At 38.5% G+C, this 288,358-nt stretch overlaps 4 protein-coding genes across 8 annotated transcripts; all 4 read left to right on the top strand.

Moving 5' to 3' along the window:
- The first annotated feature begins 2,856 nt into the window (after nucleotides 1-2,856).
- On the top strand, nucleotides 2,857-9,786 carry CLN8 (CLN8 transmembrane ER and ERGIC protein). Its single transcript, XM_058835659.1, has 3 exons — nucleotides 2,857-3,019; nucleotides 4,370-5,008; nucleotides 5,411-9,786. The coding sequence occupies exons 2-3, from the start codon at nucleotides 4,442-4,444 to the stop codon at nucleotides 5,723-5,725; spliced, it is 882 nt and encodes a 293-aa protein (XP_058691642.1). The 5' UTR covers nucleotides 2,857-3,019; nucleotides 4,370-4,441; the 3' UTR covers nucleotides 5,726-9,786.
- A 6,919-nt stretch (nucleotides 9,787-16,705) lies between these two features.
- ARHGEF10 (Rho guanine nucleotide exchange factor 10) lies at nucleotides 16,706-125,064 on the top strand. Of its 2 annotated transcripts, XM_058835974.1 has the most exons (30): nucleotides 16,773-16,840; nucleotides 25,062-25,121; nucleotides 30,502-30,577; nucleotides 46,214-46,384; nucleotides 48,384-48,674; nucleotides 49,620-49,683; nucleotides 50,879-50,958; nucleotides 52,057-52,113; nucleotides 54,654-54,817; nucleotides 57,903-58,019; nucleotides 59,176-59,290; nucleotides 61,741-61,853; nucleotides 65,561-65,638; nucleotides 65,860-66,039; nucleotides 67,296-67,412; nucleotides 69,150-69,242; nucleotides 70,626-70,796; nucleotides 73,091-73,236; nucleotides 75,528-75,703; nucleotides 87,857-87,972; nucleotides 89,617-89,744; nucleotides 90,230-90,330; nucleotides 91,239-91,360; nucleotides 94,828-94,914; nucleotides 96,254-96,477; nucleotides 97,382-97,539; nucleotides 106,237-106,379; nucleotides 112,551-112,725; nucleotides 119,127-119,249; nucleotides 121,170-125,064. In XM_058835974.1, the coding sequence occupies exons 3-30, from the start codon at nucleotides 30,541-30,543 to the stop codon at nucleotides 121,682-121,684; spliced, it is 4,062 nt and encodes a 1,353-aa protein (XP_058691957.1). In that variant the 5' UTR covers nucleotides 16,773-16,840; nucleotides 25,062-25,121; nucleotides 30,502-30,540; the 3' UTR covers nucleotides 121,685-125,064. The 2 variants fall into 2 exon arrangements, with proteins under 2 accessions (XP_058691958.1, XP_058691957.1); XM_058835975.1 differs by lacking the exons at nucleotides 25,062-25,121; nucleotides 57,903-58,019 and having other exon boundaries at nucleotides 16,706-16,840.
- Nucleotides 125,065-147,076: 22,012 nt separating this feature from the next.
- On the top strand, nucleotides 147,077-155,939 carry KBTBD11 (kelch repeat and BTB domain containing 11). Its single transcript, XM_058836043.1, has 2 exons — nucleotides 147,077-147,209; nucleotides 147,650-155,939. Exon 2 carries the CDS (start codon nucleotides 147,725-147,727, stop codon nucleotides 149,495-149,497), a length of 1,773 nt encoding a protein of 590 aa, XP_058692026.1. The 5' UTR covers nucleotides 147,077-147,209; nucleotides 147,650-147,724; the 3' UTR covers nucleotides 149,498-155,939.
- Nucleotides 155,940-188,362: 32,423 nt separating this feature from the next.
- MYOM2 (myomesin 2) lies at nucleotides 188,363-266,486 on the top strand. Of its 4 annotated transcripts, XM_058836264.1 has the most exons (39): nucleotides 188,363-188,459; nucleotides 193,348-193,427; nucleotides 196,557-196,689; nucleotides 197,674-197,793; nucleotides 199,435-199,573; nucleotides 199,753-199,910; nucleotides 200,759-200,851; nucleotides 210,180-210,268; nucleotides 210,349-210,399; nucleotides 210,678-210,842; nucleotides 215,162-215,323; nucleotides 217,153-217,294; nucleotides 218,891-219,090; nucleotides 219,802-219,855; nucleotides 222,474-222,601; nucleotides 225,540-225,723; nucleotides 228,919-229,093; nucleotides 230,499-230,620; nucleotides 231,415-231,435; nucleotides 232,766-232,953; nucleotides 235,390-235,516; nucleotides 238,568-238,746; nucleotides 238,914-239,028; nucleotides 239,592-239,748; nucleotides 239,841-239,947; nucleotides 241,699-241,743; nucleotides 242,211-242,347; nucleotides 247,154-247,298; nucleotides 247,415-247,474; nucleotides 248,867-248,934; nucleotides 252,725-252,838; nucleotides 254,183-254,270; nucleotides 257,336-257,374; nucleotides 258,056-258,161; nucleotides 261,962-262,125; nucleotides 262,449-262,485; nucleotides 262,608-262,630; nucleotides 263,439-263,494; nucleotides 265,411-266,486. In XM_058836264.1, the coding sequence occupies exons 3-39, from the start codon at nucleotides 196,583-196,585 to the stop codon at nucleotides 265,735-265,737; spliced, it is 4,392 nt and encodes a 1,463-aa protein (XP_058692247.1). In that variant the 5' UTR covers nucleotides 188,363-188,459; nucleotides 193,348-193,427; nucleotides 196,557-196,582; the 3' UTR covers nucleotides 265,738-266,486. The 4 variants fall into 4 exon arrangements, with proteins under 4 accessions (XP_058692247.1, XP_058692249.1, XP_058692248.1 ...); XM_058836266.1 differs by lacking the exon at nucleotides 231,415-231,435; XM_058836265.1 differs by lacking the exon at nucleotides 193,348-193,427.
- Nucleotides 266,487-288,358: the final 21,872 nt, after the last annotated feature.

Raw genomic sequence — 288,358 nt, forward strand, 5'->3', positions numbered from 1 at the left:
TTTACAGAACAAACAGTTTTCTGCAGTGGATGGATTAATTTGATAATAGGTTTGAAACTCCTTTCTTAACTTGGTCCTAAAACACATTACTCACCTCACTGTGAGTGGCAATGGAAGCACAGGTAGGCCATATTCTGTATTCCCACCACTTACACATAAAATCCTACTGTAGTCCTGCAGTCTCTTCGCAAACAGTAGGCTCAGCTCCCCTCTCACTGACGGTGTCACTGGTTGTCCTTGTGTCCCCTATACATCTCCTAAGCCTACTTTTTATGTGCTCTCACACCACCAAAAGGGGACTAGTCTGCCCCTGGAAGCATATGGAGCAGGACTTGGGATCATGGCACTTTGATTTGGTGCATAATGAAAACAAGTGTTAAAACTAAAGACATTCTTAACTATCATCAGGTACCTGTGTATTTGTAAATAAAACAGAGGAGCTACTGATTTGTTACCACATGCACTATTTAATTATTGCTATGACACTAAGGTAGGCTAAAGTTCGCCTGGACTAACTGGTACTTGTCTAAAGGGTTCCTGGGAATTCGGCATGGGTCCATTTGAGGTAGCAGTATGATCTAAATTACCGTCTGAAGCCGACATTTATACACATGGTTTGGGAACAGTGAAAACCGAAATAATTTTTAGTTCTCAGCAGGTATGCAACCACTTGTTTCAAAGTAAAAGGCAGCCCTCACATGGTGAAGGATGTATAAATGTAGACATGGAGGCAACAAAACACAGGTATTGTAAAGTGAAAAAGATTCAGTCCTTTACTTCAGGCAAGCACTACCAGATCAGTATGGAGAGGCTTTTAGCTACAAGGAGTGAGTGGATCATCCAGACCGCAGGGATCCCTGCCAGAAGGTGCTCTTTGCTCTTCCAGCCATGACATTTTGAGGACGCTGAGAAACTCTTCCGAAATTGAGACAGTCTAGATAGGAAATTTAGCTTTGGACATGCTGTATGCAGACAGAATGTCTGTAAAAGGGATAAGTGAATATGACATAATGTGGAAGATGAGCCTCACTGCAGGATGAGCTACTTTGAAATAACTGACATGATCATAATGGAATGCCTATAAAAAAGCTGTTAGTAAGTATGGTTGTTGTATTGAACTATTTCAACGTGGCTATGGCTGCCATTAACTAAAAGATGCTACTTTTTTTTTTTTTACTACATTTCTTGCTTTGAGAAGGCAAGAAAGGCAGCAAAGACAAAGAAAATCCACAAGAAACACAAGTGATCTTGCTTTTGACATTACGGTCGCAGTTCTTTATATGTAAGTAAAAAAATCTACTTCCTTGACAATTTAAAGGAATTATTTGAAGACTACTCTGGCAAAGAATAAAATTTGGGAAAACTAAAACACATGCCCTTGGTACATAAGCCCCATCATGTTGCTTGAGAGAGAAACTTCTTCCAACTTCTTTTCTCTTTCTCCCAGCTTTTGCTTGATCAGCTTTATCATAATTTTCAGGTTTCCCAGGACAGCTCTGGCACCTGCTAGAAAACAGATAAGTAAATATCCACTGTCAGCTAGGAAGTACTTTTCAAGTGAGAACTCTGCCAGATTTCTTACTTCACATCTCTTAGGCCCTGTGGTCTTTTTTCCCCTTCAGCGTCAGTAAATGGCTTTAACTAAATCCCAAGGCTTTGGAACAAATTTAATATCTCTTTTGTGCAAAAATGAATCCTCCTGTCTAAAAGACAAATTTGCCAGAGCTTGTCATTAGGATATCTGTCACTCGATTGTGCCTGCTGTATTAAATCAGTATTTTTGCTGAAAGCATTTCTTGCTGAGCCTGGTCCTGCTGAGGTTACTGGTAGGGAAGAGGCAGGTGCGCTGTGCCTGTGACTCACCTCAGTGGCACACAGGTAGTGTCTGGGTGTGTAGGCACCGAGCCCTGCTGTCCCTTTGGGCTGAATGCAGGGGAGCTCAGAGAGAAGGTCCCTTGCACCCAGCACATTATAAGAAGGCACAAGAGGTAGGTTTTATCCCCAGACTTTCCCAACAAACAGGTGTTTCTGGCTGCCTGTAGGTAAACTACTAAGGTAGCATATGAACAGATCTTACTTTTCACAGAACACATGGGTCTGCCGCAGACCCTGGTGTTCCATTAGGAATTAAAAGCAAATGTTCAAAACCCCTGGTGACCAGTTATCCTGCTATGGTGACAGTTTTCCACAGGGAATGACAGCACTTCCCTCTCCCCATCTGGAAACCAAGAACGTGTCAGCCTGCCGAAGCAGATTTTCCAGCTCTGGTCTCTCATCATAGGTAGGCACAGGTTAGGATTTCAGCTGTTCTAGGTTCCACGTGACGAAAGTTGTGGCTTGTTTATTTGTCTGTTTTGGCTGCTCTTGTTGAAGAATCACCTGATCTGTTGTGGCACTGAGCGTTTTCCTGGCAAAATCCAGAGTCCGTGCCAGTCACTCCTGTTTAAGACAAAGTACACCGGGGGTGTGGGCCTGTCACACAGCCGAGGAAGCCTCCCGGGGTAGTTTCAGCCACCTCGGGAGACTCAGCCTGAGTCACTGGGATGACAACACCAATTGTCACAAATATGAAGAGAATCATGTAGCAGAACATCGTGACATCCATTTAATAACTTGCTGTCTTTAATGAAACTGGATAATTATAGCTAAATGTACTGGCTATGTCACCACTGATATTTTTTTTTTCACTGTCAATCTTGCTGAGCAGGCATCTCTCGAGGGTTAACCTCTCCCGGGTGGCAGTGTTCAGCCCGCCTTGTAAACAATGCCCCCCCCGCCCGAGTGGTACAGCCGCGCCTCCCTCTCCCCATCCCGGCGCGCTCGGTGGTTGGTGCTGACGGCGGCGCATGCGTAGAGAGCGCCCGGCGGCTGCGGGTGGTGCTGTGGGACCGGCGGGTCGAGCCGGGTCGAGGCCTCCCCAGGCGGGCCGTGCCGGGCCGGGCCGGGCGCTCCTGGGGGAGCGGGGAGGGCAGTCCCGCAGGCGGGAAGGGCTGTCCTGTCATTGCGGGCAGCGCTGTGGGTGAGGAGCGGGGTTTGTGCGTCGGGGCTGGTCCCTAGGTCTGCGTGAGGAGCTCGGGGTCCCCGGGAGCGGGGGAGGGTTACGGAGGGTGTCGGTGCCGTGTCGGTGCCGTGTCGGTGCGGGGGAGGAGGAGCTGTGGCGGCCTTGATAGAGCCAGGGCTTGCGGTAGTGGGTCGCGCTGTGCAGGGCCTGGTCGGGCCGTGGGATTGGTGTGTTTTGCCCTGGTTTTCCCCGGGGAGATGAGGGCGAGGGGGCTGCTGGGACGTCGAGTCTGTCTTGCCAGGTGTGATGCCGGGGGATGCCCGAAGGGTCTTCGGGGCTCCCGGTCCATCCCCTCCTTAGAGCGGGGCACCTGCGAGCAAAGGGCAGGGCGAGTAGGTGCCCCACAGGGTGCACTCCGGGGAGTGCTGGTGATATTTGCTGCCTGCTGAAGCAAGGCGGGAGCTTCTTGCCGTGCGCTGTGCCCTCGGTGGTCTTTGTGGCCTTTTCACTTGCGTTGACCAGACTCCCTTACGCACGCTGTTGTTAAGCGCTCACAGGTTGGAGCGGGTGTTGTGGTGGTCTTGCTCGTATCATCTATATGGTTCATAAAACCACCTGGAGTTGATGTATTTCTGTATTATCAGGCTTTTCCCTCCCCACAAGCCTTTGTTTTTGAACTACAGCGTGTTCAGGAAGTTTCAGACAACTTGAGGCACTTAATGCTGGGCTGTTCAGCTAATTACACTGATGTTGCTAATAATATGTAATAATGCTGCTTGTCTGCATTCCATACTCTTTTTCCATTTTTGAATATGGGTTCTTTTGGAAAGTGGCTTAATGTTCATAAACTGATTGCAGAGTCTTATTTTGAGCCATGATCATTACAGCCCCTTTTTGGTATAAGTGGTCCCCCGTACTGCATTAGTTTTCTGTAGTTTTATGTCCTGGATCTGTATTTATGATTCTGAATTGCACCCAAAGCTGTAGCAAATGCTGGGAAATCAGTGCAGGAGAAGCAGGGGAGTAGGAAAGTAACTGCGCAATGCTGTTGAAATAAAAGTTTCATAAGTAATAAAACAGGATTTTCTTCCTGTATTTTCTCTTTCTTTCTTGCCTTCCTACTTGACCCTCTTCTGCTTTTGCTTCAACGCAAAATTATTTTGTGCTAGTAGGGACTTCACAGGCCAGTTGTAAATCTTGTTGCTTAAGGTTTTTTTTGTCTGTCTACCTCTCTTTGGGATGACTGTACCTAGTGGCAACAGGATCAAAGTCATAACTGCGGTGGATGTAAGCCCTCTATGGTTTAGAATATATATATATATATAGATGTACTTAAAAATTCACTTAAATATTTTCTTCTTGTTCCAGATGAAAGAGTTCATGCTTACTGGTTTGCACAACAGAAGAGACTAAATAGGCTTGAAGGAAACTATAGTGGGGATGAGAAGTGTCAAAAGAGAAGAAATGAATCCTACAAATGATGATCCGGTGTTTGGGACCATTTTTGACTGGGACTATCTCTTGTGGGAAGTTCGTTTGACATTTTTAGCTGCTGGTTTTTTAATCTACTTGGGAGTATTTCTTCTGTCTCACTGGTTGTCTTCTTGGAGAAGTACTACTTACTGTGCCTTGCATGCAAAGGAGAAGGTGTTTTGGAATATGGCAGTCACACGTGGTGTGTTTGGACTTCAGAGTTGTGTTGCTGGGTTATGGGCTTTGCTCATAGATCCCGTTTTTCATGCTGACAAAGTTTATTCACAGCAAAAGTGGAGTTGGTTTAACTGTTTAATAGCAGCTGGATTTTTCTTGCTTGAAAATGTAGCAGTTCACGTGTCCAACATAATTTTTAGAACTTTTGATGTTTTCTTGGTAGTTCATCATTTGCTTGCTTTTGGTGGCTTGGCTGGTTTAGTAATTAATGTGAAATCTGGACATTATCTGCCTTTGATGGGAATGTTACTGGAGATGAGTACTCCCTCAACATGCATTTCCTGGATGCTTCTGAAGGTAAGAATGTGATAATTTTCAGATTATGTTTGTAACAGTTTTCATGCATTTCACTTGTTCATAGATAATCTGTGTGGTTTGTTTGGATAGTTTTTCATCAAATCTGCATTTATCCAACTGGTATCTGTGTTATGGTCATACCTGCTTTTGTCATGATGGCACTTGTGCAGGCCTCCATGTAGGTTTGTTTGGTCCTGTGTGCATGCACAGTGGGATGGTATAGATCCATACCAAGTTAGGGATGCCATATATATGTGGAGTAACACTGCACTATGAGGAAAAAATATCTGAGAGTGTGTGTATATGAAAGCTGGATATTTGTATTAGTTCTACAGATTCCTCAGTTCCTTATCTTGAAGTAACAATCTCACTTCTGCATACTTTGTGTTCTTATTTTTCTAGGCTGGCCGTGCTAACACCCTTTTCTGGAAGGCAAACCAGTGGGTGATGATCCATCTGTTCCACTGCCGCATGATTCTTACCTACCACATGTGGTGGGTGTGTATTTTCAATTGGAATTCTATTGTAGAAAATCTGGGACTTCTTCACTTTATTGTTTTATTCTCTGGATTATTTGCTGTTACACTAATACTTAACCCATACTGGACATACAAAAAAACTCAGCAACTCCTCAGCCCAACTGATTGGAACTTTGAAAATAAAGCAGTGGAAAATGGAAAATTAAATGGTGAAACACATCAAAAGAAGAGGATATAGCATTGAAACAGCAATTTCCCAGCAGGGTAACAGAAGAGTACAATGCAAAATCATTCTTTGCACGTAAACTAGAAGATTTTGCAAGAAGCGCATTGACACAGTGACTGCTGGTAGCACTCTGTATGCATCACAAGTGTTGAAAAGCATTGTTTGTATTTCTTATGTGTATACATACAAGAACTTCAACCCTTGTTATGAATTACATCAACAATTTATCAGCTTGGACAGTATTTCATAATTTAGTAGTAATGTGCTCCCTAATGACATGTTTTCTTTCCTAATGCTTCAAAGTGGCTTTACAGTAAGTCATCTGTTAAGCTCAACTTGCATCAAGTTTAGCTTGAATCCTATTTCACATATGGTGGAGATACTGATACTGAAAATTGTGTTGTTTATTAAGATCAATTATGATCCAAGTTAGGTATGCATGGGTACCTAATTTCTGTGTGTTAGTGAATCATTCCAAGTGGAAGAACTGGTCAGTGGTAGAATGCAGTCATAGCCTGGGTTTGGGTTTTGTTGTTGGCTGGTTTGTGGGTTTTGGGTTTTTCGGTATTTGTTTTCCTTTTTTTCTTTTAAGTGCACTTTAGGAACAGGAAAGTAATTGTTTGAGTTTTTGCTGTCAAAGTTGTAGTTTTTCGAGGTTGCCCTTAGTATGGCAGGAGTTCATATCCATCAAAACCATGCATGTGGAGATCCATGCATTTGCCATTTGAGTGGTCTGGTCGGTAATCATAGTGGCCCCTTCTGGACTTGAAATCAATGAAATACAAGTGGCAACACCAGAAAGTCACCAGAAGGTGCCTGTGTATTGTCCTTGAAAAAAAATGCTGCTTGATTAGTAAAATTATTTCATTTGTAGGTCCCACATGATGGGTCATGCAATTAGTTCCGCTAGTGCTTCTGTTATGGTTCCTCTTATTTTTGGGAATGCAATTAGTTTTAGATGGTTTCAGAACCTGAGGTGACTCCTTTATGGAGGAAAGCCCATATCACCTCCTGTAGGATTTCAGTTATTTTAATATTATAATTTAACTTTAAAGAACATACCAAGTGACACTAACAGTCCTTTGCACTATATCTGCCGCATCACAAAAATCTTTCCTTGACCTGAGAAACCGGGTTGTTCTTTAGATAGGGACTAATGGTGATGGATGTTCTCCCACTTAAAATATTGGTGTGATGGTTCCTGGGTGAAATGTTGGGAAGTGGATGGAGGGATAAAGATCACGATAGAAGAGAGTGACGCCTAGTGGCAGGAGAATGACAGAGGTTATTTGTTTTGATGCATGGAACAAATGAGATTTTTAAAAAATGGTTAATTGGAACTCTGTGTGACAGGACTGCTACACAGGTTTATTTCCCAAAGCTTTAAAACTGGGAAAGCCCAAGCTGTGAAAAATTTTAGATCAAGCCATGAATTAGAGACTTTGTGGATTGATCTGTGGTGGAACATACTGTTTTAAACATGTGAGGGAAGCACTCTTTGGTGTGAACAGCCCCATTTTATTAATTTTTGTTGGGAATGTCTTTGATTTGTTCTGGAGTGAAGGGAGTAGTCGGGTTGCTCTGTTCCCTAATTCACTCTGTGTGAGTACAGAGTTGATTGCTGTTCTATGAAGTGAAGGAAACTGCTTACTTTAGGTCACAAATACATATCCAGATATTGTTGATAATGATGAAGTGGTGCATATCTGAAATTGCCCATTCAAAACCAGGCTGAGGGTCACAGCAATTTTACACAGCCCTGTCTGTTATTCTGCTTATATTTAATAGATAAAATCTAAATTTTGAGCTACCTACTTATTTTTAAGATGGGCAAAATTAAGTTGCAGTGTTGCCTGCCTGGGTGCCATCCTGTAGTAAAAAGGGTTCTCAAAAGTTTGAAATGGTGTACCTGTCTTGAGGAGTTGTCTGAGGGAGAATAATGTTAAAAGCACTTTGGAAGAAACCATAAGGATGAATTGCTTGCCTGTGGAGCCAAAAAATATGATCTGAATGCATATCTTGCAGAATCCAAACCTCACTTGCAAGAGTTCCAGGGAGAAAGGCAGAGAGTAAGTCATATGGTATCAGAATGATGGTGTACTCTGTGAAGTTCAAAACTTGAAGATTTGGAGTGGATAAAACAAGATAATAATTGTTAAAATCCCAGCTACAGAATTCTGAAGAATCCTAACAGAAAATGGAAGCATCAGAAGTGTGGGATGACTGTGTAATTCTTATAGTGGCTGGCTAAAGAATGTGAAGTTCCTATGTGCTAAAATAAAATAATATGGAGGGTGGGGGTTAGTAGTTAATTGAGACTGAAAAAAGACAGCTGGAAATTTATGTCATAGTGCCAGATGTCTAAAGTTTAATATATTATTAATTTGTGTAACTTTATTAATTGAATTTAAAATCTTAAATTAAAATTATGGTTTTATCATCATAATTCAGTCTTTTTAGTTTGCATCCTAGTGTGAGTTTTTTCACAAAAAGACTTGGGGTTTGCATGTCTTAACTATATAATGTTAATGTTAGAGCCCCTCTTAACCTATATACTGGTAGACCAGCTAGAACAAGAAAGTTATAAAGCAAATAACAGCACTTATTTTATTTCTGTTGGTTTAAGGGTACTTTACAGTCCAGCTGAAGAAATACAACACAACAAAAATACAGACCTTTCTTCTTCATCTCCTTCATGGCTTTGTGTTGGCGTTAGCAGCTCTGTTACACAGAGCCTCTTTTATTACACTTGAGTATAAAAGGACCTTTTATAAGGGCATGTAGTGATAGGACAAGGGTAATGGCTTTAAACTAAAAGAAGGAGAGATAGATTATATTAGGAAGAAATTGTTTCCTGTGAGGGTGGTGAGGCACTTGAACAGGTTGTCCAGAGAGGTTGTGCATACCACATCCCTGGAAGTGTTCCAGGTGAGGTTGGATGGGGCTTTGAACAATCTGGAGTAGTGGAAGGTGTCCCTGCCTACAGCAGGAGTGTTGGAACTAGGTAATCTGTAAAGTCTCTTCCAATCCCAGACTTCTGGGATTCTTCACTGTCTGTTGACTGGTCCCCTTTGGAGGATTTTCTGGTTTATTATTGTGAAAGACACGTTGCTCTGAAACAAGTCTGAAAAAGTTATTGAACTGAGGATTTTGGTGTCTGTTTACCCTTATAAGTAAGTGTTCCTTTTCAGCCCAAAGGTAGAGTAGCTAAATCTTGTTACAAATTTTATTAAGTGAAATTTATCCCAGTCCTGGGCCTTCTTATACAGCCTCATCCACAGTTCCATCTAGAAAAATTCAATTAGCTTCAGCAGTGTCTGGTTTGGGTCACAGGGTATGGTGCTGTGGATTTGGAAAACTTGCATAATGTGATTTTGGATTAATTATTTGTTTGCCAAGGTGATTGCTATGGACTTGCCTCTGCTTTCTTGTTGAACGAGCTGAATTGAGGAGTGGTGTTTGTGTCACCTTTCTGACTGGAGCTTTTTTTTAAAAAAAAATCCAAACAACAAAAACCCAAATCAGCAAACTGTGATGAGGATAATGGTCTTCAGTTGTTTTGGTTTGGGTTTTTTTTGTTTTTTTAAAGAAAAATATCTGATCTGAGACACTTTTTTCAGTCATCTGGCTCTTACTGTCTTCATACAACATTCCTAAATCACAGTTTGTGTTTTCCTCCGTTTATATCCTGTTTTTTTTTTCTCCAAAACTTGTCATTGTTTTCCCCCCTGAACCCACCAATTTTCTTTATTTTTTATTCTTACTTGCAGTACTGGTCATGATGTTGGAGGAGTCACATTACCACTGCAATAATTTTGTCTAGTAGTTTTCAATACATCCTGCCATCTTCCACTAAATATCCATGTCCAAATCTTTCAGAGTCTTTTTATGTTTTCCTGATAACATGGATTAAATATTGATGTGATGTGCAGTTATAAGAAACCTTCTTTAACCTCAGGGAGACTCCCCCTTAAAGTGAATTTAAAAGTGTTAAGCAAACTCAAGTCTTCCCTTGTACAATGTAATGTTTGTTGAAAAGCATCTTTTTACATAAATAAAAGTATTTTATTGAATAGCTGTCTCTCGTGAGTTTCATTTACTGATTAATATAATGCCTGCTATTTTTTACTTGCTATTTGTGTCTCAAACAGTTTTTGCAGTACATGCACTAAAAAAGTGATTTATTTTGAAATGTTAAACTTGACAAAGGTAATGTCATATTAATGAAAATAGCTATAAAAATCTTGCAAACCACTGTCCTTTCACCAGCATTTCATGTCTAATTCACACAAGCATGTTTAGAACACTAGAAGCTGTGCTATATATAAGTATGTATTAAAAACAGTTTAAAAACCATCTCTTGGGAATGGTCCTTCTGACTTGTGTATTTGAAGTGTGTGGTCCATTTTTGCATTGGGCTCTGACCATGAAGATACTTCATTTGGTACCACATGATGCTTCATGGTAAGCTACCTTAAATAAACAATAAAAACAATGGACATAAAGACCAAAAACTTGCCCCACTGCAAAACAGTAAAGTACAGTTCTAAGCATTTCTTTCAGGATGTTTTTCAGGAATTAATTCCTGATGCTTTTTAGTTAGTTAGTCAAGGGAACAGCATCATTACTGGCATTTTATTTATTCTTATATGAATGCACAGTGCAAGCAACTGATTGGCTGCCTCTGCAGCACAGTCCCCAAGATTAATTGAAGCAGAAGCAAGACATTCTTGTGTACAGCTCCACTAACTGTGAGATTATGTGTGGGTAGAGACTGGGATGGGAAGAACAATGTATTATAGTGTTGGTATGGGTAAAGTACCCTTTTTTTTCTGGTAAATAATCTGTAAAATGAATTTAAATGTTATTGTTTTGCTATTTGGGTGTTTCAATTAATAGGTAAATACATTTTACTTGGTAGTGTTAAACATATTCTTAGAAAAATATTGGAGCAGACTTGTGCCAACAATGTTATATACAGCAGTTACAATCTTTTGGTCTTGTATCATTGCACTGTTGCTTAATTTAGAAGCAAAAAATGCAAGCAGTGGTCATTAATGAAGGAAACTATGCCTGTTGTAGTTGTCAGCCCCCAGATGGGTTTCCAGTATTGGAGGAGACATTTCATGCTCTGGATCTGATTGACTACCACATTCTGCTGGTGGTGGTGCCACAGAGCAGGCACAAATATTTTGCAGCACACTGTGCCTTCCGCTTTTCCCTAAGTTGAGTACTGATGAATGGGGTGGAATGATGATTGTACAGCAAACCTGCAAGGCCACAGCAGACCTTGTTCATAGTTCAAGGTGGCAGATAGGCCAAGCTTGGAAGGAGTGGGGCCTGCTCGTCCATCCACAAATCAGAAAGCAAGGAAATTGGCTGTGCCAATGTGCTTGCTGCTACTGTGTGTTCTTAGAGCCAGTTAGGGTTACTTCTGAGTCTTTAGGAGTATGACCTGAGCAGAGAGACTGACAATTTAATACTAGCTTTTTCAGAGGCAGTACTTCTGCTCTGAAATTTTTATTTTCTTGTATGATTGCCTCTGCTACTTTGACTGCTTGGCTCACATTAGCGTGATGTGTAAGCTGACAGTGTTTTCACCACTATGTCCACTGTAAAGAATTGTGGGGTTTTAGTACTGGTAATTGATTCTGACAGCTCCAGGTATTTGCTTGGATTTATATATTGCTATATAGATCTTCAACTTCCTTCTCTTTCCTTGCTGCTTCTGGTGCTAAAAGCAGTTTACTGTGTGTACACAGCATTTTGTTACTGAAGTTGTGCTCATTCAAGTTTAAGCATGGGGCTTGCAACAAGAAGGGGACAAAATATACCTGAGAAAGGACTAATTTCATAGAAGGTAGAGAGTTGACTTTCCTATGTTTCTGAACCTTGCAGTTCTGCTCTCAGGCTCTTTTAAGTGTAAATCAAGGTGATAAATATGATACCATGAAAAAGCCATGCAGACAAACTACAGAAGTATATAAAGTACTTTTGCACAGAGGTTTGCATAGAGTAGGCAGATAGCATCCAATGAGCTTGTTCAACTTGTTTTGTGGGTTGTATTTACAGGTAGAAAGTATAACCTGGAAAGTGGCAGTAGCCTTCCTAAGGAGTCATTAGGAATTAAATAAGAAAAAAAGCTTTTGGATGAGGTTTATGGAACTGGTTGTTACATTTTATACTGCTGACGAGGTTGTGGTTACATATTGAATATGTAGTTTTTCTTTTGCTTTAACTCTTCCTTTTTTCTCTCAGCATGATATTACTGTGACATGGTTGAGACTAAGTTTAAAAACTTTTTAGGCCATCAAAATTGCTAAGCAATATATTGCCCAAGGCTGAAAGAGCCTAAAGTCTGTTCTAATTTAATTTATTCTTGTATCATCACTGCCTTTTTATCTTACATAATTATTTTTTACCCCTGGAGACTCTTTTGCGTATTCATGAATACAAATCAATCTGCTCTTTTGTTTTCCCAGCCGTCCTAATACTCTGTCACTTTCCCCACTTATTCATTTTTATTACATGTTGACAGCTTAGAGTTGTACATAGTATTTGATATAAAGTCTTGTATTACTCTAGTACCTCCTTTCCTCCCCGAGGAACAGTTGGCCAAAGGCTGCATTTGTCTTTCAGGGTTGCACCGCCTCAGCGCTTTGTGGTGCTCCTGAGAGGAAATTCACTCAAGTTTTTCCCTTTATCAGCTTCAGAAGGAAGAAGAGCCATCAGAGAACAGTGAAACAACTGTAGGAATGTGTTATAGAAACAACTTGTGCACGTGACTGTCTGGGGTATGAGTGCCCAGGTCCCGGCAGCACTGGGGGTTCTGTCTGGAGAGGCCGGGGCTGCCCCAGCTGGACACAGCTGGTTCCAGCCGGACACAGCAGGTTCTGGCCGGACACAGCAGGTTCTGGCCGGACACAGCAGGTTCCGGCTGGACACAGCCGGTTCCTGCCGGACACAGCCGGTTCCGGCCGGACACAGCCGGTTCCTGCCGGACACAGCCGGTTCCAGCCGGACACAGCCAGTTCCAGCCGGGCACAGCCAGTTCCAGCCGGACCCAGCTGGTTCCAGCCGGGCACAGCCGGTACCGGCCAGACACAGCTGGACACAGTCGTATCCAGCTGCCCACTGCAGGGCACGGTTGAGCCACAGCTGAGGCAGGAGCATCATCATATTTAACATAGGTAAAGAAGGGCAAAAAGTGCTGCAGAAAAGTGAGGAGTGAGGAGAACAAAGTGAAAGAAACAGCTCTGCAAACACCAAGTTCAGTGAAGAAGGAGGGAGAGAAGCTGCCCCAAGGCACCAGGGCAGCCCGTGGAGGAGCCCTTGAAGGAGCAGGTTTATCCTGAAGGACTGCAGCCTGTGGGAGGCACCCTCACTAATGCAGAGGAGAAACAAGAGGAGGAAGAAGTACCGGGAGGAGCGGTTATTGACTGATCACAACCCCAGTTCCCATCCCACTCTGCCCCTCGGGGTGGAGGAGGCCAAGGAGCTGGGAATGGAGTGATGTTGAGCCTGGTGAGGAGGAAGAACAGAGAGGGGGAGGGTCTTTTTACTTTTGTCTTTGTTTCTTACCATCCCATTTTTAATTTTAATCGGGAAAAAATGAAATTGCCCCAAGCTGAGCCTGTTTGGCCCATGACAGTAGTTGCTAAGGGATCTTCTTGTCTTCATTTTGACCTACAAGATTTCCATTTTATTTTCTTCCCCAATCCTTCCCCCAGTGTGGAATGAGAACAACTGGGTGAGGGTCTGGTTGCTGGCCAGGGTCAACCCATCACAGGAAGTTATGGTATCAGCTGTACTATCACTTATGTACCTCCCATGACAAATGAGATGATGTAACACAAGGGCCCTGCTCCTGAGAAATATTAAAATGTAGGAAAATTTATACCTAGTCTGTCTGAATTGGCAGTCTGAGAATTTGACTTGCAAATACTTCTCACAAAAGAAGGAAAGAAGTGAAATGAAGTGCATTTGTGAAAGAAGTTGTAGTGCTGGTAAAAGTTCACAATATTATAAAATTCTATTGTCAGGTTAACCTGTAGTAATGTGCCCAGAACTGAGAACTGTCTCCCAGTTGTGGTGCTGGTGCTTCAGGAAGATGTGGAAGATGAGTCAGCAGTAGGCATCAAAGCAGAATGTGAATAAGCAGTGTTTTTATAAACCCAAATGTTATTTTTGATGTAATAGTCTGAATTTAGGAAAATTGTGGTTTGCTTTTATTTTTTAAAATAAATATATAGTATATATAAATAAATAAATAAGTCAGTCTGGTTTTGTAAGGAGAGGGACCTGTAACTTGACAAGGCTCCAGCATGTGTTCTGCAGATGCTCAAGTTAAGCAAGCTCGTTGGATGTCTTGGCTTGGTGTTGTTTCTAAGGAATTACAGTAAGCAAATGACATACTGTCTTCATGGGGGATACAGCTGGGAACAACAGAATTTCCAGTGGATGAATACTCCCTAGGAAAAAGTGCCAGCTACATTGGCTGTTAAATGGAAGAATCTGAGAAAACTAGGCTTTCCTGGGGAACTTGATAACCTAAATTTTAGTTGTTTTGTTCAGATTTCATGCAGTGTTTTGGAAAGCAATCTATTGGAATGATGTCTTATATCTTAGGTGTCATAAATTTAGGTGTACATTCAACCATGCCAATTTCCATGGAGAGAGAAAAAAGGCACCCCTTCTTCATGGCATTGTGTTGCAGGGGGTCAGGTCACCACCCGGGGCTGATGGTGTCCTTCAGATGCCTGGTACATGAGCTGGAGTCGATGGATAGTGCAGATGTACGGTGAAGATGCAAGGGGTAGATGGCTTATGTGCAGTAGCTTGGAGGTGAAGCATCTTTGCTGAAGCCCCAGTAATCAGAAATGATAGTAAGTAAATTTTGGTGTGGTCTCATGCAAGCATCACCAGTAAAACCAATTTAAACATCAACTTCTTGGAATCTGGTTGTAAAAAGCATCATGTTAACAGTGGAGACAGCCATTATCTGTAGTCTAATTGTCAACAACTAATTATGGGTGGATAAATAATGAATTTTTGATTGCAATGATTAGGGTGCTAATTATTACTGCTGTAGTAATATAAGGCTGTTGCCTTATAAAACAGTAGGAAAGTGCAAGTTATTTGGAAAGTTAGTTTTTTTTTCTTTTTCATAAATTGATCTGCTATTGCTGGATTTGTCCAACAAGGTTTCCACAGCCACCTTTTATTGGAATATATGTATGGTCACCAGAATCAAAAAAAGGACCTGTCAAAGATCAAAAGGGGTCACAAAAAGTCTTAAAGAAGGATTTCAATTTTGTCTAAGATAATTGTGAAATATAATCTTTGAAAGGTAATTATAAAAGGGAGGATTTAATGCACATAGATTGTGAGATAGGTTTCAAAAGGAGAAGGATATTGCTAGTAAATGGTATTTTGAATTACAGAATCAAGCTAGTTGTCCTTGGTTACTTTTTAAAGTGGCCTCTTGTGATAAGTACTATTAAACAGTTTGCCAAAGATTGATTCCCCACCACTTCAGCTCCTGAAATGACAGCTTGGCGTGAGCGAAATGCAACATATTTTAAAAATTACAGAAACAACAGGATGAAATGGTCTGTGATTGAACTGAGTGGTCTCTGATATGAACTGAACACCATAAAGGGTATTCCTGGCCTTAACTTTTACATATGGCCCAATTTTCTTGTTCCTTCCACTGGAAATTCTTACATAGAACCTGTAGAGCTATGTGAAAGCGTTTTTCAGTCTATGCCATGATGAACTGCATTAAAAATAAATAAATTTGCTAAAATGGGAATGTTTTTTGAAAGGAATAGTTAAAAAACATTGTGATTTAGACTGTATGAACCCACACAAAGACTTGGACAATTGTGAATCTGTGTTGTTAAACTACAGACAAAGAGAAAATGTAGGGGAAAGGCAGATTAATCAAATGCCACCATTTTCTAGTAATGTTTTCCTCTAACGACAATGAATTTACTATTTACTGTGTGTGCTTTATGACTCACTGTAGAATGAGTTTACTTAAATAGGCGGGGATCACTGCTGGATGATGCACGGATTTTTGAACAGCATTTAGCTTGAATATTTCATTCTTAAAAGTGGTCCAAAGTTTTTAGATAATACTTAACAACATTAAATAGTTGTAATGACTTATAATTTATTCAAGAATTTATAATGTACTTAAGAGCATTTATTTTTATTGAAGTTTGTCAGATGTATACACGGGTATATTGTAAAGTACACATTTGCAAAATGATTGCATCTTGTAAAGGTTTTTTCTATTTTAACTAACTGGCATGGCCAATCCTGAATGTACAAGTGCTACTGTTACTCTCAGGACAAGCATTCCATGCATAAGTGGCACGGGTTTTGGGTGGCTGTGTGGTTGCCTTGCTCAGTGGTCTGCAGGAATACTCGCTGTGAGGACTGTCATGCAAGGGATGCAAAAAGCAAAAATGTTCGCCATGAGATGCCGGCGTCTCTAGATAGCATTTATTTGAAAACTATTACTGGATTTCAAGTTATAAATGAGATTAAAACCCAAAATAGCGCCGTGGCCCAGCGTGTACCCTGGCGTGTTCAGGGGCTATTCGTGAGCATGAGGCCGAGTGTGCCCAGTTGTCCAGCCCCGGGCCCGACTGCCCTCAGCCTCACGTCTCCGCCGCTTGCCCCGACGCCTCGGGGGGCTGTCCCCGCCAGCAGGGCCGAGCGGCGGGATCTGCTCCCGCCCCGGGGCGGTGTCACGATCGGCGGCAGGAATGCGGCGAGGTCCGGGGGAACACGAGATGCCCGCCTCGCCCCGCCCCGGCTCGGGCCGGCCCGACCGCCGGGGCCAACGGGGATCCAACGGGGCGGCCCCGGGCAGGCGCTGACGGCAGCGGCGGCCGCAGCGAGGCGGGGCCGGGCCGGGGCCAGGCCGGGGCGGGCCGGGAGGCTCCCGCCGGCGCTCAGGAGCTCCACCCGGCGGCCAGTGCGAGCTCCACGGTGAGTGACGTGTCCGGGCAGCGGGGCGGCCGCCGGAGCCCCGGCGGAGCGGGGCGGAGCGGGCCGTGCCGGGCGGCGGCCGCCTCGGAGCGCTTGGCGGCGGCTCCCGCCGCGGTGGAGGAGGTGGGTGCTCGCTTCGCGCCGGGGTCTTGCTCCTGTGTTGTCACGGAAAGTTTGGTCCTCGGAGGGTGGGCTCGATGTTTGGTGCGGAGACGCCCTCCAGGGGCGGGGGCTGCCTCGCTGGGGCTGCGGGGGCCCGGGGCGGCAGCCGCTGGACACCGCCGCGGGGGAGGAAGGGGAGACGCATGGTGTGAGATTGTCATTAAATAGGCTTTGCCCGTGCGAGGTGGGTCCCTGAAGGAAGGTGCGAGGGATCCGTAAAACGCCTTGGCCAAACTTCTCGCTGTTGAACTGCGGTGAAGTTTTTTCCGCGAGGTTTTCGCGGGGGCTTTCTCGTGTTCCGGGGTGTGGGGAGCCGCCGGCTCCAGCCTCTCTCCCGTCTCCATCAGCTACAGACACGGCTGTGGAAAATAGAGCTCCCGTAGGGGCTGGAGTTCCTTTCCTTCCCCGTTCTTCAAAGCTGGTGTTAACCAGGTTTTTAGTTGGCATCTGCAATTAAATTTGTTTTCTTGAAACGGGGGAAAAATACTTCTTCACAGTAACACTGTCCTTTTATGTATTTTTTTTCTTTGGTTTCTTTGTAATTAACGGTGCAAGTATTGGAGAAGTTACATAGTTGTTTGTGGTGATCCCGGACCATGTAGTTGCTTTTTCTAGATACACTGCGCTTACAGGGTAAAGTCAGAAGAGCTTTAAAAGATTGCCCAGTCATGCACTGGACGAGTGAGTGAGCAAGCTGTGTCAGTAGGCAGTACCAAGAGCTTGGAAAGGCAGCTATTAATAATTTGACCACAGCAAAGGTTTATTTTAAAGATTTTTTGGTGGTGCTTGTATTTTTGGCCAAAACAATTTAATTCATCCTAAATTCTGTCCTCTTTCATTTACATATTTCTTCAATCCTTTTTTTTTTTTTTTCTTTTTTCCCCAAAGATACTAAGACCATGGTTTTTACCTTGGGCTAGCAGGTTTTAAGTTGTTTAATTGCAATGTAAAAAGCAATTGTTTATTCAGTCTTGCAGTTTAACTGTTAGTGTAAAAAAGTGTAGGATAGTGTGGTTTTTTTCATGAGTCAGGAAATAAAAAGCATTGCTTAAAAACTCTCATGCTAAATAAATACAGTGAGGTTATACCAACATGTGTTAGTTTATAGCCATTTTTATTATAAATAAAATATTTTTTTCCTAAAAGCCTTCACTCTGCTTGGTGAAACCCAATGAGCAATCTGTTCTGTGGTAGAAATGAAGTATAACATTTTTAAAATTTTCTGTTGGCACTCAGGAGACACAAGTTTATTGCCTGAATGTGAGGACATGTTCAGTGCCTACAACTTCAAGCCCATTATTCAGGCAGAGGTTCTGGCTGTTCAGCCGTTTTCTTCAATGGGCCCTTCATTCTTTTCACTTGGGTGATCTGTTTGATCTTGATAATCTATCTGACTTGCTTTGTTTAATCCATCTTGTCTTTTTTCTTTTTCTTTTTTTTCTTCTCACCCTCAGGCTTAGTACTCCATGAACTAGTTACATGTGTTTATCTGTTTATGAACAGTAGTTCTTTAGATACTACCTTGAAATCTGATATTTCCAGAGGCTTTACAGTGAGATTTGAAGATTTTTATATATTCTATGGATTCCTTAGATTACCTGTGGCATTGTACATGGGATGTGACTTAGTGTGTGAATGACGACAGGTGTCTTGTGATGGTACTGGGTGTCCAGTGTGTGGGGCTTCTGTGGCTGGTACCCACAGATGGATGTGGTAGGAGAAAGGACCATGGCTTCCTATGGGAAAGGTCCTATGGGTTCGGGCTTCAGGAGCTGGTATGCCACAGGATATGGAGAGGAGCCTCAGTGCTGCGTGATGGGTGTGTGTGGTCTGGCGTTGCAGCTCCGAGACACGGAAGCCAAATGTACGAGTCTTGTGCAGAGCCAATCTGACAGGCCAGTTATGAGCATACTAAAGTGCTGAACAGGGGGGGTTACCTCCTACCCTCCATGCTGAGGAGCTCTCTTTGACTCTGAGCTGTGCTAATGCTTAGCAGATAGGCTATGATTTTACTCATCAGTAGACTGCAAAAATCCTTTCCCATACTGAAATACTGTAAAACAAGCTTTATCTTGCCAGGCCCCTTGGATGGGGCTCTGAGCAACAGCAACCTGGGCTGGTGGAAAATGTCCCTTTCTCATGCATGGCAAGAGGGTTGGAACCTGGATGATTTTTAAGGTCCCTTCCAACCCAAACCATTCTATGATTCTGTGAAGAAATCTCAACAACAAAGAAGTTCTTCAGTTAATTCTGAGCAGTTTAGGAATCATTGCATAGTTTATAAACATTTGAAGAAACACAACAAATCTGAAGGGCTATTGTTAGACTTCATAATTGTTAACGGAATTTAATGCAATTGGGAATAGTACACTACTTAGTTGTAAAACAGGAAGTCTATTAACTGCTTCTATATAAATTAGAAATTATTTTTAGAATCTGATGTAGAAAATTTATAAACTTCAGTCTATTTCTGAAGCATCCAGGAAGCAAAAGCTGCAGTCCAGAAGAAAGAGGACTAGTTTTGATTCAGACATTCAGACTTTTGATTCAGACTTTTTATGAAGTCAGTTTATCTGTGCATCTGTAGTACACTGTTCTCAATTTTGTATGTTATGGAGAAATGAGCTATGTGAGGTACTTATTTTCTTAATTTTACATATGTGGGATGGTACTTTTGTTTCTGCTTGTGTACAGTGACTTCTATTTCACTTTTTTATGTATTTCCATTTTACAGTTTTACTTTAGAATGTTAGAAGGGATCCCATGGACTTGTCATATGATCTCTAAAAGGTATTTGTTAAACTGTCTTTCTGTAAGTTCAGTTTCCTGATGGTTTTTTGAGCTGTAAGTGCATTTTCAGACTATCCTTGGATGCTTCTTGTGGAATATCTATTGTGGCAATTGTACCTTTGAGAAACTTCCTTTGGAGTTACAGTGTTAAACACTGTGAGTGCAATTGTTCTTACTTTTTGAACATTTTGTATGTTATAATGAAACTATAAATGACGTTTCATTGATAGTTGTATGAATTAGTCTTTCATTTTGTATGTATTTGACAACATGTGAGGAAGGCATTTTTCATATCTAAAATCATATTTGTTTTAAATCAGCATTTATTACATATACTTTTTCCCCACTTTTTTCCTACTCCCTTTTAATACAATGTCATTCTTGTTACTGCATCTGTTAGTGGAGAATTAATATTGGTAAATTAATTTCTGAATCTAGAAGTAGTTCAGCGAGTAGAAAAGCTGTAAGCCTGGATGCTTGGAAATTTTCAGGGATTGGTTCATAAACTGAGGCCTGAGAACTACTTAGGGGAGACTGCAGGTGTATCATGCAGGAGAGAGGCTCTTTATCATAAGGAGGTTGGAGGCACATGAGCAGGGTAAACCAGAATTCTTGGTATGGACCTGTACAACTATGTCTTAGTATTCTTTTTGTTCTCAAATATCTCTCGGTAATGTCACTGTACGTGTGAGTGTGTGGTTTACAAAGAGCAGAATATTGTGACTCTAGTTCTGTCACATATCCATGGAAGAAAACTGCTGCATTACTATTAGCATCTTTTGAGATTTTAATCCGTTGGACACTTTCTTATCATAAAGCATCTTGAGTTTTACTTGAACCAAAATAGTGTAAGTTATTTAGAAACCAGGAACATGTAAAAGTAGAACTTGTATTTAAGGGAGTGATGATAAGTAATGCTAAGAGTTGAAAAATATGTTTTCAAACTTGTGTTTTTAGATCAAAAACTTGATTCATGTTTATTCTGAAATGCCTGAATCAGCAAGACTGTGGGAAGTGATGCATAACTGCACAACATTGATTATGTCCTACATGTTCAGTGCTCAGTCAGGAAGCCTGAAGCTTAATGTCAAATGCGTGGGTGAAGCAGTTAAGCAGAGCAAAATAAATTGTTCTACTTACATACTGCTGAATAGGGGCATTATCTTGGGAAAATCTGTTTCAGTAACTTACTGTACTGTACAATATTTGTTACTTGGGACTGAACCATGAATGTGAACTATTAGGATCCAAGCTCAAGGTCAAATATTCACTCTTGTTTCTCTTCTGTAATCTCTTGTTTCTCAAAATGTGTTAAAAAAAATTGCAGAAATCGTATGAATATTTTTTTCTCAGAGATACAAACTGTACATCTCAAAAACTTCCAAGAAAGAGGGTAAACATTACTTCCTCATCTGTAAAATGGGATAATAACTTAGTGAGAGGTAGATGGCAATATTTAGATTTTCTGGTAGGATTACAGTGAGTCTTGAGCCTATGTCTCATGTTTTTATATTTTTCACTTATCTAAAGCAATTTTCAATCTTATCTTCAGTATCCTTTTAGAATTTCATACTTAATATTTGGTATTGTTGCAAACTATGGATTGACTAAGCCGAGTTTTAAAAACTTTTCTTTCAAATTGTAGAAGGTTGAGAAGAAAGATGTCTACTAGATAATTTCTAATTCAAGGAAAGAGTGAAGACTGCTGATATTTGGACTAGATGTAGAACTTACACTTCTGTGAGAATCTGGCTTCCATTACACATTTTTTGAAGCTAAGGGCTGTTCTTAGCAGGTGCTATTAGTACTTTTCATTCTTCCTGTAATTAATGATTTAACAGCTGCATTACCTGATTTCTGATTTATTTAAATAAAATTTTGGTGTTAGAAAATCAAAGAAAATAGTGTTATTTTTCTAGAGTGTACGTTTTAACTTTGTTATTAGAAATGTATTTCCACATTTTACTCCATATATTTTTGAAACTCAGTAATAAGACTATTTATGTTCTTAATATATTTATTCATCAGGTGAAATACATTTGTTCAACTGGATGATTTTTTAATGATCAGGTAGAATGAGTTGTCCTCAATGAGAGACATCATGGTTACTTTTCCAAGGACAGTAGTACCCAAAGAGCTGAAAACATTTAGGTAAAGCATCTCTGTCAGGACCTGGTTTGCAGGCAGCAGTAGTAACTGAATATTCATTTCAGTGTATCCTTTCACTTACATTGTTGGAAACAGCTTCTGGTGGAAATTTTCATCAGTTGTCATCAGTATTTTGAAAGACAACCTATGCCTTGTAAAACTAGGATGGACAGATTTAGTGCAAGTTGAAACAAGACTTTCTGCTTTTGTAATGAATGTCTGACTAATGTACAGTTGGAGGGGAAAAAATGCTTTATTGACTGTATCCATAAATAACATTTCTGTGGCTTTCTTTTTTTTAAGTTAAGACCTTGATTTGCTGGAGAATGAAACCATATTTCAGAGGGGATATACTCCCTGTGACAAAATTACTGTATTTTACATGTAAGGGTGATCAGAATTACTATATTGGTACATTTTTAATAAAAAAACATTTCTAAACTCTGGCCATAATAATTCTAATTGCACATGTATTATAATAATATGTATGCAACTAAACCCTGTATAGATTTATGTCACAATTGAAGTGTGCTGCAGCATATGAGAATCTTCTCTGATTAAAGAACAGAAACCTTGGTGAGGATATTGCCAATTAAGATAGTTCTTCATATCCAGCATTGAAAAGGATTAATCTGAATTAAATTTTAAAAAGGAAATTGCAGAAGTATGATTGCTTTTCCAGATGAAGTTACTTGATTACTATCAAATGATAGCAGAAATTAAGAAAAATGCTCTTAATATATTTTTATTTTGCTAGCATGTGGGACATGAAAGATCTTTGTCTTGATCCAGTGATGCAGTTTTCTAGTTTGTGTGGCACAGAAGAAAACAGATCATTCTTGACTTAAAGCATATAATGCCAATGTTTCCTTTTAATTCTTCAGTTGCTTGCAATTTTTTATGGTACCATTGACCTTCAGGATGGTCAGCAAATCCTGGGGTGATGCCTGTCTTCTTGTTTTGGGTATTCATACAGTTGCCAGGACAAAAGACAGGAGCAAGGCTCATTCACTAGAAAGGTTAGGTGTCCTAAGTGCATGTTTGGGAACCTCTTCCTTTTTGTGGTTTACTTTATATCCATATTCCTCTGATTCCCCAAATATTTGTAGGTCATGGCTTTTCTATTTGTAAAGTAAATATATTGCTACTGAGCTTAATAAAACCATATGCTTGTGTTGGATTCAGCAAGGTATTTTGCACAATATGGTTGTGATCTAGGTGGGTGTGCTGCTGGATGGGTGGAAGCCTGGTGGGATGGTTGGTTTTGGAGGTGGATGGTTGAGGCTGGTAACAGTGGAGAACCCTAGCTGTACATCATGGGATGTGTCCAGTTTAATGTTATGCATGAAGTGAAAGTCCACCAGCCCTTGCTCATGGAGCTTGCAAGTGACACTAAACTGGGGGAAAGGGGTGGGCAGTGGATGGGCTTGAGATTCAGGCTGTCATTCAGAAGGACTTGGGTGGATTGGAGGAGCTGGCTGGCAAGAACTCTGCGGAATTCAGCAATGAGGAGGGTAAGGTTACACACCTGGGAAGGAATGTCTTAGAGGGAAAGGTTCCTCTCACTCAGGACTTATCAAACCACATCTGCAGTATTGCATCCAGTTTTGTGTCCACACCTCACCCCAGTACAGGAGAGATGTGGGTAAAACTGAGGAAGTTCAGCACAAGGCTGCTACAATGCTAGGGAATGGCAGCAGTGCCCTGTAGGAGAAAGAATCTTCATGGGGGCCTGGCAGTGTGCTCCCACCAGCTGGCAGGCTATGAGGAAGGGGGCAGGATCACAGGCTATGGCCGTAACTGAAGTAAGTGTAGTTCTAGCTAGATATGAGGTCAATGGTTTTTTTTAGGAGGACAACAAAACAAGGCAGCAGCATGCCTGACAGTTGTGCAGTCTGTCTTTAGAGATTTTTCAGTATCTCAGCAGATAAAGCAGCCTTGTCTCACTTGGTAGTGGGCCTGGCTTGGAGCAGCAGGTTGGACTACATGACTTGCTGCCAACCTGAACAAATTTATCAATTGTGTAATTTGCCTTGCAATAATAATCTGTAGAGGGGAGGAACTTAAATACAAAAAAATTAACAGTGCTGATTTCACTGTGATCAGGATCCTTTGGACAAATCTACAAATGCAATCTTTGCTTCCTCCTCCTTTCCCTTCCGCTAGGTAATGTACTGAGCAGGAATCTAGGTGATGAAATGTTGTAAGTCAAACCCTTTAAAAAGGAAGATTAGAAAACCAATTTTCAGCCATGTTTTTGGGATGTCTCTGTAGATCATAGCTTTTTATTCAGGGCTTGCTGTGGCTGTATTTTCTCTGGCCTTGAGCAGGATACTGTTTGATATGAGAAAAGGGAGCAGATAAGCAAAGTAGCTTTTATAAAGTGGATTCTCTATTCATTCTGAAAAATGTGCATCTCTGCAGATCTGACCTTGTTTGAATTGTTGTAAGAAATAGAATGTCGCTCAACTTTAACTGAGTCAGGAATTGGTCTTCCTATTAATTTTCTACCTGAACCTATGTACTTCCTTTTTTATTCCATTGCTTGCAATTTCAGTAATTTTCTTTGCTAAGTTTAAGAATAAAATTCATATAGAACAGGACTCTTAGCTATTAATAAAATCAAATATACATTAAAAGAAATAATGATCCAGTCTTGATACAGACTTCTCTACTCACAGCATGGGATGGGAAGCTGTCATAATATAAATGGCTTCTTCATTCATACTCACTGTAGACACCTCTTCAAAAAATTTACTGTATGTTTCTTAGGAATAACTTGTATGGAGAGCAAATTGTACAATCAGTTTTTATTTTTTCTGTCTGTAAGAGAGCCTTCTTGAGCTACAGCACGAAAAAATGGGAAATTAACTTTCTACCTTCTGCCTTCTTTTATCTTGTTATTTCTCTGCCCTACTGGAAGAATCTTTATATCAAATTTCAGCACGATTTACTTCCCGGTGGGAGCTCTGTAGTTCTAGGGGGAATACTCAGTTGGGCATTATACAGCAATATTCACTAAGTGATGTGGAAACAAGGGGATTTTAGACATTCATGAGTTTTGCCTTCGCAACTTTTGTTTTGATGTTGTTATTTTTAGTTTGTTTTTTAGACTTTCAGGCTTTCTCAGAGATATTGCATTTCTGCTTGGACTAAGCTTTCTCCACAAGTCACAGTTTGTTGGAAATCAGCCTCCTTGATTCAGCTTCTGTTTCATATTATAAAATGTTCATTCTCTCTGCAGTGTTAAGAATGAAGACTCCTGATGTTGCTGCAGTTACAGTGCACACACTCTAAAGAGAAGGTATGTGAGTCACTTGCACAGTTCTTAGGGTGACAGAGCTGAGAAAGCTTAGCAGCATGTGCCCTTTGGGAGCTCAGTAAATAAGTACTGTGCCCCCAGCTCTGAATGCTGCACTGCCTTGTAGTTTTGGCAGTTTGTGCCAGTCCCATTTTTGTTGCATTCTGACTTCTGCACAAGTAGTGACTGTCGGAAAATTGTTTTGTTGAAGTGGAAATGCAGACGTTGATCAGTATTTGTAATCCTTTAGCTGAGAGCTGATAGTCTGTTGTTTGTCCCACAATTAGAGGAAATAATTGAACAAAATCAGTTACGTAGATGCAGCTGAGAAACCTAGTCCTGGAGGCAAAAGGAATTACCAGAGGTTAGGAGAAAGGAAAACTGAGTCTGAGAGAGGAATGTTGACATTCTTCTATAGTCTTTGGACAAGTATAAAGGTGTCTTTGCTTTTGTTTCATTTGCTGACACTGCCCTTCGCTGTGGAATCAGAATCTCAGTCTCACAGGTTTGGCAGGTATTAGCACATTGTGTTTGTGAGGTCTGCTGTGAAACATCACAGACTCACACTTCCTTCAGTGCCAGCTTCCATGGTCAAAGGTGAGTGTAGCTGGTGGAAAATTTGAATTGGGAGCTGTCCTTAGGGACCATTTCACACTTGGAGGATTTTGGTTTCTAGTGTTACTGCCATTGGAGATCTGACTCCTTTAACTGTGGGAGACTTCTCTGCATTAGAAACATTGCCCATGAACGTCTGGTTTTAATGTGGTGTTTTAATTCCTTTTATTTTTTCCTTACATATCAACTTAAAACTTAGAAAGCAATGCAAGCTTGGTCAGGAACTAATGCATAGGCTGGTGCTTATCTGGCTCTGTCACTTCAGCCTGCACCAGGAGTGGGTCACGCCCCAGGATCAGGATGACCCGAGGTGTGACTAGAGCACTTGCTTTATGGCTTTTTGGCTGTCAGTCTGCACTCTGAGGAAGCAAGGATGAGAGGGAGTTCTTTTGCATGGGATAATAGAGGATTTATTGCTCTGGGGAATCTGGGGGGCAAAAGACAGAAAATACGAGTGTGCAACAGCTGAAATAGGGAGGCGGTTCACAGGGAAGGTACAAAGCATCAGCTAATTGGAGATATCCTGGGGAGGGTAAAAGGCAGGGTTCACAAAATCATCGTCCAGTGAGGGAGGTAGGGGAGGAAATTGGGTCACATGGACTAATCAAACATTGAAATTTAGGCGATTTCCAAAGTGGAATTCCAAGCATGCGGTGGGCCTAAGGTAGGATTGACAGGAGACTCAGGGGAGATTGACAACCTGGGGTGGGAGAGTCTACGTTGGACCAAACCATCAACTTGGGCAATAAGAGAACATACCATTAACAAGAAACACACTGCAACAAGGAACTGAATATATTGCAGTATAATAAAGGACTTGTTGCATTTTTTTTCTTTGAAGATGCATGCATTTATTATGATTTTTCTTGATTTTTAGTGCCAAACTTAGGAAGTTACTAGCTAAACATCTGGAATAAAAGCATGCTATTGTGTTACAAGTAGGTTTTTTTTTAACGGTAGTCCATTAGGATTGGGATAGTTGGGGTTTGCCTAGATAGATTGGTTCAGCTATAAGTGGGCAGATAAACTGGGAACTTAAAAAATTGGAAAACTATCTTTCCTCTTCCAATCTATAAATATGACTAAGAATTACTTGTTCCTCCTAACAGTTTGGCAGGAAAGGAGTGGATGAAAACATCAGGAAGTAGACATTGGAAATGTTTAGACCAGAGCGGGTCAGCTGCCCTTTTTCAAAGGTCCAGGAGCTCCTTTTCCTCTCCCCCTGTGTCTGCTGTACGTGGGACACAGAGGAGAAATATTGGGGAATGGGGGGAAAGGAGACAAGCTGTAGACCAACTTTGTGGCCCACAGCAGTCACTGCTATCTCTACCCACATCTGAAGCAAAGAAGGTGATGAGCACCAAGTCAGGTAAATTCCTTTCACATCTGGATGCCAGTGGGAAATGTTAAACTTTCAGCTAAGTAACTCTGAATGCTTTTTGCTGTCCCTTTGTTCCTGTGATTGCTGTGGAGTCCGGAAGGGTGCAGTTTGAGTCATTAAACACAGGTTACACTGTGTTTGAGAAAACAACGTTACATGAGGGAAAAGAGCTCCAAATTTTTAGAACCTCTACGTAATTTTGAGTAGGTCAGGGCAATTATTCATATTTGTAATTTTATGATGGAATATGCATGAATATAATAGCACATGTTTAATAAGGATTTTTTCTTTTTGCAGTTTTTTTAATACCTTTGGAACCAAATCTTAATATTCTGTGTCTTAAAAGCTGTTAATTTTTTAAATGTAATTTTATGTTAAGCCAACTGGCATCTACTCAGTGGTCTCGATGCTGCATCTGGGATTCGGTGTTCATTGTGAGCCCTAGTACAAGTGAGGGACTGGCAAACTGGAGCAAGTCCAGTAAAGGCCAGTGCTATGGTTGGGGATGGGAAGAGGTCAGAAGAGGCAGAGAGAACTGGGTTTGTGTCGTTTTGAGAAGAAAGGATGGAGGGGGATTGAATTGCAGTCTTCTGCTTCCCAAGGCGGGGTTGGAAAGAAGGTGGAGCCAGGCTTTTTTCAGGAGTGCACAGCAGGAGAATGAGAGGCAATGGCTGCAAGCTGCTGTAAAGCCAGCTCCAGTTGGGATTACGGGGAAAAACCTTCCTTAACCCTTCTGGTTAAGCTCAGGAGCAGGATGCTCTGGGGGGTGGTGAAAACTCCACCTTCATGGGGTTTCATAACTTGGGGGACAAAGGCCCTGAGCAACCCTATTTAATTTTGAAAACGCCTGTCTTGAGTGTATGGGAGAACATTCAGAAGTCCATTTCAGCTTAATCTGAGCTTTGATTTTCATTTTTACTGTCTAAATGCACCTGTAAACTGTGCTGTGTATATGTGTGTATCTGTGTATTCTCTAGGAGGAGAATCAATGTGAAAAGCACTTGAGCTACAAATGCAAATGTACAATATGCTGCTAGTTAAATTAAGTCATCTACCTTAATATTTATTTAAAGATCTTTAAGCTGAGTTAGTTCCCATGCCTCTCAAAAGAAGAGTGAAAAGCTTCTCTTTGAAATATGGTGCTATTAGAGATTGTTCATAAATGTGCTGTCTGCTACATAATATGGCAATTATTTTCTTTTTGGAGGGTGTTAATGCAATCTGTAATACACAAGCTCTCTTTCCTGCTGCATGATTTTTCTCAGCATCTAAAAAGTAGCAAAAAATATGTGGAGCTTCAAGATGAGTTAATGTAATGTATAAATCAACCCCTGGGGCATTCTTAAGTGAGAAAGTGTATCTTTCTTCTTGTGAATAACTGCACTGTTCAGATGGGAGCAAGCAGGTCAGTGGGTAGGACTCTAACACTGAGTCTGTGTCCTTTTACACAATTCTTGTGTAATTTGAAGCATGTCACTGTGAGCTAGATCAAAATGGAAATCAAGCTCCATGGTTCATCTCTGTCTTGTTAATATTTGCTGGTGACGAAGGAATTGATTTTAAAATATCATCGTTGGAAGTTAACTTTGATAGATATTTAAAAGTTTGCATTATATTTTTAAAGAAAAAAAAATCATTTTGAAAGCCTTTTAGCTACTCAAAGATGCATTTGGAAAAGGTGCTGAGACTCACTTTCAGAGGTTTGCTGGCTGTTACATGTGTTACACTTGAAAATCTATGCTCTAGTCATGAGCAGCTTTAAAAAAATATAGAAAACTAGCCATTTCTTCAAACTGTAACTCTCCCTTGTTTTGGCTGACAGTTTTGGTGTGGCAGGATGCATTCCAGACATCTGTAAGCAGGAACACGCCTTGGAGCTCTGCAGATATAAACTGTAGAGAAGCTTTAGAAGGAACATTGTACACTGAAAGCATATTGTGTTAGAGACAGGTGTTGTATACGTGGGTGAATCCTTTCTGAGTCTTGGCTCTGAAGCTACTTGATTTTGTCTAGGACTGGATTAAGAGTTTCCAAAGCTTAAGACAGTTTAAAAGGGAATTTTGTATGCTTAGTAAATGAAGTTGTTATGAATTGTCTCATCATAATAGGATCTTGCACTACCAGGGTTGTTATCCTTCCTGGCACATCTGTCCTGGTAATTCACACTTGCAGATCTAATGTTAGTGAGGTAAATTGCCTGGTGCCTTCTAGGGTTGGATCCTTTTTTGAAGCTTTTTTTTTTTTTCTTCTATTCACTACCACTTTTTCTGAAAGTGGCAAGTGATTTGACTGTTATATCCTGATCCATTTAGTTTAATATTTTGCCACTGTACCTTGCATTTCACTGTCTCTTTCAACTTAATCCTTTCCTATTTGGGCTATGGAGACTTTACAAGGGTTTGAGCTGTTTTGTTACCAGCAGAAGAGATAACTTCAGATTAATATCTATGGGCCACTCAAGAGTAGGAAGAAAATTCAGCATTGACTCTTCCACTGTCTTTTGTAGCTTTTGGAAACTTACTTTTCCTCCTCAGCCTTATTCTGAAATTGTCTTTCTGACATGCTGTCTCTTGAGTTTGAGTGAAAATGATCTGGGAGCAAAATGTGTGCATTGCTTAGTACAATAGGTTTTCCTTCCTGATGATACTGGAATGTCACTATTAAGTAGCATTATGGGGAAGGAGAGATGATGTCTCTCATGGGTTCTGGGCTTTGCTCTCTTCAGTTGTGTATTCAGTATCAAAGTAGAGGAATGCTTTGTAGAGATATTCTTTTCCTTAAGGCATGAGATCAATGGCATTTGAGAAAAGAAGATGAAAGAAAAGATCCTCAGAAACTTGCTTGCTAGTACTTCACTCTCCTTAGGAAAGGTGGGAGTAGAGGGACTCAAGCAGAATTTTTAAGATTAGCAAAAAAACCAAACAGTGGAAAGAAACTGTGTACAGGGTGTATAGTTAAATCTTGTTATTTCTGATTGGTGGATAAAGAAAAGCATTATGAAAACTGATAAGCTTCCTAGAATTTTTATCCATTCCCCCTTCACAAAGATTTTGAGATGGAATATGTACTCCAAACAGACATTGAAATAACATATTTTAGTAATCTCCTTGTGATTGTCACAGAGGGAACTGCAGAGTACCGAATAGTTTAAAACTTCATCTTTCTTCAGCTGGCTTATTGAGATCATGAAAATAATTGGCTCCAATACTGAGGACTGTGTACATAAAATTTTGGACTGTATTCATATTGAAGCAAGAAGCCAGGCAAATATCCTCTCTTCCATAATGGTATTAGCTAAAAGGTACGAGCTCGGCCAAATTGAAAAGGAGTGTCTCAGTATTTGGAAATTGAGTTAATCTACAAAACATGTTCCCTTCATTTTTGCAGAGTTTTCCAATCTGCTAAAGGTGCGGTGGATACACTAGAATGGACACAGAGGATTTCCCTCCACCACCACCAGAAGGTAATTGAAATAGTTTGGAGTTTAAAGCAAATGTTTTGGTAAGAATTTGATTATCTTTCCAGCAGTGATTTTACCTCTGTGACGTTACCTTTCCCCATATCACCCTAAGACTTGGTCCCAGTAGTATTCTGTTGAAACATTAGCTCCTGTCATCTACCCTGTCTTGTTCTTGGACTTCACTTGCTGGTGTAGTTATAACATGCTGGGAAGAAACCTGGGAGCAATTGATCCTTGCAGTCCAAATCTGAAAATATGTGTTTTCTATGGCAACCCTGTGTAGTCAGAGCACAGACACTTCCAGAAGAGTATTACAGATGCTGGACTAAGGGGCTCATTGTGTAAAGTCAACACTCAGTGCCCCTTGCCTGCTGTATGCTGGTAGCTGGATGGCCTCTGGTGTAACCCAGGTTTCTGAGAGCACAAAGGTAGGATCTACTAAGACACTGTCTCACTGCCTTTTGCATTTATGCTTAAAGAGAACATTGCATGTGGTGATTTTTTTATCCTGTTTGATTTCCTGTAAGGACATCATTGTGTAGTGCTTGCTACTACATATTTTAATATTTAACAGGATTTGGCTTTTGGTAGCTGGATGCTGGGAGACTTCATAGAAGTATTATGTGCTTGTTCTTGTCATCCCAAAACATAAATGTATGGAGATTTGTGATTGAACCTGCTCTTAGTTTGGTTATGTTGCTATTATGGTATGTATAGATAGTGATTTTTCTGTAAAATATTATCTATTCCTTATATATGACAATATTACTTATGGACTTGTACTTTATTATATACACTTATATATGTGTATATTAATATATATAAATAATATACATTAATGCCTATAGGCCATTTCACTTAATGTTCACACAGGACTTACATGAAGCCGTTTGAGTATAAAAGAATATTTAATCTTAATTTTGTTTGGCTGTAATTCTAGGAATTTGGGAATTCTCATTCTAGATCAGAACTGCTTTTTCTCTAGTTGGGCACTGCCACAGATAGAGGTGTTACTAGATACTACCTAGGGAGCTGGGAATGTGAAAGAAGCAGAAACTCATGAAATCAGCTTTTAATGGGTTAGATTTCTGGCCAACATTATTGGCAGAAATCACTGAGATATCACTAAGGCTATTATTGGCAACAATTCCTTGGCTGTCCATGTCCTAATCCATGTGGTCAGGACCTTGAATTTAGCTCAGTTTTGTTTAGTGACAGATGCTGTGAAACTGTCTCTATGGGATAATCCATCTCCAAAGCAATGTAGTGCTGTAGTCAGAGTCATCCCTAAGGAATCAATATTTCCACTTTAGCAGACGCTGCTGTTTTTCAAAGACAACCAGTAATTGCAGCAACTGCTCCAACTTTGTGCAGCATTTCAGCTTGTTTGATTCTCTGACAAGCTTTCAGGGTGACGCAGTTCAGTACGATTCCAGAATTCAAGTTCTTTCTTGGCAAAGGTTTTTGTGCCGTGTACAACTATGTGTATCATGTCCTTAGTTTCAGACATGTCAGTTCTTAATAGGTTGGGATTAGATTTATTTAACATAAATTGAGAGTCTGCTTTACCTAATTTTGTGTCAATATTAATTGATACTTTTTTTTTGAGGGGGTGGGGAGAGAGAGGAGGGGAGGGGAGTAGTGGGTGAGTTTGGAACAGGCTCCCCAGAGACCAGCACCAAGCCTCAGAGAGTTCAAAAAATGCTCTCAGGCACATGGTATGATTCCAGGGTGGTCATGTACAGAGCCAGGAGTGGGGACTTTGATGAGCGTTGTGGGTCCCTTCCAGCTCAGAATATTCTGTGATTTCTCTCTCATCTGAAAAAGCTTTGTCTGAAACTAGTGGAACTTGCATATTTTTTTTAGTTTGCCATTACTAACTCTCTTAAAAACTTATTAAAGGGATTATCAGTGAAGATAAATTTTAATAATGACACTAAAAGACATTTTAGTTCACTTTCTAGATAATTCTCATTACCTGTTTTGCAGGTGGGAAAGAAGTGAGGATTTTAGGGCCAAGTATGACAGCAAGTATACATACTAACTAACAAATGAAGATTTATGTTTCATGCATATGCACTAGCCATCCATGTGTCTGTTCAGCAGGGGTGAAGCACTGTCAGTGCCTTCGAACAAGGGGCACAGGAATGGGTTATCCTAGCTCATAGTGAGGATGAGATTCCTGTTGGGTGCAGAACCCTTTGCTACACCATTAAAAAAAAATTCTTACTTTTGGCGTAATGATTCTAAAATCTCACGCTTGGGCCACAGATTAAATCAGTTGCTCTTTTTAAAAGAAAGTTCTTATGATGTTGTGGGAATTTTTATGTTTACTTATTTTTGTCCTAACAAAGATAGCTGTAGTGCTGAAAGTCACGTGGGCTCCTTTCTATCTACAGGTGTATACCTTGCACTATAAATCTGAGCTCTATTCTTGTTGAGTAAGTTTTCTATGGTATTTTCAGGTAAAGTCTCCAAACTTATTTTTTATCAATTCTAATTTATGAAAAGGGGAAGAATAGTAGTAAACCTTCATCTTTGTCATGGGGATGTTGCAAGAAAAGAGGTGAAAGGTTAAATAATGTGTTTTCATTAGCCATAGCCATCTGCATCTATCCCTTGTTTAAGTTAGGGCAGTAAAGGTCAATAGTGAAGGTGCTTCTGCCACTTCTTGATAAGGAAAAACTACATGGGTAAAGGAATGGAATGTAACATATTTTATTTGTTTTAATTTATTCTGCTTATGCAACTTATGTGTTCATAGGTGTTTGGACATTCCATTCATGCATTGCTAATCAGGTAGTGACAAGTCTGTGCTGGTTACCTTTCCTACCTCAGAGCAAATTCAAGTAGTGAGTAACTTGGAAAAATTATTGCCTCTGTGTTCTGTCCTCTAGATTGATTTAAAAAGAGCTTCTTCTTCAAGCCATGATTAAAAATGTCCTAGTATTTTTCTCTATGTGTGTCAAGGGAATGTATGTTTTAACAACCAGGGAGCAGTGGGAGTGGGGTATATGCAAAGACTTCCTTGGCTAAGAGCAAAATCCAAAGAAGTACTTCCAAAATGGTTACTTGTGATGATAGTGCTAGCTTGTGTTCCCTTCTTTAGTGTGTTTGTACATCAATTTAGGCTGAAGTGCAGGTATTTAGAATTTCTTACACAAAAGAATTCCATGGCTATCTTGTGAAATAAAATAGAGGATCATTCTTTTTTTGTCAACAGAAAAAAAATCCTTTCTTGAAAGCTAAATGAAAATGGCAAAATTTTATTGTGGCTGTAAGTTATAATTATGCTTTTAATTAATTGCTGCAATGGAGTGTCCTTAACCAAACCCATTTAGACAGGAAGAGGATATGCTGTAGACTGCACACTGTGGAGGGAGGAATTACTAAGCTGGTAGTTCTGAGAATCTGGAATCACTTGAGTCTCTCGTGTACAGGACTTACCTTCACACTGAACAGCTGGGACTGGAGGTTGGATGTTAATGTTAGGATGGTGTTTTCGTGATGACCTGTACTTGTCCAATTACTGCTTTATTAGGAGATGTCACGTCTGGCAGTTTTTCATTCCTCTACTTGGAAAATATCTGGTGATCTTGCAAAGTGGAAGTCCTTTTCTTTAAGTGAGGACTTGAGAGGTGTTTATCAGGGCCTGTTTCCAAAGGAAAGCTGTGTTTGTTTCCCTGGCAGGATGGATACCTGAGAAACAGCTTCTTGCCCAAAGTAAACTGGGGGTACTTTCTGCGTAAAGGAGGGCTAGTTTTGCAGTTTCATTGTCTCTGAATATGTCTGTCTCACTCTTTCTGGTACATGGCAATATGCCTCATATGATTTCTCTGTGAAAACTATTAGAAAGCATTGGGTGTATTTTCTCATACTGAGTATGCTTTTGTTTGTTTCTCATTTATAGAAAATTAACATAAATGATCTGTTAAAATTTTAAAGTAAAATACTGAAATTGCAGTGTTTGTACAAGGGCATTGTAAGAATTAATTTGAATGCATAGTCTTCATATTATTGCCAAATATTCTCTCTACCTGAGAGAGAATCATCTTCATTTGAGAGGTGCCCTTAAGGACCAAGCGTAGTGGAGAGCTAGATGTTCACTCACCCACACCACTGTCCCCAGTTCCTCGGGTAAGATAAGCCTTGTCTTGCTGAAGTTTGGGATTTAAGATGTTCTTTGAAATGAAATGTTTTTGTTTTTATTTTTCCTAAAACTGGTAATAGACTAAAAATATCACCTAGACACCAATTTTGTACACCTTTTTATACAAAAAATCAGCTCTCTAGACCTATGAGTGGGATATTTCTTTGTTCCTGATATGGAGACATGTAGAGCAAGGAGCCCAAGTACTTAAATCTGGATATCCTGTATGCAACTGAGTGCTGTGATTGTGTCTTTCCGCAGTTATTTTTTGTTGTTTCCCTGTCAGGGCCAGAACACTAAAATAGTCCTTGCTCCTCTGTCCCTGAGAAGGAAGTCTAGCCTGAGTCCTTGAGTAGAGACTGAAGTAGAAACAACTGTGCTCTTGTAAAAGTTTCCACTGGGATGGCCTTGCATATTATAACAAAACAAAACAAAACCTAAAACAAAAAACCCCACCAAAACCCAAAAAAAAACCACCAACCCCAAAAAACTGAAACTCAACAAAAAATCCACCAACATATAAATTTTTTTTATTTACTTTGGTAAGGTGCTTCTGATGAGCTGCTGTGTTTTCCTGTAGAGATGGGTGTATTTCTCTGTCGGGGAGCTGCTTTTTATTCTGTATCCTATATGTATTTCTTTCAGATTATTTAGGTACCTTTTCTACTGCTTAGTGAAAACATTTCATAGTTTATTTCTGTGTTAACAATTTTAAACAGTTAATTTTGTGACTGAAACAAGAGGCGGTTAAATTGGGCTTTTTTAATATCGACAAGAGAAGCACTTGTGTGTTTTATGATTTAGTTTCTGAAAGTACAGAACTTTTCAGAAGACTGAAGACCCTACAATTGTATTTATTTACTGTGATTGGGAAAATAAGACGTTGCTTAAATTAAGCTGCAGATATGAAGGGAGTTGGGCTAAACAATATTGCTAGGTATCTATTTTCAGCATACTGACAGTTACAAATGATTGTAAAAAGGGAGCCAAGATTTCAGAAGAATGAGAACAGAATATGAATTGTAGTTATGAATGGCTCCTTGTTTTTTGAAACTGGCAATAGCTTGCTGGTGTCTGACATCCCATCTGTAACAGAACAATTTATTTATTTCTAAAGGTCACATTTCTCTCAGTAAACGAAGGAAAATGCATTGTTTAAGGTAAGGATTAATTATTTATGTGACAATTCAGACAAGTTGTGTAATAAAGAGCAACAAGAAGATTCCCTTTGCAACTGTTTATGGTGTCACATGTCACTCCTAATTATGTGTTTTTAGTTCTAGCCAAGTATATTTGTGTGTTGGGGGAAAAAAAACCAGAAAGAAAATAAATTGATTAATAAATAGCTTATTTTTGGTTTTAGTGCCCACAAAGCAAGCACAGTGTACATAGATGTAATTATATATCTTATTTTATTTTGAAGAAAAACAGTAAAAACTTAGCTAGATGTCTAGAACATGTTAAATGATGTTACTGTTATGGATTTCTTGGTGGGTGACTTCATTCTTTTGACAGTATTTGGTGTTTTCTTTCAGAATAATAAGATGTAGTTGTTTTGTTGGGTTTTTTCCTGTTTACTCAGCTGCTCTTTAAAGTAACTTGACTTCACTTGCTAGATTTGTGTAGGGAAAAGGCCCAGACATGTTAATCAGAAAGAGCAGTTGATTATGAGATAAAGGCCTTACAGGGGATTGCAGGAAAGCCTGATCATTGGTTAGTGGTAACTAGTGTTGATTGCTTTAAAAAAACCCAAAATTTGTAAAGGAATTTGTGCTGATTTTTGGGTATTCTTTCAACAGTTGAACAGTTGAAACTAAGTTCTGAAATTTTAGTTTTAGTGAGCCAACATGTAAGAAGAAGGTGAGTTATTTTTTTTCCTATAAATTGCTGGCAAAGAACTCAGAATTTTTTTGTTGTTGTTGTTTTGGTTTTTTTTTTAGTTTTTTACTTCTATTTCCCTGAACTCAATAAATATTCACTAACCATGCCTAAAGCCTCTGTAATGATTCTACTCTAGAGTTTACAGAAATATTCACTTTTTTATAAGTTGTTATAATTTTCTTACCTTGTGCTTGAGCTTGTCTCAGATAAAATCTTGTCTGCATTATAATAACTTAAATACATATAAATACAATAAACATTTTTTAGGTGCTGCTTGCTTTTCTTGCTTGGAGGAACTGAAGCTATGCCTAGTAATCTGAGGAAAACATACTTGTTAAACATTTTTGGGAGAAGACTCTTCCAACACCCTGTATAGATCTTCTTTTTTCTTCCTTATTGAAATAATCTTTCTAGGCTTATCATAATTTCATGAAAATGAATACAGAAGATGATTTAGTAGGTCAAGAATACGTCTTACTGTTAAATAGTCTGTTGTTGAGCTCAATAACTTTGTTTAGGTGAAAGCATGATAATTTCTGGATAACCTTCTGGATAACCTTATGTTGGTAGAAGTTAGGGAAGGGAAGGGAAGGGAAGGGAAGGGAAGGGAAGGGAAGGGAAGGGAAGGGAAGGGAAGGGAAGGGAAGGGAAGGGAAGGGAAGGGAAGGGAAGGGAAGGGAAGGGAAGGGAAGGGAAGGGAAGGGAAGGGAAGGGAAGGGAAGGGAAGGTGCTCCTGTGCCATGGGGATGCCAACTGATGGATGGATGACTTCCCAGTCCCTGTATTTCCCCATTCTCTTCGTTGGCAGGGGGGACAGAGGGAAATTCAGGTGCTGCCCTGCGAGCAGTGAATTGGTTAAGAGTAATTTGTCTGGAGGATCTTAGCAGTCTCCTGTATTGCAAAGAGAAGTAGAAGTAAAATTAAATTTGGCTGGGATTGTTGTTTCCCCATGCATGTCAGATGGTGACCCATTCACATTTGCATGAGTAGAGCACTTGCCAACTGTATTGGGTCTGGCTGAGATGGAGTTAATTTTCCTCACAGCAGCTCTCTCAGATCTGGCTGGCATTGGCTTGCTGGACATGGGGGATGCTTCTGGCAGCTTTTCACTGTAGCCACCACTGTAGACCCTGCACTTGCAAAACCTGGCCATGGAAAACAAATACACAAAACCAATTCTTAACAAGACTTTTAATATGGGAAGAAATTCCTTCCTGACTTCCATGTGGACTGGCTGAAGGTCTGAATGGTGATGTTTGCTTATGGTAGCCAGTCTGGGGGCCAAGGCAGAGCTTCCTTCCCCCTCCATGGCTAATGAAAGGGAGCAGTGAGAAGAGCTCTGGACTGGAAGGTCCCAAGGAAACACCATTGTTCCCTAATATCCACTAAAGTGATAGAATTTGTGGTAAAATAGGATTTCTGAGAGTTCAGTGATGTAAAAATTACTGTTTTCATGAGTTTGCTTGAATTCCACAGGGTCTTTTTTGAGCTAAAACTGGACCTTACCATGTTAGGACAAAGAAGATCAAGATGTGTTCAAATAATAATTAAAATAAATACTGAGAAAGAGGATGCTATAAAATTCCCTCCTCATTAGTTGCTGAGATAATGGATTTGTCATATTTGGTATATATTATGCTTAGTTTATAAATCAGTCCCTCTGATTAGTGCCCTTTAGGCTGGATGAAGGGATAACCATAGAAGTGAGGAGGAAAGAAGCCAGCTGAAATCCTAAATATTTCCAGTATTGTCCTGGATTTACAGGACATTACCATTCTGTTCTAGATTACTTTTTTTGGTAAAAGATACAGAAAATTGCTGTAAAATTTAGTACCTAGTTTGTTTCTTTGTCCAGAATTCATCAAGGGGAAAATAGAAAGTTAAATCTTAATTATTTTTAAACATGTAAACAGGTTGCACTCAGTGCTCAGAGTGTTAGATGGAGTTGTAATTGTTTGGAACAAGGAACATTTGGCAGTGTGTCCAAAAGGACAGCTGTATGCCTGGGGCTGCGTGCATCTTCTGATCCCTCCTGGGCTGTTGCTGTGGAGGTGGGCTGAGTGTATGAATGTGTATCAGCATCTGTTGGAATTCAGAGGCTTTTAGGTGTTCTAAGTGGTGCTTTTGGGGGCACCCAATAAGTGCTTAAGTATTGACATTGCTAGACAAAGGGTTGTTCAGCCTGCACCTATGATCCAGGATTTAAGTATCCCTTTGCTAGAGTCACCAGAAGGCTCAGTCTAGGAAGTGTGTACAATTGCTGGCAGGGTGGAGATAAAAACATGATCCAAAAATGAAGTCAAATCCTTTGCTAACTTTTTAACCAGACTGTGTCATCCTGGTAGAAAGATGTTGCTAGAATGATCCAAGACCTAAAAACTCAAGCTTTTGCTCTGGTTGGCTTTTAGCTTTTCTTTAGTACAATAGTCAGTTTATGCACCCAAGCTGTATGTTTTCTTTCTGTAGAAGTGGGATCTCATGCTCTGTTTTAGATCTTCAGGGTGTGTCTGACTACCTTCTGCTTCACAGGGTTCCAAATTACTTTTAAACAACTTTTGGTCCAAGGTATTGCTAGATGAGTCAGCACTTTTATATTGCTAATTATAATGAAACAGACTGTATTAGATAAATACCTCAAAACATTAAGCAGCAATTGCTTCAAAGTAAAATTAATTATTTGGAAAACTAGATATTAATAGTTGATAACTGATAGAAAAAAAAGTATAGAAGTAAATAACAAGCCAGACAGCTCTGACTGGTGGAAGTTTCCTTAAAAATGGTTATTCATAAAATTGTTGACTACATGGTCAAAGCTACATTTTGTAGAAAATTTTTTATTTTACTTCGGTTGTCATTTGTACCTGATGGTTAACCAACATGTTCTGTCCTTGCAGTGCCAGAGCTGGATATTTAATTTTCTCAATGACTTTGTAGTCTGCTGTTTAATTTCTGTTTTATTAGAGCTATCTGGTTTTCCTATTCTCTGTGTGGATTGTCCATTTGGCAGCACGTTTAAGGAGAGTTCATGGGGTCATGTGTACAGTGGTTGAGGCTGAGCTCACCTACACAGCCACCATCAGCAGACCTGTTGTACCTCAGCTAAGCTGCCTGGTGGCATTTATACCAATTCAGATAGGTGACTTCTGGATTTCTAAGGCTTAAATATATATATATTGGTATTCCATGAATACTGATGGAAAGCTAGTAGCCTTTAATGTAGATAGGTGCTTTTCAGCCTAGAGAGGGATCTCTTATGTATTTATGCAGTATTCCAAGTAACATGTGTACAGGCTTTCCTTACGTCACCCGCAAAATTTCTTGGTGAAATTTGTATGTCAGAACGTGCCAATATGGTGCTGAGGTAGAAAAGACATCCTTGGGACTAGGCTTGATCTGTGTTTCTAGCGGTGGCAGGCAATACCAGTGCCACAAGTGTGCTGAATATTTAAAGTAAATGGCCACAAAACACTGATTTTATTTAGCTGCCTTGCTGGTTTTCGGGTAGCCAGCACTGAAAAGCATGCTGAGGCTTTACAAAGGAGTACAAGTCTGCTGGTGTTGCTCCTGCTTTTCTCTGGATGGCCTGGTTCATGTCTTAATGCTTAAATTTTAGACTTTTGATTTTTTGCAACTCAGTTCTTTTAAATTTTAGGTAATTAATACTTAAATTTTATCTCTGTGAGTAGTTTGTAAACTTCAGGGTTTTTTCTATTTGTAAATCTCATCCATCCACAGACTTGGGCTTTATTTCAAGGAATGCAATTTTTTTGGTGTTAGGCATGTTGTTGTTAGAAGGCTCTCTGAAACTTGAACAGGCAGATTCATTACTCTTCTGACTCTGGTTTTGAATTTGTTTTTTTTATTCAGAAGAACAATATCTGTTGTGCATGCTCAACAACATAATTAGTATGTAGTGTATGTATTTGCAAAATACTGAAGAGGCATTTGTACTTATTTCTTTGTTATTTATTTGCAGGGAAAGGCTGTTAATTCATGTGGTTTTGCTTTTGTTTCCATCACTAGAAACACTTTTTGCATGAATGTACACTCTAGTTTGGTTGGGGTTTTTTTTAAACTGTTTTCCAGAGAGACTGATAATGATAACATTGTGGTCATGCTTTGGATGTGTGTGCGAGCTGTGTGTAATTAGCAGCGTGCTTGTAGCACAAGGACCTGGGTTCCCTGCAGTGCCAGCTTAGCACAACTGAGAGTGCATGGGGAATGAAAGTCCTTGGCTCTGATCCGCTTCCCATGGGAAGGAGTGCTTACTCGTGTGTTTTTGCATACACAGTTTTGTCCTAGATGTTTATTTTCCCCGAGCAAAAGAGATACTTTCCACCTGTGTGACTGTGTGAGGAGGTGATTTATGGCTGCCAGTGTTGTACTGGTGGATGTCCCATGTGACTGGGAAGTGTCAGTGAAGGGCAGTGTTGGCAGAAGCACTTGCTCGTACAGGTCAGCCTTTCTTTCTCCTGCAGGATCCCTCCTGCCCCGCACCTCGCTGCTCTCCCTGCGCTGATGAAGGTGTCCTTTGAGGAAGGGCAGAAGAACGATGTGTCAGCTGAGTACCAGAGTGAAAGAATATTTAACTGCAGTTTTCTGTCCTGGAACTGAAGAATTAATGGTCACAAGTGGGAGATGAGTGGGTTGAAAATACCACGTTGCTTTCTAGCTGTAGGAATGCAACCTAAGTAGTGCTTTCAAGCTGGGAGAAACAAGAGGCTGTCCAGTGGTGGGCAAGTTTCTTGAAACCTGTCGTCAAATTCCTGCTGAATATGAGGCAGCTGTTACTTTACAAAGTAGGCCAAACCTGGAAGCTTCTGCAGACATGAGTGTTTCCTAGCACAAGGTTCACCATCCTGACAAACACCAAGCCTCTGCTATTAAATCTCTTCTGAAATAAAAAGGGAAGAGCTTGAGATCCCGTTTATCCTGGAGCACAGTCAGCAGGATATGTTTGGCCCCAAATGGCTAGTTTTACAAAAATAATGGTACCTTTAAAAATTCAGTTGTTTCCTGGTATCTGTATGCTTTCAATACTTATTTCTTTTGTACACTTCCATAAAGAGCTCGGCAATAGAAATACAGGTTTGTAAAGGGAAGGGTATCTCATCAGAGAAATCTCTGGAATGTATCAAGGATAAATAATAATCATTTTGATTGTTATGTCTGACAGTTTATTTTGACTTGCAACCTGTGTAAGTTAACAAATTTTATAATACCTACAAATATTCTATAGTAGTAGCATTTTAAATTTTTTTTACTAAAAATATTTTCTTGTGTGTTTCAAGATACTCAACTGTATGTAGAAAGTTGAAACATTTGGGGAATTCATTTGAAAGGAAGGTATGTCTTTGCAGTCCTAAGTGTCTTGTTGCAATCCAAAATAATGCATAAAAAAGATAAATGTTTTAAAACTGCATGTTGGAATAAGAGCAGGCAACTCCTGCCAGTGTGTTTTGGTATTGTATTCATATTTAGTTCAGTATTGTATTCATATTTTTCACTAAATAATAATTAGATATGTGCCATTTGAAGCACTGCACACTTATTTCCTTCATCAGTCATGGCAGAAGTGACCAAAAATATTTATCAAGTTCTTTAAATATAATAGATACATTTCTGGTTTTGTCCCATAATAGCCTGTGAACTTTAAAAAAAAATAAAAAAATTGGTACAACTGATTTCAAAAATGACATCCCTAATACACAGAAGCCTTCCATTTCTTGGAAGGCTTCTGTATAATTTTTCCATAAATGGAAATGTAGAAATTTTCCATTTCTAGCAATATTTTTCAAACCTTAAAACATAAATAATTCATATTTCTTGGTGGCAGCATGCCTGTGCTATTATCATTTTGTCCCCAGCCTCTCTGTTACCACTGTCCACCCTGAAGCGGCCAGGGAGGCTGGGGAGGTAGTTTTAGCTTGCCAGACGAGGCCCTAAAAACGAGGCTCTTTCCCTTTGTTGAGATGGCAGTCAGAGCTTTATTTCTTGGGATCCTTCGGGGTGGGATGGCAGGGGGGAAAGAGAAAGAGGTGTTGAATGGCACTCCTTTTTCAAGGCAGGGGAAAGGGGTGTGGGGGAATTTACACAACCAATAAGGGGACCTGGGGGGAACAAGATAAGGGAAAGAACTTACAAGTCTGCATTTTCGGGGCTACATTCTTTGGGTCATACCATTTTTCATAACTGCATTACAACATGCCTGTTTATGTCCAGGGCTTCCAGGCTTATTCTTACTGTGCCCCAGACTGCTGAACTGTTTCTGATTGTGGTTCTATTTCATTCTTCCTTTATCATGGTTTTTAATGGAAGAAAGTTGACTTTTTCAGTTGACCTCTGGGTCATCGTGGATTTACAAGATTGCAAGAGGGGACAGACATTTGGGGAGCTTTTATTTTTTCTGGTGTGTTCATATTATATTCAAAGTGCACTTGATAGTACATGCAGAGCTATTTTCTCTTACTTCTGTGTCACTAAAATAAACTGTTTAAGAAAACTATTAATGAAGCTTCAGTGACTTAATCAGGGCTTTAAAATTAATGTCACTCTTTTAACTCCTTAGCTATATTACATTGAACTATAAATAATTTGAGGATAATGGATGGGAAGGCAAATGGTGCCAAGAATGCTTTGCAAGTCGCGGAGCAACTAAAGATTTTTTAAATTTGCTTATGCCCAAGCAGGTCTCTGTAAACACAACCTAAGTGAGCTTATTTTTGAAGTAAACCTAAGAAATGTCATTTCACTGGGTAACAAAGCACAGAAAAAGTCATAAATCTGTGTGCTGTGCACAGTTATGAGAACATGTGTTCCTTTTTCTGATTCTAAATTAGCACTTTCATACTTAATTTAACTTGAAGACAATGTTTTCCATTATATCAGATTTTTTTTTCGGTCTTGAAGACTCCAGATATAAATTTTTAGAAATGCAAGAATTTCCCTGAAGCATTTACAGAGCTCTCAGAGTGTCATTGCCATAAGATGAGCAAGTTCAATCAAATTTTGTATTCCCATTGCTCTGGTTGCACACAGAAAGTTAAGGATGTTAGTCGTGGTGAAAGGGAAAATTGGATTTTTAGTAACTAATTTAATTATTTGAAGTAATTCCAGACAGAGACTGTCATTCTAAGCATTGTGTGATTATTACTTCAGAAAAAGAATTTCTGCATTTTAAAATGATGGTTAAAAAAAAAAAAAGTTTCCTCTGTGTGTTTTTTACAAGGGAGGGTGCCTTTGAAAACCTGCCCTCACACACCCACTCACCAAACTCCCCCTCTCCCTGCCTTTTTTTTTTCTGTAAGAACAGTTGCTTCATGCAATTTTTGGTTTGATCCTTTTGATTTGCAGATAAGGGGTAGGAGGAACTGGGGCTTTCTTCATGAGCATGAAAATTTGCAAGATCTGTGATGGTGCCTATTAGCCAGATTCAGCCTGGGTCTAACTGCAGTCTGTCTTCCTAATTGTAGCACTTAAAAAGAGCTTTTTGTCTGTGTTTTGTTGTGACATACACAAAGAACTGTGGAAAATAGGTATTTTCCAAACAGGAATTTGTCTGTTTTTGTGTGACATAGGATGTATTTATCTGCAGTTCTGATCAGCTCCTAAGTTGAAGCAAAAAGCCCTCATCCTCTTTTTTTTTTTATTTGTGTTGTTAAAATACTTTTTCCATCAACTGAAATAGTATGCCCTTGATCTTACAAGCTTAAAGAGAATTGTTTTATTAAATGTGAGATGGAAGGTATCTGTAAATTTAAAAGGCTGAAGTTTATGCCTGCAGAATTAAGCAAATGTAGAAGTGATACAGAGCTGAAATACAGTTTTAAAACTTTCTGAACTGAGGATATTTGTTTGGCTCCTGTCTACCCTTTCTGACAGACAATGTATTCTTTCTCTTTTTGTCTCTTTTTGTAATCCTAACCCGCTGTCCCATCAGTGGTGTGTTTATGGGATCTCTCCAGGCTGTAGTGCCCAGTTATCAGGTTCTGTGCCTTGTTTGTCTTTGATGCAAAGTAAATGTTTTGAAATTAATGAAGGGGGGTGGTGTTAACAGCCATATCAGAAAAAAAAATTAGGTGTCACATCCTTTTTTTTTTTTTATCGTATTGAAAAGACATTTTCCCCTCTTTTGTTTCTTTTCCCCATTACACAGTCAAGCAAAAAGTGTTACAGTTTAGTCAGATGGATGCTGAATTAGGAAGAATGCCATGTTTGTCTTTAATCACTTGGACGAGCTCTGAAGAATTTCTTGCATCTTTCAGGAAAAAAAGAAATGCTAATGGACAAAGCAAAAATGAGAAGCCTGACTTCATACGGAAGAATTTTTGAAAGGAATTCATCAAAATGAAATTAAATGTCCTGCTGCCTCAGCCATAACACATGACAATAAATGCAGGATAACCTGGGTTTTTTGTTCTGTACTGTTTTCGCAATTAGTTCACTTCTTCTCCTGCAGAGAGGCTGCATGAAAGATCTTGTTATTTGTGGCTGTGGTAAAATATGCTGGCTCAGCCTGAGCTGAGCTTTCCTGAAGAAACAGAAGCCTTGGCAGGAATGCTGATTACCATGACAATCTAAGCAGTCTAGAGCTTTGGGGTGCTGTGAGTTTTATCATAAAGATAAAAAATGTGTCCTGGATGGTAGGATAGCTGATAACATCATCACGATGCAGCAGATCAATCATCTTTGCAAGACTTATTTTTCATTTGGTGTTACTTGAGGAAGGAGGGGGGGTGAACCTTATCACCTTCGGGTAATAACTTTTATAACTTTTTTTGTAAGTTTTTATATACTTGTGTGTTTACATCTTTATCTTTTTTAGGATATTGTTTTATGCTGTAGGACATGAAGGGGTTTAAATTTTCATGGGTTTTCCCCAATGGCATGGGGGAAACTGCTGTGTACTTCTTCCTGCTCCCTCTCCCCAGCCCGATGTACAGTGCCAAATCTGTGCTGCAGTATCTTCAAAAGCAAAGAGAAAAAAAACCTCAATTCCTATTCATATTAGGGTGTCATTATTTCAGACATTTCTTCTTCAAAGGTTCCACACCCTCCCTCCACCAGAATGCACTTGTGTGTGGTAATAGGGCTAACAGCATGTTGCTTGAGGTCCTTGGTTTAAAACTGTCTCAGATTGGAGTAGGAAAAACAATCTGCTGGTCTCTGTTGGAGTGTGTGAACTCAGTTATTGTCACTGGTATTTGGGCACTGTTAGGAAAGAATAGACTTAGGAGTTTGAATTAAAAAGGAAAAATGACTTGAAGTTATAAAGTTGCAAAGTGCCTGTGCAAATAAATTAATCGGTGAACTTTTCTTGTTTTAAAATGGCTGTTTAGGTGTTTTTCTAAAAATCTTTTGGCTCATTATGACAAAAGCAAGTGGATTTGCATTATTACTTGTTTATTTCCAAGTAATTTCCTTGTTTGCACTAAAGGATTTATTGAAAACTGCATGAGGTTGTCAACACATCAATCAACTTTTGTTCTGTTCCAGTAACCTAAAATTCTAAGGGCTCATTGTGTAAGCTTCATTTGTAATGTGGAGCATTTACTGGTCCCATGAGATCATTATTAAGAGCAAACAACCAAAGGTGTGTCTTTGCACAGTTCTAGAACATGAACCGAAGGCCACGGGTCCGAATGATGAAGAGGAGGACGAGGGAGAACAGTTTGACTTTGACAGTGGAGATGAGATACCAGAAGCAGACAGGCAAGCCCTTGTGCCACCTGTTCCTGGCCCTGGAAATAACATAGAGCCCCAAGAGGCTGGTGCTGCAGGTAAGTATTTGGTCTGTACCTCCACTGGGCTAAATAATCAAGACTGATCATAAGATGCCTTTTGTTGACAGTACAATAAAAGTACTTTAACAAGAGTTTTCCATGGTGGTACGGCCTGCCCCTGAGGGTAATTCAGGCTCTACTTTTTGGATCACTTAGAGCAGATTAGAGTGAAATGACACTTAATGGTTGCTGTTCATAAATATACATGCTGGGTTTACTTTGGAACAATTTGGTTGCATTGGAAAGCATATATGTAGCCATTTTGGTTATTATCACATATAGTAATATGGCAATATCAAAGCATAGAAGTGCCACCCTCTTAAGAAAAAATATAAGGAAAAAGAAAGGAAGAAAGAGAAAGAAAGGGTGAGAGTAGGAAGATACATAATCACCACCCATGGATCTGTGATGAGATCTGATTGAAGTGACATGTAAAAGTCTTGATCTGTCAGAGGTGGGTGAAAAAGCCCACATAATACAAAGTCTGGTGGGTTAATGCACTCTCAGGTTCAGGTGGGAGTGCCCAAGCACCTCCTCTGCAAGTGTGATCATCTTTTGATCAGATGCAGTTGTCTGATGGAGGGTGTCAGAAATGAGTCTGAGGGCACTTCAGGGGTCATTGGCAGTTTATGAGCTTTTCTAAGGCAGCTGCCTCCAATGTCAGTAAGCCTACATGTAAATGTGACCTTCCCAGGAGGAAGGTGTGTGTGTAAGGGAACGCAGTTTGCCATGATGCTGTCTCCCCAAGGTCTGCCTCTTACAGGCCTCAGAGCCCAGTTTGTAGCCTCTGGTGGTGGTAAGTTCACCCCCTCTGTCTTGACCAGAGGTTTGTCATTACACACCAAAAAGCTCACTGTCTTTTCTTTGTGGGCTTGCAAACCTGGCCTCAGCAAAGCACCCAGGCACCTCTGAAAGCTGTCAATTTGTTTTGAGTCATAGTCCAGTCTCTCACACATGGAAATACGCTGCAAGTGTTTTGAATATTCCTGCTGAATATTCCTGTTACAATCATGGTAGATCTAACAGGTAGATCTGACAGGGCAAGTGACCATCACGTCTAAATCCTGTGAGGTTTCCCATTCAAGTGTGATATCCACACCAATGGGTTGGACATAGTCTGAATGTCATGCTACAGGAAAAATGTATATCCTTGCTGGTCTTAAGGCACACCAATGTCTTGAGATAAGGTGTTTCACAGCTAAATTTGCTGGTTGCTGAGCTTGAGATGCTGTGCATAAAATGAGTTTGAATGTATGAATTTCCTTCATAAACAGAGTTTTGCTAAATACTGAAACATTTTTTATTACATATACAGATGTTCCCGGTGCTGAGGTGTAGTCTGGAAATTGCTGTATTCTGCTTAAATTGCTAACAGCTGATTTTGTTTATTTTGATCCAACTTCCTTTTGTAAATAGATTCATTGTGCTTATGGCAATTAAAGGTAGATAACTCTTCAGGTACAGTGCAGTTTGACAACCTGTAACTTAAGCACTATCTTTCCCTGAGCATCTGTTGCTTGCTCACCCTTATTGTGAAGTTGTGCTTACAGCTTAAAATCATTTAATCATTTGGGATGCAGTTCTGCTGTTCCCTTCAGAGGGGCCTGTGGTTCTGCTGTACCTCGGTGAAACTTTCCTTGTCCTCATGACTACCCCTAAAATATTTCTTGTGTTTGTAGGATTAAAATTCATCTAGAATGCTGATTTTTAACCTGTAGGATTTAAGACTATTTTGACTTGTGCTTATGAGTTACTATGTCAGTTAAGATACTGTTTTTCCATAGGCATTTTTGTAAACTCATTCTGCTTTTCTTTGCTCATCTGTAAAATGGGGATGTTGGCCCTCCTGTGTGGGAATTTTGAGTCATAGGGTGTAAGCAGTTTGTTTAATAAAAATCAGGTCAGTGTTTAGCATACTTGCAAAGTGTTACTAGAGCAGCTTGAACAGGTATAAAAAAATTGAACTTTGTATTTTTGTTTAATCTTTCAACTAAAGGAGCTGATAATTTAGAAAACAGTGAGAAGCTGCAAACATCACAACCTGCTGCAGAAGGCACTCCAGCCAAAGTAAATCCCTACTCAGTCATAAATATTTCCCCAATCCAAGATAAGGATCCATCCTCATCACCAGAACCAAGTCCCCAAGAGGAATGTGCTAGTCCCAGCTTGTCTGGTGGATATTCTGTTCCTGTCCCTTGCGGATATGCTGTGCCATCCAACTTACCTTTGATACTGCCAGCATACTCCAGTCCTGTCATCATACGCAGTGTTTCTGTAGATGAAGAAGGTACTGTATTTACACACCTTACTTTATTTGAAGGGGAATCCTTGGTTAATCTCAGGTACCTTTCCTGTATAGCACTGCCCTGGGTGAATATCATTAATGCTAATTCCTTTTTAACGTAATGAAATAATTTCCAGATCCAGAGTTTAGTATTCAAGTCAAATGGTTTCTTCTCAGACCTTTTATTGATTTTTTTTCTAGATCCTGGCAAAATTAATCTCCCTTTTACCTTTTCTATATGCATCTATATATATCTTTTCTATTTCTTTTCCTTTCCTATATTTCTGTTTATGTATTTTCCAATTCTTGTGGATTTAGAGTTGCTGCGGAATTTTTCCCTTGATGGTTTGATGAATTCTCTGTCATCTAGTACAATTTTAAGACAGAAGAAGAAACTGGAAAGGGAAATAACTATGGATTATTACAGAAACAAGAGTTGCATTTTGTAACCAGAGTTGAGAGAGTTGACAGCTTAATTTCAAGACAGTAGGAAAAGAAAGCTCCCCATATCCTGCCTTTTCCTTTTTCGTATTTTGAATTTACTTTTCTTTAGCTAGGCAAGAATTCTTCTATAATTCCAATCTTTATTCCAGCCTTTGCCTTTTAGGAATACTGTCAAGTTAAAGCAAATATTTGTGTGGTCCTTATTACCTGTATAGAAATATGTTTGATAGATAGAATTAAATGCATCAGGCATTTTAATTTCCTCTTAACAGATCTTCTAACAAATGGCTGTGTCTTTGAATTGCTTAGTTTTCAAAAATTCATGGCGTGAAGAAACTTGTATTTTTTTAAGAACAGGTGTAAGAATAAAACTGTTACAAAGAAGGAGATTATTCTTTAGCTATGAACTAATAAAATCAGTTTCTTATGCTAAAATGTGCCATTTGAGCCAAACTGTTGTGTTATTGCAAGCATTTTCTTTTTCTTCTTTTTTCTACTTGGCAGGTACACAGTCAGCAAGTGAAGAATGTCATTATAATTCTGTAAACCTGGAGGACCCTCAGAATAGGTGATTGCTAGCTCATCATGTTTTAATGATTTGTAAAACCTTAATTCCTAAGAAAGCTTGCATTTGATAAGTATTTTATTTTGCTTGTGTGATGCTTGATCACGCAAAATCACCATGTGTGATGTTTGTTCGCTGTTCATTGATTTGGTTTTTTTCACTTTCTTATTCCTGTAATTCTGTACTAAAATCATCACTGGTGTGTGTAACTGTGCATGACACAATGGGTTGAATTTTTATGGAGTGATGGCAATGTCAGATGCAACAGATTGTTGGAGACTGTCTAGCCTGTTATTTCCAGCAGGACCACTGCCAATACTCCATCAGATAAACCATGACCTTGCTGGCTGAGCCTTCAAACCCTCCAAGGATGGAGGTGCTACAGCTTCCCTGAGCAGTCTTCCCTTCTGTACTACCTTTCCCCCTACCTCTTCAAATGTCCAAACCAAATCTTCCAGTGGGCAGTCTGTTGACCATTCCCTCTTTGTCTGGCATTAAAAAAAAAAAGGGCCCCAAAACAAACCTAAACAAACAAACAAAAAAAATAACCTTGATTCCATCACCTCTGTAGCTATCTTTTGGATAGTTGTAGCTGCTCTTGGATCACCCCATAACAACCAGACTAAATAATCACCATGTCTTTTATCTTCTTCCTTGTAAACCAGGTGCTTTAGTCCCTGACTTCAGTGTCTCTACATCTTTCTAGAGGTAGCTTCAATTTCTCCACAGCTCTCTAGCAGGGGAGTGTTGGGAAGCCAAAACTAGACAAGCTGCTAAAGAGGCACCAGGTGGAGGAGGATAACAGTTTTGCCGGATGGCTCCTAATGTAACCCAGGATGTCTGTAGTCCTATTCATCATGAAAAAGAAGTTCTCACTTAGCTGTTTCTAAGAGAATTTCTTGTGTTCTGGTAGATGAACTCAAAAGCAGAGTATTTTTAAAAATTGTAAAGAAATTGTTTTCAATTTTTTTAAAAATGTAAGGAGAGTGTTTTCAATTTTCTGACTAAAATTCTCAAACTATTAAACAGAATAGATTATTCATCACCCAACTATGTACTGAAGCAATATTTTTGAGTAATCAGCAGCCTTGGAGTGGAAACTAGAAGGCAGAAAGATATTTACTGCCTTGTATTCATGGATGTTTAAAAACGTTGTGGTGTAATTTTTAGTTCTTCTATTTTATGCCTCTTTTTCAAGTGAAGATAACCAGACCAAGAAAGAGGATGATGCCCTAGCCAAATGGGTTGCAGATCCTGAAAATACAGCATGGATGGAAAGTAAGTACCAGTGAGTACTGAAGTACAGCTGTGGAAAGTGGTCAATCTTAAGTTGTGATCAGCAGTATGTATGTGTGTGTCTATGTGCACAAGCAGATTTTATGGGAATGTCTGTGTTCACTTTTACTGTGTGTTTTCAGATGGGTGCTAGAACCAAGCTGTACCAGTTGGAACATTCAACAGTGTAATAAAATTGTATTTTAGAATAAAGTTAGCATTCACTTTTTCACCTTTTGGAAGGTGGAAGATTCTTGGCTTCATCAATGCATGTGCAGTGGAAATAAGTGGAAATAAGCTCCAGATTCTGATCTGCAACTGTATTTGAAATTGCTCTTCTTGTGCAGTAGTTGGCAAATAAGTACTTGAAGGAGGTGGAAAGGAAGGAATTGCCACTGTCTGGGTGTTTCCTGTTGATTCTTGGCTGATAGATGCATTTTAAACCAGAACAGAGACTGTGTGGTTTGAGGACAGGCTGCCTATTCTCAGCCATTCCCACTGGGCTGGAGGTTAATCTTACATATTTCATGAAGTGACTGAAGAATTTGCATTGTCATTCTGCCTCTTAATGTACTTTAATGGTCACTACATTATTTAGTTTTGGTTCTTTTTAAAAGGTCAATTACAGCTTTTCTATAGCCATTCAGTAAGGCAATGAGCAGCCTTCAACAGGCACAGAACATACCATACTTCTGTAAGAAGGAGGGAGAAATACTGGCTTTTGAAATGGATTTTTTTTTTTCAGGCTACCAAAGGTCATCATAAACAATGCAGACAAAACTCTGAAAGTTCACAAATGCCATATACTGCTTTGTGCATTATTGCAATATTTAAATGATTAGATGTGCAAGGAAAATGCTAGTGGAAAGTGAATCATATCTCCATTGTGTTCATATATGTCTATATAACCAAATTTTTTTAAAATAGAGCACAATATTTTGGTTGGAGAGGACCTACAGCATTTCAACTGCCTGGCCATTTCAGGGCTGACTGAAAGCTGAAAGCATGTTAAGGGCTTTGTCCAAATGCCTCTTAAACACTTGGTCTCATTCAAATTCTACAAAATTTCTCATTTGGTTTTTTTTTCTGTCTTGGTTTTAGACCCAGATGAAGTAATTTATGATGATGTGCCAAGAGAAGATTCAGAGTCTGAACCAGGTTTGAGGTCTTTCTAATGTTGAAAGCAATGTAAAATGGAATTATATTCATGTATACTAAACAGATATGTTCGTTAAGTACCTAAAATATGTGTAAATGGAAATAACATTGTGTCAATAATTGGTAGGTCTTAGAAAGTTCAGAATTATACTAGCACTTAAAAGACTATCTCCTATACTGATCTTCTCAGAAGCTGAATTCTGCTTTGTTTTATAGATACTGTTCCAAATGCTTGATTATTCTGCATATTAGAGAATTACAGTGTTGTAGCTGTAGGAAAAGGGTGTTTTAAATAATTGATGATTATGATTATGTATCATGGTCATAGTTACAGAGAGAAGCTCTTTCCTTTAAATTTCCCTTTAATGTATAAATGTTTGATAGATGGAAGAGATGGTCCAGAGTGGCTGTTCACTATCCTTATTGTGACTCTACAGAAATGTTTTATTTTGGATTGGAAGTGGTCCACTCCTGATGATTGTGACCATGTTTAGAGGGGCAGAATAGATCTCAAAGTAGTTGCTGGAGTCAAGATTTTACCCTTACTGGGTATGATGGAGTTAGGGCTCCAGAAGCATATTTCATTGAGTTCTTGCTCAGGTTTGTTTTGCAGTTTTTAGGTGTAGTGAAGTCTGCTTAAAGATCAGTTGCTACTGACTGATTTTGTGTTTGAGTGAATTGGCTCATTGGTGGTTCAGCATCTTACTCATCATGGTTCTCAGAGGGTGTAGGTGTTTGATACTGAAATTGTTAATGGATCAAGAAAACATTTAAGTTTTCTTGTGTGAAAACCATATTAATCTTTAAAGCTGTAACAGTTTCATTTCTTGTCCTAAGTAGCGTTCAGGCAAAGTGTTTTAGAAATTATTATTGTTTTTTTTTTTTTTTTTGTGATTTATTATTCGAAAGTACTGTGTTACATTCATGACTTGAATGCTTATGTTACTGGAAGTTCCCTCAGTGGACTGCTACTCTGAGCAGGGACATCTTCGCACTGTTGCTATCAGTCAGGAAACACATACACCAGGCCCAGGTGGCTGAGCTAGGATATGGGATATGGAGCAGAGTTCTGCTGAGCATATTGATGAGAATCTTTAGCTTAATCCATGAGACATTGATTAAAAGTTTGATTTTAATTTTTCCCCCAAAGACACTGAAAGATTCTGAGGAAATAGGTAGTAAGGGAAATTTCATCTTCGTGCATTCATCATCTTGATGTTTATTATTTGTATATTTTGTCAGGGAGACACAAATCACTGAAGTTTCAGTCAGACAATCTTGATTAGCACATGGACAAGATAAATTCACTCAGTCATGGGGTAAATCCTGCCCCAAAGCTGACAGCACAGGAATTAGACTTGCATAAGTCTTGATTTATTTTAATTTACTATGATGGTTCTTTTAAGTTACTCATTGTGATAGATTACCACTAAGATGTCTTCTTCAGTAAAAGTATTTTAAGGACAGTCTTGATATGCAAGGGGATTTAATTTTTAAAAAAAAAAATCGGAATCTTCCAAATTAGACTAGAATCTGTGTTGATTATAAAGAATTTAATTAATGTTGATAATAAAATCCAGGGTTTAGATGGATGTGTAAAGCATGGCAGCTTTTCTTTTGAGTATATTTTTTCTCTGTTTAAATGAAACATCAGTCTTAAAAGCACAGCTGCTGTTTACTGAGTTTGATAGGAGACAGTTGTAAATGTTGCATCATAGCTTCTGACAATAGCGATCTCTGGCAGAAGTGTTGTGCCATGGCAAGTGTCCACACAATTCTCTACTTGTAATGACAAATGATGCTTCAAGGTAGAGTGCATTCCTGTTTCCTGATAAGCAACTGGCTCTAAATTTTCCATTTTATTTTGAGGAAGTTTTATGTTCTTGACATCTGTGCCGATGGAAAGGCCTGTGTATTTAACAGGAGGTACTTTAGACAGCATTTGCAATATAGATTTGAAAAGGTTATGTCTTGAAAAGGTTAATACTTCAAATTTTAGAGTAAATTATGAGCAAGGTAGCTGTCAGGTGTGGGAGACCTCCACTGACTGGTGGTGATGAGTCATAAAACCATTGTTTCTTGCTACTTTGGTCTGATATGTTTTGCTGGAAGTAGTGACATTTCCATTTGATTCTTGCAATACTTTAACATTTATCATTTGAGCTGATGTCCGTAGGGACAAATGGCAAGCTTACAAATGGAAGGATGATGCTTCTCAGTGCAGATGGGCTTTCACAGCTACAGTTAAAACTTCCTTTGAAGTTCTGAATGTTTTTGTGGGATCTGGACACAACTGTGTCATTTGAGTAGCACATGTTTCTAAAAGGGTCATGGTGTGTACCTATAACACTTTCTTTAGTATTCTCTTTCAACAAAGACAATCCGCTTTGGCTATTTGAGTATTGTATTTAATTCAGTTTTTTTAGTGTGCATACAAAAATCTGTACAATTCTTTATAGCATACCCTGAACAAGTTTTTTGGTGTTTGAACAAACATACATTTCAGTGTAGCTTTTTAAATTTTGGTTTAATTCTTGCAGAGGAAATGATTTATGATGATGTTGAAAATGGTGATGATGGTGGAAACAGCTCGCTGGAATATGGGTGGAGTTCAAGTGAATTTGAAAGCTATGAAGAACAGAGTGATTCTGAGTGTAGAAATGGAATTCCCAGCTCCTTTTTGCGAGGCAACCACAAGAGACATGTATGTATCCTGCAGTGCTGCTCAGTCATTGAGGTTATTCTGGTTTCCAATACTTGCCTTTCTCACCTGTATTTCTTTATTTCCTCAATTCAGTTTCAAATGCCAACAGCATCTTTTTAAAGGAGGTATGAATCAGTGTGGAAGTGACAGTACATAATATAATGTAACAGGGAAAAGAGATGAAAATATTAAACAGAAGCTTCTTACAAAAATTAAAAAACTCAAATTAGATAAAAAAAGAGATTATTTTTGCTTATGGGCAGTTCCTCACCTTCTCTTCTTTTGCAGTTTCTAGGTTAGTGTAAGTGGTAAATAAGTGTGGAAAATAATGTGGAGAATAAATGGGGACAAGTCTGACAAGAATTGAAGGTTTGGGATCTTTAGGTGCTCAAAAGTCAAAAAACTCTTTGCTAGTGTTCCCTAGCTTTCTGTCTTAGATCTGCATCAGTTTGCTTGTTTGAAAGTGGCTGAGCTTAAAAAACTTCTAAAAGTAAAAGATTGTTGTAATCAAAGAGAATTCTACCTGTTCAGAGAGAAGAGAGGTGGCATGATTAAAATCTGTGACACTTCTCAGTTCTAGTACCTTTGGCTCCATCTGTTCTGCAGGAGGCAGGAAGACACAGGTGCCACAGATGCCTGTCCTCACTGCGTCTCTCCCATTGCACAGGGAGAGCAGCCCTGGGCTCTTGCCTTCTCTTCACCTTGGCTCCTCTTCCTCTGCCCTTGTGTATCCTCTTTGTGAGAGGCTCCCCAGTTTGTGCTGACTAGGGACAGACCCCTTAAGAGCCACTGGGCAACTGTGTGTTGTGAGCTGCCTCAGCACCCCGTGGCTGGAATGTGAAGGGGCTGCAGACAGGCTGTTATTTCATAGGACCCTTATTTTCATTTTGCAGGTTTCTTAACTTGATGAGAATAAAAGCCTTGCTGTCTGTGTTTCCCTCCAGTACATGTTATCTGCTCTCCCCTCACCTCCATCCTTGCTGCCTGTCCTTTGGAAATCAGGGAGTGAGCAGTTAACTGCAAGACTTGAGCCCACCCAAATCTGCACTTTGTAAGCTGAGTGCTCATCCTCTGTTTTTGTCTTGGTTTTGTTCTAACTAGACATACTTAAGCTGTTGCAGCTGTTTGGTTTTTTTTAACAAGACTGAAAAAAATGAGTTTGATTATTTTTTCTTTTAAATACCTTGGAAGAGACTAGGAAATTACTTTGCATGTGGATGTGTGAGCCTTAACATAACTGCTGACTTATTCTTTTTTTTTTTTTTTTTCTTCTTTAATCTTCTCTTATTATCCCTAGCTTCAGCTTTGGCCAAAGTCATAAGAATCAATTTACGTATGTGAACAAAGCAAGGTTTAAAGCCATTTTTTGGAACTCCTAAACTCTTAGTATACTTTGATCTGTCATGGAAAGCTGTTGGCAGTGGTTGAATGTGATTGTACCAGGACTAGACACAGAGTATCTGAGGAGTGATGAGAGAAGAGGGGTATGCCCTTGGGTACTGCCCTGCAGATGGCTTTTTCAGGCCTGTGACAAAAGGTTTTGGGGATTGCCTTGTGAGGATGAGTGTGAGCAGGTGAGGAGCACTTAAGCTGATGGCTGAAAAAGTCAGAGAGGCTCCTGCACCTGGATGGGTTGCTGGGAAATGGAGAAATTGGGAAATTAAAGAAGGGTTTTAGCAGAGAATGAGGAAAGAAACTTTAGGACTGCTGAAAAAAAACCTGCAACAAACAAAAAAAAAAAAACAACCCAAAAAACCAACCCCAGCCGTCCCTGCAGTGGCACTTCAACATGGGCAGACACTGCTCTTCTTTATGTCCATTTTCTCTGTATCCATTCCCTGCACTAACTCTCACTTCTCCTCTGGTCTTGTGATGGATATTACACTATTTTCCCAGAACATTGCCTTCTGTAGCCTTTCAGAGCCTTGCCCTGCTAATAATTTTAGTATTAGTTGAAAAGTATGGCAAGGTCGGAGGTGGGATTTTTAATTTTAAGTGCTGGTATGACTTCCCTTTAAGTCACCTTGCTGTTATGATTCTTATTATTCTATTTATTTACTAATTTATTTTAAGAGGGGAAAGTTTTTGTGCTGTTGTATTTTTTTTTTCTGTGAACCAGATGCTAGTCTTCATTTTACTGCTGTAATGCCAGAATCATCATGTTAGAGGTAATTGCATCCTGACCCAGCCTAGTGGAGCTACGTACTGAGCCTGTCGCTTTGTTTTCAACTCAGTAGGCCTTCTCTTTCCTGAGGCTTTGATCTCTTGCCAAATAACTCTGTTGATATCAAGCTGAGGGGTTTTCCACTGGACTTCTATTATAGGGCACACCAAATATTTTCCTCTTTTTTTTTTTTCTTTCCTGGTTGCATTTTAACCTGTTTTATCTACCTTTGTCAAAATGTTTAACAAATTGTAATTAGTATTCCAGAGCATTCCTTTCTCTGTGATAGTTTCCTTACCTTGCAAATGAATATATTCATGCATGAGATGGTTACACCCAAGTTCCTACAATGAGGCTATGATGCATGTGGAAACTACAAGAACATGAATCCTGTTAATGCCTCTTTACTTGACTCACTGCCCTGTCAATTTCCATATTCTCAGGTTCCAGTAATCTCCACAGGTTCTTCAGTCTCTGAGTATTCTTCTGATTCACTGTTTTGAAGGATAGTCTGAAATACAGACTAGGGTTTGTGCTCCAGTGAATAATGCTTATGGTTAAAGCTGATGTATTGTTTCCATGTGGTTTTTAAGAGATAGGCAAAATACAATTAATGTATATAACAATATAGTTGCCTTAGTCTAAGTAGCTTTGCCCCTGTCTTTACAGAAAAGCACCTGGTGGAGTACAGCAGTGCCCAGGAGTGATGCTCCCTTCCTCGGACTGGATATCTCTCAGTGATAGTTTTCCCTCAGTGATAGTTTTCCCTCAGTGATAGTTTCCTTACAGTGCTAGTTTTCCCTTAGTTGTCTTTGTATCAGTAGATAGATGTGGGGCAATGTGCATGATTTATGTGAGTGCTTTAGCATGAAGTTTTCACTATGGCTTTTTGAAAAGATTGTGTTTCTTTATGCACTGTAGCTTTCTCATGACCTAACCCGTTTAAAGGAGCATTATGAAAAAAAGATGAAAGATTTGATGTCAAACACTGTGGGAGCAGTAGAGATTCAGCAACTAAAGCAAAAACATGAGCTGAAGGTAGTATAGTTGATTTTTGTAACTAGCTACATTTAAATCATTGCTTTTCCAACACAGACAATGTTGTCTTTTATTAATAGCTTGAAAAAGTAGACAATAATTTGTATGAAATGAATTCTGAATGTCCTGAATTTTTATTGTGCAGTCTTAAATTAAAGACTATAATATTGCTATGGTCTTAAAAATACTTGGTCGAGGACCCTTTCTCATGCTTACTTTTAATGTTAGCAGTCTCAGAAAATGAGATAGGGAATTGTCTTTCTCTGCTGACTGGTGCCCTTATCCCAGAGTGTGAGCCAAGTGTACAACCCTAGTGCCTCTCTGAGACCTTGGCTCCATGAGGCTAGCCTAACCCTAGCTAGGATGAAATTGGGAGTCTCCCTGTTCTCCATTCTGAATGGAGCTGGTATGAAAGACTGGGTTTTTGCTTAAAGCTTGAATCTCAAACCCAGAAATTGCCTGATTGCAACAAGACAGCTTTGTTTGTGTTCTGACAATAGTGGAGATATTTTTGTTGTGGTGACATTTTGGGAAAGAGGAGGTACAAAGCAGGATATAATAAACATTTTTCAGCAAAGCTAAATTTCTTTGTGGTTTTTTTTGGTTTTTTTTGTTTTGTTCCATGAAATTTTATTTGGCTGTAGTAGTGTACTGTAAGATTATGAAATTCTTAATTAAATAAATGTATTTCTTCGATAATGAAGTTATTAGTTTTAACTTTTTCCTTTATAACAGTGTTTGTTTAAGAATATAGTTAATATATAACTGAGTCTAGGGGATTATCTTTAGGTCAGAAATACTTTGGAAAAGTTATTGGGACACTGAAAGATGGACAAGACCTCTGGCCATTAATGACCTGTGAGTAGTAGGTATTTGTTCCATAAGATAACATTTGAGACTATTTAAAGTTTCTGTTTGAATGCAGAAGGGTTCTTAAGCATTTTTGCTCTTTTAGACTTGCATACAGTATTGCCATGAAGTACGTCCTTGTCTCCACTTTTTACTTTATTTTGGAATACAGGAGCTCAGTTCTGAGCTTTCATAGTTCTCTCTACTTATATATTCATTTGGACAATATTGATAGCCTAAAAGTGTGCAGGTTCAAATGTTTTCCTATTATTCACTGAACATGTAGACTATATTTTTTATCTTACAGATGCAAAAGCTTATGAGAGCTGCTAGAGAAGGTACCAAAGATGGACTTGAAAAGACAAAAGCAGCTGTGAAGAAGGGTCGTTCTTTCATTCGGACAAAATCTTTCATTTCTCAAGGTATGTGGCCTTTACAGTGTTTCTCTTTGTTAAATTCTCTAATAATTTCTGAGAAAGAAGATGAATGGCCTAGCAAATTTTTGTAGTGGGAAGTGAGAGCTAGATGCAAGAAATCAGATGTATAAAAAATGTATGGTATAATATTCAGTTCAGACAACAGTATGGTCAATGCATCTTGAGCAGTTTTTTCTGTTTGGGGCAAATACCTGAGTGACCTGAGAAAATGAGGACCACAGAGAAGGGTCGACTTAATAACAAAAAATCCCACCAAGCAGTGTGCCCTAGGTACAGGTAGATGGGAGTATGAAAGTGATGTTAAGTTACTGTCGTGGTGTAACCCCAGTCAGCAGCCAAGCCCCACACAGCCACTCACTCACTCCCCTACCATCAGGACTGGGGAGAGAATTAGAAGGGTAAGAGTGAGAACTTGTGGGTTGAGATAAGGACAGTTTGATAGTGAACATAAAAGTCACACACAAGCAAAGAAAAACAAGGAACCAGTTTACTGCTTCCCAAGGGCAGGCAGGTGCTTATCCATCTCCAGGAGAGCAGGGCCCCGTTACACACAGTAGTTACTTGGGACACAAATGCCATCACTCTAAACATCCCCTCCCCTTACTCCACCTTCCTCCCACTTTATATACTGAGCAGGATGTCATATGGTCTGGAATATCCATTTAGTCAATTTGGGTGATTTGTCCTGGCTGTGTCTCCTCCCACCCTCCCATCCACCCTCAGCACCCTAGCCAGCCTGGCAGTACAAACAGCAGAAAAGGCCTTGGCTCTGTGTAAACCCTATTCACCAATAACAAAAAATCTCTGTATTATCAACCCTGTGTCCAGCACAGATCCAAAATGTAGCTCCATACTAGCCACTGTGAAGAAAATTAATTCTACCCCAGCCAAAACCAGCACAGTTACTAAATCTGCCCTGGTCTTTCCATCAAATAACTCTTGAATGTAAAGAAAATGTGCTTTTAAGACATGGTTTTCAGTGGAGAACTAGTTAGCTATTTTAAAAAGTTCCTCACTGGTAAGGAGTAATGCTTTCTGTGTTTACAAGTGAAAATAGGGGAAAGGACTGTACTGCTTAGTCAGTTTGATGATTTTTGATGAAAGCTGAATTTGGGTTGGGAAAACAAAAAGTGATATAAAATCAAAAAGCCACATAAGTATTTGTATTCTTTCTGTAGTTGAGAGCAAGTGACAGCCCTTTGTCATGAGCCTTGGCAGCAGCTGTCCACAGGTGATTTTTTTGAGAGAGAGGTGGTAGTAAATTCAACTAGTTTCTTTTTCAGATAAGTTTGAGGGATAGTATATCTTTCTGCTCAAGTTTCTGCCCAACTAATTAAATGGTAGTAACTTCAGAGCTTATTAAACTGCAATTTTAGGAAGCTAAAACCACAAGGCAGGAACAAAATATCTTTATTGAGAGACGTAACATAAAGTTACATCCTTCTGAATGGGCCAGGACACATCTTATGTCTCTGTCATGACTTTTGACTGCTTCTCAATTTACTTAATTCACAGACTGAATATAGAAAGGTACAAAAAATGAGGTGATCATTAAGTGTATCCTCAACTTCTTGCCGTTGAACAGATGAAAATGACCTGCAGGGCAGTGTTACAATGGACCTGGCATTACTCCTTATATTTCTAGAGATTAGGTTGCACACACAATATATCTGGGGATGGCTGAATCCCATAACCACTTCCCAAACCAGCAGGGAGCTAGTGAATTTTTTTTTTAACTAAACTCACAAGTTTCTCCCAGCCATCAGGTCTCCTTATTCCCTTATTTCTCTTTTTATTCTAAGACAGTTTCTCATACTGTTCTTTGTCTCCTTTCCTCGTGTCTGGTTGTTTGGCTGGCTGTTTACTGCCACCTATCAGTACACTTCGGTGGTGCTTTTTCAGTAAAATTTTTACCCAGAGAGCCATGCAGAATCTCTCACTCCTTTCTGATGAAAGCAAACATTTTGACTAATTTGGTTACTTCAGGTTAGCTATAGAAGGGTGTATGGAATTTTTTTAGCTGGATCACAATATGGATGTTTTCAGTTTCTTCCCAGGGACCATTTATTTTAAAACTGCTGGCCCTGGAGCTGCAGTGCTTTAACCCAAGTTGTCATGTCCTGCCCTCTGGACAGCCCCATTCTCCTGGCTGAGGAGAGGGAGTAGAAGTCAAGCAAAAGATGCTCAGGCTGTCTCCAGCTGTGGGATATTAGGATGCCTCTGAAAGGTGTTCTGTATTAGAGTGCCTATTGGTGGTAGCATTTATGTGATTGCATAGATGATACAGAAGTGCTGAAAAATTTCTTTTGTTTGGTAATTGAAAATTTATAATTTCTGTGTTTGGACAATAGGTTCTTTGATTTTTTGGCTTGGTTTTGCTTTTTTCTTCTTTCAATCCACATCTAGAAGCTGACATTTTGGTTATTTATTTGTAGATCATAGATCATCTTGTCTGGAAGAAGAAGAGCTAAATTTATTTATTGATGTGGACTGTATGCATACAGAAGCAATTATGACTCCTATGCCTGAAGGATTATCGCAGCAGCAGGTAGTAAGCCTTGGGAAATTTGGTCTTCTGCCTCTCATCTCCCCTTCTGCTCTGCACCAATGGCTCTTAGCTGCCTTTGGTCTTCAAATATATTGGCATTTTTCTTAAGTGGACATCAAATTCAGAACTGAATGAGTAGTTTTTTGAAAATTGGTGGGTGTGCATATAGTTGCATCAATCCTGAATTCGCCCAGAGGTGCAAAATGCTGGTTTCCATTATAAAATTATCTATAAGAACTATATTGTTTCACTACCTAAATACTTAAACTGAATGTGATGGTCATGAGGGAAAAAAAGAAGAGAGTTAAAGTGTTTTTATTGAACCAGAAAACGTTGTTCCATGTGCTCTGGGATTTCAATTTTAAATATAGAGAATATCCTGTATGCTCTTTGAATCTAAAGGTTTTTTGTGGTTAAAATAAAAATAATCCCTAGTAAAGTCAAGTCTACAGAAGAGTTTATTTTGCTGTTCTCCACCTCAAACTGTATAGTCACTGTGGAAATCACTTCAAAAAATACTGGAAACAGCATCAGTTAAGAAGTTTTGGCTGAAAATAAATCCCTTGGGTTCATGTTACTGTGTTGTTATGACTACTAATAACTGTATGAGAGTTTTTAGCTTCTTGGGGTATCAAGTCATGAGTTAGTTGGTCAAGTACCTTAAGAAAATGAGCAAAAAAACAAACTAAGGGGCAATTGAGGAAACTGCTATATATTTTTGGGATTTTTTTGTTGTTGTTTTACCTTTTGCTTGGATGAGGTTTACTTTTCTCTTGTGTTTAGCACAGTGAAGTGATAATCTTACACGAAAGCAACTACCAAACTGTGTTCCATTTATGTAAGGTTTTATTATAATGTGAGATTTCAGCATCAGTCTGAATGCTCTTTCCTTCTTTCCAAATAGGAATTTGAGTTTCTCCACGGTATTTTGTAGAAATAAGTTTACCCTCTTTTGTAAAAAAACCACAGATGCTTGTAGTTTGGAACAAACTGCTAATAGTTGTGTAAATTGTGACAAATAGTGCTCATCTGCCCAGGAGGAGCTGTCCAAGTGGGCAGGCATGCAGTTAGGAAAGCCAAAGCTCAGTTGGAGGTAGTGAGATGTGAGGGGCAACAGTGAAGAGTTTCTGATAACTACATTGGCAAAAAGGAAGCTGAGAAAAACATGATATGCTGCTTAGTGGGGCACAGACCTAGTGATAAAGGGTCAAAACTTTGCCACCTCTGCTTTGGGTTTTACCGGTGAGGCTTGTTCTCAGGACTCAGCCCATGAGCCCGGAGGCAGGTCTGCTGGGATGAAGCCTAGTCTGCAGCTGAGCTGAGGCCATTTGGACATACAGGTGTCTGTAGGACCAGATGGGATGGATATAAGGATGCTGTGGGAAAGGCCTTTCTCAGTCATCTTGGATCACAGTGATCAAAAGACTGGGAAAAAGTGTCACGCTCTTACCCACAAGAAGGAGAATTGAGTCTGGCCTCACCTCAGTCCCAGCAAAAGTGATGGAACACATGCTCTTGGGAGCTATGTCTGCGTTCAGTAGGACGGGAGGGTGAGTGGGGAAAAATCAGCATAGATGGAGCAGAGTCCATTTGTGCATGACCAGCTTGAGCCCCTTTGAGGTGACTGAGCGAAGAGGTGACTGTGATGACTTTATGGGCAGAGAGGAGCAAAGTGTGTCACTTACCTCTGCTTTAACAGGGCTTTCAGCTGTCTTCCGAAGTATTCCTATACTCCTGTAGGTGAGATACAGACTGTATGTGTGGACTAAAAGGTGGGTGGAAATTAGGTGAGGATGCCACGCTCAGTGAGTCTATGGTATAAAGTGCAGTGGGTGGTCAGCATTAGTGCTGTCCCTCAGGAGCAGGCTGAGGCATTTAAAGCCTGTATGAGTATCTGGATGCCAGCTGCATTGCACATCTGGAGGTGATGCCAAACTGGAGGGGTGCAGCAGCTGTGTGGGGGAGTTTGGCACCTGGTCAGCAGGGCTCTGGTGGGCTGAGGTGCACAGAAACACTGGAGCAGCTCGGGGTGGGGGCAGCATAGCCTGGCTGTGAGAAGAGGTCACAGCCCGGGCACCCCAGGCCAGGACCCCCTTCCAGCCCAGCTGCCCTGTCACAGCAGAGCTGCTCTGCGGACATGCTGACTTCGAACAGCAGGTGGCATGATGGCCTCTGTTTAAATCCTGGTGCCTGCGAGGGCTAGGACTTATATCTATTGCAATAACCTGAAGCCACTACTAAGTATTCTTCTTGTGTGTTATAGAGCCTGAAATTTTTATTTCTACAGATGTTTATTCTTTTTAGAAGAATGAACTGTGACAAAAAGTAGGATTAGTATTCTTCACCAGAGCTGCTGATCCGCTGTACCAAATAAGACACTGCTAAATCCATTCTAAACACAGATTAGACGCAACTAATTTTACTGAATATATCTGAAGCAAAGCCTCAGATAATTGTGAGGTCCTCCTTTGAAATGCCAGTCCCAGAGAGAAAATTTTCACATAACGTGCATTTAATAATTCAAAATACAAGTGCAGGCAGTGGTGGTAGAAGAGGCAGGAGTCTGTGGGGTTCTGGAGCAGAAGGGAGCAAGCCTGAGATTTGAGTTTCATGGTCATTTAGGCTAGCTTAAAATAGCAAAATGAGCAGTTTTTACTTCTCTTGTAGTTATGGAAAGTGGTTTGATCCTACCTCTGTGCTGTTTTCTTCCTCATAGTCCCCCTTTGAAACCTCCAGGGAGAGCTGGATTAGGAAATGGATTTGGGTGAAAACAAATCCTTTTAACCAACAAGAAATCCAGTTGATGGCATGAAGCTCAAATTCTAAACCAGATTGGTTCTCCAGTCTTTCCTGTCGTGCCACCCGCATGTACATACTAAGTGCGTTTGAGCTGAATTACAGAAGCAGAAGGTGGAGAAGGAGGTGTAATAAATAGCCTGTAGTTTAACGTGAAATATGGTAGCTTTTCCTTAAACTCTTACAACTCTTGTCAATGCATATAAATATAGATAATATGGGGGTTTTCACTTCTGCATGGTAATGCTCAAAAGAGAATGCTGACTTGGATACTTTCTCAGTGGTACAGTTTATATTGCCTTAACTTTAAAAGGCAATTAGTATTTGCTTGTTTACCCTTCATGTTGCTCCTAATAAATTTATAAAACCTATTAAAAAATAAAATTTAGGACTTATTTTTGAAAAATTGTTGCCTATTTTGTTGTAGCAAATCAGTGAAGTAGTCAACATCATCTTATACCTATGATTGTTTCCATTAATGCCTACATATAGACATTTAAGGTGCATAGGATTATAGAATATCCTGATTTAGAAGATCACTAGGATCACTGAAGTCCATCTCCTGCCTCTGCACAGGGCAGGCCTAAAAATTGCACCAGGTGCCTGAGAGCATTGTTAAATGCCAAAGTCAAAACACAAGTTTCAAAAGTAAAGCTTGGAATTACAACAGTCAGTAAACAATTAAAGATATTGATACAATAATTGTTGTGTTCTTTAAAATAAGTAGTTTTAGAGTAATAGTAAATTTAATTACTTTTGAAAAGGTGTACAGTATTATTTATTGCAATTCCAGTAATGAAATTGCCTTGTATTTCTTTTGTTTTATTAATGTGAGAATTTTATCATCATAATTTCCAACTGAAATATGTTACCTGATTAGAGCTTTGGACAAAACTTTGTTGTTTCCACAGGTTGTGAGAAGGTATATTTTGGGCTCTGTGGTTGACAGTGAGAAGAATTATGTGGACGCTCTCAAAAGAATCTTGGAGGTACCTTAATATGTTTTGCATTTTAAAATTTTGAATATTTGTAAAAGAATCATTAAAGATCATTAAATAATCTGTCATATGACTAATACAGATTTTGCTACAGATGCTTCATGCCAAATGTTCAGTGATTTTGGTGTGTGTGTACTGTTGCATAAGTTTGTGTTTCTATTTACAGAAGTCCATTTTTTTGTTTGTTTAAATCATTTTTTTTTTCCCCACAGCAATATGAGAAGCCCCTTTCAGATATGGAACCAAAACTACTAAGTGAAAGAAAACTTAAAATGGTCTTTTATCGAATTAAGGAAATTCTTCAGTGCCATTCAATGTTTCAGATTGCACTGGCGAGTCGTGTATCTGAGTGGGACTCTGTTGAAATGATCGGTGATGTCTTCGTTGCTTCAGTAAGCAAATGTGTCAGAACAGATAATCTGTTTTTATTTTAGGCTTGTTTTTCCATCTCCATATCTTTCTAACTTAGCTGCTTTATTCTCATGTTCTCCAATGCCTGTGGCAACTGTCAGAGTATGAATGTACTATCCTGATAAGGGAACTGACACCAACACATGTCTTCAGCTCGGTTGGCAGATGTGAAAGGATTGTGAGAAAAGTTATCAGGCTTTGATTAATCTTGCAGACATTTCAGTAAACAGTTTATTTTTATGAGAAATTAAATATTACAAACCTACCAAAATTAAGGTGAGGCTGAGGCTCAGCTTCTCGTAAAAAATGGGTAGTCATACCTATTAGTGTGCAAGTAGAAAGAAACCACAGCAGGTAATGTCCTGAATTCTTGAGTTTGAACTGAGATGGGGCACTGATAAAGAGCATTTATAAAACTCTATCCTATCATATACTTCTGAATGGAAATTTGGAAATGGAATTCAGTAAAAGACAGACTTAGCTGTGCTAATTAACTGCTTTAAATTAGAGAAAACAAGAAGATGCCTTGGTTGATAGAAAGACGTTCACTATGAATGTGGCTCTAACAGGCTGCCTGCCTTCTGGCTTGAATGCTTTGTCTTATTGCCACCCAGGTGCTGGAAATAACCACCTTTTCATGCCTGCTGTAAGAGAGCTGGGATCTGATCACAGTTTACCCAAAATGAAATAGTTACTAAAGATTTGTTTTAAGCAAACCTGCCTTGTTGTGACTGAAGGAAGTTAGGTAGTCTTAATGAGACCAGAAAGAGATGGATAAAATTACCAAGAAGGCAATGGTTGGTGATCTTACCATTCCCATGGTAACACCACACAATCTGTCTGCTTTTGGGTAACTCCTTAATAGCTGAAGTCAGGGTGTGAAGGCCCTGGGGCTTTGCTGATTCACTTAATCTGGAAGACAGGTAGTGAGATGATCCGGGGATCTCAACTGTCACTTTGAATCTCAGTGGATGCCCTTTGACTGCCCATGATCCTCAGGTTTTGCCCCAGTGTTCTAGCCAAGATAAAGCAATTTCTGTAAATACATTTTGTGTAATTCACAGCTGTTATATCCTTCTGTTTCCAGCCTGTCTTCTGCAGAAAGATTATTTTGGGTATTACCAGCATTTCTGTATATCCAACACTAGGCAAAACAAAGCCCTTAGCTCTGAGTAAGTCCCTAACAGCCAGAAGTATTTTGTATTTTTAGTTAGGATTTGCCCTTTTTTCTTTTCAGTTTTCTAAATCTATGGTATTGGATGCATACAGTGAATATGTAAACAACTTCAGTACTGCAGTTGGGATTCTCAAGAAATCTTGTGCCACCAAACCTGCTTTTTTAGACTTCTTAAAGGTTAGTTCATTTAATGTTAAAATAATTGTGCATATGTGATAAATAAGAAAGTATGAGTTGTAACTTGGGAGGAAATTTGACTGCTGATACTGTATGTTGTCTTACTGTTTTTATGGACTTAAGGTCTGTTTTATGGGTTTGATACAAAAAAAACCCAGAGGATGCCCTTCCAGTATTGTATTTTTGGCATAGTAAAGTGCTGTTAGATCTGGGATGTATTTTGAAAGGCACAGTAGTTTTATTGTTATTCAAATCAGTTCATTGGTGTTTGCATTACTTTATTTTGACTAAACATTAGGATTCTTCCATTTCAGGTGAACTTCAAATAGTAGTTCACCATATGAAGCCACTTTTTAATTTGGAATTTATTCAAATTCTAATTTGTTTATTGTGTTGTGAGAAGTAGTGTAGCTGGATTTCCATTCCACAGATTGTGTTTCTAGCTTGGGGTTGAAATTGGTGCTTTTTTTTGCAGAATGCTTACTGCTCTGTTGCATATGATGCTTGTCATAATGTGTATGGAGAGCCTGGCACACACAGTCGAAGTGCTGTGAATCCCTAGAGTTGACACCTTAGAGACTGTACACAGAAAGCAAGGCTTTTGGGCTGTCTGTGACATTCAGTCTGAAAGCTCAGTTTGTCTCATTCCCCAAGCATCCTGAATTGAGTTGTGCCTCTCAGAGCTGGTCACCCTGTCAGGTCTGTTACAGTGGTCCACAAAACACTAAAATTGAGTGCCTAGTGCAACATAGGTTGCCTAGAGAAGGGTGGCAGGGGTTTGTCTTCAGATCTTAAATTAACTAACAACTTTTTGGAGTGTGGACAACTCTGTGCAGGATGATACACTGAAAGCCTTAAGCAGCATGAAGATCAGACTCTCTAGTGAGTGTGTAATGTCATCATACTTCTACTGTTAAAAGTGTATTTTTCCAATAGAGACATAACCCACACCTCTCATCACTGTCAGTGCCACACTGGTTCTGCTTGCAGAAATACAGCCAAACTCTGATGGCAGATGACACTTCTTTACCTTTTTTTATTTGCCCACCAGCAATGAAGATCAAATTCTCTACTGTTTGGAAAAAAATAGATGGTTTTATAGATAACTATGGAAATAAATTGTGAAGCTGATAGTTGTAGCAATAAATAGCAATTTAAGCACAACACCAGTTGAATATAATTTAGATTTGCTTTGTTTTTAATATTGAATATTTCCTCTAATCTTTCTATTTCTGACCATTTCTGGCTTTTTTGTACATGCAAAAGAAATTTGTCTGGTTCTATCTGCCATTCCTGGTAACTGAAATAATGGATTCTAATATTTTGTTTTCCAAATATAAATCAACATTTTTTCCTTCATTTCTTCCAATAAGGAGGATCAAAATTTCTCTTTGCATAGCACTGAGATTATGATGCTTTTTTTAGATTTCCTCTTAAAAACCCATAGGTAGGTTTTTAGATTTGTAGGTGCTGCATTGCTGCTGTGGCTTTAGCCCAGCTGTATTTATTTAAGAAGTATATTTCAATTCAATGGCAGGCCATCATTTTTAATAATGAGGAGTTTTTCTAAGATTTAATGTTTTTAAATTAAATCTTCATAGTAAATGGAATCTTTATAGTGTTCCTTTTATAATTAATGTAAACAGTGTAGAAGAATTTTAAAGAAATGTTTTCCTTTCATTCTGTAACTGGTGGAAATGTGCTCATGGTAGCAAATGTGGCTTTCTTGCATTGCAGCAATGTCAGGAATCAAGCCCTGATCGCATTACACTGTATGGTTTAATGATGAAACCTATCCAACGTTTTCCACAGTTCATTCTACTATTGCAGGTAAATATTGTTTACCAAAGGGAGGCTCCTTTTGCATTTTTGCATAGTTTACCCTTGGGATTACATGGTAGCTGCCTTCTGCTAGAGGATCATGGGGAAATAAAGAGAAAACTTCAGTGTGTTAAGCATGCTGATCTCATAGTCTGGTTGCAGAGACAGGCAGTAAGGGCACTGCAGGAAAGCCTTAGTAAACTAGATTTACTATAGATTACTTGTTAAGTAAAATATAGCTTATAAATAATTTTCTAGTAAAGGTGCTGTTCAAGTATGCTACTTGTTTATATCTGTTTGTTAGCTAGTAATGCTTCAAAACATGATAGGAACTTAGTTGTATTACTTTCCATGGAATTAAAAAATAAGAGGATTAAATTAATGCCTTGGATAGTTTAAAATATGTGTGAGATGTGGGACAGTATGCTCTCTGACTACTTGGCTCACAGGACCTGCTAGAGTATGTTGCAGCTTCCTTCTGACCTGCAGCGTCTTGCTTCTCTTCCCATGGAAACTACAGATTTGACAGGGAGTCCTTGGGTCTCATCGCAACAGGCAGTCAAACTGCAGGAAGGGCACAGTTCCCCAGTAGATATGTGCTCCAGACAAATTTACTCTGTTTGTACCTCCTTCCAGACCACAGCAGATCTACCCCAGTAAGCACTATGTGTTAGCTGTGGTTGCAGATGCTGCAGAGGAGGACAGGCTTTGGGCTGCAGGTCTGGGAATTACTATGGATAAAGGAGCAGAGGTAGTTGTGGGGGAAGCATGTGAGTCAGAAGCCATGGTGAAAGTTTTTGAAGTAGTAGGAACAATCAAGTTTATTATGGCAGGAAGACAGAGTAAATATATAGGGATTTTTAAATGCTGTGGGAGTGGAGACAAAGTATAATTCAAACTGTTCCTACTGTATGCTTACAAAAGAGAAAGACTTGGAGGGGCTGTTGTGACCTTAATGAAGTAATATCTCCTACTTCAGTAGGAGTATGCTGTCCATGTTTTAATGAAGAATAATAACAGTAATAAAGATGATACAATATTATTATGATAGTAAATACCAGAAAATTTTCATTTTAAATCATTGTTTATAGACACATACTTATTATAGTATAATACTGATTGCCAGATTGTTTAATGTTATGTCCCTTCTCTGTAATTTTTTCTTCAAATAAGAATGTATGTAATCCCATTCCATATAGTTTTAAAGAATTACTAAGATATTCCGGAAGTTAAACAACGTGCTGTCTGAACATTCATTAGATGTTTATTGGTCTTATTCTTTAGTAGTACTCAAGTAAAGAACGTAGTTGTAATTGTGCATCCTGTAATCTTTGGAACCTGACTTTGAAAATAAATTTGATTTTTTTTTTTTTCCATATAATTACCCCTCAGGATATGTTGAAGAACACTAATAAAGGACATCCTGACAGATTACCTCTACAGATGGCTCTTACAGAACTTGAGACACTGGCAGAGAAGTTAAATGAAAGGAAAAGGGATGCAGATCAGCGCTGTGAAATAAAACAAATAGCAAAAGCAATGAATGAACGTTACCTGAACAAAGTAAGGAAAGTAGGAAAGTATAATGGAAATGGAAGAGTCAGTTTCTGGGCCTTGAGCAATCTCCACAATAGAGACCAAAGAGACAGCTCTGTTGGTTTTTTCTGTAGAGCTCAACCAGAATGGGGAATTCTAGTGGTAAATGTGAGATGTGACCTACCTCTGGGACTGAACAGGCTCACCACTGTGTGCTGGAATGGGCAATGAACTAGCCTCAGCAGTATTGGTGTTCTGTAGCAGTGTAGCAAATAACATATAGTAAAATCTCATGCACATTTTCTGCATGGAAAAATTAAACTTTTAATTTTTCCTAGAAGTGAGGAATTACTCTTGTGTAAAGAAAGGAACCACATCCTTATACAGCAGTGCTTCCAACTATGAAGCATTTCAGGGTGTGCTATTGAATGGGTCCAACATCTCCCTTGTTTTAAGGAAAATATCAGTCTATTTCATTCATATATTTATATTGTACAATAGAAATGTCTGGAAAGAACTCTAGAGGACATTCAGTAAGAAGGAAGTAATAATCATTTTTATTTGAATTTATTAGTAGCTATCTGTACTGTGGATATATGTATGATTGTTTTATTTGTATCATAAATGATTCCTTCTTTCCTGTGAAGTGGGGCATAAATGCTTCAATTACTGATTTTGTCAAGTTACAGGTTGTTATCCTGGGGACTTCTGAGATAAAGTAGTGGCGATGTGCTGAAGGAATGGGATTGTTTTTGGTGATACATAAAAGCACATCTTTTAGGAAAGTAATAATCAACCAGAAAACACTTCTTTTAAGCTATTTACCAGGAATGAAATACTGAATTTATTGTCATACTGGAACAGTATTTCAATTCTAAGTGCATTAGAAGGTGGAATCAGACATTTTACTTTCTTTTCTAGTTGTCATAATCCTGCTTCTTGAAGCAGCTCTTAATCATCTGCAAATAGTTCCAAGATACAGAATCTGCTTTTGAAGAGGTGGCCCAGGTTACCTTTTGTCAGCTGATATTGACTGTAAGGTTTTGTGTGTTATGCAGTGGAGGATTCATTGATATATACATGAGTAGTCACTCCAAATCTCACAGAGTCCCACAGACCTTGTGTGTTAATATCACAGAATCAGCTGAGTTTGAAGGGACCCACACCATAGAGTCCAGCTCCCATCCCTGCACAAGATGACCCCCGAGAATAACACCAAGTGCCTGACATTGTATTGTCCAAATGCTTTCTGAAGTGTATCAGGCTTGGTGCTGTGACCGCTACCCTGGGGAGCCTGTTCCAGTGCCCAGCCACCTTCTGGGTGAAGAACAAGGAAGTTGTAACTGCAGTGAGGTCTCCCCTCAGTCTTCTTTTCTCCAGACTGAGCAGACCAAGTGACCTCAATCACTCTTCATACAGTTTCCCCTCAAGGCCCTTCACCGTCCTTGAGGCCCTCTTTTGGACACTCTAATAGCTTCATATCTTTCTTACATTGTGGCAGCCAGAATTGCACAAAATATTCAGGTGAGGCCAGTGCAGAGCAGGACATTCCCTTCCCTTGCCTGGGTGGCAGTGCTGGGCCTGATGCCCCCCGGGACATGGCTGGCCCTCCTGAGTCTGTATATTTGCATATACAGTTTTGGAACAGTGCCAGCCAGGGTAAAATAGGTGGTGAAAGGAGGTGGTTGATTAGAAAACTAGTAAGTTTTGGACCATTTTACTCTGTTGGACACTATGGAGGTGTGTTTGACATGTAAGGGACTAGTACACACTTGCACACAGTGGCTGATCCTCAGCCCTTGAAGACAAATGTCGGAAGCAATTTACATGCCAAGGATCTCTTGGAAATGGCATCTTCTCCACAGTCTGTGACACCCTGCCAGCTGCACTCCTCAGCTGTGTGAGCCCAGGGGACAGAGCAGGCTGAACACTTCCTCTTCACACTCTGGCCTCCATTCTGGGCAGCTAGAATCAAGTGTAGGTCTTCAGTGGACGATGAGAGAAGGGACTAAGGAAGGAAATCAGAGAAATTGTGGAAGGAAGCATTTTTTTGGCCAAGAAACCTTTATCAGTGTGGAAGATTCCCAGAGCAACCATTGTCTACGTTAAGATGCAAAGCCCTTTAAGTCCACATGGGCACCAGAAGTTACTGCTTCTCTAAATCAAAACCAGATTAATAAAGAGACCTAATTCCCTTGGCAAATCCACCTGCAATCACTTGTGCTAGGATGGCAAGTGATAACCCATTGTTTTTGTATTTTATGTGCTGATGTTGGATGTAAAGTGTATAATATACAATGCTGGTTGTTTTCAAAATCCAGCTACTCAGCAGTGGAAACAGATACCTCATACGGACTGATGACATGGTTGAGACAGTTTATAATGACAAAGGAGAAATTACCAAAACCAAAGAACGGCGACTTTTCATGTTAAATGATGTGCTGATGTGTGCAACAGTAAATATTCGGTAAGATTTAATTTGTATCTTTTAGATGATGGTTTGAACTTCAGATGGAAATTGCCTTTGTGTTGTTGTATTTGCTGTGGCTAATGGTTTCTAGGAGTAGTCATACTAAATGGATAACTAGCTTTGTTGTACTCCTCCAAATTGCTGGCTGATATTTGGAAGTTCTATAGTAAATTTGTAGGAAAATTTTATCAGTTGGAGATTACAGAAAGAAATGCTCTGTAGTGTTTGTGTATTAGTGCTTAGTGGAATACAGGAATGTCAAGGTAAGACTTTTTTCTCCTCTTCCTTAAATTCAAACTCTAACACATACAGATTGTAACTTGACACAACTTGTAAATGTAATCCAACCCTCTGCAAAACAAACAAACAACCTCCAACAAACAAACAAACCAAAACCCATTAGTTAATGGTTAAGTTAATACAGGTTGCCAGAACACACCTGGAACTCACTAACAAAGTTCCAGATGGGGAAGGGTTGTTCTCTCTGAGACCAAACATTGAAGGATTAAAGGTGAAATGCTTTGAAAAAAGCATTTTTTCAGTTCCTTCTGTGCTTTTGTTTGCTGTAATTATTACTGTTACTAAGTGTCTGTGTATGCCAAGGTTGTGTTTACACTCATATGTTGCTTGTATCATAAATTGTTTTATGTGGTGGTACCTTCTGACAAAGAAAATGTGGATCATTAAAATCTTCCAAGAACAGCTTTTCTTAAGTATGAGTCGATACATTAATTCATTACTTACATATGAGTCCTGTACATATATTTCTAAGTGTGTGATTGTTTGGTCTCATGATAGTGAGTGGGAAGTGCCATGTAATAATTACACTTCAGAAAACTAACAAGTTCATGTCAATCATCCTGCGATCCTTACCTCTATAAATTCTTTACTTTCTTCCTAACACTTGGATATTGTTTTTTAACTGTTCATATTTTATCTTCTTTCATACCAGTAAAGTCTTGGATTTTCTGTGTTTGTACTTGAAGCAGCAAAGTGCAGTCTGTTTTTGTTTTCCATGTTAAAAGTTCATGATCCTGCCAAGTCTGACCCTCAAGGGTCGTGTCCTTTGTAAAAGTAAGTAAGTATCTTTTGCAAGCCATAGAAAATTCCTCTGCAACTAGTGTACCCTAGGCACCTGGGATGTTTGAGTATTCCTGTTTTGCAAAAGAGAGATATTTTTACAGATGACACAACCCTCAGGTCTTTCTTTTCACACAGTCTAGATGACACCAGCAGGAACTGGTGGCCTAACTCTGTAGTAACAGCAGTTGGATGGGATAGATGCTATCCCTAGTGGCTGAACAAATGGGTCCTATTTTTTTTTTTTTTTTCTTCTGAGCTAGGTCAAGAATTTATAAATATTTACTTAACTTGTGGCAGTTGTGCGCTTTGTTCATACTTGTTTCCTCATTGAAACAAAAGTCTGTGTTGCAAATAGGTAGCTGACTAGCTGAACTTCAGCATTTAGTTACTGTTCTCAGTAAATGCATTTTGCTGGTTTCTCTCAAGCATTTGACTACTGGATTTCAGTCATACTTTCTGTGAAGTAAACCTTTTTTGTTCACTTTAACATTTCTTTTGTCCTTTGTAATAAATGTTTGTTACTAGTTCTTGAATGGGAATAAGAGAATGACATAAACAAAGTAAAATTAGTATTAATGTCATTTCTATTCCTAATGAGCTTCCTCAGTGTGCTCTTTCCTCTGAAATGCCTCTTGTGGTACACACTTCTTAAGCAGCAGCTCAGGCATTACTCTTGGAAGCTGCAGCAGTTGCAGAGGCTTGCTGTACAGAACAGTCTGGGCTGTGGGGCTTGGCAGAAATGTTGGCTTGTCAGCCCTTCAGAGGTTATGTTGTCCTTCCTGTTGCCAGTAGTCATTCAAAGGTCCCATCATCTGTACTCTCCTAAACATAACAGTTAGGGCCCAAAAAGAAGTGTTTCAAAAAAATAAGAAAAATGTGGAGCCAAAGTATAATCCCAAGCACTTGTATTAGGATTTCAGAATGCACATTGATCTTAAAAGACGGTAATTTATGTTTTGGTATAGAAACGTAAGAATTGGTTTTGGCAGTCCTGTGGTGTTTGTAGACCATATTATCTGAACCTGCATGGCTGCTCTTTGCATGCCAGGAAAGGTCAGTCATGAAAGTCAGCCTGATGCGTGTATTTCTTTCAAGTTGTGCACTGTACTCAAGCTGCTAAACAGTAGATTTTAGAGGCCAAAATAATAAATAGTATGCCATGAAACACACTTGCTTGTCACAGCAGTAATTTGTGCATCTTCCAGCTCTTCCTATGAAAGCAGTGGCACTGTGACAACTGGCCAGAGGTATTTACTGAAGTGGAGCGTACCGCTGGGACAAGTGGACGTCATAGAGTATGGCAGCAGTGAGGGCCAAGGAGACAACTGCAGGTTCCCACCCCAGCTCCCTGCTGAAAATGTCATCATTAACTCTAAGCCAAGTAAGTGACAAGTAATATTACTGACTTTTACAAACTACTTTGTTAAAATCTGTATTTGAAATTCAATGGGCTACTGAAAACAAAGGAAAGCATTCTGTCCATGAAGATTTCTGTAACTTGAAGGGTAGTAGAGCCTTTTTCTTTGGAAACTGAGAGTGCATAAAGTGACAGCCAGATTCCTGCCTTGCAACATGAATTACTTGTATTTGTTGTAGTTTAGAATTTTATGCATGAATGAGCAAGGAATTCTAAAGCATGAGAGCATGGAGACATGCAAAAATGTGGATTTGGTGTGGTGTGCCAGTGGTCTCGTGGTCACTGGTTCTGCCTCTATTCTTTATCCCATAGTTAGAGCAAAGATGAACAAGCCACCCTGTTGTTATAATTAAGAATCTGAACACAAGTGGTTATTGCATGGTAGAATTTACTTCTATCAAACCTATGAAATCTTGCCCTTCAAATTAGTTTTTCAGAAAAAAAACCTTAATGAATGTTTTTGAAACGATATATTAATAGGGAATTTCCTCCTAACCTCTCTCCAAAAATGACCTCAAGCTCTGAAGTTTACAAATTCTTCTGTGCTACTTAATCCCCCCTACAAGTCTGCCACTGCCTTCAAGAGAAATATGAGTTTTAAGACTTTGTTAGTCTTTCATACATAAGGAGTTATTTTTATAGCCTATTTTTTGCCTAAATATGGTAATACTAAATGGGTCTAATATCTCTAGATTGTAATTTGATTCCTATTCATGGATTATAATTAATATTGATTTCAGTGCTAGCTCTAGGCATTATTTCACACTACATTTATTTAATATTGCACCCTTGGCTTCCCACATGAATTTTCCCACAGTTGTGCTATAAGGAGGCATAAATGCTGCAACATCAGAGTGTAGCATTTACACTATACATCCCCCTGTACTCTCCAGGATGGTTCTTGTCAAGTGTTCTTGCTCCTCCCTTTGTAAATAGATACAGAAAATTTTATGGGCACTTATGTCTTTATTTCAAGGATTACTTAATGCCTGTAACTTCTTTTAAGCAATAATGGACTACTTAGAGAATGAGATTAAAGCCTTTATCTTATCATTTACCAGCTGCTGTATGCATAACCTTGAGAGGACTATATAAAGAAGTGCATTTCTTAGAATTGGGGGTCCCTTTTGTAGGTGAGTGTGGGAGGAACAGATTCTTGAATATTCCTACTCTGATTTTGTGCAGCAATTTCACAGCTGATAAGACCAAATCCTTGCATGTCAGCATGCGTATATGGGGAAGAAAAGCATGAGGGGAGAGACAAAAACTTCTTACTGAACAGTCATGTAGAACTTACTTGAACCTCTTGGCTTTTGAGGTTTTTCAGCTTTATCATGTTTGGTGACAATATCATAAAAAAAAAAAAAAAAGAAATTACGTGGTAGATCATTTGTAAATCAACCTTCAGGTTAAATGGTAAAATGCGAGCTGAACTAATTTTTGTCTTTGTAAGCTCTGTTTTATTAATTCAGTCTTCTAATAAAAAGGATCAAAAGATCAGTAATAAAAAGGATTTGAAGGATACTGGGTACACTGAAAAAATCCTCCCTCTGGTTTAATGAAACTTTTCTGCCAAATGATCCAGCTAAAATGAATATAAGCAATCATGAAAGAAGATCATCATAGCCTTGTCTTTGCACATACTACTGTGTTTGCACTAGCTGTTACACTGAATGCAGAATTGTTTGAACTGGCCTTTACAGACAAGTTTGAATACACACCTAATTGTGTTAGTTTTTCTGTAGAGTTGTCTTCTTAGTTCCAATTTAAGTTGGCTGCTAAAGATTACAGAAGCTCAGAAAGTACAGCCTTCCTGCAGAGTGACAGACTGGTAAGACTGTGTACTGGTTCAGTGTCGCTGAACCAGACAGTTACTTAAGCAAGGAAACATCAACTTGAGCCGTATGTCTAATGGCAGAAAGGGGAAATGAACCAGACCCATCTGTACTCTATATCCATGCAGTGATGAGCATTGAAAAAAACAGTGAACTGAAAAATCAGGTTAGTATGCTTATGGCTGGGTTTTAATGTCATCTTTTTCTTTCACAGATTTATAGTTTGTAACTGAGAGCAAAGCTCAGCATTGCTAAGCCATGGCTGTTCCCCTTTCTCATTCAGACTTCCAGGGATACATTTGTACTCTGTTTCCACTTGATCATCTTCTTGATCTCTTTGGGGTTTATTTACTGTCAAATATAGTAGTGACATGATGCTGAAGTGCAGAAATTATTCCTCTCTTCCAAGTTTCCTTCTGTTTGATGCAGTCACTTTGTGTTGGCCTCTGAGTGTTGCCAGGGAAACAGGGAGGGATGTTTGATGGGCTGCAGCGTGCACTTGTTTCTGTCAACGTCTTGCTCAGTGGAACTGCAGCTCTTTTCAGAAATGGAGATAGTGCTGCTGTGATTGCTATTAACATTAAAGCAGGGAGTTTTTGCAGGTTTGTCTAATGAGAGATACAGAACTGAAGAGGAAAAAAAAAAGTCAGCTTTATGATCCCTCTAAGGCACAGCAATTGTAATACAATATCCAGAGTAAGCAAAACTAATATTAAGTGGCATATCAACTCCAGCACTGGTGATAAGATTTTAGAAAGAATTATGTGGCATGACTTGCTGATTGAACCAGCTTTCATCTCAATGCAATATATAAACATTAATAATGTAAGTCTTTATTTTAAAGTTAATGTTATTGAAGACAATACTGTGCACTAAAGGAGATTTATTATGTTTATAAACTGTCACTGATATATGCAAACAGAAGACCAAAGATTTTAAATTAATCTAGTGCCAAAAATCTGTTCCTCTGAGCAAATGGGGTGACATTAAATAGTTCACTTTGTTAAGCAGGCATAAATTTCTATCTAGTGGATTAGGGAAGGATAAATGTAGGTGTTACATGCTTGTCTCACCCATGCAGGATGAGATTCTTCTCCTTGCCTTTTGTATTTTTTATAGCTGTTATAGGATTTGCCATCCACTTCCTATAAACCTTGTTCTGTGTTGCCAGGGATCTCATCCACATCATGACACAGAGTAGTAAAATTAGTAGAAACCCAGCTGGTGTGTATGAAGGAGGGAGGTGAGCTCCACACAGTGCCATTTCCACATGAGTTGTTACAGTCTGGTGGGAACTCCTCTGTCAGCTCAGCCACTTTACAACTGGCTGCAGACCTGTCTTGGGATCCCTGCAGTACTTTCATTGTTTAAATGCCTTCACATGTGTACTTTCATTGTCTGTTTATATCAGCGCTTGTCTTTTTGCATCCAGTTTCTCTCTCACCCTTTGTGCCCATGCAGGTGCATTGCAGAGGTCCTGTGTCACCCCTCTCCCTCCTTAGGAGGGCAGGGGCTTCCAGGTCCATGCTGTTCTCAGCCTTTCTCTTTGGGCTTTGTGAGAGAAAGGGCCATGGCACTTCTTTTCTTTCACTCTCAAGTCTTTGCTTACATCATTTGTCTTCCTCATGGAACAGAGCCAGGAGCTGCAGTCAGTACATAGTCCAGGAAGACCCCTGACCATTATCCCAGATACTGTGACACTGGGGGCTGTGGGGTCCACTCTAATGAGCATATCAGGGCTCCAGTGTTTCTCTCTCATGTTCCCTGCTGCTTTAATCTCTGACACAGTACAACTGCTTCTGTCAGAAGGAAACATATTTATGGCCTTTTATATCTGAAATTCCCTGTGCGGTCAGGATTAGCTGGAGCTTAATATAATCTTGAAGCCACGCTCTCAATGTATGAACTACTTCTCACAGTCTCAGAGGCTTTACATTTCCTTGGTGGTTTTGCATTATTTTGCATAATTTTATTCACAAATGGTATAGCACTATGAATTCAATACCTTACTCACTACTTGAAGTTGCAAGCTGTTGATTTTATCTTGCTATTCCTCAAGATCAGTGAATAAGCAGTTTCGTGGTTAGATGGTAGTTTTTATGCAACCTATTTCTTCAGTGTTTAGATCTGGTATAATGAGAAAGACAGGTCTCACCATTCATGTAATTACCAATTGAAAGGTATTAGCAACTGACAGTGAGGTAAAGCATGTTAAAAATGCTTTTTCAGAATTGGGACTTGTGAAATTTGTTTCCCAGCTCTACTCTATGTGCTGGGTGTTGTGTAGTATTTGGTTCTGTGATTAGGACCTGAAGAACTCCCCCTCACTCCTCATGCCAGTGAGAATAGTTAATTTAATACATTAATTTCAGAGACTCAGATTATCCATTTCAATAATTAAGAACATAAATTATGTTTAGATGTTTACATGATTAAAGTATGATTAGACTGAACAGTGTCATTTCATGTTTATGATAAAGCTCTTCATGGTGATTGATGATGGAGAGTGCTGACTATATCCTGACTGCTTGCTTACACCATGTCTGAACTGAATAGTTTGCATTCTAGTAAACTCAAGGTGTTTATTGCTTATCACCCAATACTATGTGTGTGCTTGTGCTGCTTCTTTCCACGCTAGGTTACTAAGCCTAAATTAGGGCTGTACTGCAAAGACACATGTGAGCTTTTCATTGATGGCTACCAATTAAACTCTTGTTCTCTGACATAATTCCTGACTTCCCATTTGCTTAAATTTCCAAACCTGGAGACTGATGCCACTCAAAAACTTGTAGTAGTTTGGACCTGAGATTGTGGTATAATCTCAGGAGACCTACTGAGTTGACTTACTGTGGCTCAGATTTTTTGGGTGCATGCAACTGTGGAGATCAGGAGATGGATTTAGTGTGAAAGAGCAAGCCAGGTGAGGGCAGAAAGTCTGCTTTTCTGTGATGAACTTTAAATTGACCCATGGACTTGTTTAGGTCATAAGCCAGGATTGTGGACATTTTTTTTATCACTATTTCAGTCAAATTCCAATTGGCTGTTCACAAACTCTCATAAAGGAGAAACAAGACAACTGAACCTGCACCACATGCTTCTCTGATGCATCTGTGGAAACAGGAACAGTATGAGTGAGCAAGTGAAGACACAAATATGAGGAAGGTGGTGATATAGGGGCTGTCAGGGACTTTGCTTTTATAACACAGCATGCAGGAAATCAGTAGTTCAGCATCTAAGAACCTCATCTGTGTTGTAACTGGCTTTAACACTCACACAGAATTTCCAGGAAGGGTGTGTATCAGAGGTATGGATGTGCCTCTGGTGTATAACAGGTGCTCAGATGTGTAAAATTCTGTGAAAGATAAAGATTTAGTACAGAAGGGCGCCCCCATCACCAGCCCTCTAGAGAAAGCTAGGTGCTCTGTGATAAGGGATTCTGCAAAGGGAAAGGAAATAATACTTTATATAACATCACTATCAACTGCTAAATGAATTAGTGTTTCTGGTATTTCCAATATTCATAATCTTTTTGCCAGCTTTGTTTATTAGTTGCTGCAATAGATAGTTTATAATAATAATGCTTATAATAATGGCACGTAAAGATTTCCTTTTCTGTTTGTACTGAGAAAGGTAGTTCCACTAGACCTGTGAAAGAAGAATGCTGTTTCTCACTTTGAAAAGTTCTCTTCCACCAAGAAGCTGTAAAGCATTGGTGTGTTTTGCCACACCGAACCAGTGTATCTATAGTGTATCTATAGGAGCAGGATTCAGTACCAAGTATAGGGGAAGAATTCCTCAACCACTGTGATCTTGGGCCTTAATAATTTCTGGTTTTTCTTCTTTATATTAATTATCAAGATCTTCAGTGTACAGGAAACTATTTTACTTCAGGTAAACATTGTCCTTCACAGTCTCCATTCTTGTCCTAAGGGTGGGCATTTTAAATTAAGCAGTGGGATGCTGTCTGGCTATTATTACTTCAGGAAAAAAAAAAAATCAACAAAACTTTTCTAGGACAATCAAAGAAAAATTTAAAGAATTGAACAGTTCTGTCTACACTTAAATGGTGGATTTAAATATATTACTTCTGCATCATCATAGTTTAACATAGGTTAACAATAGTTTAAAGAGTATAGGTTAACATGGTTTAAAATAGGTTAACAATCTCATATCTGTCCAGTTTATTATGAACCAATCAGGAATTCATCTGGTATCATAATACTTCGTGTTCCAGAATACTGTGCAAGCTTCTCAGGTTTAAATGTAGTTGAAATGTTGTGTAAGAGCCTGTTTTTTTTGTTATTTGTTCCAAGTGTGTAATCCTATACAAGTACCAGTTTGTTATGCCTTCCTCAGGCATAGCAGCTTTTAAAGTTACCTCCCACATACGTAACTTCTTCCCCCATCCCAGGTGATTTTTATGCTCTGTAAGAGGGTTGAAACTTGCCCAAATCTCTTCCTTTCATAACATTTGGTGTTTCAGTGTGCTGCCTGGATGCACACAGATGGCTCAGTGGGAGGAAGCAATACAAGTGTGCTCAGCCTCAAAGGCCAGATTGCAAATGGCAAGACAAATTTGGGATATACCAAGCTTTCAGAGTGGTCTTCAAATCTGGCATGTTCTTCAAGTGTATCATTAATTGTGCATTACCCCTCAGTAGTCAGGAAAAGAGCCTTTCTCAGATTCAGTTGTGGTTTTTGCATTTAAGCATTCATGATCTTCCATTTTGTGCCACACTAGCATGACTTCAGGGCTCTGTGTCTCTCAGAAGCAAAGTAATCTTTATAAGGACCACATCAGGGCTCTGTGTCTCTCAGAAGCAAAGTAATCTTTATAAGGACCTTGAATTTTCATTATGCATTGGTTTTCGTTTCATCTCATTTCAGTATGGCTTTTCCAAAGACAGTTTTTATTGATGTGTTGTGGTTTTGAACTATGTGGAGAAAAGGTCATTACTATGATTAAACTCTAAGCAGATGTTGTCTATATTAGTTACTTTGTATAAAAGGGACACCCAACAGTCTGTCTATTAACAGTATTTCATTTCAACATTATAGGCAATACAGAAATGTTTGCAAAAATAGTTGCAATACTGAGAGTATATTGACTGAGGCTTTTATTTTATTTGTGTGACATTTGGATTTATAGAATTGTATTACTTGAAGAAAATCCTTCTAATTGGAATAAACAGGAGTTTAGTATGGGATGGGACCAGCTGAACCATTGTTTGCTTGCCCAGCAATAGATGTTCAAATTATGGGTGATTGCATCTACTCTATCTTTAGTAGCATAAATCTGTGATGAAGTAGTAACTCACAAATGCAAATCAGATCACACAGCAAGAGCTAGTAGAAAATGCTTACAGGTAGCAAATAACCATGGAAAATAAATGTGTCCCTTTGTAATACTTAGAAAGGAAGAAGAGGATGTGATCAGTTCAGGGTTATGATAACCAATATGCTTGAAGTGGCCATGGAACTTGGAAATTCAGGGGAAGAATTTGGTGTGACAATCCCAAGGGACTGGGTGACAATCCCAAGGGAGCAGCTGCTGTGGCAGCACCTATTAAAGCAGCAGCTGCTGTGCAGAGGGAGAGCTGTGGCAGCTCACTGTGCTCCCCAGCAATGCAGCCTTCTGCCAGAGGTGGGAATCCTCCCTTTCTGCCTAGGCACTATCACACAGACACTTCTCTAGCATGTCTGTATTTATTCACAACCTTCAAAATTCTACTTTTGCCTGAACCAAGTTAAGCTGACTTTAACTACACTTGGGGAGTATTGCTGCAGGCTTTGAAAATGCCTGGGTATAAATCACCCAGATTTATAAGAAGCAACCAGAGTTGCTTCTGTTTCAGTTATAAAAATTGCTTCATACCAGGCAAAATTGATGAATTTGAAGCTGTGGTGCTAAGAGTAACCCTGGGAAACAAGCAGGTAAAATAAATGTTTGGCATTATAGTCAAATGTATCTTGACCTAAGAAGAAATGGTTAGAAAAAGCAAAATCTTCTCCCCAATTTTACATAGCAGCGAAATAAATTTAAACTTTAACCTCCTTTCTTCCCTCTAAACCAAGCTGTGGTTTTGTTTTCTTTTTTAACCTTGAGTGTATTTAATTTTAATGCTGAGCAAGGAATTGGGAATTTTGCAAGAATTACTGGTTGTTGGCAGTAAACTTGCCTGTTGCGGGGAGGCACGAATTCCTCTGGTAAAATCTTAGCAACAAAGGAGTTGGTGAAAAAAACTCTTGCTGGATTACATGTGGCCAAGATTTCACCCTTGATCTGTAGGTGGAATGCAAAAAAGTTGCCTTTGAAGCCACATATGTGGTTATTGGTTACAACATGCTGCCTTGTCTCCTGCCCAGGCACACTCTGTAGCACGTAGGATGTGTTGGGGAGAGCCTTCTCTAAAACCATAGAAGACTTTTTACCCATAGGAAAAATAAGTTGTTTTAGAGCTTGATAATTAACAAGAGTGGCTTAGAAATGAGAAGGAAACGTCTTTGTCATTTGTGAAATATTTCACAGTACAAAAGAAACCAACCATGTATCTGCTTTGGAGTGAAGCCAAGAGTTTTTCAGTGCACTCTCTATGGATAAAAGGAGTGAACACCCACCCGAAAATAGCCAGCAATTGAATGGTCAGGGAACACGTGTGGGCTGAAGCAGCCAGTCTGTGGCTGTGAACTGAGAAATATCTGATGAACAGAGTAGTGTTCTCCCCCACCTCCTCCACTCAAGAAAAACCCTCCATCAGACAATTCTCAGGATCACCAGTCAGTGTTTGGTTAACCACTGAGGAGCCAGTTGTATTTTAAAAGATGACGCGAGTAGCCCTTACAGGACCCAGTTCAGAGATAAAGTTGCTATAACTTGCTTCTATTATCCAGACACAATCCAAGTGATCCCTTTCCAGAGAACTCACTTCTGATAAATCTACATCATTGTTGATTTCTGAAGTCTTATTTTTCTGTGTCAGTTTGTGCCCAATAAGGACCTTGGTAAAAGTCTGATATTAATTGTGCCTATTGATCTAGTCCTTGATTACTAAAATTTCTTCTTGGCGGTTTCTCTTTTCTCAAACAGAGGATGAGAGCAGGCTGTCATTAATTATTTACTGTTTTGATTTTGTGCTTCCTTTTCTGTACTAAGAATGTGATCTTTTAATGAATGAGCCTAAAATTACTTTTGTTTGGTTTTCCTGTGTGACAGCCTTTCAGATGCCAGGTTAGTTTATTTGCTTTGACATTCATATTGCATTCTTTTTATCTTGACTTATTAATAGCTTATAAAATATGCATGACACAGACAAAAGAGACTCAGGTGACAATTACTGAATTAAATTTAAGATTTATGCCTTATTTCCAAGGCTGTTACGAAGATATTTGTAAGTTTATTTGAGGCTTCAAGAAAAGGATTCTTAGGCATGGTGGTTCTATATGTACTGCCCAGGGCAGGCCCATCTCTGTAAGCAGTTTAAGCTTGCTTTATGGACTCAGTTGAATACCATGGCATAAAGTCCTGCAGCATCTAGGACTTGCCTGGATGCTGCTAGTTACATGTTGCATTAAAGGCTGTTCTCCAACAATAAACAAAAATTCTGCTAACTATCTTTATCGAGCAACAAAGAGTGACCCTGAATTTTGGAATTTAATGTAATTTGCTTGGGTGAAAATACTCATCCTGTACAAGTGAAGCCTCATAGACTCAGCTTTTCACAGCCTGATCATTGTAAATTTTTTCTTGGTTCAAACCCACAGCTAAATTTCAAAAATACTTGTAGTAATTTTTTCACAGCAGCTGTTTGGTTTGTTTAGTAGTGGAATTTGTAAATGATAAGTGACTGAACTTTTCCCAAAAGCTCAATTAATAAAACAATTATTTATGTTCAGGGTAGATTTTTTTTTTCCAGAAATTATCTTTTCATTAGAGAAATTTGAAGCAAGAATGATATAATTTCTGTTGTTTACAGTGCCAGACACATTATGGCTTTTAGCTAGATTTCACCAGACTTCCTGTTAACACTGATCTGCACATTTCTTTGAAAGTAGCCCCATCAAAATCAACAATTTGATGCATCTAGGAACTAGTGATTCTGGTACTTAACAAATTACAATTATTGTGGATGCTAGCAAGAAAAAGGGTGTGAGCTATCAGAAGATAGGTATGAGGAGAGAAGCATATCTTTTCAGATGTAGATTTTTCAAGTATTTGGGTTGAAGAAAGTGAAAATGCAGCTTAATGAAAGTATGGAGTCTGCAGTTCAGGAGAAGTGTTTAATTTTTATTTTTTTTGAAACAAAACTGCAAATATACTCAACTGACCATAATTCCAAAATTCTTTTTCTTAGATCTGCTTTGCAGTTGTTTCTTTTCATGGTATACAATAAATTTAATTATCTTTTCTTATGGACTAATTTGGTTTTAAGGGTAAGAAAGGCTAGATTGTTCTTTAAATTATCATACAAAGGAGGCAAAGAAGAGGATGATAGTTGCATCTATTATCTGGATGGGTAAACAGTAGTAAAGTGAAGTCATTCCCCTGTTTGATGCTCAAGTACAGTGCACAGAAATAATTTATTTGATCCAATTTACCAGAAGATTTGAAGGCCAGATTATATTTTGGAATTTTATGGGAATGTGAAATATTTCAGGTTTATGTTGCATTTTCCTGCAGTGAACTGGACAACTCAGAAATAAAGTAGCCATTAATATTTTCTTTGAGCCTTGAAATTTTATGCTTTTCAGGATTTAAGGCAGACTTCCAGCTTAATATAACAAATTGCATTAAAGAAAAACATTGTGATGGCCTCTATCTGTATGATACCTCCAAATAGGAAAATGTCTTCAGAAAATAGTTATTTTGATACCTAACTGAAAATATCCTAATGATTTAAGTAGCATTGTTTCATACATGTTTAATTTTTATGTTTATTCTGCCTTAGGCTATCAGGACAGTTTTGTCCTGATAGGTTTGATGCATTGTGCTGTGCCCCCTGCAGCAGGCTGGGGGAGAAGAGGCACCAGCGGTGTGTGTGGCATCTGAGCTGTGCCTGGCATCCTCTGCCCTGTAGCCAGAGCAGGTGGCACAGCTCCTGTCTGTGCTCCTCAGCTGTCTGCAGAGCCAGTAGCCAGCACTGTATTTAGATCCTGTTCTTGCCAACACAACTTTGAAATCCTTCTCATCCAGGGGTGTTTGCTGCCCACAGACTGCCTTCCAAGGCTGTGCTAGGGATGAAGGATCCATAGTTTGGAAACTACACTGTGTGAGCTAAAGAATCTGCAGGAGTGTCCTGGCAAGATAATCTAGTCCTGCTCCTGTCATTCAGCCAAAGGAAAACATGCTGACTCTGTATGAGTCAGTGTGGGTTCTTTTATGGGAGAGCGAGTGTTGTTTCCAAAGGAATTATATAGCCATTCCACTCCTAGCATCATGGTAGTCAGAGTATATTAGTAGGGATTTGCAAGCTTTGTGCATTTAAATGGACACCTTATCCTAGTAAGCAGTGTGTTTTTCTGAATTACTGTTCCCTTATAAGCCCTTGTACTTATTATTAGCATTAAATATTTCTGCTGCTGTTCAGATTTGCTACTGATCTAAGAACAGATCCTTTTTTGATTTAAGCATGATTACAGTAAAATTTCAAGTGGTTCAGTGAAATTGCAGGCTTGTGTTAGAGTTAGAATATAGATATATGACCCAGAACTGTCTCACTTGAATAAAGCAAATATTGAATTTTAAACCATCATAGCAAAAGCTGCAGATAATTTTTTTTCTTGTCATGTAACCAAAAACATCCTTCAGGAAAGATGTTTGCATTCATGTGCTCAGCAAGTCTGTTGTTCAGTGCTAAACAAAACTTTCATGGCAGCAAGAGATTTTGGGGCCAGTGAAGCTTTGATATTTGTTACAATTCTTGTGTGGGATATTAAAACTGTAGATAGTGCTCTCCATCATACTAGATGAACAACTTGAATCTTGTTTGTAGCTAATAAGATGATCTAAAAGGAAATGCCAATGGTAATGCCTGTAAGTGCAAAGGTTGTATGTGATATATGCTACTGCCTATTATTTCCTGGGGTGCATTTCACAGTTATCTGTCTGCAGGGACATTAGAAGCAGCTGAAGCAACGAAGTGAAATTCTGAGGATATATGTAGAAATAAGCCACTCTGATTTTAAGATGTAATATATGTTTATATCGTCTTTGTGATACTTTCTTTGTTCAACTGAGAATTGCATCTTTTTATTATGTATAACCTTATGGTTTTGTTCATTTCAGACAAGCTCTATATGGGACCAGGGCAACTGTACCATGATCTGCAGAACCTTTTACATGACTTGAATGTACTTGGTCAAATCAGTCAATTAATAAGCAGCCTTAAAGGAAACTATCAGGTAATAAACAAAGCTGGATTTATTTTTCAAGTCTGTTCTTGTAAACTAGTATAGTTGCATCTCCCTAGAATCTGTGCAAGACATTCTGTAGTTCTCTCTGCAAAAAAGTGGAATAAATGTCACCTCTAGTAATGCATTTACTGCTAAGTATTATAAATAGATTACAGCTGTCCTTCTGATATTATTTTTCTTTATTGTTTTTAAATGTAGGTGGATGCTACAAGTGTCTGCATTTGTTCAGTAGCTGATAAGCTTATATGGGAACAGAATTACATTTTGATGTTAAGAAATTGGATTCCTGCAGTTAGACATGGTAGTAGGAGGATGGTCATTTGGAGGAAGTTCTTGATCTCCATCCAAGCACATAATCCTGGCTTTTGGGGGAAAACTGTACTTAAAACTGACTATAAATCACAAAAATACAAAAGGATTTTTCAGAAGAATTTTAGAAGTATTTTGCTTTAACTTTGTTCACATCCCTTTGATTTAGCTTATATTCTGGCAAAAAAATAAAGTACTTAACATGAAATGAAGTCTTGAGACTTCAGTTTCTTTTTGCTTGGTTTTTTTATACATTTCATATGTGGTTAGGTGAAATTTTTAACTTCTACCTGCCACCACAGTTGCAAATGTACATAGATGTATGAATATATGAAAGCTGAGTTTCACAGGTTGAAAATGTGTGTATATAAATCAGTATATGAAAGCTGAGTTTCTCTTGACATATCTTGGCTTCAGAGTCAAGGCATTAAATAAAACAGCATTTTGTGAAAATGTGTACTTTGAATGAAGCTTATGAAAACAGTGCTTTTGAACAAAGCTTCACAGGCATTAGAAGGTGAATTTCATCTGCATAATTGGGAATATGTGTAGCACAGATACCATAAGACATTTACCCTTCACCATATAAAAAACCTTTCTGCCTGCACTGACAGTCAGAGCCAACTATGCTTAGAAAACTTAAAATTCAGTTGTCTTTTTCAGGTAGATGTGTGTAAGATCATTACAAGAATTTAGCTGAGGAATGAGGTCAGCTTCTTTATTTTTGGGAAACACTTAAGTTATCATAGAATTCTGATGGTAGAAAGTGTGTGTATTTTTGTGTACTTATCAGTCTCGATGCTTTGTTTCATTCAGGTGAGCTTTTACTCTCTGCAACAGAACATTCAACTTGCAGTGAGTTATTGTTTCAGTATCTTAAACAGATTTAGACCACACATCTTTCATGATGGCTCTGTAAACATTTTGATTCAAAGATTTGAACAAAAGCATATTTTCAGTATGATTTGTAGATGTTTTCAAAAGATTTTCTTTAGTAACAGAATTTGTGATGCTGCAATAAAGTAAAAGGCTTGTACATACACCTGATACAAATTTACATTTTTTTATTTGACAAATGCTTGGGAATGCCATTTATGCATCATCAACTGAGCAATGTGAGATTAAATGTTCAGATGAAATACATTAGAAAATATTTTACAGGTATTTCTGAACTGTGTTTACAAATACAGCTAAATTATCCATGATGGAAATGTGGTCTCATTGAAGCCCATGTGTCATTGTTATATGCAGGAATCACCTTATTATCCTGTTTGCGACAGGCTGGTAGGCTGGTATTGAATCTTAGCTTTTTTAATTTTTCAGAACTTAAACCAATCCGTAGCCCATGACTGGACCTCAGGTTTACAAAAACTGATTTTGAAAAAAGAAGACGAAATCAGAGCAGCAGATCGCTGTAGAATTCAGCTGCAACTCCCAGGAAAACAGGACAAGTCAGTGTAAATCTTGATTACAAAGCTTTCTAAATTGGTTTATGTATTAGGTATAGATGCACAAGTGAGGGTTTGGGAATCTGTAGCTCTTCCCTCCCTTCTGTCTTCATGGTAAGCCCCTTACTTTTGCTTTTATGCTGTAATGCTGGGAGCTTTAATGTTCCAGAGCAGCACTGTAGCTTTTCTCCTGTTCCTCAGCCCAGTGTTCTGGATGCAAGATGCAAGAGAGGAGCCATGGTGGTGACATCTAATAGGGAACAGTCACTGCTGTATTCCTTCACCAGTTCCTCATAACATTTCATGTAAAGTGTAGGAAGATGGACAAATGGCATATCATAGCCTGCACACTTAAATCAGAGCTAAGTCTTTGTCTAAGTATTAGAAAATAATGAAATTTCATCTTGCTCAACATTTTTAGCCATGGCTGTATTCATACCTCCTGCATTTATAGTGGTGTTTTGTTTTTTTTTTTTTCTGTATTGCAGGTCTGGGCGGCCAACTTTCTTTACAGCTGTGTTCAATACATTTACCCCTGCTATCAAACAGTCTTGGATCAACAATTTACAAATGGCTAAACTGGCCCTTGGTAATTCTTAGTTATTCAAATTTCCTAACAAGTTAGACTAGCTCTCAATGTACAGTATAATTTTTTTATTTTTACTTTTTGGAGAATGATTTTCCTTTTTTGGTGAAAATTTGTCTGTAGATGTTTAAAATTGCAATACAGTAACTAGTAGTGATTTTGTATCAATACAAAGTAATAACATTATAGATAAAACACTCATTATGAAGAAATATATTTTCAACAGTATTTTAATGAAATTTTTGTATTCATTACTAATTGTGGCATCTAAACCAACACAAATAATCTCTAAGTTAGAGCAATAAAAAATGTGATGATATTAGTCTACTGTGTTTGCACAGGGGAATAGGTTTCCAAATATACTTGGACTTTTCAATGCCTAAGCTGAGAAACATTCACTTGCTTGGAAGCAAGTTTCACCAGCACATGGTCAAAATAGAGTGCTTCTGTGATGTCTCATGGAAGACAAGCAAAGGAACAACAAAGAAGAGAGGATGGATGTTTCCGTCATTCTAGGAGGATGGTCCTTATAATTATGATAGATGGCAGTTGTTAGTGATGTTACATAAACAGGCAGAAAAATGCTGTTCAACCAACAGATTTCCTAGAGTCTGAGGAGAGGTTTGATGTGTCTTTTCCTCTTTCAATATTCAATTTACAAGAACATTTAGAGACTATCCTTATAATTTTGCTAATGTAAGGTGTTTTTTTTTTGCATTATCAGTATGTACGTAATCTACTCAACTGAATTTTTGCTCACAGTTTTAAGCTGTCACATATGCATCTATGGCATAAGAACATATGGGAGTTGACTAGTCCTGTCAGAATTCCTTTCTGTTCCTGTGGAAAGGTAGAGGTGATTATTCAGTAAAGGATCGTGGAGTGTTTATTGTTTGTTCTTTCCATTACAGCGGAGGATAACCTGTTAGGTTGGTTCTGCATAGAAGATGATGGGAATCAAATCAAAAAGGAAAAACATCCTCTCCTTGTTAGACACATGCCAGTGATGATGGCCAAGCAACAGGAGTTTAAGGTGAATGGAGTTTTGATATGAGATTACAATAATCTTTTTGTGTGATATAATTTCTAAATAATACCATATTGTAAATACATCTATTAGTTCACATCTGTTATTTCTCTTGAGTGGCTACCTTGGTTTAAGACTATTAGCAATTAAAGAAGAGTCACAGGAATGCAAAATGCTGCAATCTTTGAGGTGCTAAGGAGCATAATGTTTATTTTTACATAGCATAACATTCACTTTCATATGTAAGTGAATCACTCAGTGTAAACAGAGCTGATGGAAAATTTTAGTTCATCTTGAGATTTCCATGTGTGTGTTTGTGGCTTAGAAGTAACCTAAAGCTTACAAAGAACAGGAGTCTGATCTCCATGAAAGCTGTCCTTTCCTGGTATTATTTTGCTAAATCCTCCTCAAATTTCTGATTTTTATTAGTGCACAGAGAACAATATTTTTAAAATATTTTTTTAAAAGTATGTTTCATGGAATCTTATGTAAAATGTCATGTTCTGAACAATGATATATAAATTGTCCTAATGGATCATTTCCTAAAGCAATGTGTCCAGTTCGAAGTCTTATTGACCACTGACTTTAATGATAAAAATAAGTACAGTACCAAGCCAATAGTTGGAAGGGAAGAGTGCTGGGTGCTATTTTTCCTGTGTATCAACAGGATTTCTTATTGACCATCAGCCAGTAAGTCTTGTGCAAAAAGAGTGATGGAAATAAAAATGTGTATGTGTGGATAGAATCCCAAAGCTAAGTCAAAGTCATTGCATGGGTGCTGCTTTAAGAGGTGCGTCTGCAAGCCCTCCCTGCTAGAACAGCTTACACAGGAGGGAAGCTCAGCTGACAGCTTCACTTCAAATGTGGGTATATAAGCCTGGATGTTGGGGGAAAAGAATTGGTGGTTCAAAATGCGGTAGAAATGTGTAATGGTGCTAAGACAATCTATTCCTATGATACTGGTCTTCAGAGCAGTGAAAGTTTACTGAAACTCTCTGATTTCCCATAGAACGCGTCATGCTTGTATCATTAAACAGCTTTTTCTGTAATGACTACTTTCTAAAGTCACCACTGGTGAAATAACCAGCTAATTTAATTTTTTTCAGAAACTTAAATTATGTATGTATTTCCTTAGAGCCTAGGCATTTGTAAGTCCTGAAAATGCGTGCCAAGATCTGCGAATGCCCAGGCTCAACTCTTGTAATCAAATTAGAACAGAGTCCTCTTATTTGGAAAGGAAAGGGGAGTTTGTCACCTTTACAGCTGGCTGGGGATCTATGCCTTGGTCACCTCAGGAGAGCAGTGTGTGACAGTATTTGCCTCAGCCCTGGGCTAACTTTGACAGTTTTGCAGCTCCTAAAGTAATGTGGATGTGAGCTCAGGTGTCATTCCTTGTCATTCCAAGGACTTGTTCTCCCAAGTCCTTGATATTAGTAGAAAATCTTACTTAAGTATTACTGCAGCCTCAGCTGCAGTTTGGCTCTCAGGTCTCAGCTCAGGGTGGGAAGAGAACCTTGGCTTGGATAATCCTGTTTGTTGGCTCTCTGTGTGCTGCTCAGGCTGCCCAGTGGTCTAAGGAGCCATGAGAGCAAGTTTGCATCCTGGGCTTCTGTCAGGACTGAGAACTAAACTACCAGGGTTTAACTATAGAAAAAAACATCACTTGACTAAGATGCAAAGTGACACAGAGGTGTAACAAGGAGCCTGGGAAATATCCAACATGCAGACTGTCTTATTTTTCACTAGTGATATATTTCATTGTCACAGCTACTGTAAATCACCATAAATAGATAGCTTCAGCATATGTTAAATGAGACATGCTAAGACAGGCTTGGATAGCTCTTTTTTTTTTCCTCTTTCTCTTATTCTCATCTGTTGATTTCAATTTTTTATGTGTATATAGTAAGTTGCTTTGCCCAATAAATAATGTTTTTTCTACTAAGACAAATCACTTTTTAATGCCTGCTGACTTCAAGGAGATTTGTAAAATTCTTTGCACTTTGGAAAATTAAGTAAATTTGGAATTTAGAACTCTTTAACTTTTGCCGACTTGTTTTGGTTTGTTTGTTTGTTTTTTGTGGGTTTTTTTTCAATTGCTCACTGCTGGGGGGTGATGTTGCCAGGCTATGGGGAGTTAATGCTGAGTAGTCTAAGTTAATACTGAGTTGTCTCTAGCACTACAATATAATCACAAGCACATTGATGTCCAAGATGAAAACATTAGTCTGAATTATAGAGAATCTTGTGTAAAAAGTAGTATCACACCTCATTAGAAACCTTTTTATTCTCTACACAGTTATGAATTGTTCTTATATATTTTGAAGTGTTTACATGAGCATTAGGAAACTGCCGTGGATTTTAGGGAAATTAGAAATCCATGACTGGTCATAAAAATGTTTTTTTCATGAATGATCTTTGGATATGGGATAGACTTAAATATAGACCTTGAGTCTGGTGTTGCTTTCCGTTATTTTTTTAAATGGCCTGCATGATAAAATCATGAGTGTTGTTATTAATTTACTGACAGTAACATGATGACATGAGATTGGAAGGGAGTTGAAGTCTGAAGAATGATGGTACTAGCATTCAAAATTACTAAGGCACCTGGAGAAATAATTTGGGGGGGGGAAAGAAAAATAAAAAGGATGACAGTCAGCAGGACAGACACATGGTATGCTCCAGGAGAATTTAGGAGTTTCATAAATCCAGATTGAAGAGGTGGTTTAGTTGGTCTGTTAAAGTAATTTTTAATAGACCAGCAAGGTAAGGATTGGTTAGGAATGCAATATTGTTACAAAGAGCAGTAATGAATAAGATGTGTAGAAGCAGGCTTCTGAAGAGGTGACCATGATGTAGTGCTACTACCAGCTCTGCTAGAATGGTGTGTTCAGCTGAGAAAACTGCTCTCAAATATACACATCAGGCTGATACATCTGCTGGAGAGGTGTCAGTTGAAAAAGTGACAATAATAAGTTTAAGCACAAAAATTTGAAAAAGCAATTGTTTAAAAAAAATTATATGTAATTAAGTGATAATGTTGATTTAGGCTAATGAAGAGGTGTCTCAGGCAGGGTCATGACATATATCAGCCTTACATGTAAAAGGAAACTGCAGAGAAAGAGAAGTATCTGGTGTCAGAGATGAGAGGTAACAGGCTAATGATTACATCAGGGATGGTGTCAGGCTGGGGACATATAAAAACTTAATACAAGTCATGAAGCACTTGAGCAGATCACCAAAATAGAATTTGTAGTCTTTGGCCTTGAAGGTCTGTAGGGATAGATAAGGAATGTATCAGGAACAATATCTGTGCAGCTGACCCTGCCCATGGGAAGCTGGGTGAACTGAACTGACTCCTTGCCTCATGAGATTCTTTGATAGCCTTAAATGCTTTAGTTAATTACAAACTAAAATAAACAGAAACAGGCATATTTTCTTAATGTGCTAACAACTCTCTTTTCCTCTTTTTGAAGATTGAATGTGCTGCTTATAATCCTGAACCATACCTTGCTGGAGAAACAGAGTCAGATTCTTGTGCTGTGGAACATGGTTTTCTTTGGGTAAATGTAATCTTTAAAATCTGAAAGTGGTTGTGTCCTGTTTTTTTCCATTGCTTTTTGTGACTCTTGGCCATGTGTAGATATGAAAGAAATGTTGGGTTGTCTTTGTTTATTTGTTTAAATATAAAGGGTTAGCTACTAATTTGTCCGCATGATCTTGCCAGTCTCTGCAGGGTGTCAGTTAAGCGTGTGTGATTTGTGCAGCACAGAATGAATTCCAAAGTGCTGAGCACATTCAGAAGGGAGTTATGTGCTAATTTGTAACAATTGCTGTTAAAACCCATATGAGCTTACACTCAGTCACACACAGTCCTACCGTCTGTTTTTGTATTTTAAGAATGTTTTAGCCAAAAATAATATTTTTAAATCTGCACAGGAAAACAGCTTCCTCTGTATGTTACTATGACCCCAGGTATGCAGATATTCCAGCAGAAAAAAATAAGGTGGCTAGAAGCTGTTGTCAAAAAAAAAGGCAAGCTAATGTTTTCAGAAGCTTTTCTAGTTACTAGAATAGTGAAATTTTAAGGGAATCTTTTCAAATTAAAAGTTAGAAACAACTTTTCTTAGTGGTCTTTTTCAAGGCAACCCATATAATTTCTTTTTGTCTTTGCCATTTATAAATAATCATTGCAAAAGCATGCAAATTAAATCTTTCTATTGCTACAAAATACTCTTCTCTTTCCTATTTTATTTCATATAAACAGAAGGAGTTACTATGTTACTATACAAAACATGTCCTGTACCTGGGTAACTTTCTCTTTTCTTTTTGACTTCTCCCTGATCCCTAAAATATACAAGTTTATGGGCGTGTTGATGATGCTTAGTTCTGGATCAGGGAAGAATTTAGCTTTCAGCTAAATTATCAGCAAGTTTTCCAGACTCTTTCTTCAGGGACAGAGCATTTCTTTGTAGACCTGTTACTGTGTAAAGGACAGGCCTCAGCTATATTACCTGTTATAAAAGAACCTGAGACAATTTAGACCACTAGTTATTAAAATAATGTTTCACAGATACTTACAGTAATTGCATTATGTAATGTATATACATTTGAATCAGATATCAGAATAGGCCATAAAATTATTTATGCTTTAAGAACATAAATTTTTTGTGAGCATAGAAGGCAAGTTTGTATATATAATGTTTTGACATATCTTGTATTTGTGCTGAATTATTCTCTTATGTCTTAATGCAGGAAAATTCATATTCGCACATACAACTTGAGATGCACTCTTCAGTTAACATTCCAGTCATTCCTTCTTGTACATGCTGATCTTCCTGGAGACAGGTATCAGTTATGGTCTGTTGTTTTTTTTAATTTATTTTCCTTTTTTCATTTCAGATTGGCAGTTGTACTAATCAGATGGGCCAGATTGCAATAGTTTCATTTCAAAGCTCCAGCCCCAAGGTTATTGAGTGCTTCAATGTGGAATCACGGATTCTCTGCATGGTCTACATACCAGAGGAGGAGAAGCTGAAAGAGCAAAACAAAGCTCCAGACTCTGAAAATGTTCTTGCAAAAACTTCTAATGTCCCTACTGTTTGCCTTGGCATGGAAGAAGGAAGGTGATTCTTGCTTTTGGTGTAATGTGTACAATTTATTGATTAAGTTTGCTATTCTATAGAAAAAATTGTGTGAGATACTTCTAAGAAAATGTTTACTTTTTAAAAAAGTATCAAAATGTTATCCCAGTGACCTCAAGGTATTGTTTCCACTTAAATCAGGGATAAAATGCTCTCTACATTATTTAAAATTACACCATGTGGTATTTGAAATTAAAGCAGGGCATCTTTTTGATGAAAGAGGATTAGTTCATAATATCTGAAAATATAAATACTGCTTTTGTAACTTTGCAACATAATCTTCAGGTATTGGAAAATTTTCAGAGTGGCAAAGAGGAATCCATTAATCTTCTGCCCTGCCATATTATGCAGGATTTGTCATGTGAAAAAATAATATTGCTGTTTACTATTGACATGAATTACTTTTCTCTCTTTGGACTGATGGCCTACTGACCATTTCTAGAAATCAGTGATTTAATTCCAGCCTTAACAATATTCTTAGCATACCCATTGTAACAATCAGTAGGAATTATGGAAATTTTAAGTGTAAGTGACATCTGGTAGTGAGTTTTCCTTTTCTTTTCCCTAGTTCTCCACATAATATAAATTTATTTTTTTTTAACTAATGAAAGTTTTAGATAGGCTAATAATAAGGGCTTTGAACAGAATTTTTACTATGCCTCTTTTTTGAATAACTGTTTCTGCAGACAAGATAATATGAATGTGTTGTCATATGTCAGTGTTAAGTAATTGCAAGTTGTCTACACAGACATTCTGGGGTGTCAAGAATTGAAGGAGAAAATCCTCTTTCCCCCAGTATTTTATTCCAAACCTCTCTTGCATATTCTAACAAGAACTATGTAAAGCATAATTTCACAGGTCTATTTTTTCTTGCTTCTTTCTACAGCATTTCTATTTACAAAAGTTGTCAAGGCTCAAAGAAAATTCGACTTCAACACTTCTTCACTCCTGAAAAATCAACTGTTATGAGCTTAACGTATAGGTCTCAATACTTGTTTGCTGGCTTGGTAAATGGAAACATCTCAATCTACACAAAAGCAGAAGGTAATGCTGCATAGTGATATGATTTGATGGCATCCTGAGGAACTCACATGTCAGTGTATTTTGGCAGAAGTAATTTTCCACTAATATATTTCCTGAAAATTCTTTGTAAAACTGCTGAACTAGGATTATGACTCTTTCCGGTATGTCTGAAAAGACCTGTCTCTTTTTGAAGGATAGTAGGAACTTTGATACTCTTCCCACTTTCAACATACATGCATATGACAATTGATTTTCCACCTTTGCTTAAACCCTAAAGTCTTCAGTGTTGCAAGAGTCCAGAAGTTTATGTGCTAACAGCAGTACACAGTATTTTACACAGCACAGTGCTTATTTCTCTCAACTACCTGGTATTGGTGTTTATGAAACACAGAACCTATTGGTAGAGATTTCTGTATGTCTCATTTTAAATGACAACCCCATTTTTACTGTACAGATGGGATAAGTCTTTCCTATGTGTGCAGTTCATGTATTTCATGGTAGGCCTCCTTTCTCTATTAACATCACGGTTGTTTTGTATCTAGCTAAATAATTGGCTAAAATAGTTTGAATAAAGGATAATCCTAGGCAATTCTTCTGAACCACAAGTGTCTTTTCCAGAGGTGGTTCAGATGCTTCCAGTACATCTCACTAACTTCCCTGCAGTATTGCATATATATCTATTCAGTCAAAATCAGTGAGGCTTTGCTCAAGATTTGAAACCTTAATGTTTTAAGTGAAATGTTACCACAGAGACTCCTAACCTTGCAAAGTACAGAGTAAGGAGAGATATGCCTTATTTGTGTGAGCTGCAGTAAAGATGGTTGTCATGCTACTCTAGTGAGGATGTTCCCTGTGAACAGTTCAGCTGCATTTGTGTGGCACTGTACCTTGGCTACTAAATCCTACCAGTCTGTAACTGAGGAACCAAACTCAGTATCTGTAATCTTGGAACAAATTATATGTTCCCTGTTAGGTCATATAAAAATTTTGTTTGGGAAAGGTACAGGCTGCTTGTTTTGCTTGTTTTTTGTTTTGTTTTTTTTTTCTTCACAAGCAACAAAGGATTTGGGAAAAAGTGTTGGGAAAGAGACTTCCTTTGTCCAGTTGTTGTCTTCAACCCAGTAGGTTTCTTGTTGAGCTGTTGTCTCTGATCCAAAGCCAGACATTACATTTCAGTTCCCTTTAAAACTTTTTTTTTTTTACCACTGAATAGCATTTTTTTTTTTCTTTTTTGAGGCACAGGAGTGAGGTCTAAATCCTAGATTCATAATATTTTTGGTATTTCAGTTTCTCTACATACCTTGGGGGGGCATTAAAGTGAACCTGTCATCTTCTCTGAATGGTGTTGGTGAATTTAAGCTGTTTTAAGAGTACAGTTACTATCACTCAACTTCTTCCAGAAAAGATGACTTCAAAAACACAGCTGACATCCTTGTCAGTATAGCTAAGAAAGGATTCATGGGTTGCATATCTGCAGAGAATGTTAGAGATGGGGCAGAGCTGTTAACCAGACTGCATTACAGTCTGGTTATGAGATGGAGGCTGTTGCATTGACCAGGATTTTACCATCCCCTTTTTGTCTTCTTCTGAAGACACTGGTTTTGGGCAGTGAGATGTTCATAAGGCCTGTCAAAGTCTGAGTCATGATCACTGGAACTTTGAGATGGGAAATAATGATATTTTTCTGACTCCTGTCAGTTTATCTTGTGGTTCCTCTCCTTACTGCTTGGTCAGTGTAGCTTATTTCAGTTCTCCATGTCCCATGGAAATTGTGTGATTCAGCTGCTGCCATGTTAGTGTCTGTCTTCTTTATAGTTGGCTGCTGTGGTTATGTGAGGCAGTATGCCCTGGAGGGGTGTTTTTATGAGCACTGACCTATTTACCAAACAAAGGAATCCAAGTGAAATGGGAGGGAGGGGGAATGCAACCTCTGAGGAGCTTTGTGCAATTCATCAGGGTTGCCTTCTGTTCTGCAGAGGGGGTTACTTTTCAGCCATGCACTTCAGCTTGGGTTTTGGTCTGTCATCATAAAGGAGATTAAGTTTTAAAAGTGAATGTGAAATATATCACTGCATTGCATCTCGATTTGAAGCCTGAGAAGGACAAATGCTGTGAGATGCACAGGAAAAATGTTTGTTCAGCCTGTTACAGGATTCCATGAATGAGAAAGTATAATCTTTCTTCTAGTGTGAAAATTTATCTCACAGTCTGTGACAGAGCTGGGGTCCTTTTGTCTTCCTCCGTGGGCAGAAACTGTGTGGATCAGTTCACTCACTGAATTTCGATGCCTTACTCTATGTAGTCAGAGACCCATAACTTGTTTCATTTGGTTTTCAGGACCCAAATAGCTCCAATTTCTCCGGTTGTTCTCAGAGGAATCAGTGCATATAAATATCCATGATGTTTGTTTATAAACAGCAAGTGCTTTCTTCTGACTTTCTTTAGAAAACTCTGTCAAGTCAACAGCATTCAGAGTGCTCTCTTCCTGCAAAGTCTTGTCTTGAAGTAGTAAAAAATGGAAACAGACATCTGTACAGTAAACCAAGGAGCAAGTGGCTCCAATGTTAGTGGGATAGTAGGAGGTGCACAACTCTCTTTCTGGAAAGTAGTCATATTTTAGTGAGACACCTCTGTATCCATATATTTTCACATATGAGGTAAAAAGTACTTGAGTACTTTTTAGTACTTTACGTCTTGTTAAGTACTTGCAAATACATATTGTGATGTATTTGAACATAAACTAAAAGCAAAGTCTTGAGGTGCTGATATTGTAAAATCTACTTGGCTCATAAATGTGAGCTAACATGGTGATTTGTGGAAATGTCACAGAACACTAGGGTCCAGGCCAGCTAATATGTTAATTTAAAAAATAGTACCCTGATAATTATCCTCACTGATTCTTAATTTTATGTGAGTGAGAAGACTTGTTTTGGGAACTGTGAGACAGCTAGTGAATTAAGTGCTGTTCTATATAGGAATGGGAATGATGCAGATTGCAAAATTTCTGACACTGTTTGGGGAGGACTTACTTTACAGGTCTATGAACTTTTGCACGGTTATCAGTCTGAAAAATTCTGCATTTAGTGTTTGCCTCAGGCTGAGTTAATATTTCCATGCAAAACATACTTAGAAGAGGTTAAGGAAAAAGTGTGTTCTATTGTCTTTGTTTAAAAAACATAACAAAATCCCTTTGTGATGGTTGCAGACAGCCCTGCAGATGTGTGTTCTGAGTGATGTAATAGCAAAAAAGGTCAGAGCGTGTTTGACTTCCATTCACAAAAGTATCTTAGGAAAGGGAAATCACAATCTTTATATAATATAGGTGTACTGTTCCTGATATACTGTAGTCAGTTCCAGCTACTTCCTTTCTTCTAGACATTGATATACATTTCCTTTTCATAAAGTCCTGTAAAGAGTACAGGAGAGAAACAGGAAAAAGAAAATAAAAACTCAGAATTATTGTTGCAGAAAGTAGAAGAATTAATATTTTAGTATTTCAGTAAGAGTTTGGTCAGGTGAAATAATAGCCGAGGCAATTTTGGCCATGCACAGAACAGAAGAGACTTCACTGGTAAGAACTTAGGGAACTCTGAAGTTGGTCAGAAGTTTTGATGACTTACCTGTCTAAAGAGGCCTTTGTGGCACTAATCAAGTGAGCATTTTCAGAGGATTAATATCAAGGAAAGTGACAAAAACTGAAAGGAAATACAAGGCTAAGGGGAGACAGTTACAACAGTGAAAGAGTAGCAAGTCAGTTCACTTGTGAGGTACCTTGATGGACTTGGTACAACATTCTTGTCCTCTGACAGACAAATTGAGGAAAGAAGAGTATGTGGAATGTAAAACACTGATGTTGAAGTCAGAGCTTGAGTGGATCCATGTACTGCTCTAGCTTGTCTGAAGAGTGGATTTCTGGCTTGTGCATGTGACTACCACTTCAAGTAGACGTTGTGAGGTATTGCTGTGAAAAATAAACAGTGGTATTAAGCTGTTAAGGACAGGACTAGAGCAGTGATACTGAAACAGAGACAAAATACTGTTGTCTTTGCAGTGTCACATAATACTCATTACCAGAAATATGTTGACATTGCTTTCAGTCTTATTCGTGTATTTCATGTTGGGTCCTCCAGTACCACCCCTGTATAATTTTACGAAGAGCTCTGTCAGCTGTTTCACTTGAAGAATTTGATGCATATGGAAGAAAAAATGAGTATGCATGCACAATGTAGGACATTCCTAGTTACACATTGTTTAGAAGAGCAGGTCTGAGTGTCTAATCTTATTTTCAAGTGATAGGGAGTGTGCTAAACTTTTGACTTCTGTAGGTACCATTTTACTCCTCCACAGTGCTGGTTTATGTACCATGTGATGGAAAAAATGTTTGTGCTCCACTGCACTAATTAACCAAGAACTGCTGTTCCCAGGGCTGTGTTGGCAGCTCTGTTGAAACCATCAATAGTGCTGCTAAGCAAGAGAGGAAGTTGTCAACAAAAGTGCTTGCTCAGTTCAGCTTGACTGAAAGCATAAAGGAAGGGAAGACTACCACAAACTTTGAAAAGACTTTCTGAAATAAAACTACATGTTAATAAGTTATCTGACATGAAGAGCTCAGTGCACCGACTAATTACTGTTATTAAAAGTATTAAATATTTTAAATATTTATAAATTAATAATTGGGAGATTATCCTTATAAATTATTGTGAAATAGTATTACTTTCCTTCGTTGGGTTTTGTGGAAACATACCACAGAAAGATAAAATGGACATTGTTTTAAAACTTCTCCTATCTGATTAAATTTGATTAAATAGAAGGATAACTAATTTTTCAAATTCATAAAAATCACAAGACTAATAACAAAATGCACTAATGGAAATAATTTCCATTTACATTAAATATTATAGAAATTATTAGAAATATTTTATGAGCATGAGAGACCTTCCTTTGTTGCAGCTAAACAGTCTGATATATGCCTTGCAAGATGCTGTTCAATACTGGTGTATAAACTATGGCATGTAACTTACAAAGAGTATTAAAAATAGTGACATAACACAGTGACATGACACAGATCTATTAGTATAAAATATGTCTTCTGGATTTTTAAAATACTTATTTAATATGCAAATATCAGACATCTTATATCCAACATAAATATATAACATCTAATTTCCAGAAACCCCTGGATTAATTTCTATCTTTGGCCCTGTTCTTAGATTTTGTAGACACATGTCTTTCCTGCAAACAGCTGTATCTGCAATCCATACAGTATTCCTTGAGATGCTGTTGGCAAAAGTTTTATCTTGGCTTCTGTTTCTTGCTTCTTTCGTCTTTTGCCAGGAAAAAATAAACTTTAGTCAGTAACTAGCAAAAGATTTTATAGCATCAAACAAAGCTGTTCCTTATCTTTTTTGCAAGTGCTGTGACTAATTTTAAGTACCTGGATAGTGCCAGTTGTTGAAACTACTTACGAATCTGCATGTGTTTACATGTCTTGAATCTGCAGGTGTTTACACAAGTGGGATAGATAGAGATAATGCTTCTTTTCTCTTAGATTTTAAAAGCAATGGACATCGGATCAGACAGATAACATGAAACAGCCAGTGTCAAATGAGAAGTCTGTGCAGGCAGGTATTGAACAGGGTCTGCTGAGATCTGGAGAGAGAGGCAGGGAGAGTATTATGTTTTCTTCAAAGTGTGATTTTGATAGTCTTAAACCACTTGTGAGCTAGACACAGACTTGCTAAGTAATTTTAGAGATGGGTGATAAAATTCTTGGTCAGCAAACTGAAGTCGTCGTCTTATTTTTAGCCAGTAGCCTGTGGTTAAAGCATTTACAGAAGTATGTTGGATTATCAGGCTTAATCCCTCACCTTGCTTTAGTGGATTTTTACCCATGCTTTCCACTCTCAAGAGATCTTCCTGGCTGCCACAAAATCAGAGGAGAGAGATGCATAGGGCTTAATTTGTCCTCTTGGTGCCATTCCACTTTGTGTAGTTAATTAGTCATTCACTGAGACAGGGTCTAGAACAGAGTTGACACATCCTTTGAATACCGCTATAATTACTAGACTAGAGAGTGTGCCCCTACACTTTTTTCCCCTCATCTGTCTCAGATGCTATCTGATCTCGAAGACAGCAATGTTTGCAGGAAGAAATAAAAATGCACCAGAGAATAGCTTTATCACATATCTAGGGGCATAGGGGTAGAGTGATAGCTTTGGATGTTTGCTGGGCTGATACATCAAGTGGGATTGCAGGGATTTTTTTCATGAATTGTGGTAGCATGAAAGACATGGGGCTTCTATCTCACCTGCTTCGTATGTCCAATCCTATGGAACTCAAACTGGATTGTCAAGTACTGTGTTAACACATACACCAACAGAAAAGGGTTTTGTGAGAACTGAGATTTTTTAGGCATATATGTTGAATCGAATATTCATGACTCAGTTGGTATTTATAACATTGATAGTATTGAAATCACCTTCTTACATTGATCAAAATTATTAATAAGGCTTAATGCTTAGTCATCTGAGGAATTACATGGAACTTCAGGGCATAGAGTTCCAGATTAAAAAAAAAAAAAAAAAAACCACATTAGATGTTTGAAATTTAATTTAAAAAAAATGCAAATGAGTCCACAGTCGAGATCCTGAAAATCCTTATTTTCCCGTTCTTTCAGTATCAGCTATGCTTTATATATAAATTAATGTATAGCTTGAATGTATTTAAGAGAAAGAGTTGTCCATGAACTTTTGTTTTATGTTAATGTTTTTTCAGTGTGAAAATATAACTAGAAAAGATAGCTTTTTGCTCAGCATATCCAGTCCTTGCCCAAACTCACAGTCCTTATCCTTCAAAATAGACAGGAAGAATGTACCAGAATTATGCTGGATTTATCCCTAAGAATGGTGCTACGTACAGATTGCTGTTAAAATTCTGCAGTCAGCATCCCTTGCACAGTGAAAATTGTGACACGCAACTTCACTCTCTGAAGGCTTTGCACTGACTACAGTGGTTACAGCAATCATAGGGTATGGGCAGCCTCCAATTTAGAATATAATTTGTGGGTAATGTGGTTGCTAAAGAATGAAAACTTCTCCAGAAGTTTGTTTATTGCTAATAGTACATATGAGTCATAGAGAACAGAGTGACTCTGACATTGCTGGGAGAGTTTGCAGGCTAATAACTGGAAGCACTCTTCTCAATGCAAACTAAAATAATGAAAATTATTTTGACATCTTGAAACTAAATGTCACTTCTACAAAGATGCTTTCAGAAGAGAGCCACATCCTGAGAATGACTCAGCGAAGGTTGTATCACACAGATGACAGAAATTTGGAGAAGTACTCCAGAATTGACGCTTCTCATTATTGTTGTTGCCACTCTAATTGGTGAAGCAGGAAATTTTGTACCCCCATTCTTTAAGCAAATAATAGAAGATGTACTTGTTTTCAGGAGGGAAAAGAAAAAAAATTGTACTTCAGTGCTTGCCTAAAGATGTGTTTACTTTGGTCTCATCAGTCAAAATTCAAGTGGTTACTGAGTTGAAACCAGTGTCAGAAAAGTAGACAACTTTACTGCAGTTTGTGCAGGAAGAAGGCTTTTCAATGAAGAAATGGTGCTTTTTTTGAACTATTTTATGTCTGTGTAAAACCCAGTTACTTTTAATCTGGGTTACAGATTTGTATATTATTAATAAATCATAATATATAGATAGAAATGTTTTCTTTGAGACTGTATTCAGCAAGCACTTACAATATATTAACTAATATGAAAACATTAAAATTATTATTGTTGTACTTAATATGTCAATTTGTGTGTATAAAAGATAAAACTCCAACTGTTTCAAGAAGCTCATGTTGCTGGTTCTTAAATTTGGGGAGAAATAATCTGCTAGTCCTTGTTTCAAAGAGATGGCAATTGACAGTGACAATAGCAGTAGGAGGAAGCATGCAGCTCTTACCAGAACCTCTCTGAATAATTGACTGTGCTACATACACAATTTAATTTAGATCTGATAAATGCAGTCCAAAAAAAAACACTGTGGGTTTTAGAATTAGTGGGAAAAGTAAGAAAAGTGAAGATATGGCACAAGACCAAGTTTTCATTTTTTGTTTTTTTTTTTGTTGTTGTTGTTTTGTTTGTTTTGTGTTTTTTTTGCTATTGCTTTGGTTTTTTGGGGTTTTTTTGTTTGTTTGTTTTCCATCTTAAATGAAGCATCTAGTACCAGGAAGGTCCATTCTATCAAAATGCTCTTAGAGAGTGATCTGCACTCATTACAGCCTACAGTAAAAATCTTTCTGACTACTTTGCACATGAAAGATGATTCTGTGCTGGTTAGAAATTGATTCATCTTGAAGTAAGTTGGTTGTGAGCTCCTTCTGTGTTGGAGACAGTTGTCAGACATGGGTTTCTGACTGTATTTCCTCTGGGGAGGAAAGCAGTTTTAACAGAACAGCAATGTGGTACTCCTGAATTATCATTTAGTCTAGATAAAATTTGCTCTGTTGACAGATACATGAGTACTTATGTTTGGATTTTCCCATTAATGTTGTTTTATCCTTACAAATTTACCCTGGAAGCTAAAAGTAACCATAAACAAATCACAGCGTAGCTTGAAGTGGCAACTTGCAGAAATTCAAGCAGTGTGATTTTCAGAACTGTTTTAAAGCAAAGATCACCATTTGGTTGTGTATAACCTTTCTTCTTTTTTTATTGAAGATGGGACATGGAACACGGAACCTCAGAAGATAGTTAAATTGGGGGTTCTGCCTGTTAGAAGTCTGCTTGTGATGGAGGAGACCATTTGGGCTGCATGTGGTGGACAAATTTTTATAATCAGCACTGTGATGCATTCCATAGAGGTAAACACTTTTAAAAGCATTACTCACCTTTTACGCTTCACGGTATAAGCGGTGAAATTTTAAAGATGAAAATCTGTTTAAGAAGCATCATGATTCATGAAGCTTTTTATTGAATGTGGTCTCAGTTCTTTTAAATCTCACTCCTTTAGTTTGTAATTCTGCTGTTGTGTTCTCTGCTGATGTCTCATTAGACCTTGCTCCCATTTACCCACTGGTTTCTGTAAGGTGCTTGCAAATGATGGATCATTTGGGGCACAAGATTTTCTTAAAAATGAAATCTGAGGTAAGGCAGCAGAGAAGTGGGCACCTATAGGAATTTCATGTTATTTACAGCAGAAGGTTTAGCTGAGAGACTGCCTCTATATACTTAGATATTACTTGCACCTTGTGATAATGTCATAATATATTTTTTCAGATTTTTGCTTCTCGGTGACCTACAAAAATTTTATTTGCATAAGAGCAGTTTCTGATGAATAGTCACACAAAAGCTGGCTTTGTCAGAATGAGAGAAGAGTGTTAAGGGTTCAAATCCACATTTGTGACCACATTTTCCAGAAAACGTTAATCCTTTATTTCTGTCAAAATTACAGCTTTCACCAAAAGAACATCCTTGTAGTCCCAAGTTAAGAGCTGATGAAACATTAGTAGTTCAACCTCTCATTCAACCTACAATAGAATGTCACTGAATTGCATGATGTTTACAGCCATGAAGTTTTTTCAAACAGGAGTCATGATGAGCTCACAGCCTCCTTCTTTGTGTGCATTGTTGCTGCATTTTTTTTCCTTTGATGATAGTGTTTTCTCCCAACAATTGTCCGTTTGGTACAATTGATTCTGTGAGTCACTGTCATGGGTTTGCGGGGAAACAGCTAACATCCTAATTTCCTCTGTCTTTTTCTGTGTTTTCTGAGTGATTTGTTTCATCTAATAAGATGCTTGGATCATAGATTCTCCTACTTCACTTTTCTTCAAGGCTTGTTTTGTTGGTAGTTTGAATGGTACAATTAGAGAAAGATTTTGGATGAGTGATTTGGATAGGTGCTTGAAATGGACTTTTGTTAGTTTCATGGTTGCTGTTCTACAGACTTTGGTAAAATCTCTTAGATTGTCATTAGGAAAACGGTAAGAAATCATAGCCAGGTTGTTCTTGTGTGAGGCTGGATACTCACAGCCAGATCTCTGTAAATAAGCTTGTCAATTCTGGCCTAATTCTGTAACAATGCTCTCCCTAAATCAGGTGGTATGGCTGCAGTTTGGACTATGCTGGGCTGTTTTGGCAGAGGAGAACAAACTCAGAGTTAAACAACCTTTGAGGATTAAAGAGTGTTTAAATCTTACTCTTCACTCTTAAATAAAATGTCATAGACTGCAGTGTTGAAAACAGAAGTTTGGAGAGATAAAATAACAAGTACTCTAGCATTATCTCTCAGACATGGCAGTTTTACTTTTCAGCTGTTACTACAGATTTTCCTATAAAAGCATCACAGGAGGTTTCTTCTCAACTAAACCATCTGTTGTAGTCAGAGCTCAGGTAATAAAACGTCCATTGTACACACAATAAGTGTTGCAGCAAGCACCATAAGAAATGGTGTGTATGGGTTAAGTAGTGTTTTTCAATATAAATAATTTTGTTCATGAACATGATGATTTTCTGTCACTAGTGGACATGAAACAGAAGCATGGATTCAATCACAACAGCTGAGGTTTTTCATCCGAAGAAGGCAGAAGTCTTTATTTTGGGGTTTTCAGCCCTTTTGTAAGGTGTTCTGATACAGGTTTAACATGATTGGTAAAGGGAACAACAACTCTCTTGTCCCATTGGTGGAACAGGAGAAAACACATTCGGAACATCTGTACACCACTGTTTTGGGAACCAAAAACCTATTTACAAAACAGAGAGAGAGTGAGAGAGAAAAGTTTCCCCAAAGACTTTCCCTTGGGAAACAGATCAGCCACTAACCAGCTGAAAACTCTTTCAGGCTCAGAAAATCATGTCCACAATTTTCTGTACATCTGGCTGAGGGTCGTCTTTTTTATTTCATACAAATACCCATGGCATAGCATGTCATCTTCCTCATAGAATTGTGAACAAGCAATGATTTTCTGTTGCTTCATTATGGGTATTAAGACATACTGGTCTTTTTCTCTTCATCTCACCTAGCTAAACAGGTCTCTAATGTTTTCAGTGTTGCTGCCTACTCAGTGACCTGACTTGTTTTGATAACTTCCTAGGTTTATGTTTCCAAAAGTGATCTGCTCTGTTGTCCTTACCATGTCCACTGGCAATATTGTTTCAGTATTATATGATGCATGGGCAATTTAAGCTCTGTCAATGTCAAATGTTTTAACATCTGAGCTGCCTCTTCCTTATTGTGAAGAGCAGAAGCTTTGTTGTACAAGAGGAAGCAGCAGCAAGGAAAAGTTTGTTCTCCCTCTGCTCTCTCTTGTTGAGAGTTAGTAGTAAAGATTTGACTCAAGATCTTTTGTATAAACTTAATCTTTGCTCTATCAGCAAGAAACCAAGTGTCACACAGGGCTCACCTGTTACTCTTCCCTCTTTACTGAACACCTTCATATCTCCATATACTTTATGTGCAGATACTCCATTTATACTGCCATGCAGCTGCTTGCTAGTTCATTGCTATTGTCATGCATGCATACTGTGTGCCCTTCGTCATGTAGATTACCTGTAAAGGCATCTGACAATGTTTTAAGGCAAAATTTGTGCAAGCCCATGAGCATATTCAAAACTATTTTGTAAACTTGTCCTTACAAGGCACTCTTTGCTTCATAGGTATCTCATATTTAACTATCTGTGCATTAGCTAAGTGCAGAGTATGTTATCCTTGAAGACAATCTCATTCCATTTTTCCTTGCTTTGCTAAGGTTTTTATTTAAGATTTTTTTCTTTATTTAATAATTTTTAGTAAACAAGCATGTTTGTTATTGTGTGTATTGGATTTGGATATTACTCATGTCTGCTTCCCCCCCCCCCCCCCCCCCACTCTAATATGGGTAAGATTCTCAATTCATTTGTTCTAATGATATATTACTGTAACAAAATGTTTTAGGTAATGTCTTGTATTGGCACAATACCCCAAAATGGCAAAATGCCTCAAGATCCTTGGCAGGGCACAGGTGAGAAATGCACCAATTGCTGTTACATATTAATTACATACTCTGATCCGCTTTCTGTGAAGAAATTTGTCGCTTAGTAATGACCCTAGATCTGACAGCTGTATTGCTGTTGGGTACAGACCTACACCCCATAATGGTCTCTGTGGCTGGAGCATCTTGTACTCTGCAAAGGCAGTTTGCCTTTGTTCAAAAACTTCAAAAAGTGCCAGAGTATTTAATAGAATAAAGTTACCAGTTGAGTGTCATTCTTTCTTAGTCTGTTTTGTCTTGTTTTTAAAACTTTGCTAACTATACAGGAGTTACACTGAAGTCTTCAGCTGAGTAAACAAAACAGATGGAAATCCCTATACATGAATGAGTGTGTGTTACCCAAGTACTGTAACTTCTTTGAGGCAGTGAGACATTTATTTGACGTTGGGGGTAATGACCCTCATTATCTTCTTCCCCTGAACCTGGAGAAATCGTGCTTCATCTCTTGGTGCAGCTGTCTGGTGTAAATGACCACTCCCTCAAAAGAAGGGCTCTGCTGTGTCTCACACTGCTGGAACACTGGTGAGCTGCATTGGGCTCTGGCATCCACAATGCCTTCTGCAGCTCCTGTGCTGCTGTAGACAGAAAGGCAGAGCCAGAGGGGAGAAAATCCAGGCTTTGAATAGACAGAAATGTAGGTATGAAAACTAAAAGAGAAAAAGAAAATGAAATTCAATTATTTTGATGACAAATGGACTAAGACATCTTTGTTCCTTTGTATCTGTGTTTCTTGTTATAAAAAGAAGAGAAAAATAGAAGTGAAAGGCCAGCTCACTGGTTTTCAGATAGACATGTAATTGAAACAGATGTCAAAGCTGTCCTTTATGCGAAAATTTATGCATAAGAAGGTGAAGTTTAGGAGTATGCTCTTGCTCCATGTTAGAAACCCTTTCAATGAGAAGAATAGTTCTTTCTACAGGTCTTGTCGTGTTTGCAATATACAGTTTTACTTCAAATGGGTCTGTGTGTTCCAGCAGACAGCTGTACGAATGGCAGGACAGACTTAAGTGGGAGTATAATGAGTTGGCTGGTTAAAATGGAATGTGACAAAAATGCATGTGTAAGTCGTTTTCAGTGGCACCAACATAGTAGTCAGCTGTGGTCAGATCACTCCAGAGAAAATTATTTTTTTACACTCTTCTTCATTTTCCTTCTAATTTCAAAGAGTGCAAGTTGCTGGTCAGGTTTGCTTCAGCTGCTATGGATGTATCCCCTAGAAGTTCTCAAAAGGCAATTAGTCACCAGTGTAGGGATGTATGAGTCTATAAACAAAGAAAATATTTTGGAATCTTTTTTGCAATGGAACATGGATGATGAGAATATTAGCCAATGTAGTCATAAGGGCTGCTTCTGACATTGGAAGATCTTTTTTACAGATAAATTCTTCTGTTGAATAAATTTTATGATTTTCAAATTGTGTATATCATTTGATAATGAATGAATAGTGGTTACTGCAGGAAAACTGAATATAAATGTGCCTGCCAGAGTTGCTTATCTTACATTCCACAGTGTTATTATTCAAAGAATCAAAAGATAATACCATAACACTCAAAAATTGAACCACTGCCTGACAGCTGAAGAGAAAATTCTGTTCATTTACTAAAAAACCAAACATTTGAAGAATAATGTTAACAAATGAAACACACAAAAGATAATTCCCATTCTCTTTAAACAACAAATTTCTCTGTGAAAATCATAATTTATGCAGTAATAAAGTATGAAAAGAAAATTAAGTGCTTACTAAACATAATAACAAAAGTTATCCTTTGTGGAAATTCTACCTTTTTATTCTTTGTCTCTGATCTTAGCCTTTTAGTTGTATTTTGATGGAAAATTTGGAAAATATATCTATAACCCTATTTTATTTAGATGTTAATGAAAAAAAACAATACCAAAATGTAACTCTTAATTGTAACACCTAGAAAATTTAAGTGTATTTTACAAGGAAGTAGGAGATACTTCTGCATTTTGTCTGCAAATGTCATAAAGAGTAGATAATACATGAAGTGAATATTAGAGCACTTATTATTTCCATACCCCTCAGTGAGAGATTTTTATCCAAGGAACAGTTTGCCATTTATTTAGCTAAGTAAGTTTTGTGTTTATCATACTGGTTTTCTGATAATAGCTGGCACAACAATCAAAGGCTGTGTTCAGCTTCAGAGACAGTCTTCTTACAAGACAAAACTGGGAGGAAAAAAATCCCTCCTTCTTGTTAATGATTAAGAAACTTTACTACAGCTTCATCTCACATGTTAATAGAGATATACAGAGAGAGGTTTCTGCCTTCCTGGAGCCAGGTTGTAACTGGCACTAGATCAAGGAAAAAGGTCTATCTTCAAAGTGCTGTGTTACTTACATTTAGAAAGAGGATTTTAGCTTTTATAATGAGAAGCATCAATTCTTTGAAGGACAGAAAAACAAGCATCAAAAACAAAACTGCAGAATTAAGGCTCACATTGTTACGTGTGTAATTGAGCAAATTACAGTGTGTTTATATTCTTAAAAACTCTACTTTCTAAATATGACTTTTTATAACATTCTATTATTCTTGTTATGAAAAGACCCCCTATCAGAACAAACTATTTTTTTTATTGTTGAAATAGAAGTTCTGCTGTAGATGAAAGTACAGCTGTGGTAGTTTTCCCAAAGGAGGATAAAGAAATACAAAATCCTTTTAAGTCTGAATTGTTTTGGGCTTGCCAGCTCCTATCATACAAAATTTTTAAAAAACAGAAAATCTGAGTTATTCTGTCATTAGGTGGAACCTTGTATCAAAAGCTGAGAATCCTTCCATACTAATGATGATATATTTCCCAAAAAAGTTCCAGGGAAATTAACACATCATATGCAGCTATTAGAACATATCCTGAGCAAGGCAGAGGAAGCTTTGTCCTTGTCAAAGAGGATGAAGATACAGTGCCTACACTGAAAGGCTGGTAAGAAAGGTTGACTGATATCCTTGACTTGCATCTCCCCACAGAGCCCTTGTTTTTCTTGCAGAACCATTTTGAAGCCCATCAAGAGGAAGGGATGGTGATCTCTCATATGGCTGTGGCTGGAGTGGGAGTCTGGATTGCCTTCACATCTGGATCTACTCTTCGACTGTTCCACACCGAGACACTGAAACACCTCCAGGATGTTAACATAGCCACACCTGTTCACAATATGTTGCCAGGTAGCTGAATAGCAGCATATGGTAACATTTTTGTTTTATCACTGTTGTTCTCTAGTGCTGTAGATTGGGCCAGAATCAGAAGGTTCATCTTGGACTTTGAGTCTGATGTGTTTCCTGACTATTTGTTTTAGTAAGTCATAGTCCATCTGCTGCCCAGGTGAACAATGTGCACTGAGCTGGTTGAGTAGCCTCTTCTCCTTAGAGGTTATCAATGTAAATAGATAGATAAGCAGGTTCATTCTTCTGTTTGGTCATATTTTTTGTGTGACCGTGAAACAGTTGGACAATGTAATCTGTCATGAAAATGTTTTTACTTTACAGAGATTAGCATTTAATTTGGAACCTTAGAATCAAGTGCATGATGAAATCATTTTGCCTAGCATCTGGACCAAGAAAACCCTTGCTTAATTTTAGTTACATCAGTAGATCCAGAGAACTCAGCTGAACCACTCCCATGCTACCATTTTGGAGTTTGTTCAGTGTTTTTCTGACTGGAGCTCTAGTTTGTTGAATTAAATGGTTAGACTTAAATCTAACCTGTGGTTGTTAGGATAAAATTTTAAAACTTAAAGATCTTTACGTGATTTAAGACAGAAGCTGTTCAATAGGCAGTTGAAATGGCTTGTATCAGTTTAGCAAGTGAGTGACAAGGACCGTAGCATCAGCAAGAACATCAGGTGGGAGCTGGGGCAGTGCGGGGAGTAGAGACAGGAAAGTGGTACTGGCATGGTTGAGCACGAGGTATCCATGAGTGGACAGCCATTCTTTCTGTCTCTCTGTAGACTGGAATAGACCAAGCTTCTGCAGTTTTTAAGGGCAATGTGTGTGCCAGCTTAGTTATATTAGCTGAAGTCAGTTCTTCTCACACAGAGATTTTTCTTATATTCTCACAGGAATTAGGTATAAAACTTGCATCAAAAATATTTCACTTTTTCAGTCTCTGTCTTCTTGCCATATTTTCTTTCAGATGACATTAGCTTTGCAATAAAATTCCATTATAAATTATGTTTGTCATGTTCTAGACAGGGTGCTTTTTACATGTGGTGTTTGACCGTAGCTCTAGCACTGAACAGCAAATCACCTGTCTTTTATCATTTGATTGAATTCATCAAAACTGTGCAAAGAAATCAAGATCAGTTGTAAAAAGATTAACTTTTAGGATATTCTGCTGTTCATGGTGGGGTGAAAAAGGGAAGTAAGACCTCCCTTATACATACTTTTCTGCATATAAAAATATTCAAAAATTTAGCTTTGTGTTCATTGCCATGGCAACAAAACTGCTGCTATAACATACCAATATTTTTGTAAAAGAGTTCTAGCTAATTATAGCTCCTTGGTGTCATTCTTACCCATTTTAGTTCTTTTTTTTTTTTTTTTTTTCTCAATGCCTTCGCAGAAAGCACACTACTGAATGGAAATGGAAGTTTATTTTGGGAGTAGGACTTTATTACAGCAAATGTTCAAAGGGAGACTCCTTTCTAAAAATGAACTGAATTTCAATTATTTAGCAGGAGCTCTCAGGCCTCTTTATATGATCTCAAAAATCCTGCAACAACAAAAGCTAAAAGACAGAGTAGTAGGAGTTTACATAATAAAGCAGCAGTAAGGATTAAAGCAGCAGTTTCAGAACTGAAAGGAGCTAAAGAGTAAATCAAGTTCTATAGTATATACTGAGATAAAAAACCAACAAAGTGAAACTGGGTGAAATAGCTGTGTATTTACAATATATGCATTTGCCCTCATGGGAGATTTTTATGACATTTAGCTTTAGAGGAAACAGCTCTGTTAGCTTTCTGAAATTCAACAGAAGTTCCTTAATATGCAGAAATAACAGATAAGTAAAAATTCAAGAGGTGTTGAAATGAAAGAAGAAATTGGTGTAAAAGTATTGCTAAGCATCTTAAGAAGAGAGATTAAAAAAGGCAAGATGTTTGTATAACACTGAAGAAGCTGGACTTCTTTTCCCAGGATTTTAGTAGTAACAATATGTAATAGTGGCCCAGTAGGCTACCTAGATACGTCACCTCTGTCTTCCCTTAAAGTGATGTAAATATGAGGAATGTTGCTTCATTAAGTTAATTAAATTTTTTTGTTGTTATACTGTACAAGTAAATGAAAAACTTACTGTCGCTATTAGGAATGGCTACTGTGAGTTACAGTACTGTACTTAAATGATAACTACAGTAACTAAGCAGAGTAGGAGGGTCTCATAACCATAATAATGAGTTCTCATAGCATTAAATTTCCCCAGTTTTGTTCTTAGGAGAAGACAGTTTTAAATCTCAAAGCTCTCCATCTTGTAAAGGACAGAATCACAGGGGAGTGAAATGGCACAGAAGGCAATTGTCCTTATGATTTGGTGAAGTTTAGTAATGCAAAATACGGACTGTGTCTGGCAGATTCTTTTAGCTGCTGGAGGTAATTTTAAATCCATGGCAGTCCACTTCTGAGTATTGGAGATTGAAGGGCTCTCACTTTCTGGAGCTATGGAAAGTTTGTGTTAGGAATTCAGGACTGGAAATGAAACCAGGGTCACAGAGGTGACTGTGGGATAGACATTTAGTCTAGACTGGTCTGCACTACATTTACTTCATATATCATCAGAAATATTTTTAATAATATATAACCAGATTGTGTTCTGTAATGAAAGACCAAATGCCACATGAGAAAGGAAGAGAATGGTTGAGAGGAAGAACATAATCGTTGTTATAGATCCAGCTAGTAGTTTATTTCACTGTCTAGTTCACTGTGGATTCACAGTACAGCTGGATTGCTTTTAAGGATCCCAAGCTCAGCTCTGTTATCTTAACAGAGGGCATACTGAGCAGCAGAGAAATCTGTTAACATTTGAAGACAAATACATGTTTCACTTGTGCAACATACGTTTGTGGAGCAAGTTTATGCTTAAATGTTTTTGATGCATAGCTGAAGGATCAACAAAGGCAATTTTGCACCAGCCTTTGTCACAGCTCACACCAAAAAAATCATACATGAACAGACCACTTGCTTTTTCATAGTCACAGTCAGTATTTTATTAAAGGACATCCTTAAACTTGTTTTTGCTCTCAGCTCTAAAAGAATTTGCCTTTTTAAAGAGACTACGGTAATTACTATGACCTTGATACTTCATTGCTCATATGGATGATGACAGGTTACCTGTTTAACAAAGAGATGATTTCTGCTTTCTTGATGTATTCTGTTTATATCCATATATCCTCTAATGACATGTGTGTTTCCTGGAAACAGATGGTAAAAGCAAAGAAAATAAAGTGTCATTTCCTCTCTATGGAAAACCAACCCTACTATGAGGCTTTACAGCTTGCTTTTTTCCCACCCTGCCAGGTGCCAGACCACAAAATGCAGTTGCTTTATGATCACTGCTGGAGAATGATAAAAAAATGAGGAAACTTTAGGTTAGCCCAGCAGTTCTGGGCTGTTTTTTTACATTGTAAGAGCAGCATGGCCATGTGAGAGGATATGCAGCAATGTCCTTGCACCTACTTGGGGTTGAATTCAGATCTATGAGGATTTATCCATCTCTGATGCTTGTTGTAATGGAAACCTGAGAAGGGTGAACACAGAGCAGACAACATGCTTAATTATTTGCTTTGGTTCTTGTAAAGTCAAGATCTTGGTTAGATTATTTTACAGGTTTTAATAGGTTTTTTTTTTTCCTCATTGGAACAGTGTGAGCTAAAAGCTACTATTTAAAGATTAGTATTTTATTTGCTTTGGAATATATGTTTAACATTTTCCCTTCTCAACTTGTTAATTTGTCTGCGTATTGCATAATACATTCTGGATAACTGGATTGACTATTTTTCTCTGAATTTGAAATATATCAAAACAAAAAGTCAGAAAATAACAAAGCATGATTTTAAACCTTGGCTAGCAGATAAATTAATATTTTAAGTTAGTATTTTTTAATCTATATATATATATGTTTTTAGTTGATTTGTGTTATTTCAAAGTATCTTCTCAGATACAGATGTTTCGTGCTTTTCCAAGATTTCACAGCAAGCAATTTTTGTTTTGACCTCACTGTAGCTGTTTCATGCTTTAGGTTGTACTCAGTGTTTAAGATTCTAAGTTGCTGGGTGATAATTTGGTTGTTTACTTATGGAAACAGTAATGCATACTTGCCAGGTAAAAATTACTGCCTAAAAGTTTTTTCAGGTTTGGAGCAGGAAATCATTAATATAATGTTATCTTTTAAATGCTTCAAAAGCATTAAAGATCCATTGTTTAAAAATGGGAGCATCTTGCTTCTGCAGGGGATTGAGAGGCAACTGTGCACTTGGAACTTTTGATAACCTTAAAAGTTAAAAAATTGTACTCAAGTATTTGTGTAGTTTGTAAAACAAGCTCTAAGTTGAGCTCACCTCAGCTTGCACTTGGTGTGGCACAAATGGTGGGAGAGGACTCACATGTCATATATAACTTGAGCAAGCCTGAGCTCTAAATCATAGAATTCAAATACTGATTTTTGAAAATTCCAGATACAGAGGTGTTTGGGCATTACTGTTGGGACTTCTTTTGTGCTGAAGGAGTGCCTTTGTGTGCTTTGTTTTGGAAACTAAATTAATCCAATTAATATCACAAAAAAGCCAAAACAAAACAAAGAAAAACCTAACAACAAACCCATTGAAAAGGCAAACTTCAAAAGATTTGTAATTTGTGTACAACATAGACCATCCTTGCTTATTTAGCTGAGGAGGGATGATGCACCCTACCACCATAAGCACCTGCAGATCATGAAACTCAATGCAGAAGTCCCTGAAGGTATGCACAAGTAGATGGAGCCTTTTAAACTTACTTGTCCTTGTTATACCTGACCAGGATAACCTAATCATTCTGCCTTTAGGGTGTTTCAGGATGTGCTTTTAGATAGACAAACCTTGGATTCCAGATCTGATCTTATATGAGCTTCTTAAAACACACCACTGCTGGGTTAATATTTTGGTTTTGTAAAGTTCTGTGAGGAAAGACTTGAACTGTGGTCTGCCTTCTGTTTTCTAGTCAAGTGCTTTGAGTGACTGTCAAGCTGCTCCTTCCCTGCTTCCCCATTGAGCCTGCAGTTCATATATTCTTGGATGAAAATTAGCTCAGCTTCAAGGGACAAGAAAGAAAATGCATTCATTTGTGAAACACCATAATTAAGATCCTTCTCCAAAGTGTTGAACATGAAGGTTCATTCAAGTTAAATCAAACATGGAATTAAAATTTTCTACCTGCTAATGGAGTGATTCACAGCTAGAGGGCTATGACGAAGATGGAATGACTGCTCTCTTACATGTAGAGTTAATAATAAATCTGAGAATATATATGTTTTGAACCTGAAACTTCGAGCTTTGAGCAGAGTTTAAATGCTCCTCCCCATAAACTTGGGCAAAAGTTTGGGCAAATCATAGTTTCCACTTCTGAAACTTGTCAAGGCCATTTTGAAAATCCATCTAAACTGAATCAAACATATTTTAGTCAACATTGCATGCCAAAATTACATTGTTTTCACTGGAAAAATAGCAATTCTGTAAATAGTGTTGTAGAAAACTATAGAATCATAGAGTAATTTTGATTGGAACTTACTCTGGAGGTGGTCTTGTTCATCCTTCATGAAGAAGGCCTGATTAGACTGTTTGTTCAAGGTCTTGTCCAGTCAAATTCTTAATACTTTTGGATGGGATGGAGATCTCATAACCTCTCTGAGCAACCCACTGCAGTTTTTGACCACTTTTATTGTGATGCAGTTTTTCCCTGTGTAGAATACAATTTTCTCATGCTCTAAATTTGAGCATGTTGTGTCTTACTGTATCACTGTGCACATGTGGATAGAGTCTGACTGTCTTCTGTGCATCCTTCCATCAGGTAGGTGCAGAGAGCACTTCCTTTAATATCTCCAGTCTCCTGATCATCTTGGTCGCTTTCCACTAGACTTCTTCCAATATGCCAATGCCATACTTGTATGCGGGAACCCAAAGTTAGACAGGTGGACTCAGCAGTTCTGATAGTTTCACAGATCAAAAACTAGGAGAAAAAAGTAACTGTGAGCAGGCTTGAGTCTTGAGTATAGTGTGTTACCGAGTATTGCGAAATGCCTTTCAGTTTTATTATTTGGAATATACAAACATAGCCTATTCATAAAAGCATGTTTGTAGAGACAGTCTGTGTCTACCTTTAGATGCTGTGGTTCAGACATTTGGGGCAGAATGTTTCAGATGTTCAATAATATTTAAATTTTCATGTATGTAAACTGTAATTCCATAATCCAGCAAAATATTTGCCTTTGCAATGAGTGCTTTGTGGAATTGAGATGCTACAGGTGATTGTGTTTGCCTGAAGTTGCTTTGATCAAAGCAAAGGTCATCACTGTTCAGTAACGGAGCACTTGCTAAACTCCACAGGGCAGCAGCGTGTCTCTGTGACCAGCCTCCTGGTGTGCCATGGGTTATTGCTGGTTGGAACAAACCTGGGCATAATAGTAGCGCTACCAGTGCCACGCTTGCAGGGGATTCCCAAAGTAACTGGTGAGTGAAATTTCTCAAACAGATCAAGTACTGAAGATATCCCTTCTCTTCTGCCAGTAACTTAAGTGAACCTGCCAAATTAAATGTATTGTTTAGATAAAATGTGATGAAATTATACTTGCTGTTTCCAAGCTTTACAGTATTATCCAGATACTTGCCTAGTCTTGTCCCAGTTGTTTGAGAGGGGACAACTGTTTTTAAGAGATAATTTAAGAGGCATTAATCCTGTCAGAGTACAGCCAAATATATGGGAATGAAAAGAGAATGCAGACAGTCTTTTTTCCAGATTTAGGGAAAATAGATGCATTAGGTTTAGAGACTGAAAAATGAGCATGTTGTCTAACTGGTTATTGAATAAATTGGTTGCGTTCCTTTTTCCCCCAAACTGGAGACTTGGAAGAGTATAAATTTCATTTTGTTAACAGTGATTGAGGTTTTTTGCAATCTGGAGAGATGTATTTATGAGTTACTTTCATATTATCCCATTTGAAATACAAACATACAAATGCTGCTGCATCACTATACAAATGTTTAAGCTACTAGCAGAAGCAAGGTCATAAAAATGTGTTTAATAGGGGCTTTTCCCCAGTGTTTTGGATTCAGAATTCTGCTCAAGCTTCTGTGTTGCAGAGGGAAGCTGGCATATTTTATGAGGCAAGCTGTTTGCAGCTTCCTCCAGGGGGAAAAAAAAAAAGATTATGTAACTTCACAAAATGAAAATGAAATCCTCTGTGTTCAGCAAAATACGCAGCAATAATCTGGTATGACACAGGATAAATGCTTTGTAAAAATCTGGAACCTATCTTAGTTGAAAATAAATGCAATTACAAGAATATGCATAGCTGCAGAATCAAAAAATCTCTCATTCTTCCATTTCCTGTTTTTATTATTTTGGTTTATGTCATATATTCTTGCATTTGTCTGGGATCAAGATTTGTCAGATTTCACAGATCTAGCAACATTACTTTTAGAGATGTGTTTTTATAGTCTTTGATACATGTATTTTGAATTTTAAAATCATAGCTTGTCCCCATTAAGTTTCCAATAGTGATAATTCATCTTTATATGATTATACTTCTGTAAAAACGGAATGTTACAAGTGTTTTCTTGTAACATGAACTGCATTTGGGAGTTAGGGATGGATGCAGTGATTTGTAAGCTGTGTAGGCTTTTCCCCTTGCTAGCCAAGCTCTTTTTCATATTGTAGCTTACTTGGTAGAATTCAATTTTTTTTCTCCCTTTTTTTGCTGTAAAAGGCACATCTATTGATACTGTTATAGCTTCTCAATTTGACCATGTGCAATTTGTTTTTCATACATTCTGATGATTTGCACTGTGTAAATCTTCCTTGTACCACCAATATCCCACTGATTAAATACTTTAAAAAAGAAAAAAATATTTTTCAGTCAATTCCTTATGAATGTGTAATGGTAACTAGACAACCAGAAGGATGAGTTTTAGTTCCTGTTGTACAGTGTGGATGGGTCTGTTGCAATGAAACAGATGTTCTTATGCTGTTCTGGAGAGGTACAGAGGTAGAACAGGATTGATTTGGGGTACACAAAATATGTGGGGATTACTGGAGAAAACTCAGTGTTACATTTGTGTTGATGCCAGCTAAAACGTCAGCAGTATTTATGTGCTCATGCTGTAGTGAGAACAGAGCACAAAAGTGCTTCAGGTAAAGTTCATATGCCCTATTTAATCTGATTTATTAATCCTAAAACACTTATGATAGGACATTATTTATGTACTTATTTTTTTTCTGTAAATAGTGTCCACACAAGGGGAAAGACTGGATGCATATAATAGGGTTTTAAGCGTTCTGCTATTCTGAGCAAATTTCATGAACTAATTATGGTAGAACACTGTGGTCTGAAAAATAATGTTCTTTAATTGTGTCTTTTCTTTTGGCTCCAGGAAGAGGAATGGTGTCATACCATGCACACAATAGCCCAGTCAAGTTTCTTGTAACAGCTACATCTATAAACAAGAAGAACAGAAACAAATTGAGGAACAGCCTCCCTCCTGGCCCAGAACCTAAGGATGATGACCAAAAGAACTTTCTGCACAGTGAAAGACCGGGCTCTTCCCTTAGTAACACCCAGGACACTGCAGTTTGGCTGGGGGATTCAGTCGGGTCCATTGCACAAAGAAGTGACTTGTCATCATCTTCTGGATCTCTTACTTTGTCTCATGGATCAAGCTCCCTAGAACACAGACCAGAGGATAGTAACATTTATGAGCTTTTGAAGGATCACAATATCTCATTTAAAAGTAAAAGACAAAAATCTAAGAAAATGAAAGCAAGTTCAGTTTTAGTAATTTCTGGTGGCCAAGGACACAGAAGAGTGAACAAGAAAACCAAGCAGCAGCGACAAGATGAACTCGTGTCTTCAGTGATGGTCTGGCAAATCCCGCTATTAAATATCTAACCTGAACTAAATAAGATCCAAGACTGTTTTTGCTATTAAAAAAAGTGTGATATTCTTTTGTGGCTAATGCCAGCTTGGGACCCAGGCAGACAGACTTTATACACCTGGGAGCAATTTCAGTAGGCTTGGATCACAGGATTAAGGGTGCATGACAGTCCTCACATACTTAGAACATTCTGCAGTGTTAAGGGTATTGGAAAATGTTTAGCTATTGGTGCTGTCTTTGATACTTACAAAAAAAAAAAAAAAAAAAAAGGAACCGTTAGGGACTTTTAAATGGTTTTAGAATCTCTTACCTTATTTATACTCACATTTATAAATATCTTAATTATGTTAATTAAATTCTATAGCACTTAGGAAGGCAAGGAAGACATGCCTCGTCTCAGCTGATTTCTGCTTACATAAATCAGTTGTTCCTACTTTTTCCAAAGTGACATATTGCATGGATCAGTAGATTTTAACAAATTAGCAAATATTTTTAAATAATAAGTAGTCTAATGTGAGCTAATATTAATTTGGCAAGAATTATAATAGTTTAAAACTTCATTCCACAAACCAGAGTTTGGCTGGAACAAAACTGTCTAAATTAATTAATCAGTATTTGTTTATTTCAACATAGAACATAGATTTTCTTAAATACTAATTTCTAATGCTCAGTATTATTAGAAATGTTGCTGTACAAAAAGCATATTAATTTTCTTAGTAGGTGCAATGTGTATGCGACTTGGTTTTGTTATACAGAAAGTTGCAAGGATGCAGTGGCTTCAGGCAGATAGAAAATACAGATGCAGGACAGCTGTGCATTATAGAGCTGCTAACACATCTTCCTTTTGCAACTTAATATCAAAGCTAAACAGGGATTGTAACATTTCTAAGGAGGCATGCACATCCAGTAAATTAATAAAGAAGTTATTAATTGGGAAGAAATATATTAATATAGGAATATCTATAGGAAGTGCAGGTAATCACTATAAGTCCTACATTAGCTGAGTTGTGCTCTGTCCCCAGGCAAGCATCTATCAAGTAATGTCACGGTGTAACACCAGAGATAATGGTCATACCTGAGTGATGAGCACTTCTTTTCACCCAGTTTCAGCAAAGCACAGTCCTGTAAATGGATACTGGGAAAGTGGGGTGCACAGCTTCATTCCCTCAGATGGGCAAGCTGTCGCTTTGGTATTGTTAAAAAGATTAATTCTAAGTAGGGACCTAATCAATGTTTTATTTCTGAATTGATGTCTTTCCAAAGGAAACTTTTAATTTGGGGTTTGAACTGAAATTGCCTGTTGCACTAATCTCTGCACATGTGAAATACAAGACAAAGGCTTCAGTTCATAAAGACATTGCCAGAAATGGTGATGAGATACCATCTGTCAAAATCTGTTTAATTCAGATAACTTGTTGAATAGTCACTGGAAGCATTCTTTTCCCTCGTCAGTAGACTGAAATACAGAGAAAATAGAAAGATTAAGTTTCAGTTTTGTTAAGACCTCTAATAGTATCCATCAGTTCAGTAAAATGCCATTTAAGTATATCTGAAGTAGAATGTTTGTCAGATACAGGCATTGACTAGAACCAAATAAAACCTGGCTACTTTGGTACCATTATTATCCAAGTAAGAGGGTGACTTGCCCTGAAATTGTTTCTGTGACTTCTAATTGATTCCACTATGTTTTGTTTTGATCTGTCTAGTTTAAATCATTATCAACCATAATGGCAGTGTTTCCCAGCATGTGCCATTTCAAGGCAAACAGTACTAGAGACTGAGATATTTTGTTGGATATAGCAGTAGGGCTGGGGTTTGTAAAATGTTGCTGAAATTTATTTTCTTAATTTTGCAGATGATTTGTGTATGTCTAAAATTTTCAGTCTTGTCTGCTTTAAAAAGCAAACCTCTATCAAGGAGACCCCAAAATCAGTGTGTAGGCTGACTGAGCAAGTTTGACAGATCACTGGACTAACATCAGTTCTTCCCTGATGCCTGATGCCAGTGAGTGGGACAGAGAGAATGCTGGTGAAGGCAGTCTTTGCCTGCTAAGTGGCACCAAAATAGGAATTTCAAAATCAGGTATGCATCCTGATTTCAGAGGATTTTCCCATTCTCCATTGAGTCATTAATAGCATGGATTTCAATGAGTCACAAAGGATACTTGTTACAGATGGGATTGTAGGCTTAGGATCTTCATTACTGTTTTATGTTCTTTTTCCATGTCTTTTGCTGTGTGTCTTGCAACTTCAGTTGAGTATTGTCAGTGTTGGCATAGGCTTAGTGTTGGCTTAAGTTCTGGTAGGGGAAAAAAAGAAAAAAGCAGAGTGCCTCTAAGCCAGGCAGCTGGCAACATTTTCCCCAATTTTATTCTTCTCCCTGACCTACTGCCTAGGCTACCCCTGGCTTGAGAAATCAAGGCCAGCTTCATTTTCTACACTCTTCTATAGCTATGGCCCTGGGAGCTGCTCTTTACCCACTGTGTGGAACTACTTCATTGTGAAGTTTAATGTATGTATACTGAAAAACAAATTAAAAGATTCTTCTGTGTATAAAGCATATATAATCTAGTATCCCTTGGCTACACTGCAGCAAAAAGACCACAGGTTTTATTTCACATGCTCCTTGGGCATGGTATTCCATGTTCCTGTGTTCAGGATTGGAGAATCACATCTACTCCCTGATGGATCTTGATGACTAGGAGCAGTAAGTAGAGTCCACCACACACTCAGCTGGAAGTCAATGCATGGTGTTATTACAGGATCCTCTAGCAGTAATTCTTAAGAGTTATAAAGAGACATTTATTCTGTCAGCTGAAATTTTCTTCAGTTCTATCAAAAGAACAGTAAAAACATAGTAAAAAAATCTGCTCTTCTGAAAGACACTGGAGTTTTGCCACTGACTTCCGTAAGAAAAGAATGGGTCCCTCATTCTTTTCCCTATTTTGAAAATACCTATTTATCTTACTAAGCTGTAAAGCAAAAGAGAAGCTGTATGTCTGTCTTTAAAAACACATATTGTCATGAACTAGAGTTTAGTAACTAACCGAGCACAAGGTGCAATGTTTGTTTTTGACATGCAACTTACTGGTATTACGTTACTATGAAAACAGGCAGGAACCAAAGTTTCTCTTACAGCTGGCAAATAGTCCTTATAGCTGTTATAGACTGTGCTGCTCAGAGGCTGGATTTTGCTTTCTGATACTGATTTTCTAGACTAACAGAAGTTATGAAAATAGGAAAAAAGGGGAGTAAAAGTAACCACTACACTACATTCTATATATGTTTTCTAACACATAGTAGTGTCTTTTGTAACATGAGCCATAAAACTTGTGTATTTATGTTCAAAGTATAAATTGAGAAAAATGTCGAATAAAAAATATGATAAAACTTAACTTCAGAAGAACATCTTGGGTTGTCATTTTAACTAGAAGGCTAGAATTTGGGTCATGCGTTAATGAATAATATATATTAATAGACTCATGCAAGAGAAAATAGGATATGTGGTTAGGATGACAAAGATGAATTTTTGTTTTATATTTCTACAATTTAAACATCACCAAATGCAGTTTCTGAAAAATATGCAGTCATTTTTTGTAAGGTTTGATTACTGTATCAATGGACCCAAATAGTGTCTAAGCAGTAGACTTTCTTCTGTGCTGTGTGGAGTAAGCATCAGCACTTTGGCAGCATGCATGCTGCATAAAAATGAGAAGCATTAATTTTGAAAATGAGTATTGCAGAGCAAAGGCTTTAAGAGAGGAAATTAATTTTCAGTTGCTAACAGGCAATTCTTTCTAATTAATCTGCCCTAATGGATACATACATAATCCCATGATTGCGTTTAAATACAGAGACTTGTATTTATCAGACTCAGCAATAGTATTTTCGAGTGTACCTGTGCTAGTATAAACAAGAGGAGTTACTAAGAATTCTTTGGTTGCTAGGAAAGCCTGCCTTTTTGCTCCTGGCTGTATACCACATCTCTTTAATGCATGATTCTGAAAAACATAAAATCATATGAGCACAGGATATGTGTGCACACCTGAAAGACAGATTCTGTCCCAAGGGGAATTTATAGTTCGTTATTTATGGTGACAATCTGAGGGCTAAAATTGCTTACTGCCTCTTTGAGAGAGGCCTGAATATTGGGAAGGGTTTTCTGAACTGCTCAGTGCTTAAATTTCACTGTTCCTCTCTTTTCTATCCTATTTAATTTTCTAGCTGCATATAGACATTTTTTTTTTTTGGTAAAATGCATTTGCAGGTGAGAAATATCAGTCATTTGAAAGGTGCAGCTGTAATGGAGGGTTCTGCATGAGTTAGTCTGTATTGCAATGAGTGACACCATGGAGCTGATAACAGTATTTTTAGATTGCTTTACATAGCTTCATAGTAATAATACTTCACATAATAATAGTCCTGTTAAGAAGGCAGATTAGTATCTGTAGCTAGGAAGAAAATAAGTTGAAAAGTATTTGCCTGACTTGAAGCTTTACGATGAGTCTGTAAAAGCATACAGATTAAAGCCATTGCTGCTCTCTAAGCCCATGATTAGTCCTTTAAACAATCTCCTTGCAGGTGTCCTGTACATGTGGTGGTGGAAAATGTCTCTGTGAGTAAACTGGCCAGGACTAGGGTGACAACTGGAGCACTGAGCTATGATCACAGGTAGTAGTTGGCTGGCTGGGGTTGAGCCTGGCCTGGCCTGCTCCTGTCAGACAGCACTGGCAAGGTCACGTACATGCTGTATTTTAGGGACTGATTAACTACATGGATGTAAACTGTGTGGTGCCATTTGCACAATAGGCTTTCTGCCTCTAGTTTCTTGATACTGATGCAGCCTTGCATGTATCCATACAACCTTCTAACTATGGGATGGTCGCCTAACAGTCTGCAACTTGGGACCTTTCAGGAGATAGAAATACCTAACAGCATAGACTTGATATGTACCATACAGGTACCAAGCTGGTATGAAGAGTGCCACTGTTAATCTGGGATGGTTCATCAGCTGCTTGCACCATGCCACAGCTCAAAATTCTGGTCTACTTCCTATACCTTTTAAGATCTAGGGGCTTTATAGCTGTATGCAGGATCTATGTCCTGTTTCCTCACAAATGCAGCATGCACACTGCCAGATCTATCTGCTGTTCAATTTGAGAAATCTAGCTCGATATTTTTCAGAATTAGTTGCTTCTGCCTTGTAATTGTGTTTATTTGATTAATAGCATTTTCTTTAAAGATGTGCCCAGCTACAAAACTGCCAGAAACACTTTTTTCCTCCTAAAACAGAGTCAACAAAGCAACACTGAAAGAGCTTCAGATGAAAGGATCTGAAAATTTCCTAACAAATGAAGATTTACTGCATGAATCCATTTGAAATGCAGCAATGCTGATATATGACCAAAAGCACTTCAAGTGCTTTGGCCAAGCTCCATAAACCACACTTTAAAGCAGTTAGTCTTTCACAGCATGACCTTCAAGGGTGTTCCAAGGGATTTTTTTCCTCCAGAAAAACAGGCCTTGACAGCAGAACTTCAATTTCTACTGTTGTACCTATTGTCATACTCCAATGATAACCACAGTTATCATTAGTGCATGTCCCAACCTACAAGATGAGCCAGAACGCCTAGGATTAAAATTATACACCTTGGGGGAGATGAAATAATTGTAAGAATTTACTGGAAATACAATTTCAGTAGTATTTTGACATCAAAAGGTTCAGCTGAGCCTCCAGCAGAGTTTTCTCAAATCACTGAAGCACCTGATTTCCACTGAAACCTATGTATCTTAAATGCCCAAATGCAGATAACAAGTGTGGTTTTATGTTAAAAAAACTTAGCTAGAGTTAAAGACGTTTCATTTTTCCTTTCTCTTATTCCACATTGGAGAGAAACTCTGTACGTTTCACCTTGAGCATCAGGATCACCTTCAATGTGGGTACAAAAACTGCATTCACACACGCCTTCCAAATCAAATTGTTTAAATTGTTTCCTGCAGGCTTTTCTGGTTTGCTCTGTGTGCATTTCAAGCTGCAGAACACGACTGCCAGACTACACTAACTAAATGTTTTTTAGTGTTCCCTTTCTAAGGAGATTTTTTTTTCTGTAGAGTTGGGTAGCACAGACTGCATAGATTAATGAGGAGGATTACCCCCAAGATTTGTAAGAGCAACCGCTCTTCTGCAGTGTCGCTCAGAGCAGCCTGTGATGCTTTTAATCCTGATCACAAGCAACTGACACCATTAGTTAACTTAAGCTGCATCTGCAGTGCTGAACTCCAGAGCACTTCAGAGGTTACAGACACACTGTGAGGCCATATCAGGTGGGATCCATGTGCCAGTCCTTTCCTTGCCTTTCAGGGGATCAAAGCTGGCTATAGCCTACACCAATACATGATAATATTCCGTATGGCATGTGGGGAGAAATGTATATATAATGAGGTATTTTGCTCACAGGCCATAGTCATAGACACATGTAGATGAGACAGGCAGTGGGAACAATCTGTCGCTGATTATGGCTGGGAAGAAATTATTGGATAAATTCAGCAATGTAAAGAGCTAGGGTAGGCTTTCTTTTTTTTCCCAAATTCTTTTGGATTTTATTTTTAGCAAGTTAAGGGATGTGCACATTTTCTCAATTGTTCATCTAAGTAAATGCTGTGTATTCCCCATCTTTTAACCTTATTGGATGCTTTCAACCCCATTAAAAGCTGCTGCACCTATTCAGAACACTCTTTTGGGTGGCAGATGTCTGTGGTAATAAGGTCTTTTTTTATGCTGGTTGCTTTTTCTTAAATTAAAACCAATATTGATTTATCTCTGCTGCACAGAAGTATGCAAGCCAACACTGAAGAAATCTTTACGATTTGTTCTTCATTACAACTGTAAGGCTCTATCTGCTACAAGCTGATAATCCTGATGGTGCAACCAGCACTTTTCTTCTGGGCATATTACAGGGATGTGTGAAAAATAATACAGGCAGATCAGCTTGGCCCTGCATCAGATGTATACAACATATCATGTATACACCATGTATAGGTTTTGTATTCCAAATACAAAAAATGTATTTTAGGCATCTTTGCTCAGCAGAAATACAATAACTATTTTATCTGTTCCAGCAATAGTATCAAACCAATCCTTGAGGCTGTTGTATTACAATGCCAAGAAGTATTTCATACAGGAGTGTTCAGATGTTAAACTGAACAGGATGAGCAAAAGAAGTCAGGTTTTATTTTCTCTGTTCTGTTTTGGTTTTACATGTTGGCTTCTAGCCATGAAGCAGATCTCTGGGCACTGTAGGGAACATAGACATCAGCTACTACCACTATGTATCTGATACTCCAGTAATCTATTCAAAGAAGGAATACCAGCAAGTTTCAACAATTATCTATTCCAGAATTTTCATGCTGCAACATTTATTTTTTCAATACATCCTTGTGCCAATCTAAATCACAAAGAAAGCCCCCAACAAAACAACCAATCCAGAAAACTAAAACCAGCCTACCAACAGCTGTTCAGTGCGAAGACACTGTGACAAGTTTGTGCAGACATACCAGTACTGCCTAGTGTGCTGGACATGTGCCCGCAATGTAATGGGCTCAGTGAGAAAAGGCTGCAAAGCCCACCTAATTAGCTGGGTAAAAAGTTGAACACGGACCCATATGCAGCTGCATGCTGCCATGGGTGCACTGTCTGCAGGACTGCTTGCTTACAGAAGCTAGCCTGCACATATTGTGACATACATTGAGCCTACTATGTAGGAAGGCTTAAAGCTTCTTGATTCATAGGATATAGAGTGAATATTTCATCTGGATAAAATAATTATTTGCTTAATTTATTCCTAACCTACTTAAATGAGAAGTTCTGCCAAGAATCAACCACCTGAGACTGGGATGATTAATTTTTGATGCGACCTACTGACTAATTTTGGCTGAGGAACTGTGCATTTTCTCCAGCTACCAAAATAGTCCAATCCTGCAAGACAAGCCTCCAAGCTGGGAATGGCAGCAATGCACCTGCTGGTGCAGCCAGTGGGAGAAAGAAAATAAATATATTACCTTGCCCTAGAAGAGCATGGCCCTGATAAGCTCTGAACAGATGTGCTCTGGATCAAGATGGTGACCCTATCATGAGAAAGGCATTCAGCAGTATTGCCTATTGCTGCACGGGAGACATCACAGTATTATGTCTTCTAGAAGGAATACTTTGTTTTGCCTGATGTGGATTAAACAGAAAGGTGTGTTAGAAGAAAAAACCTTCCCACTACTATTTCTTCATTTGGATTTTTTATTTTTAACCAGAGAAACACTTGATAAAATTATTTTGTTCCAAACTGTGTTTCCTTTTTATTACTGAGCACCACTGTTCAGTAATATGAGTATTACTGAGCATGGGCTGCATGTCCAGAAGGAAGTCTGCTGTATGTGACTAGGCAGGGGCCACTTGAGGTTTCTGGGACAGAAAACAGCAAAGGCTTCCTTTCCTGCCTCTACTCAGCACTCTAATGTTGCTGCCCCAGGCTAACTGCCCCTTGCAGGACACAGGATCTCAGCAATGCTCATAGCATGTAGCAGCATTACAATAATCTATCAGTTCCCTTGAATATTTGTTGCATCAACTGTGCTACAAAATGCATATCAGGCATCAAATTATGTATCATGTAAACTGTGTGATACCTGATTTCTTTAGGACCAGGCCTTTTCTACACTGGGACAATGATTCATCTCATGTAATTCAGGTATTTAAAAACTGTCTACAGCTGTACCAGTCTGACTTTACAGCTAATGGAGAAAAATGAGAAATACCAAAGGATGATTCACCTCATCCTAAGATAAGATGTCAAAGATAGGTGAGAAAAATTGCCCTTCAGACATAGTTATTCCTGCACATTAATTAAATGGAGCTTCGGGAACTCAGGTTAAGTAGGGAAATCAAGGGAATAAAACAGATGATTTCCACAATGGGTGTCCCAGTTTTTTCATCACCTCCAGTTCTATGAGAAACTGTGAGGCTAACTGATGAGCAGCTTTATTCTCCATGGCAAGTGTCCTGGCCTATGATCCATAGAGCAGCAGTATTTTGCAGAAGTTATGCTACAAGGTCAGCAACTCCTTTATATTTGTTTTCACTAATGGGTTTAATGACAAAGGGACATGGGGAACTGCAAAGAAACTTGATGGGAAGAAAGTAGACTAAGTTATGGAATTGCTGTCCAAAGCTGAACTTTGATAAAGCAGACTTGAGGGCATTCTACATGATCTGCTTTCTGGCAATGTTCAGTGAGGGCAGAGGATGAAGTCTGCAACAGCCAAGTGCTACCTGACTTCTCAGGCTAGGATCTCCATGGGGATTGGATTTTGTATCCAATTTTGTAGGTCTTGTGCTGGCTCCAGCCACAGGGGCATATATGGCCCATAAAAACACAATATGCTACTTCCTACACACAACTGCTTTTCAAATTGTCTCCACAAACTATAACTCAGACACTTCTATGTGCATTCATACTGGAATGTGATGTGGCAATTAAACCTGAAGAGAAGCTAAGAAAACCCAGTGGTGGTTAAAATTGTCATGTATTCAGAAAGCATGAGTCAGAATGATCTCATATGATCTCAGATATTATACTGCTGCCACGGTCACATAACTCTCATCAGTATGAATAGAAGTCAGCCACCTTAAGGAGAGACAATAATCCACAGAGAAATAGAACAGAGATTTTAAAAGTGAAAATAATTTCCCATAGCTGTATCAGTTGTCTAATTTTAGTGTCATCTTGAATAATATAGTATTTAAAGTAACATGAAACAGCAAGAATATTAATTCCTGATGTCAGAGAGAGGAGTTATTTCTGGCAGGTTTTAATACATCTCCTGTATCACATGGAAATTTCTTCCAGCGAGCCAGGAATAAAACCACGTAACAGAACTTTCATTTTTACCTTGTAATGGACCCAAATCAGGGGACAGTGACAAATCTGCAGTTATGCTAAAGCCACATGTTGTGGTTACTGTCTTTTCTAAGACCCTGGTGACACTTAAGGATTGTTGCTTATCTATTCCATAGCACCCAGAAGAGCGCTGCCTCTCTCAGTCAAGATGGAACTCGACCTCTGCTTGAAAACCAGTCTTCTGGTTAAGGGCTGCTCTGAAGTCAGTGCACAACGTGAGTGGAGCCAAGGCTTTCAAGTGGTTACAGTTACCCAGCACTGCATGCAAGCACTTCAGTTTATTAAGTGCTAAGTCAACACATAAGAGTTTAGCACAACTGATGTCAAAAAGTACAAGCAATGGGACAAAATGAAGGAGAAGACCCCAAACCACGCTTAGCCATCACAACTTCACAACAAGAAGAACATACAGCTGCAATGGTCACACTGACAGCACTGAAGCAATTAATTGTCAGGTTAATTTAAGACGGGAGACGGTAGTAGCTTTTCAAGTCTGCTCAGGAGTGTCTCCCAAGGCCAGAAGCCACTCACTGGGCACTGCAGGGGAACCAATCTGACAGGACCCTGGAGTCAGTGGAGAGGGAAAAGGAGAAAACCTGCAGATGAATAGTGCTTTGAGGCAGCAATATCACAGGAAAACTGTATGTTGCAAACACAATACGATATATCCCAGCATCAGGAATGGGTCAGAAAGACCAGGAGACCAGGTCTGCTGACTTGGCAGAAATCAAACTGCAGCCTGCCGTAGCACTTGAGCTGGGTTAGGTACCGCTGCTTGTGCCGAGAGCAGACCCAGAGTACAAATAATGTAATGTGAAGAGTTTCTTAAGAAACTGGAAAGTGAGTCTAATTCTGGGCATCTGATGAGAGTCTCAGCTTTGAAACGCAGGAGAAAATGGGAGCTTGGTGCCAACTGCACCTGGCCTCCACGGCGTGGTTCCTCCGCCGGCAGACACCTGAGTAAGCCGGAGGCTCGGCCGGGCAGCCTCCCCGCCGCCTCCCGCAGCGAGCAGGCGGTGCCGGCCCGCAGGCCCTCGGGGCTCCAGCCGGGGCGCTGCGCCGCGGCTCCTGCGGCAAAGCCCCCGGCCCTGCCTCCCGCGGGGGAGCGGCGCCGCTTGCCCCCGGCACGGCTCCCCGGCCCCGCCCGGAGGTGAGGAAGGGAGGGAGGACCCGGCGCTCCCCGCCCGGCGCCACACGGGGGGAGTTTCTCCTCAGCGCGGGCAGGTGGGGCCGCTCCGCCGCCCGCCCCGCCTCAGCCCTGTGGGGGAGCGCCGGCATCCCGCGGCGTTCCGGGCTCGGCCGCTGCCCCTCGCCGTAGCCTCCTCCAGCAGCAACAGGTCCGTGCCCGCTCCTCCCTCCGCCTGCCAGGCGAACAAAGGGGCTGAGCGCGGCCCCGCGCCCGCCCGGCCCCTCCGCCAGCCCGGCCCCTGCGCTTCAGCCATTTGCCTCGCCTGGCATCGCCGCGCCGCTCCCACCCGCCTTCCCGGCTTCCCCCGCCTGCTCCCGCTGCCTGGGCGAGGCGCGGGGGCCGCTGCGCTGCGGGAGCTGCCCCGGAGCGGTGCCGGGCTCGAAAGGTGAGCGGGGAGGCAGCGGGACGGGAGCGGGGCCGGGGACGCGGAGCCTCCGGGGAGGGCTGGTGCCGGTGTCTGCCGAGGTCTGCGGTAAGGACCGCGACGCGGAGCCACAGTAGCTGCGTGTGTGTGAGTAGGGTTTCTGGAGCGCTGTCAGGTTTAATCGTGCTCTTTCTCTTTCCTCTGGCCCCCTTAATCCACCTCCCTCGGGCAGCGGGGTGGCCGGGCATATCTCCATATCCCTTGTCCATATGTCGCAGAGGAGCCAACCCTGATGGCTGCGTATTTTATTTTTTTATCCTGCTGACCTATTAAAAATCTATGTGTCTCTTTACACTAACGTTTAGGGATGTGTAACAGCAGGAGATTGCTTCCCGCTATAAATTCTTCATGGCGTGCTACCCCATCCTACTAAAAGCACATCCAAGCCCTGGGTGAGCCCTACTCGTGCACGATTTTGCAGGGTAGAAGATGCTTCAAAAGAACTTGTACTGAATTTCAGTAGGTAGATTTTTATGTCTGGTCCTTTAAAGCAACAAAAAGGAGAGCCCTGAACCCAAACTTACACCTAGCACAGAAAATTATAGTATTAAACCCTATAGCCAACTTTTTTCACCCGTCAAGAAAAAATAAAACCCTCTAGTGATAATAATATTCTGTAAAGCTTTTCCACAGCAATTAAACCAAACAATAGAAAACTGGTGCAAAAAGCTAGGAAAAAAAGTAGGGCAATAAAAAATAGAATAGCAATAAAATAGAACAATCCTTCTGTATGATCTGAGGAGCAAAAGGGCTTCTCTGTTTTCCAGGGACTTAACCATCTGTCTCCCAAAAAGGAATTAAGTGCAACGTTTGTGGAAAATAATAATTAAACTGTCACTAGTATTGACAAAGCAATATTTCCTTTCTTGTTTAACTATTTGGCCCATCCTACTTGTTCTGTGTTCTCTTCCCAGGGCCCATAACACAGCATTTATTCACTCTTTAATTAGGACATCCAGTGCATGCCAGTGGGATGCTCTGGTCATCCACTGCTAATGGCACTGTCTGATGAGAACATGCCAAGAGCCAAGGACTGTTTCCATGCCTGCCCCAGCTCCTCTGTGCTCTGCAGGACTCACTCCTGGCAGTGGTGTCACTGAAGTCAGTGCTGTTACTTAGGATTTGAAGTTTGCAGGACTGCATCTTGATAATATCAAAAGGCTGAAATCTGTAGTAGCTTTGTTTCTTCTACAAATGTTGTGTTTGCATCACTTTTCAATATAACAAATAGTCCAAAGAGATGGACAGACTTGAAATGTCAATAAATATTAGAGCACTGTTATTTGGCAAGAACATTCAATGAAAGTCATTAACTGGCTTTACTATGGTAAAGCAGGATTATAGTATTTAGGGCTGGCCTAGGTTACCATAGAGACGACGATGTGGTGAGATGACTGTGTCCGGATCCTATTTACCAGGGGTTTCAGCATTCTGTAGTGTCCTGTTGCAAGAGGATATTAGGGGCAGCTGACTGCTAAAGAAGGGTATAATAAAACATGAAGGGAAATCCTGCAATTTCTTTTAAGGTAGAATTAGACTTTTTTTTAATACTTCTTTTTTTTTTTTTTTTCTTGGTGGGATCCTTTGTGGATTTTGCAGGGATTTTTCTGTTTATCCCTATTGACATTATACAGCGTTGAAGTTGGGAGCCTGTTTCTTGCCTCCGAACAGAAGCAGAGAAGTCATTTTATACCACTTCACATCATTGAAAATACCCATTTTAAAAATGAGCTCCTTTTAATTGTATTTTATCTCATTAGCCTTCTCAGGACATGACATTTTTACTCCTAGTATTTTATTTTTCAGTTAAATTGTCATCATCTATTGTTTCTGCTTCATGTTTGTTCTCAGTGTTGTTTTGTCAGTGAGCAGGCATGATTAGTTTCTTTCACTGAAGAATTACTTTATAGCAGTTCAGGATTTGACAACCAGATTAACCTGATGTGTGACTGAGCACACTCTCACTGAGCAAGAAGGGACCCGGCTCTTTCCCTAGCCTGGGCCATACATTCCTGCCCGCTTCCCTGTGCCAGAACTCTTCACCATGTGACAACACAGTGAATGGACAGAGATTTTGCCTTCCTCCTGCAGTTAATTAAGCAAGCACTCAGTTTACACTGCTGATGTTGGCATTACAAGTGGGGCTGGTCCTGTGAACAGAGTGTTTAAATCTGTGTGTAACTCTCTGTAGGATCAGGACCAATTAGCTGGCAATGCTGCACCCTTTTCTTCATCCTAAAATGCTCCTTGGATGCTAACTGGCAGTTTTGGCTTTGGAAGGATTACAAGACTGGGTCAGTATTGTATATGGGGGATTGAGTGTTAATGCAAAGAAGAGCTGGCTGGGGTTTTTTGTTCTGAACTACACATTTGGTACTTCCTAGTTTTTTTCTTATACCTCATCAGCAAGGATGGCAGGAATTCATGATTGGTTAAGTCAGTTTATTTAATGCAAAACAAGCACGAGAAAAAAAATCCAATGGTTCTACAGATTTTGCACTGTGTGTCGGGGGAGAAGAAAGATGTGTCACATAAATGCTTTTCAGGTGTGATGTTTCACAAGCTGCCACTGCTGTGCCTCTGGCTGAAACAGACAGGTTGACAGCCTTTTTTAACTCGCTTGGAAATGTGCCAGAAACCACAATCATCCTGTATGAATCAACATATGTTGGTCAAGCATCTTCCATGCTGTTATGTTGTCTGTCACAACATGATTTGCATTAATTGGAAGTTATTTTACATTTATGCATTCATAGATTAGCACAAGCTCTTTCTTGTTTTTCTGGACACTGACTCCTCCAGGAGTACATAAGGAGCTTGGTAAGTTTTGCATCTCAGCTTTGGGTGTCTAACTGCTGGAAGGCTCTTGGACTTCTGAATCATTTCAAACTATCAGCCTGTCAGAGTTGTACAATAGTTTTGTTAGTTTTTTTTTTTTTCTTGGAAGCAATTCTGCTTTCCCCCTTTCTTGTGCGTAGATTGAAAAAACGGGCCCTAAGCTCTGGAAATGAACTATTATTTCTGCAACCCATATTTTAGGTGTTCGTAAGAACTAAAAGCCAACCTTTCGCTATGGGAGTGGCTTGTGAACAACAAATGTTCTGATTCTGTCAGTCAAAGACAAATCTCTTCATGGGAGAGTTTTTCTCTTATCCTGTAGCTTTCTTTCATCTTTCCTTTTACTGCAACTCCCTGCATTGGTTTAGTTAAAAAAAAAAGCTACCGTTTACATGTGTCTGTACAGTTGTGGTAGATTAACCCTGGCTGGATGCCACGTGCCTACTAAAGCTGCTCTATTACTCCTCTCCTCAGCTGGACAGGGGAGAGAAAATAAAATTGTAAGCTGTGTGGTTAAGATAAGCACAGTGAGCTATCATTCACCAGTTGCTGTTACGAGCAAGACAGAGTCGACTTAGGGAAATCAGAGTAGGATAATGAGAAATAAACCCAAATCTTAAAAACATCTTTCCACCATACTTCTCTTTTTCCTGGGCTTAACTTTGCACGTGAATTCTTTACCTTTCCCCCTCCTCCAATGGTACAGGGGAACGTGGACTGGGCATTGTGATCAGTTCACGTTATCTCTGTTGCTCCTTCTTCCTCACAATGTTCTCCTGCTCCACTAAGGAGTCTCTCCCATGGGAGAAGGTTCTCCACAAAATTCTCCAGTGTAAGTTCTTCCCATGGGCTGCCGTTCTTCACAAACTGCTTCGGCATGAGTCCCTCCCATTGGGTACAGTCCTTTGGGAACAGACTGCTCCAGCATGGGTCCTCTGTGGGGTCACAAGTCCTGCCAGCAAATCTGCTCCAGTGTGGGCTTCCCACGGTGTCATGGCACCCACCTGTTCCAGTGTGGGATCCTCCACATCTGTGTTCCACCAAGAACCTCCATGGGCTGTAGGGGCACAGCTGCCTCACCATGGGCTGTGCCACAGGCTACAGGGGAACCTGATCCAGCGCATGGAGCACCTCCTCCCTCTCCTGCACTGACCTTGGAGCCTGCAGAGCTGCTTCTTTCACATATTCTCACTCCTGGCTTCTCTGGCTGCAGTTTGCTCCTGCGCAGTAGCTTTTTCCTCTTCTTAATTCTATCATTCCAGAGGCAATGCCACCATCACTAATGGGCTCTACCTTGGCCAGTGGAGGGTCTGTCCTGGGGCTGGCGAGCACTGGCCCTATCAGACATGGGGAAGCTTTTGGCAGCTTCTCACAGAAGCCACCCCTGCAGCCCTCCCACTGCCAAAACCTTGCCATGCAAACCCAGTACAACAGTGTAAGAAATCCAGATGCTCATGAAGTTAATGGGAAATGTCCTTGACTACAGTGGGGTTGGGATTTAAAGTGATGTCAGACTCTGGCTTTATCAAAATTCTCTGTGAAACTTAGGTGGCTGTTTCTAGTTGCAGGCTACTAGCACAAGCCTTGTTCTCTTCAAAGCCATGGAAGTCAGTTGTACACAAACATACTTCTTCAATAAAAATTGATAATTTGAGTTTTGAAGTTTGGTTTCCACAGTAGATGCAGAAACAGTAAAAGTAAATGTCATTTGAGTGTATTGTAGTGTGAGCTTTGGAATTTGTCAGTGCCATGTGTCCCAAGAAGTTTTAAATTTTGATACAGGAGAATGAGGGCAAAGACTGTTCATGTGCATTCATGTGATACAATTCACTAGTGCTGCTTCTTGTTGTTCAGGATGAGGTCTGTACCACTCATTCTCTGTACTAGAAGACCTTTGAGACAGGCAAGAGAGTTGGAAGAGTCTGTTAGTCCATAGCTGGACAGTATTTCTGCCAAGACAGTTTGCAGTCTCATAGGAAATAAATAGTTGGATTGTACCCCCAAAATCAGGCAGCTTTTCACATGACAATGGCTGAAAAGCCTCAGCATTTGCTTTAAGATGTTGTTGATGTGTATCTAAAATCTTTCTAGTCAGAAGCAACCAAAGTTTAGACTTTTGAATGAAACATCAAAATCTCTAAATGATCAGAACCCCAAACCAGGATTCCTGAATCTAAGCTTCTTTTCACACCTCCCAAATCATAACCATAAAACCAAACATCTCTCTGTCATGCATTCTGATGTAAAAGTCTTAGTTCTTACTCTGAATCCTGGCTGTACAGCTCTGTCCAGGTTGCAAATTAATAAATTCAAGGATAGCACTGTGACTACATATTTAACTGCATACATTAGCAACCCTTTATTCTGTAGCACTTGAAAATGACAAGTTTGAATCATAGATTAGTCAGACATACTACAGTCTTTACTTCTACTCTGTGTCAAAAAGCCCAAAAGCAGATGGGACAGTCCTGTGATCATCATCACCCTTCATGGTTGTGTTGCCAGTCTCTATGTGTCTTCAGAAAGAGAAAAGATCATTTTGGGGAAAGAGAACTCAAAAGTGAAAAGCAGAATGTACATTTCTTCAAGGTATTTAGGATGATCTATTTGACACCTGCTTTTCCATCAAGGCCGTTGGCCAAAACTGAGAAACCGAATAGAAGTGAGGTGAATGATCTGAGCAGAACAACATTTTGACCTAATTCATCCAGAAGTTACTGGCTTGGTACTGGAGTAAAATTCTTTGGCCTGTTCTTGCAGGAATAAGATTAGATAACCAGGCAATCTTTTCTTTCCCTTTAATTTAGACACCTGTCTGTCTTGTTCAGTGGAAAAAAACATTGTAGTGGGAGATACTGAATTGCCTGCTCTAAATTCTTGATGTAAAAGTTGAGCTTAGTCAGAGAAATCAGTGCCAGAAAACCCTTGCCTGAATACTCAGGCTCACCATATGAAATCCACATATTAGTAAAAAATGCTATGCATCCAAGGCAGAAATTGTCAGGTCATGAAAATAAGAGTATTTTAACAGAAACCTATTTTATTTCTGTGTCAAGAGTGGTCAGCAAGTTTTAGCTTCTGTTAGTGTAAACAGCATGCATTATACTCAATTTTCTCTTCTTTCTCTGTTTAATTCCAATTACATAAAGTCATTTCAGACTTTGCTAAGCCCTCAGTTACGTCACTGCTGCTAAAAGCATTTCCATTGTTTGGTGAAATCTGGGCTGACAGCCTACAGGTATTCTTGATAGTAAAGGCTTGCCACAAAAGTACCTATGACTGCAGCATGCGTTTCTGCTTTGAGAATCAGCGGAAGTGTTTTTTAATCCTAGCATAAACCAGAATGGCTTAGATCTCCAGCCAATATAGCTGAACCCTGACCCGCTAAAGGCAATGGGAAGAAGTACTGAAACTTCACTTTTGGCAGGGAGCAGAACCCAGGATTCTTCTTCCTCACCCTCAATAACATTATTTATTGTTTCTCTGAAAAGTAATACTACTTTAGTCTGAAGGAGAGTAACCCTTCTTTCATAGACTTGATGGTTTGGGCACTTGGTTGATATTCAGGGGTTTTAGTCTTGTCAGGCAAAGGGAAGGGGTAGTGACAAGTTTCCCATGGGCCTTGGTCAGAGCTCTAATTATTGTACAGAAAGGCAAAGTAGCAGCAAGAGTCAGTACTGCTATCTTTGAAAGTAATTTAGGTTTATTTTGCAGAGGATTCTGGGCTGAGGCACTCAAAGCAAGACTTAAAGTCCCCTGATTGCACAAGCTAAGCACTTTGTCATCGTGGTCTTTGGTATTTTTCTCCTGGCTAGCCCTTGGTAGCTCTCATGTGCTGATTTTTGAGTATCCAAATCAGTTGGCATCTAATTGTACCCACCCATGCATATGTGTGCAGAACCTGTGTGTATGTTCCAGATTCCTTTCCAGGAGCTGGTTACAGGTAGATCAGCAGTGCTGTGCAGTGCAGCGCAGACACAGAGCATTGGCCCCTCTTTCAGGAGAGCTGGGAGGTGCATCCCACCCACAGATCAGTTCTGTGCAGGAATATAGCCCTATGCCTATCCACCTTGATTTTCATTAAATAAAAGCAGTCAAACTCCTGTGAGTCACCTAATATGTCACAGTTACAGGACCTACAGCAAAGTGTACCAGTAGCATTTCTGCCATGGCAGAGAGAAGCCTGTGCAAGCTGATTTCTTTCCTTTTTTCAGATTAGGGCTGTCATGCTGGAGGTTTTGCTCTGCTATCTGATCTGGCTGTCTTATATCTTTGCTGCATTGCCAGCTGCCAGATAAACCTGCCCTCACAGTCAGCCTTTGCCAATGTTTAGCACTGTGGCAGGTTTCTCCATATTTGAATCCAGTCCAAAGTCTGTGTAGAGACAATGTCTGCAGGAACCTGGAATTTTTCCTAAAATCAAGGTACCTGTAATGTAATTTTTAGTTGCAGCTAGAATGACTGTAAACCTTAAGTTTGAAGAAGAATCAGGGCAAAGAAACCATGTACGATCTCCAGAAATGAGAAGGGTGCTATTCACCATGTATCTAAAGGACCTCTGCCTTTCTTAGCACCACCTAGTCAATAAATTAGTGAAACTGTTTAGTTTCTAAAAGTGGGGCTTTTTTTCTCTTAAGTACCAGATCTAAAGTTTGTCTGGGAAGAAAAGTGTTTTCATTATTGTCTTCTCTAGAAGTTTTACTTTCTTTTCCTAGGTATAAGTCTCAGAAAAATGGGACTGTTTGCTTCCCTTTGAAGTCTGTTGTTACCTCTCACATTTGGTCTTTCTCAAGCACAATAGTGACATATTTTGGCAGATTTCTGGTGCTTTGGGCTCTTCAATCTGTATGTCCTTTACTTAATGATATAAAAAGCAAAATCCAGTTTTATCTTAGAGCAGGAATTTTATTTCCTCCAAAAATGTTGCTCCATCTTCTGTATTAAATGCAGTACAGAGCAGATGTGTTGGAAGAGTGCAGTGCATTTGTGGAGATCAAGTGCTGTTCTAGAATGCAAAACCAAGCCTGACTCTACTTTGATTTTCAGAAATCTCCTCCTTCTTTGTTAATACCAGCATTGCCAAAGTGTTCGTAGAGACTTTGAATATGTTTGCAGTTTGTTGACAATGCAGTTTAATACAGAAAAGCATTTCTACAGTCAACATTACCACATTACAGTACATTACACACTAATGCTTAAATGAGGCTTTTAATCATCACAAGCTGATGCTTTGCTTCTAGTCAGTGCTTCTGGTGTATGGCAATTTCCAGAATTTAAGGTCAGAAAGGATTTCTAGATCAACTAGTCTGCTCCTGTCAAATTTTATTTACCCTTGCTTCTGAAGTGCCTTCCAGCAAAGCACATATTCAAGATCCCTTTCATCACATCAGAATAAGGATCTTCCTATGTCAGATGAAATGTCCACATAGACCAGCATCCTGCCTCCTATATGAACCATAATCCAGTATTGACAGAAGTATGTGGCAGGATAAAAATGTTTTCCTCCATGGGATGCTTCTTTGTCTTTGAATATTAATACCCTGACAGTTTTCTCACTCAGGATCCTCCTAAGCTAAATGTACTTTTTGGGTTTTATTCTATAGATTTCCTTAAGTCCATCCTTCACTCTCCCCATCAATTATGGTAAAAATTAATTAACCACAATATGCTCTAGCAGTCTTGTTTTTTTCTCCTCAGTAGCATAAATATTTTGCTTTGTTTACATTACACTTCGTTTGCTTAGGGTTTCTTCACCAGCCTAAGAAAGCCTTCAGCATGCAGCATTTTCATGTGCCTACACTTGTGCACAGTCATCAAGTCACAGAGCAAACATACCAAGCCCTGAAGAAATGTCAGCTCTGCATTTCTCAGGCTGACTAAGGCTTGCTGTACTAGTTCTCCAGGCCAGTAGCACAAGCCACCTTTTCTCCAAAGCCATGTGGCTGTTAGAGGGTGCCTAAGCTAGGTATCACCTTTTTTGCTTGGGAGCTGGTGTACAGCATGGAGTAAGCCTTTGTCTGTTTGCAAAGTGCTGTTCTGAGTCTCTCACTGAAGCGGTTTTTTTTTTGTCTCTGAAATAATTTGGTACTCTTCTCTGTCTTCGCATATTTTGAAATGCTACTCCCAGAATGTAAAAGCCTTGACCATACATGCTTCCATCCATTCAACTACCATGTTCCATTGCAAACCTACTAATGCTGTAGAGGAAAGGTAGTATTTTCCCTGTGGGCGCTCCATATTTCCCAGTACACACATTCAAGGACTGCATTTGTCCCTTCAACTGTAGCACCACACTTGTATGTTTGGTACTGCTGTCAATTCAATGTAGTGTTAACTGTGCCCAGATATGATGAAAGCAACCAAACTTCAGTTTATCATAGACATGACCACATGCTTTCATATCTAGAAGTGCAGCTGTGAGCCCATGTGTAGAATTAGCAGCAATTCTGCATAAAAAGTTTTTTACATACAGTATGGTGTTGCCATCCAGTACTTATTTCTTGACCTGCAGTGCATTAGTGATAAAGACACTAGAGTTTTTCACAAAGGTATTGTAATCACTCAAAACTTTTTTCTGACTGTTTTTTTTTTTTTTTTGTTAGACTTTCTTTACTCTAAGGGATATTGGAGAGAACTTGCACTTAATCTTTGCTAGATTTTGTTTTTGTAGGAGTGTTACTTCCTTTTTGCTGTGAGAACTCCTCAGAGACACTACTCCTCCCTAACTATTTCTGAAGAGTCTAAACTGGAAGGAACTCAAAAAGATAGTTTCCTTTTTAGAGAATGTTTGTCTCTAAGGATATCACTGTTAGAAAACCTTTTCTCTGGTTGTGATGACTGTTTAGAACTTCTATATTTTTAGTTTAGATTTGTTAGCTATAATATCAATTTAATCAGCCTTTTGATAATATTTTTATTATGACTTATTTCCTCTCTCTCTTCCTCCCTGCCCAGGCACACACAGCCTTTTCTTCCTCTGAGTTTCTGATGAGGAACTGCTGTCCACATGTTTCTTGTGTGGTCTGTAGTTATAAACTGCAATTCTTAAATGTTCAGGTTTTTTTGTGGTTCTATGAAAATGTTATAGTTATGAGATGAAAACCAATTCATATGTCGATTATATATATTGTCAAAAAATTACAAAAATTACAGCACCTTGAGAGGTCAAAATTTGTATCCACACTTGAGTGTGAAGACAATATTATAAAAGCCATATAACCAGCAGTCAGGGCAAGACACTAGCATTGTACCGTACGTAACTTTAAAAAGGGGAGAGAAAGAGTTATTTTTCCTGCTGTTTTTCTTGAGGTGGCACATTGAAAGACAATTGTACTTTTTTCTTACAAACAGGAGGTTAATAAAGTAGTTAAGATTTAGAGTTTAAATCTGTAATACGATCCAAGCAGTGCAGGCCCTTTCAGAGAAATGGCATCTTCATGCTCCAGATGTTTTCCCCATCTACAAAGAGAATATTTTTTTCCTCCAAATTTCACAGATCTACTCAGAGATAAGGAGTATTACAGACTATTTTTATAAGTATGCAAACTACTCTACACTTGACTCTGCCTACACTTCATCCTGGCCAGTTTTACTTTTAAGTAATTGTTTAGTTTTTAAAATGAATATAAGGGATGTTTTTTTCTCTTTTGATCATCCTGCCTCTTTGGACACCTTAATCATCTCAATCATATTGGCAGCCCTATCCCAAGGGACTTTTCTACTGAAGTAAAAATTTGGAAGTCCAAGTTTTTATAAAAAGCATTTTTATATTTTATAGAAGCATTTTTACCTCTTCACTAAGGTGGAGCAGAGTGGCATTTTGTCATTTCTGAACTGGTAAGTCTCCTGGGGAGGATAGCCTGCCTATATAAATTAGAGTTGCTTATGGTAGGGAAAGCACTGCTTTTACTTACCATGAGACTGAGTCAAAGCTGTTCCCATTTGTGAACTGGAGAGAAGTAACCCAATTCCTCTCACATGCACATATTCCCCAGAGGAAGTGGGTCTTGCTAGAGGAGGTGGTTTGGATCAAAGGCTATTGGCACTGCACAAAAAAAAAAAACGAGGGGAGAACAATTCAATACAAGCATTTAATTGGATTTTATCAGAAGGACTGCCAAATGAATGCAATGCCAGGAAACTTTACCTGCAGCTCTTCATTACACTTTCTCTGTCAGAAAAACTGTGCCTTCTTATCTGTGTTGTTACTTGAGCAATGTCTCACAGCATTTGAGGTTGGGGCCACACATTCAGGATATTGTGTGTCATTGCCAAGTCTGTAAATACAGTTCATGTTTGTTGGCAGCTCCTCTGTCCATTAACATTACATCATCCCTAGACCAAACCCATGATAATGAAAACATTTTCAGACCAAGTAATTCAGCTTCTGACTTAAAAGTCCCCAGTATAAAAAGTAACCTCAGTCCATAGGTACTCTCAGTAGTGTGCTTCCTTTTCCAGTACCTATCCTGTTTGTGAGTTTTGAAAAAATGTTAAAACCAAGTTTATTTTAAGCCAGATGAGATCTTTGGGTGGTCAGATTCTTCTGACTCATTACAGCTATCAAGTATCTTCTGCAATTCTGTACTTTTTGAATATTCTGTGTTGCCAGAATAGCAGTACAACTCTTTGATCACTAATAATAAAGATAAGAAAAGAAGGGAGAAGGAATTGAGTATTGTATTTCCATCAGGGCCTTTCAGCATCTTTCTGTTTCATACTAAATCCATGACCTTTTAACTCAGATCATTCATGTTACTCAATAATGGAAAGGTTCCACAACTTCTCTCAATTGTTTTTCCAGCTTCATCTTTGTGTAATTCTTGTATTTTTCTTTCAACTAGACACAGCTGCTGAGATTGCTGTTATGGTCATTGCTGTCATTGATACAATCCTCCAAACCCTCCTTCAGCTTTTCTGAGTCTTCAGCTTCCCCATATAGTTCCTTGTTGCCTTAATTGCGGGTGGTACTTAGATTTAAGTCCTTCTTATGCTCTGCATGAAATTAATCATATTCTTGGTAATTAGCTTTGGGTATACCAGAGGATAATTTTCTTCAGAATTCTGCTGCTTGCCATTAGCAAGCAATGCCATAAGTCCTTCATTCTGCTTGAGATTCCTCACAGGAGTTGTAATGTGTTAACACAGGTGTTTGTTACAAGCTTCTTTCTCAATAACATTTCAAATATGTCAAATCAAACTCCTAAACTAAGCAGGTAATTGAATATGGGAAAAGATACAATTACGGTGCATGAGGAGGATCTCACCTTTTTTTTTTTTTTTTCCCCATTAGCTGAGAAAGTTGGTAAGTTTTTCTGGTTATTGTTTTAACTACTCTGAATGTTCTAAATGGTGATTTTCCTTTGGGACATAATGCAAGAAATACATTGCACCATAGAGAGATCTTACTGGTATTTGAGTTACTGTTTTTGACTTGTCACATTTAATCACTCATACTTGTAATTTTTGGTATAGCATTCTCTTTCATTCTTCCTTTATAGTTTCACTTGCAAAATCAAGCCATAGACCAATACCTTGAAACTATCCGAAGCTACTCAACCCTTCTTGTAGTGGGGTACATAAGCAGAAGTTAGGAAAAGTGGTTTCAGGAATGGCCAGAATATTGTCAATTACAGTAGTTGCTCTGTGTACTGTTAAGACTCGAAAAACATAATCACATCATCAGGGATGCTGCCCAGTTTAAGTTGTTAATGAGTCAGTACAACTTCCACGGGCCCACAGAGCATGCACACAGATCACTGCATTTCTTCTTGTTGAATTAAAACCATAGAAAACTCAGTAAAGCTTAATCTACAGAGTTTGGATTTGGAGGGCAGGAAGTCTGCCACTAAAGCTAGCCAAAGTTCATACAGTCACAGAAGGTTCCTAAGTGCCAGATTTTTAAACACTCAGATGAGGAATATAAAGTTGGTAATATCTACTCATTCTATTAAGTTTTAAAATGCTGTTGTTATGGTCTGAAATTCTCCAATACCCAGAAACCAAACCTTAGCATTGATTCAGTCTAACTGAATGTGATCAAAAGTAGTAGAAAGCCCTTGATCGGTCAAGTGCACAAAATAAAAAGCCATGACAGAATACTAATACTGGCATTTAAGTAAGTTTGTGTTGCAAGTATGAGCTTCTAGATGTCCTGTCTGCGTCAGGGGTTTCCAGACAATGTCACTTACAAATTATGCTTTCAGTAAAAAAAAAAATAAAAATTAAAAAGTTAGATCTCCCTAATGCTAATTTAACAGGGTAAATGAATCATGTCTGCTGAAAGGAAGCCATAATGCATACTTTACATAGAAATGAATGTTCCTTGAGGACTGTGAAAAAACTGACAAAAGGGATTTTAATGGAAATTAATAACCTCCTTAAAAATAGCATCAGGGATGCAGATAGTTATTAAATTATACTAAGTACATTTAGACAATTCTTATGCATCACTCATGAAAACTTAAACCAAGTTTTGATGCTTGGTTCCAAGTCTGGGAAATTCATAAACAAACATGAGGCAAAGAAATGGCACGCCATTAAATTCTAAAAACTATATTTATGAAATGAAGGTACAACTGAGTGGTGATTGTGCTGACACAGACTAACCTACTTACAGCTATGCCTTCCCTGTATCCTGCCTTTTCCCACAGGAGACTGCATGTTCTAATTATCTATTGTGATTTTCTTTTTCCTCGCTTCTACTTTTTATTAACAGAAGCTATAAATCTTTGAATAAAGACATGAAGCAATCTTATGAAGTCTGATTAACACTTTGCTGATGCTTTGCAGCTACATATGCTGCTACACAAATGTGAGATTGTTCATCCCAAGTACAGAAAAATGTGTTTCATAAACACCTAGGATTATTAGCATACTTACAGTGTTTTTAAGGTACTCTAGATATATTATTAAAGGAGACATAACTTTAAACGCACTCAAACTTCTGACTAAAAAGAGCATATATCGATTTTAAAAATACTAATCTTTTCACACTTTGTTTTAAACAGGGGGGAATGCATATGAGGAGCACTGACACGAAGAGAACTTCCCGAAGGTCATGCAAAGGCAAAGTTGGCTAGTGGGGAATCGCCTTCCAGAAGAGACTGCACCCTCAGCCTTCCACTGAAATAACTGCACAAGGTGAATACATTATGATAGTACTCCTAAGTGTCTGCCGTTAAAGGAGATTTTTGCTCATCACCCAGCGCAGCGTAGGGACCAGGTGTCATGAAAAGGACTGCAGTTCCTGCAGACTGCTTAAAATTTCTGCAGAGCAACGGGAAAAACAGAATTGCTTTTCAGGCTGTTGAGGTGCTCATCCGGGCGATCCCCCGTCCCACCAATAGAGCTCAGGTTTTCGGGGGCTGAGCTAGTGCGATTAGCAGCGGGAGGCGGCCGAGCTGCAGGGTGGATCCGCCAGGGAAAGGAGAAGCCGCGGTTTAGCCCCGGAAACCAGAGACGGCACCGCCTGCGAGAGCGGCGGCCCCGAATACTAATCCTGAGAGGCGGGGTGGGGGGAAGCAGCCGCGGGGGAGCGGAGGAAGGCACGGATGCTGAGCGCTGTTGGGTCTGTCCCGCAGGTGATGGCCGCGCCTCGGCGGCCGGCAGCGCTCCGCACGGACCAGGCGCGGCGCCGCCGCAGGTAGCGCGGCTCCATGGAGGGCAGCGGCGCGGCCACGGAGGAGGAGGAGAGCGGGGTGGCGAACGGCGCTCCCCCGCCGCCGCCACCGCCCACGCCGGCCGCCCCCTGCGGCTTCAGCTCCTCCCTTTGCTTCAGCGCCGCCGCTGCCGAGCCGCAGCCGCCCGCGGCCGGCGGCCGGGTGGTGCAGAGCCAATGGGAGATCAACAACGCCGCCTGCCAGCCGGAGGAGGAGGATGAGGAGGTGGTGGGGCCTCGGGACCGGCCGCCGGAGGAGCCCGACCTGGTGATCGAGGTGTCGGGCCGCCGCATTCGGGCGCACAAGTCCGTGCTGGCGGCCAAGAGTGACTATTTTCGTGCCCGCGCCTCACGGGACGTCCTGCGGGTGAAGGGGGTGAGCTACGGGGCGCTGCGGCTGCTCATCGACTACGTGTACACGGCCCGCATGGGCGAGGTGCGGCACGACAACCTGGCTGAGGTGGTGAGCGGCGCCCGCGTCCTCCAGATGCCCTGTGCCCTGCACTGTGCCGCCGAGGCCATGCGCGCCCAGCTCTGCCTCGGTAACTGCTACCAGCTCCTCTGCCTGGCCAAGAAGCAGCGGCTGGCCGAGCTGCGGGAGGCTGCCTACCGCTTCATGAGCGACCATTACCTGGAGGTGCTGCGGGAGCCCAGCGTTTACGGCCGCCTCAGTGGCGCTGAGCGGGACCTCATCCTGCAGCAGCGCATGGATGCCGGCCGGCCCTGCTTGCTGGTGGCCGAGGTCAGCGACGCCTTTGAGCGGCCGGGTGGTGGCAGCCGGCCGCAGAGCCGCGAGAGCAGTCGGCCACAGAGTCCCTCCTCAGTGGTGTCGCTGGAGGAGAGTGGCTCTCTCATTCACTGCTACCAGGAAGCCAGCGGCGAGTGGAGGGTGCTGACGCGCCTGCCCGAGGAGGCCAATGCCAAGGGCTGTGCCATGTGTGTCCTCCACAACTACCTCTTCCTGGCAGGGGGCATTGTGACAGGGCCGGTGGGCAGCGAACCCAGGGCCCGCCTTTCCGACAAGGTCTTCTGCTACAACCCCCTGACCGACACCTGGAGCCAGGTGCGGCCGCTGGCTCAGCCCCGCTCGCAGCTCAAGCTGCTGGCCCTGGATGGTTACCTCTATGCTGTGGGGGGCGAGTGCCTCTTCACTGTGGAAAGGTATGACCCACGGGCCGACCGCTGGAGCCCTGTGGCACCTCTGCCCAAGGGTGCCTTCGCTGTGGCTCACGAGGCCACCACTTGCAACGGGGAGATCTATGTGTCAGGAGGCTCCCTCTTCTATCGCCTGCTCAAATATGACCCCAAGCGTGACGAGTGGCAGGAGTGCCCTTACAACAGCAGCCGCCGGCGCTCTGCTGACATGGTGGCCTTCAAGAGTTTCATCTACCGCTTTGATGTGAGCAGTGGCCGTGGTGGGGAGCAGGGCGCAGGCGGCGGGACAAGCGGTGGTGTTGAAGTTTTCCGGTACAACACAGTGGCCAAGTGCTGGAGCCAGTGCGCCAGCCTGCGGCCCAGCGGTGGCCCCATCCAGCCCTTCCGCTGTGCCCCCTTGGGCAACACCATCTACTGCGTCAACCGGACTGGCACCCTTCGCTTCAGCCTGGCCCAGGACGGTGAGGTGGAAGCAGATGGTGGGCTCAAGGGCACCTTTGACAGGGAGCTTCTTAAAGCTCCCTTAGATGTCAAGGGTGTCCTCCTACCCTTCGTGCTTACCCTGCCTGAGAGGCTGGACAAAACCGGGGACCAGGAGGGTTCCCTCCCACTGTAAGGTGGCCAACCTGGCTCTGGCTTCCTGAGGGGGGAGTTGGGTGGCAGATCCACAAATTCCTATTTACGGAGGAGACCCACTCTCTTGTGTCTGCGGAGAAAAGGGACTTGCCCTTTCCTCTGCTCTGCTCTCAAGATCATGAGCTGGTTTTAACTCAGTTGTAATTCTTCTCATGTTTGCTGTGCTTTGTGTGAAAAGCCAAGCACACAAAAGTAAAAGCTGCTATAAAGGATAATCTCTGGATTATGTTTGTGCCAATCCCCAATCTGAGAAAGAAGTTTTTACACCTGGATTTTTAAAATATTCTTGACAAGAGTGTCATAATGGGACATTAGTGTTGGTTGTGTGTTTACACATAGTTGCAACCTGGGCTAGAGCCTTTTCTGTCATTTGTGGCTTTTTCTCCTCTGGGATGATACTGAGAGATGAACATTGCTGGCAACATAGTTTAGCTGCATTTGTTTTCATGTTAAACCAACTATTTCTTGTGTTTAAGAAGTATAGGAAGAATGCCTCCATCACAGCCTTTCATTTATGGTGCAATAGACAGTGTAAGGAAGCTGTGGCACTGTATTAGTCCCAGGAATTTCAACCACAGATGATTTAACAGATACCAAACTTAATGTTTTAAGTAACACAAATGTGTGCCAGATGTTTAACTTGAAATGCAAAAAAAGAGAAAAAAAAAGTCAAGTTACCTTTTTAAAATGTGGCATTTTGTGGTAGATATGAAATACTGATATGTTCTTTATTTGAAAAGGCAATGGTTTCTGTATGAAAAAATACAGTTTTATTACTTTTTTTGATCAGAGATTTTAAATTAAAAATGAACTGAAGCTGTGCAGACTGCAACCAGTTGACATGACCATCTATGACACTAGAACTGGGGAAAAACTTTGTACTTTGTATGCTCTTTAATTGACTGCAGGTCAAGGAAGGTTAACCTAAACCAACCTGTGGCAAAAGGCCTTTCCCACTTATTTCAAGACCATCAAAAGGGGACATGGAAAATAGAAATGTGCTACACATGTTGATAATATTGTGCACTAGTATGATGTTACTTCCCTGTCTTTTGATTGAGAGATTGCTTTATTTATTTTGAACTAATGATTGCTGTAATCAATAAGTTCTTGTTAATTGCAGTACGTACTGATAGCGTACGCAGTCATTGTGGTTCTAAACTGCCCAAGAGTGCTGTTTGTGGGGCAGCATCCAGATGAGGCAAAACCATACAAAACTTCTTCCTGCCTGTGGAAAGTTGGAGCACACTTTTTGTCATGTTACTCAGAACTGGAAAACGTAAAATGTCTACCCAGACATACTATATTGAAAAGGGCACATGCATTTTATACATTTTATATTAAAAAAAAAATAGGCAAGGCAAATGTTTTAGCTTTATGGTAAATCACTGAGAAACCTTTTCTGAAAAAAGAACCTGTGTTTTTGCTGGTACATTGCTGTATATTCAGCATGGAACTCAAGTGGACTGTGGAAGAGAATTGTTTATACTCAAAGCTCTAGTATAGATTCATATTTTAGAAAGACATAGGGACCTTGCATCAAAAAAAAAGCAGATCTTTTTATGTTTTATTAAGATGTTTTTGTTAGATAGGACTTTAGCATTCTTACATATAATTGCTAGTTCCAAAGGAAGGCAGCAGGCTCTGTCCTACGAGACACCATCTGTACAAAAGAGAATAGTGAACTTCATAGATATTTCTTTCCTTCACTTTAATGTTTGGGTTTTTTTTTCTCTTCTCATTGTTGTTGCACAGGGTTTTAATGCAGCCAATCTGATTAGACATTCTATAGAAAACGGTGGTCCAGTCCTAGAAGTTCTTAGCCAAGTGAACCTCTTCCCTAGTGAGCTAATTAAAGCATCAGCCAGGCAGGAGTGTGACATTTATCTTAGCCTCAGTACAGGTTGGTGCAGTGGAATTTAATATCCTTCTCAGAATATTTGATTTAATTTTCAGATGAAAATCCTTGGAAATATTGACTCTAAATTAAATTACGGCATTGTAGCTTGAGCAGGAAATAAAAATTACATATTTGCTTTCAGCATAATTTTTATGTTAACTGTAGAAAGTATTTCAAGCTGTGTAGTGCAATGCTTAGGTGCATACTTAAACTAGAAACATAAGTGCTAGGCCAGATTTTAAAATAGTAGCATCACCAGGAACACACTCAAGGAAACGTCTTCTTGCAGTACAACGCAGTTTCACAGTTCAAAGACTTACGTAGTATAGTTCTTATACTACAGCGTAGTGAGGTATCAAGCCAGGTTTTGCATTCCTATTAATTAAGCATTAATTAAGCACTTTCATTCTGCTAATGCATGAAAATGCTTCTAAATGAGTTTTGGGAAGTTTCCATGATTTAAGATGTGACAATAATGCACAAACTTCGGAGATAGAATGAACCATATCCTTTCTTCCAATATTTATTGCTGTACACTAAGAAGAAATACATTTGCAAGTAAGTTTTACAGTAGTAAGTGTTCAACAAACCTGCAGTGGTTTGTGTTTTTGCTAGCTCCGATTTTTAAAAAGAGTTGAATCAAGTGCTTACCTGCTTTCACTGTGTAAACAGTGAAACGGGAGAGTCTGGGCTTCATTAGTAGCTGTCTATCAAACCTGTTTCCTTTGTACACTGTGTAGTCACAGCCTGATGATTAACAACAGAAGCATGTTTCTAGCCAGATTTCCTACTTTGTGGCCTCTGTTTCCTCCCTGGTAGACCTAAGGCAGGTTTGCTGAGAATTGTTTTCTCCCCCAGTTATATCTTCACAAAGAAACACCCCCACCAAACTTGGATACTAAAACCAGAATTTAGATAGTCTTCAGGCATTTAAAGACTGCAATTGTCATTCAAAGCCCTACAGTTTTACTTAAACCTAGCAACAACTGTCTCTTTGACATGTGGAGCTGCTGAGCAGTTCCCCTCCACCCATTTGGAACTGCTCAGAGCAGTTCCACACCTACCTACCAAGTGGGATATCCAGAAACCACTGATGTAATAGGGTTTAATTTAGGTACAAACCAAAGGGCCAGGTCACCCTCAAGTTTTGTTTGCATATGTTTTGCTTTTAAAACAGCCATTTTATCTAGAGTAGCCTGAAGTCTACCATGTTTGCACAGGAACACAGAGATCTGTGTGTGCTTTCTTAGCCTGCAAACATTCAGTTCACATCTCCCACCCTCTGGTTGTCAATAGACTAAAGGAACTCTTGGAGCTAGTCATGATCTCTAAATATTTATGCATTTTGTATTGTATGTTAATTGGCTAAAAGTCTCACAAATCAAGTTAGCCATCCTCACTGAGTGATCTGAGACTAGCTAGAGAGATGTAGTCTGCCCTGCTGGTGTTCTTCCCCTGAATCTTAAAGTCCTCCCATTTCAATGGGACATGTGAGAGATAGTTGCCCTAATTTTTCAGTGAAAAATTCATTTCAATGAAATGCCTAAAGCCTTTGTTGAATCTAAAAGTAAATTCCAGTTTCAATAAAGAAATACTATTAACAGATGAAACTTTACTGTTTCTATTAACTGGTTCCATGAAATAGAAATCTTAATTGCAGCAAAAGCATGTGTACAAATTCTGTTTACACTTGAAACTAAGTGAAGAAATAAGTGAAAAAATAAGTGGCAGAAGAATAACCCTATTTGATCAAAACTGGCACTGTTGAGCAACATGAGGAGGATGTTAGTCATACCCTAGTAATAACTAAAATTGTGCAGTCACTGATGTAAATTCTGTCCACAGAAAGTTTCTTTGTAAATAAATACCTGGTAAAATTTGAAGTGATAAGAGAATAAATTACTCACATGAAAGCCATACCTCTCCTGTGCTGTTTGATTGGCTCTCAGAGTGCTGTTTCCCAGTTACCACTTGTTATCACAAGTGGGCTATTGCTTTTCTTGATTTACATCATGTATTCCACTGACTGTTCCATAGATGTGTTTCCCTTCATTATCACAAAGCTTAACAGTGGTGCTGGTACTTTATGTCTGGGCTGGTATGTAGTGTTTTCTGCTGGAATGAATCCAGATCAAGACAGAATCCTATCTTTGGGCTTTTTTGGTTTTTCCCATAGCATTGCTCCTGGGAAACTTAAAACATAAAAAGGAGAAATGGTAGTACTGCTGAGCAGTTGTAATAAAAAGCATTTTATTAATTTCTCTTTTTTCTGCTGTTATTTTGCACACCAGATTTGCACTGGTTTAGCAGAACAGCTGTTTGGCTGTTACCAATAGTATGAGTCCAAGCACTATTGCAGCAAAGTGTGTTTCTACCTATTTGCTGCCCCAACTCCTACTCTGAGATAATGTAGTGCAAGTTTGTAATAGTTCCATGCATTTACAATGTTACTGGAACTATTCTGACTATATTACTGCTACTCAAAGCTGAGATTGACACACAAGCTCAGTAAAATTGTGCACTCAGAATATATAATCACACACTTTTCATTTGTTTAGGCCTACTGAATGCTGAGAGCTGCTGGAATGAACCCACTAGTATTAGGAATCAGCACAAGTGCTGGTTTTGGCTGGCGTCAAGTTAATTTTGTTCACAGTAGCTGGTATGGGCCTGTGTTTGGGATTTGTGCTGAAAACAGTGCTGGTAATAGAGATGTTTCCATTGTTGCTGAGCAGTGCTCACACAGAGCCAAAGCCTTTTCTGCTCCTTGGCCCACTCCACCAGTGAGGAGGCTGGTGGTGCACAAGGGTTTTGGAGGGGATGCATCTGGGACAGCTGACCCCAGCTGACCACAGGGATATTGCAGACCATTTGTTGTCATGCTTAGCATATAAAGTTAGGGGAAGAAAAAGGAAGGGAGGACATATGGAGTGATGGTGTTTGTCTTCTAAGTCATTTCTGTGTGTGTTGGAGTGCTGCTTTCCTGGGGATGGCTGAACATCTGCCTGCCCGTGGGAAGCAGTGTATGAATTCCTTGTTCTGTTTTGCTTGCAGGTGCAGCTTTTGCTTTGGTTATTAAACTGTCTTCATTTCAACCCATGAGTTTTCTCACTTTCCCCCTTCTGAGTCTCTCCCCCAAATCACTGGGAGTGAGTGAGTGGCTGTGTGGGGCTGAGCCACTGCCTGGGATTAAACTGCAACAGCAGGCTATTTTGGAGACTAACTTTCATGAATTACTCAAAGGAAAGAAATGGGAGTGAATGATAGGAGGGAAGAGATGAATTCAGAGTCAAAAGTACCTACTGTATGTCCAGTTGAAACAAATAGCAGGGAAGGGAAACCACAGTTTGTACTTGAGACAGTGATGGCTTTTTTTCAAATATTTCTTAAACAAGGTAGGTTTTTATCAATTATATTGCTAATCTTATCATTTTGTACCTGCAGTGCTTCTCAAACCACCACGGTGTTTAATAAGCTGCCTTTTGCAAGAGTCTCTTGTTTTGCTTTTAAAAAATCTTAGTGGATAAACCCTGGACAAATTTGTGAAATCATGAAATAGCAATGTCTATGCTGCCACTTTCAACAGATTAACTAATACAAATTCTTTAGACACTGTTCACAGTTCAGGTGAATTACATGTGTAACTGATGTATTAATAGTTTCGTTTTTGAAGCATATATCAGTAAAGCTTTTTATGTACTCCCGATTTATGTTGTAATGAAATAAATACTTAAAAAAAAGCTTATGCTCTCCATTAGGAATTTCTGGGTAATTGTTGTTTTTTCTTTGTTATCCATCCAATCAGTAAATGTTATTATGTTTTTTCTTACAAAGGAAAGACAAAATTATGCACATTATCACACAGGTAAATATTTATGAAATGTTTCTAAGGCTAATTTAAAGAAAAAGAAATACTTTCATTTCACAGTGCCCTGGGTGTTTGGAACTTGAAATATTCTGCAGTGAAAGCATTTTCCTAAATGCAGATTAGCAGATTAGCATATACTCCAGTTAACTTTTGTTTCCTTTTTATCTTTTTGGTTGTCAGTATGTTAAAGTGCATTATTCATTTATTGAAGTTACATGTAGGTTTTTCCAGGATACTTTCCTGTATTATGTCACATATGTCAGATTTTTGGCTGGAGTAGATTTACAGCAGCATAAGTGAAAACAGAATCAAACACAATTTAAATTTCCTACTTTGTCTCCTACTTATTTTCTCATCAGATATTTTGCTTGACATGAGGTCATATGACCTAGTTGAAAACTCCAATATTCATAGATTATGTGGGGTTGAACTTGCTGTAATTTCTTTTATTTCCTGCCCCGTTGCAGGCTTTCTTACATTTTCTTAAGAAGGGCTAAATTCTGCTGCTGATTAAACCAGGGTAGATCTGGAATAGCTCAATAAAACATTTTAGATTACTAGATTTTTTTTTCCATTCAGCCCCAGAGTTTTGAGTCTGTTACAAAATCACTGGGGGCATCCTTTGGAAAACAGAAAAGTTCTGACTGAATAAGACTCAACCAGTCAGTCACTTGAATGTGTTTTGGGTTTTTTTTTCTTCACTAGAATGTAAAATTTTTAACTCTAATTTTTCTCTGTGTTGTGAACTACGTATTGGAAAGTTTTGTGGCAATGAAGTTTTATCTTAAGTATATACTCCTGCTTGATTCACTGAACATTTTGCACATCTCTCAGGATGCTTAGGCCCCAGGCTCAACCTTCAGGTTTAGTCTGGTAAATTATGTGGCTTGGTCCAATAACCTGTGCCGTGATTAATTTTCCAGTTCTGAAATGCTAAACCAAACAAATTTAGCACAAAGGATTTGGATTTCAAAGACCTCTCAGTTTGGGCACACAGAATCCTCTGCTGTTACCCATTTCCAGGTGTAATGTGTCACATGTGTCCATATATTCAAAATTCACAATAAGTTTTCATAGAAAAACATCTGCAAGCAGATGGTGTTGACCTGTATTCCCCTGAAGGCAGAGAAGTCTTGTTTGAAAGACAAATACTCAGTTGTTAGACTGCAAACAGGGAGGTAACATATAGCTGTGAACTCGCATGTCATACTGAGTAATTATCAAGTGAACAACAGTGTCATCAAACATGACTTTACAGCCTGTGGACAGATGTACCCGTCATGGGTGGGGACAAAGGAAACTTAAATCTGCACCTAGAGACCAACCCCATTCCTGTTACAGGATTGGATTATCCAGGCAGGTGTCAAGAGAAGGAAGAAGTCCTAGGCTAAATAACAGCATGTTGCTAAAAGTAGGTTAGGAAGCAATAAGTGTGGCAGTACCTGCAGGCTTCTTAAAGTGTCTGTGAAGAGGATCTCTGTCTCATAAATCCCAACCAGAGCAGCTGCTGGTGAGCAAGCTCAGGCAGAGGGAGGGGAGCACGACTGTCTGACAGCAGTGACACCTGCCTGGCAGGTCACTGGCAGTGAGCAGTGACAAGAAGGAGCTGAATGAGCATCCTCTGAATGACAGCTGTCCTGATGCAGAGTCCTTGGGAAGGAGAGAGAAAACAGTACATGCCTGGCCACCTTGTGCCATGCCCTTCATTGTTGTGCTCTCCCCCTGTGCTGGCAATGCTTGTTCTCAAATTCCCTGCTGAGCAGCTTTATACATGGGGAGTCTTGAAGGTGATGACATTTTATCCTCCTTTTTTTTACTTATTTTTTTGATTGTTTTTTTCCTTTGTCTTTTTTTCTTATGCAGTCTTCTCTTTTTTTACGTCTCTCATGTATATATTTTTTTTTCCATTTAGAGATTGTATGCATTTGTCTCTCTACTCGAATATTTCAATAGGTAACACAGGGAGTCTGTTAATTTGGAAAAACTATCTATTGGAAACCACTGAAACTCCTTTCCTCAGGAGGCAAACTTTCCTTCTATAGCCTGATAATTTTCTTTTCTTAATACAGACCTAAATTTTTAGATGAAGTGTGGAAGACTTAATCTATCTGCTTTTTGGCAAAATGGAACCATGAGCTGTTCACTTCCTAAGAAAATAGAGAAAGTTGTGAGCAATTAAATTAGTCATAATGCAGACTTAAGGCAAGAGTTTGGCACCTTTTGTTAAGCCTATCTGAGCTTTTAGTCACTGCAGAACTGCAGCTACAGCAAAAAGTAGCTGCAGGATTAAGGTATAGACCAACTAGGAGGTCTTTGAGGAGCAAAATAAGAGCACAAATTGCAGCAGAATAAAGTTAGTTCCCACACTATTTAGAAAACATTATCTCGGTGATCGGGGACTAATTTACTAATTACAGATAAGGTGGTTCTCTTTTCCTGTGTCATCATGATCCCCATCTCCATGTCTCATCCCTTTCTGTTCCCTGACCTGCTGATCTGCAGTTCTTTGTCAATGTGAAAAATCATTGCAGAGTTTGACAGTAGAAAATTTGTAGGAATTTTAACTGTTCGGCACAGGTAAGGGGATCTGTCATCTGCAGTGATGGATCATTTGTCTCTCCCATTTTTTTCTAATAAAAGAAAAACACAGAATCTTTATTAGAACTAGAGAAATAAAAGCTGAGATTAAAAATAAGTTCAGGGAACACAAATAAGGAATATATATTTTCATAATTTCCAATCTCTTTTTAGATTGTAATGAAGTCCTAGACAGCAGAGAGTCTTCTTAAAAACACATTTTAAACTATTAGGAAAATGCAAAGTCATGCAGGTCCATGAGAGTTCCTGGGTTGGGAGCAGCATGGTGCAGGAATTTCCATGGGCTAATTAAGAGAAGATGAACCTCTTTCCTTTGCATTCATACTGAAGTTCTCTGCTCCTGTGTATCTACTGAAAGCAAATGCTGATTCTGATTGTGTGATTCAGTAGCATACCTTGGAGTGCAGTACTCTTTCACCCTATTCTAAAGCAAATTAAGTATTTCAAAATAATTACTGAAAGAAAAATTGAAAGAAGTCCCTTAATTAATCATCAGCTTCCTTCATATTGCCTTCTTACCTGCTTCTTCAATTAATCCAGTATTATTTAAATGTAGATTCTGTCTGTGTTCAAGTCCAGTTTGCCTTTGACAGAGTTGGAGTATAAAGGTATGATGGCAGTGCATATGGAATGTTTGACAAACCTGGTCCATAAATGGCCAATGTTGGCTCTTACTCATCTGGCAGGCACACTAATGGGAAGGAGCCCAGCCTGTCGTTCATCTCATCATACCTGCTGCCATTACTATATCAGGCTTTTTGAGCAGGTTGTTGGTGTACAGATGTGTGTCAGAGTACCTATCACTACATATGCCTGGTTTTATCCCAGTCTAGCTAGGGGCATTGTGCCTCCAGGCAAGAAGAGGAAGTCTCTGCTCACCTCATACTCTTTGTTCTGGCTCCCACTGCTTTCCTGACCAGACTGCCTGGCTCAGTGCCTGCAGAAATGAGCAGAACTGTATATTCCCTCTCCCAAAAACAAGAGGGGCACAGCGGCTCAGTTGTTACTCCTTTGTAGGTCGCCGGGGAGAGTGCACTTCCAGGCTTCCTCTTAACTCAAATTACAAGGTTGCCCTTCATTCCCAAGAGCCAAGAAAAAAGCTCAGCTTACATGTGGTAAAAAAGAACTTGTAAAAGTTATTTTTGAAGGGGCAGTAAAAAAGTCAGTATTTGCAGTGGCTACCCTTGATGTTGCTACTGTATTTGAAACAGCTGGAGTGTAGGTCCCCTCACTGGACCCAGCGCTTCCTCATGTGCAGTTTAAATGTGAAGGGATTCAGGCAAAAGGTTTGCTGTCTTTGAACTTTCCCTGCTATCTAGAGGCACTAAAAAAGGCAAAGGAGCCAGCTGAGTGACTGCAGCAGTTCATCTTCCACAGTGCTGCACAGGCACTCTGCAATGCTGTGCTCTGGCAGATGGCAGCAGGTGGGGAGAGAACATGGGAGCAAAAAGGGGCTTGAGTGAAGCTTTCTTAGTGAGAAGTAATCACAGGTGCAGATTATCTGGGAAACAGTTCCCTGTTAATGTTTTTTTGACTCTTACATATGCTTGTACATAATTTAAAAAAGATAGATAATTCTATGGGCAGTGAATAATTAGTTCCTGCTGCTCTTGTATGAGGAAGTAGAGACATCAAGAAAACCTAGTTTCATTTCTGATTCTGCCATAAAATTCCATTTATTACTGGGGAAAAGCTGTTAAAGCTTCAGTTCTCTCCAAAGAGAAAAGTGGGGAGGGTTGGGATGGAGAGAAAGGTGATTCAACCCATTCTGTGTTGGAAATAAGTTTGGGGTTTTTTCATCAGTAAATTACTTTGGGAATACTGGCTAATACTGTGGAGTGCATTTTACTGTTTCAACATTTTACTGTATTTGCTCCATGTGAACAGAATATTTTCTTCCTGTGAAGCTGACCAGAATAAAAAAGGAGTGAAACTGTTCCTACTTTTGTCCCTGTTTGTGGCCTTTTGCAGCATCATTCCTGGGCTCTGAAAAGGCAGTGGGATGCCTGCCTTTCTGTAGAGGCACAGATATCTGCAATGGAGGAACCAGGTGAGTAAAAACCCTGACAGTATGGAAATTATAATACCTCTGCTGTGACTATTCCTCCACCTTCATCTCCAGCCCTGTATTTTATATCAGCAAGGACGTGTAGTCTTGAGAGAAGTGTGATGAAAAAGTGGTGTGCTTCCTCATAGTCTCTTTTGAGAGACTATCTGAAATGATGTTCAGTGCCTTGCCATCTGCACATAGTTAAGGTTACAAATCAATTTTCAGTTTTTTCACTTCAAATTTTTAAGATTTTGGATGAGATTATGTTTTATGTTTTTATCTTCACTCTGAAAAGTTATGTCAAAAGTACTGAACAGGTCATTAGAGTCCTTTGTGTGAATTAAAACAGATAGGACCTTCCTTTTTCTTCTTCTGAAATCCTAAAATCTCATTACAGTGTTGAAATGTTTCTTTCTGTAAACTTCAGAGAATTTCAAATTCTGTCAGAAAAAAAAAAAAAAAAGTAAATCCCTAATACCTAATACAAGGGAGAAAAGAGCCAACCACACATTCCCTGGAAAGGGTTGCATTTTCATTATATTTCATAGGCCTTGTCAAGGGCTGCAAATCTGGATACATGAAGTCAAGATAACAATGCTGATCTGTGCTTCCTGAGAAACTGCTTCTGGGACACCTCTGCCGGTGTCTGTCAAAGTGCAGTTGTAAGGATCTAAGGATATCTAAAATACACTAGCCATCCCCATTAAAGACATTTTAAATATTTCTGGTGGTGAAGTTCACCAAACAGTCAATTCTTGCCTCTGCCAACCACTGGTGATTGCCACAACACGTCTGGTTTAAAATTTCAAAACAGAGTAAGGAGAAACACTCAGCAGTTCCTTTTGGCAGTGTGGTAGCTCTGTCTTCATCCAAACCAGCCAGCAGGAGAGCTTTGCTCTATTTCAGATGCACAACCTGCTTATGGAAAGAGCTGTTTCCAGCAATCCTTTTGCATATAGCTTCCTCTTCCTTTCAAATCTGGAGACTTGGATGTCTCTATGCTAAAAACCTTTTACAGATATTGGAGTTTAATGAACAGGGCAAATAATTTCTTTAGGGTGCTCTAGCATCCTGTGCAGCCTCTTGCATTCACCACTGAAAGCCGCTTGAGAGGGAAAACTCACAAAGAGGTGCTATAATACTTGTTAATAGTTTCCCCTCCTATCCGTTTGCCAGTTTTCTCCTGAGTAGCTGGCCTACATGTGAATTGAAGCCAAATGTATCTAAGTTTAGCTGGGTTCTTGTGTAAAGACAGCAATTTCCTGTCGGCAGGATGGGGCTGCTGTGGACGTGGAGCACAGCCCGTTGATCCAAGCTGCCATTTGTGGATACGACTTACTTTAGACTGATTATAGCTTCAGCAGAAACTCCACTTGGGAAACCACACAGTGTGCAGGTAATTGGAAACAGAGCCTGGCACAAACATCTTTTAAAGTTTAGCACTGGCCTTTGAATTTGTAAATAGAAAAGGCCTGTGACTCTGTAGTAAAAATGGTGTCTACCCTAGTAAATTTCAAGAAGGAAACAGAGATGTTATTGTTTTCCCCCTCCCCATATAGTTTGCTTTTTGTTTCTCTCTTTGATCTAAGAAAACTGTAGGACAGCTTCTTTAATTAAGGGGCAGTAGACAAAGCTTTGTCTGCAGGGTGATGTTTGTGTTGATGCACACAGCTAAGCTTACAGGCTCTGTTTTTTCCTCCACCTTTTTATTCTGTTTAGAAAAGCAAGACGCTTTCCATACGACCTTTTTAAAGCTTATAATATCCCCTGTTTTAAAGGATGCCTCCAACTGCTTCCAAGAGTTTGTATCTAGGCAGATGACTTTCTTTCTGGTTTTCGCACTTTTTCTTTCTGTTTTATTCATGGGTGAGTTTATGAGCACAGCATTCATGGTAGTAATTTACATAATTATATATAGGAAACATAATTTTTTCTTCTAACTGGGATTTCAGTAATTTCCTTAGCCTTCATGCTACTTCTCCATTTTTCATTGTTGTTCTCTTTTCTGCTTGTACACAACTCCTTAAAATGCCAGATGTGATCACAGTTGTTATCAACTGTATTTTCAGCAGAGAATATATCAAATGTTTTATTTTTCACTAGTCACATGGACACCTTTCAGCTACAGAAAGGATCATCTGATTCACCCTGGAAAATATGACTTTTCAAAATCATCTGTGCTAAACTCCTACTCATTCAGCATCTCCTAGGTGACAGTGACTGCACGTACTCCACGATCATTTAAAATAAAATATCCCATGGTTACAAGCACTGGTTGAATTATGATGATGATAGCAGGGTTTGGTATCTAGCCCAAAAAGCTGCAAGAGACCACTGGGATTGTGAACACTGTGTTTTTTAACACAGTTCAAAGATCTATGTAAGACAGAGTTTGGATACTAGTAGCAGTATTTTAAGTTGGGTTGTCCATCTGACTGTTGCAAGCATCACTGGAACAGAACTAGGAAAAGGAAGGGAAAAAATCAGTCAGAAATATCTCAAGATAAAGAAACAGTATTTTGAGTCTTTTGATGAATGTTTATCTGTTAAAAATCAAGTATTTCCAGAGGTAAGTTACTTACTGGGGGATGTTAAGATCCTGTTATTGGTACAGAGATACCTCTGCCCAAATTAAGGTGCAAAAGAGACTATATGCTGAAAGTCAATAGTATGGATTTTATTTAGCAGTAAATGTGAGACAGGGAGAAAGAGATAGAGAGGGAGAAAAATAGGAAAGGGGTGTGGGGAGAGAAAGAGTGACAAGAGACAGGCTGAGTGGAAAACCCACTGCTCTGTGGATCCTGGTAGCATCCCACTGATCCTCTCCTGGTCTTATTGGTTGTGATGGTCCCACAAAAAACAGAGTTCAGTGGGTTAATAGTGTTCAGGCTGGCTGGGGCCAGGTACTTCCTTTGGCAGGGAAGTTTTACACTTCTTTTCTTGCCATAGGCTCTGGGTTGGTTGCATCATTTTGCATCAGGTGCAGTCCTCTGGTGCAAGGCCTCAAGAATGAGTCTGGGGGTGCTTTGTGGGGGGGGGGGGGTGTCTTTGATGGGTTGTGATCCCTCCTCAGCTGCCTCTCTTGTGAATGACCCGTGGATGTGCCCTTCCTGGGGTGGGAAGGTTTTACAACTGAGCCAGTTTGTGTAAGGGAGGGTGGATATTCCCTCTGACCAAAGTTACACCACACACCCAAAAATTCTCCTCCTCCCATCCTGGCCTAGGGAAAGTGTGTGCAAACCTGGCCTCAGTAAATGAGTCTGTGCGCTGTGGCCTCCCCCACCCTGAACCCAGCCAGAGCTGATTTTCAGGACAGCTGCTGGGTTTGGCTTTCCTTGTGGATACATTGCTTTCCTAAGACACAAGATAATTGGACAATAATGCCACCCTTATCTCAAGTTCCTGTTAGGTGGCTTAACTCACAGTCCAGTTCCAGTCAGGAGGCATATTCAGACAGGCAGCGGGCTTAGGTGGTCACATCCTCTTTATACAATTTTGCTATAATGGGCAAAGTCTTTTTAAAAAAATGTGTAAGCCATTAACCATAATATTTCAGTGTCTCACATGGGAGGAGACAGAGCTATTGCCTTACTGCTAGTAGGTGGCTTATAAATCTAAATGAAGCAGGCGATAGTAAAGAAAAAGACATGAAATTTGCATAAACATGCAAACTGGTGGGTTGGATGACAAGTAATGATAGTGGCAATGCAGAGGTGCTGGGACAGGCAGGGGATAATGATCTCTCACAGCAGATGAGACATGACTAGAGCATAAGCATTGAGGGAAGGTAAGAACTGTGCTCCGACAGAAGGCCTGTTCCCATACCCAGCCTGCAGTTTTATTCACTAGCATTAATGACTGCTACTCTACTAAATTCCACTTGGCATAAACAAAGTAGAGGCTTGAGAGTGAGAGATGAAAGGTTTATAGTCTGAGAGCTGTGCTCAGCTTCCATTCAAATACTTCCCCTGGGTCACATATTTGGCTTTCTGTTACCTATTGCACCTCCTTGAAACAAGAAAACACACTGTAATTTCAGATCAGAATATGGAGGAAAACCTGAAATGCTTAAAAAAAAAGAAAATGCTTTGGTTTTCACCTTTTGAAGATTTGAAAGAGCTTGAAAGTTTGTATGTCTGGGCAAAACAGCATTGAGCCTTATCCATTGCGAGTTAATACAAATTTAAAAACACTGATGGAGTAACAGTCAGTCAGTTAGAAATTGTGTGGGAGGAGGGTGTCAAACCTGTCCTGTCTCTAGCTGCAATCTATCCAAAGTGCTTAAATCCAGAGCTGAAGTGGGTTGTCAGATAGCCCTGGCTCGATCTCCCCGGCAGCCTGTGATGAGCAGGGAGAGGGGCTGGGAGCTGTGGGCTGCTCTTCCCCACTCTGCTTCCTCATGGATTCGTTTAACTGCCTAAGGGCTGCTTCCAGCTCTCCCCACCACAGGGCAGGGAAGGCTGAGGAGCAGGCAGGGACAGGGAAGAGGCTGTAGAAGCAGAGACATTACTTGTGTGGGCTTGTTCACCTGCACAGAAAAACAGGTTACAGCTCTACATCCTATTTACAGGATGGAGGACATCTCTGGTGCCAGGCCTGATGCCTCTACACTGTTTTCACTCTCTGGGCTATCTGAAGCAGATCAGCTTTTATAATCATGCCTAGAGCACCCAGTTCTGCAGAAGGCTGCAGTGCCTGGCTGCATCGGGAACCCCTGACAGCCTCAATCCTTCCCCATCATCTCCATCTCTCCCTCATTTTTAATGGCAAATTCATGACCTTTATTTAAGCCCATACTAGATGGTAGTGTTTTTACTAGGAGGTCTCTGGTGCTTCCTATCCCTTTGGCTGAGTAACTTGTCCAAGCTCATGATTTATACAGAGGTAACAGGGACATCTGTGAAGTATTAGGGCCTTCACACATAAGTCAGCTGTTTGTGGGAATGACCTGGATAGATGGAGTGAGTTAGACTGGCAGAAAGTTTCCCTGTGTGGTTGATTGTGATCAGTGGAAAAAGTAGCACTGTAATTAAGGAGACAATTTTTCTGCTAGGGTAAGGTGCAGTTCACTTAGGGAGGAAGGCTTTATGGCAGAGCTAACTAGGAAAGATGGTATGATCAAAACCTTAGAGTTTAAGTTACTGAAATGCTTGCATATGCCAGTACTCCAAATTATTTTTAAACAATCCTGAAGGAGTAACTAATATCTAACTCCAATGTCTACTCTCCAAAATAGCTAGAGTTATTTCCCTCATACAGGCCATCAGATGTTTTATTATTTCATGCCATATGCAGCGTTTTGCTCAGAAAAATCTGAGCAAGGCATTTAGAAACACTTCTAGACTGCTGGCTGCATCAACAGGATCTGATGATAAGAGTTCACATTTCCCTGAACAGAGAAAAGGGATGAAACAGTTTTTTCCCTCATATACAATAAACCACAGCCAATTGTCTCTGACACACAGGATTGATATCTCTCCCTGCATTTACAGTTCCTGATCCCAAAAGGAGGTTCTGAGAGGTCTGTCTGAATTAGAGATTGTTAGTGTGATAGGTCTAGTTGGTGGACTTGGAGATAATGTAAAAGGAGCTGTATGACAGTGTTGTAGGTTTTCTGTTGTGCCCAAGGAGGCATTTATGTTCCCAGGGCATGTGGACTGATTCTGTGATGCACTGGAGACGAGTAAGTTTTGTATGCCTGGAAAAAAATCTGATATTCATTAGTTTCATGGAATCATTAAGGTTGGAAAAGACCCTTAAGATCATCACAATGATTGATATATTTACAAAGTGGGCAGTGAGCACAAAACTGGGTTTGTCATAAATCTTGTCTGTATTTGGAACAGAAGTACACTGGTTCACTGGGATTTACCATGCACATTCATACCTTGTCTTTGCTGCCTAAAAAGATTGTTTTCCATGTGAAAACATTGAGAGATAGGATATAAAAATGTGCTGTACACTGAGGTTTGCTGCAGGCACATTGCTTCAGATTCTGGTCCCTTTCTTGGTTGAGCAGAGTTTTAATGCAAAAGGCTCAAGAGCCCCAGAATCAGGAGTAAAAACCAACATGATTGATTCTTTCTCAGCTGTGAGCCACAATCACTGTAGGCAATGGTGTCTCTTGTCATCCCTCTGATCTAGAGTTTGCATTCCTCTCAGCAGAGAAGCCCAGTTTGCTGCAGTGCATGTCTTGCTTAACAAGTGAAGTCAAAATGCAGCAGCAACACTAGGTGGTAAGCTTATCTTGTGCTTTGCTACTCTAGTTTTTCTTCAGCTGTAATTCCTACCATCTTCTCCACTGGCTGCTGTGAGTAGTTCCTCTGGCATCCCACATCGGGTCACTGATGTGGCAAAATGAGGCCATCACTGGAAACTTGGTGCAATGATTAGAGTGGCAGCTGTATCTGTCATTTTCTTACCCAGCTCTCAGAGCTCTCCTATGCTGTGTCCTCTCACAGCAGCTTCTCTTGCTGGATCAGGTTTGCGGTGAGCGATACTGCGGATCTGCCAGGCTGGGCCCCTGCAAGGATGCTTCTTTCTTGTAGACAGCTTGCCTAGGAGGGATTTTTTGCTGCAGACCTTGGAAAAAAATTAGAAAAAACAGAAGAGATAAATGTTGCCCTTCCTTCTTTGTCCGTGTGTGAAAATGAGCATTTGGGATTCTGCCTCTGCTGCCACACAAAAGAGCCTTTCTCTCTGCCTATCCTCAGGCTGAGTTTCCTCACTGGTGCCAGTGTTCTTCTTTCTGGATACCATTCAAAGGACAAGTAGCAGTAACTAAATGTCCTCTGCTGTTCAGAGGGGTCACTGCATCTTACATAAAATACATTACGTCTCTAAACCCTTAACCAATCCATCAAAGACATTATTCTGTTAAACTGTGTAACTGAGGTGTTTTTTTCTGCATTTGAGTAGCCTAATCAATGCTTAAAGAATATTGTATGCTCCCATACACATGCATTATTTTTCTCCCTAAATAGATATAAAATATCCTTGAACCTTAAGAATAATAGCTGCTGTGTCAGCAGATGCTTGTGCTGAGCTTAACAGTTTGTGCCAGCATAGTCTTGCTGATAAAATGCTGTACCCAGGTGAGACAATCGAGAACAGATCTTTTTTTACTGTAATTAGATCAAATTTCACCTGTGAGATTCAGTGACATTATTCTATGTGGAAACTAAGCATATGTCCGTGCCACACTGGTGCCATATATGCAGACAAGCTCAGAAAGAGAAATACCTCAGGGAGAAAATCTCATTTATTGACTTGTAGATATATTAAAAACATGTATTTTCTTGAGGACTTTGCTCCAACAGGTTAGTAGTGAATGAAATACCTTAGCTTTACCTTTTTTCTTCTTTCAGAAGAAAAGAAGCTTTGAAAATGTGTAGGGAATTGCAGGACAGTGTCGGAGAAGCTGACTGCGATGCTGTCAAAGGGAGGTAGCACAAAGATGGCAAATAGTAGAATGTAGAACTGGAAGGTGCAGCAACAAGTTGTGAAGTCTCTTAACTAGGGAGTGTAGTATATCCAGAACTGTAACAAATTATGTGAATATTTTAGTAGATGCAGGTCATGCTTTTCCTAACTCAGGCTATGACCGAGCTATGCTGCTTTCAGGGAGACTCACCTGAGACTGCTTTATGTTGTACATGATGTTCCAGGTGGGCAACAAGCTCAGGCTGTTGATTTGAACATGTTATTCCTCTGAAAGGTTGTGTTCTGGTGGTCTCAGGGAAGAAAACTCAAAATTCAAAGTTATTAATCTTCTGGAATTAATGAAAGGCTGTTTTTTTTTCCATCCCATTCCCAGACTTTTTAGGCAATGTGATGCTTGAAATAATTTTACGGGGTTTATGTTTTTGTTTTGTTCTGTTGGGTTTTTTGGTTTGTGGTTTTTTTTTTTTTTTGCTGTTGGTTTTTGTTGTTGTTGTTGTTGTTGTTTTGGTTTTTTTTTTTTCTGTGTTTGGTTTCTCTCTCTTTTTTTTTTTTTTTTTTTTTTTCTTTTAATTTATTTTTTAATCTCTTCTCTGTGAACAAGGTCCTGGACACTATTCCTGGTTCAGCCATTTGGTCTCTGTCATGTTGCTCCCTGCCTTGTAGTAACAAATGTATCAGTTTCCTCCTGCTTCCTCCACAGATCTTACCTTCTGTGTCACCCACATGGAGCCTGAGTGTGTCTTCTCTCCCATATGCCACGGCTGGCAATAAAAATGAGCTTCATGGAAACAAGGAGGGGTTTGCTTTCCAGAAGTGCTTTATCACACAAAGTATGCAGCTTTTTCTGGGGATGAAGTCATGCAGATATTGCAAAAAGCAAGGGGAGGGCAGTACAGCAAGAAAGCTGTGGGCTATTTCTAAGTGGAGTAAAAAAGAAAGGAATTCCCATCATACCTTGAGCAAAAGTAATGAATGACACTAATTTCACATCTTGTGGATGTGAAATTAAATGTGAATTTTTTTTCACATTTAATGAACAACAGTGCAGCTGGCCAGGTGACAGAATCCCATTGAGTCCCTCAGGATAGTATGGGAAGCAAAGGATATTGGGTTACCATGTGAGTCTGTTATATATATAAAAGTGAAATCTACCATTTAGAAAAAAGTTTGAACAGGAGCATTATTTGTAAAATGAGGATTAATTGCATGAGTGAGACAGGCTGAAATATTGCATCTACTTTCAGGCATTGTCTTTGACTGGAAATGTGGACTCAGTGGAGAGAGTTCAGAGGGAAGCAACATGAGTTTTGGGAAATGAAGAAAGCTTCAGAGCACTGGCTATGTTTGATTTAGAAAAAGAAACTCTGAATGAGGAACATGAAAAGTCTTTCATTATGTAAAAGAGCTCAGTCAATCTCTTTGTTTAGGAAAGAAATCAGATTAATTTTTGCTTACTCTCCAGATAGAAATATTCAGGCTGGATACTATGACAAATTTGTTAAGGTAGTAATATTCCTATTAATCTATTAATCTAAAGTTGCACAATATTCTATTTTTTTAATTTTTTTTTTTTTTTTAGTTTATTGCTAATAATCTCAATGCCTGAAATGCATTACTCTGTATTTTGTAAGTTCTAGAAGTGTCTTTAGACCATACATTAGACCATTAGTACTATTAAGTAATTTCAGGATTAACTGAACAAAGATGCCATGTTTCTAACAGTATATGCTTCTATTTATCTTGAGAGCACTGTCTGAGAATTTATGGGCTCACCCACTCACGTGTAATCTCACACTGAACTTTGGATAGAGCTCAGCAGACTACAGTCTAATAAAGCACAGGAGGAAAGTAACTTTGAGAATGAAAAGCCCTCAAAGAGGATAACAAACATGGAAAATGATTGATTGATTAAATGATTCATGAAAAGGATGTGAGGAGAAAGAACAATTGATGGCATGTGAGAAAGTGACCTTGGCAAAACAAGGCATGCAGGTGACGAAGGAATATCTGACACAGAGCTGTACAAGAACTGTGTGAAAGGGGGGGAGTGGGCAGACTTAAGGCAGTGGCAGATGAAGTGTAGGAGGCAGCAAAGAAAAGCTGCCACGTACATGAGGTTGAAGTAATAGATCTCCTTCCCCCTTCCTTATATTACTGGATGGAAGGGGAGTGTTTTGAAAGCTCTGTAAAGCAGAGAGATGGCATTCTTCAGTGCGGACCTACTCTGCACAGCTCCTGAAGAAGGCTTAGTTGTCATCAGGAACTAGTGGCTTTTCCAGGCCTGCCTGTTCAGAAGCACCTTCCTGTTTTGGTCACCACAAATATTCAGTGTTATCTGGACCTCATGCTCCTTCTTCTGCACCAGCCTATGTGTGAACATAGACAAGTCCTGTCTGTTTTAGTTTCTTTGCTCCAGTTAAACCCTGAATTTACACTTTAATGATTCCATTCCTTTTTTAGGATTTTTTTCTGTTCTCATAAGCTATGCTGTTCTCCCCTGCTACAATTACAGACTTTGAAGATGTTTGGTGACCCTGACCTCCATACTCCTTCTGTGGTACTTGTCTCTCCCCTGCCCTCACTCCAGTATTGCTTAGCAATTGCTCCATTTTTAAGTCTACCAGATTCTGGTATTATAGATAGATAGATAGATAGATAGATAGATAGATAGATAGATAGATAGATAGATAGATAGATAGATAGATAGATAGATAGATAGATGTGTATATACTATTAAAATGAAGGGTTATGGCTGTCATGGCTGATCCTTAGAACTACTGCATCCCTAGGATACTTCATACTGCACTATAAAACTATCTTACCTACTAGCAGAGGAGGACTGCCTCCAAACTGCCATGGCCAATGATGCTTTGCTCAGGCTGAATCCTGCCTGTACTCAGGAATTGTTTGGGAAAGAGCCATGTCTTATAGTCCAAAAGAGAGGAATTTAAATACTGTTACAGTATTGATGACTAAATTGCCATACCTGGGAACCTCCTGTTATCTTCATAGAATCACAGAATCACTGGATTGGAAGAGACCTCCAAGATCATTGAGTCCAACCCAGCCCTAACCTCAACTAAACCATGGCATCGAGTGCCACATCCAATCTTTTTTTAGACACATCCAGGGATGGTGACTCCAGCACCTCCCCAGGCAGACAATTCCAGTACTTTATCACTCTTTCCATGAAAACCTTTTTCCTAATATCCAACCTATATTTCCTAATATCCAGCCTTGGCACAGCTTGAGACTGTGTCCTCTTGTTCTGTCAGTTGTTGCCTGGAGAAAAAGACCAACCCCACCTGACTACAGCCACCTCTCAGGGAGTTGTATCACCATAAGGTCACCTCTGAGTCTCCTTTTCTCCAGGCTAAACACCCCCAGCTCCCTCAGTCGTTCCTTACAGGGTTTGTGTTCCAAACCCCTCACCAGCCTCGTTGCCTCCTCTGGATGCGCTCAAACGTCTCAATGTCCTTCCCAAACTGAGGTGCCAGAACTGGACACAGCACTACAGGTGTGGCCTCACCAGTGCCGAGTACAGGGGGAGAATGACCTCCCTGCTCCTGCTGGCCACACCATTCCTGATCCAGGCATGGGGCCATTGGCCTCATTGGCCACCAGGGCACACTGCTGGCTCATGTCCAGCTGCTGTCACCAGCACCCCCAGGTCCCTTTCTGCCTGGGCACTGTCCAGCCACACCATCCCCAGCCTATAGCACTATAGGGAGTTAATGTGGCCAAAATGCAGGACTTGGCACTTGGACCTATTAAACATCATCTTGTTGGACTCTGCCCATCCATCCAACCATTCCAGGTCTCTCTGCAGAGCTCTCCTCCCTTCCACCAGATCGACACATGCTCCAAGCTTAGTGTCATCTGCAAATTTACCACTGAAAGAGTCAATACCCTCATCCATGTCATCAATAAAAATATTGATCAGAACTGGCCCCAGCACAGACCCCTGAGGGACACCACTGGTGCCTGGCCACCAGCTGGGTGCAGCACTGTTCACCACCACTCTCTGGGCCATCCAGCCAGTTCCTAACCCAGCAAAGAGAGCTCCTGTCCAAGCCGAGGGCTGCAGCTTTTCCAGGAGTGTGCTGTGGGAGGCAGTGTCAAAGGCCTTGCTGAAGTCCAAATAGACACATCCACAGCCTTTCCCACATCCACCAGGTGGGTCACCTGGTCATAAAAAGAGATCAGGTTGGTCAAACACGACCTACTCCTCCTAAAACCCCTCCTAAACCCCCTCCTAAACCCATGCTGGCTGGATCTGATACCCTGGCCATCCTGTAGGGGCTGCCTGATGTGACACTCATAAACAGTTCCATTACCTTACTGGATACTGAGGTCAGGCTAATTGGTCTATAATTACCAGGATCCTCCTTCCCACCCTTCCTGTGAATGGGCATCACACATTGGCCAGCTTCCAGTTATCTGGAACCCCACCAGTGAGCCAGGACTGTTGGTAAATGATGGAGAGTGGCTTCACAAGCTCATCTGCCAGCTCCCTCATCACCCTGGGATGGATCCCAACGGGTCCCATAGATTTATGAATGTCCAAGCAGCTCAGCAGTTCTCTGACTGCCTCCTCCTGGATAACAGGGGGAACATTCTGCTCCCTGACACCATCTGCCAGCCCAGGAGGACAGTTGTCCTGAGGACAAGCTGTCTTCCCACTAAAGGCTGAGGCAAAGAAGGTGTTAAGCTCTTTGGCCTTTTCCTCATCTGCAGTTACTAAGTTCCCACCCTCATCCAATAAGGAGTAAACATTGGTCTTACCCTTCCTTTTACCATTAATATATTTGTAAAAACATTTTTATTATCCTTTACAAAGTTGCCAAATTAAGTTTGAACTGAGCTTTGGCCTCTCTAATTTTTTTCCTACATTCCCTGGCAACCTCCTTAAATACTTCCTGAGAGACCTGACCCTCATCCGAAAGACGATGCATCCTCTTTTTATTCCTGTGTTCCTTCAAAACCTCATTGCCCATCCAGGCTGGATGTTTGCCTCATTGACTCATCTTTTGGCACACAGGGACAGTCTGTTCCTGTGCTCTCAAGATCTCTGTTTTGAAGTACACCCATCTTTTCTGCAGTCCTTTGTTTTTAAGGGCTGCTTTCCAAGGAACTCTCTGAATAAGTCTCCTAAACAGGCCAAAGTCTGCCCTCTGGAAGTCCAATGTAAGATTCTTATTGATGTTCCTCCTGATTTCACCAAATATTGACAATTCTATCATTTCATGATCACTGTGCCCCAAGTGGCCTCCACCCACCACATCTCCCACCAGCCCATTTCTATTTGCAAACAACAGGTCTAACACAGTCCTCTCCCTGGTGGGCTCACTCACCAGCTGTGACAAAATGTTGTTCTCTACACACTTTAAGAACTTCCTGGATGGCCTCTTTTCTGCTGTGTTTAGTTCCCAGCAGATGTCTGGTAGGTTAAAGTCACCTACAAGAACAGGGGCTGGTGATTCTGAAACATTCTCCAGCTGCTCATAGAATAAGTTGTCCACCTCTTCTTCCTGGCTGGGTGGATGATGACAGACTCCCAGCAGGATGTTAGCCTTGTTGGCCTTCCCCTTAATTCTTACCCACAGGCATTCAACTTCATTGTCGTTAGAGTCAATACCCATGGCATCAAAATCTTCCCTAATATAAAGTGCCACCCCTCCACCTCTTCTCCCTTTCCTGTCTCTTTTGAAGAGCTTGTAGCCATCCAGTGCAGCACTCCAGCTATTTGAATCATCCCACCACACGTCTGGGATTGCAACTACATCATAGCTTTGCTGTTGCACCATGGCTTCCAGCTCCTCTTGCTCATTGCCCACGCTGTATGCATTAGTGTACATGCACCTCAGCTGGGCTACTGATCTCACCCCTAACTCAGGCTTACAACCCTTGGGCCTGCTTCCCAAGAGCCCAGCTGCATCCCCTTCCTCCTTCAAACCTAGTTTAAAGTTGTCTCAACAAGTTCTGTCAGTTCATGAGCTAAAAATCCTTCTGCCCTTAACAGAGAGATGGAGCCCATCCAGTTCCAGCAAGTGCCATAATAGTTGTTCCATGATCAAAGAACCCAAAATTTTGCTGATGACACCAACCCTTGAGCCACTTGTTGATAATGTGGGCTCTCCTATTCCTTTCAACATTTTTGTCTGCCACCAAATTGACTGAGCAGAACATTACCTCTGCTCCCACGCTATCAACCACTTGACCCAGTGTCCTAAAGCCCCTTTTAATTGTCCTGATGTTCCTCTTTTCAATCTCATCACTGCCAGCCTGGAGTATCAGCAGTGGATAATAATCAGAGGCTGAATCAGCCCAGGGAGTCTCTCAGAAATATCCTGTACCTGGGCCCCAGGGAGTCAGCAGCCCTCCCTGTGCGGTGGTCAACATATGGGGCCCTCTGTTTCCCTCAGAAGGGAGTCACCCACTACGAGTACACTTTTAATGTTAGAGGTGGTGATCTCTGACAGATGAAGCTTGATGAGCAGCCAGTGTGTTCCACCTTCAGAAGTTGCCTGTAGAGAAGGCTGCCACTCCAGGGCCTGATCCAGACAGACAAAGAGGATAACAACCCAGCCAGCCTCACATTGTCTGTTATCCATGTTGGCATGAACAAGTCTAGGCTGTCTTCATAAAGCTGAGGGCTGGTGCCCATCACTGCACTTGCTGCTGTGCAGTGATGATATACAAAAATAAAGTTACTTTGCAAATCTGATGAATCTGAGAGAAAAGCTTATGTTCTTACTCAGAGGGCTACTGCATGTGCTGTTAAACACAAGGCTAAGAACAATGTCTCCTCTGAGAAGTAGATGCAGGGGCTGTTTTTGCACACCTTCTTTCACTAAATATGCAAAGATCAACATTTTCTGTAGATCTATGTGTATCTACGAAGCAGAATCTGGGCAGGGAAGCTGATGTGGTTTTGTGAAAAGCTGAGTTCCCAGCAGACCAAGATAGAGCTGAAATGTCTCTGAGGACTGTAGCTTGTTGGAAATGTATTTTCCCAAGGGATGGTGGCACTGCTGTTGTCTGGACCAAAAGGGAAGAAACATGTGGTGCTACTTGTTACACATGATTTTGTGCTTGTCCTCCCCTGCAAGTAGGTGTAGCCATAATTCTATGTAGTCAGATCCAGTTATGTGAAAAACCTTATGAATTTTATTGGTGAAATACAGGGACCTTTTAAGAATGTAGGGTTTAAGGATTAGGTAGACAAGAATTTGTGTGGTGGAGGGTCTGTGCTTTCCTTCTGGAAATATAGGTGCTCATAGAATTTAAATACCCTTCTGAACTAAATTACAAATTCAGCTCGAACTCTTAAACACACTTGAGGTTCTGATATTTCTGACCACTTTTTGCCCTTATTGTAATAACTCTCCTCTGGAAATGCAGCTTCTCAGAGTGAACCTGGTGTTGTGAGCTGACAACTTCTTGCCTTTGGGCCCCATCTAGTGGGTAGTGGCTTCTACTGAGCAGCAACAAGGGCAGCTTTATTTGTGTTGCTGTGAAATGAAAAGCAGGAAAAAGAGCGGATACAAAAACTCCCAACAGAGCTTAATAATCACAAATGAAATAGTTGTTCGTTCATTCTTGTCCTGCTATCATTTTTTACTTTCTCTCTACAATAACAATGTTACTTTGCATTTTGTGCTGAGGGATTTTCATAACATAGTGGCGGCATACCCTAATCACAGGGGAAAAAAAAAGATAAAAAAAAAGTTGAGCAGAGAGGAGAGAAGACAAATCAATTTCTTTTCTGTACCACTGCATTTCTTTTATTAATGGAATGGCTGTATTACTTCGCTGAGTGTGCTGCAGTTGTTGGTAAGTGACACAAGGATATGAGTATTACTCTGTGAAGTTAACCATAAGTTAAGAGGCTTCTTAGGTAAACTTGAAAATGGAAACCATTCCAGCCACACTAAAAGGTCTGTCAGAGCCAAACATTTAAAATCTCTATTTTTTCTTGACAGAAGTGCTTATATGCCAGATGCTACGAAGGTAACCATGTTCAGACATGACCTGTTTGTCATATGCATTTATTGGAAAAAGTAAATGTCTTGATAAAGGAAAAAAGGTTTTGTGGCTATGAAATTTTCCTAGTTCATCTGTCAAAAGAATTTAGTGAGCCAAATTGGATTTCAGTTGCACTTAAGTCATTCAGAGTAGCTCAAGGGAGGAAGATGAATAACTAGACAAAACATCTGGCCATAGCTGTCTAATATTTTGCCTTTTCAAAGTAAAAAGAAAAAAAAGAAGGAAGTAACTAATCTGTCTGGTAAGGACAAAGCTGCTTTCTCTGGCCAATGTATTTTACAGGACTAGCTGTTTTGAAAACAATGCCTGTAATATAGCTAGTAGGCTTTCAATTGAACATGAACCCAAATAAAAGCACTTTCTGATGTGCTTCTGTACTATCTGTATCTTCAGAGAACATCATAAGGGGATGGAGATTAGGTACTCTTGCATTTATGTAATAGAGTTATTTCGCAAAATAGTTATTTTATAAAGGATAGGCTGATTATTTTTATTAAGCTGCTTAGTGGGTTTATTTAAAAACTATGCATGAAATTCCCAAGGTAGAGATATTGGAAGATAAATGAGAGTCTGGTTAAAATGAAAAGACCATGGTTGAGAAATAAGCCTTTCCATACTTTGACTGTTGACCTTGAACATCTCTTTTTCTTAGTTATTATTTCTTGGCCTATTCTTTTTCTTTTTAGATTTAGTGTGTGTGTGGAAAAGACAAGTGAAGTAGCTTTCCCTGCCTTGAAAATCTGACTCTTTGGTTTGCTATTTATAAGGGAGGAAGAGTTTTAAAGAGTATGTGAGTGTGTTTTATTATGAAAGAGTAATCAACAAATAATTTCTCCTTTTATTATTACTGACATATTTTTTTATTTTTAGTATTTTCTATTGGTTTTAGCCTCTTTCTTTTGTTCTTTAGCTTCTATAACTGTCATCCCTTTAACAACACACTTACATTTCCCTGTTTTTTTAGCCTAGGTTAATTTTATGCTGTCTCAGGAGTCATGTGGAGAGTGGGAAAGATCTTTAGCTGTGCAAATCCTGGAGAAGCTCCAAATTATTTTTTTTTTCCTTCACTCTGTTTCTCAGCCTGTAGGGACTAAAATAGTGTCCAAAATAAATGATCCTGGAAAAATTATATTCAGAATAAATGATCTGAGGCACAGTGCTGGAGTTACAGCAGCTGGAATGGCCCCATAAGTCCCATTACACTGACCGAAAATTGACTTAGCTCAGCACCCCAGGAAAGGCATGAAGGTCTGACAGAGGTGAATGCTTACATGATTTTTTAGGAAACAGATCTTATTTGTGAGAGAAACTTTGTATCACAAGTACGTATATTCCGCTCTAGACTAGATAGCAAATGTATTTTGCACTCTGACTTTTGAGTTTCAGAAAAAGTCCTTGAACTGAAACAGTACTGATTCTAATGATAAATAGAAGTTCCTCTCTTGTTTGTATTGTGTGTCGCAGGTTTATTCTATATGGTCTCCTAGGTAAGCTAGTTCAATTTGATATTTAATAATCAAATTTCAGAGATTGGGTAGTGTCAAAAATAGCCATTCAGAGAGGGAAAATTCAGTCTCTTTTTTTCCATGTGGAAGTCAATACCGAAGAGGAGGAGTTGCAGCAGAGGAGCAGAGCCCCAGCCCCCCTTAAACAGCACAGGGATGAGGGGATGGGCAGAGGCAGGGCAGAGTGCTAAACCTCCAGCTGCATGGCCAAGGGCTGTGGCTGTCTCCAGCTCAGAGAGCAGGCTGTCCCTCAGGAGACCTTTGGAAAATGGCCTAATGCTTCCTTCATTCTGACCTTGGTCTCAGTCTTGGTGAGCCGCTAGCAATAAAAGCTATGAGGCTGGAGGGAGCAGTCTCACATCCAGCCACTCTCCCGGCTCATGGCTGATCTCCAATCTGTTCCTCAAACTACATGGTGCAGGCTGGGCCCTACACCCATGGCTGATCTGCTGTCCTGAGCTTTCCCACTCAGGAAAGCTCAGAAGTGAAGTGAAGGGAAGACAGAAGTGTATCCTAAGAATTCATAAACAATGTAAGTAAACCTTCATTGTGGCCTGAAACTCCTCCTTGGACATGAGAAGCCTTTGCTAGCAATTCCATATTCACAGATGTAGTTATCTGTTGAATGCAAGATAATATCTATATAAGTATGATATTTAATATGAAGTTTGACATTTATCATTACATTGCAGTGTAAAGTTTAAACAATTTGCAATATTGAAATCACTGAAACTTGCCTATTTAAAACTGGAGTTTGTGAATCATAATATATTGAAGAAGTTAAAAGCAGCTTTAAAATAAAATCCAGCATCTGAATGGACCAGTTGTCTAAAGGCAAATGCTATTTCATGGAAACCTTGCTCTGTTATTTTGGATTCCTTACTCACCAAAAGCTACATTCTGTGGTATAGGGCAGGCAGTAGACATTTCCTGATCAAAGCAGTTTCACTGATGGCCAACACAATGCAATGTGATTGAAGAGAACTCAAAGGTGTGGAGGAGACTTTCACCTTTCAACTTTCCTTCCCAAATGTAACTTTGGAGTTAATAAGAGCCTCCTCCTGCCCTGCCCTTGGCCACATCTCAGTTCCCCAGGGCCAATCTACAGCTAATCACATTCCTGGGCATCACTAAAAAGAGTCTGGCTCTGTCTTCTTTAGACCCTTCCTTTAGGTATTTATACACATTCATAAAATCCCCTGAAATTTCTTATCTCCAGGATAAGCAGCCAAGATTTCTCATCCTCTCCCTGTATATCAGTTGCTCTAATCCTTTAATCATTGCCATGATATGTCTGTGTAAATATTTATGTATAAAAATTTTAATAATGCACATAACAATTACTCCAAGTATGGTAAATGAAATACTAGTTGGTAGTCTTGTAAATGGTGGCCAGAATTATCAAGTCATGAAACTTCCTTGAATGTTTTAAAGAAATCTGAGGTGATTCTGGGTATTATTAATTTTAAACAACTTTCACAGGCAGCTGTCTTTGGACAGCTGCTATTTAAATTATTTCCTGGAGGAAGTTGTTGATCTTTGGTGTTGATCTTTAGCTGTAATGTATCTGTCTAGAAAGATATCATCATACTTGGTTCCTCTTCAGATCTCTTTCATACACAGAAAGATTTATCTTTCCTCCTTACTTGGTTGCTGTTCTCTATTCTTTTCTTTCAACAGAATACATTCACCAAGCAAATGTTCATTAGCTTCTGGAATGGCAGATCTTTGACCTTTTCCTCCTTAACATCCCTGGTGTATATTTCATCAGTTTTGTCTTAACATTAGAATGACTTTATTACACCAGGCCCAGAGGTACATTTGGTGTCCTTGGTCTGTCTACAGCAAATATCAGGTCCCTAGGAAAAATTTAAAGAACAAAGCAAATGTATGTGTTGTGCTGCTCCTGCACGAAATTTACATCCGCTTACCCAATTGCAGGTCAGGTCCTGTACGGAAGGAATATAACACCTCTTCAGCTGTGAATTCAGGAGGGCTGGATGTGGAGGGCTGCTTTCATGAACTCACCATGTTCCAAGTACCTGTGAGTTCCATCAGCAGGAAGTTTGACTGCCTGCAGAAAGACCCATCAGAAGACTAATGGATGCCATTATTAGTTATGTGTTACCCTGCTTGTTACTGTCTGAGTGGTGAGTGAGAGTGTCATTGTCATCATGGTCATTGTCTCATCCTCTGGGCTGGCATTAATGATGGGACATCTGGACATCTCCCTTTTCTTCTTGAGAATTATTAAGGGAGTTATGGGGAGGAGGGAGGAGGTGGAATAGCAAGCAATAATAATGGAGAAGGCACACAACAAATCAGAAGTCAAACTGTTGAGACAGCTGCTCTATATTACCTGAGAGTTGAGCTTTAGTGGACTATTTCTATGTGGTTGTCACGAGGCACAATTGTGTCCCAGGGCATGTGCCACATGAGGAAATTCCCGTCATACTTCTGTTAGAAAGGGAGTTAATGCTGCACGTATGTTCCTTTCTGCTATTAGGGAGATTTCATGTGTAGCCTGTTTTCTTTTTGGTGCCATATCTTTTGTCTGGATGAAAATGGAGGCAGTAGCTCTGTTCCACATGTATCAACTCATGTTTAAAGTGTGTGATTCATCAAAAGTGTGCAGAAAACCAGTCATCATATTCTGTTGCCCATCTAAATTCCAGAAAAGAGATCTTACTTTCCCAGGCCTCTGTTTACTGGCTTCTTTCATGACTCCTGCAAGGACATAATCTTCCAAGCTGTCAGGCAGTCTCTTCATCAGCAGCTATCACAATCAGCTTTATACTCTTTACATCTTTATACTAATTTTACCTAGGATTTAGCAGGAAAAAACATCAACAATGGATATTTGTCTTTTTATAGACACAAAGTTGAAGCTCAAGTCGAAGCTTTTATATTACAGTTTAGGAATGCAATGCAGGTTGCTTAATTAGCATTTCCTAGAAAACTTCTGAAAATACCATAATACTAAGGTGTCCTTTTGGTAAGGTTCCTTTTCCTACACACTTCCTACTTCTGGTATATTATTTTTTTTGTAAGAGAATCACAGAATCAGAGGATGGGTCATGTGGAAAAGACCACAGTAGATCCTGCGGTCCAACCTCTCTGCTCAAGCAAGGCCATCCTAAAGGATTTGTGCCCAAATGATTCTTGAATATCTCCAGTGAAGGAGACTCCACAGCATCTCTGGCCAATCTGTTCTAGTGCTCAGTCACCTGCACAGTAAAATTCTTCCTCATGTTCAGGTGGAACTTCCTGTGCATCAGTTTCTGCCCATTGCCTCTTGTCCTACTGCTGGGCACCACTGAGCAGAGCCTGGAAACATCCTCTGACACGCTCCCTTCAGATACCTGTAGCCATCTCAGTCATCCCTTCCTGAGACTGAAAAGGCCCAGCTCACTCACCCTTTCCTTGTACAAGATGTTCCAGACACTTAATCATTTTCATAGTCCTCTGCTGGACCTGCTCCAGGGGCTGCATGGTTCTCTCTCCCTGAGGAGCCCAGAACTGGACACAGCACTCCAGACGTGGCCTCACCAGGGCTGAGCACAGGGACAGGATCACCTCCTGTGACCTGCTGGCAATGCTCTTCCTAATACACCCCAGGATATTATTTGCCTTCTTGGCCCGAAAGACACACTGCTGGCAAGTTCATACTGCTTCTCTGATATGAACTATTACATGGAAGGTAATGATAGGCAAATTTCAACTCTAAAAAAAGCAGCACAATTTTTTTTACACTAAATATAATAAAAAGTTGGAGAAAGGCACAAAGGCACACTGCTGGTAAGGTATCACTGCGAACTATTTCTTCCACTGCTTAATGTTTGCCATGATCTATGTCTGTCTCTCATCTCTGGTTGACCATCCACTATTATGTCAATACATAGTTCTAATTTCCTTGTTACTTCCTTGCCTGCTTCCATTATCTCCAAAGAATCATTCTCTTTTTTCACACATCTGGAAAATTACAAACCCAAACTTGTTTCAATTCTTTGTTTTTTTTCTACCTTGTTCACAGAGTACTATCATCTTTGTGCTAGAATACTGCACTGCCAGAATGCAGTCAGTATATTGAACCAATATCTGTCTAACAATTGCAGTGCAAAAGCAGTGGGAAGGTGAAGTTTGAGGGTTAGTATATAAGCACCTTCAGAGGAACAAAATACAGTGTTTTTTTAAATCTGAGAAGCCAGCAAAAAACTACAGTGAGGAAAGTAATGCTAAGCATATTTAAATTTTAGAAAAAAAGGCACTTTATTTTACATACACTAAACAATTAAGAGTAGGAGAAAAGTGTGAGTAATGAGTAAGGATTAATTCCTGTATATATCCAAATTAAGACCTATTTCCTTTTATAGTACAAGTACTTCAGCCAGCTGGTATTTTAACCATATTTTATCAATTGTGTGGTGTCACTGCACAGAAGTAGCTGACACAACTAAATCGACTCTAAGGTATAAATAAGGCAGCGATGACTATGATACTCTGCCTTCAAACTATGTGTTTCCAATCAAGAGTTCCTATGCATTGGAAATTCCAGGCAGCTGATTTGGGTCCCTTTGTCAGGTAAAGAACATCCATCTCTCATTTGTTGAACTCACTGGGGATCTAGGCAACCTCAATGGTTTCTGTAATGTTGTGATGTTGCTGTTGTTGTCCTGTCATAAATACACAGACATCTTGACGACCACACTCAGCCCAAGATTTTTTCATCTCCTGTGCTGCTGCAGTATTTGTGTCACTTGGGAAACACTGCCAGTGGATGGGATTGGGTACAAGTGTAATCAGAAAGGCCACTGAGGCAGGGAAGGAGGACAGCTGTCCTAAGCATTCAGAGCTTTACATTCTGTGCCGTTCTGAAGTGACGTAAGCCTCAAGATATTTATTAAGCTGGATGAAAGCCTGCTTTGGTCTTGCAGCTCTCTGAATATGCCTACCATTTACTTAGGATATGTTACAGTGGATACCAGATGCTGGTAGTACTTAATACTGCCTAATTGCAGTTGAAAATCAGAGTAAAAGTAAAAAAAGTAAAAAAAGAATAAAAAAGGTGCAAAAATTTTACTGCCGTCTCAATCTATCTGTGTATCTGGAACACATAACAATCTCAGATTAAAGTTAAGACTAATAGAAAAATTGTTTGATTCAGATATCAGTAAGGTAGAAATCAAAATATATGTAATTATATCTTTAAGATTCTCAATCAGTAATGTAAACATTACCTTAATTTAAATTTGATTAAAATTTAAAATTAAAATAAATAATTAAAATACAGTTGCAGAGCAGGCCAGTATGTGAAAAAAGACCTAGTCTGGATGAATGATGAAAAAAAGAGAACAAATTGAGAATAACTTTTCTAAGTTTTATTTTAATGGGAACAGTGTTTATGCAGGGAATCCTACAGTTTTTATTTGGGTAAAAACACCCTTTGAAATGAAATGAGTCTTTGACGCCTTGTCAAATGGGTCAAGGATACTGGTGGATGACTGATTTAGTGGCAACTGAATGGCAAAGAGTGAGAAGATTAAATAATCAGTTAAATGGCAGGGACAAAGATTTCAGCAAAAGTAGCAAGAATGGAGAAAACTGGTAACCTCCAAATGTAGCTTGACCTGAAGCACCATTATATGGATCATAGAGAGAAACAGTATTTGGAGATTGTCATGGAATAATCAAGAAGATCTCTTCAGTGTGAAGATGTAATGAAATACTGCTTTGTTTTGTATGCACTATGGCATTGCTCTTGAAGACCTGGAGAAGCAATTACTGAGTAGTTGGAGAAGAATCAGTGTGGTTCATTAACACTTCTGCTAAACAGAAGTTTTTTTCCTTTGTTCTTACTAAAAATAAGAAAATCTATCAAAACACTGCAAATTTGGGGCCTGCCTGAGACCATCATTCTTAGCACACTTCTTGTTATATCTACCCATGGTAAACTCATTCTTTTGGCTTATAGCAACTACAGAATCAAAGACATACAGCAGTAGTGAGGAACAGGAATTAAGGGGTCCAGCTGCTACAACTCCTTAAGAAAATTGTGCCTGATCTGCATTTGCAATAGTTCTTGCCCATTTACAATGAAATCTTGCTAGATCTTCATTCCTTGGAGCTGTTGTGGATGTAAGTAATTTAGTTCTGAAATAAAAAAAAAATGTGATTTTTTTAATGAGAGTTACCTGCTTCCAGGAATACAGTAGAAGTTCATTATTCTAAAGTACAGTAATGATCATATATGTCAGGCAGCATATCGTGTGGCATGAGACATACACGTCATAGCTCTGTGCTTTCAGTGACATGAACTGTTGGATATGCCATAAAAAGTTCAATGACCTTGAATAGAGGGGTATGTCTGAACTTGATACCATTTGAGGTTTTCATGTCAGCTCTCACGTTGGACTCATCATGCAGGCCCTGCCGTGTGATCTGCTATGTTTTCCTTTCCTTCTCTTTTTCCTCTGTGAAACAGGAGCAGATAATTTCCACATTATGTGTGAGGATATGTGGAATGTGAGAAGATTTTACCTGAAGATGTTGGGATGGGGTGAGTGAAGATCCTGAGCACTGCACCAGGGGTGTGAGAATTGGTGGACCTGCATAAAGTGATGAAGAAATGCTTAGGGGAAGAAATCAGAGGAACAAAGAGAGGATTACCTAGAAAGGGCTACAGAAAGGGCTGACAGCATATAAAACACATTTATCTGACTGAGCCCTGTGCCTGATCACCACAGTCTGTCTTGTCTTAATTCAAACCTTTCTTAACTGTATATCTGTGACACCTCACTCTTCATCCATGCGTGCCAGTATTGCATGGACTGACTGACAGTTACTGGGGGAACTGGCTGCTGGCTATTGGCGTCAGACTGGGGGTTTTAGGTGCCCTTACACCCTACGTATAACTATCTGGGGGACCCATGGATGTGGGGTAGCTGCAACATCAGCCATAGTGAGAGTGTGCATCTGTTTGCAGCAAGCATGACACAGACAGACAGAGAGAGAGTAGGCAGCCAGACAGCAAATGTGTGTGCACTTGTGAACCTGGAGGGTCTCATGTCTGTGCTTTCACCAGTGACCTTTGGCTTCTGCCAGCCCAAGATGAGAAAGGGACAGAACCAGAGTCAGTTACAGTCAGAGACACAAACCCAAACACAGAGGTTATGAACATTAGAAAATTTCTTTTTATCTTTTTCTCCCCCACTGTGAGAGTACCCAAGAGCTGGCCCTGGCTGCCCAGAGAGGTTTTGTGTTCTTGTCATGGTCTAGCCCCAGCCAGCAGCCAAACCCCACACAAACACTTGCTCACTCCCACCAGCAGGATCAGGGAGAGAATTGGAAAGGTAAAACATACTACATACATATTTCCTGGGCTGAGATAAAGACAGTTTAACAGGAAAAGCAAAAACTGCACACACAAACACAACAAACCAAGGAATTCACTGCTTCCCAAGGGCAGGCAGGTTTTCAGCCATCTCCAGGAGAGCAGGTTCCCATCACATGCAGCAGTTACTTGGGAAGACAAATGCTGTCACTCCAAATGTCCCCCCCTTCTCCTTTCTTTCCTCCATTTTATGTACTGAGCATGATGTCATATGGTCTGGAACATCCCTTTGGTAAGTTTAGGTCATCTGTTCTGGCTCTGTCTCCTCCCAGTGTCCCATATACTCACAGTTCCCCTGCAGCACGACAGGGGGACACATTTCTGTTTAGATATCTAAAAAAACTAATTGATTTGCTGTAGCTCAGTGAGTTGTAACTCAGTGGTGTGTTTGTCTTCTTAGATATAAATGAGGATACTTACTAAAAGATTTACTTTGCCTTATATTTCAGGAAAAAAATCCCAACATTTTGTACGCTTAGTATTTGTTCAAAGACTTATGCTAAAATTGTTTGATCTAGTTTAGTCTAGCTCATATAAATTGCTGATTGAAAATCCTTGTCTGGCTATTTAAAACACCTTGCATCTAATGTGGGGTTTTTTTTGTTGTTGTTTTGTTTTCCTTCAGCTGCCATTGTCCTCTCTCCTGCGAGTTTTACACCCTTCCCTTAGTTGGAAGTGTATTTTCCTCCTTCTCCTCCTCCAAATTACTTGACTCTTCTCTGGTCTCATGTCCACACAGCATAGTCTCACTTCTGGGAAGGGTAGTTTCAGCTTTTGACAGCTCTCAGCTGCTTGAAGTCAGACTTAAAATACTTGCAAGTTGGGCACTGAAAAAAAATCAGGAAGTTCTAGTAGAAGAAGAGAAAATGCATCAAGAACAAAAAAGAAAATAAGCAGAAAAGAGGAGGTAGAGAGAGAAGTGCTTAGGCTTCTTAGAAGTCAGTATGGGTTTGATCTCTCCCCACCTGAAAGAGGCAGTAAGGTGTATTTCCCTTGGGGACTTGTGCTCAACTGCACAAATCTGCAGATTTACAGTGCTGTTAAGAGCATCTGTTACTTTTCTCTTGCTACCTAATCTTCATGAGCATGTGTACTCCCTCCAAAAGTGTTTTGAGTTCAGTCCTTCAGGTGGTGATATTCTCCTCTGAGACACTTTCTATTTGGTTTCTATGTGGAGCCCATAACTGATAATCCTGAATTTCTGACCAATGGTCAATTTCTGACCATTAACAGAGGAAAGAACATGATTTAATTTTTTAAGTGGTTGAAATTGCATGATTTAATTTTTTAAGTGGTTGAAATTGCATGCACTGTTTTGTCTTTCATTTGTAATACCAAGGAAGATGCTGGGACTTGGGTAACTGTGAAGAGAGACTGCTCGAAGGTCACCAATGCACAGTGTCCATTGTTCTAGCATGGCTTTAAAAACCTCACCACAAGGCTGTGTGAATAACTAGGACTGCTGCAGAGATGAGGAACCTCATTGCTAGTTACCAATCTCTTAATTTAAATGAAGCTGTAAATACGCATCAAGAATTTGAAGAAATCAGTAGTTAACATATTAACAAAGCTGGACTTCAGAAGCTGCCATACAAAGATGCATTATGCTTTCTTGGAGCTGGAGAAAGCTAAAAGCGCAAGGCTGCTACTAAGGCACCCTTATTGGCTAAAAACATACCTCTTCTAACACCATTACATTTCATTTCATTACTGTTTTGATGTTTAATCAAATGGCTAAAAAGCTAACACCTCTTTTTCCTGAGCTCCATTTCAGTTCTTTGTCCTCCCCTTTGCTGGAGTAGTTGAGACATTACTTAGGCCTCTATCAATTGAGCAACCCCATCAAGAGACTGGCATAAGATAAAGAAGTAATTCTAAAATATCAAATTCACAAAAGGATTTTAGCACATTCTAAGTTCAAACTGCTTGAATAATCCTTTTGGTACCCTATTAAATCTCTGCTTTAGAAAAGTACTTAGGGAAGATCTGTTTAGGAAGTGGAGGGATCAGGAGAAGGCACTTTCTGTGTTAGGGGAAAAGTAGGAATATAATGTAAATTATTTCATAGTTGGATAATTTTTGGTGCTCTGCTGCCTAAATTTTACCACCAGTGAATAACACAATATTGCAGTTTTCCCTTCTATCTTATTTTGTAACACCTATGAAGAGAAGAAGAATTTATCTATTGTCTTTCCTGGACATAACCTGGGACTGGCCCTCCTACATGGCTTGTTCTTACCTTTGGCATTTTTCCCAGAGTCCTTAAGATGCACTTCCATATTTCTGTCATCCAGCCACACCCTGAAGAAAACTTAAAATAGAAGAGTGCTCAAGTGTAAAGGCAGACAGAGCAGGCTGTAAATGCCTCCATTTCTGTAGAGATAATAAATATAGAACAAGAAATGAAAAGCAGAGTGTAGTGAGAACTTTCAAGTTTTCCTGAAAAATGACCTTTTTCCTCCCACAGGAAAATTCAATAGGGAAGAAGAGATGGAGCTGGATAAGTAAAGTGGGTTTGCTGTGGATTATTACATGCTAATTACTTTGACAGCTGCTTCTGAAGCAACATCTACATTCAGGGCATATGCAGTCATTCCACTCTGCCTGTCTCTGTAGATCTAATTCTGTCAGACTGAGTTATAATTCAAGATCAATGGGAGGAAGGGAGAAGTCTGTTTCAAGCAAATGGTAGCCCTAGATGATACAAATGTAAGAAAGATCCTTACCAGACCTATTTAGGAAACTTGGATGAACACTGTAGACGGGATAAAAATCAGTTATTTAAAGGCTTTTCCACCTCTTGCTCTGCTTTCCTGTACGTATACATGAGAATAATATATGACTTAAAAAGAACATTGTTCATGTATCAGTGTCACATACCAAGCACTGGAAGAGATTGTCATGTAGTGACTTTGACCAGATTTCTATATAAGTAAATTGAAAATAGATCTTTTTATATCCAAATAATTTTAAGATCAATGAATTCTCTACCCTCTGTATGTTGCTGACTCACTGATTATTTGAGTAATTATGGGCTAAGTCATGAGGTGTGATTAGGTCTGCCATATAGCCAGGTTCTCCGTGTCATGTTGTCCTATTTTCAGACAGAATAAGAGGAATGTGATTAATTATTCAAGCTTGTCACAAAGCCTTGTCAGAGGTCCTACCCTTCCTTCCCTTCCTCCATTTGGGTGCAATCTCTGGGGTTGCCTACCACCAGAATGGGGCAGAGTGCCTGTTCCCAAGCCTGCCAGCTCTGCAGAGCCAGTGCTGCTACCACATGCCATCTGGACATGTCAGAGCCACCACAGTGGTGCCTTGTGGTTTCTGCACAGAAACCTAGGAGCCCTAAAGGCAGCAAGCGTCCATTTTAGTTAGTAATAATTGGGAACCATCAGGGACCACCAAGGTCTCACAGCGTTGACTGCTCTGACTGTATTTTTTCCTCTGCATGTTTATGTATCTGTGCATATTAAATTCTTCCCATTTTACCTACAAGACATAGAAAGATCTGTCTCAGTCAGATTGACTGGTGATGTAATAGAGATGGAAATAGGGGTTTTATACAACTAGTATGCCTTCATATGTTGCAGACATTCTCACATCCAGAGAGCTCTTAAGGAAGCAATAGGGAGGCTCATTTTACAGCCCAAAGCACCAAGGGAATCTCATGTCTCTACTAATAATATTCTGGAGTTTACTTCTCCTCACTGGTCTTCTAAGTTACTGATTATTTTAAAATTTCAAACTTTTCTAAATAAAAGATTCAAAGTGTTTTCTGACATTTAATTGCTTCCCATGTGCTTGGTGTTGCTGGGAAAAGAAACCCCACTTTTAACATAAACAACTTCCTTTTTAAGGAAGGAGTTATTTCTTTTATTAAAATACAGTATTAAACTGCATATAGGCTAATGCTTTTCTTTTGCCTTTATATCACTCTCTTATTGCATATCAGGCTGACCTCAGTTTTGGGAGAATCACTTGGTTAGTTCTAAATATAGCACTGCATCTGCCCTTAAATAGGACTGAAGGGGCAGTAGCCTTTAGAGAGGGGAATTATTTGTGTTCCTCGGGCAGTGTTTGCTAAGCTGGAAAAGGCTGGTCTTCCTCTCTGCTTTGCCGTTTTTCTATAACTTTTGGTAAGTCCATTTTCTATCCATATTTTTCTTGTACAGAACAATGAGAGTGCTTGTAAGAGGAGGCTGGGTGCTTCCCTGTAAAAAAAAAACAACTTTCCTCAGGGAAAACAAGCAATAAGTAGGACACAAATTAATTAATGAAGAGAAAAGCAAAACAAAAACATAAAGTAAGGTTGTTTTGTCCTGTGCATAGTTTCCTTTATTGTGCATTACATTTCCTCTGTTTCTTTCTGCATATAAAGAACTACATTAAAGAAATCCATAGCTTTATTCGTATGTATGCTTTTCCAATTACACAAATATTGGCAATACCACTTTCTTGTGAGCTTATACCATATGATTTTTCTGATGTCTGTGTGTAAATAATTAAGCATAAAACCATACAGTAGCTGGAAAAACTATTTGGCCTGTTGAAGAATGGGCCAAAAAACAATCTGCTTTTATTTTCTGTCTGCCATGCTTTCAAGTACACATTTCCAGAAGATGCGTTTCTGGTGTCTGTGTTGCTCTAAGCTAAGTGATATGTTCTGTGCCACATGAAAATTCCTGCTAAATACCACTGATAGAGTCTTGGGAAATCAAGTTCATGCTCTCGAAATTATGCCTGTGTGTTGATAATGCCTATGAGCTAATAAAAGTACCATAATGAAGGATAATGATTGTTGGGATGATGGGAAATGATTTTTATCATCTCACTGTCCAACATTTTTAGCTGTCCCATTGAAGGGAGATAATACACTTGCCAAGTGAAGGGAAGACTTCAAACTTTATCAGAACCTGTTTGAACTCTGTGTGTTTGGGATGTTAGAGTGGCAAGGATTCAAGTCAATATGGGCAAATTTAGCCTCATTTCATTCCCAGTCTTATATGATCATGAATTCATAAGGTAACATCCACATTCGTACCCTGTCTGGGATATGTACTGTTCAGATTCTATCAGAGACATGGAAAGAAAGTAAGTTTGGAAGCTTCCACTCCTTTCCTTCATGAGAATCACAGAAAATGCAAAGTTACATTCTTTTAAAAACTCATTAGAATACAGGAACTGGTGCTTCCCTCCACAAAAATTACCTTGCTGGAGGGAAGGGTACCCATGACTCTGCCTGCTGCTCATCTCCACAGAACAAAGGTCCTGACCAAGGGTTGTGGATAGGACTGTGACCACCCATTATATATTTCAAATTACCTCCACACTAACTATTCTGGCCAGAGTGTGAAGCAAGCCATCTGGGGACTATTACAAAATGAAGGTGTTCATCCTAATTAACCATAGATGTGCTGTAGCCAAATGATTGCATTAAATGGCTGAATCTACCTGTATGTCATTGAAAACATATGAAATAAATAAAAATGATAGGCAGAGCTGTGATGGCTGGTACTGTCAGCTGCTTGAAAATGTTGCTTTGCTGGATATTCAGATATGTAGACATAGAGAACTCAATTTTTAAAATTTTTTTAAAATTTTAAATTATGTTTAATAAAAAAGTGATGCATGCATTGTGGGGGATTATTTGACTGTTTAAAATCAATTGGTGAATTGAGGAAAATACTATTTCCATGAAAAGGAGGTGCGATCCGTAAACATAAAACCAACTGTGATGTAGCTAAAAAAATCAAAGAGAAAAACACAAAAGGTGTTCAAACTTGCTGAATGATATCTGGAATTCAGCAGAGTAAGCAAGTGAGAATTCCATATAATTTTTTATTTTTTAAATGATCAGCATTTGTGTTCTATTATCAAGAAAGCTAAAACTGAATTCTTATGCAGTCTGAACAAGATCTTCAATGGAAAGACTGAAACATATAAAATGACAGTATATTTGAGGTTTTTTATTCACAAAACATAATTTTCTGTGGAACATCAAAATATACACATGTGTACAGAGAAAAAAGACTGGAGAGACATACTAGAAATTCTGTCAAATCAGTTTTTTATCAAATTAGTTTCTTATCAAAATGGAGAAAAATTAACCAGATCCTCTACATCCCATTCTGTTTAGACTGCAGTGTCTAGAACTGCATAATGACTCAAGGTGGTTTTACAAGATTTCCACCAAAGGCAGTTTATGGGAGAAAATGATGATTTGCTATTAAGTCTACAATCTCTACAGCATGGATATAACCATTTGGAAAGGATCACATATTTTTTTAGGCAATATGGGAATTTTTTATACTGGTCATCAGGAACAACCAATTAATAGAAGGTGGCATTTTATTCTATCTTTCATTGTGCTATGTAGGTGATATGGATTTAAATATATTTCATCAATTAAATATCAGGGGCTTTTATGCACCATAGAAGTAAAAGTTGGCAGCTTCCTGAAAAAGCTTCACTTTGAACAATGTAGAGAACAGCTAGCAGAACAAGAGACAGACAGAGAAAAAATGTCTAAGTTGTGGGAAAAACAGAACATGCCCTCAAGTATGTGCAAATGGTCAAAGAAATTTCTGGCTATGTGAGGACAAGCAAGAACTTGTGAATAACTTTTGGCAGGTCTGCAGAATGCCAGGAACAGAGATGAGCAGAGAAGTGCATGTTGCATGGTACAGCACTGGCAGGTCAGGCTGAGAAAATACATACTGTACAGTGCATTGCTCATGACACGAGCCTTGTGAATCTGGGAATGCAAGCTGTCTATCTATGGCTAGTGCAGCCATGTTCTTCTTACCATGGCATTTGTCAAGCCATCCATCAATTTAGTTGGTTGTGTGCCTGCTCTCTGAGGCAATGTAAATGATCATGCTAGAATTTACTGCTTGTCCTTTAAAGCTTAAATTAACTCACTTATCAGACTAACAATGTTTATATCAGACCCTTGGCTTCTCTGCTCAAGAATGTGGCCCCTTGTCACGTGGTCCTAGATGATGGCTTTCTATTCAGATCAGTATTACTGTGTCACAAAACTATGCATATCCTGACCTGGGAGCTTGGCCTTTTACTCACGGTCAAGTAAAAGTTGTTACATACATGGTACAAAACATGAAGAAATACATATTTATGTTGACTAGTCTAATTCACCTATGGTTTATGCCATTAATCCTTAAGGACACTTTGGCTCAGGTAATATTTTTCTTTGTGTTTGTCTTGTGAGTGGTTTATACAGCACATAGATTGGTACACTTTATGTCCTTTTGATGTCCTCAGCATTTACAGTCATAGAAACAAATAGGAAAAATAATAATAATAAAAAGAGAGGAGTACAATGGTGCTACATTGCACTAACCATGTAAAGGTCAGATGAGACACCAAATGTTTTAGGACCAAGCTTTTTCCTATAATTCTAGGCCTTTTTCTTGAAATCCAGGGCTGTTCATAGGATGTGCATGGATGTAACTCAAGGGTTGTTTGTGACACAAAGGCCACGTATTTCAGCAAGGCCTCCAAAATTCTTGCAGTAGAACTTGGTAAATAAAACTTGAGATTTACTTTTTTTGTTTGTTATAATCAGTCAGATAATTAATTTGTATTTTTCTGGATTTAAGCTTTGTTGTTGTTGTTGTTATTGGACTCTCAATTTTCCACTGGGATTTTTTTCCCCCAATTTCTCTGCCAGACCACTTCCTTCATCTAATTTTTGAGTCAGTTCTACCAATTCACTTACCAGTGTAACTAGGTCTCCAGACACTGTCATTAATAAAAATTTTGCACTGGGGTTAAGCTGTCATCAGCATATCATGTTCTCTAACTTTCTTAGTGGTAGGTTGTCTAAATATTAGAATATATTTCAAACATGTCATATACATGTGTATCAGTGGAAAACTGGTAAAACTGTCAACATATTGTTCCTAGGAATACAGTATAAACTTCTTTTATCAGGAGCTCAATACCCTATATGCTGCTTTTACAGTGAGACTTCGATTTTGCTCTTCTGATACTTGTCTTTTCAGCCCTATTAAGTATTAAATACATACTCTGCAAACGTTTTTGTAATTAACTGGTGATTATTATTACATTTGGAATTGTTGCCAGGCAGCTCCCCTCTGTGTTAACAGAAGGCAAAGTGAGCCTGGATGCTAACAAGCTCAGTGAATTTCTTGTATGAAGGCTGTGAGAGAATGGCTACACTTGTTTCTGTACTAAAGGTGTTTGGGTAATGTGAAAAATATATGAACCCAAATTTGAGGAGTCCTGGGTGCTGACAAATAGAAGAAGATACACTAGTTAAAATGTAAGTTTTACATTTAGTGAAAAAAGCTGGACTGTAAATAGCAATGGTGTTTTCTCCTCTCCCAAAAATGAAAATAACTTAGACTCAACCATCCAGATAAATGGGATTTTCTCTACAATCCTTATAAAGTGGATCTCAGTGTGAATTATATACATAGCAAAATTTACATTGCATGTTGATAAATTCACAGAATTATTTAACATGGCCACATGTAAACATGAGTAGCGCTGAACAGTGGAGTGAGCTTAATCTGTATTTGTCTTTTGTACCTTCTTTGAGGCAAAAAAGGCTAATCAAAAATAGGAAAAAAAGGAAAATTATACCATTAATTTTCCAGTTAACATATGAACTAATGTGGAAATCCAGTGTCATATACACAATAGTCACAGTTAGCAGGAGGAAAACCAGTGTTTGATGTCTGCAGATGTAGCATTACATCATGTACAGATATCAAAACTAGGAGAAGCCAAAGCTGCTCGTGGGTCTGTGCAACTCTGCTCATGTAACCAAGACATTGTGTCATATGATGAGTTAATAGGTCCATGAGGGATCCATGTCAGCTCAGCATTGTATGAGGGCATCTTACTAAGGCAGCATCTCTGTGAGGTGCTGAACTAACTTGGGTCATGCTAACTTTCTTATTTCTCTATAAATGTGGCAATATATTTCTTTAATGCCCCCTAGTAATGTTGTAAACCTGTTTAATTTTTGTTTTGCAGTGTCTTGTGCTTTGCCTAAAGCTCTCATTACTGAACCTGTGACTTGTCATTCTCATATCTCTTGAAAAAGAGCAGAAAAGGTAACTCTAAGTTATGCAGAAGATGCAGTTATGAAGTGATAAATTGTAAAAATCTCTTTAGATCTCTGAACATTTTAAAATTGGATGTGACTTCTATTAAATATATGCACTGTTTGCTCCTTACTTTTTCTTGGAAAAGTAAAAGTAGCTGATATGAGAACATCATCATTTGGGGGCATCTCACTCTGCCCTTGGTTATCTGCAAGTAAGAATCAGACACAGTTACAGTTTTTCACTCTACTTCACCAATGACTAGCATTTCATTTTTTTTTAATAAATACTATATGCTGGAAATGTGGTGTATACTGTTATTTTAACTTAAGTGTTTTTTCTAAATTAATTTATAAGATTTCTATTCAAATCCCTTTGAGTTTTCATTTGTGTCATGGTTTTAAACCAGTAACTAAAAAATTACTTATTTCTTGCTGTGAGATATAGATTAGAACAAGAGCAAAACAGGCTTAAAACTTAAAAGTAATAGAGACAGTTTATAAGTAAACTACAAGAATAAGAACACTAGAATAAACTTCCAGAAAACCCTTTTATCTCCCACCACTTGACCATTTCTTTGTACACATGACAACATAGAGACAAAAAACTTTAGAACTTCGGTGGTTAAAAACAGTCCCATTTCTTCTTAGAGTCTTTTCAGTAGTCTTTGTAGAGAAACAGAAGTCTCTTTCTGCTAACTTACGGAGTTTCTCACAAGAAAACTATTTCTATTATAGTTTTCTATGGCTCTGATGTCAGCTGCCCGGAAATCTGTCATCAGTTCACTCCTCCCATTTCACATCACGATGAGGTGTGTATGGGCCATGAGTTTAGGGATGTCATTTTAAGGATGAGTTATTAAAAGGCAAAAGTCTTCTTCATTTGTCTCTGTGAGCTTTCTTGGAAAAACATTTTTCTCTTTGCCCTCAAGGCTTCAAAATCTTCACTCTACTCAATTCCAGCAACTCACAGTATAACAAGTACTTTCTCTTCGCTCAAAATACACACTTTGAATACTCTATTCCTCCCAATACTCTATCATGAATTAAAGGAGTCTTTTTAAAGTACTATTGTCCATCTCCATAGCTTCAACAGAAAGATATTTCAGCTGCAAAGCATCACCTTATTCCCTCTTTCTTATTTAAACTTAACTCTTTTCCTCACTGTTTTTGGTGGTTTTATGATGTCTTTTTCATGTTGATTGTCTCTCTCTGTCTTTCTGGGAAAAAAGAGTAATCTGTACGTTTATCCAGGTAGTAAAAGAATTAAAGCCTTAGAAAAGCTGCAAGTGTTCATGGTGTCAGGTTTCAGTCCAGCAGCAGAAACTACAAACTAAACCCGGCTGGCCGGCTCTGCTTCTCCCCCCCGCCCCGCTCTCTGCGGCCTTGTCCGGCCTGGAGGAGGGGGGGAGGAGGCCAAGACAGAGCCCTGTTACCTTTTCAGAAGCCGGAAACCAAAGAGAGCAAGAGACCTCTGACTGTACATCTTAAAGGGGTGTTCACAAGTTGACTTCACTTTTTAATGGTCAAGACTGCTGTCAATTTTAGAAATGACTGATAATTGGTCAGGAGGAAAAACTCCCATCAGCCACCAGCAGCTTCAACTTGCTTAGCTCCCAAAGCTGTCTTAAAGGTAAAGCTACCCCATGACAATTTGATATACATCATGAAGCTGCTTATTTATGCGACTTTTTGTTACAAATTTGGACTTTCGGTGTGGGTCTGAGGCAGGTTCTTCTTGGCTTGGTCCATGTCCAGGCAGGGCCAGACTGTGGGAAGCTGGAGACTGATTCTGCTGTGTCATTTCTGGGGCAGAAACTGATGTCCCTGGGGACTGACATAGGGTCCTGGTCTATGGGCAGGGTAGGAGGAACTCTGGGGGAGGCTGGGCTGGGACAGTCAGGTCCATTGCTGTCCTCAGGACCCTGACACACTCTTAATGTGTTCCCTGGGTGAGCTGGTGTTGCTTCACTTGCCATGGGTGCCCTGAGGTGGATCCCAGGCCGTGCCTCAGCCTGTGCCCTGGGTGCTGGCATGGAGTTGGCAGCCTGCACCATACAGGGAGCGTGACAGCAGGGACAGTCCCCTCAGCTTTTAGCAGGGTATTGGGTGTTACTGCAGTAATTTACCTGACTAAATCTTCATCTGCTTTATAGACTCATATTGGGAGCTTGCTTCTGTTGTCACCGAAGTGTAGGTGGCTTGTGGGGGAGGTTTTGGCTGTTCATTTGGGATCCCTCACCACTGCTTGGGATAAATGGCGCAGGAGTAGAGAACCCCATACCTAACTGAGATTGCAGTTATACAAGATGGCACCTACTTACAACATGGCTCATGATATTCCCCACTTTTGCAAGAAGTTGTCATCATATTTCTAATGAGCACAAAGACATGCAGGCACCTCTGTGTTCTTTTAATGATATGGTTGGTAATCTGCTTAACTCTAACTCAGTGGGAAACATGCTTTATCCCCCACACTGCTTCAGGAGCACCCTGAATATTTTTTAAAACCTTCTATCCAAATATTGATCAAAAACTATGCCATGCTTTGGAAAAAGAGTGCAAGAAGGAAACCAGAATGATTGATAGTCCAGAAAAAAGCCCACAAGGAAAGATTGCATGAGCCAGCTTTGTTGAGTTTAAACAAGACCACAGGAAAGAAAAGTAAAGAAAATCTTCAACAGGCTCACAAAAGTGAGCAAATACTGTCTATTTGTTGTCATGGTGAATTGGACAAAACGTAGGGAGCATAAATTGCCAAAATGGAAAAAGTGAAAAGTTTGAAGAGCAGAGAGCTGAAATGTCGAACAATGGCCAAAAACCTGTCAAATTTTCATCCCTGGAAATTTCTCTGGAGGCGTTAAATGACATCTACAAAGAAGGGGAAAAATGATCTAGGGAAATATCTTTTACACTATTATCTATGATTCTATAGCTCACACTGTATGACTGATAAGATACAGCCTGAGGTACCCACGTGTGTGGCTGATAGCTCTATTTGTCACAAATTGGTGCAATTTTATACATTTGGACATGTTCACACACATGTCTTCATATCAAAAAATATCAAACCAAAGTGTCTGAAATATATAGCTAAATGTCTGCATGCTAAATATATGGCTAACTTCACTCTCTGCAGGAATTGCTGGTTGTCACAGAGGAATTATGTCTTCAGTAGCAGTGCCATTTTACCAGAGGAGGCACAAGCACTTTGATCAGTCCTATCGCAACATTCAAACAAGATATGTACTTGAGGAATATGCAGCGAGAAAGTAAGTGTCATGTTTTGGGTAGTCAGTTCTTAAAAACAAGAAACCTTTCCTCTCAACCCCAAAAAAATGTGATTTCTACAGAATGAAAGTTTTGCACTTCATTTCATTGGCATGCTCCTTGTCTATATGCTCCCACCAGCATAGCTAAACTTCCTAGCAGCATTGCAAGATACCTACACAGCCCTTGTAGCTTAGGATCTGTCCTGTTTGGTACCTCTGAATTGAAAATTCTTCCTTGTAGGCTAAAATTGAAACTCTGACTTATGAAAAATTACTATGAAATTAAGTAAGTCACAGAAGCAGCTTTTTACCCATTCTTCCATATGACATGATGATATTCCTTCTCCTGAAGTTGGCTATAACTATAGATTTTGTGATTCAATTTCCTTTTTTTAAACTTAAATGAAAGCTCAATACTTCTCATTTGAAATCTCTGAATTTTAATCAGAAAATACACATTATTTATATGGTTGGTTGTGTGCCTGCTCTCTGAGGCAATGTAAATTGTTGTGAAACTTTGTATTGTGATTGCTTCAGAATCACCTTTCTCCCTACTTGGTAATTAACATGCCTACCTAGCTGGTCCAGATTCCCTTATGAAAGAGGACAGTTGCAGAAAGTTCAGTGAAATATAGAAAAGCTGAGATATAGACATTGCTGTGGGGAATCTTCATGGTTTGTGTGTTAGAAGGGCTGGTACCCTTGGGGTTCTCTGAAATGCAATCATTACACCTGAATGATTGAAGGCTGAAATAAATATAAATTTAATAGAATGAAATAAAACATCTAATGATCCCCTGTGACAGATGATAGGTATTAAGCCCTTGAAGGACAAGTGCAGTCAATGAAGATGCAAAGGTTTCTCACTGAAAAGTGCTCAGTCGTGGTGTTCAGCTCAATCAGCTCAAAGTAATTTCTTTGACGTTTGTGAGTTCATGTTTTACCTGAATTGCTGGATTATAACAATGTCTCTTATATTTGAAGGGCTGCTTCCAGGCAGGCTGCTTATTATGAATCATCTGGCTTGGGCAAAACAACGTGTAGACTTTGTGCCAGGAGGGCACGCACCTTGGCGCATGAAGCAATGCAGGAATCCAGGAAAAGGTAAAGCTCTGTTGGTCCAGTCTGACCTGCGTAGTGGCTCTGGTCCCAACTCTTTTGCCAAGGCTCTTTTCAGAGTTGACAAGACTGGAGGCTTCTCTGTCACTGTTCTTCACTAATCTATTTTGGCTGGAACACTAAATGACTGAGTGTCACTTTCAGTCTCATATTTCAACCCAGAGTTATTCCCCTGATCGTCACTCTGACCCTTGAAAACAGCTTTAAAATAAAAATAAATTAGAATCCACCTGGTACCCAGAACTCGTTTTGAACAGAGCCACTCCACTATTCCTAAATTGCTAATTTGCATAAATTTAAACGTTTTAAATTCTTTCCTGAATATCAAAAGGGATATTAGTGTCATGTCTCAGTTGCTGCCTTGATGAGAAGTCCCAGAGTAACTGTGCTGATGTCAATATTCCCCTTAGTGAATTTCACCGTTTCTGCTCTGCTTTGCTCTACAGTTACTGCACCAAAGACATGGAGGATTTATATTAAAGGAAGGAATTCTGTCTTGTTTGTAGAAAATATATTGTGCAAATCATATACATCCATTTGGTTCTGGTAATTGGATTGATTTGAAATATATAACCTCAGAACAGAAATCTCTAGGAAAATGAAATAATTTTGTTTAATTTAGGTTTTAAAAACTGTTTTTTATTTCAGCAATATTAGAAAAAATGGCAAGACATGGTTGGTATTTAAAGTACATTGAAATGTACTTTATGAAGTATGAAGAATTAAATTGTTTTTAAGCATCACATAAAAATATCTTGATTTGTTGAATTTCATGGAAGTTTTCTTATTTGGGTTATGCTTTCAGAGTCTTGCCATGTGTTGACTATATTGACAGACATGTTAGAAATATCTGATATTCAATACCTTCTTTTGTCCTGGGAAGGAAAAGAGTAGCATAAGCTGTTTACTGAATCAGCATGAATGAAGGAAACTGAGCTAGCTCCTCCTAAAAACGTTTATGAGTTAGGATATTTTCAGGAATTCTGAAAAGTTTATGGAGTTAGGTCTTCAGGGAGCAACTCATAAATTTGTCAAAACTTTATATTTTCCTGTTAGTTTCTATAATACTTCCTGCTCATCCTTGTCATGGGACAGCTTTTTTTTTTTGCATGCAACTATTTATCAAATCCTTGTGAACTCCTTGGTCTGTATCTTTCAGGTGAGGTCAGGTGATACAGCCCATGGAGCTGCAACAGCTCCGAGGTTCTAAAGCTTCTAGAACTAAAGGTGCTATGTAAGCAAGGCACAACTTTTAACAGGCTGTGAACAGGCACAGAACTTGCTGTCACTCATCTGCCTTCTTGTGTCCATGGAAATGAAAATCACGGGCCAGAAGGAGGCCAGGCAGGTTCTTGATCTTGGTTACCAAAGGACAGTGGAGAACCATGTCAATGCAACCACAGCAGAAGTCAAGACTTAGAGCTATGGCCTCACAAATACCAGGGGAAAGAATATGAAGAAAATTCACAGGATCTCACATACTCAGGGTACACAGATAGATGCTAAGAATGATTCCTAATTTTGCATCCTACTGATATGGTTTCAGAGTCTTTTGTTGCCTGATGTGTTTCAGTGACAAACTTAAATCTTCATAACGGTTACCTGATTTATTTTCTTGTCCCACAGGAGTCATGAGCAAAAGTCTCATGTAAGTGATGAGAAAAGAATCCGTTTTGCCAGTGAGTTGTCTGCTTTGGAAAAAGAGATTCACACAGCCAGGCACCGTGCTCGAGAGCATCTGGATAAACTTGCTGTGCAAAGAATGGTACCTGTAGAATCTTTTTGCAAAAATTTTTCCTATGTAAAAATAATTACAAGATATATTGAAATTTAGGCCTGTGCTTCAAATATGAGTAGTTATTAAGCACCTTTTGTGAATTTGAAGTTAGATCTCCTACCCTATTTGAGGCTGGTGCCAGATGCTTCTTTTCCCTTATTTAATAGGTAGAAGAAAATATGGCTCTGGAAAGACATGTCATTGAAGAAAGAATAAGTCGAGCCCCTGAAATTCTAGTGCGCCTGAGGTCTCACACTGTCTGGGAAAAGATGTCTGTGAGCCTTTGCTTTACAGTGCAAGGATTTCCAACCCCTGTTGTACAATGGTAAGAGACTGGCCTTTCCTAGCCCTCTAAAAATGTTGTTAAGCTTTTTTCATTTGAAAGTTATGCCATAGCTGATAAGTGTCATGCATATAATGGCTTTGTTAAATCCCCTTTATAATCCTCCTAGATGTGCTGGATCGTAGCAGTTGATACTGCAGTGGAAGGAGTGGGAGGAAAACTTGCTGAGTGGCCCCGTGCAATGTGAGAAGCAAACTCATGCATTTCAGAAGGCTGACAGTGGAAGGCATTCCAGTCTTTCTGGACATTGAGTTTCCTGTACACAAAGTAGCAAATGGCAAAATACACAGAACTCACAGGCTGCTTTCTAAGCCTGGATAAACATGCACAGCACCACTGTTGTAATGGGCTGTATCTGTGGTCACATTGTGTTAGCTTCTGTTGAGGAGGACATAAAGGTCCTTGCAGCTGTCCTCCTCTCTGGGCAGGTGCTGTCCTTTATATATGAAAACCTCAGGCTGCACTGTAAAGACCTAACACAAGACATAATTCTGTTGCTGCTCCCCATTTTTGTGCTGAAGCATTTTACTGTGGTGCAAGATAAAGTTTGCTTCCCATCTTGTGTCAGGACTAGTGGACTTGAAAGTTCAAGCCCCATGCCATCTTCTCTTTACTTTTTTCCTCATCTTCTTGACTGAGTGCACATCTCTTTCCACTTCCTTGCTGCTATGATGGTCCTGCTTTGCCTTCATGGCCCAATATGTACCTATCCATACATACTGGAAAATACTCCATGGAAAGAGTGAGAGTTCAGAAAATAGTAAATGATATCTTGAAATGAATAAATAGTTGCTGATATTTATGAGTTGTATTTTTTTCTTGATTGTCAGGTACAAAAATGAGGAATTGATTTTTCCTGCAAGTGATCCAACAAAGTATAGAATTGAAAGTAAATATGGAGTACATGTGTTACATATAAACAGGTAAATCTTTCTCAAGAATACAACAGTTTTTTTATACTCTATACAAAGAATTTTATATCAAATACAATTAAAAATTCACACAAATGCTGAATCGTTAAATTCAACACACTTTTCTGTTGGTATTCACTTTTAGGCTGGAGAAGGTTCACTGAGTACCTGAATATTAGATTATGAAAATGAAATCATAAGTTAGATATTTGTATTCATTAACTTCAGCAATCTACAAGATATAATAAGAAAAGGCAAGTAGCTGAAAAAATGGTAGTTCCTTTATTTATTAGAATTATATCTTCTCAGCATTTGAAGTGGAAGATTTTATGTTCTTGTCATGATGAAACTCTTTTAGGTAAACAAAATTATAGCTGGACAGGGCAGGGATACATAGCTGTATTTGTTTTACTGTATGGTAGGTTCTGCTTACTTTTTCATCTCCTTTATTTTTTTACTTCCAAAAAGTAAGGAAGTGTAAATTACTTTTTAAAGGTTCTAATTGATTTAATTTTATTTTTTCAAAATGTTAACTTTGTGATATAGAACATGCTTGATATAACAGCTTCCCATAAACTAATCCCATGCTTTCTGAAACAAATGAAAGGTTACATGACTGCGTGACTTGATGTAAGTATTTTTATTTTTATTTATTTTATTTAAAAAAAAAAACAAAACCCAAATAAAAGTGTTGACTGCAATATTTAAAAAGAAAATTAATATCTAGAACAGAGACCCTTTTAATTTCTCCAGAACATGAGCATCAGCTGTGCTGAAACAGCTGGAATATTTGTGGCTAACACTTGGCTGGCCAAACATTTAATCTTCTATCCTGTCTCCATCTGTTAGCAGTGGAAGCAGCCCTGAGCACAGCCTTGTTGCATGAGTACAGAAAATAAGTGCATCATTCCTTCTGCTTTTGGGAAAAACTTCTTGCCTTTGTCATCCTGCAGCCAAGTCCAGCCCAGCTGTCAACCTTTTCATAGCTCAGGATGGGAGAAACATATCCCTGTAGAGAGAACCTGGCAGCAAGAATCACCAGGTTGTTGCTTCCTAAGATGCTTCAAAGGCACCCAGTCTTCTACCCCCAGGATAACTTATTAACTGCTCTCTGTACCCATGAAACCTGTCCATACCGCTGTTTCTTCCCACCAACATTACTTTTGAAGACAGTAACAGGAGGTTAAAATACAAAAACAGCTTGTCCTTTTGCATTCCTCTCCCTTTTAGCAGGGAAATGGAAAACTCTCTCCTTTGTCTGGATATGTGTGAGTGCCATTCAGGAGATGAAACTTTGGTCACTTCCTGATGGTGAGTGATTGTGACTGTTTATTTCCCTTGGTTAGCCACTCCTGAGGAACTGCTTGGTCAGTCCAGATGCCAGTTTGTGGTATATAAGTTCCCTTGTGACATTTTGGGAGTAAATATATTTTAGAAGAAATGAGAATCAGTATTGATGCTGCTTTCTGTGCATGTGTAACCATCAGGCTTCAATTATTACCATCAAGGGTAATAATGGCTTGCATGCCCTTGGTGCTTTTTATCTCTTTTCTCTGTGGTTATCAGCCATGTAGGCAAAACTAGCTTTGGGAGGTTTAGACCCAGTTGGATTTCAGGCAAGTTCAGACATATCACAGAGTCATTTATTGGCACCCACTTGGGTTTCCCCATCCCGTGTCTGGTAGTCCCAGACCTGTATGTACTCATGCAGACTCCCTCACATTCAACCAAGCTGCCATCTTCAGAGACTCTTGCTCCATTTCTCTTTCATTCTGTTTGGCAGTGTGGTCTTTTTTCCACCTAAAAGTTCCAGGCTGCTCTCCCACAGATTTCCCTTCTACACTTAAAATATTACTGGGGGATGGTTATGATTTATACAGTTTATTAAATTAGAATTTCTAATTTAAATATTTTTTCTTTATTGCTAATCCATTTTATTTCAAAACTTCATCATCAGTTGTATTTTCCATCCTAAAAACCAGAAAATGGACACTCAGGAAAGGGAAGTGAATACTTTTGCTAGTGAATAATTAACATTAAGTGTATCTTGTATTGAAAGAAATAGATATATAGATAATGGTTAAATTATATAAATGATTAATGTTTTTATACAAATATGTCAATTAATTCTGTATCTTCCATTAATATCTTTGTGCACTTATATTTTGTATTTTATGAATAATTTATTCTTCTGGGAGGTGGAGCCACCAGGAGTTTCTTCCTATCCACTTTTTCTCTTGTGCTCTTCTCAGCTGTTCATATTAAAGTGCTGAGCTGAATGTAATCCTATCCACAGCCGCTCAGAACGGCCTTGGAATTTCTTGGCTACTTTTCTAGCACTTCAGCGAAGCCCAGGGAGTGAACTTTTTCCTTCTGATGCAAGTGTGATATTTATTCCCGTGAGTATTCCCTGATCCCAGTGGAAACATTCTTGAGGCAATGAAACCTTACCATCACCTTGTTGTCTTAAAGTAGTAACTGGACACAATTTCATCTCCCACTGTTTGCTGCTCTCCAAAACCAATAAGCCTATACCGTAATGAGATAATTTTAATTTCTCTGTCTCATATTTTTTATGATGCAACATTCTCAATTACCACATTTTCTGTGTGCATTCAGTGCTATTATGATCATATAGTGTCTTTTCCTTGCTCCTTTTAAACTTCTTGAAATGAGAGTTTGAGCTCAAGATCTCCCTTGAGCAGTAAAGAAAAGGAGTTTGGAGTTCAAGTCTATTTTTTGCACATCTTATAATTATAGCAGAAGTGATATGCACTGGGGTAGTGGTTCATCCCATCTTTCAACTCTCATCTGATAGGTTATTAGGAGGAGACTGTGAGGAATCCTTGGAGGAAAAGCTCAAGGTAGTTGAAATGAATCATACGTGTCTGAGAATGTGCGGGTTTATTTAAAATGTATTTTTTATCCCACATAATTTAACTGTGGATAGGCACATATTACAAGAAAAGATTTCTGTATAAGCGGTAGTCAAAATGAAGGCGGTCTAGCTGCAGAGTATTTTCCATCTTAGTGAGTATTTTTGTAATTAACAGCTGTGACATTTTTAACTTCTTAGTTGCTACTACTTGTTTAGCAACAGAGTTGGGCTTTTTTGTTTCTTTGTTTATTGTGATGACTTATTAAGTGGATAAATTGGTTTTATTCAGCTGTGGTTGGCTGTAATATTCCCGGCTACGTTGGCTGGTGCGTGGAGGAGACAGCAGGATACCTGAGGTATCGTGCCTGGGGTATTCCTGATCCCAGCCCTCCGTGAGCGGGAGGCTGAGCTGAGCTGGGCTGGGCTGCAGGAGCGGGGAAGGACATTCCACTTCCCAGAGCGCTGCCAGTGTGGTGTGGCCGCACAGATTCATAGGGCTCAAGATTTCACAGCATTTTGCCTTTTGTTAGGGGCCTCTCCTTTTCCTGTTTAATGAAGTCACAGCCTAGCAGTGCGTGTCACGGCGGAGGAGGAGGTTTGCAGCTGCACGGGCAGAAGCGTGCGGCAGAGCCAGCAGAGTGCAGTGTAACACCTGAGCCAGCAGCCCCCCATCTGCCGCTCCATCCTCAGCCCGCTTCAAAAGGAAAAGATTAAAAATTGAATGAACCCTCTCTTCTAGCTTTCTCGTTTAACAAATGACCCTGTGCGGTCAGTAGAGTGCTATTTCAGTTTGATTAGGCACAAAAGGTTTGAGATGATTTAATCTGGAGAGGCACAGAGCGAGGCGTGCCCTTCCTCGGCTGGAGGTGGAAGCAGAGCAGAGCAGAGGTGTTGAGACAAAGGCGATCCTCTGGCGTAGCCCCCAGAGCCTTTGAGCTGTGCAAGGTGGGTGGGTGATAGACTGCAGCTCCCTGGGTTCTGCAGGTACGCAGTAGCAGTGGCTGTATAGCCAGAAAAATGGTGTACTGCTCTCCTTTCCTTGCTGAAAGGTAAACAACAGTCCCCAAATATGTGACCTTCTGACTTGTCAGTCACTGTCCCCTGTAGCTGCAGTAGCTGTGGGCTTGAGGAAGTGACCACCACATAACAGAGACCCTTCTTCCTTAAACATGAAATCCAACCAAACAAAAAGAGACAGATTCATTCTGACTGGAGAATCAGGAGATGGCAATTCTGCAGAGTATTTCCAGATTTTGATATCACAAAGCCATAACACCGAAAATTTTGTCATTTGGATCCAAAGGAGTAATTTTTAACTCTGTAATTTACTACATACTGCCTCGTGTTCTTTACATGCACTGAAATGTGTTCTAATTCAGGCAAAGATGCTGTTTCACTCTTAACTCCTGTGTTTAAATCTACACTAGGCAGCTGGATGAATATATGCATCTTAAATAGATGTTTCTGCCTGGGGAATATTCCCCATACAAGTATTAGCACTTCAGAACCTCATGTGGATTCAGAGCAATTTAATTTTCACAAAAAAGTATTAGTACCTTGGGACAGATACAATTCTGCACTCACATTTTATGCTACCTAAATGTACTCTATGCATATTTTATCTGACCTTTGTAAAGGCTGAAAAACACCATAAAACAAGAATAACTGTTAGACCACACCTTGCCTCCTGGGTACTTCAAATGTAGTTTCTAACTGGTCTTGACTCAGTGCACTTTACAGTGCAATTTAGGAAATCTAAGATTCTTTTAGCATACAAGGAAACAGATAATTTCCAGGATAATCCTCCATCTGAGCATTATCTGGCAGAAAAGTCATAACCTTATGTAACTTGCTATCCTATCCAACTCTCTTCAGAGTGGATATGAAACAAAAGCACTGTCTAGCTCCTAGCCACTAAAACTCTACATTTTCAATATAAGATTTAAAGGTGTTTCAGTGAGTACTAGGCTGTCTAAGATGGTTTATTTCTCTTCTGGAGAGTCAGATGAGTGGTCACAGAAAAGACATATAAATTGCTTTCAAAGCAGTCAGCTACAGAAAATGGGTAGAGTTCTTATGAACTCTTAACCAGCAAGAAGTGTCTGGCCTGTGGAGTTGCGTGTTCATAATAACAGTTAGAACCTCATAGAACCTCATTTCTCTTCATAAAAAATCAAAGCATGCTGTGAGAATGTGGTCAGCTATTTGGTCAGTTGCTTCTTTCTCATGTTCTCTCTAAGAAAATTAATTATAACTCTATCACTAACTTTTGTCAAATATTTGCTTTCAGATTTTGAGCTCCCTTTGGCTAAAGATATGACCCTTTTGTGAATCTGCTGTCTGTTCTAGATACATTTAAGATCATATTCTGTTTTCTCTACCTTGGACACCATCACAAACAGAAAATTCTCATCAAAAATGTATTTTACTGTTTATTAGGAGAGCAAAACTATGGGGAGGGTATTGAGATGAGCACAGATATATATCCATTTGAAAAGTTAATCAGGTATCTGCCATTCTACTTCTTCATTTTTAGGAGACAACTTTGCAGTTCTTACACCTTTAAATTTCTAACACTTTGAGTGGTTTGGCACAGTTTGGGACCCCAAATGAGTTCACAATACATGTTTCTCTGTTTTCTGGTTTATTTTTAGGCCACCTGTTATTTAACAATAAATTTCTCTTTAGATCCTAAATCCTGTGTAATGCTTACAGATATTGGTTCCTATTTGACTATTTTATCTGTTCTGCTGAAAAATGAAGCCAACACTGAGAGCAGATAATGACTGGTTTAAAGTGAGATTTAATCAGAGTTAACCTCAGTCAAGCAATGCTTATCTTTTAATCTTTGTTGTTAACACTCTATAGCAACAACAAAATGTTAAAGAGTAGTTAAATTGGATTTGAGAGAAGTGAAGCAGCCTGAAGTAATTCTCTGATTATGTGAGGAAATGGCCTAGTGCAGCAGTGCTGGTATGATGTTCATCACTCATATATGAGCTGAGTTCTGTGTGCTGTCTAAATTATGTCTGGGCCAGGGAGGGATCTGGCCTGATCAGCATACACAGGGTGGCTCTCCCAGCAATGTCCTGCCAGGTGTTAGCGTGCACCGTCCTTTGGGAGGGTCTAGCTCATCCAGGAGAAACCTGAGCATGCAGGTAAAGACACTGTGCATCTCTGTAAGTCTTTTGCAAGATGTGGGTTGGGTTGTGGCTTGAAGGGCAGGAAGCCTCTATAGGGCAGGTACCTGGGGGCAAGGGCAGGCTGTGGCATATACCTGCCAGCAGTGCCTAGGAAGTGCACTCCTGGCTCTTCCTGACAGAGCAAATTAAAGGCATGCTCTACCACAGTGACCACCTGGCGTGAGCTACACTAATTTTCTTACCCTTCAGGACAGGGCTGCCAGACATCTAGAGTGCTTTCTGGAAAAGGTCCCTTACTATCTCCTGAGCTGTGTGTGGGAATCCTTTTGGTGAGCTGGAGCACACCAATGCTTGGCAAGGGCTGTTCTAAAACATCGACATTAGGACAATCAAGATCCAGTTTCTGGGGATGAATGCTATTCAATTTGCCAATGTGTAATATATGTTATTGAATATACTACGTACTATATTTACACTATTCACTGTATATTCCATATATAGTTCCTTAAATTAGGGCTATAGCAGAGTGACAAAAATGCCTTACAGCTCCAAAACAGTTAATTCTGCAATGCCCTTTGTAAGAAACTTTTGAGCCTCTTCATTTGCTGTTAACTTGTTATGTTATAGTAAGATACTGTACCAGACTGTCATAAATGCATGAACTAAGTACATTCCAGTATAGAGGCATAACATGCCTTAGGAAATTGTCCTGTACTGCAGTTTTATATAGCTTTTCGGCATTTTATTACACAAGTGTTAAATAGTGTGAAACTGGGATAGTAAAAATAATGTTCTGCTTTTAAAAATTCATAGCAAAGAAGTGTTGTCAAGTCTGACATCTCTCAAACAAGTCCAGGATCAATTAAGCTTTATATAGCTCTGGGAACAGGTATTGCAATTTCTTTAAAATCCTTCATGAAAATAAACTGTTTAATAACATCCAGCCCAGAGAATGGTGATGAATGAGATTACATCCAGCTAGTGGCTAGTCACAAGTGGTGATCTCCAGTGCTCAGTGTTGGAGCAAGAACTGTTTGATATTGTCAGTGATGTGGATAAGGGGAGCGGGAGCAGCCTCAGTCTGCAGATGTCACCAAGTTGGGTGGGAGTGTTGATCTGCTGGAGGGTAGGAAGAGTCTGCAGAGGGATCTGGACAGGCTGGATGAATGGGCTGAGGCCAACTGTTTGAGGTTCAAGAAGGCAAAGTGACGAATTCTGTCATTGGATGGAAACAACCCCAGGCAGGGCTACAAGCTGGGCACAGAGTGTCTGGAAAACTGCCTGGTGGAAAAGGACCTGGAAGTGCTGGTGACAGCAGCTGAACATGAGTCAGTGTGTGCCCAGGTGGCCAAGCAGGCCAAAGGCATCCTGGCCTGTGTCAGCAGTAGTGTGGCCAGCAAGAGCAGGGCAGGGATTGTCCCCCTGTACTGGGCACTGCTGAGGCCACACCTGGAGTGCTGTGTCCAGTTCTGGGCCCCTCACTGTGAGAAAGACACTGAGGGGCTGGAGCGAGTCCAGGGAAGGGCAACGGAGCTGGGGAAGGGTCTGGGGCACGAGTCCTGTGAGGAGCAGCTGAGGGAGCTGGGGGTGTTTAGCCTGGAGAAAAAGAGGCTTGGGGGTACCTTGTTGCTCCTACAACTGCCTCAAAGGAGGTTGTAGCCACGCGGAGCCAGGCTCTTCTCACAAGTAACAAATGACAGGACAAGAGGAAATAAGCTCAATTATAACAGGGAAGATTTAGTTTAGATATTAGGAAAAATTTCTTCACTGAAAGGGTTGTTAAGCATTGGACCAGGCTGTTCAGGGGAGTGGTTGAGTCACCATTCCTGGAAGATTTCAAAAATCATGTAACTCTGTCAGGAAGTCATGTTTTAATGGTTTAACATGATGGTAAGTGATGGGTTGATAGTTGGACTTGAGGTACTTAGAGGTCTTTTCCAAGCTTAGCAATTCTATGGATTAAATTCTTTTAAATTGTTTTTCAGTCTCAGTGTGCCTCTCCAGACTGTACTAGGGTTTCCTACCCATCTGCAGGCTTTTTGGTTATGTAGTCTAGTCTTGAGACTTACCCTTATGTCTTTGATAATTAATTGTATAATAAAATTTATAATTGATTTCTTGGTTTTGTGAAATATGTGGCTGAAGGATTGCCTCCAGGAGGAGCTATTAGACCTGTAAATTTAGAGAGATAAATCAAAATTTAATGGAACTATCATCAAGTTGTGCTTTAGCCATCACAGTACATGTAGTATCATTTTTATGATATGACACTGTCCAGAACATATGTATGAAGCCAACAATAAGTGTCTGATGTGTCTGTAACAGCTGTTACATACTCCAAATTTGGCATCCTGTTATCAATTTCCATAAAACACTCTTACATATTCCTTCTCCCACATATGGGATATATGACCTCTTAGAGGACAAGTGTAATCAGAATTTCATCACTTGGCAGATGCCAAGAAGACACAAATTGTTGTTCTGAGAGGAAACAAAATGAATGCATGCACAATATTGTATCTCATAATTGAAAATTTTTGAGAGGCCTCCATTAAATTTAATACTAAATATTATTCCTGGTGGATTCCTTTTTAAATAAGAAAAGAACTGAAGCATCAACGTTTATACCTACATCTTAACAACTGGTCATATATGTACTCATAGAACTTCAAGGAAGGAAGTAAAACACAATCAGTGTTTTGCACCAAGTAAATATTTTTTGCTTTATATTTTTTTATATTGTCCTTGCATAATGAATCATTTTTCTCACCAAAAGATACAACAAACCAAGCCATGTATGCACATAAACAATTTTGATCAGTGTTCCTGATTTTTTAATCGTTTTCCTGGTCTGAGATATGAGAGAGGCAAGAAATACTGCTGTCTGCCAGCTGGGAATAGCCATAGAAGGCAGAATTTTAGAAAGAATTACATATACTATTTTTCCATGTCTCTCTCCCAGAGAGGCAAGGGCAAGATGGATTAAGGAAGGCTACATACAGAAAGGGAATAGCCAGACTGGCATTGTCCAGCTGTCTCCTTTTGATCATTCTCTAAAGGCTGTTTCCGGTTTGCTCAAGTTAATGCAGCCTTCACACCAAGCTCGATAAAACTGCAGTTAAAAACAGTAGCGGCTTTCTGATTTTCTTTCATTGATGTCTTGCATTGTGCAGAAAGCAAACACTTCTACACTTTCCGTACTAGTAAAGAGCTTTATACACTTTCCTTAAGGTTGACACCATTTGACCTGTAATATCAATCATTAAGAGAATTTTTACTTGCATGAAGAGACATCTGGCTTTCTCCTCTCCCTTTTCAGAGCTGACTTTGATGATTCTGCAACCTATTCAGCAGTTGCAACAAACGTCCACGGTCAGGCATCAACTAATTGTGCTGTGATTGTGCGAAGTAAGTCCTACTTTATATTTAAAACAATAAATAAATATAGTCCTCATGTCAATGAATGTTTCTTGTATGTTTATTTGTAGGGTTCAGAGAGGATGAAGAGCCTCACCCAGCTGCGATAATGCCCTTCCACTGTAAGCCTTTTTATCCTATTTGCTTAGATAATTTATGTCCTCTTGTCAGAGTAATGTTTTACAGATTAGAAAACTGGATACAACTTGCTTCTTCTGACTTTGCTCTTTAATAGTTGAGTTATAGCAGGAGCTATCCAGATGCTCTTGCTTTTCAGCTTGAATTTCTAGATCAGCATACAGTATAACAGAAAACTCCATCTCCTGGTCAGATCAGACACTTATCTGTGCCAAGTACAATTAACTTGTACTCAATAATGCTTTCATTTTCTCATGCATAGTGCCCCTGTCATATGATGTTTGCTTCACCCACATTGACGTGCAGTTTCTGGAGAAGTTTGGAGTCACTTTTGCAACTGAAGGGGAGACACTGACCTTGAAGTGTTCTATGCTGATTACTCCAGAGTTGAAAAGACTAAGACCTCGTGCTGAGTGGTATAGAGATGGTAAGTTATTACATTGAATAGAATCTACCTGGAAAATGCTGGAGGAGACATTGAGGATACAGGTCAGGTTTAGAGCATCATATTCTCAGAATTAAATCTGGAATAGAGAAAAAGAAGTATCTCTAGTTAGAGTTTATAGTTCTGCACTCTCAATTAAGTGACTTGGTCAATGTTTTCTTGAGCACACTTTAACAGCAGGAGGAGATAACCTCATATTGCGATAGCAAAAGAGTTAGAACATTTACTTGGAAGAGATACAAAGCCAGTTCTTAGGTTTCACAATGACCCACAGTTGAATACTGTGACTACTGAGCTGAAGGGTACCCACAGGGCAGTAAATTAAAGTTTGAAGTACTGAGGTATGGGTCTGGGTCTCCACTTTAATCTTGCTCTAGCATTTATTGTAAATTTTATATTAAAATCACATGAATGTATACTTAGGCAATACTTACAGAAGCCAGGCCTGATAAACATGTTTGTTCTGCTGTTTATGTGCCATGTTAGTAGGCTTCTTACCTTTACTCTTTCTTCTGTGAAACCTGTTATGCCAGGGGAAGCAGTCTTTACCATGAAATACTCAAAATAACATCACTAAACTTTCCATATACTGGGGTAGATGAACCTGGATGAGTAGTGTTTGTTCACTGCAGCAAAAAAGGGTTTTGAAACATAGAACTTGTTACTTAATAGATAGAAGCCTGTTGTAGATATTTAGCACACCACTTTTCACCAACCACAATTTGTGTAGGATTCTAAAGTAATTATTCTACCTGATGGGTAACCAAGGAAAGCCTTGGTTATTTTTGGATGGTTAGACCTGTCCACAAAGGGACCATGTTTGATGATGGTGGACTTCCAAGACTGATGTTTGGACTGGTCCCAAATAAAGTTGGCAGAAATTTCCATAGTGGAAAAAATGTGATATATAAACTAAGAAATGACAGTAAGATTAATAAGGCAGTCAAGAAAATTCAAGAATAAGAAAATCAGAAAAAGAATGATTTTGTTACTGTGTGCTATGCCTTTGTTTAATGTATATTATAGTTTTACATAAATTCACATCTGATCCCTCAGGGAACAAACTGCTACTTAATCTTTCATTCCTATTTTTCTATCTTTGTGGATAGTTCCTTGTGATGAACTATTAGATGTCACTAAAGTAAAAAATATGAGATAATAAAAAAGGCTTTTCCTGTCTGGTGAATAACCTAAGACTTTTACTTGAATTCAGGTTCTGTTCCCACAGGAATTTTGCTATACTCTTCAGAATATTTAATAACTAAAAATAATTGCTCACTTCATTCTTAGATGAACCATAATTTTCAAGGGTACCTTTACTTTGTCTCCTACTGGGCACACTTTCTCAAGATGCCAAATCTCTCAAATTCTAAGTTTGAGGCTGCAGCTAGGAAAAATTTCTAATTTTCAAGGAATGCACAATATAGTTCCAATTTTCATAGAACATGAATTTTTCTTGCACTATGGAAAAAAGTTCATGACCCTTTCTCTTTGTGCCTTCATAATGACAATTCCTTCCTCATATGTAACAATATCTCTTTGTTTCACCACTTATTTAACTTAGTAAGTCCTTACTTGTGAATACCTGAGATGAAAACTTGGTTTGTTTTAAGCTAATAAGTTTTTGCTAGGGAGTCAGATAGGTGCTCATCCCATTATTCTACTTATGTTACGTGAAATAGGATGTTACAAACAGGCTTAGATTTGTCCTTCATTACAAGTACACAGATCACAGTATTTCCAAGAGATGTACAGGTACATTAACTGGCAGAGCTTGTTCCCAAATGCAGCAGGAATTCATGCACTATGAACCATTGTTAAATGCTACAGTTCCCTGTGTTGAGTCCCTTGAGAGTTGGAGGCAATGCATAAATATAAGCAATGAGAAGTTAAAAAATTGTCATATGTCATGTGCTTTAGACATTCTGGTTCTTTAGAGAGATAATATTTAATCCTACTCTTGCATTAAGACTTTACTCTTTCTAAAATTTTTCAGTTTGTGTTAATCAAATAATAGCAACTAAAGCCCTGAGAAGGATATGTATGATTTACTTCTAATAATTATACACAGGAGAAGTATGTGTTTGTCTTGCATAAATAAGCTTCACACTAGTGAGCCTTACTGAGGGTATCTAGTAGACTCCTAGGGGCATATAAGTCAGCTCAATCAAATCCTCTGAGCTGATTTGGGATTTCATGAACATGAATATGATGTCTATTATTCATGGCCCACTTAGAACAATTTAGGATAGTTATAGAGCCATTCAAGATACTGAAGGAACTAAATGAAAAGAATACCTCAGGAATGTATATCTAAACTATATCTAACTGTATCTATCTGTGACATGACTTCAGCTGATAGCAGGAAGTTTCTGTTATTGATCTCTAATGTAATATAAACACTATAAAGCTATATGTACCAGCATTCTGCAACCATTTTTATGGTAATCTAGAATAAAATAATTGAATTCAGAAGGAAAAATCATGGAGTGAAGAATCTAGCTGAAATTTCAGCAGAACAAGAAATACATGATGAAAAGAAGTTTCAGTATATAGCAGTTCCCCACTCTTTGTATGAATTTTAATTAGAGTAGTGTATTAGGAAAATTATCTTACATATTAAAAACAGCATGTGAGGCTTGAGACACACTGCCTCTAAGGGTTAGTCTTCTGAAAATAAATTCTGGGAGAAATAACAGAGCACAACACGTGAATAGACTAAATAGTGAGAACTTGTAATTGTTATATTATTGTGGTGGTAGGTTTATGAATACTTGTTCTATTCTATTTTAAATATGTTTGAGGCCTCAAAACTTTATTCTAATTATCTTGCCTACAAAGTCATTCATCCAAACTGCATTAAAAAAAAGCAGGCTTCTGATGATTTCTGGTGGATCTTTGGCCTTGTGTCGGGGAGAGAAGTTTTTCTGCTCTTACTAAACACAACTGCCTCCTCAACTTCTGCTGTTTGGTACACATAAAGAATGGAAATGGGTGATTCTGGCCTTAGTAGCATTACAGGCTTGCCTATAGTTTCTATATATTCAAACTATGGTGGCTATGAATCCACTAAAGCTTGCAGTCTAAATACGTGACCAGCTTTTCAGAGATGCTGGTTAATCAATGTTTCTTTTGCTTAGGATTTTCCACAGGGCTCATGTATTGGCTAAAGTTTCTAGGTGAAGATGTTTTCTGATTTAATTTTAAGTACGTCATGTCTCTCTACACAAAGTACCATTGTGATAAGCATGACAGAAAGGGGACACTCAGGTTTTCTAGGTAAGGAGCCCATGACTAAGGATCTCTTGGGAAGGAATGTGATTAAATTTAGTTTGTTTGCTTCTCATAAAACTACTACATGCTTAGCTGATTTTGGAATTTACTGCTGTAAGATTTAGTAGCCTGTGTCTTCAACATACTCTATTATCTGAATGTGTGTCATGTTTTATACCTTCTTATGCAACTCAGCTGGTATGTGAGAACATTGATTTCTTTGCAAATGTTTGAGCACCAGCTCCAAAATCTATCTAAGCAATAGAATAATAAACATTCATAGGTATTCAGATCTTTTAAAGGGGGTTCTGCTGCACTGATTACAATAAATTTGTATGTGATTTGCCTTAGGGAATTAAAAATCAAAAATAATCCAATCAGCTATTTAAAAGGATGATATGAGAAAGTCCCTTGCCTAGCATAAAATATCCTGTTCATTCTTTTGCTCTGGTTTCACTAGGCAATCAGATTAACGTGCTTTAATCATGGGTCACCACCTCTCACCTTTGAGCATTGAATTTAATTCAGTGCTCAACAGGCATGCCTTGAGCATTTAAGTTTGGTGTATATTTATAGCATTTTTCAGACTAAAGTGAAATCTATTTTATAAAATTTGTAAGAAAAAATTGAGTAAACTGACATTTGACCTGTACAGGAAGCAAAACTTATTAAAAATGAAACAAGATTCCACCCTGCATTCATTATAGGGTATGGCAGATTTTCATGTCAATATTTCTAAATGTGGGTAACATTTTGTCTCTCAGTGTATTAAAAATTATAGTGAAAGGAATTTTGTTTTTAGCACTGCATAGCATAGTACTAGACCTCATGTTCTCTAAAATTCACTGATCAAATAATTTTAGAGAAATGCAACTTACACTCTGTAGAGTTTTCATAGCATCAAAGCACTGTCATTCTGAATAAAACTGGCATAAATACTAGTTTGTGTCCCAGGTTAGCAGAGAAATGCACTAGATGCAGGTTGTTCCAGCAGCACTGTAATGTGTCTGATGGGTCTTCTTTTCCAGATGTGCTGATAAAGGACTCCAAGTGGACAAAGCTGTATTTTGGAGAAGGCCAGGCAGCTCTTTCCTTTAGTCATCTGAACAAAGATGATGAAGGTTTATACACCCTGCGCATGGTTTCAAGAGGTGGAATCAGTGAATGCAGTGCATACCTGTTTGTAAGAGGTAAGCTTTTAATCTGGTTCTTGAGGAGAAATTAAAAAACATTATAAAGTTTAGTTTTATGAAAAAATCCTATGTAATAACTGAAGTATGAAATTCATACTCTGTGGAATTTCATAGTCATTTGATTTGTACATAGTAGTCAGTACTAAAAAGCCAGTCACCTTACCTGAATGGGGAGTTTCAGAGGAGCATGCTCCTGAGGACATTTTGTTTCCTGAAGAACCAGAAAAACTGCTTGTGAAGAAACAACTTGTTTCTTTCTTTCTCATCTCCTTTTCTGGTAGGAAATAAACATCTTTCCATATAATTGGTTCTCACTGTGATGGTTTTGGCTTTAGAGATTGGAAACTGGGAATGAGCTTTGTTGGATATTCTTGAATCTTGTGCCTGGTCTTAGAGATACATGCAGGAGAAAGCAAAATAAATATTCCTACTACTATACCTGTCACAGTAATATCATTAACCAGAGAAAAGAAGCAAAGTAAGAAACTAGATGACTGAAGAAACAGAGTTTTCACAAGAGATATAGATAAAAGGAGGTAAATGTATTAAAATAGAATAAAGGTCAGAGCTTTTTATCACATTTCCAAGCACAGCTCCCAGAGAAGTAAAAATGAGATTCTGCACGTACCTGTGAGCAGGACTTAGTATTCAGTTTTATATTTTTCTCATTGAAAGATAAAAGTATTTCTGGTTGAGCAGTTCTTTCACTCTCTTAAACACATTGGACAGCATCCTTGATGTGGTCAAACTGGAACAGCCCCACTGAGGCCACTGTAGCTGTATTAATTTTAAACCTTGTTTTTCTTGAAAGCATATTGGAGCATATGTGCCTTGTGGGAGTGTCATCCAGACAGTTTGTGTGGGGTAGAGGGAGTGAATGTCTTTTCAGGGGTTTGAAATCCAACTTCCTCACAGGACTAGTGCGAGGGCTTCATCAGCTTTGCAGTGTCTTGAACAAGTCACTCTGGCACCCTGTTCTCATGAGAAATAATTTGCTAAAGTTATTTATGTTAAGGTTACATTCCAAGAAAGACATTATTCAGGTGAAAAACACCCATTAATATATAAAAACTTTCCTACAGGTTTTTGTTGTAGTGATGGGTAAATTTTAGGTATCTCTCTTGTCCATTTTATATTATATTTGATCCCTTTGCATGCCCAGGACCCTGGCTATGTGCTGTGGAGTCTCTACTGTTGTCTGTTGGGCATTCTCTTGCCTTTTTTCATGGAGGCTGTGATCTGTTACTGATCATAAACTACTTTACAACTCCTTTGAAGGGAGAGAACTTTACCTGTTAAAAGATTTCTTTAGGAATTGTGGGTGCAGATTAGTCAATATCTCTCAAAATGAAGCCACAAATGAGTATCTTAAAGGTGGTATACAAGACTATGAATGAAACACAACATTATAAATGTTCCAGGAGTTTGCAAATTTTTTATTCTTTAAGAGATTTGTTTTCCTGATCTACATGTTTTTTACTGAGTACCTCGGTCTGATTGGTAACACACTGAGACACAGCTTTCAGTGTGACGGAGCATTAAAACACATGGGTAGGTTAGGTTTTTAATTTTCGTGGAAGATAATGGGTGTTTGGTTCCTAAAAAGCTCTTCTGTTCTCAAAAATACCCTTGAACATTTTGTCTGTATACAAATGTAGACATTATGGTCCTGAACCATTATTGCAGTGAATTAGTATGCCATGAAATGTTTGGGCTTCCATTCACATAAACAAGTAGCACAATGAACTAGAAGTCTTCCCTTTGACTTTTTGATGTATGTCAGAGGAGCGGGGGGAAAAAACAATTTATTTTTGTTTGTGGTCCAGATGCCGATGCATTGATCGCAGGAGCACCAGGGGCACCAATGGATGTTAAATGCCATGATGCTAACAGAGACTATGTTATTGTTACCTGGAAACCACCGAATACTACCAGTGAGAGCCCTGTTATCGGATATTTTGTTGACAAGTATGTAAACATTAACATTTATTTAATTTTTTTAATCTCCAGAAATAGGTCTATACTGAAGAGGAAAAAATACCATTATATCCTTTCAATGTGTGTGTTCCTTGGATATATTTTTTCAGACACTTGGCACTGGAACTCACACACTGTGTTAAATTACTAGATTGTTCCCTGGCAAACTTTTGGCCCAGATGATTTAGTACTTTCACAGGCAATTCTGGGCACAGTCTGGGAATTAGCAGGGGCTGGAGGCCATTCCAAGTAATATTTGCAGGCAGACACATTTTATCATACACTTAAAATGTTCAATAGTATGGATGTGGGCGCATCAGAGAATGAGCTCTGACAGTATTTAATTTATAAAAGCTAGATCCATGGGCATCTTGAATGAGATTTAGTCTCTTTAATCTCTATACTGCAAAACCTGAAACCTAGGAGTTATTACATTATCTTTTTATTTCTTTCTTAAATGTAGTACATCAGGAGCTCAAGGCCTGGACTCCACAGAGCTGGCAGTTTAAATCAGACTGGCAGGCCTCCGTCCTTCAGTGAGCTTTGCACTTTGCTGGAGTTCCAGCTCAGTGCAGGCAGCTGGCAAGCAGGGGATCCTGCAAGCACTGTTTTGCATGTCTCTTCCACAGAAGTGAATTCTTGCTTCTTGTAAGCAGAGCAGGACGTCTGATCCTTAGTGTCTGAAACTGTCAGTCAGCAAAGCCTTACTGAAATGATTTCATAATGTATACTGCTCTGCACTTAAGAGCAACATTTGCAGCTCATTGCTGTTTGCTACCCTGTCATTTGGTCTAATTCAATGACAACTGTCTGGGAATAACTGGAAAATAGTGGTTTATGAGTGGCAGTCAGTATGAGGAAATTAACTTGAGACCTGGGGACTCTACCATCTATATCCAATTTATGCAGGGCATAGATCACAGGAGTATTTCACCTATATTGTGTATAATCTAGTCAGATGTGCGTCAGTGTGTGTCGCTTGTATCACTGCAGTGCCAAGGAGCCCTTGATCATGCCACAATTATTTTCTGGTACAGTCAGGGCAGAAGAGTCTTCTACACAAAAGTTTATAGTAGTAGGACACAAACTATATATGTACACATAAAACAGTACGTATGGGGACATCACTTCTTGATTACTTCTATACTCTGTGGCTCAGCCATTTTGGGAAGGAAACACACAAAGAAGTTTACTTGAAAATATGAACAGGAAGAAATGAAAATGATTAGTCAAATCTTGCAAATTCATCATGTTCTGTGGAGATGAATATTAAAAATGAAAGTGAATAATTTATTCTTTACATGGCAAAGAAGAGAACCAAAAGAAGGGAAGCAGAGAGATTTGAAAAGGCCAAGAACCATGGAAAAGAAATGACCTTTACATTATGAAAAACATAGGAAACAGAGTGGGAATTGGATCTCTGAACAGAGAAGAGTGTGTAAAGTGTGTGACTTTCATTAATGAGATGTACGGTTTAGCTCCTCAGCCTAGCGAAGGTGGCTTCTGTGATTCTGACCTGGTGTGGGTAGCATGGGGTGTATTTATTGTGAGATGATATTGACAAATGCTGTCTTCTGATATTCCAAGATGTGAAGTAGGTTTGGAAAACTGGGTGCAGTGCAATGATGCTCCTGTAAAAGTCTGCAAGTATCCTGTGACTGGTCTTCAAGAGGGACGGTCTTACATATTCCGTGTGAGAGCAGTGAACAGCGCTGGCATTAGCCGGCCTTCTCGAGCCTCGGAACCAGTTGCAGCACTTGACCCCCTTGACCTGGAGAGAACACAAAGTAGGTTATTCAAGGCTTCATTTTTTCAATAAAATATTTAAGATTCTGTTTGCCCAGTTAACCTAAGGAGTGGAGTTTATTTATTCCTTTGATTGAGTATCTCACTACAGACTGCAAAGCAGCATTAGGAGAGCTTCTTCATGAATAGAGTAAGCTGGCTTGCTCTGGGGAGTAGTTGCATTGATTTAGCCTTGTCCTAAATCCCTGTGCAGATTCTGTATATCATGTACTTGCACACCTTCTGTTTCATGTCCTCCTTTTAGTCAGAGGGGAATTAAAGTAATTATGAATACCTTAAAGCACTGCCCCAATGTTGCCTGTGAAATCTGAGCTGAATATGCAGTTTCCTTTACTCATGTTCTTTGTATGTGTGTAAGCTTTATGACTAATTTCTATAACAAAAGTACAGTTCATGGTACAATTGATTACTAATCTGCCTCAAAATCAAATGTGGGACCATTACTCTTGCCTTTTAGCACATCTTTGAATAGTACTGTCTTATCATACCCTGTTTTCCTATGAAAGTGAATAAAGCAATATATGACTTCAAGGTGACTCTATCTGGGTAAAGATTTAATAACAACATTGTAGAAAAAGAGGTATCCAGGCTTTTGAACACATAATAATTTCACAATATTTGATCAATAATTTGCAAAATTTGTAAATATACTGAACTAGTTTGAGAAGCTAATTGAATATTTTGATTAACAGCTGTTCATGTGGATGAAGGGCGAAAGATTGTGATCAGTAAGGATGACCTTGAAGGTATGTAACATTTCTACAATGTCAGTCCATCTGCTTATACTCCAGGAATTTCACATCATAATTAGAAACATAACTTGAAAAGAAATCCATCTAGTAATAAACTCTCTATATTAAGAAATAAAGACACATTATGGCTTGCAAAATTGAGAGAACACAAGTAAACAGTGAGGTCTAAAAAGATGGAGCACATCACACTCAACAGCAAAACTTTTATGGTATGTTGACAGCATTTTCTCACCTTTTTGCTTTCACTAGTGCTAAGCTGAGTTAAATGGCTGAACATTTAATTGCCCATTTGATTGGGCATTTGCCCATATTTCCCCTCTTTCTACCTTTCTGGGAGCTGAGTATAGTTTTCTTAGATTGATTTTGAGTAGCTGAGGAAGTTATTGCCATTCTCATAAAAACTTACACAATCCATTTTAATTCTTTAATTACTATATGTACCTGAATATAGAGGTTATTCTTAAGGTTAACATTATAGACTAAGTAATGTTTTTCATCAGGAGAACTGGAGAGATCCCTGACAACTTTTGAGATAAAGCTTGAATATTTTCTGGTTTTGGTTGTTTCTCTACAGAATGATTTGGTTTTTAGGCTTGAATAATAACCTTCTTTACACTTAAATTGTTAAAATTATTACCTATAATGGCTCAAAATTTTAAAAAAAGTGTCTGTCTCTCCCGCAAAGGTTATAAATGTGTAACCCCAAAAATAACACAGTCAAAGAGAAATTACCTGAGAACACATGTAGTTTGAAGGAGAATCAGACATTAAATGTCTTTCCCAATGCATGGACAGGACAGATGAAGTTTTTCTATTTTTATAATAGTTCTCTAAATTAATTGATATGGGTATTATAGGATTAGAGGCACATTACAATATCAGATTGTATTGTCTTGTTTGGCTTCACAGATCATTCTTCTGCTCTCAGGATTGCCTTAGAATGACCAGGTCCAGTAAATGGCCACTCTGGAATAGTCATAAAAAAAATGATATTTGGATTTCTGTCACATGAATGTGCATATTTAATAGAGTATGAATATTCAAATCTCACTCTTTTTGTAGATCACTACTTTCATCTGCAAGATTGGAGACTATTTCTGAAAGAGCAGTGTCACAGATCACAAATGGTTTTCCTTTTTAGTGCTGGCTGATGTCCCATTCTGGCAACCATTCTGTACCACCATGTTATATCATTACAAAGTATGGGAGCTTTTTTTTAAGAATGAAAGAAAACATGTTGAGATATTGTTACCTGAAATCACTTAGAAGCCTTTTGTCTTAATGCTGTGAAGGAATATTATAATTTTCTTGACTATACGTCATCAATTTAATCTTAAACTCAGCTGATTCATATGCCTTTCTGAAAGAAGAAATACGGTTGTGGAAAATCAAATATAAAAAGCATTTGAGAAATAAATTTTCATTGGATATATCAGTTTTCTTTTAAAAGGGTTTGGTTTTGATCTGGTAAAGATATATGATGAAATAATATCAGTGTACATTTTGAGCCTGGTTTGTTCTGCTGTTATGTATAATCATTTAAAATATCACTGCCATGATTTAGAGATTATTACTGAAATGCTTTTCTCTTTTTTAAAGACAAACATTTAGAGGATATATGCCCTTTTCTTAGCCTGAGAAGGGGAAAAATTTACTTTCAAAGAACAAAGCTTTTTTCTTTTTCTATCACAAGTCATAAAGATAAAATCTTTAGGTTTCTGCTGAGTAGCTATTTCTGACCAACAACCAAGTTGGAGCTTCTTCAGGGCTGTGTGGCTGTGCCTGTGTAGAGATCCATCACGGGTCCGTCACAGCTCACTCTCCCATCTAGTGCTGTTTTACCCCATTGTAATTCCTTGGCTATCAGAACCAGCTTTTTCTTATCTTGGGCTCATGAGAAGGACCATGAAAGACTGAGCTGAATTCTAACCTGGCCCAGGCTAGGCAGGTTGTCTCTAACACTGCTGGTAACTCTGCAAAGAGAGTGGGGAGAGTGATCAGGCCACACTGTGTGGTGGAGCTATCAGAGGGCTGGTGACATATTTTTATGTCTCTGATTCATAGATTTTACAAATGCTTCAGACTATATAGATGATAACACCATCATGTTATAGGATATATTGCTATTAGGTTTTCCTTTTCCTGCTTTCCTCTTTGTTTTAAAGGTGCTTTTATGATTGTACTTCCCTTCCAGCTATTTTCTTTATTCTAATTTCTCATAATAACTCTTTAAACTTCTGACTTTGATCAAAAATGTTTGCATATCTGCTGTAAGCACATTTTTTACTAGCAGATTGAAGTAATTCTAGTGTGATCAAAGGGTAATTCAAAGGGAATTGAAGTAATTCTAGTGTGACAAATATGCAGAGTTTCAGGGAGCAAATCTAACCTTTACTGAAAGAGTAAGTAACTAGCTGTTAATACTGAAGTTTTATTTATCAAAATTTAATTGAAGTGATCAGGTGAATGGCACAGATGATATCACAGTCCCTAATAGATGAGCATTGCAGTGCAGGGTGGGAAGGTTGAATCAGAAAGATGAGCTGTAGCATGAATGCTGACCCAGGAGTTAACATGCTTTTTAATGCTTGCTACATTTATTAATCTTACAGGGGATGTTCAGATTCCAGGCCCTCCCACCAATGTACATGCTTCAGAAATCAGCAAAACATATGTTGTACTCAGCTGGGATCCACCTGTTCCGCGCGGCAGGGAGCCACTGACGTATTTCATTGAGAAGGTACTGCACTGTATAGTGGTGTTCTGTTGAAAGGTCCTTCATTGCTGTGTGCAATTACATTCAACCCATTTTCAGAACTGCAGAATGAGCAATAAAACTATCACTTTCTGTGGTCTTGAAGGATTTGAAAGTGGGATATTAGAGAAGCATGGATAATCAAATGTCTTACTGCAAGTTTTAATGAGCATTGAAATTCAAGGTCCAGAGAAAAGGATTCCCCTATGCTATTTGCTTAGTGCTGTCTAAATGGGAACAAATTATTATGTAAAGTAGCAGTTAAAAAAAAAAAAGAAAAAAAATCTATAGTTTTCACAGCCCTACAGGCATGATTGTAATTTTTCAGTGTCTCTGTTAAAGGGAAATTTCTGTTTGTCCTGCAGTAGAGCAAGGAATAAACAGCAACTCATAATTTGATCCTCGCTTTTGCAGGCTTACGGCAGCCTCTACTATACACTGACATTTCCAATTTATCCTCTGTAAGGTCAGCAAGGAGGCAGATGCCTGTCTCAGGTTCACTGGTCCCTGGTACTCTTCATGGCTGCCTCTTTGTATTGAAAGGGGACTTCAGTGTTCACAGTAGGAGAGGTTTGTTCTTCATCCACCTAATTGAATAAAATTTATATAAATCTGTTCCTGAGGCATGTTTCTAAATTATATTGGATTACATCAACTTGTTACAAAGTTTTCCCGATAGGTAAAATAGGCCTCATACCTGACCTCTAAAACACAGGTCAAGCTATACTTAGTTTTTATGAATTATGCCTCTAGCATATGCACCCTCTTAACAATCCACAAACACTAAACCTCTTCATAGAACTGCCACACGTTCAATTTGCACCATGAATATTGTAACAGCTTTTTCTCAGGCCCTTACTATACAAGTTGTTTTCTTCTCACATCTAAAATTATGCACATTCCTCCACAGTTCATTTCCCACCCATCCTATTGATGTCACTCCTCTTTGTGCAGCCCTCCCAGGTTGTCTTTTCCCTCTCAGACACACAAGAAAACTCTCCACTTCCAAAGGAATTCATAGGCCATTTCTACATTCTTCATCCATTCCTTGCTGGATGTTGAACAAATCGATGTAAAGTGAACACCACTCACTGGTTAAATTTTCCAGCAAGCATGACTATTTCTCCCTCTCTGCTTATACATTTCATAGATGTAATGAAATTTTTTGTCAGAATAATTGTCTAGTTTTTCCTTCTATCCAATAAAATAGAATGTTTTTCTTGCATTAATTCCCAGTTACACAAGTCTTTGCTTATCTATAAATTTCAAGAATATTGCTGTAAGGATTTTGAACCAGCTCTTGTCATGGAAATACCTTATTAGTTCCAGAATAAGCAGAAATAGCCCAGATAAAAAGCTCAGAGGTAGATTTGCATTGAATGGACACCTACACTTGGTTAGCTGAATTTCATTCTAAGAATGAATTTGAAAATATACATTATCTGCTTGTTTTTTACAAATAAATTTATATAGCTCCAGAAACAGTACAGAGCAGTGAAAACGTTGAACAAAAAAGTCTCAAACACTACAGTCACTGAAGGAAAGTGAGAATGAGGACTAAGTGGCTATTATTAGAAAAAAGAGGTTCATTGTACTAATTAATACTTGAATCTAAAATCTTTTTATAGATAACTAATATATATGAAAAGCTTATTTAGTTCATAGGTGAATGTTTGTTCTTTGCTTTCCACTGTCATCTGATAACTTAGAACAGTTTCTAATTATTTTATTTCAAATAAAGAAGATTCAGTCCTGAAGAATAAAAATGTATTTGTAAAGCCTTTAAGAGACACAAAATGGAAAGGAGTTTTCTATGTTCTCTTGAAATACTTTTTTAACACATAAATCAAACTGCAGAACAAAATGTGATGCTGCTTCTTTGTGAATAGAAGAAATTAATGTTTTTCATAGTGCAAAGTAAAACATATGGCAAAATAACATTTATTTCATATTTTACAGATTTTTGTTATGAGGAAAATTGATGTAATATTTCTTTTTTTCTGTTGAGAACACTAGGTGGGTTCAGTACCTATGAGAAAGATTTTGATATATGGATTCCAGCTGTTTACATTATTATTATTATTTGTCTATTGTAGGTGTCAGTATATACAGGGTAGTTTCCAAGCACCCAGGAAACACTGTTCCTCCTCTAAGAAATTCACAGTCTGTCAGATTTTGTTCCCAGAATATCTGTTCCAAAATTTTATAAACATATAATTTGTATGCACCTATGTGCCAAAGAAATTTTCTTCAATCTGTTTATTAGGCACTTGGGTTTTCCTAAAATTTCTGAAAGATTCCACGACTAATTTTTGGTTAGAGTAAACAGTTTATGTGGGGAATCTAATGGACAGCACACTTGTCTGAAAGTGCTGATTTGCTGGCTCTCCTCCATGTGCAGTTGTGGTGATGATAAGCTCAGCTGCTGCACTGAGAATACTCAAAAGTAATTACTTCATTTGATGAATGCTTTTAGGGGACATGACCTTACTCAATAGAATAAATAAAGTTGTGAGTAAAGTAACATTTCCCTCCCTGCCTTTCTGCAGAATTTGGATTAGGGCTTGTTTGCTTGACTCCAAACCTTTGGGTGTTCACATGAGTTTTGCAGGACATGAAAATGATTCTTTAGGGACCAGTCACAGTAGACAGTCACAGACCTAAAAGAAAGCTGGCTGGATGTACAAGTGTGCATGTATTGAAGTCGAGACAGACAAGGAGACAGTGAGCTATTCAGACCTTTTGTAGAGTAATGGAATGCACGAGCTATGAGAATTTGCATATGTTTAAGTCAGGCATTTGAGAGTGATCCTTCTCTCGTAGCTCTTAAATAAATTCATGACAAGATGCAATATGCCAATATGTTCATATTTTGACAGTTCACAGAAATGATTCATGGCTTTTTTTTTGTTGTTTTTTGTAGTCCATGGTTGGCAGTGGAAGTTGGCAAAGAGTCAATGCACAGGTTGCAGTAAAATCTCCTCGCTATGCAGTGTTTGACCTTGCAGAAGGAAAACCATATGTTTTCCGAGTGCTGTCAGCAAACAAAAATGGTATCAGTGATCCATCTGAAATCACAGAACCTATTCAACCACAAGATACTATTGGTAAGGTATTAATTGTAAGACAGTAATTAAAACAATAGGTATTTTACACTGTAAATAGACAACTCTCATTAGATTAGTACAACTACAAAATAGTACTCTATTTGTGTTCAGTTCTGTGAAGAGTTTAAAAAAGACAAAGATGCCAAATTTTAGAGACTTTCCAGAATTTTCCCAGTGATCACACGCCTCGCTACTGAAAACAATAATCAGTATAAATTATTTTTAGTTATTCACTCTTCAGTGTTCTATTAAAGTGACATCAAAATATAGGTTAATCACTAACTTTGATAATTATATTTTCTGGCTCAGGTAATTATATGCTACCTAATTCCCTACAGTTTCAGCTAGATAAGGTAGCCTTTCATTTATTTCTTAGTATTCTGAGTTGCAAATTACGGCTGCTGCACTATTCATGTGTTATACAGATGAGTAGACTTCAGGGAAAAGGGAAGATACAACTACATATTCAGTGGTGATTTTCCGAATGAAAATGAAGTGTTTATCTTGGGGTCACATTCAAAAACACAAATGAAAATTTAGGGAGTAGTTATTCATCTTGTTTTTGAAATATTTGTTTTCTTTTTGCAGTTTTGCAGAAACCACACATAACAGCTAGATGTTTTGATAATTGTCACCTTAAGTGCACATATCTTACCAGTACACTTTCTAGTAATATACAAAATATATATATTTTATCTGATATACCATAGTTAAAAAATATAATCCATACTTTCAGCTTGATCTGTAACTACATGATAAAGAAAAGCATCTTTTGCTTTCATATATTCTTGATTTGATGTCTCATTAATGCATATAAATTATTTAAAGCATTCAATATTCCCCAAGGTAGGGAAGAAAAATACTGTATTTATTGCACCTAGTATAAAAAATTAGCTATCCCTCAGGGGTTAACACAACAACTTCTGCATAACTCACAGCTTTAAATAAAACACAAAGCAGAAGAATTTATTTTAAAGAGAAACTTCAGCAGTATTTTCAGACACAGAGTTTGCCACCTGAACTAAAATATATCAGAAACACATTTTTTTGTTGTCTGCACTTAGTGTCATTTGATATTCTTAAGGATGACTGAGACACCTTCATGGGGACTGCAATCATTACACAGAAATTATGGGTACCTTATGAGCAGAAACTAAAGAATAGTTGGGGTATCATAAGCCATCCTAAATGACACTTAACATGATACAATTTAATTAAGTGGTAAAAGAGTATTCAGTTTGAGATTAAAATCTAAATAGAGGTGTTTCCATGTAGGTATGTACAGGTGCAGTAGATACCTCTGCTCTGACTGTGCCAGTTGGAGCCTGGAAGATAAGTTGGCTGATGTTGTCATAAGTAGCCCCATGTTACCCAGGTGTACAGTGTCTGTTTTGTGGTGAGGTGAAAAGTTTTCAGGACCCTACTGATCTCTGATGGAAGGCTCAGTTTAACTGGCCAAAGAGACGTCCTTTTCAAATACTTTCAGTTTGCCATTTCAGAGGAGTGTAGGTACTATCTCCCGAGTCATGTTTGACAACTCCATGAAGAAATGACAAATGGTCCAAAATGGCCCTAAATTAAATTATTTGTGTAACTGAGTGAAGGCCTGGCCGTTTGACTATAGTGGCAGCTCAAGAATATGTGGTTGTAGATATACAAGAAAGCCTAAATGTAGGTACATTTATCAGACTGAATCATTTGATCTTACAAATTTATTGCATAAAGTATAGTAGTGTGTAAGTATTAATTTTTATTTTAATATTGAAAGACTAAGTAGAAAACATGCTGCCTTTTGTTTCATGCTGCTTGCAGCTCTCTGCAATATCAATCTGAGGAAACTAAAATAAAAGGCAAGTACTGGGTGCCTTTCTTAACCTGTCATGTCAGGCTGAGACATTGCTTTAGTTTCCTACATTATGAAAGCTCAGATATTTTATAGTGTACAGACTATGTGCTGGTTCTTATTAAGATTTTTTCTTTCCATTTGGATCTCAATATTTCTGGTTCTATTTATGCACATTCATCTGTTTAGATTGATGCAAACCAACAATGAACTTTCTGTGCATGTAAAGTAAACTGCATACCATGGTACATGGGGAGAACTGTAGTCAACAGATTGAAGAAAGCTTTATCATCTTTTTCTTGGTGGTGTTGAGGTTGGTCCTGAAGTACTGTTTCCTAGTTCTGGCTTCCTTAGTCAAGAGGGATGGTTGTAAAGTGGAGAGGTCCTCTGTATGGCAACCAAGATGACCCGGGAATTAGAGATTGTGACCTATGAAGACAGGTGTTTATTTAGTTTGAAAACTTACAAAGATGATGGTGTCAAACTTTCCAGCATTGTTAGATGACAAATAGAGGTAAGAGCCAAAAATTGTAGCTTATGAAGTTCATTCTGGACATACTCTTTTAATGAGAAATGTGCAAGAGTGCAGTGCTGGAAAAGTTGTGCAGCTAAGCTGTGAAATCTCCATTGTCAGAACATTTCAAGACTTGTACAAATCCGTGACTGACACTCTAGTTTGGTGCTGGTGATGATCTCACTCCCAGTGATAGGGTGGATGGACTAGATGATCCCCAGAGATCCCTTCCAAACAGTGTTCCTGTGCTTCTATGACATTCATCAAGCTACTTTTAGATAAACTTCTTGCATGCTTAAAGTTGTCCTGAAAAGCTCATATTTTTGGAATTAAGGCTGTCATTAGTTAACTGTAAGACAGTATTTCTTAATCCTCATGATATTATATCTCTATAGTTTATGTGCATTTCTTACTGACACAGTAATGCTGCAGGGACATAAGCGATACATCAGTCTCTTATTTGAGAGATAAATGTGAGAGTGAATATTTTCATATCAGTATGCTTTTATCCACACTCATATTTGAAAATATGTACTTCTATAATTGACTATCGTAAAACATATATAAAATCATACAGGTAAGGAGCCTCACAGCATAGAGAATTCTGAGAAAAAAATAGAAAAAAATATATTTATATACAGATATTTATATATAAGTATCCAGAATTAGAGTGAAAGAAATATATTAAAATACATATCATATAACAATATCAACATGGTAGGAGTAGTCATAGCTGTAATGATTAAATATGATCAAGTTTTACAGTGTTTCATCTAGTTCAAATTCCTTTTATTTTTATGTATTTTCTAATAGTATATGTTTTATCTCTTTTTCTTAGTTTTGCCATCTGCACCTGGTCAAGTGGTGGCCACAAGGAATACAAAAACGTCAGTTGTAGTTCAGTGGGATAAACCAAAACATGAAGAGGATTTATATGGCTACTACATTGACTATTCTGTAGTGGGATCAAATCGCTGGGAACCCAGTAACCATAAACCTATTAAATATAACAGGTATTGATAATATTTCTGTATTTTTGGGAAGTTTGAGAACTGTACAATATTTTTAAGATATTTTATGTGCTAAGCCATAGGGTTATAATTGAAGAAGAATGTTAAATGACTGTGAAGAAAAACAGTCTGCAGACTCTCAGAGCCAAGATTTCCAAATTGCAGGGAAATTCTCCTCACAGGTTTTATTTTTGTTGTTGTTTTTGTTGCTGTTTTTGTTTCTGTTTTTGTTTTTGTTTTTGTTTTTCTCTGAGGAGAAGCATATGTTTTTCTATTCCATGACTTTGAGTTTTAAAAACAGATTCTAGAGACATGATTCTGAGTGTCTTGGACATGAGTAAGTGCAAAATATGCCCTTTCTAAGTATGAATTATGCTGTGGGGTAAAGAGATCTGATGAGGAATAGTATGAGGAAGGAGAGGGAATTCTAAAGTTTTATCATAGTCCATGAATAACAGAGCAAAAGGTCAGGCCATTTCTGCTATAAATATGGTGGCAAAAGTCAGCTTTGTCAGCTGACACTATTGTGCAGGAAAGCCAAGTGTCCCATTCCAGAAATATCAGAGCTCCCTGATCTGTTACATCTCTGCATAAAGGACAGTAGACCCTGTTTCTATTTCCCTTGTCATGACACTAGCACTGTTTGAATTTCTGATGATTTCGTACTCCTTCCTGAAGATATCAAACTTCATTATGGCGTTCTTCAAGAAATTTCCTCTGTAAAAATCATACTTATTTTTTATTGGAATCAATCCCCAGACGCAAAGTTTAGATTTGTAGTTTGTATTTTCTATAACAAGCATGTAATTTTGTTTAGTGTATTATGTCAGTCATTAACTGAGTGACTTTGTGTTCTGATGAGTTCTTTTTTCAAGCAGTCCAGAAATTTGATCAAAGAAAAAGTAGAGACTAATTCTTGGTCAAAGTGGGTTGGGAAACCACAAAAACTAAGAAGAAACATTTCATTTCTTCTTACGTGAACATATTTTGCAATAGAAGAGCTCCGAGTGTTTTATTTAGCACAGTAATTACCTAGAACTTCAGATCAAAATTGAAAACTATTTTTGACAATGACTATAAAACTACAGTGAAAAATATGGTTCCTTCCCAGAATAGATTAGAATTTAGCAAACCTAAATTCAGTGGGAATATATTGTATGTTATCTGCTTCTCCTGCTAGGTCAGTACTAACAAACTAATGGGTACTGTGATTTTTGCTACAGCATCCCATCCAATTATAATGTACTAAATCATGCCATTATATTGAAGTTTCCCTTTTGGAAATATTTTCCTTTGTGAAGCACTCATTAAGTTGAGCTTTTTAATTGATACAACAATTTCATGTTACAGCATAGAATGGTTCCTGTAAAATACATCCTAATATGCGATGCTATCTTTTTTAATCCAGGTTTGTTGTTCATGGTTTGGAGACTGGAGAGCAATATGTCTTCCGTGTGAAAGCTGCAAATGCTGTAGGATTGAGTGAAAACTCGCAGGAGTCGGAGGCTGTAACAGTGCAGGCAGCCCTTAGTAAGTGTGATTCTGTGCAACTCCTTGTTTCCTGAATGAGTGACATGTTTCCAGCAGTCATTTCCTTTGGTCTGATTTACTCTAATTGTATACCTTGCAGCCATCATAGACATCTGTTTAATGATGCCTATTCTCTGACATGTGTCTATTCTGAAGAAAAAACATTGTTTTATAAAAAAAGTTATTTATAACGACTGTTAGAAATATTGGGTAAGATGCACTTTAGTGACCAGGTTGCCTTTTGCTCCTAGGCTATATCAAAGAAATTTAAGTACTGATTAAGTTAGACAATTAGTTTCTGAGTGACTTTGAGTAGTACAAAGCATTTTAGCATGGAATCTGCTCCCTTCAGTAGAGTTTCAGAGTAAGAGTTTAGAAGAGTAAGCTTTATTACTGTGAAGAAGTAATAGAAAACAAAATCCCCTGTTTGCTCCAGGTTGGAGCACAATTTACCTCCTCTGGTGTCCTACAAACAAAATTTCTGTGTAAGATCAGTTGTGCAACATTCAGTGGGAATGGTACATGTTGATTGAAAGGTTGAATAAATATTTACAACGAAGAGTACATAGATCTGGGCTAACATGGTCCAATTTGAACTAAGGGACAGAATCAGCTCCATACTGAAAAATATTAAATAGAACACATTTTCCCGAGGAGAGTGCCCTCCACCTCTTGGAGAAGAGCAGTAAACATACTTGTGAGAAATAATCCTCTAAAAGATTTATAATTCAGGGTAGTCAATAGAAAGCAAATTTGTATGTTACTGATAAAGTTACTCTATTTGACCTTTTTAGGAGGAAGTGTGTCTCATATGGGTAGGTGGTGCATGGACACTTGCACATCTATCCTCACAATGTGAATGCACTTGCACCTGTTTGTCACTGTGTGCTTCGGAGATGAGGGTTGCATGGGGTATATCACCAAACACAGAGCACATGGATCTTACATACACTTGTGGGATGTGTGGGTGGCTTTTATCCATTTTTGTAGCCTTTACTGGAATTTAGTAGGACTATTTATAGATGAGTTAACATTAACATCTTTCTGTAGTATTATTTTAAGACTCTTTACAGGAGTTTGCTATGGTCATTTTTATTTGCCAAGAAGCGGCAGTAAACAAAAAGGCCACATTTTGTGACCTCTGAGTATAGCACCATATCTGAAGAAAAATAATTTTAAAAAAAGTATGAAAGGGCAGTTCTGCTGATTACTATCTGCTTTCATAATGATCCCTAGTACAGCTACAAGATCAGCAAAGGCCTTTGCTAATGTATTCTCTTCTGAATGAGCTAAGTTACATTCTCTCAAGTTATACTGGTAATTCAACTGAAAATATCAGATCAGCTTTAGGGCCAGGTGTTTAGCTGTACTGTTTGAAGCACCCCAAGTGTCAGTCAGGAAAGGGGTATCTTTGGGCAGACTTTTATGTATGGATGACAATTGCAAAACTTCTTGCTACAAGGGGTGCTTGCCAGTAGGAGGGGATTAAAAAGCTCAGAAAAAGGGTTTTCTTCATCCTTGGGAAGGTGCCTTGGTGACATTTCTGCTTCTGCTATAGGAGGGAGCAAACCCACGCAAGTAATCTCATGAAGGACATTACTTTTCTGCCTTATAGGTTAAGTTACTGAAAGTCTAAGTATCTGCTATTCTTTCTAGGGCAAAAAGGCAGTCACAGTCTGAATAAAGCATATAGTATCAGATCGTACAGGAAATCTGTTATGGCCGTAGACCAGTCAGTTATATGATTTAATTTCACTCAAATTTATCATCTTTGTTATTTTTTTATTCCAGAAGTATTTGAGAAGCTTATTTTTTTCTTACTAGGAAGAGATCTTCATTTAAATCTTTTAGCATATTTTTTGGTTTGGAGACGCTGGCATTACTATTTCTCTGCAAAGTTAATCTATTTTTCCTTGCTACCTTCTGAGAGGGCAAAACATTAGGCAGATATTTTAAAACCCTCCTTGTTTATATCAGGTGATAAAATGAACGTTGGTTAGCAACTTTACAACTACATTGCCATCATTATGCAGCTGAGAGCAGTATGCTGCAGAGAACAGAAGCAATATCAAAAATGCTAAGCAACTTCTACACTGCAGTGCTTTAGACTCTGTCCTAACTCTCAGGTTGTATATTTCCTTGTAGCTTGTCCTTCATATCCTCATGGTATCACTCTTCTGAACTGTGATGGGCATTCAATGACCCTTGGCTGGAAAGCACCAACATACAGTGGAGGTTCACCAATCCTTGGTTATTATATGGATAAACGGGAAGCTAACCATCAAAACTGGCATGAAGTCAATTCTTCCCTTATTACCCGGACTATTTATACGGTTAGTATTTTTTGATCCTTATATTTTTGGAGTTGATTTGAATTTTTTCTTTGGATTTTTTTTTAAACTGAGAAATTCTTTAAATACCTACTTCAACAAAACTAGGCACTTCCATTCAGAATGCAATAAGATTAAACTTGGGCTGAAGAATCACTGCCAACCCCTACTATGAAATTCTAATACAAATAAGGCCATCCAGATAAGAAATTTTTTTGAGCAAAAAGTGTGAAACACATTTTTCAGAAGGAACAAGATAAGCTATAACGTGTTCCACAAGCTATTTTTATTAATGATCACTGTATGCATCACCTCTATTACAACATACAGACAAAGGATTGAAGCATTTAGCAGGACAGGTAACTGCTCTATGTAGAACTGGGGACTTATTTATGAAATGGAGATGGGTTGAGAAAAAAAAATATAACTGTCCCTGCTCTTACTTTCAAAATCTGCCTTCAGTTGAAAAAGCATGTATATTAATGGACTCAGCCTTATGTCCTGTCACCTCCTTTACAGAGTACCAGTTTTGAAATAAATTGCTTCTGGTTGCACTTGCAATATATGAAATGTTTCTTAAAATAGGAAAATTGGGGAGTGAACTTCCATGGAGAAACGTTAGGGAGATAGGCTATAGCAAATAATCAGTGTGATGCTTTTAAAATTAAGTTAATCAGATTTTATTCACAAGTACTTAAAATTATATTTCTGCAAATTTCATGTAAACCTTAGGACAGAAGTAAGTCTTGCAGGTATTTGACACTGAAGTAGAAGATAATGATGAGCTGAGGAAGAAAGTGTCATGCATAGACAGCAGGCAGCAATACCCAGGTGCATGTGTGCTTGTGACTGATTCTAAGACTGGCATCTCTAATGTAGCAGATGGAGCATGGATGGTGAGAAATAAAAAAGGGCAGGTTGGATAGGCATGAAAAGGTAATACTAAGCAATGCTTTCCATTTTTATTTCTATTATTTTTATTTGTAATGCATTTGTAAACAAATGAGTAATGTAAATTAGGGGCCACCATTGAGAACTTAAGTAGATATTTAAGTGTCAGTCCTGCCAATAACTGTATTTGTGCCTAAAGGTGCATCTTCATACATTAGTTTTAATGACTAGAATCTGAAATACTGATGGGAAATAAAACCGAGACAGCTTTTAGTAGCACAGAATATTTTATGACATACTGCAAACAGACAATGCCCTGAGATATTCAGTGCAGCACTGGGAAATCACTAAAGGTCTAACCTTCTCTTATTAAATAATTCTATGGAATTTCTTTTATCTTAATAACCTGGATTTTTTTATAGGCTGATCTGTTATTCTGTCTTGTGGGTCACACTATATTGCTCCTTGTTGTCAGTAAATTATTTTAGTGCCTGACTTTCCTGTGTTACCTTGTTTTCTTTGGTCTTATATTTGATGCTACCCTATATGTTTGTTACCATAATGTTTTTTATCTTTTAAAAAATCACACCAAAATCCTTTTTTATCTCACCTTTTGAAAGATAACTATTTATTCATGAAAAATCTAAAACTGTTGGGTCTCTCCACTAGAAGTACTGCTCTCAGCTGTCTCTCTTGAAACCTATGATTAAAATATAATTGTGGAAAAATTATTCAGAGGAATCAGGTTTCTAAGACTTACTTGTTTGCATTTAGCTGCTCTGGAAGAGGCAGGATGGATGAGGGCTGCTGCCATGAGGCATTCTGGGTGTCAAGATATTCATGCATTTTAGTCCTCTCTTTTGATCTCAAAATCTGATATGCTGGTGTGGGGATGGGCTCAATCAATAAGTTAGGGATCATTTACCTGGGATGTTTGCAGAGGAACATTATGGATTCTTCTCATCCCATTACCAGTGCTTACTTTCTCACTTTTTAATGGTAGGCAACATTAAGATTCATACAAGACACGAAATACTACTGAAAGTCTCTTCCCTGGAGACACGTGTCAGTAGGTTGTGGAACAAATTGGATTGTTTTTTCTTTTAGTTTCCTATAATTACCTTTTCTTCCTAGATCAGTCCATTGTGACCTTTTTAACCAAAACCGAATTTGAACTCTTGCTTAAGTGAATGGCTTATGAACAGCCATTCACATGCAATGCAAGAAGGTATTTCATTTTAGAATACTCACCCATAGTATCTGCTAGTGGTCATTCATTGATTGAGCTCCTTGAACCTTTGTTCTAAACTTAACAGCTTTTCATGCCTATAAATGAGTGATGTTATTCCTAGGATTATGTGACTGAAACATGGACATATAATATAAAACTCTGCAGTGCATTTGGTTTAAGAGTAAAATCTTCAAATTAGACCCTTCAGTACAGCAGTAAGGCCCAGTAATTAATTAACTAATGTTTATATTCAATTATTAAATTAATATAAATAATGGCTTTTGATATATTGAATTGTTTTCTCAAATGAAAAAAAGGTAGAAGATTTGACTGAAGATGCCTTCTATGAATTCAAAGTTGCTGCTGCAAATCTGGTTGGAATAGGTCAACCTTCAGATCCCAGTGAGCATTTTAAGTGTAAAGCCTGGACTATGCCAGAACCTGGTAAGTCTATTAGCTCTTCATGAACCTCAAAGTCCTTCAAGCACAGCCACTGAATTCCAGCCAAACTCTGCAGGATGCCTTTTGCTTAATGTCTTCCATAGTACCTATTGAGATTGCCCTTGCTTCTGAGATCTGTTAAAAGTTACCTCCACACCTCCAATGATGACACTGAATCTCCTGGGAAAGAGATGACCTTAGCTTGTTGTGTGTCCCTTTTCTTCACTGCTCTCACCAGCTCAGAAGAATGTTATCTATCCTAGAATGAGCCTTTAGTCTATGTTTGTGTCTCTATCACCTCTTCAAGCCCCACAAGCTCCACCTCACACTCGCCACCTGTACAATATCTCTGTCCCATAAATGCAGTCTATTAAGAATATTCCTGGAATTTCAGACTCCAAAACTACTTTAGTTTTGGGTCATAGATAACATGCAAGAGGGGCCTGTTTCTTGACATAGAGACAAGTAGGACAGCTAGTCTTCTACTTTCAAATAGTGTGCCTGTGTATTTGTGTTTCTCCTAGATCATTTGTACCTAGGTGTTACCTGAGAGATCATTATTACCCAGGTGTTAGAACAAATGTGCTAACAAACATATAGTAGGAATGGCTGTGTGCTAGTACTCAAACCCTGTGGTTGTCTGTTGTTTGGCAGTGTAGATGTAGCTGAAGACTGTTAATTGCAATTATAAGTACTGTGAATTTGAGACCCTCACCAAAAAAAAGTTAAACTGTAATCTAGAAAAAGCCAAAAACTGCCCTATAAAGTTCCAAGTTTAGTTCTTTTAAATGCCCGTATTCTTTGATGAAAAGCTGCTTATGTTTTCCAGCTAAATTCTTCAGAGCTCATAGATCTTGGCATATGAATTTCATTACATGACAAAGCTGTCAATAACAAAATGGTTAATTTCCTGACCTTAATTCACTTGACTTTAATTACATCTACTCATAATCTCATAATATTTAGTATAAATGCATCATCATTTGAATGATTATTTTTCTCAAAGAAATTATCTATGATTTATGCTCTCTACAGTGTTTTCAAAGCACCATTGAAATTACGTAGTGTGTAAAGAAGTGAAAATTATCCTTCATTTTAAATGACAGATAAAGAAATAAAAAAAAAGGTGTTTTCAGGAAATGAAGAGAGTGAAATTTCCATAATGTACAATCTGACCTTTTTATTGTTTGGCTGATTATGTTGTTCTCATTATGATATGAGTTGAATAGACAGTGTCGCTTTCCTCCTGCTTAAAAAAACCCACAACAAGCAAAGAACATTGCCCACCCTGCAAAAAATCCCAGATCTTCAAGCCTGATAAATATTTCACAAGCCTTTTTAAAATGCATTTTTAAACAACGGATTAACAATAAAGAAGAGAAATTGAAATTTAAGACTAGGAGAAAGAGCCTGACCCTCTTCCCTGATTTACTAAAGGTACTGAGGACTAATGTAATATGACTGCAATATACTCTCAGTGTCAACAAAATATTCTTCCACCTTTTGATATAGAAGGAAGGTTTCCTTAGAAAGGCCATAACCTTTTGCTGGATTTCCAGCATAAGTAATGGATTCTTTACCCAGAGACCATAATTATTTCATCCTTCCACAGAATTTTAGTGGTAGGTATCTCTGTGAGTTTCTGTGAGTCAGCAATGATAGTTAATGGATTATTTTACATTGCTTTAAATAAAAAGAAGTGTCTGGGGTCTCAGACTTCTCAGAATAGAACATGCTTCATTACACTTTTCCTTCAAGATTTCTATTGGGTCCATTTGACAGTAGAATTTTAATTATCTGTGGATATATAGTCATCCAGATTGGGATTTTTAAAGAGCCCTGAGGGAAGGCTTTAGGTTCCTTGTAAATGGCAGTCTTTCCATGAGAAATCTAATATTTATCCTTATAAGGTCTGCAACAAGTATTTAATATGTTTCTTTTCTGAAATGTGTTTATCCACTTTGGAGAAAAACTTTTCTAATTTTTTTCTTTCCCCAGTATATTTGCTGAATATAATCCTTTACAAATTTTATGCTCATTCATCATTGGTTAACAATGTGTAGGCTGGAATGGCAATCAGATTTATTTGTAAGGCTTTCTACTCCTTTTTTTTATTATTCTTTTAAATGGTAAGACGTAAGGAAAATAAATATCTTGAGAACTAAGGAAATCCTTAAGCTGAGACTTAATTCATAAGTCTTCAGCTTTCCTTGCTCTACATCTAAAGCACAAGAAGCCAGCAACATAATTTGACTGAATATAGAAAACCTATATGATTATGCCTTTACATTTATATTTATTTACTAGTGTAAATAAATATCAAGAGTATAGTAAAATATAATTGCTATAAATTGGACTGAATGGTGCTTCAACAGTTAGGTGAAGGAGAACTAAAGTATAACAAGAACATAACCTGGTAGTTACAAACAAACTCTCACCTATTTGTGGAGTATCAGGATATTTTTGGTTTAAATTTTTCTCCTAACAAGTATCATTCATCCTGACGAGTTCCTCTTGGCTGCAGCTATCCAGTTCATAAGAAAAATTCTTCTGTCAGGTACAAGAAGCCTGATCCAAAGCCCCTTGGTGCCACTGAATTTTGGATTACTTTGAAAGATCATGTCTCATGTATACTAATGAAAAGATAAAAATCCTGATGTTAAATTATGAACCTGAATCAGGCATAGTGAAGCAACTTTGATGTGAGGCTGGTGAGTTAAATAATAGACAAGAAGCCTCTCTTGCTTGCTGGAAAATCTTAAACTGCATGGATTTTCCACATGATTAACTTAACCTTAAATAGAGTTACTGAGATCTATCTAAGGAAATATGCTTCAGAATACTAATGTCACTCACTGTGTGAGACAGGTGTTGCTGTATACAGCCATGAGGGAAAAATGACCTAAATACCACATATACCAGGTGTATTGTAAAGGCTGAGATTTTTGAAAGCAAATACAGTCAAAATTATAGCAATACATTTTGGCCTCTACAGGGACAGCTTGCAAAACTTCATTATATTTAAGTGAATTTCCAGTATTTGAAATATTTTAGGTCCTGCCTATGATCTCATGATATGTGAAGTTAGAAATACATCACTGGTTCTTCTGTGGAAAGCTCCTGTGTATGAAGGCAAAAGCCCTATTACTGGGTATTTAGTGGACTATAAAGAAGTAGATTCAGAAGACTGGGTCACTGCAAATGAAAAACCTACTTCAAAGCGCTATTTTAAGGTAACATTTTCATGAATTAATATTAATATAAAACTGAGTACTAGAATTTCTGATTGACTATAAAAATATATGTATTTGAACTTCAGCTTCTGCTAATATCTTCATATGAGTAAACAAAATAATTTAGATTGTTTTTTAAATTGGCTTTGTCCTTTATCTTGTTTAAGGTCACTGATTTACATAAGGGTCATACCTATGTTTTCAAAGTTCGTGCAGTGAATGATGCTGGGGTAGGCAAGTCATCTGAGATATCTGAACCAGTGCTTGTTGAGGAACGGCCAGGTAAAATGAACTGTTTAATCTCCTCTGTTTCTATAATACTAAAATACTTAGAATTGAGTTTAATTAACCCAATTTGATATTATATCATATATAAGTATTTAAAGAATTAAGATGCTCTTAGTCTTAAAACATAAAGAAAAAAAATCACATGGATACAGAGACAATGATTAGAATTTTTTCCTTTACTTACTGCAAGAGTTATTTGATAATCAGTTATTCTGTTTTTTATTCTAAGGTGCTATTTTTTGTGAGAACACATTTATTAAAGCTTCAGGAATGATAATAAAATTGATTTTTTTAAACATTCATGTATTCTCAGATTCAGTTATACCTTATTCATTTGTTTCTCACATTTATTAGTATATCATTCCTTTCTTGCATGTAGATAAAGAAACAAACTAGCATGTGATACTGAGTCAGGATATGACATAAACCTGCTTTAAGATCTGCTAATAGAATCAGTATCTCTTAGGACAAAATGGATGTGGGCTTTAGTAATTTATGAGCTGCACCTTATAAAAAAAAATGCATTCTTGACATTTGAGTTGATTCCTATTTTGCAGGAACAAAAGAAATCTATTCTGGTGTGGATGATGAGGGTAATATTTACCTGGCTTTTGAGTGCAAAGAAGCAACAGATGCATCTCATTTTGCATGGGGTAAATCTTATGAGGAGATTGATGATTCTCATAAGTTTAAGATTGAAACAGAAGGAAATCAGTAAGTCATGCCAATCTACCAAAGGAAATCAGTAAGTTATGATAAATATGTGATACTCAGCTAATTATATTCTTCTTCATTGGTGATTTTAGTTCTAAGCTGTACTTCAAAAATCCTGATAAATCAGACTTGGGAACTTACTCTATCTCAGTTAGTGACACAGATGGGGTTTCCTCCAGCTTCGTTATGGATGATGAAGGTAAGGCCCTTACAATTTCAAATCTTTCTTCACTGTATCACCTCAAGTGCACTAAAAATTGCCCAAGGAAAAAAAGAATAGAACCCTATAAATCTTACATTATTTCCTATGCATTGAAGAAAAGTAACAGACTTTGTGTGACTACTTATTTTTTCTGATTATCATCATAATGGAAGCTGGGATAACTTCAGGCAACATTTTCTAGATAAAAATAAAAAATATGGCAAACTAGAATTGTTTTCTTTATGCTGGGATTATAATGATGTTTGTAAATATCCCTTACACTTTCAGTTGTGCTTGGGGCTCTAGATGCAGTTTCTCATAAATGAGATGCAGGAAATTAGTGAGAAAAACTATGATGCTTTAACAAGCTCTTCATACATTGGTTCAAATTATCATTTGGCTTACACATATATTAGTTTTGCTTTTTGCATTGTAGCTATTTTGTTTCATTAGATTGGCAAATTAATTTGCGTCAGTCTCACTTTGTTTTATCATTGAGAAATGCTGACATAAAAAGCAAAGAGGAGAGTTTGCTGTTTCACATAAAATAAAAATTACTTTGGTGCTTTCCCAGTCCTCAGCTGTAATTGCTCTGCCCAGTTCCTCAAGTATTAAATTCCCTCTTCTTCTCAACCAGCTAAGCATTTAAGGAACCACAGTGAGAAATGTGTCAAACCACCCTTTCCAAGTAGGTGTTGAGAATAAATCCATGTTCAAGGAAAAAAAAAAAAAAAAAAAAAAAAAAAAAAAAAAAAAAAAAAGAGAAAAAAAGGAGGAAAAAAAGTTCTCCAGGACATGGAAGATTTATGAGCCATTGTCATAAGAACTGCCCTTTGGCTAAGTTTTGAAACATCACTCTGAAGTCTTTCTGTAGGTCTTGTCACCATCTGCTCTACCTTTGAGATTTTCTTTTGTATAAAGCACTGAAAGTGTTTCCCATCCCATACTTCCCTTATGTGTTTTCTGATCATATGTCACTGAAAATTACAATTTTATTTTTATTAGATCCCTGCACAAGTATCAGATTTTGCATCTTAACACTGAAATGAATTAATTAATTAATCATTTCACTGCCCATTTACTCTCTCAAAAGCTATAAATCCTCCTGTAATTTTGCTCAATTTGCTAAATCTACCATGTCATAAATCCATGCTAATATTCTCTGGTCTTTACACTATCTGTAAATTTGGAATTGGTAGTAATGCTCATTTTCCAAATCTTTATTGGTAATGACTATGATAAATAGGATTAGTATGAAAAACTAAAAAACGGAATTCTAGACTCTCACACAGCCTTCATGAGGATCTAGTGCATTAACTAGAACTTTCTGTACTGTTTTCAGACTAACATATACTCAATCTTGTTTCCTGTCTCAATCAAACAAAATTTTCAGGAACAATCTGAGAAAGGATATAAAGGAACCTGATATACTGCTTAGAAGCTATTGTTTCCCATCTTTCTTTTATATTGCTATTTTTTAAGTTTAAAATAGCTTTGTCTTTTGTTTAGATTCCCTTGTATAAGAGAGTGTTCACTAAAATGCATGCAATAGGAACAATTTGCTAAATCCATGTATCAGACTTAAAATTTCTTAAATTTTATTTTTCCGTCATTTTCTGAGCTGTGTATTCATGCACAAGCTTTAAGGAGATAACTTTGCTGATGTTGATACTTACTTTTGTTGACATCTGTTTGTTGTCTATGTTTTTCAGTCTAAATTAAAACATGAACATTTTTCTCATTTTCAGAGTTTGAACGTTTGATGGCATTAAGCTATGAAATAAAGAATCCAAGTAAGTTGAAGATCTGAATCTATTAGATACTTATAGAAGAAATTACATGCTAATGACTGGAGTTCCAAAAAGATTCATCCTGAGACAATGGCAACTTCATTTTTCATGGCAGCTTCATTTACCATGGAACACCTTGCTTCCTTGTTTTAATTTAGAAGAATATTAGTTGACATCCTTCCTAAGCGTCTCTGAAGTTTAACTTTGACAATACATTATAGATTGTCACTAGCCAAATCCTTACACAAGGATTGTAATGTGCAAGCAGTAAGCTGCAAATTCTCTTCTCCCTTTAGGAGAGTAATTTAATAATCAGCCAAAGGCTGCATTAGAGGACTTTTCCCTGTGAAAAATTTATTTGATACCCAGAAATCTATAAATAATTGGGAATTGATAGTATTTTACTATAATACTCCTATTTCTCACAAGATTTAATTAACTGTTGATTTTTAATTATTTTCTTTTTGTAGCAATACCTCTGAAATCAGAATTAGCTTATGAGGTTCTTGATAAAGGAGAAGTTCGTTTCTGGATTCAGGCTGAAAGCTTGTCTCCAGATGCTACTTTCAGATTTGTTATTAATGATAAAGAAGTTGAAAACAGTGACGTAAGTAGATAATGAGTGCTATATGTAAGTGATTTTGTTTAAGAAAACTGCAGGTTTCTACTGTTATCACAGAATCATAAAGTCATTTAACTTGGAAAAGACTTTTAAGATCATGGATTTCAACATGACCACTACCAAGTCCACCACTAAAAACCATGTCCCTGAGTGCCACATCTACTTGTCTTTTAAATACTTCCAATGATGGTGTCTCAATCTTTTCCCTGGGCAGCCTGATCCAATGTTTGACAACCCTTTTGGCGAAGAAATTTTTCCTAATATCCAATATAAACTTTCTTGGTGCAGCTTGAGGTTATTTCTTCTTGTCTTATTGCTTGTAACTTGGGAAAAGAGACTGATCCCCATCTGGCTACAACTTCCTTGTACAGAGCACTAATGGTCCCCCCTGAGCCTCTGTTTCTCCAGCCTAAACAACCCCAGATGCTACTCAGGACTTGTGATCCCAGCCCTTCACCAGCTCTCTTGCCCTTCTCTGGACACACACCAGTACCTCAATGTCTGTCTTGCAATGATGAGCCCAGAAATGAACGCAAGGTCTGAGATGTGGCCCAGAACTGAATACAGGGTCTGAGATGTGGCCCAGAGCTGAATACAGGGTCTGAGATGTGGCTTCACCACTGCTGAGTACAATCACTGCACTGGTCCTGCTGGCCAGACTGCTGCTGATACAGGCCAGGATTGACCTTCTGGGCACATGTTGAGGGTTCATGCTCAACCAGATGTCGACCAGCACTTCCAGGTCCTTTCCCTCTTGGCCACTTTCCAACAACTCCTCCCCAAGCCTTGTTTTGACCCAATGACAGGACCCAGCACTTGGCTTTGTTGAACCTCATGCAACTGGTCTTGAGCCATCTATTCAACTTGGTGAGGTATCTTTGCAGAGCCTTCCTACCCCTCGGCAAATCAAGACTCCCACCCAACCTGATCCTTTCTTCTAGATCATTCATAAGGATATTAAACAGGACTGGCCCCACTGCTGAGCCATGAAGAACATCATTTGTGATATCCACCAACTGGATTTAACTCTGTTCCCCACCACTTTGCCCCTGGCTGTCCAGCCAGGAGCTAGTACATGCATCCAAGCTACGATCAGCCAGTTTCTTCGGAGAATGCTGTGGGAAAAGATGCCAAGGGCTTGACTTAATTCCAGGTAGACCACGTCAACAGCCCTTCCTTCATCCACTAAGTAGGTCACCTTGTCACTGAAGGTTATCAGGTCAGTAAAGCAGGGCCTGCCTTTCACAAGCCTGTGCTGGCTGGGCCTGATCCCCTGGCTGTCCTGTGCATGTTGCGTGGTGTCTCTCAAGATGTATCTGTTTCTTAATGGCACTGAGGTCAGGCTGACAGGTCTGTAGTTCCCTGGATCCTATATTTTCTTAATATTGTGTTATTAAGATGTGATTATACCTGAAAAGAAGGCAAATCTATAACTCAAATATTTTTTGCAGTATAGAATTCCTGTTGCAGAGTGAGCCTATTCATACTAGAAAAAGAGTTGGACTCTTTTCATTTTTGGTAACTAGATGATCAACAGCCAACAGAAGGAGAATTTACATACAGACAGCAGAAATACTTTTAAGCAGAAATATTTTTGAAAAATATCTGAAGAAAATGGCTGCTTCAAGTACAGTTTTGGATTCCAAACCAACAAGATGTGCTTCCCAAAGACTCTCTGGGGCTGATATTACCAGTTTTATGTATAATGCGGGAGACACTTGACAATGCAGCAGTGTTCATAGACTTACAATTTTTATATGGTATCACTTTCTATTTTTTTTTTTTTTTTTAAATTTTGGATTAGAAACTGGGCATTAAACAGCTACATAGAGATGAAAGGATAGGCCACCAGCTTCCTGCATTTTTATAGCTCTAGGAAGACCTCTCATATAAAGGGGCATAAAAAGTTCTCAGATTGGGCTGAGAAGAAAGCAAGGTCATGCCTTTTCAGGTCAAGAGTATGATTCATCTACAAGCCATAAGCACAACACTGGAAATATATTCCTGTGAAGACTTCATCTCCAGTGCAGCTGTTTGAAAGATTCAGTTTATTCCTGAGAATGCAGATCCTGGTTTGGGTCAGAGAAGCTTTATCAGCATTTTTATACCATAGAAAGGCAAAGAGCATTTACTTTAATTACATATTGACAAGTGGAAGAAGTATTTCTGAGTAAAATAATTCTATTTTTCTTGCTTTAAGACGTAATAAACCATAGCACTGAAAACCTGAATATTTGTGCCTAGGATGTATTGAAATGACAATATCTGCCGTGGCAATGTTCATGGAACTGAATGAGCTATTTTTAGTTCGCATATGTTTTGGAAGAGTTGACATCAGAAAGGGTCTTGAAGTGAAGCTGCATTATTTCACCTCTTTAATTAGTAACCCGCAGGTGACATTTATGTTTGGAGACAGATGATATTTTTGTGGAAAGTCACATAAAAGCCTAATATTTATGATGCACATAAAATCATTGAACTTCATCTTGCTGCATAATGGCAATAGTTAGAAGGCTAATTGCACTCTAAAACCTGTCTGGAGACTGGGCTACAGTCACTGAACATGTTCAATAGACCATTATGCTGGTGAATTGTGGCCTGATTCTTGACATTGGCTGAAGTTATAAATTTTTCTTGTTAGGTCATAAAAGAGAGTGTTTTTGGTAAGATTTCAAAATAAGCTTAAAATGGAATGAACTGAGCCCCATTTATCCAGCTTTAATTTTAATATTTTAATATTTTGTCTAATAAAAGTAGAAAATATAAAGAAAGTGTAATAAAAAATCAGATTAAAACATACATCTTGCTTTTTTTTTTTGTAAACTTTTCTGCTTCTGGCAAAATTTAGTTTAATGTTCTCCCTGGGAACTTATGAAGTAAGTGCCAGTGTAGTCTTTGACCTCTGAGGGGAGGGGGCTGTAAGCAAGAATGTGACTTTTGCACATAGAAATTTGCATTTTTGGACAGTTTAGGTAAGTTTACTAATGCTTCTTTTAACCTTCCTCACCTATCACCTTAACTCTTACAGATAAACTCTTACACAAGTAGATTTTCTACTTAATTTCCCAATTAATATAATATTGTCTTATTCTTTGACATTGTATCTTTCTTTGCACTATGTATGGAAAATTCTGTATCCAAATTAACATGCATATTCCTTTAAAAATTATTATCCTGATCAATCTGTTAGCTGACTGCTTTGTTAATTCCACATATTTTCTTTTTCTTCATTCTTCCATTACCCCATTAAGAATTAAAAGATTTATATATTTGAAAATGCCAGTATGAATGCTAAATATCTTGAATGTGTGACACTGTTCTTCCAGACTTGCTATCCATACATCAGTGAGTCTGTTTCTGAGGCTGGCCAATATGCATCCCTTGAAGCTAAAATAGATCTATCTGTGGGGTTATTCCTACTACTTTTGGATCTTAGGGGACTTAGAGGTTCTTCCATTTCAAAAAGATTTTAGAGAGATTAATAAGTAACATTTTTACTAACTTTTTAAATGTTTCTTCTTTCTTTTCCTTCCTTAAACTTTATCTATTTTTATTTTTGGAGACCAATAAACAGCTTTATCAAAACATTCTATTTATAAGACCTCATGTCTCCTTTTAACAGTATGTATAATATATTTAAAAGTAGCAGGGTCTATAGTAATTCATTTTATGTAACTCCTTCTAGATGGTGACATTTACTGTTCCATTCAATCGTGACTGGAAGTTAGAGTGTAATGTTTTGGCCACATTTTTTGCCTAAAAGTATTCACCAAGAAACTTATGTGGGTTATGTTTACTTAGCTTTAGGAATTTGTTAGTAGAGATTCAGAAGACATCACTGCCAATGGGGGACATTGTCCTCATAGATGTAACTCACTGAAGAAAAGAGGATATTAGTAAAACATGGTTGTACCTAAAATAGTACCAGAAAATTCAAAACACATTTTTTTGCAAAGATTGTCCAATATTAGCTTGTAATTTTCTGTTTCCATGATGATGCTTGCCAGTAATTTATCTCTCTGGAATATTTAATAAAATGCAAACACATAAAGGACACAAACAGTGAAAAGCATATTTAACTTTGAATTCAAGTCAATATTTGGTGTTTTGTGTATTCTGCAAACACTTAAGTGGGTAACTCTATGTCCTGACAGAATTATACTTCTCTTTTGCTGGACTTGGTCAATCCCTTTTGGTTCCCAGAAAATGTGGGGCTTGCACAAGTTACTTTTCTCATTGTCATTTGTTTTAAGTGTTTGAAAATAACACTTCACATGAAATGAGAAAATCATTATACTCTTCCTAGATCAACTATTTTTTATGAGAAAATAAGATCCTCCATTAAGTACTATATGCATCTCAGATAATTAGTATAGATGAGTTTTTGAATTTGGTGTGATGGATTTATTTGAAGGTCCACATTTGTGTCTAGAAACATAATATTTCCAGTTGTTTCTGGACTCTGCTAGGAATATCCCTAGCAAACCCCCTCGAACTGGAACCTGTAATGCAGCTAAAGGCTGGCTGTTAGGCTCTTCAAATATGCCCAGTGCCATAAACAATTGTTTTCAAATACAAACCAGCTATATTATGATGACTTGAGGATTCCAAATGCAGCTGCATACAGAGGTTTCTGTTACAACAGTAAATAAAAGCAGAGTCCTCTTCCCTTAGTTTACAATTAAAAGGACATGAAAAAGGTTGACTGTGGGGGAAGGAATATGAATTATAATTTATTAAATAGGAATCATAAGTAATTTACACTATACTAAGGTACTTTTTCTTTTGCAGAGGCATAAAATAAATTGTGACCGTTCAAATGGAATTATAGAAATGATGATGGAAAAATTTACAATTGACAATGAAGGTACCTACACAGTACAGATTCAGGATGGAAAGGCCAAAAACCAGTCCTCATTAGTTCTCATTGGAGATGGTAGGTTCACTGAAGCATTGAAACATTGAAACTTTGACTCTGATGAAGAAGTGAACTTCAATTATTCTTTGAGTAATTTTGTGACTAATTTTTCGTTCACCTCTTCTAAAACTTAGCATTCAAGAAAGTATTGGCTGAGTCTGAGCTCCAACGAAAGGAATTTCTCAGAAAACAAGGTAAGATGGAGCAGATTGGTGACTTTAGGCCCAGTTTGCAGCTAATGATTCATCCCTGGTGAATGCTAAGTGCTTGCAGCTTCTGTTCTTTACTAGAAGATGAGTATATTGTTCAGTCTTAGGGGACACTTGAAACCTTGGTGTATCTTACTTTCTAACATGGTCAATTTGTGACAGAACCTTCACAAAGGAGAGAAAAAGGAGTTCTCACAAGAGGTTATCTTTGCTCAATACTCATGAGAAGTGTGCCTACTGTAGGCTCCAGTCCAACAAAACATAATTGCATTTAGTTTTATGCACACAAGTTGTCTGTTCAATATAATTGACAGAAGAGTAGACAAACAAGTTGTGCCAGAAAAGGAAGATTAAAAGCTTGACCCTATGGTTTCTTTTGAGGCAAAATTCCAGTTACTAAATGTATATTTGTTGCATAGTTGCTATACAGTTGTAAAGTTTGTTATATACTCGTTATTGATATTGCTTGCAGCTGAATGAGAAAATTACTATTGGATACCTAATTCAGAATTCTATCCCTGTGAAATCCTTAAAAAATTGACCTTGAGCTCTGGTTTGTAATTTTCACTTGTAAACATTTTCAGGATAAAAATAACAATAATAATTAAAAACTTTTTTTCCTAAATAGGTTAGGTAAGATTCTGTACAGAAATAATGTAATTCTATTTTTTTTTTTGAAGGCAGTTTAAAATCTATTGAGGAAAGAAATTATACCACTTACAGCATAAACTGTACCTTTCAGTACTCAATGATTTAAGTTAAAATCTTGGACTTTGCAACTTCCCAGGTTTGGGTATCAAAATTATGGGCCCTGATCCTGCCAACACAAAGACATATACTTTTATTGAGATAAGCAAACACAATAATTTAAAAAAGGCTATGTATGTCAGCAAATATTTCTTGGCAGGATTGGAACTTTAATGGGGAAAAGGAATATTTTCTGTTCTGCCTGTAATATTTAATGCACTTTTAAACTTTACATTATCACAGCAAACAATGTTTGTCATTAGTTTGTTGTATTTACATTAAATATATTATTTGTACACTTGTTTGTAGCTACTTTGTTTCTTTCCTTTAGTTGGCAGTTTGGCACAAAGGTATATAATAAACCAGTTTCTCTAACCCACCATTTTATATTTTGGAACACTACCCAATTCATACAGATTCAGAGATGAGATTCAGGTTTCTAAGCTGTAATGTAGACACTGGGTAAATATGATAAAAACTTGTAGGATTTTCCTTCTAGTGAATGGGCAGTTCAGGAGATCCCTCTTGTTCTGGTGTAAGGATATTGTAATTGTCATCCTTTTACTCTTTCTCACTGGATCTGATACTCTTCATTCTGCAACACTGCTTTAAGATTATTTTGTTTCTTAGGTCCTCACTTCTCAGAGTTTTTGTATTGGAAGGTTACAGAGGAATGTGAAGTTTTACTTTCTTGTAAGGTATGGAAATATACTTGAAATGATTTTTTTGAATATGTTGATGAAGAACTGAGGTAGAAAAATGTGAAAAAGGATTTAGATACCTTTAAAAACAAAAGTTTCCTATGAAAACTATTTTTTATTATTTGGAAAATTTTGACATTAAGATTTCTGACTTCTTACTATTCTTCAACAGTAGTGCTAATGAAAACAAAATGAAAATATAGGACATTTCTAAGTGTATTATTAGGGGGTCCAATTCCTTGTAAAAATTGTAAGCCATAAGAATAATTTACACAAAATATACATAATTTTTCTTCTTCAGAAAGAGCTAAAAAAGTCACAGTTCAAAATCTTTCTTGACTGTTTTCTAATTTCTCTAACAAGGCATCTGTTATTTAATCAACTGTAATCAAATGTGTTACAAAGACTTCTAGAATTAAGATTATAAAACATGATTTTTAAATTATTTTTGGTTACTGACTTGTGAATCTTAAGTAATGATAATATGTATTGATTTCAGTGTAACTTCTGCTATTAACATCTTTAAATGCCTTTCTGAACAGATACATTTTCAATTGTTTTGCTCCTCCAGAGTGACTAATTAGAGGTCTGAATAACTAAGTACATTGAATTCAGGCATCAAAATCTTCTTCATTCCCTTTTCCTCTAATATGGACTCTTTTGTATCAATTTTCTCCTCTTCTTTTGAATAACTTTTGGCTTATAATTAGACTAACTTGAATAATTCGTTATGAGCAATTTACATGCATATTTGTGGGGATTTTTTTTAATTTAATTTTTTTTTTTACCCTGCTCATTAACTAGGAGACCCTTAAACCCGAGTTATTCCCAGTAGAACTGACCTGGTACTGAAGCTGCCAATCCATGTGCTCCCATTCTAGGGCTCAACACTCATTAGTTAACACAGTACCTTTGCTTGAGTACTTTATAATCTCCACATGCATGTGCCTCAGGCATGAACCCTACTTATCCTTTCATTCACTTGGGGAATTAAATGTTGCTGAACCAGTTATGCTAGTGTTAATTCTCTACAAATTAATCTGAAATTATCCTTCTTTCATTGACTGTCAAGCCTGTTTATAGCACTGAAGCTGTGAAAGGCTGAGCATCTGATTATTTGCTTTTCACCAGTGTGCTTTTTTGTTCACAAGGTCAGAACATTTTATGTAAATGAAATCTAGGATGTGGGCTGCTTGCACACTCATCATTTTAACTATGCTATTGACCTTATAATGTTTGTTACTGTTAGCATGTGACTGGCCATTAGGTTCACATGGTACTGTTGTTTATGGCTATTTAACTTATATTTGTACATGGTAAGGGTTTGAAAAACAAAGCCTCAGTTTGTCCTTCAGTCTCCAGATACCTGACAAACAAGTTTTTTAGAAGTGTGGCCTTGCTACTTCTGTGGTAATAAAAACAGTCAAGGAGTAATCTCTGCCATCTCAGGCTGTATCACAACACTTGACCCAGGTCTCTTCCAGGCTCTGTTTTGTGCTCCTCTGAAAAGAAAAAAAAAAAAAAAAAAAAAAAAAAAGAAAAAAAAAATCGAGGAAGTTTTTGACTCTTCTAAAAGCTTTTAAGAGGGATAATATGAAGGAAGTATCTGTAAGAGAGGGTGTTTTAACTTGACTTTTTTAAAGGTCATACCATGGTATAAGGAAACAAGGAAACCATGCCAACTGGAAGCTTGTGTAGGGCAAAGGACTGACTGTATGATCCAGGCCCATAAAAGAAATGATGAACAAATATGGATTGTGTTATAAAAGTGTATATCAAATATTACCTCACATATCCGTTATTTACTATATGATTGGACCTGACTGAGTTTTGATTGACTTAGTATTTAACTCTGAATTAGATGGGATTGATAACCATGTTCTTGGTTTTGTATCCCCTCAATGTCAGTGGAACATGATTGTCCATTTGAAATATTGAAATAATTTGATGGTGTTTGCTTTTTTTTTTGCTTTTTGTTTTGTGTTTATTTTTCTTCGTTTGCCAGCATACTGTCATTTTGCTTCTAGTAGTTCTAAATTTCAGAACATTCAGAAGCTACTTGCTCTTGCACAACTTTGGCCCTTACTTGTTCTGTGTCTGTTAAAAGCACGATTTTTGGTATGTGGCTAAACAGTGAAAAACGTAACATTTTATAGTAAATGTCAACATGAAATAACTTCAGCACTGCAAATTGCATGTGTCTGAAACTCAGTCTATGTATTGTCAGATTGAGTGCTAACAGTCTTTGATGAAAAATTGTTGAAAAGCATTAAAGGCTCGTTCCTTCAGGCTTTGTTCAAATAAAATTGCCAATCATGTCATAGGACTACAGGAACAACCACTTTGTAGTTGCTGGTAAATGTAAAATGCTGCTCACTTTTCTCCAGCACATCATTGCTTTGGGCCACATGGTGATCTCAAATACTGTCAGAGATCCATAGCAATCACACTGGTTATTAAGCAAGAATAGATGTGATTAATTTGAGCATGTTTGATAGAGATGTCTAGGAATCAGTATAGAAGACCCACCTATTTGTCACCTCCACAGAGAGCTGTCATAGATCTGCTCATCTATGGAATGACTTCTCTAATGTAAAAGGGTTAGAAATTGGCATGTGTTTTTTACTTCAAGCAGGCCACTTGAAAACTATTGCAGGTCTTTATTAAGTTCCTGGCTGCCCTCTAGCCATTTGTTCAGTTTTTCACTTTTTTTTTAAGGAGCCTTTTTAAAGCAACTGCCTGGGGACTGAGAAATATCTTGCTGGCTCTGTCCCTCAACCAAAGCCACAATGACATCGGAATTCAGGCTACACATGAAAATACCATTGCATTTTTATGACTTTTAGAAGGGTATGGGGATAGTGATATCAAATAAACCATAGTATTTTTAAAAGTGAGAGTAAAAAAAAAATTTAAAAAATAAATATATATTTATAGCCAAGGTTTCTAAAAAGAGCTGCACTTCTAGCTTCTTTGAATTCACAGTTTGAGGTAATTTATCCAGCAGTATTTCAAGTGTATCCAACACACAGTTTTTGTATCAAAATTAGAACAGTGCTTCAGGTACAGCTGTAGTCTATTTAAGCATTGTTTCAATGAACTGCTGCTGCTACAGCAAAATTCTTGCTTTCAAACAACTGCTCTGCATATGTGCTATGTTTTTGGGAGAGACTGCAATTTGTAGGACTCCCCAGGTCTTTGTATGCCCCATAGGACTCAATGTAGAAGGTAAAATAGAAAAGGATTTTTGGAGCAGTTCACAATTTTGAAGTCTTGGATGCTTTCAGAATAATGATTTCAGTTGCTTTCTGCAGCTTATCCATGAGAGACATTGCTTAGGTAGCTGGGGTAAATCTGCAAATTGGCCGAAGACTAAGGTAGGGCCTAAGATCTGTGTTACAACTCTCTGGAGTCACAGGGCAAAGACAAAAAAGGTAGAGGAGAGTTCAGAAGCTCTAATTTGAAAGATACTTCTGCAGCTATCTCTAGACAAGCTACAAGCACAGAGCAAGGGTGCAAAACCATCTAAGGGAAGAGATTGCCAGGATTTTCTTATAGAATTTTACAGGGCTCTGAAGTTGTAATCTGTATACTGTGCTGCAAAGAAACACTGTAGGACTGAGATTTGCTTAGTAGGACTTGGTTGAAATAGATTTTTTACTTAGCTTTATTTGAGATGTGTTATAAAAAATATAGTTCAAATGTTGAAAGTACCTATGTGACTTCCCACAGTGTAATACCTTTCCTCAGGACATAGCCAGGCTTATGTGCCTTTTCTGTTGGACAGGTTGCAAACACAAAGAAGGAGACTGATTTTAAGTGGTATAAGGATGGTTCTGGGGCTGATGTTGAGGAGCTGCCCGATCTGCAGAAGGGAGAATGTCACTTCAGTATTCCCAAGGTACTGTATCACCTGATGATTACAAATGACAGCTTCTGCTTGACATGCTAGAGATTTGCCAGACAAAGAAGCAAACCAGCTATCATGATTTTTTTGAACAGCTGTATGAAAAAAAACTTATTTTCTACTCTTCTGGTGAATAACTATTGCTAGCAAAAAGTATCTGTTTTTGTAGTCAGCTCAGAATTCATGCTTAAGTTCCTTCAGAGTCCTTTGGTGACCTGTATTTCATTCTTTATTATTACTCCTTGATTTTTCAACTTGTTGAAGCGCCTAATTTTTGACAGTTTTCAATTCTATTGCCTAAAATGAACAAGTTCAAAGTTTATGGCTTCTTAAGATCTATCTTTAGGCAAACAGCATAACACAACTTCTATCTGAAACCTTAACTTGCATAGATGCTGCCTTTGTGAAGTGACAAAACCTCCCAGAATGAGATTTTCTGCTTTCAATAATATGCATTCCATCTAAATTGTTTATTTATTGGCTTCATATTTTTCTAAATTCCTTCCTTCATTTCCTAAGAAAGAGGATACTAACTTACCGGACTCATTTTTCTTGAGCAGACTTTTTTTGGGAGGGTGTTTCTGTTTCTGCTTGTCTTGGATTGCTCTTATAAGTTGTTATTCAATTTTATGATATTTGTGCTATGGTTTATATGCTTGCAGATTTTTATAAGTCTAAGTATTAAGTCACCTCCAATCTATATATAAATGTTTGTATATTTTCCTTCAAGCCTTAAAAGGAATTAAAATAAACCCACAAAACCTGAAAATCCTTACTGCCTTCAATGCAATATCACTGTGATAGATTTCAGAATGTAAAGTCTCCAAGGTTAATGAATTAATTATTTACTTATCACAGATATAATTTGACTAGAATTTCTGCTTGAATGCAAGCAGCATGAAGGAGCTGATATTACAGGATACAGATTTGCTGTTATGATTTACATAATTAGAAAAAAAAAATTCGTTGAAGAAAAATTGCATTTCTAAGGTTTGTGTAGGTTGCAGTTATGCCTTGTTACATCTTACTACAGTGCTTGTAATTTCTACTGACCAAGATCAATGCTGTCTTTTTGGAGCAAGAGAAAAACCCTCATGGTTTTTTCCTAGAGGAAATTGAACTGAAATCACAATAGGGTTTAGGCTTAAGAACTAAATGCTAATCTATAAAAAAAGCATGAACAAGTTATTCATAGTTTCCATCACCTCTTTGGTAAGATTATTTATCCAGAAGAGAGTACAATGTATGTTGTTTATAAAATTATGCAGGGGTTGAGCAAATCTAATGCTATCTAGTACTACCAAGTTTGTCAGTAAACATCTTGTGTCTTCCTTGCAGCTGTCTCGCAAAGATGAAGGGGTTTATAAGGCGACACTATCAGATGATAGAGGTCATGATGTATCTTCTCTTGAATTATCAGGAAAAGGTAACATTCAATCTACTGCAATGGAATAATGATCTCCACATGTTCTCCAGAGGTGTCAAAGATCTATCCTTGCAAATGTCAAATTAGCATATATTTTTGGTGTTCTTTGAATTTCATTTCTCTTATGTTACAGAGACCTGAACTGTGGATCAGCACTTTAGGAGGGTGACACTGGGTTTTTTGTAATTAATCTCTAGCATTTTGACAAGCAGGAGATGAAGTATGTTTCTAACTAGACAGATACTCCATTTTATGGTAGATCACTCTCTCTCAGGTTTGTTAAGCTTTAGTATCTACAAAAAACCCTAAAGAAACAAAGTGCTATGTTCAGTGGGACTCTCAGTGGGGACCGAGAGTGCTTTTGATTCTAAACCATAAAACTGTTTTGTGGGTTAGCATCAGCTGGCATCTCAGGTTCACACAGCCACTTGCTCACTCTCTATCAGTGAGATTGGGGAGAGAATTGGAAGGGGAAAAGCAAAAAAAATCCTGGGTTCAGCTAAAGATGGTTTGATAGGTAGAGTGAAAGCTGAGTATACAAGCAAAGCAAAACAAAGAATTCCTTCACTGTTTCCCATGGGCAGGTAGGTGTTCAGCCATCTCTAGTAAAGCTGGGCTCCATCACATGTAACATTGACTTGGGAAGAAAAACACCATCGCTTCAAATGTTCTTCATTTCCTCCTTCTTCCCTGCGCTTTAAATGCTGGGTATGAAGGCATATGGCACAAAATGTCCTTTGGGTCAGTTGGGGTCAGCTTTCTTGGCTGTGTCACCTCCCAACTTCTTGTGTACCCCCAGCCTCCTCTTGGTGAGGCAGTCTGAGGAGAAGAAATAAAATTCCATTCCACATTGTACAAGTACTGCTCAGGAACAGCTGAAACATCCCTGTGTCACCAACACTGGTTTAATCACATATCCAAAACACAGCACTATAAATCTGCTATGAAGAAAATGAACTCTATTCCAGCCAAAAACAGTACAATTTCTATCCCTTATTCCATACTATTTATGTCATGCTCAGGTCCCACACTTTGAAATATGTTCTCATTAATCACCTTCTCCTTTCCTATCCCTTGATATATATGTATAGATATCATTCCCTTGGTCTGTGGATTTGTGCATGTGTATCCTGAGCACTGAAATAAGAAAAAGGTACAGTAGGTCTCCATCCTATGGTCAGGTGTCCATCTTCCAGTGACTATACTTCAGGTATGGCAAACTGTGTTGTGCTTGAAATATACAGTGAAATGCCCATTTAGAGAATTCACAGTACCTGTGGGCCCAGGAGGCTTTCAAAATGTCAACCAGAAAACCCATGAAAACTGCACTATTAAACCAAATTATTAAACCAAAATATGGGTCTCCTAAATGATGGAGTTAGCCTTGAAACATAAAGGATAAAAAGAGAAGTCTAGCAGGAGCAGGGAAGACTGCATGTTCTAAGGGGCAGGTTACTTCAGGCTCTGTATCCACTGATATTGAAATGATGTTAAATGCAAGTAAGAGAATATAATCTAAAATATACCCATGGTAGACATTTAAAAAAGATTTCATATGATATCAGACATCACAGTGAGATACAGCAATTCTATTTACATTTAATTTTTTTTATGTAAAAAATGTCAGTTTACTTTGACCCTGAGATGAGCTCAGCTGGTTAAAGTACAGTGCTAATAATGCCAAGGTGGTGGGTTTGATCCCTGTATGGGCCATTCACTTGAGACTTGGACTTGATGATTGTTGTAGGTCCCTTCCAACTCAGAATATTCTGTGGTTCTGAGTCGATAACAAGCCCTGACCTGATCTGTTGCCAACATGAGTGAATTTTACTTAACTTTGGTGAAGCATGCTTCCCTGGATATATCTGTTTAGATCCCACCAAATAGGCCAAAGTGAATCTAGATTCATCCCAACTGCATGTAGACATTTGTCACAAATAATGAGTATTTTTTGGACGGGTCCTAGCAGAAGGAGAAACACATTTTTAAAAATTAACTCAGTTTACCAAAAATCTTATAATTCCTTTTCAAAAGATGGAAGAAGTACCTGTAACAAAAGGAAAAGATGAGCATCAGGTGGAGTTCTTAAGATGTGGTTTACTGCAGAAGGCTGTATTATCAATTGATGGTCTCACAGGAATTTTTCTTTTGAATAAATTCTGCCCATTATTCTCTCAGAAAAAAGCCCCACCCTCATTTAGACAGCATGGCTAACATAACCCTCCCTCCTCAGGCATTTGTAATGTAATATATATATAATATGCAATTCATAACCTTATGTCACAGTGTCAGTAGAAGCATACTGGAGATTGCTAAGAATTATGGAATTGTATCATGATTTATTTTAGCTGAGACAAAAATGTGCATATACAGATCAATACAGAACAAATATATAAGTTGTATTTTATTTTCTGAATACTCTGTCTTCCATTTTCATAAAAGTTCATCAGTGTTGAATATGCATCCTTCAGACTTGACTATGCATTCTTTAGACTATGCTGGTTTTTTTCTCTTTTTATCTTACACAGTGTCACTGAATATGATTCTTCTGCTATGAAAGGGTTCCCCACTCTTGTGCCCTTGGCTCCAGGGTTCTCTCCTGCCACAAACCCATCAGCTCTGTGATATTTCAAAAGCTTGATATGATACCTGCTTTATTTCACTTGCTGTTAAAAGACTTCACTTCTGTCAAATGCCACCCTACAGGGAGAAGGTGAAACTGTTTTCACCAAGAAGGAGATAATTTCTTTTTCACCTGCACTTTCCTTTGAATGTGAGCTATTCAGTTTTAATGACTTTTTTTCTTTTTGCTGGCCTAAGGGAGAGAGACAAAGAGTTTGCAGCAGACAGCTGACTCCACAAAAGGCTGAGATACTCAGAATTCATATGCTGTACACAGACAGTTTCCAATTTGTCCTGTACACCTGTTGCAATTTTAATGGTTTTCTTTGCTTAAGGATATGAAGATTTCCCATATTGCTTTAATTAAACTGAACATAAAAAAGCTATATTCTGATTGAATTTTGATGGTACATTTTCTCCCTTTTTTTTCTTTCTCTCTGCAGTTTATGATGATATAATTCTGGCATTGAGTGGAATGAGTGGTAAGTAAAAGCTGTCTTGAATTTTCATGTAGTTTTTTTTTTGTATTTTGAAATCACACGAGGATGAGACAGAAAACTTATATTTTAAGTGGGTAATCTCTATGAGTCCCAATGCTTATATTATTATGGATGTTGTTAAATTTCTGAACATGCAGTTGACCTTGCTAATTGTCAGTATTAAAAGGGAACAAAGTATTATTCCACCTGACTTCTTTGGTTTAGATACTGTGAAAATATTGCAGCAATAATTTTCTTCCTACTTTCCATTAGTAAGTGAACCTTGATATAGAGAGAATGAGGTTCTGAATCTGTTCCCAGTGAGAAGCTGTTCCTCCTGCTTAAAGAACAGGGTTTGCACAAGAATAAAATTTTTATGCAAATAGAACCATTACACTGCTCTTTCATGGCAATTATATGACTAGATTATTATTTCACAATGGATCTTGCCAGTCCTGATGCTTGTATATGACAATAAAGTCATAAACTTATAATGAACTTTCACCTGATATAAATCAGCAGATGCTCTCTGAGGGGTATGACAATTGTCTCTGTGATACTTGAGAATCGTGACCCAGGTCTTGAATTTTCTTTTGTCCAGCCAGTACAAATAATCCACTCCTCTATTTCCTGTTCATTTCACTATCTCTCATATTTGATCCATTTATACTCTATTTAATCTAGGTAAGTCAGCCTCTCCACTGAAGATTCTTTGCACTGAGGAAGGAATAAGGCTCCAGTGCTTCTTGAAATACTACAATGAAGAAATGAAAGTCAGCTGGTGCCACAGGTAGATGAGAATATTTTTTTCAGTTTAACTTAAGAAACAACTGCTGTTGTTTACTATTTAATATTTACTACTCTGTGGCTATTCTACTATTCTATTAATATTCTAGTCTTTATTCATTTATAAATTGGACCACATTTATGAATTTTTCTTTCCAAAACAATATATTCTCTTTTTACATAAGAAGTACATAAGGTAAAATAAATATTAAAAGGCTTGTCCAACACCCATCAGGAGGGCTGTATTAGACAAGAAAAAGGAATCTACTGTATTGTGTTCTTTTATTCAACACAAGATTGCTTGTCTTCTATTGTATTATCTGACTAGTTAAAAGACAGCAAAATATTTGGGAAAAGTTTCTGATTCAGGGCTGCTCTTTTTCTAAAATGGATGAAACTCTCCTCTAGGTCGAGGTGAATACCAATGATCTGCTCTCACAGTTTAATAAAAGCCTGTATTAAGAACAGAATTATTTTTTTCCAAAGTGTCACAGTCTTAAGTAACCCAAAATATTTTAATTTTGATATTCCTCTTTGAAAAGATATTCAATGGGGCACAGAATACCTTGAGAATAACCCTCAGGGTTGAGGATATGACTGAAAAGGAGCTTTAAAGTTGTGAACAGTTTTCCACTCTTATGTTAAATTAATATTTTACTTTGGACACAGTCAAATCATCTGTGTATTTACAGTTAAATATGGGTTCATATATTCTGTTATGTCAAATCCTTGCTTGTTGGAAAGTGCAGGTAATAGTTGAAAGGATTTAAAAACTTTTGAAGAGTTTCAACTTTCACATTTCTTGATGGCCTACAAAGATGACACACCGTGAGTTGGTCTGACTTAGACAGAAATAGTCTGGCTTATCAATATGTTGTCCTAGATTTGCAATGCTTTCTATGAGGACAGGAACACAAATAGAGCATCAATTATCACATTCAGGGAGCTCAAGAGCACTTCTGCAAGGCCATGCAACTGTATTTATATCTCAGATTTTGTATTTACAAAGTTCTTCTTTCATAATAGTGATACTAGTAATGATGACAAGGAAAATAAAAAAATATTTGCCTCTGCCTTTTACTCTATCTGCCTGAGTTTTAAGTGGCAGTCTGTTCTACCATCCATTTAATAGAAGTATAAACATAAAGAATGCTGCATGTCTAATATGGAAATATTGGTGTACATATTTTTATCTATTTCTATTTCTTCTATATTATTTATATTTACATAGAAAAATATTTCAGATTTTATTATACCTAACACTTTGACTGTCTTGAAGATCATTAAACACAAATTCTGAATGAATAAAATTTCAATTCTTATATGAATAAAATGGCTATAATCAGAGCTGTTAAAACTAAAAGAAAGACCAAAATCAACCGACCAGCCTTTCCCAGCTTCCCATGTCCTTTAAATGGGATGATAACAATTTTTTTCCGGAAAAATTAAAATGCTACACAACCCATGATTTTTTTTTTTTTTTTTTTTTTTTAACCATGTAAATTTCTAGCAACCATTTAATTATCCACTATCTTTCATAGCATGAAATACAATACAAGTCCTAGACCTAGTATTCATCATCCATTCAGGGCTGTTGTGGTTTTAAACTAGTAACAAAAACTACTTATTTCTTGCTAGAGATATGGATTAAAATAAGAGCAAAACAGGCTTAAAACTTAAAAGGAATAAAGACAGTTTATTAACAAACTACTAGAATAAGAATACTAAAATAAACTTTCAGAGAACCCTTTTACTTTTCACTACTTGATCATTTCTTTGTACACATAACAACATAGAGACAAAAAATTTAGAATCTTGGTGGTCAAAAACAGTCTCAATTTTTAGAGTCTTTTCATCAGTCTCCGCAGAGAAACAGAAGTCTCTTTCTGCTAATCCATGGAGTTTCTAGAGTCTACTCCTCCCATTGTACACTCTTCCGAGGTGTGCAGGGGTTATTTTAAGTCCTGGGATGCCATTTTTAAGGATAAGTAATTCAAAGGTAGAAATCTTCTTCATTTTTCTCTGTGAGCCCTCTTGGAAAAAACAGCCATCTCTCTGGCTCTTTCAAAGCTTCAAAATCTTCACTTCACTCCTACGTTTCAGCAACTCACAGTTATCACAACTACTTTTTCTAAAGTCCACACTTTGAATACTCTATTCCTCCCATACTCTAGTCATGAATTAAAGGAGTCTTTAAACTACTGTCCATCTCCATAGCTGTAACAGAAAGACTTTTCAGCAACAAGCATCTCCTTTTCTCTCTTTCTTATTTAAACTTAACTCCTTTCTTCACTGTTTTTGGTGGTTTTATGATGTCTTACATGTTAATTATCTCTTTCTGTCTTTTCTAAGAAAAAGGAGTAATCTGTTTGTTTATTCAGGTAGTAAAAGAATTAAAAGTTTTAAGAAAGCTGCAAAGGTTCATAGTGTCAGGTTTCAGTCTAACAGCAGACCTTGAAAACTAAACAAAAGTGTTAAGCTCGGCTTTTTCTCTCCTCCTCCCCCCCCATCCCTGCGGCCTTGTCCCGGGCCTGGGAGGGGGGGGGGGGAAACCAACACAGAGCTTGTTACCTCTCAAACGCCGGAAACCAGAAAGAGAACGAGAAAGCTCCGAGTATACTTCTTAAGGGGGTGTTTACAAGTTGAATTCACTTTTTAATGGTCAGATCTGCTGTCAATTCTTGGAAATGGCTGATAATTGGTCAGGAAGAAAAACTCCCATCAGTCACCAGTAGCTTCAACTTCCTCTTTTTTTTTCACTCGGTCTTAAAGGTGAAGCTAACCCATGACAGTGGGAAACATTATATGTAATATTTTCTAATATATAGCTGTTTCTATCCAGAAATCTAATTTGATAGGCTGAATTCAATGAAGTTGTTTTAAAGAAAGGAAAATGGTAAAAACACTTTTTCACCATCAAAATAATTCTATCTATGGAGTCAAATTAGCTCAGTCTAAGCAAATAAAATGAGTGATCAAAGAAAATCTAAAACTGACTTCATTTATTAAAAATTCCAGCTAAAGATGCTTGGGGAGGAAGAAGGAAAAGAAGTATTTCTTCAGTTATTGAGTGAAAGAAGAAAGTTCTCTTTGAGCCATTGAAAATGGTCTGGTTTATATGCTCTCATTAAATATCTTCTATTTCCTCTCTTCGTGACAGACTGTGGATCAGAAGACCACCTGGTCTGAATCTGTAGAGCATTTCTTTTATTCTTAACTAGGAAGTGATGATAGGTCAAGCTAACGCCATAGTTTTTTTAAAGAGTTTTTATTACTTATCTGCAGTTAAGAAATTTTTATTGTTTCTTTAAAAAAAGCAAAAATGTACTTTCACTTGATGGAAGAGTAATTTTACGCAAATCTTTTGCTAATTGATTTTTGAAGTTAATGAAAGACAGAAGATTTGTTTCCTTCATGAAAAAATGTGGTTTGCCTATGATTTACAAACCTTATGTATTATATTTTACTGTGTATGAAGTGTACAGAACCCTAAGCACTTTCACACAGTTGTGTATGTGCATGAAGATGTAAGCATAGTTCTCTGTGAGAAGGAGGATGAGAAAAGGGTGAAGAAATGAATCTTAGAAATGAAAACACAAGCTAATATTTTCGAAGTGTTTCGTACTTCCACCCGGAAGCAGAGAGTATTCTGGAAAAATGAGCCCATTAGTCACACTCTCTCTATAGCTTTGGAACATTATGTTATCATTCGTGGCTTTTTACAGATGATTTCCCACGGACAACAAACAGGAAAAGAATGTTCAAACTCATCTTTATTAATTTTTTTTTCTTTTGCTTTTCCAGGGAATCTAAGATTTCTTCTGGTGAAAAGATGAAGATTGGAGGTGGAGACGATGTTGCCTGGTTGCAGATAAGTGAACCCACTGAAAAGGATAAGGGGAACTACACATTTGAAATCTTTGGTGACAAGGAATCGTACAAGCGCACACTTGATCTGTCTGGTCAAGGTATATTTATTTATAAGATCAGATTTGTATTGTGCCTTTTCATGGATTATGCAGATTTTACTGGAAATAGAGGAATTACAGTAAAAACAGATAGTCTTTGATCAGAAGCAGTCATAGCTAAGTTTTATAACTGTTATTATCTTTTTAATCTTGTATTTGTTTCCAGCACCAGCTGCATTAGTTTTCAGGGCTCTGGTTTCTCATTGTGCTACTGTGTGACCCTGTACAGGTTTTAAAAGATCTGTAACATGGGTAAGTGTCGAAATGTTTATAAGTGGAAGTTATGTCCATGGAAGATAACCCTCTCAATTGTTTTATTACAGCTTTTGATGATGCATATGCAGAATTCCAGCGACTCAAGTAAGTGCTGAATCCTTTGTATTTTAATGCCATAACAACAGTATCTTTGCTTATGAAATATATTTTATTATTAATTTCGTGAATAACACTATATGTTTCTCTTTCTTTTTCAACAACTCTAGGGCAGCTGCTTTTGCTGAGAAGAGTAAGTTTATTTTACATTTTATCATAGGTGTTTTACAATGTAATCAAGTGTTCTTTTTAAAGCATCCATGATGGCATGCTACCATAACTTACTAATAGAAATCCTCTATTGACTCAAACTATTGCAATAACAATAGCAATTTGTGGATTTAGTTGTCGTTTATTGCAATGGAAACCCACTAAATACTTTACATATTATGCAAGCCTCTAGTGTATCTTTTGACTGCAGAGATTTGGCGGAGTGTGAATTGTGTGTCATGCAAGGAGGTGTTGATTCTGAAAGCTGCTGAGAATACTGAATATTGGGATCTCTCTATTAAGTAGAAACTTGCCTGCTGCTGTCTGTTCTGCACTGCTTGCTGAGACCCAGACTGTGGGGAAGCTCATTAGTGTTAGGGACTCAAGGTGTACTGGAAATTATATCAATTCCCTGGTGATGACATGATACTTCTTCCCACAAAGACCGTGGCTGAACAAATTTTCCTTAGGTTTTGGATAACACTGAGAGGCTAAAAGCACCCTTCTTACTTTCCTCTAGGCCCAAACCACAAACTGTCAAGCTCAGCAGTACCTTCAAGGTTGTTGTGTCTATCAGTTTAGAATGTTGCGGCACAATTTCCACCATAAAAATCTAAGGAGACTATACAACACATTAAAACCCTCCGAAAATATCACAAAAATTGTTTTATTGTTAAAGATTACAAGAAAACCCCAACAAACCTGTTAGTCATGACACCAAAACCATTAAGAAATAAGTACTTCTGAGGTCTAAACTTCACAAATTCACCATATTTTTCTTCAACTCCTAGATCGTGGTAAAGTTGTTGGTGGTTTGCCTGATGTCGTTACTATAATGGATGGGAAGGTAAGGACAGCTTTCTTCATGCTAGGCAGTGAGATGTTCACTTTGATGTCAGAAGGTGAGGGAATGCAAATGGTTTCATAGAAACTGAAAGCAGAAGGAGAATAATTTTAGTTTTAGTTCAAATCTATAATTTCATAAGTAGTAGAGCCCCGAATTATCTAAAATGACTGTGGAATATATCTGCTAACTTTATTTACTGTGGAATTTATCTGCTACATATTAACTTAATAAGACTTGATTAATTATTATGATTTAATTATTCATTTCTCTGAAATGATGTCACTATTGAAAGCAATTGTAATTAAATGTTGCCCATGTTACAAAAAGGACAGAAAGAATATAACTCACAATATTAGAAAAAAGGTTATTTTCCCAATATTTTATTTTTGTGTTTGCATTATCATTCCTTTAAATATTTTATAGTAAGTCTAGTTTCTATATCCTATTAGTTAACTTTGCCTCCTACACAATACCACTTCAAGAATCACTCAGACTTAGCTTACCACTAGATTGTACCCACTGTATGTAAACCTTCAGCATTCTGACTTTGGATGTATGAATTGTGCAAGACCACTTCTATTTGTGAACATATGGTGCTTTCAATCACTGAAAATTTCTTCCTGTTTTATTTTTACTCTGAGTTATATCACACCTATTCAGTTATCTTCAATCAAGAGAAACGTTTCTCAAAAAATGTGCATGTGTGAACACAGATGGACTTTCTCAGTTCCCTTTTCATCAGGATTTGGTGAAACCTGAAGGGAATTGTGGAGGGACTATAAGGAAGAATTCTGGTAGAAATTGTCAGTTTGGGGTTGTTAACAGTAGGGTTTTTTCTTAGTTTTATTTTTTTCCTGTTTTCTTTTTGCTTTTTCTTTCCTAACACAATGCTACATATGTTGAATTCCTAAAGTGGCGTAGTTATCTAGGGCGTAGTTATCTAGAGTGAGCTTTCAGCAAAGGTAAACAAAGTACAGACTATATACTTTATACTATATACAGCTTCTCAGATTTTTCTTTCATTTTTTCTGTGATCACAATACCTAAATACATGCAGTTTACATACACACACTTAGAGGGTGGTTCAGCAGTACCTCTATAAAAATTTGGAGGAATGCTCATGAAAATCTAACAAGCTACTTAAATCTCAATTCAGCTTTTGAAAAATGCCTTAGCTGCCAGGATGGTCCATTACATAATGTCAGCTATTTTCTGAATATGCTACACATGCATTTAACACATGGCCAGGTTGGACAGGACTGCGAGCAACCCAGCCTAGTGGAAGATGTCCCTCCCTCTGGCCAGGGGATGGCAAGCAGATGATCTTTAAGGTCCCTTCTAACCCAAACCATTCTATGATTTTAAGAGCACTTTACCAATATTTTGGTATTATTTATTCTTCATAAAATATTTCCACTTTACCAGTCAGCCACACCTTGGAATCGGTGTCCAGAGATTCATGTTATGTATTCTATTTTGAAGTGATTTTTTTTTTTAATCATCTCGAGCAATAACCTCAGGAGGCCTTGGTCAGAAAAGATTTGCTCAGTTCTCCTCCCTGCTGTGTACAGGAAAGCTTCAAGGATGTTTTTAAAACTATCATTGCCTGAACCTCATGTCAGACTAATGGGTTGTCAGGAGTCTCCTGCAGGCAGGACTGTAATGACAGTCTAACTTACCATCTTCAGACACTGTAAGCCTGAGGCTATTACTGTATCACAGTTACTGGTGAGATGGTGGAAAATCTGAATCAAGGGAAAAGAAATATTAAGGACTACTTTTCAGTCTTCAGGAACAAGGTACCAAGTCTTAGTTTAATTAGCTAAGAATAAAAAAATGCATAAAACCAATACAGAGAACATCCTGGTTAAACAAATCTTACTGATCTCAACATTACTTCTGTTTTTCTCCCTCAGACACTAAATCTGACCTGTACTGTATTTGGAAATCCTGACCCTGAAGTGGTCTGGTTCAAGAATGACAAGGCCTTTGAAATTGATGAGCACTATGCCTTTTCACTGGAACAAGGAAAATATGCCAGTTTAACCATCAAGGGGGTGACTTCAGAAGATTCAGGCAAATACAGTATCCATGTCAAGAACAAGTATGGTGGGGAAACAGTGGATGTCACTGTAAGTGTGTACAGACATGGTGAAAAAATGCCTGAAATAAAGCCTGGCCAACTTGCTAAGCCCAGGCCGATACCACCATCAGAAGAAGTCCTCAAACCTGAGGGCAAGTGAAGATCCTGTAACAAGTGAAGTTCCACCTTCTGGTAAACAGAATAGAATACTTGAGCTGCATTTGAGCTATTGCCACACAAAATTCATTGGTAATGTCAAAAGGGAAACTGAGTTTTTAAGTTTGCTTTGGGAGGTAGCTGTGCTGTGGTGCTGTACACTTCTGCAGCAATCTCATTTTGAATGCATGTAATAGAATAGGACTTGCAAACAGTGAAAAAGCCAAATTCCTGCCAGAGGTTCCCATATGAAATGGCATGTTTCAAAAACCTACAAACCTACAGTAAACTTTCATTTTCACACTTCTCAATCTTGTGCAAAAAACCCCCAAAGTCCAAGCAATACAACAAGCCTCTGAGAACAAAAGCCTCAACAGTAAAGGCAGTGAACTGCAGTTAGACATTCAGAGATGGTCCTTTTGGCTTTGAAGCCCTTGATCCTGTAAGTTTAGTGAATAGTCTTGCTTTAGTTGTGATACTCTTGTTCTGTCAATAGTGGGATTTTAGTAGACTTTTACCAATGTTCACTCTGTACTCACTGAACCATAGGTCACATGGCTGTGTTTTGTTTTTCCTGCTTTGTGCTAATAAAACTTTAAAAGTCACCTTTGCTACTCACTGCTCCAAATCACGCCTAACTAGTTCTATTTACTCTTCTTCATTGTTTAATTATTGCTTATTGCACAATTTCACAGCTGGTAGACTAGCAGTCTATCGACTTTCAATAAAGAATGCAAATTATGGTTAATCACAGTCACTGGGTGGCACTTGCAACATTAATTTTACTTTTTACAATACAGGTCAAGATTAAACTGGCATCAGAAGATATGTATACAATTCAGTCACTTAAGATAATTATGTCTTTGGTTCTCCTCTCAGTGAAAAGAACAAGGGAACTCTTCCATGGGTGAAGTGATGCTCTTCTAGGCAAAAATTTCAGTACATTCTTATTGTGAAATATTCAATATGGGCATCCGTTGCTCACATATTTCTCGTGTGATACATAATGGAGTATTTGCAGTGATGGCTTTTTTGGATCAAATTTCCTGTTCAATAAAAAACACCTATGTACCTAGAAGAAGCTTTTCTCCTTGCTAAGCAGATTCCAGCTAAGACCAATAGTAAGTAGCACTTGTGATACACATGGAAGGCATCCGTCCTCTCTTGTCACTTCTTCCAGTCTCTAGGATAAATGAGATGGAAAGGGAGCATTGTGGGAGATGGGAGCTTGGATGAGGGGTCACATGAAGAAATGGCACTGCAAAATCTTCACTGAAGAAACTGGATGAAAGTGTTTGGCATAAGTGTATAGACTATAAATTTGTGTTTGGGGTCACTGCTGAAAGCTGATGCTGAATCTTTCACTCTGAGTTTCCGCCTCTGGGCATAAGTGTGGGAAATATAGAAACAATTATTCTGACTTCTCTTTTCCCCCCTGCAGCAGATGAAGTGAAAAAAAAAAAAAAAAACCCTGGAAAATTGATAGTTTTGGAACAAATTTAATTTCAGGGTTTCCTTCTTTTTTTTCTTTTTTGTTTTTTTTTTTTTTTTCGAATTTCATTTCAGTGACATATAACTTTCACTGTTTTGTCTGAAACCCAATTCACCCGAACCACAATGTTTTTTTGTTTTGGAGAAAGATGAAAAGCAGATGAAATGAGAAACCAACTTATAATCTGTCAGATGCAGCAGGTTGGAGAACACATCTGGGAGACAAAAGAGCAACAATTCCCTCCCTCCACCTTCCCATCCATGGAAATTTGAAGCAGTAGCTCTGACTATCAAGGGTAGTGCATTAATACTGAGTTTGGTTCGCATTTGGAAGTGTTGCTTCTATTTATTTATTTATTTTTTAAATGTTTTTATTTTTTACTTTATCTGGCTGGGTAAACAGACTGAAAAGGAGAATAGACCTAGGTATTTTGCCTCTCACATGAGCTTCTTAAATGCTATATTTGAGAGGTTCTCTTCCTTTCTTGTATTCTATCCTAATTTTCAGTAGTGAAGGAGGGATTGAGGGCATGATAGTATAAACTAGTTAGGAACCTGATGGTTTGAACAAGTAATGATGAGGATGTCTTCAGTGTAGTTTCAAATTCTCCAAAGACTGCAAACCTCTTTTGCAACTCATTCATATCTGTGAGTAGTCATGAGAAAAAATAACAGGCCAGCTCTGGAAAGCATATAGCCTTTGGTCACACTTTTTTAAAAGATGCTTTGATTTTAAATAAAAAACTTTTTGAAAGATTTTTGTTCCCAAAGCAAATGAACAGTGAGTTTATATTTAACTACAGTATAAACACCCAGGAATTATACTGAATGGTGATGAAAAATACTTTTTTTGGGGGGTGAAAACTTGCGGCTAAGGATCCACATTCTGCATCTGGTCATTGAATGAAAGTGTCTAAGAGGTTTAAAGACTGAAGAACATGATACTAACATGAAGTTAGTATCTTTAGTATCTTTAGATATCTTTAGATTTTAGGACACAAAGAAAAGTAAGGATTTACCATCCGAGTATCTGTCAAAGTATGAATATATATTTTTACAGGAATCCATTATCACAAGAACTTCAGCAAGTCTCAACAAAATAAACCATATTTTCTTCTTTTCTATTCTAATTTCTTTTAAAGGTATTTAAGGTTTTCCAAATCTTATTATGGCAGGCTCACACAACATCAGAGCCAGTCTCTGTAGCATACAAAGTGAGTATCAGCAGGAATTTAATATTATTCTTATCTCCTTCTACAGTACACAGGTTAATTTTAGCTGACACTTATCAAATTATTGCATGTTATGGCAGCTTTTCAGAGGTATCCTTGGGCACAGGAGACAAGGTTAGTCTCATCTCTGCTTTACCTTTTGCTGGCCTTCTTAGTTAAGGAAGTTTCACTTTTTTCCTTCCAGGCAAACAGAAATAATTTACTATGACAGCTAATCCTCTGCTGAAGTACAGAAATTATCATTCACAGGAACATTGTATTCTAAAGGCTAAGGACTTCCTAGAAACTCTTTCACATATTTCAGTGTTCAGTGTACATTTGGTTCCTTTGTACACATTTAAAAATCTTGTTATCAGTGCTAGGAAATGAATTGGTTCACCTCTGTTTAAAAGGGACTATCTTTCCAGAGACAACGTGCACCTAGTTGCCTGGAGGGGCAATAGAATTGGATAGATATCAGAGGGACAAAAATGATGCTCCGGTAATCTATTCAGATGGAATACATGGTGAGGCATATTAGCATTTGCCTTCCACAGACCTGGGGTTAGCATTAGTTTAATTAATAAACATTTGAAGGGGCAAAACAAGAAGGTAAGATTTGCTCGAGAAGGTCTGATGCCAAATCAACCTTTTCACACTGAGGTCAAGGGAGATGGACTCATTTATACTGCATGTGAACCTATTTTTTTTACAAAGCCAGGAGCCCATTATGGTGAATAAGCTGTTTCTGTTACCTTCGAGAAGAAACGTTCTTATTAGAATGATTTTCTGTTGCACTGGTGAGTTTTGTGTTGTCTGAGTTTCGTGTTGTGCCTTTCTGAGCAATGCTAGCATGAAATGGAGCATCTCCACCTTGTCACAGCAGGCAGATGTCAGCCAGTTGTGCTGGTGGGCCAGAGTCATAGCTGTGCCTGCCATGTTGGCATTCTGCTGCAAGGCTGGCAAGGCTGCCTTTTCTCCAAGCACCTGCTCACTTTGAGGCTGCTTTGATATGTTGCTGTTTATTTGCTGGAAAACAAGTTCTATGAAAATTCCTTCTAAGGCAAATTTACAGGTGCTATTTATGAGCAAAAGAATTTTTTTTATGACAATGTTTGCCTCTAGTATAAATCTTACTTAAGCCCATAAGGCTCACTTGCATCCCAGAGATCAAAAACCTGTACACACTTCATTAGTCTGCTCTTGAATAGAGACAGAGGTTCAGTGATAATAGCACCTTAAGCGATGTTAAGGTGCAGACAATTTTTAAGGGCAACTTTGAAATATAATAAAGTACTTTATTTTCTTTTTTGTAAATCTAAGAATAAAACCTCTAGATGGCAGCAGAAGAACAAGATTGAAATAAGTAGATTTTAAAAAGTTCTGCTAGCTATAGCATATCCATCATTTTGATGCAAACACATCACTTAGGCAATGGGAGATTATTAAAAGCATTATACTTATGCCAGTGACAAGGACAGGTCCAGAAAATGACTGTTTCCTGGAAATAGCAGGTGATTTTGCAAGCAATAACACTGCCTCTTAATCTTTGCATGACACACATTAAGAGGTTAAGTGTGCCTTGTAAAATATTGCAAGGATCATTTTAGATCAAGTTTCTCCTTAGGATATGAAAACCCCAGAGTATCAACCATATTTATGAAGGAAGAAGATTTGAGTTTGAGCTCCGAATGCAAGCCTCTCAGACTCAACATCTTCCACAGGTTTCTAAAACACTGTTTGCAGCACTGTAAGGCCCATGCCCTACAATTTTTATTCAGTTTTTACAGAGGGATGATTCCATTTAAAATTAATGTGAGATATGTGAGCAAAGAGCACAGGTCTGGCTCTGAGCACTGCCTCTGCAAGATTCAATGATGTCAAGACCTGTAAGAAACTACCACTAGCTTTCTAGATTAATATTTAATTACTCATTGGAATGTGTATGTAACTCAGGACTAGCTTTGTCCTCAGGTAGCTCAAGGTTTATCAGGCTGTTGTATTTTAAAAATAGCGCACTTGTCTTCATGTCATTTCATTTGTGAACATTTGAACTTTGTGTGGGTGCAGTAAAGGACTGTTAACTTGTAATAAACACTTGCCATTTTTTAGGTTAATGCAACTTCATTTTATGTTACTGTTTTTCCTCTGTTACATTCATATTGTACAGCTGACATCTGATACGAAAAGGAGACTTAGACACCCTAGTGCAGTTAGAAGTGATATGGTTAATAGCTGCAGTTAAAGCCTTTCCCATTGTATCCTAAATTATCCAGCAAGGTTACCCAATGCAGATTTCACCAGGCACCATCACATCCCAAGAGTGAATCTGCTCTCCACACTGCTGAGGGCCTCTGTGGGAAGCCATTATCCATCCAATGGCATTGGTGCACACAGCATGGAGAAGAGAGGCAGATGGAAAGAACTACAACTTCTGTTAAAGACAGAGCCAGTGCAGCTCTTTACCATTTTAAATCACAGTAGAAATGATGATCAAAATTTTAGTCTGCTGGCTTGGTGACCTCCACTGGACCATTTTGAATAAAGAAGTGCACTAAAAGCCAATCCAACAATTGTAAATCAACCCAAAGCCAGCCCTCCTGATTGCAAGATAGTATGTGAAAAAGAACCCCATATAGTCATGTGCCACTTTAGCTGCCTGGGAAAAAAATTCCTTCCACATATGAAAATGGCAATCAACCTCCTGCATGGTGCTTAATGGGAGGTAAAACACAAGATGACTCCCTGGCTGGGAGTTATGAGGCCACATGCAGATGTCTCCATCTGAGCTAATCACTGAAACTCCCTTCTTGGAAATGGAGAGAAACAAGTACCAGTAGGGCACAAGTCATGTCATTCTAAAGCAGGTCTCTCAAATAAGTGAGATGAATCATATATTATTTCCACTGTCTGTAAAGGGAGTTTAGGATAAACTGGTCAGATGGGAGACATCACACTGGCAGATGCTTGAAGTCAGGTGTGACAAATTTTACACCATCTTTCTCTAATTTAGCTCTTTAGCTGATGAATCTATTTACAGATTTCTTTCTTAATACCTGATTTTATTTTCTGTGTTTTTACAGGCTGTCTTTCTCTACTGAACTCTTGTAATTTACTGCCTTCTTTCTGATATCCATCTTATTTCAAAGTCTTTGTTCAAGCATTTGTTGACTTCCATCAGTCACTTGGTCCCAGCTCATAGGTGATTCTCATCATTTGGCCTTTATGAAGACACAGCAGTATGCCTTCAAGTCTTTTAAATTTGCAGGTCTTCCTTCCACTTTTTGATTGTCTGTGATGGTGCTGTTAGTGTAGGAATTGTTTCTGCCTTTGCTCCTCTCAGTGCCATCTCCCTGTGGCAACTTCTCAACCAATGGATGCCATAAGCCTTTCATGCTCTGTTTGTGTCCTTTAGCAAAGCCCATAAGATGGGCAGTTTCTCTGTTGTGCTGGCAAAGCATACCCTCTGGCTGGAGAAGCACTGTTCCTGTGGTTCTCATAAGTCCAAGTTCCTCTGCCCAAGGCAGCTCAGTAACTGGCAAAAGCTCTGAATTCTCCTGCCTCTGGGCTGGAATCTGTCTGTTTTGTTGTCTGTCTGACTAGTTCCAGTTGTCTTTCTGTTCAGCTCTGTTACTCTCTAGGTTTTGTGATTTCTTGGTATGATCTGTCTTCTTCAGTCATTCCATCTGCTGTCATTTAATTCTGCTTTAATGGCATAACCTGTTCCAAGGAATTAAAGAGCACAAGGCTTACTTTTCCGTAGACCAACACCCTGTACATATCACATGAACTTCTAGTGTCCACCACAAACTTCAGTGTCATCTTAAGTGCCCAATGGACACAATATTTACTCACCCTAACTTCAGATCAGGAGGTGTTTAGGAGTGTGTGAGCTGACCTGCACCAAAACTTTGCTAAAGTCAGTCCAAACAAATAAAAGTACTAGCTAATTAAGTTCAGTGCTGATGCAGTAGTGCTGCTTAATTTTCTCAGAGGTTGTAACTGAAGTGTCCAAGCACCAGTAGCCATATGAAATGTGTATGTGATAGCATCAAGACCTAGTGACTTATTAGTAAGCAAATAATTGGGTCTACATGGCCTACTGTTCTAATAACCACTTTTCAGTGAGCAAGCATGTCCTAATGAAAATGAAATGTTTTGTTCCGCAGCTCGTGAATCTTGTACTGTTGGTAGCTGAATTCAGCATTTCTGAATGTTGACCCTTTCCTGTTCATGATGCCTTTTTAACATCACTCACCAATGATTACCTTTCCACTAATTTTTGGGTTACTTTGAGGAAAAACATGTTATGATTAATTGGCACATTTATACTTGAACTCATCTGCAAGACACACAGAACTTTGAAGGTTTAAACCTTAAACTTCCTGATTTTCTTGGCTTTTTGATAGACCTCTAGGTCACGTACAGTAAACACTGGTGTGAGCTTTGGTTGTTAAAGGTTATATTCTGACCTTTCAGGAACAGGTTGGGCTCTTGTGTGATCTTTTTGCTTATCTTGATGCATATTCCCTGCTGCAGAAGTCTGGCATTTATGACTCGTCAGTGGGATTCCAATTTTTTCTCAGATGTGTCTTTTCCTCTAAGCATGACAAGCAAACCTGTTTCACTTTGTTGTGAGGTGTTAAACCTGACTTTGTGTTCTCTTTTAACACAGTAATGTTTTACATGCACAGCCCTCTGATTGGAAAGGCAGTTCATTTCCTATGTATCTTATTTCTTCAGGCTTACTCATATGAAGTGAGTCTGTGTCCCTTCCTTTTGTGGCTGCCTGAAGTGTCCTGCTGCAAATCAGAGAATATCTCTTGCAGACCTGTGTCTTCTATGTCATTAAGTGTCATGGTTTAGCACCAGGTGGCAACTAAGCACCATGTAGCTGCTTGCTCACTACCCCCAGCTCTTCACTCTGGTGGGGAAGAGAATGGGAAAGAAAAGGAAAACTTTGGGGATAGAGATCATTAGAGTTTAATAATTAAAAAAATAAATATCACTACTACTAATAATAATTGTAATGAGAATGGGTGAGAGAGAGAGGGGGGAATAAAATCCAAGAGAAACAAGCTGTGCCCAATAGAATTACTCACCACATGTTGACCAAAGTCTATAGCATTCTTGAACAACAATCAGCAACCCCCAGCCAACTGCCCCCAGTTTATGGGCTAAGCATGACATTCTCATATGTGGAATATCCCTTTGTCCAGTTCAGGTTACCTTTCCTGGCTACACTCCCTCCCAGCTTCTTGTACACCTGCTCGCTGGCAGAGCATGATACACTAAAAAGTCCTTTATTTAAAGTACTATGATCAACTAAAACATCAGTGTGTTGTCAACATAATTCTCATACTAAATCAAAAACACAGAACTTTACAAGCTTATAAGAAGAAAATTAACTTTAAACCAGCTCAAATCAGGACATCAAATCAGCTCAAATCAGGACATCAAATCACCTGTATTGTAACCCATTTAATTAACCATTAATTCCCTTCTCAGAAACTTATCCTTACCTCATAGTAATGAAGATTCAGAAACAACACTTTCCAAGCTCTGCACAATACATTCTGATGGGCTCTGATCAGGCCTCATGTCCATCCCATGCCAAAATGTATGACTATTTCATTCCAAAGAACATAGCTAGTAATTCCCTTCCATCAGAGCACATCTCGTTGGGCCTGACAGGCTTTAATTGAAAATGCCATGGGCTAATGACTTTGCAGTAACTGTGCTCCAAGTCTCCTCCTGAGGCCTCAGACTGTAATTAAAGATGCTCCACAGGCATTTCAGGATTGGCAGCTTGCTTATATCTGTCTTTATTCTTGCATATGATCTTGTATTTTGATGTTAAAGAGACAGGGACATTCTGAGCAGCCAAAGGGACCTTTTTCTTTAGTCTGAGCAGTAAACAAGTTGGGCCTATAAGGGGTAACCCATCCAGAAAAACTCAGCCAAGACTTGTAGTGTTTTTCCCTTTCAGGAATGATACTGGGAGTAACACCAGCACACATTCCCTAGAGATTGGTCTAACCATGTAAGGATTGCTTATCCTTCTTGCAGGAGCAATCATTTGCAGCATAAGCTGAATCTGGTTCACATGGTAACAAGCTTGACCCACAGTGTGGAGACCCTCACATAATATTGACTGCCTAAATGAGCCTTCTTTGAGCTCTCCCTGCTTTGCAGCATGCCTACATGGTGGTGATCTCCTCTGGAGTTGGGAAACCTCCAGAGGTTTCTACTTGTGGCAGAGAGGGCTTTTACCAGTGACTGATCTTTGGTAGCAACCAATATTGTGCCTAAATTTGCAATAGGGTAACTTTGATTTGAGTTGCTAAATTAGATTTTTGTCTTGATAATTTTAAATCAGAGTTAAAATGATTGTACTCTACAGTAAAAAAGTGAACCTTTTCATGGAACTTTGCTACACCACAGCTTTACAGCATCGCATTAAAACTGCTTTTGCTAATACATTTGAGAGCAGTTCTTGAAAGTGATCTAAATTCATGACAATTGAATGCAGGAGGAGAAGGAAAGGCAATCAGAGGAAGAAAATTGTCTCTTTCTGTCCTCTTCAAACCCTGTGTAAATGTGACCAAGTTGTTAAATTTTAGTTTGCACATGAGTTGTGATTTCCTGGTGGTAAAAGTGTCTGATGGTTCTGTGTACACAGATCAAGCTCTAGACAACCCTAGCTATCCCCTTCTCAGGATCTCTGAGATCTAAACTTATTATGTAGGGTGACCTGAACATGTTATTCATGAGGAAAAGGGACACTCTCTTCTATCTGAGGAGGTGCTAGCTGGGAATTCTTTGAACAGTTTCTTCTCCATAACAGCTGTTCAGATACCAGTAACAGAGCTGCCACAAAATAAAGATTGTGTTTGGGCTATATAACCTGATTAAAAGTTCATCTCTGGTTGACTGGCAGTGGGATGGATATCATATAGGGCAGAGCAGGGGCTACACAGCTATCAGTATTCTCTCTATAGTGATTTCATCTGTCAAGCTGCATACAGCTTTTTGCTTTGGTTTTATAGAGCCAAAATCTTTAATAGAAAAAACAATAAGGGATCCCGTGACCTGCCAGTTTCACTGATGTGTCCCTGGTTCTCTGTACCCAGCTTCAGTGACTCATTGTGGCCATAACCTCAGTGTTTATGTCTCTCTTGCTCTTCTGGCATGGTACAAAACAAAACTCAAGAATCTAGCATATATTTTTCTCACTTTTAGAAATACTTTGCTTTCAAAGTTCTTTTTTGTTTTCATTACCCTGTCATTGGGGCCATAAGTTGTTTTGTGAAGAGTTGCAGCTCTGCCTTTTCAAAAAAAAAAAAAAAAAAAGGAAAAAAAGTGCATATTTTAACTGCCATTTCCTTTTCTGATTTTTAAGCTCTGCTCTGTTTCTGGTCTGTTTTCTTTACTTTTCTGAATTATAATAAATGATTCAATGATGAACTTATACCTGATTTAAAAGACAAGGAGAAGCTATTTCACGTAGCTTTTTTTTCCCCCCTTTTTATAAATTTTATTTTATTTTGATACCTAATTCCAGATGGGATATGATTAGTCTGTCCTTTTTTTTTAATAAGGATTTGATTGAATGCATAAACTCTTCTGAAGTATGAATCATACTGGAGAAACTTGATAACAACTGCTGCAATATTCCTGTTCAACCCAGAATGGTAACACCTTAGCTATCATTTACTGGAAATACATTTTGTAGTGAAAAACTGTAATAGATCAGTGTTCAAACTCTTCACAGAAAAGCAAAATTATGAGGATAAGATAGCAGAGAAAAGGTATTGCACTTCAAGCATAAGAAATGTCAGGAAAGAAATGTCATGGGCAACTAAGGCTGTTGAAAAATTGAGGTTGTGACCTGGAGTAAAATTAGTGTGTTGGAATGCAGGAAACTCTGACAACACAACTTGAAAAAAAATAGATGTTCTGTAATTTGTTCCACCTGTTGCTCTCTACAACTACCTGAAAAGAGGTTGTAACAAGGTGGAGATTATCCTCTTCTTTCAGAGAATGTGGCCTCAAAAGAATATGACCAAGAGAGACTTAGGCTGGAGGTCAGGAAGAATTTCTTCACAGTAAAGGTTATAGAGCATTGGAATGGGCTGTCCAGGGAAATGGTGGAGTCAGCATCCCTGAAAGCTTTCAAGAAATAGCTGGATATGACACTCAGTGCCATGGTCTATTGTGATTGATCAAAGATTGGACTCGAACTTGAAGATCCTCTCCAAACTCTTTGATCCTGTACCTCTGTCAAAATTGAAAGAAATTAAAAGGAAAAACTTAAGAGAACTTGGGTACTTCTACACAGCAACTAATGAGCCATAAAAATCTCAGTTTCTCTCAGGAGTATCCTTCCCTAGAGGGATAAGTTTTCAGAGGGGCTATGGCACATACACCTCTACAAACAGATGATTCTGTGTCTTGTATGATGCACCATGCATGAAACCATGTGAAAAAAAGCAATGTATGAAAATACACTGCTATAGTCCAGCCATCCTTCTGTTGCTTGAAAAATGACTAATGGATAAACATTGAACACCAGGTATTATGAGGAAATAACCCTACTTGAGGACAAGAGAAGTCAAAGTGGAAGCAACTTGTTAATTTTCAACAGTGAGATTCAATTAATATGTGGGACATAGCTTTGATAGCAATTGAGAGAGAGAGGGTCTTTCTGAGTAGATACAGATTAGTTAAATTACAAGTTATTTAACACTTGGTAGTCAACTTCATTTTTATTTGTTTGTTTGTTTTGGTTTTGTCTTGGAGGGGAGGAGGTGGCTGGTAGCTTTTTTGTCCAGGCTGGTCACTGATTTTCTTCCTGCTGTTAAAATATACAAAGCAGTATCCCATGTAATCTTGCCATATTAAGTGAATCCTTAATTCTTTCTTCATACCACAGATTTAGAGACAAGGTCTTGAATAAAAGAATGAGACCCTGTCATGATGAAGGGTGTACAACTCAATAGCAATGAGGCATCTCTTCCCTTACTGGGGAGGCAAAATGAAGTTTTTGTCACTGTAAAAGATATGTGACAAGTACAGTTGTATTTGCTTTCAGAAAAAAGACCTTCAGTTGGATGCAACCCTTTGTATATCATCAGACTGAAATTTCAAGTCTCAGGCTTGTCATATTATTGAAACAAATGGGGTCATACTAAATGATGGTTTTGGCCACTGGGAAGGTTTGGTCCCCAAGGACTTTATTCTCCTGTGCTAAATTTTGCTTATCAATCAACTGGGCATTCACTTTTAATCCTGGTGCTGATACATTCTTGCAGGTGAATCTTAATTTGTGAGCTCTTTGCATTCTCTAGTGAGTCAAGAAGTTAAACTAATTTGGTATTTCACTCCCTTGATAATGAAAAAGGCTGATGAGAACAAGACAGAGTTTACATTACTGTGTCTCATTAAATAATTTTGTATTTCAGTAGCAGGATGATTTATCTTTCAAGTGGTGTTTGTGATAAAGGATGGATAAAACCTGTCCAAAAAATCATAGTAAAAATGCAAATGTTCATTATTTTTATTACAATAAAATTCAAATTTATGATAAAAGTTATGGCTGAATGGTGCTAGAAGTTGTACCAAAAGCCTCATATCCATTGATGATATGGTTGGAATTTCTACTGCATCACCTGATAATTTAGATTTGGAAGTCCTAAACTGATGCTAGTATCTCAGTTTTAATACAAAAATAAGAATTCAATTCTAATCTGGTGGTTGTTGCACAGAAAAGCTAGAGAACCTGAACTAGAAAAGGCGGTAAATAGAAAAGTTTGCCCTTCAGGGCCAGGGGGAAGTCAAGTGCATTTAACACCTCTCAAGAGAACTGGGCTTATTCTGTCCACTTTAATGAATGACCACATCATTCACAAGTGTGGTCCCCCCCCAGATGCACCCAAAGAAAAATATTCTGGAGTTGCTTGCTGCCATTGGAGCAACTTGGCAAACTCTCTGAGCAACCTGGCAAACTAAACTGTCTGCTATGGAGCCCCTTTCTATGGAGGTGTCATGAAGTCAGGAAAGTCTGGCTACATGAGCTGCCCCTGTTACAACAGCAGTCTGCTGCTCACCACCATTTTCCCTTGTGATCATTCCCTCATGACATGACAGAAGCAAATAAATTTATTAGAATTAACCCCTACACTTGGTTGCTGCTGAAGTGGCTGAAGAGAAAGTGGTGCTAAAGGCAGCTCTATGCTGCATTCTTCTTTCTGATGGGTTGCAGGAAGTCCCATTGGGTTTGAGGTGAGCATCCCTGGGTTGTAATTTTATCATAAACCTTAAGAATAATAGTTAATAATGTATTAACGCAATGAGATTACTTTTACTTCATCTGTGAATAAAATGGTGTGAGGATCAAGATTCATTAGAGAAGGAATTGCTTAAAACCAACCCCAAAACAATAATTTGTATGGGAGTTTGATTTCCAAATACAGCAATATCCTTATCTGTGCTAGAAGCCTTCTTGGTCATATTGACATAATTGTCTACTTACTGCAATATACAATAATGCAATGTAAGATTCACATGACAGAACTAGCTAGTTTATATCTTTAGCTATAAACTCATAAATAAATTCTTTATACAAAAAATTATGCTGTTCTTTTCATAGCGGCAGCATGCTACTCTAAAGAATATTTTTATATGCTTATTAACATAATTGTCACATAATATCACTGCTCTTGACAAGAGCAATACAAGCCATTATTTTTCATAGCTTTTGAATAAAAAAAACAATGTTCCTGAAGTATTTTTGTAAAAATGAAGATTATCCAGAATTCAATTCACATCAATCTTTAGTATTTACTGTCTAGAGGAGAAAACTAAGGTCTAGGAAGTACCTAGTTCTGGATGTGCTCATTAAAAAGATGCATAAATCAAGGAGTTTAACTCATGCACAGATAAAAAGCCCAATTCATCAACATCTAAAATGGTCATTTACAACTTCATGAAACAAATGTTTTAGGGTTAAGGGTGAAGACAAAAAAGAGAAAAAGGAGCTGAATTTCTTATCGGAATATGAATAGAAAGACTCTCATGATGCCAAAGAGATGTGCTAAATGTCACTAATGTCAATAATGACAAAATTCAGATCATGTACACAGGTGCCTAAATCCATGTGTATCCACTGTGCAGTGCTGCAGTGTTCATGAATCAAAGAATGGCTGCATCTTTGGAAAATGCTGAATCCTAGAAATGCTAATGAGGCAGTATGCAGAAGTCATAACTGTTGCCCCTGTGAAGTGGCCATGAAAATGATTATCTGTTAAGATACTGGAGGCAGAGCTATTATCCTCTAAATCTTCATGGAACTTATCTGATTTACTAACTAGTCGTTGCATCGAGATTTTTAGTTTGTCATGGCAACCTGAGAAGAGAGAGGAGTAGGATGCCATCAGGCAGAAGTCATAATGCAAGCATAAGTTAAATGCCTCTGAAGTTAATGATCCAAACTCTTCATTGCAGCTGTGGGGCACACAGTGTAACTTGGGGGAGGTGCACAGATGTTGTAAATTACTTTGGATGGCAGTACCATGACCCTGGGCCAGCTGTGTATCAGACCAGGCTGGTGGCATAAGTTACAATAATATAACTGCTGCTGTGAGTGATCCTGAGTAGCTGCTGTGGCAGATGCAATGTCAGTGTCATGCATAAGTCCTTTTTTTCCCTTTTCCTTCCTTACTCTGGCTGTAGGATTGAGGGCAACCTGGGAGCTGCTGCATTTTTTCTGCCCCACTAGGAAATTATCCCACCTTGAGTAATCTTTCTATTTCTGCTGGTCCTTATAATTCAGTAAAATGCTGTGAATGTTCTTAAGAAAACACGAGACAAGCCAAGGCAATATAGTTTCCCTTGCTTTGCATATTTTTCTGTTCTACATTTGATTTTACTGTAATAGCATGGACAGTCATTTTGCTTTAATTGTAAATCTTGGATCCAAGAAAATGCTTTTAACAATATCAAATGACTATTCACCTGGGTAAAAATGGTAACTGAAAAACAATGTTATTGACAAAATTATCTGTCAGGGCAAGAGCATCCTCTCTACAGCTTTCACAGTGTGATGTTATTAGTGCATGTGAAAGCTGCCTGCCTGCTCTGCTGCCTGCTTTTTAGTGATAAGTATTATCTATTAAGTTGCAGGGACTTTTGGTCAAAGTCTTGTGTATTTATAACTTTTCTTAATATACTTCAAGATCTTCGAGTCTTATCATCTACAGATAATTTTTGCAAACAGATATTATTTTAGTGGAAGAACAAGAACATCTGCAGCCAGGAAAACCAGAAAACAGAAGTTTGGAGGTAGCAAATGAGTCCTAGTGAAACTAGGACAGACCTAGTGAGGAACAGACACTGTTCATCTGTGCAGTAAAGCCCGTTTACTTTAAGCCACAGCTGTAAAATTAATGGACTTTTGGTAAGCTGCCATTCTCTGGGGATAATAGTAAGTTTATGTGTCTTATGAATGTAAGATTTCTTACATTCTCCTTTCCTTATCCTGGTAACCTAGGCTGCTGAAGTCCTTTTTACACTGCCCTCCATTCTTTTTTTTTTTTTTTTTTCTCATGGAATATGCCAAGATCTCTCATAAAGCAGTCACTATATTAGGAGACAGAAACTCACAAAGCCTGGGTAAATGTCAGCACCGTGTAACAACTTTCACCCCTGAAAGGTCACAGACTGCAGTTCCAGCATATTGTGGTCCAGTCAGCAAGCAACCAGTCAAGCATATCAGCTCAGCATAATACCACATTATTACATTTATCTGGCCAGCATTAAATGTGCTGCAGACTCATTTTTTGTTTTCCTTGACTTTGAATGAATGAAGCAGCTTTTGTAGGGCATCCTAAATCTGTTCATTCAAAGATTAGGAAAAGGCCATGGTGTCTGATGGGGGATTTAGACTGAGTGGAAACACCTAACAACAAACCCATGAACTTCAAACCCCCATTCAGTTCTCTCTAATCTTCACCATTTACATTTGCTGAATACCTAGAATAGAAGACTGGAGTTACCTGGTAGCACTATAGCTGTGGTGGGAACAGGGAGCTCTTGGGCCACGCATCTGTTGAACTCTGCCTTTTTCTCCTGCGTCCTCAAAAAGTATTTGCAGAGAGGTGATTCATATCTTAGACAATTCCACCTACAAGGAGCTGTAGCTTGAGAGAACTTGTTTGATTGGTTTGTTTTGAGGGTAGAGGGAAATGGGTCTGAGAACTCTCCAGTCACAAATCCCAAATGGAAGACTGTGCTGCCTGGTAGTGCAGGGGCACTAACTTAGTGTAAGACCTTTCTTCAGGGCCTCTTCCCCTTAAGCTGCTCTGTGCTTGCTGTACTGTTTCTTGTGGGTCTAGTTGTCCTGCAACACTGCTTAAAAGTTTGATTCCTCAGTTCTTGTGGTAGTGGTTGCTGTGCATACAGGAAATATTTTGGAAGTCTTAATGTTCTTATCACTTTATCAAATTTGTCAATTTGTCAATTGAATTTGAAAAAAACACACCAGGGACAGATGTTTAATTTTCTAGAATCTACATATAGTGCATATACTTTTTTTTTTTTAACCAATCAGCAGCACTAGGAAGACAGCAGGGGTGTATTGTACTAGACCTTCCACATGCTTATTGATTACACATTACATTACAGTAGAGATTATATATTGATTCCATAGCATTTTAATGAGGTTTTCACAACCATCATGACAGATTATTTAGAAGATTAGTGATAAATCACTCATCAGATGATTGTGCAGTGCTAATGACTTCTTTTCCTTGGGTGATTATTCTGTCAGAGATTATTGTACAACCTATAAAAGTTCTAAAGCTGTGTTTTGTGTGGGTGAGCCAACACTTCATTGAATGGCTCTGCACATTACAACTTTCCTGTTTCCTAGGGTAGGCTGCCGATCTCTGCCTTCATTTTTCTGAACATTATCAGAACATCTAATTTCTATTCTGCTTTAGGGTCATGTTAAGTTACCAATTTTAAACAGTTTCTGTGATGCTGACAGTTTTAATTTGTTCCACTTGGTATGTTAGCAGGCCTATTGTTTGTTCAAAGTAGATTTTTGTGTTTCTGAAAGAGACAGTTTCTGTATTTTCTCAATGCAATGCAATTTGTACCCATACTGCAGCTCCAGACATCTCCTTAAGGGCAAGTCTAATTGAAGTTGCTTGATTTCTGCTACCAATCAGAGTTTTTTTCAAACTGGGTTTCTTTTCAACTGTAATGCTTTAAGCTTCTCCTGTATTAGCAGGCTCACTCATGTGTAACATTTTCTCTGAATTTCTCTGCTTGACCACAGTCCTCTGGCTCACTTTAGTCAGTCTCCCAGCTAAAATTTAAAAAGCACCTGATGAGCTCTGAGACTGATTAATACTTATGAGAATTTACTTGTCCTTTCTTAAAATGATTGCATCTAAATTAAGCCATAAATCTAGCTCTGACTCACCTTTCAGCAAGTTATGCCTTAGCTGAACTCCCAGCAGAAAAGGACAGGATTCAGGGTGGACTCAAGGACCACAGTCTGGAACTCATTCAGTATTCATTTAAGGGTCACTAAGTAGTAACTTAAGATAATATTTCAACACTTACTAAGCAAGTCACTTTACTGGACCTATGTCCCTTTTTTTTGGGAGAAGAATTTGTTGTTCGTTTCAATGGTGCAGTGTGTTATGCAGGGGGAAATGTAAGTCTGTGTGCCCTTGCAATGGAATGAATAATTTGTAAAAGAGAGGAGGAAGGTGGAAATTTTCATGGTATGTATTATTTGAGGCTTTTACTTACCTCTTTGATTTCAGCAAAATGGCAATTGCTTAACATTCATGTATCTCTTCTATCTTCAAGCATAAACAAAACTGATTCGTTTAATTATCTTGCTATTGATAATATAATAATCTGTGGCTTTTTGGACCTGAGTGTAATGCACATTTTAAATATCTTTTGTTTGTGATGAATTTATGCTAGCATTTTATTGTAGTTGCATATCAAAATGACTTCTTTTCTTTCCAAGTAAATCACTAATCATGAAAAGCTTCTTTTCCCTCAGGAATCAATAAGCTGTTTTTTTCCATTTGGTTTTCCAAGTACACATGAGACTTATCCTCCCTCCATTTTCCTTTACAACATTTTGATATTTTGCATTTTAGTTAAATTTGGATATGTCTTCACTGAACAGCTGTCAGGAAGAGAGGCATGAAATCAGAGAGGCTGATGGTTGGACCAGGAAATATGCACCGTTGTCTTCAGCTTCCCTACCATGAGCAGTCTTTGCAGCTGGGGAAACCTCTACCCCTGGCTTCCCTGTCCTTCCCTACTATATCATTTTTTCCCATTAGGAGAGGCACTTAATGGGGAATGCAGGCAAGGAAATTGGGTCACACAGAGGAAGGGGGAGGATGGAACTGACGATTGAGATGGTCAGGGAGGTTGGCAGGAGAGTTGTGGATTGCAATCTCAGTGTGGTGATATGTTCTAGTGCAAAATCCTACCAGAACAAACCAATATTTACTTCTCACTACAGACTTTCAGTCCAACAGGTGGAGGATTCATGGGCCCTCTCTGTCATGCTGTTTCCATATGCTGAATATTATCCTGGCTACTGAGTGTGTAAGGTAGTAGCAAATTGAAAGTTTTATGCAAATTGTAGGTCTATGTTATCATCTTTGATTTGGAGATATGGAAATTGAACAGGAAAAAAATATTTATTTGTGGGAACCAACATGAATGAAGTAGTAGTAACAGTAGAGGACTTAAAGCACATCCACTGTCCAGTTTTATCTTTAGTTCATTTCTTCTTTGTTGTCTCACTACATACAGACACTTAAAAATTTATTTATTTTGTGAAAAAAAAAAAATTAGGATACTAATTCAGACCTTTACTAGGAGAGTACAGATGTTGTAAAGGCAAAGCTTTCACAAATATTTTAGGGTGGCTCAGCAGCAGCTAGATCATTGATCATGAATTAGCTGATTCTTAGACATTGTGAAAACAGTCTAGACCCAAGTCCAGAGCTAACATAGACCCACACAATTCCACTGCAACTCCCTGAGAAAGTTCAGCATTGAAATCTTTTCTTAAGCATACTAGGTAGAGTATAGCTAATATATACTAGGTAGAGGATTTCAGAAATTACAGTTCTATATATATATAACAGTAATATCTACAGATAATATGAACAGAACTGCACTTAATAAATCAGTATTTTTAGTTTTTAATAAAAAAATTATATGCATAAGGGTTCAATTGTACACCATAAAGAATGTTCTATTTTGAAAGTATTTTTTCAGAGTGCATTATTTTCATCCCATATGTAACATTATAAATGTAACATATGTAACATTTCCAATTAAATAAAATTAATACAAACAATTTTTGTTTGTGTGTACAAACAATTTTTATATAAGATTTAAATCAAAAATAGTAAAAAAAGATAAAGATTGAAAAATGCTATTATTTTTGCTCCCTGTAAATATAAAGATATGTAAGGAAAACTTTGCCACAAAGTGTTGATGAACTTTGAATGTATTATTATGGGAGAGAGAATTCCTCAATAGAAAATAAGCATTCAAGATAAGTTCCTGAGGATGTATTTAGAGTCTGGTAAATTTTTGCTGATAAAATTCTAACTAACATATTTTTATGCAAAATAATGAATCTTGTTTAATTTCTAAGTTGTTCATTAAATCTGTGTGTGCTAGAAATGCATGGAACTGTTGCAGTTTCCTAAATCATGCTATGAAAGATTAGAATTGTTCTGTGTAAGTCTCAGGTGACCTGGGGTAGTTCATGATGCTTTCATTAAACATTTTCTGTTGAATTTATCATCCATTAACTGATAAGAAAGATGTACCAACAGACCTCTAGCTGTGTTAGAACCTCTCCAATCCACTAAGATGTGAGGGAAAACTTGTATATTTATTTTCTTGACAGAAAAAAATTCAGAAGGTTCAGCTTTCTCATTTACATTAACTTCTAGCAGAGAAAAATACTTTCATAATGAGTATTTAATACTTCGATACATGGTAGCTATACTACTACTGCTGATGTCATGAACAGTGAGAATAAAGAATATCATCCCTCAAACAACATTGAAAAGTATAGATATTTTTTCTTCTGTTTAGCAGATCTGAATACATTTTTACTAGGAGGACTCTTTGCCATTAATATATATTTTACATACAGTACAGTTCTTTTAAGTCAACAAAACTATTTATGACACATTTATTCATTATTTTGTGCTAATGTGCAAGGCTTTATTGGGTCAGCACACCAAATTGCAATGTATATTAGTTTGTTTACTTTTACAAGAGATGGGAATGGAGATTTTATAGTCAGAGATACTAATGATAATATAATTTATTAGCATTTACATCAGATGTTGACATTTTAAATCCATACTCCAAATTTATTAATTAATCCCGGCAGCAGAGTATTATGTTCAGCTTACTGTTGACTCCTAGAATTTATTGAAAAATGGTCTTGTTTCACCTTATGTATCAGAATCAGTTTGCAGAAAGCTTCTCTGCTGCAGAGGTATCTCTATTAAATTTGTACCACAGATTAAAAGAGAAGGAAATGTTTAAAATGCCATTAAAATTGAGTGGTAAATCTTTCACTTTAAAAAAGAGAGGAGGAGGAGAACTCATTTCTCATTTCTCATCAAAGGTAGGCAACTAATTAGTCTCACTCCAATTAATACTTGGGTTATATAAAAGATGATTGATTCTGTCTAGATTTTTATCCTTTGAACATATGGCAACAAGGAACATGGAAAGTTTTCATCTGTCGTATTTGTACTTGTATCTTAAAGTACGCAGGTAAATGAGAAAGTATATGGGCTATGCACTGGCAGTGGTCTGGTATTTTGGCTGCAGAGATAAGTGCATGCTATTCAATCATTTCTATTTCCACTGTTTACAGCTGATAAAGAACAGATCTTGGCCATGCAGAAAGCATGTTGATCAGCTATATTGTGTACAGATGGCTTTTGAAAGTGTATCCAGACTGGTGATTCCAGGGCAGAGCTGAGAATATAACAATAATGGTGACATGTAAAATTTAGTCTCATGGTAAGATGCAGAATCTGGACACAGAATGATCTTCCAAAAACAAACCATGTCTAGCTTGTCTCAATTTCCTACAGCTAGCCCCATAATGCTGCCCACTCACTGCACCCATCCCTCCCTCCCTTGCCCAGATCCTGCTTTCTCCCCTTCTTTTAAGTCTGCTGTTTGAATTTCTACTCCCATGCACAAGCAGACCCTGACACAAGTTCAGCCAGGGCAGGCTTTGGTACTCCAGCCTTTCTCACATAGGAACAGGTTCCATGTGCTCTGCCCAAGAAATTGCTTGCCCAAAACAAGCTTGTCTGGTGTTATATGGAAGCAGACCCAAGGGAAATTGGTGGAACAAAAGCCCTTGCTGAAGATGCCATACGGGATGATGGAGAAGAAGGGTAATAGTTAAGCTCAGCAACGCAGGAACATGGACTTTTTCACGTCTTGGACTGCTCATTCCTAAAACTTGGCCTGCAACTGGTAGGAGCAGTGACAGAGAAAGTTATGCAGTAAAGTTGTTTCTTGTGATGTTTCTAACAGACAAGATACAAGTCTCTCCATTTTGGGGAAAATTTTACTCCTTTTGTCATCCTCTCAGCTCCCCATTTCAGAGGTGGTGATTTAGAAAAGGACTTTGCTGAGATAAGTATTAATTTACCTTAGGAAAAATTAAATATGAGTAGCTTGAACAGCTGTATATTTTAAGATTTTAAGCTCTGTCATGTTCATTATGGGTGAGAATTTCTCCTGCTTGCAGAGAAGCTTTTGCAGGAATAGAGGGAAGATCTTTGACAAGAAGGATTCACAACCAAGTTCCCTAATTAAATGAATACTGATCTTAGCATATTGTTCTTTGCCACTTTCAGATGCTTTTTATGAGCTCTCTGCCTTGGTCTCTCTCTGCATCCTTTATAGATTTACTTTTTTATTTTTGTTTTATTTTTTTGTTTGTTTGTTTTCCCTAACAAAAAAAAAAAATAAACTATGAGAATATTTGCCAAGGAACTGGGTAGATCAAGTGCAAATTCTTATATATAGAAGGGCTAGAAGGTGAGGAGAAGCAGCCAAATGTGAGTTTCTTTAGTGTCACGGAACACTGGCCCACTGCAGACTGCTACAAGCACAATGTCAACCACCTCACTGGTTTTCTGCATTTCTGCTGTTCAGAAATATTTGCTGGCACAGGTCACAGCAGCACATACTGCAGCTCTTTGCTAACTGCCTCCATTGGTCTGCTACAAAGGAAGGTATTTCTGAGATGTGGACTTAGCTCAGCTAGACTTCTTTCCTCTTCTGAATATTTTTCTCCTCCAGATGTAAGTACCATGCAGAGGTAGTATAAAGGTAGGCTGTTACTTAAATACAGCTGCTCCTTCAGCCAGCAAAACTGCTGTTAGGCACTATTACTAATTAGTGACCCCCTGTTCAATGCCATCTTTTCAAAATCTAACCTGTCTAAAAATCTCCCTTCTATAACAATGACATTAAGAATACACAGAAAATGAGGCAAAAGTAATTAACTCATCCTGAAAAATTATTACCCTGCACAATTTGAGCAGTATAATTGATCAGCATTACTTCCGTAAGCATTTTGTGGCCCTAGCTTGTAAATTAAATTAATTCCTGATAAAGAAGTAGAAATCCAATATCATTATTTCACTTGTTCATATACTTTACTAGAGAATCATTTTTTCTGTAACAAAGCATATTTTCTGCACTGTTGAACAACATCCATCTTAATGGGATCTGCCTCTTTCAGATTTGTATGTTTACTTGACTGTGTGTCTTGCCTGCTTGAGAAAGGGAGGATTTTGAATTATAAAAACA

The sequence above is a fragment of the Poecile atricapillus genome, chromosome 3, assembly GCF_030490865.1.
Source record: "Poecile atricapillus isolate bPoeAtr1 chromosome 3, bPoeAtr1.hap1, whole genome shotgun sequence".
Classification (NCBI taxonomy): domain Eukaryota; kingdom Metazoa; phylum Chordata; class Aves; order Passeriformes; family Paridae; genus Poecile; species Poecile atricapillus.

Excerpts from the sequence above, each read along its gene's own strand:
- CLN8 (XM_058835659.1), top strand. The coding sequence starts at position 4,442 with ATGAGAAGTGTCAAAAGAGAAGAAATGAATCCTACAAATGATGATCCG. Across the intron at positions 5,009-5,410 it reads TTTCCTGGATGCTTCTGAAG|GCTGGCCGTGCTAACACCCT; the intron begins GTAAGAATGTGA and ends TTATTTTTCTAG.
- ARHGEF10 (XM_058835974.1), top strand. The coding sequence starts at position 30,541 with ATGGACACAGAGGATTTCCCTCCACCACCACCAGAAG. Across the intron at positions 87,973-89,616 it reads GCCTTAAAGGAAACTATCAG|AACTTAAACCAATCCGTAGC; the intron begins GTAATAAACAAA and ends TTAATTTTTCAG. Across the intron at positions 96,478-97,381 it reads CTTGGCATGGAAGAAGGAAG|CATTTCTATTTACAAAAGTT; the intron begins GTGATTCTTGCT and ends TTCTTTCTACAG.
- KBTBD11 (XM_058836043.1), top strand. The coding sequence starts at position 147,725 with ATGGAGGGCAGCGGCGCGGCCACGGAGGAGGAGGAGAGCGGGGTGGCG.
- MYOM2 (XM_058836264.1), top strand. The coding sequence starts at position 196,583 with ATGTCTTCAGTAGCAGTGCCATTTTACCAGAGGAGGCACAAGCACTTT. Across the intron at positions 197,794-199,434 it reads ATGCAGGAATCCAGGAAAAG|GAGTCATGAGCAAAAGTCTC; the intron begins GTAAAGCTCTGT and ends CTTGTCCCACAG. Across the intron at positions 252,839-254,182 it reads GTCACTTCAGTATTCCCAAG|CTGTCTCGCAAAGATGAAGG; the intron begins GTACTGTATCAC and ends TCTTCCTTGCAG.